At 35.9% G+C, this 228,860-nt stretch overlaps 5 protein-coding genes across 8 annotated transcripts; 4 read left to right on the forward strand and 1 right to left on the reverse strand.

The window, feature by feature from the left end:
* Positions 1 to 216: 216 nt before the first annotated feature.
* On the forward strand, positions 217 to 10,101 carry LOC149081716 (uncharacterized). The gene is made up of 4 exons (XM_089237134.1): positions 217 to 661; positions 1,630 to 1,928; positions 2,333 to 2,383; positions 9,048 to 10,101. Exons 2-4 carry the CDS (start codon positions 1,673 to 1,675, stop codon positions 9,995 to 9,997), a joined length of 1,257 nt encoding a protein of 418 aa, XP_089093260.1. The 5' UTR covers positions 217 to 661; positions 1,630 to 1,672; the 3' UTR covers positions 9,998 to 10,101.
* Positions 10,102 to 15,766: 5,665 nt separating this feature from the next.
* Positions 15,767 to 16,889, forward strand: LOC149081717 (uncharacterized). The gene is made up of 2 exons (XM_089235633.1): positions 15,767 to 16,574; positions 16,855 to 16,889. The coding sequence occupies exons 1-2, from the start codon at positions 15,767 to 15,769 to the stop codon at positions 16,887 to 16,889; spliced, it is 843 nt and encodes a 280-aa protein (XP_089091759.1).
* A 557-nt stretch (positions 16,890 to 17,446) lies between these two features.
* Positions 17,447 to 44,467, forward strand: dbe (KRR1 small subunit processome component homolog dbe). The gene is made up of 11 exons (XM_089237135.1): positions 17,447 to 17,594; positions 21,297 to 21,457; positions 24,155 to 24,289; positions 30,667 to 30,792; positions 31,025 to 31,108; positions 32,579 to 32,635; positions 32,719 to 32,889; positions 40,718 to 40,795; positions 40,946 to 41,045; positions 42,987 to 43,036; positions 44,372 to 44,467. The coding sequence occupies exons 1-11, from the start codon at positions 17,549 to 17,551 to the stop codon at positions 44,387 to 44,389; spliced, it is 1,026 nt and encodes a 341-aa protein (XP_089093261.1). The 5' UTR covers positions 17,447 to 17,548; the 3' UTR covers positions 44,390 to 44,467.
* A 3,075-nt stretch (positions 44,468 to 47,542) lies between these two features.
* fsd (transmembrane protein fates-shifted) lies at positions 47,543 to 60,416 on the reverse strand. The gene is made up of 7 exons (XM_089235667.1): positions 60,395 to 60,416; positions 59,709 to 59,721; positions 59,501 to 59,544; positions 55,436 to 55,516; positions 53,110 to 53,223; positions 49,640 to 49,826; positions 47,543 to 48,322 (listed from the first exon to the last, which is right to left on the reverse strand). Exons 1-7 carry the CDS (start codon positions 60,414 to 60,416, stop codon positions 47,671 to 47,673), a joined length of 1,113 nt encoding a protein of 370 aa, XP_089091793.1. The 3' UTR covers positions 47,543 to 47,670.
* LOC149081720 (liprin-alpha-1-like) lies at positions 60,156 to 192,994 on the forward strand. Of its 4 annotated transcripts, none has more exons than XM_089237136.1 (26): positions 60,156 to 60,985; positions 119,154 to 119,255; positions 129,462 to 129,626; positions 132,330 to 132,404; positions 136,342 to 136,425; positions 138,324 to 138,545; positions 143,194 to 143,340; positions 146,001 to 146,135; positions 146,234 to 146,317; positions 148,312 to 148,506; positions 151,614 to 151,705; positions 153,009 to 153,195; positions 155,262 to 155,461; positions 155,674 to 155,866; positions 156,956 to 157,039; positions 163,342 to 163,469; positions 167,524 to 167,604; positions 169,484 to 169,683; positions 173,270 to 173,375; positions 173,492 to 173,594; positions 175,697 to 175,897; positions 175,982 to 176,157; positions 178,316 to 178,413; positions 189,466 to 189,641; positions 189,865 to 189,933; positions 192,090 to 192,280. In XM_089237136.1, the coding sequence occupies exons 1-26, from the start codon at positions 60,740 to 60,742 to the stop codon at positions 192,141 to 192,143; spliced, it is 3,603 nt and encodes a 1,200-aa protein (XP_089093262.1). In that variant the 5' UTR covers positions 60,156 to 60,739; the 3' UTR covers positions 192,144 to 192,280. The 4 variants fall into 4 exon arrangements, with proteins under 4 accessions (XP_089093262.1, XP_089093263.1, XP_089093264.1 ...); XM_089237137.1 differs by having other exon boundaries at positions 138,324 to 138,542; XM_089237138.1 differs by lacking the exon at positions 156,956 to 157,039 and having other exon boundaries at positions 192,090 to 192,994.
* The last annotated feature ends 35,866 nt before the right edge of the window (positions 192,995 to 228,860 follow it).

The raw sequence follows: 228,860 nt of genomic DNA on the forward strand, positions 1-228,860 counted from the left end.
CAGCGATTGGCTATAGCGGTAACACTGACTCACACGTTCGCTCAAAAATGGCGTACGAGTCAAACCAACACCATCTATGACAGAAGGCGTCCGCGCGAAGCTCGTGACGTCACTGAAGGAGTTATTTCACCTATATTCATTAAATATACTGAAAAAAAGGGTAAAGATGGCGCATGCGTTGGCGTGCTATATCCAATGGATAGATGTTGTTGATCAGACTCGGGTTCCAAGAAGGTCTAGCCAATCGCAGTTCTCTGTCCTGCTGTTTTAACGATTTCCGAGACATCACTTCAAATGGCAAAACTTGTTCTTTGTTAGATTGCTGTCTGTGTGATGTTATCTATTCTTTACGGTGAGGCGAGTCCGCTCTCTTTGTAGGCACTTTGGTTTTAGGGATATTCCGAAAGTTTCGAAACTAATTTATGGCAACCTGGTAAAGACAACTTGTGCATTTAAACGAGTGTTTTGCTTTCTTTGCTTTACATGCACGTATCAGAGTTACTCTGATAATAATGAGCCACTTACAATAAAACGCGTTGGTTTTAAGTAATCGGAGTACAAAGCTTTTAATGAGTTCATCGTTGCTGGAAATTGTTTAATTTTATGGAATTAATTAGCGACACATTACATGGCATTAGGCTAAGGTGAGACTTATATATAGGTGAGTACATTAAATTATAGCTCACTAAAATCGATTGTATTGAATCAAGATTCCCATTTTTTAATCCATTGGTGTGCCGTTTTAACATATGGGTACCTCAAAAACAGAAGGAACCTCATAAAAATGAGATCTGGTTGAAATTTTTCGAGAGTGGGTATGTTATTTGGTGAACAAAAGCATTTCCAGAAAGATAGGGGTCTCGGAAAAATAACTTCACCCGTGGGGTGATGATGCTCTTAAAACGGCCCTTTATACAGGGTGATTCTAAATTCACAGGACAAACTTTAAGAGGTTATATAAGACACCTTAACAAGCATTTTTGATCATGGTATGCGGTCGAATCGCAATAGCAAAGGCTGTAGCGGGTATTTTCAGAAAGTGCACAACAGCACTTCACCAAAAACATCTTTTTCGACTGATTTGTGTGCTGCAGTACTTGCTATCAACATTCGAGGGTGCACGTGCATTTTCGGATTGGATTGGAGTTTGTTTTTTATTGATGTAAGGACCAGTATCCTCGGATGTTGATAGCAAGTACTACAGCAAATCAGTCGAAAATTTTTTTTGGTGAACTGCTGTTGTGCACTCTCTTGAAACACCCTCTACCGCCTTTGCTATTGCGATCAGTGATTAAGGGGTATAATGGCGTGTGGTGGAATTTGCGTTACCCAGGTTGCGCCATGAGAAGGCCTACCACATTGCAATACCTTGCACCCTCGAATGGTTGATTGCACTTATTGCAGTAAAAATCAGTCAGAATATATATTTCTTTTGGTGAAGTGCTATTGTGCACTCTCTGAAAATCACCACCTACTACCTTTTCACCTTATATGTGGTCAAATTGCAATAGCAATGACCGAAAATGCTTTTTAAAGTCTTATATTGCCTCTTAAAGTTTGTCCCATGAAATCTTCCTGTATAGCTCTGTTCTTAAATTTGAAATTTTTAACCTCGGTGAACTTATTTAGGAGATACGGCCATTGATGTTGAGAGCACGTTGAACATTTACCGATGCCGGTTCGCCCCATCAGGACAACCGAAAACGAAGGCTCAGCTTTACGACATACAGCTTGGACGAGTACACCAATACCGTCCCTCAAAGATCTCCGGCCGATCTCGAAATTAGTCGCAGGAATTCCCGTGATACCGGAGCTTGAATCGCCGGGTACCGGAAGCGCTCGGACGTCCGATAAACTGCCAAGGATGACTGACAACTCCAAGAAACCCACGTACCTCCTAATGGTTTGCGAAGCTATCAAGTCCACGGGTGAGAAGCTTATTAATAGTTATCGATGGATAGTTCAAAAAGGCAACAATGAGGAAATTTTCATTTTTGAGTTGTGCACTCCATAAGAACAGTAAAAAAATGCCTCTACATATTGCAAAACAGCAACAACTCCAATCTCTCTTGTATGATCCCTACTGTGATTGAATCGGAGTCTATTCCCATTCAGTTTCGTGCAAAGTAAATCTTTTAAAATGCAGAATTCTCAAAACTCAGAATTTTGAGTTGCCTTTATGAACTAGGCCGTCAATATACATGTTGTAGGCCTTTTTTATAGCAATGAAATTTAATAATTAAACACAATAATATATGAAACTAGATTCATTTGAATTTTATCTTGATGCATTTCTGATCTCTCTAATGGTGTGAATTTTTTTTATATACAGGGGATGGGAGAAAAGGTTCCTCTGTGCAAACTATCAAAAAATGGCTGATAGGTAAGTTTTATACCTTGTTCATGGACATTCGAAGCATATACAGTCGAACCACAATTTAACTAATCGGATAAGACATTTTTATTCGCTAAATCGAGGAAAGGTGTTGTAAAAGTCGAAATCAACACAAATATATTATATACACAGAAACGTCTAAAAATCGAGGAATTTATTATATCTGGGTCCGACTGTGTATACAACTAGTCGCTGAAAATTATGTACAGTCAAACTCGGTTATAACGGCATTGAAGATTCTACGAAATTTTTCCTACAACCGAGGATGACGTTTTCAAGACATTTTTCACAAAAAATATAATCTGAGGCAATCAAAGTTTTCGTGAAGTTTCTATTTCTTTCCAGTAGGGTTAATTTGATCGAGAAAAATACAGGAAATAGGGATATTTATTACGGGGCATCGCCGATTCTAGCCAAACGTCGATGAAATTACCAAATATTGATTTTGACCCTTGGTGAGAGAAAAATGCTGCAGCAGGTCTGCTAAAATGTATTTTAAGGAAAAATGAATTTTTTTTTTTTGCAAATATGAGATGAATATTTTGTCATAATCGTTGTAACGTAATTTATAAATTAAATGCAGATTACCTTCATTCCTGATTCTAGTAAAGATTGTGAATTAAAGCAAGCTTCGTTGAAAAAAAAACTTATTTATTTTGTCCTTTCAGACAATTTTTATAAATTTGTCTATTTATAAATTTAAACTATTTATAAATTTTTCGTATAGTGGTCAAGGTATAAACTATAAATATAACGACAGAAAATTCCTCCCAATTCTAATCAAAGAAATTTCTTGATTAGAAAAATGGTTGGTAAAAAAATTTCTTGGTAAATGACCAGAACGGATTCCATTGAAACGGAAACAAAAAATTTGCTATATGCTACTCATCGACATTATAAGCAAGGTCTATTAACATTATTCAGAGATTCATTCCGAACCAATAATTATTGATTATCAATATCGTTAAATTTCATGAGAGATTATATTTGTCCCATATCGATCGGGTCAATGCTTGATCAGTAACGTCGAAGCCGGGTTTAAGTAATTTAAGACTGGTTTGAGCACCCTCTGAATTGATCGAGAAACCAATTTCCTACGTAAACAAGACGAGCACACGCAAATTTCTAACCTTTGATTTCTGGAAAGGATCTAGATTTTTCACCCTTGATCAAACGTGAAAAATGTGTAATGACTTGCGAAATTCTTTTGGTTTATGAAAATCGTCGCTTTGATCTTATAATTTTTGTTGCCGAATAACTCTTTGTACCTGTAAATCGACCAGTGCCGGATTTAGGTTTGGGGGAGAAGGAGTAGTTATATGTCCAACTCCAGATGTCCTTTGCACGGCCGTCTTAAGAGCACAATGGGGCCCCCAGGCCAAGGGATTTTTCTGAGGCCCTACCAGGCCAATTTACATGTATGCTCCTCAAAAATTTCAACTATACCTCTTCACTTGAGGCCCCCATGAGTTAAGACGTCACTGGTCCTTTGTCAACAAGAGATTGTCAATGTTTTTTGTTGAATGATGTATCGTCCCCCATGTTAGGCGCATTAATGTACAATGTGCTGAGGGGGTGAGGAGGAAGAACATGCGAAATGACGTTTCAATGTTTACTCTACCCATGTTACTCTATGGAAGTTATTTTCCTAAAATCTTTAACATTTATTTCAACATTATTAGGGAAACGCATTCGCGTTCCAGGCGAAACTAAGGCAAAATAAGGTATCCAACCAGCTGATTAAAAAGTGAATTTGCAATTTTGTGCTTCTAGCATGGGGGAACGATATGGTAATATTTATGGGCCTAACATTTATCTAAAGCACATTGTAATGAGAAAAACAAAATTTTAAATTTCCTACTTCAATGTTTTAAAGTGTGATCTCCGAGCAAAAATAAGTGTGATTTTTTTAGAGCCTCTGCAGACCCCGGGTGGCCTAGGCTGCAGTCTGTCTTGCCTGTAGAGAAATTTGGCACTGAAATTGAAAATTTGTAACTGTTATTAATTGAAAAACAACTACGGGTAAATTTTCTATGTGTATATATACAGATAAACTGTTATAACTACCTCCGTTGTAACCGCACCTCTTTTTCAATAACGTCAACTCGGAGTTCCTGCTGATTCCCATAGAGTAGCTTTTCTCAACCTTTCTTGTCTTAAAGACCACTAAATACAGAAAAATTAATCTCACTGAACAACTCTCAGAATAAGGGTCTAGTTTTTCATTTCGATCCATGTGAATAACATTTGCGGCATTGTGTTCTTCCTTGAATAATTTATTTAATTAGAATTATAAAATAAAGTTTGCGAACCACTTGTAGAATCTTCACGGACCACATGTTGGGAAACGATGCATTCATTCAAACCGAGCACAACTCCGGTCTATCGCCATATGCAATTTACTACCGATTGAGTTTCGTTGGAAGTATGAGTGTGTGTACCCCCTCAACTCCCCCGGGCCACGAAAGCGATTGTATAAAGTGTGCATTACATAAAATACACTCAACTGCCTCATGACATTTGACCAGCTGCCGCCCAGCCCTCAGTCCAGACGCCTCGCGAGCAGTTGTCCAACTTCATGGTTTTAAGGGGAGCTGCCTCGCGACTGTTGCCTGTACGGAACAGTTATTTTCCTTATTTTGAGTCCGATTTTTGACTTCTTCCCTTCCTTCGCCTCGTTGGAAATCTGAGTCCGAGCCTGGGTCGCCTGCCCCTTGATCGTTATTTTCCTCTTCACTCCATTCTTACTGTCCTGTCCCCTGAAGTCTTCTGATCCTTGCTCCTTCTCCTGGGTACAGGTGGGCTCGTCGCTTTATCTGCCGCTCCCGTCTGCTTATTATGGAGCCCACTCCATGTTCTCTTCCGAAAAGCCGACCAGTTCCTTGATGTTTCTCAGTGCTGCTTTCTTATCCTTGGTCATTCTTTTTAAACCACTCGTTCTCCAATTCCGGCCGTGGCTTTACTAAGTGGAAGCGACTGGTGTGGACATATTCCGTGGCAAAGTGGAGTGGACTTCCCACTCCGCATATTCACTGCTCGTTGTCAGAAATTTTGAAATGCTTGAAGTTGGTGGGGAAACGATCCATAGTCCGAGAAGATTGTTTTTTCCTACTCCAGTAACGTTCTTTCCACTGGACTTTTGGGATGACTATGAATAAGCCGTCCGTTTGTTTTTGGATCGGTCCATTGTTTCTGCCATTCCACTATTGCCTGCTCTTTAATTATTCTTTTGACCGTTGCCACCGGGACCTTCTCCTGGGATGTTTCGTCGCTTCCTTCACTAACTGATCTACCTCCGTGTTTCCACGTTCGCCCACTTGGCCTCTCACCCACATCAGTGCAGCATTCCCCCTCCCCCTTCAATATTCTTATGACTCTAGCGTCTTCGCGTATTAAAAGGGTCCTTGATGGCTTCCTCCACTGTGATGGGAAACGAGAAAACAAAGCCTCCGTCCACAATGCTGGGCACTCGCATATGAAATACTCATATAATATTTACATTATGTAAAAAAATCTTTTTATATAAATTATTGGGAATGCACATAAACATTACTATGGATGCAATACATATTATTAACACATCATGAGCTCGTACAAATATGCTATAAATCTCTTGGCTCGTGTGCCGAACCACATGTAACCACTTTTGTCGAGTGCTGACTCTACGTCGTTCCGATCCAACCATGTTGCAACCGTCTCCAGCACTTCAACTGTTTTAGCTACATCATCCCATCTGGGCTCCGAGGTTAGCAGTAGTAGGTCGTCTAACAGTTTAATTTTGTTCAATACCAACCATGATATCCCAACCTATCAACGAAATAAAGACAAAGGTTGGCCAGACGTCACCTACAAATTCTCCGAGACTCTTCAATTGCAGCAGAATTATCTGTGGAAGGTGACATTGGATCACACAGGAGTATTAAAACCTTTTTATATATGAATCGTTCCAAAGATGTACAAATACTTCAAGACTACCCAGAGGAAATTAAGGCTATTTCAAGGAAAAATCAAATTGCAACCGATGCGTCTCAAATCAGAAATCCGCGAGAATCAAGTCTCTGTCGTGTTGAACCATTTCACAGATAAGTACACGGATCTGATTCAGAGCTACTGCAAGAAATTTCTGGTCTACAGGGAGAACCGAAAAGTTATTCAGCTTTCCTGGTGGAATCAAGATTTAAATATTAAGAGGGGAAAAAGTAAGAGCCCTTTTGAACTGAAATCTGCAATTAGATATGTGATTGATGTTCAGTAACACTAGTAAAATATAAGGCAGCTATTGCAGAGTACAAAAAATTCATCTGGTACACACAAGCCAAATGCTGGACAAAATATTGTGAAGAACACAGAAGCATTTGGTAAAGCTTACAAAGCTACTTCAAAAAAGGGAATTCACCACGTAAATCATTCTGCAAAACATTTTTGGAACCAATATTTGGTCATGCTGCAAAGGTGCGATTGAAGAGCTAGCAGCATGTGAATGACTAAAACGGTGACCTAAAGAGCGAGAGATTGGGTCAATTAGTGATCAAAAGAGTTGGGTGTATTTCAAAAGTTGGTTGCTAAGTGGGCTATAGTTCTGGATAGGTGGCAAGTCTGAGGAATGAGTGGTGAAGAAAATTAGACTAGAACGGCGGGGGGAGATGGGCGACAAATTTCGTGTAGCCTTCTGGCGGTGAAATCACATAAACCCGCTTCTATACATTCTATTCCACATTCGCAATCCAAATATTTTAAATCTCGACCTATTCAATCGATGATTAATAAAAAAAGTCAAATTCGGTTATAATGACTTGTTACACTTTGGCTATAATATCAATAATTGGCGGTCCGTGCTGGTTTCCCAGAGAATTTTAATGACCCTTGCTTATAACGTCGATGAAAAAGCTACCACCTCGGATATAACGACAAATTTTTCGTCACATTTGTCTCCGTTTCAATAACGTTTTCCGAAACTCCTACGATTACAGCTGATCACATCCAGAGAATGTTCGTCTGTTCTATTTATACATAACATTGTCAAACATGCTACACATTTTTTTTTCATTCTTCCGCTCATGTCAATGAGCAAATCGGAACTAAAATCGCTCACAAGGTGACACATTCATTGACTATTTGAAACATTTCTTTATTTTGCCCTTATCGACTATTCCATATGAAAATTTCCCGTTTTTTCAATGAAACCCTTCTTTAATTCCCAATCTTTACTAGAATCAGGAATAGAGTAACTTGCATAATTCACAAATTGTGTTGTACAATGAATATTTAGTCATACTCATATTGACAATTTCATTTTTTCCAATTTATTTACATTTTAAGCAGACTTTCTGTAGCATTTTCCCTCAACAAGGGTTATTTGTTAACAATATTTGGTCAATTCGTGGGCATTTGGCGATAATTGGCGACAGCCCTTATTTCTGGTACCAGTTTCTCTTGTTTTTCTCAAAAACTCAAGAAAATGTAAAAATTAGTTACCCTACTCGTGAAGAAATAAAAACTTCATGAGAAGTATTTTATTGACTCTTATATTTTTCATCCAAAAAGGTCTTGAAAACGACCTTATTAAAAAAAATAAGAGCACTTACTAACGATTATTCCACTCCTTCACACGAACTTTTTCTAAACCTAAATATATTACCCGTTAGTTATCTATATTTTAACAGATCGATAATTCTTCTACGTAAAAATCAACTCTATTTACCCTTCAATACTTCAAGAACATTAGAGTAGATTTAGCAATACATTATCTATACCACTTATTCATAAAACAGTAAAGAGAAATAACTTTACGTTTCTTGTTCCGAAATTTTACAACAATGTCATCTGACATTCTTGACTGCACTTCAATATTTGTATTAAAAAAACGTCTCAAACAATATTTGCTCTCTATAAATGATATTGAAAGTTATTTTTAATATGCAATATATTTTTTCCCTATTGAGCTCTCGCAAAAAAGGAAAAAACATTACCCCATCACTCAAAAAATTTCTGAATCGCACCTTCCGTTGTTGCCATTATTTATCTTAATACTAATTATTTGCTTCATTTATAATTTATTTTATTTATATTAATAAAACAAATCAATAATCTTAATTCAAATCACTAATATTTTGTGTCTGCGTGTGTGTGTGTATGTGTATGTATGTCATATTCATTAGATGATTTCTGTCTTGCGTTTTTTCATTGTTTTTTTTTTAATTATTAGTTTATTATTTACTATTCGTGTTTGAAAATTAACTTAATAATAATCGTGTCCACCAGTATGGATCAACAACGATCCCTTGGATGGATTTTTTTCTTCGTTTTGCCAATGTAATTTTTATGATGTGATGAATAAAATTGAATTGAAACGTCAACGTCGTTTGTAGCGACACGTTGGTTATAACGGTGAAAAAATTTCGTTGAATTTTCAGTGTCGTTATATAACAGATGGACTGTACTAGTTTTTTTTTACTCATTCACTTTCTGCATGACGAATGGTTCTTTTTACCGATCAGATGCCAAAAAAACTGTTGCAATGTCTTTATGGATTTTGATCAGTATTTCAAATATCCATAGGTGAAAAAATTTCTATGCAAATACAAGTTATTAGCGCTAGAAAATTATAAAAAGGTTTTGGACAAATATTTAATTTTTCCCTATAATTTTATAGGTCATTACGGATGTGAAGATGGCTCCCGTCTGAATAATAACATCAAGAAAGCGCTCTTGAAAGGCACCGAAACCGGAATGTTGCTGAGACCAAAGAAGAGTACTGAAACTGGCTTAAAAGGCTTCTTCCTACTTAACAAGATTAAGCCGGTGCCAGAGAAAGTTAAAATCAAAAAGGAGGAGGTAGAAATATCCAGCAAACCGAAGCCAAAAGCCGGAAAGGAAGTCCGAGAGTCGAAGAAAGAAAAGCCAAGTAAGAAACCGCCATCCAAAGCTGTTGGTACTTCAGCGGAAGTAAAACCGGAAAAGGTACCAAAAGCAAAAGTGCAAAAAGCTATCAAGAAGGCATCTCCTAAGGCAGAGAACAAGGTAAAGCCGAAAGTATCCAAGAAAGCAGCAGAACCTGTTCAGCAGAAAACCAAAACTAAAAAGCAAAATCAAAATAGTACCGATCCCGACAAGACACTCGTAGCAAATTCCACTGTAGCAGTTCCTCCAGTGAACAAAGCTAGAAACCATCGAAGGAAGTTGTCTTCGGCGGCTTCGGACACCGAAGTCACATTGGTCAAACCGAACCTTACGGAGATCGTCGTGAACAGGATGAATTTCTCTGATCCGGACATGTCAATGATCGCCAAGGCGGAGCTCGGTAGATCGATCAAAACGACCGCAAGCAGCATGAAACTCAAGGCCAAGGACGTTAAGGCTAAACAGAAGAGGCTCTCGTTGAAGACGTCGAAGATACTTCGCAAGCGCGGCAATCCTAGAGCATCTATGATACTCGAGAAAAGCCGAAGAAGCAAAGGTCAAATGCGTAGATCCCCGCGTAATAAAAATAACACAAGCGAAGTAACATCCGTCGAGGCCTTGGTAATGCCACAAGAAGTGTCTGCAGACTCAATCATTATAAAGCCTAAGAGGCGGATACCGAGACGTAAAAGCTCTGTATAACTGGGTGTGTGTTTATTACCGGTCCGTGTACTGGTTTGTTTTATTTTAGAGTTTTAACATATTTATTTGAAGAAATTTTAGATTAAATTTCATTTTCGTTTTTCCATTGTCCATTTTGATATATTTTTGCACCAATACATTTTCATGGTAGACGAGAACAAACACTGCACTTTTCTTTTCTATTTTTTTAAGGTATGAAAATAGTTTTTCTGGGTAACACCGCATCGGTTTAAACAGTTTGGTCTTCTGTCTAAATCGGAAAAATTTCAAGTCAGTCGTGTGGTTAGTGGAATTGAATTCTGGAAAGCTTTTTTTTTCGCTAAGAATCTAGTCCACTGCAGAGTGCATTCGATTTGAAGCAATTTCCTAACCTTTTTTTCACACATGGGGATCCCTTTGGGCTACATTTTTTTCCTCGTGGCCATTTCACCCTCATCCAGGTGCGGAACCTTTTTTGTACTTTTCCAGTTAATTGTGAATAATTTCTCTGAGGTCTGTCTCTGGATCCCTGGGAAAGAGTTTATAGTGTCTCTTAGTTTACTTGTCCTGGTTCTATTCAGAGATGCGATAACATCGTGGGGGCCCCCGGATGAAATATTCTGAGGCTGTGTAACTTTAATAGGAAGTATAATCTTACATTTTTTTTTTTAATTTTTCCTCTCCAAAATGATAGGCTTTTATGAGCTGGTGTGTGTAGCTTCCCAAAGCTCAATTCCGACAGTTTGCTTCAGCTATAAAACTATTGTAGATTATCAGTGACAATAGGCCGGGATCAATTCGCAAAGGTGGTCATTTTGTGATGAAATGGCACAGAAAAACAAATTCGTTAAATAAACTTTGTCGATATTTACTAATGCGAAACAAACTTAATTGCTCTCATTAAGAAAACAGTGAAATCATGTTTGTGTTCAATAGGATTAGTTAAAAATTTGTAACCATATACAAGCGAGTGAAATTCGGAGCCTGAATGCGGTATGTCGGGAAAATTATACAGTAGACCTGTATATATCCCGAATCGCGCTGTTGCATGTGTTTCATACAAAGGGGGTGGGGGAATCGATAAATATGTGAATGTCCATGGTTAAGTATTTTTACGAGTTAAGAAATTATTTTAATAGTTTTTTTTAATGGAAGTTGCTGTGTACGATATTAAAAACTAACTTCAGCCAACCACCGCTGTGGCGGCGGTAGGTCCTAATCTAATTGGCACTTCATGTGCAGAAAATGGGTTGCGGCCCTGTGGTCAAACTTTCGATAGAAATCTTCAACTTCAAAATCGCGTGCTCTTAAAATTTTAGGATTTCCTACTGGATGGTTGATGCTGAGAAAAAAATTGTGCACTTAAGAGAAACGAACGGTACGAAGGGAAAAATCACGAAGGCCCCGCTTTAGCGATACGAAGCCCAGAAAATTAAATATAAAATAATGAGCCAGACCCACTTTTTTGAAGTGGATATTAATGCAATAATATTGATTTCAAATTTTTATATCTTCTCAAGCGGGAAAATGAGAATTAATATCGTATATTATCCAATTGCATTGTAGTTTCGGATTTTTTAAATTATGGGCCCATACAAATTACATCGAAGAACCGCGGCTTTAATCAAGCATTTTTAGAAGGAAAAACAGGCAGATCGATAACTTGAAGTTAAAAAAAGTTTCGAAATATCTTAGCTCCCATTAAAAAGAAAAAAAACCGATGAATTTCTATCTTGTAACAGGCAAGCTGTTAACAAGGATGTACAGTAATACTTTATTCACGAGACACGTGAGATTTAAGTTGTATCGAGAGACGAAGACATTCTAGAGAGTTCGATTTTAACCTTCATCACGAAGGGTTGTGTGTTTCGCATGTTAATGCAAAATAAAGGAATGTTTCATGTTCGTCGCTTCGTATACACCTCACCAATCGTCACATTGGCGCCCAACGTTTAAAATAGACGCGTGAGTGTTTTTAGCTAAGCGGACATCCTAATTAGGTACCAAGTGAATGAAAATGGCATACTTGGCGAAATATCGAAAAGACGAACTCCGTCGCCTTGCCGAAGAGATGGGCGAACCTACCGAACCCGAGATGAAAGTGATAGAGCTGAAGAAGCTGATTACGTCCAGTAAAGAATACGATGAGGTCTTCGCAAAAGGAGTGCTACAGACCCTCGTAGAAGAGAGAATTCGACACGAAGAAGCAGAAGAAAGAATTCGACGAGAAGAAACAGAGGAGAGGATTCGACGGGAAGATGCCGAAGAGAAAGAAAGAATTCGACGAGAAGAAGCAGAAGAAAGAATTCGACGAGAAGAAGCAGAAGAAAGAATTCGACGAGAAGAAACAGAGGAGAGGATTCGACGGGAAGATGCCGAAGAGAGGAACCGGCGAGCAGAAATGCAGTTCGAACTCGAGAGACTGAGGATAGAAGCGGAGAAGTGCCAAGCTTCCGTTCGACCGGCTGTGACAAATCGGGACTTTCAAGTGTCGGTTCCGCGTTTTGAATCATCAGATGACATTTCACTGTTCCTGGTCCTGTTCGAACGACACATGGGATTACACCAGATTCCGGAAGAATTGTGGATTACGTATCTCATCAATAGCTTACCGAAGGAGGTGGCTAGGATCTGTGCCAGGGAGCCTGACGAGAAGTTCAAGGACTATCGGTATCTCAAGGAACTGCTGTTAAAGCGATTTAAGCTACATGCGGACAGATTTCGACAGCTTTTTGTAGAGCATCGGAAGAACTCGGAGAGTTCATGGCGTGATTTTTATTTTGAGTTGAAAACGTATCTTGAAACGTAGCTTGAACGTAACAGAAGTTAAGGTCACAACATTCGAGGACTTGATTAATCTAGTCATAGCTGATCAGATGAAGAAGTGCCCTCCACAAGTGAAAGAACATTTCATCGATGTATGGGCCATGTTGATCTCCCCATCGGAACTAGCGGAGAAACTCGACGCGTATGAAGATGCCAGGAGTACTTTCCCAAAGAAATTCAACCAACAGTACGATGTCGAGGGTCGTCGAAAGCAAACACCGAGGAAATATCCATGGACGTCATCAAAACCAGTGATTCATGCAGATGAACAGACACTTCCCATGATCAGCCTGGATGAACAGCGACCTCTAAGCTGCTATGGATGTGGATATCCGGGGGTAATTAGAGCGCAGTGTCCGACCTGTAACCCCGAAATGACAGCGACAACCGCTCAGTTTGGTCAGTTGGAACTGAATCTATGCTCTTCTGTAACAAAACCCGTAGCATTGTTAAAAATTCATGTAAATGGCAAAGTGGGAACTGCCTGTGCCGACAGCGGTGCTACGCACTGTATCGCAAGTGATACTCTGCATCGTATTTTGAAAGAGCAAAACGCCAAATTCCATCAGGAAACTATCGAGATGCGTCTTGCAAACGGACAGCAATCAACGGTGAATGTGTGGACCACAACGGTATTGGTCAACATCCAATGGAAGCGACTAAGGACGAAATTTATAGTTCTTCCTGGAATCGTCGGTAACAGAACTCTTTTGGGAATCGACTTTCTAGAGAAAGCTGGTATCGTGTTGGATCTCAAGCGAAGGCAATGGTTCTTCGGGGAAAATACTCGTAAGCGATTCCACTTCGTGAACGAATCTAGGATAAAAACTGTTCAACATGTGGTAGACCATGTCGACTTGAAGTACTGCCAACTAAGACAAAATGAAGGACAACATCTATCAGAAAAACGAAAAATATTGTTAAACAGTCTGTTAGAAAAGTACGAGACGATTTTTAGTCCAGGGGGAGAGGCGACACCATTTATAGAGCATCACATAGAGACTGGAACGCATCCTCCTGTCGCAGTGCCTCCGTATCGGATGTCTCCTAACCGAAAGGACGTGCTGAAGATCGAGCTTGATAAGCTCCTAGCTGAAGGGACCATTGAAGAATGTGAGTCCCCTTACGCTTCTCCAGTTGTTCTAGTGCCGAAGCAGAATGGCACTTACAGATTGTGCATTGATTACAGAAAACTGAATACGATAACGAAGACAGATACCTATCCGCTACCGCGCATAGATGATCTTTTACATGAGGCGAAGTACACCCCGTACATGACCACCATTGATCTAAAATCAGGTTATCATCAGATTAATGTTACTCCGAGTGATCGAGACAAAACGGCCTTTACTTGTCCTTTTGGAACATATCGGTTTCTGAGAATGCCGTTTGGGCTGAAAAATGCACCTGCCACCTTTCAGAGAATGATCGACCAGTTCCGACATGGGCTGAAAGATATCCTTATTCTTTCGTATTTGGACGATATTATTATTTTATCGGAGAATTTCGAAGAACATTTGGAAAACCTTAAAGACGTTTTTGAAAGATTGTTGTTGTTCAAGTTGTGTGCAAATAGGGAGAAGTGTAACTTTGTTTGTCCGAAAGTTAAATATTTAGGACATTGGATCACTCCCTCCGGATTAGAAGTGGATCATGAAAAGACAATTGCTATACAACACATGATTCCCCCGAGGAATATAAAACAAGTACAGTCTTTCTTACAAACGTGTTCTTGGTACCGAAGGTTTATACCTGGTTTCTCACAAATGGCAAGACCACTGAGTAACTTGACGAAGAAAAACGTCCCTTGGTCCTGGGGCTCGAATGAAATGAGTGCTTTTCGAGAGTTGAAAAGTCGATTAATTAGTCCTCCTGTTCTAAAGCAGTGCGATCCGGCTAAACCATACATTTTGCGAACGGATGCAAGTAATTACGCCTTAGGTGTTGTACTCTTGCAAGGGGAGCAAGCTGATGAACATCCGATCGAATATGCCAGCCGTCTTCTCACTTCAGCAGAACAAAACTACTCCACCACTGAGAGGGAAGCTCTTGCGGTGGTTTGGGCCCTGAACAAGTTCAGAGGTTACATAGAAGGCTCGGAGGTGATAGTAGCCTCTGACCATCAACCCCTCAGATGGTTAATGAGTATCAAATCACCGTCAGGGCGGTTAGCAAGATGGGCGTTGCAGATTCAGTCCTTTAATTTAAAGATCGAGTATATACAGGGGAAGAGCAATGTTGTAGCTGATATGCTCTCACGACCTACGGTTAACTCGGAGCAAGCTGTGTCCATATCCGCAATTTCTTTCGTCTTGCCGTCACGAAGTCCTAAAGATATGAGGCAAGAGCAGTTGAAAGACATTGAACTCAAGAAAATCATTCAATGTTTTGAGGATGTCAATCATGGGGTCGACTACAAGAATTGGACTGAGCGTGGTTACATCATGAACCAGGGAATACTTTATAGGTATGCACCGGAAGCCAACGTCGAGGAAGCACAGCTCGTGATACCTTCACATGAGAGGGAGGAAATTATGAGACAACATCACGATGTTCCAACCGCTTGCCATTATGGAATAGAAGGAACTTTTGATCGCATTTCTAAGAGATATTATTGGACTGGTATGCGTTCCTACATCACGGCGTACGTGAAAGATTGCCCAGAATGCTGTTGGTACAAGGCTTCAAATCAAAAACCCTCAGGTCTTTTGCAGACGCCGATACAGAATCAAAGGTTTGAAACGTTAGCAATCGATCTGTTTGGTCCGCTGCCAGAAACTGAATCTGGAAAGAAATGGATTTTCATTGTTGAAGATTACAGCACACGTTGGGTTGAATTGTTCGCGTTACCCAACGCTACTGCTAAAGAATGTGCGAAAACCCTTATCGAGGAAGTTTTTCTTGCGTTACGGTCTGCCGCGACGAATCATAAGTGATAACGGAACCCAGTTTGTGAGCGCCGTCATGCAACAGGCATGTTTTCTACTTGACATCAAGCAGGTACTTACTCCGTATTATCACCCTCAAGCGAACCCAGTTGAGAGGAAGAACAGGGATTTGAAACCCCGTTTGGCCATTCTTGTCGGCAATGATCATGTAACATGGGAAGAGAAGTTACCGGCGATCAGATTCGCCATGAATACTGCAAAATGTGACACAACTGGCCACACTCCTGCTTTTCTGCAGTTCGCTCGTGAATTACGCACTCCAGATGATATTCAGCATGATATCAGATCAGTGTTACTGAGTGACAATTTCATCCCAGAAATAACACCATATTTGAGAAGGTTCACTAGGTACATCGAAGAGGTAAAGCATCAGGTTGAACAAAAACGGGACAAGCGCAAAGCATATGCTGACAAAGGTCGCAGGCAGGGGCCGCGATACACACCAGGAGACCATGTTTATGTCACTTTACATTCACTTAGCAATAAAAGGAAAAACTGGTCGGCAAAGTTCACACCACAACGAGACGGACCATACCTTGTGCTATCCCAGAGATCACCTACGACGTACGCTATCGCTAATCCAGCCAAGCCAAGTGTCCCTCTTGGCGTATACCATACCTCTGCTCTCACACCATGTGGGAAACCGGATACTGTTTCCTTAGTGCCATTACGGAAAAGGGGTCGACCACCTAAAGGTGACCTCCCTCTCACTTCAAGTAGGAAGCCGGATGCTGTATCCATAGTGTCATCACGAAAGAAGGGACGACCACTCAAAGTTGGAACTAACAAGAACACTGAACAACTTCCCATAACGCCTATTGCTGGTTCCTTGCCGGGACGTCCGCGAAACCAGAGGGGGAGTATGTAACAGGCAAGCTGTTAACAAGGATGTACAGTAATACTTTATTCACGAGACACGTGAGATTTAAGTTGTATCGAGAGACGAAGACATTCTAGAGAGTTCGATTTTAACCTTCATCACGAAGGGTTGTGTGTTTCGCATGTTAATGCAAAATAAAGGAATGTTTCATGTTCGTCGCTTCGTATACACCTCACCAATCGTCACAATCTTTAATTTAGATTTGTTTCTTTCATGAATCGCAGAGGAAGTCGCCATACTGGTTACCTTGTATGTCTAGGGCGACCATACGTCCCGTATTCCCCGGGACAGTCTCGGTATTTTCTTTATTTTTGGCCGTCCCGACTTTGTGGCAAAAGTGTCCCGGTTTTTCCCGTATCTTACACGAAGTGTACTTGAATTTTTATTCTTTATTGAAGTCAAAGATTGAAATTATTTTTTTCACCTCATAAATTATGTTGCGATAATTACTACTATAAGTGAGAATATTATTCTCCCACATTTGTCTTGGAGAACGTTTTGTTTTTCGTGGAATTCATTTTAATACACTGCAATTTGCAGTAATGCTTCATTTCCCGCCATTGTGATTTTTCCGTAATTTTAACAATATTTGGCAACTTTGTTCGGATTTGGCGTCATTTTTGGCGATAATTAGCAATGTCCCGTATTTGGAATCCCAATTTCTCGTATTTCTCTTGAGGAAATATAGTCACACTATGTATGTCCCTCAAAAAACTTCACGAAATCCAAAAAGTCTCATTGCATAAAATAAAAGCGGGATGTATAGTCAGTTTTTTTTCTTATACACGATAACATTGCTGCCATCTTTAAACGAACACTAGAACCACGCCATGAAATAGCAATTTCATTTCTGTATTCTGTGGCGGAGGAACCTTCGCGTGCTTCGCCGTCCAATCCAACCAAATATAAATTGTGTTTATGTTTACAATCATGGCGGCCAAAGCGAGCGAAGACCGAACCAAAGGTACTTATTTCTATTAGAGATACTTTCCTGTTTTATTATTGAATAAAATTTGTTTACATGTGATTCCAGCTCGTATCTCAAAGAATTCATTTTTATATTAGTTTTCCATCAACTGTTATTTCAGAGCTCATTGAAGTGAATTAAGTAACCTAGAAAGAAAAAAAGCACGTGCAAGAAAATGAAGGTTAGCTAATTCCCAACATGGGCGGAGATAGATGGGGGGCACGATGATGATGTCAATTCATCTATACATATATGGGAACAACTTTGGTATAAGGGACAGGTTGGCGATTTTTGGCGACTTTTTTCCGGCGCCAAATATGTCCGACGGCCCGAGAAAAGGTCGTATGGTCTGTCACTTGGCGATTATTTGGCGCCACACATGTCTGATGGCCCGACGAAGAGTCGCCAAAGCCGTCAGACACTACGGACGCCGAAAAAAAAACATCAGCGTGCAAAACATAATAGAAACCACCAAGCATAAAAATCGAAAAAAATATCAGTTAAAAAAAATGACACCTGGCCCATATTTTTAATAATAAAAAGATCGGGGCATAAATATTCTATGCATTTAAACTAAAACCCGGACCCCTTTTGTTTTAAATAAACGGATTCGGGCATGAAAAATTCTGCAGGTTCATTTTAAATAATAAACCGATAAAACGGAAGGCATGGCAATGGATGAATAACTAATAAATACAACAAAATAATAAAACGGTATGATATAACCTGAGCAGTAGATAATAATCCGTAATGACGTAAGCTACAGAAGGGAGGAATAATAATAATCAAAGAGAGAGAGAGACGCGCCGGAAATGGAACAACGGCTGCTTAGAATTTTTGAAAAAACACGGTGAACAAAAGAAAAATCCTGTTTGGCGAAGCTAGCGCCATCTAGTATCACCCAACGAAACCGGAAAAGTGTTCAAAAATACGGCAACCCAGAGAAGCATTATGACGATCTTGGCAACTTATCGTGAGAAAAAAGTCGCCAAAGTCGTGGCGGACCATACTGCATCTGTTCCAATACATCGACTTTTTTTTAAATACATGCATGCTGGAACATAATTTGAGCCAAATAAAATTTAAAATCCGCCTGCCTGTTGTATTCCGGCAACATACTCTTGACGTGTCTCCAAGTGCTTTCTATGGTATTCGTGTGAGCACCTGTTTCAGAATTTGTGAATTCAACGCTGTGATTGACCGTCAAATGGGAGTACCCTTTCTCGTCTAAACGCTTGTAAGCCTTCCAGCAATCTGAATAAATTGTTGTGCCCTTCTCGATCCACGTTTCGATAAGGCTAACACGAGCGTATCCGCGGACCTGTCATGAACAGCGACCAAAAAACACCTCCCTGATCCTTTCTCTACCCCCCCAAAAACCCAATGACCCTCTACCCTGCGGCCTTTATTATATTTCTGCTTCCCAAATTTTGCCTCATCGATCTCGACGATCTTACTGATGCCACCTATTTTCTCCGAATTGAGCTCGATGTGATCGAGAATAATCTCATTTATAAACTGCCACCAGTCGGCCAAGGTGCTGGAAGAAAACAAATATTCCTGAATTATCCTAGCAGTGCTTTGGTATTGCAGGATTTCGTAGGTGAGCAGGAAAATTTCGGGAATATTCAGTTTACTGAACCCGAACCGAATAGATTTCTTGGCTCTGCACGTACTGGCCATGCAGACCCAAATGAATCCATCTGAAACATCATTTTTTGGTGTCACCTTCATGACAGTTCCGCATTTCGGGCAACGCATAGATGATTTCATGAGCCCTGTTTTGCGCAAAAATTCTAATAACAAGGGCATATTTGGGCACAGGTAAGTTTGATAAAAAATGGTATTACCAACGCTCTCCTTACCCAACGTTGGGCGGTTGTTCAAAAATTTCAGAGTCAGTTTTTCACTGGAAATAATTCCCTGAAATTTCTTAACCACGCTGAAAACGGAAGGCATGATGAAAGAGGCAATAAAAAAGCATCAAAATCAAATAATAAATGAAAAAAAAGGAACAATACAACCTGACCCGACGACGAAAGTATAATCCAAACCACTCAGAACAATCACCAACTACAAAATGGCTGTATGGCTGTTTGAAAAGACGTGCTACAACAACTAACGCCAACTGGCGGAATTTTTCAGAACTACTTTAGAACATTCTCGAACATTGGCAACCCAGCAGAACAACGCACCAGAGCACGCCAACGATGGCAACTTATCGCCGGAAAAAAGTCGCCAATTTGGCATGTCCCTTGTACCAAAGCTGTTCCCATATATGCATTAGATCAGTCGACTTTACCTTTGAAGCGACCCCCCCCCCCCCCCCCGCATCTCCGCCAATGATTCCCAATTCCAACTACACGCAACTGTCTAATGATACAACCGACGCCTCATAATACCCGACATTTCCATCTCTTAGGAACGCCTTGAAATCTGTGAAAGATGTTAGGCTAAAAAGAAGCATGTCTTTTCTTTCAAACGGAGCACATAACTCGAGTCTTATCACCATCTATGGGCAATTTATTAGCTAATGAGTTGTGCAGGAATTGCAGCTGTGTGTTTACCTAACAGTCTGAGTCCCCAAAGCAGAATGTGCCAAAATCTGCTACGTACGTCGCAGAACAATTAGCGCTGCTGCTGCAGAACAATTCAGAAGAATTTTAAGAAAAAGTGCAAAAAACACTATTACATATATGGGGATTTTTACCGCAGAACATTTCCAGTCAGCCAAGGGCTAGTCGCAGAACAGTGCTAAACATTCTGCTTTGGGGGTCTGAATTTGTATGTAGTGTTGTGTTTGTCAGTGCTGCCATCTATATTTTAGAAGTGAAGTTATTGATGTGTTATGATTAAATTACATTTGTACTGTTTGTGGGTCTGTGATGAGATTATTTTTAAAGGGTAGATCAGCTTGCATTCGTGCCTTCAATTTGGGAACCACAGAAAACCAACTTCAGCCGACCACCAGTGTGGTGATGGTGAGGTTCAAACCTGGGACCTCGTGACACGAGTCCGCAAGGGCGTAGGGGGTCTGGTTCCCCCCCCCCCCGAAATGTGAGAAAATGACCGAAAAAAGGGAAAAGATGGCCAAATCCATTGTTCTGTCACTTAGGTTCCCCCCCCCCAAAATGAAAGTGCCCCCCCTCCGAACAAAATTTCTGGCTATGCCCCTGCAAGTCCGTCACTATGACCACTCGACCGCCACAGCAGCAGTCAAAATGACTACTACTAAACCATACATGTACCTTATCCATAGTCCTCTGCAGAATTTCTAACAATTTGGTACATGTTGTGATGTGCATGTCCGTGTTGTGAACCTAACGTGAAGCTTGTTTCTATGTAATGCTTGTTATAGTGCTATCATTTACTATATATTTTTCGAACTATGAATGAAGTGTAATGTTTGAAGATTTTATCGTTGTTAGGCCCTCGTTGTTGCTCTCTGCGACGAGACAGTCAAAATGACTGCCAGTCTGGCAACTTGAATATCATGTTTCACATGTTTGATAAAATTTCACGGAATATACTACTATCACATTCTGTATATATACAGCAGATAAAAATACCCCACGATTTCACACAGAAAAATTCAAAAACTGTCTGTGGATGGAGGGTTAAAATGAGCCACAAAACAAAACAAAAGAAAAAGTAATTTTTATTCTTCAATTAATGATGTATACGTATTCATTTCTGCAGCAATTGATGATGCATGGACCATGCCTATCGAACCTTTCAAGAAAGATGACAACCCGCATGGCTTGTTATGTGAAAGCTCATTTGCCACATTGTTTCCAAAATATCGGGAGAAGTACCTGAGGGAATGCTGGCCATTGGTCAAGCACACGCTATTAGAACACGTAAGTGAACATTTCAATGCTCAGTTTTTAATTTTCGGTTTTTTTTTTCTTTTCCTAGATATTTTCAGAAAGTTTAGAATAAAAAATTTAGTACAAAAAATATTTCATGATAAATTTCTTGTTGAATAATTTTGGTTAACTAATGTGTGAATGAAGAAAAATGAATGCTCGAACCCCGCTACTGGAATGTCGAGATCCCTTCCAGCCCACCTGTTGTGCCGAAGCCCAGAACTTTCCTGTGTTTATTTGAGTCAAAAATAGAAGAAAAAAGTGCTTAGGTCCTACATGCAATTTTGACATTATGAATTTAACTATGAACGTTTGTTCAGTTGAACCCTGTTATGTCGCTTTGAAAAATCTTCCATACAGGATGTTCCTGAAAACTGATGGGGCCAAACTTCACAAGAGAAGGTAAAATACGCATAAAGAAGCATTTTTTTTTTTGTACAGCAATGTTGGGTCGGAAATGAAAAGTGTTTACAGGAAGTACTCTGATGGCTGGTTGTAGGACCTGATTGCAAAACTTTCAGTCACTGCTGTAACCGTTCACGAAACATCTGGTGTCTTCGAAAGTGTACACCAATCACTTTCTAGACACTGCCAGGCCTGTGTTAATGTTGGTGGTGCCACACATTTGAGCACTTACTATGATTATTAATATAAATAAAAAGCTTTTTTTCATATCCACTGCATTTCATGTTTTTCCCCCAACACTTTTCATTTCTGACCCCACATTGCTATACAAAAAAAAAGCTTTATGTGTATTTTTTTACTTTCCCTTAAAGTTTGGCCCATGAGTTCAGGGACACTCTGATCATAATGTTAAAAACCCATTGTAGCACCAACTTGATACAATGCCAACTATTGTTTGAATGTATATAAAGTCATTTTCCGAGAATTTCCATATTTGTTCTCCCATCACTTTTTTTTTCTCTTGGAAGAAATTGAGGGTTTATCCTTTTCATCCCACTGTTATTATCAGTCAACATAACAGCAGATTAGACATAAGTGTTCCATTCACAAATCAACTTTACAACATACAATGATACTTCGGCTAATGAACGCCTCAGCTTACAAATTTTTTTGATGAATGAAGATTTTTTCTGTGATTTTTCTGCCTCAGCTAATGAATACTAATTCAGCTTGCGAACATTTTTGTTGATATAGATGCACACGCTAACATAAAACAGCCATTATAATAAAATCATAGGCAGAGATAGACCAGATGAAAGCTTGGGGGGGGGGCGGGGCATGATGATGCCAATTCATATATATATATATATATATATGCATACACATTAGAGATCAGTCAGTTTCATTGAAGCTGGGGGGGGGGGGGGCAGAGGCAGTATCTCCATAAATAAAATTAGTCATTATATAAAAAAAATCTATCAGAATTATTGTCAATCAAGCCCGCTCAAGTCATGTCCACCTCAGAATCTTTTTCCCGATGTACTTCCATTTCTCTTTATGAAATCTTTTTAACCATTTCATGTAAAATAAAAGATTCAGCTAACAGAAAAAAAAGAGCCTAGGTGTTCAGAGCACACATTCTTTCAGTGCAAAACTCTTAGCATCAAACTGAACAGTCTGAACATCCTCTAGGAGCTTATTTTTTCTATCTGCATGCATCAGACTAGACATATAATATGACCAAATCACAAATGTATGGCAACACCTGCGAACTCAAGTGGATTGTGTGCATGATGTAAATTAAAAATAATTTTTGTGTCTCATCTTCTCCTGTGAGTGTTATCCACTGGATAAATGAATTCTCGTTTATCCAGTTTTTAAGCTTTTTTTTCAGCATTTGGTCAGTTTCTCCTTTTTCATAGCACTCCTTGGTATTTCATGGAAAATTATCTTTAACCCTATAATGTATGATTTTTTATTTTGAGCTGATATTTTTTCCATAATTATTGAAGCCTTTAGGAAGCCGGAAAAAATATTAAAAAAATTATTATTCAGAATTGTATACAGGGTCTTAAAGAGGATGTAAAATCACATATGAAATTAATGTATTGAAGTATTATTACTTTCCAAATATATCAGCCTTATTTTACTTTGGTAATTATATATTACCAAATACATAATTACCTTTATGATTCAAACTATAGAAAATAACAGAAATTTGATTGCAAACTTCAACATAAAAAAAAGAAATGCAAATAAGTCATTTCCACCCTACAGTGCATGATTTTTTTTTTGAGAAGTGACAGAAGATTTACATTTCTTTTTTTTTAATTGAGGGGTTTTACTGCCACCTATGAATGGCTTTCGAAAGGAAATTAAAAATGGGAATAATGAATGTCTCAAATATGAAGTTGCTAATTGGCAACAGGAAAGAAACATATTTAAAGTAGATGTTGCCCAACTAGCAACAGTGCACTGTGGGGTTAAATTTTGATCAGGATCTGGAAGGAATTAAATGATAGAAACCTGTGCAAAATCATGTTTCTGCTAACGAACATGATTCCGGAAGAATTATTTTTGTTAGCCGAGGTATCACTGTATCTGGGTTTGTCGATGCTAAAATAAGAAACTTTTAAGGAGGCGAGATATCTTGTCAGTGTGTGCTGCTCAAAGGGTTAAGTTGCAACATTCATCTCATAATTTGTGATTTTATTTATTGCCTCTTATTCGTTTATTAGTTTTTAATCAATGACTACTGAATGATTGAAATCTGTATTTTTGAAGGGTATCAAAGCAGAACTAGATGTCATTGAAGGCAGTATGTCTGTTTCAACCACCAGGAAAACCTGGGATCCTTACATCATCCTGAAGGCAAGAGATATGATAAAGTTATTAGCCAGAAGTGTTCCATACGAACAGGTAGTTTTTCTTTTCCACCCCCATTTTGCATGTCTCATTTTCATGTATAATTTCAGTTAATGGTTGTATGATAAGTATTTTTTAGTTTGTGCATCTCCTTTGGTTTTATTATTTCCATTCGGCCACCTCATTGGGCATTTGTCTGTTGTGGCATCTGTATTTGTATTTTTGAAAGTCTTCTATGTGATATAATTTTCTGAATCTCTGTTGTAATTGCTATTAAGAATATGATCTTCCAAATTTTGATGCAGTCTCTATCACAGGGCTTGATTAATTGAAAAAAAATTTATGTGCCAGTCAAATTGTTTGGATGTCAAACATTCTGGTCCCCCCCCCCCCCCCCAAGAAAACCCTAAATAACCCTTTTTTCCAATACTTGGTGACCCTTTTCCATTCTAGTAGACACATAAGCATGGAATTCCAAAAATTGTGTGTAGTTCTTAGACCCCAATTCAGTAATCAAACATAGAAACCTTTAGGCCCCCCATACCAATTTTACAGTCACCATGGTGACCTAGCGTCTGGCATTTTTCAAACATTGTTTTACCATTTGGCAATAATGCATTTTATGTGCATCAAATTTATTTTGTTTGTTAATTTTATTTCTTGTTTGTTGCTTCCCAATATCAGTTGAAAAATCCCAGGCTCCGGGTAGACTAAAAAAATTGGCATTGGCACCTAAAATTAAAAACAAATGTTCTTGTTTACTACTAAATCACTGTCAACATAAAATTTCCAGAAATATGTCAACGTATGTTCTATCATAGAAAGATGGCCAGAGAGCCCCAGAATGTTGTGAAAAAATATTATTTTGGACTATTTCTCTTGAAAATAAATATGCCTGGTACCTAAGAATTTTAGTGACCCCTAATTTTTTATTGGTTTGACAAGCTCCACACTATTCCATGAAAGTGTCTTTTACACAAGACTTCTGGTTTTTAAGAAATCCCTGCTTAACCTGTGCAATGTTTAAAGCCGGTTGCATTTCCAGTTAATTTTATATTTTTTCCAAATTTGAATCGTTGGCAGACGACAATCCAGAATAACAACACTTTTTTTTAAGCTTTATAATAAAATTTTAGTTACATGAACAATTTACATTCCAAGTTAACATAATGTAGTAATTTTAAATGTTTTAATATTAATAAAATATCACAGTCTATTCACATTAGATTTTATCTGATCAGCATCTATCTGACTAAATTAGCAGGAAGTCTGTTCCGTCTCAGGAACCACCATTACATAATGATTCAAAAATCCATGTATATCCACATTGCTTTTCCACGGACATGTTGAGAACCATGAGAGAGCACTGTCCAGTCAGTCCGCAATCAGTTCAGAAGGAGAAAACTTGTAGTAAAGTTTCGTCACAGTTGTGATCATTAACAGGAGCGAAGCTCCATCATAATAGAGGTATCAGAAGAAACTTTAGCAAGGAAACTACGTTCTTTTGGTCATCACAGCAAAGGTGGAGAGGCAGCCACCAGGGTGAGATTTATCACATTTTATCCATTACTGCATCCTTAGAATTGGGAAGCACTAAAAGCACTTTACTGACTTTCAGATCATAACTGCATGAGAGTATAAGAGTAAGTGAATGTTTACAACATATAGCTGATATATAAAGGGAAATTTTCTGTCATACATGTGATCGTAGGATCCAATCAGATTTGATACTCAGCGGCACTGAAATTACCATAACATTTCTGACAGATATGATCTAATTTACATGCACTTACATAATATAATGATATTCAATGATCATGGCAATCACAATCTGGCATCACCATAAATGTAAACATTAAGGACCCAGCCAAGGTCAACTACATTAGGCCTATTACAGATGGAATTAACTCATAAAGTTATAAAGCGTACCGCAGTCCATGGCTTGTCATTGACATGCAGGTAAACAAACAATAGCAGGCCATCTGAATAGAAAAAAATTTTCGGTTGGCAAAAAAAATGACAATTTTGACAAAATGTTTGGCAACAGTAGTTGGGGTGTTCACACGTATTTTGTTTATGCTCCTCTAAAAAAAGAGAAAAAAAAAGGTAAAAAATTCAATTCTCTAAAAACATTTAAAATATATAATTTGCGGCATATTTAATTCCCATGGTTTGTTACAAATCCTTTTAATATGCAATATTTGTTTTAGTTAAATCTTACATTAATTATCTAAACATGGCTGTTATGAGCCAGCCGTCAATATGTCTAAGTGTAAGTTATGCTCCAAAGATATTTTAACAATGGATGATGGATTAACATGTGTTGTATGCAAGAAAATATTTCATTTTTACTGTGGTGGACTAAGTTTTAGATCGTTCCAAAAACTCAAACGAGATGAAATTTTGTGGAACTGTTTCAAATGCAAAAACTCATTAAATCATGGTGTATCATCAATAACTTCAGCTACATCGATGTCAACATTAATGACTGCAACAACAACATTGACATCAATAGTTACACCAGTCACAGCTTCATCAGATGTCGCTGGCACAAGTTTATAAAATATCAATCTCAACAAACACAGTATCTACTACTTCGGCAGCATCAATCACTGATAATTCCTCAGTCCTACAATTAATTCTCTCTCTCTTAATTCCCCTCATCTCACCACCGGCATAACTGAAAACATTGATTGCTCAATTTCAGTGAATACCCAAATGCTCTTACCATCTAGCGATGAATGGAATTTACAAAATTTACCATTCCATCTAAAACAAAATAGTTGACATAATCAATAAGTCTTTTGAAAATCAAATCATGGCACTAAAATTGTACATTTCTACTCAATTCCTAACATTGACAGAGCAAAGCCATCAATATCAAATAGCTGACCTCCAAAACAAATTCCAGGAAATAATATCCAAAAACTCATTTTTGAAAACAGAAATCACTAAACTGCAAAGTGGAATTGGTGCTCTGCAACAGTACTCAAGAAGATGCAACATCGAAATACAAGGTTTGCCTGAGACACCAGAGGAAAATATCGACAATTTGAAAATGAGTATTGTGTTTCTAATTGATCCCGAGATCTCAAATGCCATCACAGCCATCCTCAGCGTCCCAATGAAGATAAAGGACAAAATTAAGCCCATAATTGTCCAGTTTGATGGGAAATCCAGCAGAGACAAATTTTTTGATTATCGCAAATTTCATTTTTTTTTCAAAATTACAATTTTTCATTCAATAATACTTACCCTTCTAACAATTTTGAAGAATTTTTACTTAAACTTAAAACAATAACACACACACTAGATCGCAGCTGAATCTTTGGATCACTCATGAATTACAGCACCTGACAAAAATTAAGCAAAAACTTATTATTATAAGACATGAAAATCTCCATTCGATATCCCATTAAATATAGCCTATAAAAATGTTGTAAAACTGGGCAAATCCAAAATAAAATCTGCTAAACTTGAATATTTTTTTTTAATAAACAAATCACAAAAACACAGACATATATACAAATACAAACATACACATAGGTACAAACATAAAAACACATGAATACAAACACTTTGTGACCCCAAGGGACTTAAAAGTCCTTCCAGCAGGTCTAAAGGGGGTTATAATCACATATGTTTCAGACAACAGCTTTTATAAAGATTAGATATGTTTTTCCTACCAATTTTCAAAATATAACATTTCCACAAAACAGAGATCACATTTCAGTTTCTTTTCTAACAATCCGTTTGGATTCCTTCCTAATAAAACATGGAAACTGCTCTACTAACAATTACTAAATTTATCGCTGAAAATAGTGATAAATCTAAAAAAAACCATTGCAATATTTTTTGATATAAGAAAAGCTTTTGATAGTGTGAATCATTATACATTACTAAATAAGTTGTCACATATTGGAATCAGAGATAATGCTTTCAATCTAATTGCTTCTTATTTTACCCATAGAACACAGTCAAAATTCACTATAGTCTTAGCACCCCATTGGAAATAGTGAAAGGTGTTCCTCTGTCTTGGACCATTATTATTTTTAATATTCATAAATGATTTATGCAACTTAAACATAAATGGAAATATCATAACTTTTGCCGATGGCACTGCATTACTTCACTCAGCTGATGATTTCCAATCTGTAGCTAACCTAATCAATACTGATTTGATTAGAATTCAAAAGTGGTTTGTTGCTAGCAACCTTCAGATAAACACATCAAAAACTAAGTTAATAAATTTCGCTTCTCAAATTAACATTCACTTTTACCATAATTTAATTTTCCATAATCACAACTGTTAGTTCTGATTTCTAATTGTTCATGTCTCGAACAAGTTACTACAATTAAATACGTCGGCATATACATTGATCACAATCTTAAATGGAAAAGTCATGCCAAGTACTTGCAAAAAAAAAAAAAGAGTACGACTAGCAATTCATAAATTATACTATTTAAAACCTTACTTGAATCAGTCGTTTTTACCAACTCTTTATTACTCCTTGTTTCACTCACTTCTACTATATGGTCTAACTGTCTGGGGTTCTGACTACCTTTCAATCCTTTACCCTATAATCAGCCTCCATAAGAGAATAATTAGAATCACAAATAATTTTACTACACCATCAATACAACTTCATCTACATCTTGAAATATTACATTACATCAATTATATTTATATAAATCTATTCTTCTCCTATTATTCTCCTTACCTTTAAATACATCTCGATCTTCAAATAGACTAAATATGTATTCACTTCCATTACCTCATAAAACACACTGTTTAAGAAACATTTTACTTATCCTAAAATTCTACAATACATTACCACCAGAAATCACTCACAATACGAATTTATCATCCTTTAAAAAATGTGTCAAGCAATACATGTTCTCACTTGATGGTATAGAAAATTTGTTTTAATGTTTTTCTGTTGCTCATGTAATTCTTAAATAACATAACAGTTTAATTTAATAACATGCTGCATATGTAGTTGTTTTTGCTTTGATTCCAACATCCAAAAATATATATTTTTAGATGCAGCGTGTAGAATTGTTTTTAAATTGCACTCCTCTGTTGCCATGAACTTTTATTTTAATTTGAATAATTTTGATTTTTTTTAGTTGAATATTCTGTTTTCCATATTAATTTTTACTAGCATTTATCAGAATGGGTCATTTTTCTGATTGACTCCTTGGTAAATTTTTCTCATATTCTTTTTTTTGTACTCGTATATGATAGCAATAAATTTGATTTGATTTGAAAAAATGATGTTTGACGTACAGAGTTGCCAACCGTAATGCTACGGATTGTCCGTTGTTTCTACGGACAGTGACAATGAACTATGGAGCTATGGAAGACACTCTCAATACTATGGAAATCGGTTTAAAAAAACAGGGTTTTGAGTTTCTTGTGATGTTTTACTTATCTTTATAAAATTGCTTTGATCTTTACCATAATGATGAATTTGTATACGCATGTGAGAGAGTTTGAGAAAAAACCACTCAGAGCTGATCTGTTTGGTCTGTGCATGAAAGGCAATCTGTAAAGCCGCGTCTAAACCTGCCACTCTACCGGTGTTGGCTCTACTCGATGCCCAAACTCACAAAAACCTGTTTCTCATCAAAACTGTCCTATACTGTGGGATAAAAACAGGTTTTTGAATGGTTCAGTGTGTCTGGTTCTGACCAGGCTTCATTCGCATAATGCATAGACGAGCTTGCAGTACTTGTATGGGAAAGAATGTTTCGTCGTAGGAGCTCTGATACGAAGAAAACGGGGATGGGGGTGTCCAGGGTCGCTAAGGGGCTCAGCGACCTTGGAATGTTGTTTTGGGAAGGGAGGGGGCCCATGTGGCCTGAGCCCTCTAGGTTCTAGTGCCACTGACTGTATTTATGACCTTTGAATTAAAATTTAAAAAAAATTAAAGTTTTGAGTGATTATCTTTTATTGTACTATGATAATGTTGTCCTGGGGGCCCCCCATGGCAAAGCTGAACATTCATCACTACTGACAAGCTTTAAGCCAATGTTGGCATGTCTGGACGTATCAAACAAACTTCTATCAAGCAATTTTTTCATGCATCCTGACTTTATTCTTAAGTTTATGTTTTTTTTTTCAATTGTTGTCAGAAATGTAAAAGTAAGTAGCTTTTAAAATTTGATATTTTTAATGTGTTTATGCTCTGGATCAATTTGACCTCAATTTAAACAAATACAATTATATATTTCTTCCAGTTCGTTAAATCAGGGTTTGACTATATTTTTTTGTTCTCTTGAGTATTGTCATATCGTGGTTTCACTTGATTCGCCTATTTTGTTTGCTAATGGATGAAAGTTGTACCAAAATCAACTGATGATATTTTATCTATACTGTATATACTCATTGCTTTTCTAATCAAAGGTATTTTTCTCTCAATGTGCAGGCTCTCAGGGTACTTGAAGATAACATCGGCTGTGATATTGTAAAGATTGCTTCCCTTGTCAGGAAAAAGGATAGATTTGTCAAAAGAAGGCAACGGCTAGTTGGTCCAAAAGGCGCAACACTGAAGGTAATGATGATCCATAAGCTTTCTCATATAAAATTTAGTTCAAGACGATTTTTATAAAAGAGAAAATTATTCTCAAGTTGTTGCTTTGAGTCATCATTTAAATAAATGTATTAATATTGAAGGATGAGTGTGCACTCAGTTGTTTATTTTTTTTATTCTTAATTGCTGTGATTAGAGTTTTTTTACCTTCCTGTGTTTTTGAATATGCTCTCATTATTATTCATTATTTCAGGCCATAGAGCTACTGACAAATTGTTATGTTCTTGTTCAAGGAAATACTGTTTCTGCTCTAGGTCCATATAAAGGATTACAACATGTAATTATTGATCTTAATTTTTCATTTAAATTTGTCCTTCCAATCTAGAGATTCTGTCTCAGTCAAGTATTGGGATATACAGGCATATTCCTAAAAACAGCTACTCCAAACTCCATTTTGTAGCACTGTATCTGTAGCACTGTTCTCTAACCCCCCCCCCCCCATTTTCCTCAGTGATTTTAGTTCCCATGTTGGCCATTGGTCTTGGCTTAAGTATTTCTACCTATACAGGATGATTCAAAACTCTTGGGTAAAACTTAGAGGAATGGCTGAACATACCTAAATAAGCAATTGCTGTAATACAAGGTATGGTCGTAACACAAGTGGTGAGCTGCTAGATGGCTCTGTCATTGAAAACATATAATGTTGGTTTTGCCTCTTATTGTCATTTCTGTCTTTGATTGCAGAAGGGATGGCTGGTTCCTTGAATCAGGAAAGGGCAGACATTCATTTGATGCATGGTGTTGCAGACAGGAATGCTCTGAAAATGCAAAGACTGTATTGAGAGTATTTTTCAACAAGATGTGTGCCAGATCAAAGAAAAAAAAAAACTTTCAAGGATTTCACGTGTGTGCGTGCGAAATGGATATCTTTGTCAGCGACATGCAGGATAAAGGGCATGTTCCAAGACACAACAAGAAGCATTTTTGCACAGACACTGATGTTAAAAGTTTTTTTCGATATGGCACACATCTTGTCAGATAGCACTCCTGGTAAAGTGTTTGGGGTTCCCACCTGCAACACAATGTATAAAATGTATTTCACCTTTCCATCTCTTTTACAATCCACTATAGAAATAACAAGTGTCAGAACCAGCGCTTATGCATTCAATCTAGGGCTACAACTGGGGGGGGGGGGGGAGCAGGCGGGTCTTGTGCCCAGGGCACTGACGGAAGGGGGGTGCCGAATGCACCCTTTAACTGCTTGTTCTACATTAGATGGGGGCGCAAAAATGTGTACTTTCCCTGGTTGCCAAAGTATCTAGTTGCGGTCCTGATTCAATGACAGTGGCATCTAGCAATTCATGTGTTACAACCGTACCTTGTATTACAGAAATTGCTTGCTATGTCTTCCATTACTCCTTAAAGTTTTGCCCACGAGTTCTGAGTCACCCTGTATATGCTGGTGAAAACCTAGAATGTTCTGGATCTTTAAGAAAGGATGTCTAAATCTGAAATATCTCCCGATTATGTCAACCAGTGAATTGGGAGAAACATTCAGTGCTAACTCCCATCTATGATAGCCCCATTAGCTTGAAAAACTTATTAATCAGTTATGAATAAATAATTAAAACTTTTTCATTTATTCAATTACCGATTATATCCAATTACATATTAAAGCTATAGGTATACATATAATTTGCAGCTAAATTGTCTAAAATATTTTTTAGAAATATAGGAGAAATGGTCACTTCAAATATTTGATATAAAACATTTTCATTGCATTGTTTTTGTAACTTTCATAAATTAGGTTAGACGGATTGTTGAAGATACAATGAAAAATGTGCATCCAATATACAACATAAAGGTTAGTAGTTTTAGATATTGTTTTTTGCTTTATGTTTCGTAAAATTTTATGATTCATTGGTCTTTTATACTTTCTGTGAATAGGCATTGATGATTAAGCGAGAGCTAGCGAAGGATTCAAAATTAAAGAATGAGAACTGGGAAAGGTTCCTTCCAAAATTTTCCAGCAAATCTGTCAGTAAGAGGAAAGAGCCAAAAATCAAGAAAAGTAAAACCGAATACACACCATTCCCTCCATCTCAACCACAAAGCAAGGTGAGTATAGATTTTTTTTTCTTTTCTGACTGTTGCGGGAATACTGATATTTATCCTGACTGTGGAGTAAATACTGAAAAGTTTATTAGTCTCATTTATTTTCAGAACATATTTTAAAAATATTTCGCCACAAAATTTTGTTTAAAAAGAAGTAACTAATAATAATTAGGGCTGGCAATCAGTTAAAGATTTTCAACTGGTTAGTCAAAAATTTTTAATTGATTAATTGAATGTTTTTCATAACTATATAACATTAAAATTGATGCTATAAAAATATATTTTTATCATCTTATTCACCTATTCTCCAGATAGTGGAATACAGTGTAGAAATACATAGATTAACCCATTTATGCCCAACTTTTTTTTACTGAAATATTTTGCACTCATATGGCAAAAGGTATAAAATTCACTAGAAAAATAGTAAAAAAAATTCTCGTGAAGGAATTTTAATTTTTATATTAAAAATTATAAATGTCCCTAAAAAGGAACAGTAGACACCAGGGACTACATGTTTAAAAAAAAATTCTTTTAATGAAACGAAATAATTTTCTACTTGAGAACATACAATAAAAATGTTAGAAAACGACTGTAAGATGTAAGTAAGTACAAATGAATGGCTTTTTTTTTACAGAAATTAGTGTTATAAACGCATTTAACTCGTATTCAGATAATATATGGAACGATTGAAAGCACTTGTTGTGTAAACCAACCATGCATTTGCTACATTTTCTGTAAACCTTTTTATTACAGTAAGCACACCTAACTTTCTCTTATCGACAACTATGTAATGATTCTTTCCATCATATCTCAAAGACTCAGGAACTTTTCATTTGAGAAGCTTTTGTTTGCCAAGCGGCCCTCCAATTTTGCACAATTTGTTCAAAACGATTCCTACACATTGCAGAACTAATCGCAATGTTCTGTGCATCAGTTGAAGATGACTAGTAATGTTGCCACTTCGGTAAACAGGCATAACCACTGGTTAGTAGTTATTGCAAAAAATAGACATAACTCTCCCTGTGTAATTTGTATTACCCTTTTGTTGGGCATACAAAATACTCTGTTCCACTATGGTATACAGCAATTCATTAGATACAAATTCTTCAAATATGGACATAGGAGACACAATGGACTTCCAAACACTTTGCCTTTGGGACCTCCCATGAAAGATTTGCTTTCTTTTCACTTGATAAATCTTTAAAACTGTATTGTCATTCACATTCCCCCCCCCCCCCCCCGAGTTTTTTGTTTCATGGATGGCTCCTCGAACGGTTCTTCATTGTCACTTGAAAAAAAGTTCCAGAAAATTGGATTCTCGATTTTTGAAATATTGAGTTTGTTTAGAGATACAAAGCCCAGAAAATTAAATATAAAATAATTGGCCAGACCTATTTTTTTGAGTTGGATATCTTCCAATTTCAAGGACAGAACGAACACAAAAAAAAAAAGAGGGGGAGGGAAAAATGTTGATAATTATATCGAAGTAATTCTGCATCTGTGAGCAATTATAGATACAATAGAATACAATTAGATAGTACAATTAGAATACAATACAACATTTCAGATATACAGTATGTTTTCATATACATTATAAATGAAGATTATGGAATGCTAGATTGATGCGAGAATTGTTTTGCGACTTCGACATGTGGAGGCAAACAGCAGGAAGTGTACTTAGACATTTAGAAAATTCGATTTAGCACTGATCGATAGAGCTCTGTTTTTGTTTTTTAAAAATGATCGTTGATGTTAGCTATTGAAAAAAGGTAATTTTTTAAACGTTTTTTCAGTAACGGTATTGAAGGGGGAAAAAGAATATCATGCGGCAGTTTGTTATAAAATTTCGGAATAAGATATGTAAAATGGTTTTTCTTCACTGTTTTATGTATCAAGGGAATATTAAGAATGTTATTGTATCTATTTGATGTCCTTGATAAATTAAGAGGGAGACAAAGTTGTTTTTTATTAAGTAGGAGAATCGATTTATAAAAATATAAATACCGCAAAGGGAGTATGTTAAGTTGCCGGTAGAGATCAAATGACGGAGTTGAGTAATTGCCAGTTAGTGATCGGATTATTTTCTTTTGGGTCTGGATGATGGGTCGCAACGTATTGATGTAGTCACTGCCCCAAACAGATAGTCCATATAATAGATGAGAATGAAAAAGGGAATAATAATATGACAGCAAAAAATGAGTATTTAGATAATGTTTTAGATAATAAAATTTATAAACTATAAAACAAAGTTTTGATTGGATATGTTTTACATGGGACTTCCATTTAAAATTTCGATCTATAACAATACCTAGGTATTTAATGGAGCTTACTTGTTCTAATGGAGTACAGGTACATAAAAGATCAGTAGGGCAGTTTTTATTATGAAAAATGAGGTTACAGTTATCGAAATTAGTGAGGTTTGAGAAACTAATGTATTTTGTTTTTAGAATGTTTATTTCGAGATCATTTGATCGAAACCAATTTCGGACTTTGATTAAATCGTTGTTAATAATATGATCCAATGATTGATGATCATTCTCAGAATAAAGAAGTACAGTGTCATCCGCAAATGTGATTATTTTGGCATTTAGTTCAAGGTTACAGAAATCATTAATATAGATAGTAAAAAGCAACGGTCCCAAAGTAGTTCCTTGTGGAATTCCTCTGTGCATGTTTACTGGACTACTAATATGCTTACCACACTTAACAGATTGAGATCTATTATTAAGATAGGATTCAAATAATTTATAAGCAGTACCTCTAATACCATATGTGTACAATTTAGCAAGCAATATATTGTGATTGATGCTGTCAAAACATTTTCGTATATCAAGAAAAATTGCTATTGTTTGTTTTGAGTTATCTAAGCTATCGACCACAAATTTGCTAAATTCAATTAGTGCAGTTTCAGTGCTTTTGTTTGGCAGGAAACCATGTTGATTTTCTGAGAAAAAATTATTAGCATTTAAAAACGAGTATAATCTACATTTTAAGATAGATTCCAATATTTTGGTTGTCGTACTGAGAACTGAGACTGGTCTATAATTGCTGAGGTCATTCTTGTCACCGGTTTTATAGATAGGGGTAATGATTGCTTTTTTGAGTGATTCTGGGAAAACACCACTTTGAAAACAATTATTAACTAGATCAGAGAATACCTGAATGACGCTGTCAGGAAATCGCTTCCAAACTTTTGAGTTCATTGCATCGATGGAAGATACAGAGTTTTTTAGTTTGTTAATAATTTTCTTTATTTCAAAAATATTAGTTGAAGAAAGAAAAATTGAATTTTGAAAACCACGTACGTAGTTTTTATAGTCATCCATGGAAACTACAGTATTTCTTCCAATACTATTGAAATACAAGTTAAATTGATTGGCAAGAATCAGAGGTTCAACATTTTCTGGAAGTACATTCTCTTTATTCTCAGTGCCTAATATTCTGTTAACAAACTTCCAACGCTCAGTATTGTTACGACATTCCGAGAACTTGAAAGAGTAGTACTGTTTTTTAGATTGCTTTATTTTAGATTTGATTCTTGATTTTATATTTCTATATGCAGTTTCCATAGAGAGGTCATACGGATATTTTCTTGTTTTTATGTAAAGTTGTTGTTTTGTCTTAATCAAATTGCAAATTTCGCCTGTAACCCATGGTTTACCGATCTTCTTCCTTGAAACAATTATTCGGTCACTGGAATGATTTTGGACAATGACATTCATGGTGGATAAAAAATTATCAAAATCTTTTTCGGGATGAGTGTGATCGAATCGAAATTCATAATTTTGGAGAAAATTTGACATATCAGCATACCGAATAATTTTCATTTTCCTATGTATAGTTTGACTTATTTTATCTAATATTGGGGTGGCAAAGTGAAGTTTACAAACGATCGGAAAATGGTCAGTTATGTCTGTGTCAACTATTGATGAATAGTATTTGGTAATATTAGTTGAGTGACGTAGATAAATATGATCAATACAACTATCAGAAAGAGGCCTAGTTTGATCAGTAATTAAGGGGAGGAAACCACGTCCTGACAACATATTCATGTAATCTAGATCGTCATTATTGGGTTTTAATATGTTTATATTGATGTCACCTACCAATAGGACATTTTTGGATTTTGTATTCATTAATATAGAGTCAAGTTCTTCAACAAATTCTGATTTTGAAAATGAGTGTGATCGATATAAACAAAGAATAGTTAATTTGAGTGATGGCTGGTTAATGCCAATCACCTCAGCTGTTTCCATTGCGATTGACGTAATGTTATTATAATTTAAAGATTTATTTGTGTACACCAATATGCCTCCTGAATTATTGTAATTTCTACAGCATGGGAATAAATCAAAACCTGATATTTTATAAAGGTCAGACTCTACATCAAAAATCCACACCTCCGAGAGAATTATAATATCTATATGATCAACACAACTACTTATAAATGACATAAAATGGTCAAAATTGGCCCTAACGCTTCTTATATTCAAGTGAAAAACCTTAAAATTTGCTTTATTACTAATATTGTTACGTTGAATATCGTGAATAACGGAAAGAAACCTTTCTAGATCCTCCAAGGTGCTCATTTTGAGATTTAAATTTTCGTTACTATTAATTGACATGAGATAAGTCATCTACATGACTGATTTTGAACACCCCGGAGTCATCTGTTTTACGCATAAAAACTTTACCGTCACGAATCCAACAATACGCGAAGTTGTGTTGTTGCTTATGTTGTTTAGAATGATAAAACACATTTTTCATGTATGGGCTCAAATGTTCATTAAAATAAACTGGTGTGGGTCGTAGTCTGCTGTCGATCGAAGACGCTTTCAGTTTCTTAGATTTTGCCAACTTGAGAAAATTGTCACGATTAGATTTTTTATCGAACTGAATTATGATCGGCTTTATTTTATCTTTCATCTTCGTAGGCACTCGATGTATAACTGTAATATTGCCCACCAGATCACTTTGCACCTGATCAGCTATTCTTGCCTTCAATTCAATCACATCCTCATTTTCAGTCTCTGGAAGGCCTTGGATCTCAATGTTACAGCGACGGGAATATTGTTGTAGTTCACCAATTTCAATCTGAAGTTTCTTGACTTCAGTTTTTAGCTCAGAATTTTCCGATGACAGTTCTTGTTGCTTTGTTTGTAGCTCAAGTAATTGGGATTGATAGTGCTTGTTTTGGTCACTCAGTTCTTTGAATTGGCAGCACATGTATGATTTCAGTGATTGTATGTTAGCATAGAATGCTTCACTTATTCCGTTCACGATCTCTCTTATATCACTCGGCATTTTTTCAGTATCAAGAGAGAGTAACTGCATATCCATTAATGGTTCGGGATCCGGATCCCTCGTAGAAGTATCCCCTGGATCATCTTGTCTACGTGGATCTTTCTTCGATGACTTGCTTGTTGTTTCTTTACATTTAAAGCATATCCAACTCAGAACCCGATCACGCCTCAGCCTGCGGAATACCAGTTCGCTGAAACCTCCACAACCATAATGGAAGATGTCTTTGCATTTAGTGCAACTAATTGAATCGTCTGGAGTTATGATTGTCTCCACACACCTGGAACACACTTTCTCTGCCATACCGAATAAGATCAGAGCTCTTATTATTTGTGTCTTATTATATCTATGCAATAACATTGATTAAAATTTTTTACATTGATTAAAAATTTGCATAAATTCATATAGTTTAGGATGTTTTAAAATTAATTATGGGCCTGTAAAGCACATCAAAGGAATTCCACAGCTTTAATTAAGCATTTTTTGAAGCAAAAACAGGCAAATCAATAAACTGAAGTTCAAAAAAAAAAAAAAAAAAAAAAAAAAAAACCTAATGCCCATCAAAAAAAAAAACAATTAATTTCTTTAAATCTAGATTTGTTTCTTTCGTGATTTGCGCAGGAAGTCACTATATCGGTTAACTTAGACACGGTTTGTATGTCCCTCAAAGAAAAAGGGGGAGTGATCCAAAAAGCCTCATTGAAGAAAACCCAGGCAGCGCCAGGTATTATAGCTAGTAGCAAATAAAAAAATTCACTTAATGGAAAAATGTTCTGCTTTATTTTGTGGAAAATCCTATTTTATTTTTAAGAAAATGTTTTGAATTATACTTAGATATATTCTATGAGATTGAGATGTATATCTAATACTTTTTTTCTGAAAGGCCTAATCTGGAAGTTTATTTTTGGAAGTTTCAGTTCTTGCATTGAATTTATTTTTAATAGGTTTTAACAAAATACGTGGTTTTCGGTATTTTCTGAGGTTTTTATCTCTCCCCCTCCCCACCCGTGGGAATACAGAGTATGAATTATTTTCATATATCCCTTTCAAGTAATTTTGAATTTCTTTGCTACTATATTTAGTAGCTATTATGATGGTTTTGACTAAAAAAACTATTAGTAACTACGATAAACTTAAAATTTTGTCCACTATAAGCTTTATGCTCAATGCTCATCAGATAAACATTTAATACTCAGTTATATCGTACTACGCTGCAATTTTGTTGCATTCATAATAAAATACAACCCTAAGACAAATATTAAGCAGTTCAACTTTCCGCGAAATGAAAGTTAAAAACTGATTTTCATTGGGCTAGACCTTGGACTTCAGAATTCAAATGAAATCAGAAGCTAAAAATGCAATCAAACTCAGTTATAATGACATTGAATATTTCGTGAAATTATGATGGAAAATATAATCAGATGCAGTCAAATACCCTGCATGAAGCTGTTATTTCATGATTATCATTGGTGGCCATATTTGATCCTGAAAAGTACACAGGTCATCTACTCTTGCAAAAAGAATGTTGCCAATCGTTAGTGATGCTGCCTATTATTGTGCATAAATAATCCTTGGAGAAAAATACAGTGCTAAAGCAAGTCAGTAGAAATTTAAAATGTATTTCACAAAAAAAATAATATGTAGCATAGGCCTATATGTTGAATGAATGTTTATAATCACATCCATTATAGCACAATTTAGGAATCAGACCAATTACCTTCATTCCCTAATTCTAGTAAAGATTATGAATTGAAGTAAGCTTCATTGGATAAAAAAAGACATTTTAAAATGTTGGGATGTGCAAAATATATTACAGGAGAATACAGGAAATGTCCTGTAATGGGCAAGTCAGAACATTAAATATGTTTTATTGTTTTGATTATTAGGTATCAATAAAACTACACACAAACACTTTGTCAATGTGCTAAGGTCATTGTATTTATTCACGTTATGAATAAGGTTCATTAGCCCCTCAACTGCCACGGTTGTATATATATACGCCTTATGGAGTGTCTTGTGGCATCGCTGCCGGCACGTGTGGAAAAAAGAAGTTGCACCCCCAGAGCGGTGATTGATGCACATGCTCAAATCGCCATCACGTGATTATTCGAGTTATCACTTATTGTCAGTTCATTTTTCGTCCTATACATAGTACGTTGTGTAAATAAAGTCCATCCCTTTGTGTAAGATAAAATGCATGTCTGTCAGAAAACGCAACCATCCCCATATCGCCCAACAGTCTGAGTTAATTGCCATGCCCATATTTATACGTCATTACTCTTTCTGGTCAAAAAAGGGTGGCACTGGGAAGCAAATCGTGTACGATTTCATGTGCTGTTGAGTGGTTATATATATTATTATTCTCTATGGGAATAACCTCTCTCTCAGACTGCCGATTATTGACATGAAAGATCAGTATGTTACTTAAAAAACAATTTTAATTTTAAACAATTTTAATCTTAAAAAAACTCTTTAAGATTGTATCCATGAATGAATTTATTCTGCTATAAATTCTATTTTTGTGTTTCAGATCGACCAGCAGTTGGCTGATGGTAGCTATTTCTTGAAAGATAGAGATCGAAAACTTAAAGCGGTGTCAGAAAAACGGGTATGTGTGTTTAATGGTGGCAGTATTTGTGTTTTCATGATGTCATTTAAATGTGTTCTTTGAAAGCTTGTGTATGTTATGCACGATGGTTTATTTAACTATGGAAGCTTGTGTACATATTCCCTACTTTTTTTTCTTCTTCCACTAAAGGCAAAGAAGGCAGAGGCAGAAGAAAAACGCCAGAAAAAACGTCAGAAACCCTTCATTCCTCCTGATGAAACGAAAAAGCCAGATGCTCCAAAACCAAAAGGTGAGAATTCACTGGGTTTTTACATTTTGTCTAATATGTAAATTTTATCAAATCAGCTGTTCTAATGAATAGCAGGAGTCATCCGTCAGGCTTTTTTTTTTTTTCAAGTTGATTCTTCTATTCCATCTGTATGTCTTCTGTTACCCCACACAAAATGTTTTCTACGATTTCTTGAAAAAAATTGTTGCAACCTTTGAAATCTCATCTGAAATTTTATGAATGCAATGATTTTCCCTCTAATACTATATGCAATTGTTCGTACATTGAAAGAGTCCATCAACAACTATTTTCAATCCACTGCTGAATGAAGGTCTCTAAATTTTTCCATTTTGCTGTGTCTGATGCTTTAGCCATCCAGTTGACTCCAGGCACTTTCCTGATCTCATCAATCCATCTTGCGTGGGGACGTCTTCTTGGATGTTTAACACCACGGGGGTACCATCTTGAAAGAGTAATGCATTATAAATATCTTGGAATTATTATTTCAGCTAACTTAAAATGGAAAGATCATATTGATCAAATTGTCAGTAAATTAGGAGCAATTACAGCAATGCTGTTTAAATGGAATACTGTCATCTCACACTAAAGTTTGAGAGGTGTTTTATGCATGGAGTTCCCACACATTTTATACAGATTAAAAGTTTTGGGGGGAGGGAAGAACATATAAAATTCCAATCTATATTATAAATCTTTGACTGTTTTCAATGTGATGTTCTACAAACCAGCAGTTCTTAACACGATAGAGTGTTATTAATCCAATTTAAGATGTAACTTTATTTGTATAAAGGTTTTTACTATTCATGCACAAGAATCCTGATTGGTACCCCAGAGTGAATATACAAAGAAACACTATGAGATTATAATATCTATATCATATGCCATTACCTTAAAAACGCAATTTTCAAAATATGTTTTCTTGTTCCGAGAATGTGTAGAGAATTTGATGTTATTATTAAACAGCAGCAAAGTTTTATATATTTAAAGGCTATAAAAGATGAAATACTAGAAATAACAGATATTGAGTGGGTCGTTTCATTTGATGGTTAATAAATTTATAAATTTTAAGGAGAAAAAATATGTATGTATATTTGGTGTAGGAAAAATATATCTGTAATGCATCATATGTAACACATCACAGTCTAACACATGAAAACAATATATTTGGTGTGACTTGCCTGCAGCTACTGAGTGAACACCAAAACTTTTTGCCACTGGACTTATCCCGTTGCCGAGATATCTTCCAGCCCAGCTTCATGGCAAAGTCTGGAACACTTTATTTTTAGTCAAAGGAAAAAGAAGAAAAAAACAATTTTTACAACATATTTTCCCCAACAATTGGGTACTATTGTGATTAACAAATTTTGTGGTGATTACAGACGAGATGGGGTTGGGAGTTTCCCGGAGCTACTATAGATTATACCTTAGTTGCCTAGAAATTTTGTACATAATTTATTCGAATGAGATTCACGGAAGGATATTTATATCCCTTTGGGTTGAAAAGTTTGTTTATAATTTGCCTGTTTTGTCTATTAAGTTGTTTGTTCAATAAAAAGAAATTCAGATTACCTCCAGCAGTCAATATCTGCATTTAGAAATTCAGATTTTTTTGCCATTGCCTCACTCTATCGGTCAGGCTACCACTGGGGAGGAGCGGGGTGTTGAATTGTGCATTCATAAATCAATGGTCTAATCAAATTTGCTGGTTTTTTCATTTTTTTTGTTATCCAAAAATGGCTTACTTTTAAAAAATTGCATTTAATTTCCAATTGGAACATTTTTTTCCGAATTTCAAATCAATGCATATAATGTTTATAATATATAGAAAACACAGATGACTCTGGTTTACTTACAAGTACTATTGCCCTCATACCTTCAAGTTTATATAATTATAATGAATTGAAATAAAAATACAACTATTCAACAAATTTTATTTTCTTTCAGAAGAGAAGTTGGACATAAATAAGTTGAAGGCAAAGATAAAAGCAAGAAAGGTTTGCTTATTTTATCTATTCCTTAATATTTGATTACCAAGATTTTTGATATTTAAAAGAAATATTTCAAAGCAGAGATGACCAAACATTTTATGCCACAGAACACTTATTATATTCTAGCTCCCCTTATACATCTTCAATACAACAAAGTGAAAAGTTTCTAAATCTTCAAAATCTGTTCGAGAACATGAAATTCTATGCAAAAAAAAAAAAAAGTTTAATTAAATCAAATGATGCGAGTCGAAAAACAGTTTCATGATTAGAATCCTGTTCATTTGCTAATATTGGTATGAAATTATCCAAAAAAAAAACTGATAAGGCAGGACGATTGCATTACTACCTGACATCAAAAATTGCTTATAATGATATTGATATCTTGTTAAGTGATACCATTTTTTTATACATTGTACTATTCATTGGGTGTGAATAGAGCTAAAAGGTAAAATTGTTCTGGGAAATTGACAAATTCCTGTTAATTTTTCCAATATTCTATATTCATAACTCAATTCAATGGGACATTTCATGATTGCCTCCAACTTAATTTCCTATGTAAGTAATATCCTATAGGATGAGGGATTTTTTATTCCAACTCTAGTCATATCGCCCTCAGCAATTTACCACTAATCAAGTTTGGTTGGAAATCTCTCTGGTGAAAGTCATGTAGGCTACTTCTGTCGTTGTCTGAGCATGGAGGGTACTTTCGGCAAAAGCATATTGAGAAGGCATTATATACTAGTGATTATATTCAATATTATATTCTTCAGATTCAATAAGAAAAGAATTTTTTTTTGTCACTTGCCAGGATCGAACCTAACTCTAATCTTCATAGTGGCAGATGAGCATGTTATAATTAATTTGAAACTGATAGCGATGTTACACATCAGTCTTGTTTGAGTGATAATTTATTTATTTTTTGTAGCAGTACCGTAAATAAACCCTTGTGATATCACGTTGGAAGGCATTGCAAAAAGTATGATGCAATTGCAAGGGTCTTATGAGAATTAATTTTTTCTAAAGTGGTTGTAATAAGCACTGCTGTGTTAATTTATTTGAAAAGGGTCTGTCTCTTCATTATCTCACACTACTTCACCAAACATCAACTCTGGCCATATCGCTATTGCAATTTACTGCCATTAATGAGATGGGTTGGAAATGAAAAGGAGCTGTCTAAATTATCTCATGCTGGAAAATTTATTTTGTAATGCAAAGTAACTTTCAGGAATGAATCGGGTGTGCGTTTCATCAATGGTCACATGAATTGTATAAATATATTACTTATAATAGTAAGTTATTAAATAGCATATAAACACCAAACTTTTTGTTTTATTTCCACAGGCTCAATTGCAAAAATGATCTGATGCAAGAACTAATCCATGGAATTTGTATTTATGTTTTCGCTCTCACTGAATAAAATTATATTTCATTTTGTAATTGACTGTTATAGCATTTCTCTGTTAATAATTTCTAATTAATTTAATTTCTCTGTTTAACTTTGTTAATGCAGTTCCACCATAAAGTTGAGTGCATACTGGTTAGGCAAGACAGTTTTAGATAAGCTTATTCATTGTTGTTCATATTGATTTGTATAGCACAACATACACTGGTTAGTCATTGCAATTAGACTTGTCTAAACACAGTATCTGATGAAATAGGGCATGCATTATTTATAACGTCTTTAGACAACAGCATCCAATTCTTTATCTTATTACAATAATGTTTTATGTGATACATATATATTCCCAAGAGTATGATTCGTCCAGGAAATTAGTGTTAGCAGACACCAATGACAAAATTTGAATTCGAACCCAGACCTGCTAGGTCAGAGGCTCACTCTCTAAAGCTAGGGATAAAGATTGGTAGATTTTAATTTTATCCATCAGTTTTCAATTTAATTTTTCATTGCTACAGTGTTTTTAATAAAATAGATCACAAGTGGTATGAAAAGTGATTAACAGTCTTGCTGCGGTATATGAACATCCACTTCCAATATAAAAGTCGGTAACAGCACTTCTTGAATACAAAACATGCTTAACTTTTTGACATCGCAAACGCCTTAGGATTGTACATGTTTGCACACACGCTCTCGGCATACGCCAGGAGGAATGTTCAGAGTCCATGTGTAGAAAGGCATCAGATTTTTTTTCCACTCTATCTCGTAGGAGTGCCAGAAGATAGTCAAATGTTTAAGGCATTAATCATGTAAAATTTTGCTAAAAAATTAAATTCCCAAATGCATTTTTTCTTCCCGCTATCTGCTCTATAGATGAACCCAATACCCACTATCAAATCATAAGTCAGGACTCCCGCTCATCCTACTTTTCTACCAAAACCTATCAACAAAATTCGTGTAATTGAAGAGAGAATCATCGATACAATTGCCAAATACAAATGCAGTAGATGGTTCTGCCAAAGCAGAAATTGTATTGTTTTTAAAGTTATTTGGGGGGGGGGGACCATTTGCTGGTTTACTAATTTCTCATTTGCTTAGTTTGAGGGTTAAGCAAATAGAGTAGTGATTAAAAACTTCTACCTAGTTAAAAAAATAATTTTGTACTTACTACTTCATGGTCTTGGACAGTAACCAACATTTATCTTTCAAAATTATGGTTCACATTTTGTGTATAGGTGACATAAGAGTTTGCCCAACAAAGCAATTGGGTACATAGGCCTATTCTGGGTTTTGTGACTCTGATGATGCCCAATAACATTCAATTGCCTTCTGTATTTTTAGGGCATGCATAGGCATAAACAATATTTACAATGCTCAGCAAAAAGATAGAAATGATAGTGTTTCATTTGTCAAAAACGATTACACTGACATTGAGTGCTAAAATTTGAACATCCTGTTAGTTTTACTGCATTGTCCATCCCTTTCTATCTGGTCCACTTTGACTTATTTATATCAGACTTTGTAATTTACACATTTTGCACTGTGCTTTTGAAAGTGGTCTCGAAGGAGTGTCACTTAAAAATTGTACTTGTCTTCTAATAATTTGCTGTGCACATTGTCAAAGAGAGTTGACGGACTGGAGTGTGGAAGACTCCAAAAAAGAATTTATATTGTGAGAAGAGACAGAAAAGAATTATCTGGTTGCTAATACCCCATTTCGGCCAAAAAAATTTTTTGTGTAACCGTCATTTTGTTTTGGCTCGAGTCAGTCTTACAAGAATTTAAGATAGTGCTCTAAAAAAATACAAAAAAATTTTTGTTAGTGATTTTTTTTATGTTGTGGGGGGGGGGGGTTACCCTCCCCATCTTACTTTTTCTCATTTTTTGAGTGGGAGCCCGGCATAAGTACCTGCACCCGTAACAAATACACTACCTGAAATTTTGTTCATGGCCAATAGGACTAAACTGATGCGACTGCCATATATATGCATACAAGTTTGTTTTGTTGAAAAATGCTTTCCCCTAATTTAGGGGGTGGATGGGGTTATTTTTAGGGCCCAACCCTAATTTAGGGAATTTACCTAAGGACCCACGGGTCAGTTTTTGAGGGAAAAAATATCTACCCCACATATTCAAACTATATAGCTACATGGCTAGCTTGAAGCTCCCGTGTCTCATTGGAATACTTTATATGGCGTCACTAATCAGTAGAGCAATTCTTGTAGCTATAGATGCATTACCTATTAGTATTGTAATTTTTGTAGCTATGTTAAAAACTTACAGAACCGACAATGTTGAAGCCAAATCAAAAAAAAAATTAAAAATGTTATTGGCTTTGATACCCGGTAAACTGATGTCAATTTTACAGTCTTTCGATGCAAGCATCAAGCCTTTTAAAGATTATTTAAGTAATTTGTGGACCAAATGAATGAGTTCCAAAGATAAAGAAACAACAAAAAGCATTGTCTTGAAGGAACCCGATATTGGTCTAGTGTGCCAGTGGGTTCATGAGGCATGGAATTGTTTCCAATGAAATCTAATCTAAAAAAAGTGTATCAGTAATGCAATGGATGGAACTTTAAGACCTCTTTTTTTCGAAAGTGATAACAGCACAATTGAAAAAAAAGATTCCACACCATATGACGACTTGGCTTTTGATGTAGAGCTTGGAGAATCAGAAATGGATTAGAAAGTTGAATCATTTTTCATTGTAACCTTTATTGCACAAAAATATATGAAATTTCGCTCCCCTTAAAATGCACTGATTTTGAGGGGTCAGCTTATACATAGGTTTTAAATTTATTGCAGTTTTAATGGTTCTGAAGTGAGGGAGAGTCAGCTCATACACGAGTATATACAATGATTAGTGCATGTTGCTATCATGTTACTAAAAGTGTCTTATCTAACCAATATGCAGCCAGCCCCTTACACCAAACATTGGTCCCGTGAAAGTATTTTTAAATTTATCGGATAAAATCACAAAAGAAATCGATAAAATCATGAAATTTTGTTAATAAACTAAAAAAATTCCTCTTTTCAGTTTCATCTAATGAGGTTAATGCATCATTACTGCTATTCTATATTTTGATAAAACAAGAAAAACACGATCAACAGGCTAGAAATGAATCACTGTTTTATTTCAAAGACTTGATTCACGATTTTCTTCATATTCACTTAATAACTAAATGAGAACCTATTAGATTTTTCAACTGAAATGATTTACATGCAAATTCGTTTTGTGGTCTCAACTGGTAAATGCTGGGTACTGTGGATGCCACCAGTCCATGATCATCATATTCTCCACTGGTTCAAAAACTAATATCTCTCCATTTCCACCACAGTCTCTAGAGCCGAGGCTAGGCATATTTTTACGTGGCTGCTTGTAGTTTGAAAAACTAAATGTGAGTTGTAGTTTCTGTTTGATCATGTCCTGAGCGCAAGTTACCCTGATATCAGCTAAATGACCACCCATCACGACAGGGGCTGCAATGAAATTGGGACACGTCACCTGAAGAATTTTACATCCTTCTTCCGGATTGGTATTAACGTCTTCGAGGAGTACTTGCGGTGTAGTGTAGTCGTATGAATCCCAGACTGCCCAAGAGCGATTATCCTCAGATTTCTTAGTGCTTCTCGTAGCCTGCACGCTTTCGTGTTGAGATCTGAATTTGAAACAGAAAAGCCACTTTCCATTTTTCTGTGATCGCCACATTGAGATGCACACAAACTTGATTAAATTGTAGATATCACTGGAAGAGGGGCTCGACACTTTTTTTGAGAATTTGGGGTACAGGTAGTACAGTGAACGGACAACACAGGCTTTCAAGCAGTAAGGTCTTTCAATACAACGGGGCTGCAGACGTTGAGGGAGATTTTGTTCGGTCTTGGAATAATATCTGCAAAAAAAAATATACATACCATTAACTTAATTGATGCAGTGAAAGCTCTTTTCAGATTCAAACACAAATATTTTTACACAATAACTATACTTGATGCCGCTTATTAAAATCACAGATAATGTTATCATTTGAGTCTTATTACTGGCACTGAACGGAATGGACAAATATCATAACATGGAAAAAAAAATATTGTTCATAGTAATCAGGACTTCGGATAATATCAATTTTTTTCCCATCAAAAGGTTTTTTGCGCATTCTGAAATGAAGGTTTAACTGAATTCATTTTTTTTCCTGTAAGATATCGTTCAGATTTTTATGCCCTAAAGGTGAAACGTTGTTGCTGATAAGTTAAAAAAACCTGAATTTACCAATCAGCAATGATATTTCATCTTTAGGGGCATAAAAATCTGAGCCTTAGTTATCAGGCTGCAAGACTGTAGGGGGCTAGAAGGTAATGTCTCCTTCCTCCCTTGTTGACAAATATTTCTATACTTAATGTCGTAATCAGTCCATAGTATTAGCTGTGAAGCTGCTTTTGCATCCTATAAGGAGGCAAATTTATGATGGGGGGAAAAAGTGCTTTCCTTCAGTTCTTGATCAATTTCTTTAGTTAATGAGATTAAAATTTCTTTTTCTGTGAAGCTTTCTCAAGGGATCAATGAAAGGTACTGTACATTAAAAAAAAATGTTGTGAGGTAAATTAGTTCCATTATAATGTCCTGCAATGGCTAAATAACTTAAATGCATAATTTTAATGTAAAAGGAGGAAAAGTCCTGTTTGTCTAAGTCAAAGGGGGAAAAGATGGAATGATTGAACATTTTGAAATTAATTATGTGGGAAAAAAAACAGTTGTTCCATTTTTAACAATACTAATTTACCATGCCATCCCATTCACACAAATGGGATGTATGCCCATTGTACTTGCAAACAGGGCTTTCTCAGTTATAGTTATAAGAAACCCAGAGTCCTGATGTGATCATATTAAGCAGATACTCTATTTCAAAACAAGATTTGAGAATGAGCTTGATTTTAATCAAAGAAGAACGGGAAAGAAAAACATGCTTTTCAATTTCTGTTACAGTGAATGTGTTCCGATTTTTGTCCATAAATAACTCTATATGCGAATATTTTGGTATATTCAACATATTGCTCAAACATTAGCTCTTTGACTATAACTTGCGAATTACTTGTAATAGCAAGATTCTCATTATAAACTGTACTCGTTATAACAGACCTTTACTATATATGATTTGTATGATTATAGAGATGACTGAATTTGAATAAAATTTTTCCCGAGAACATTGTTAAATTACCTTTTGTAAAGGTTAATCCAAAAAATGTAAGTCTGACACACTCGATAAGAAGATTTGCACAGCAAGGAGAACGTCTTCACATCTTCTGGCTTTATGTATTCTGACAGTATGAACCACAAATCCAGAGGATAGTCTTTCCCATCAGATCTGGAGTGCTCTGCTTTTCGGTTTGTTTTGTTTCGTCTTTCTAAAAGTACATAAAACATGTTTACCAAATATTAACCCCTTTGACAGTGTTATATATTTCAAAAAATTCATCAAAACTGAGAATTCATTTTTTCCTGATTAATTTTGTATCAATATAAAGCAGTAGTTCCCAAACTTTTTGAAGCGCAACCTCCCCTTTTGACCAAAAAATTTATCGCGACAGCTCATCATATGAGTCCAGAATTTTAGGGAAATTGATTTTTTCTGCCAGTAAATGGGCTGTCCGGAATGATTGTTCGTTTTAATTAGGCGATATTGACTTTTAACAATATTTAATTTTTTTTTTCAATATTATATAAACATTTTTTTTTTTTATGTACTTGGCATTCCTTATGCAAAGATGGAAGTGTATCGAGGCGTATGCTCCTTGATTCTCATGTACAGGGTGTTTAAGAAAGAATCCTCTGATTTCAAAATGATTCTGCATCAGGATATGCCGATTTAAATCAGCTTGATTTAAATCGGCTTCATTAAAAAAAATTAAAATTTATTAAAAAAAATATTGATTTAAATCACAAAATTTATAAATTGTTTTTTTATTTACATAAATTTAATGACATTGAAGTAAATGTAACGTGGTATGGTTTGCATGTTACTGATATGTGATAAAGTTTGCAATTAAAAGTATAGTAGATCTTTGGGGTAAATGTAGACTTGAACTTGATCCCTAGATACAGTGCAGAAAAAAAGCTGCTCTATTTTTGGATTTTGTGCATGGAAAACATTGAAGAAAAATATAGGAAGCTAAACTGCATTATATTCAATGTGTTGCAATGTGGCACTAGAATTCCCATGATTAAAAAACAGAGGAATAATTTTTTTGTATAAAGCCTTGCCCTAATTGCCGATTCCAAATAATAGTAGATGTTGTACCAACATAGATATCATTAGGCTTTTGACTTCACTTTTGGTATTAAAATTTTGAGTTTGCTCGTTTTTTTTTTTTACAAACACTCATTAAGTCTGTGAAAGAATAAAAAATGGTTAAACTATTAAGCAACATCATGCAAGTCGGAAACACGTCTATCAATTATGCAAGAAACAATCTTGCTGATATAGAATTTGTTTTATTTAGTTGATGCTAAATGGCCCTTTGGCTGTATATCCAAGTGAATTGAGATGCCTGCACTGGATGTATGATATTGAGTTGCCACCACTCATTCACTTTAATGGGATGGGGGGTTCGTGAGAAAAAAAAAGTTAATCCATGAATTTGATTTGTGCTCAATGACAATCTTTCATGTTACATAAACAGATTTCTGTGGTGTTCGTATTCTTCGCTTATAGTTTGCTTGTTGTTTATTCATTAATTATGAATTAAAGTTGAGCAATTAGGAGAAAAAAAAACAGGTGATGTGAAAATATGCATTCTTAATGATTAAAAGATTTGTTTTAATAAGCAGTCAGTTAATTTTAATGAAAAAAATCAGATTTCTTTTATTTTAAAAAATTCGGTTTTTCATACCCCGTTCTGCATTTCAAATCGACCAAAATTGTTCGCAAAACGTAATCATTTTTCCCTTATAATCACAAAATTACTTATTCTGTGTTTTTAATTTATAAGAAATACATAATTTTGAAATTGGGCGATTCTCTCTGAGTCACCCTGTAGCTATTATTAGTCCTGTAGCTCCTATTAAAACTTGGTATACTGATTATTGTACAAGTAGAATTTGATAAAATTGCAATGTATGATGCATGGTAATTAGCTCAGCTGAGTAATGACATTTTCTAGTTTTGACATTTTTTAAATAAAAATGAATTTCAAATTTAGATGCTTTTATTTTGAGGAATCTTCCCTCCAGTTCATTGACCCACACTTTGGGATTCACTGATATAAAGATTAGAAAATGGTTATTTTGTGAAAATTTGAAGCTTTATCTATAAATGCAAAGTATACAATATTTATTATTTTAATTACTAACATCTTCAATAACTACTATATTTATCTTCAGCAGAAACATCAGTATCTGAGCCCAAAGAACTTAAAAAGTATTCATCATCTAAATCAGATGCATTAACCCATTGCAATATATATATATTTGGTATAAAATTCACGAAAAATAATGAGAACCAACTGTGTGAAACACTTATTCCTGATACATGCATTTATACATCTGACTGCTATTTCATCCTCTACTGAATGGCAAAAATACTCACATAGTTCAATCAATTCTCAGACTATTGTTTTTGTGAAAAATGAATGCATCCCTCCCCACAAAGCAAAATGTTTTGCATTGTCCTGCAATGAGCCCTCGGCTGAGTGGAAATGTTCTACGGTAAAAATTCTGACAATGGTGTTTTTTGCACTTGTTCTTGAAATTCTTATAAATTGTTCTGCAGTGGCACTTACTTATTAAATCCACATATCTCCCATCAAAAATGTGTTAATATAAGAGTATCAAATCAAGTCTGTATTATAATGAAGATTCAGGAATGCTGGTCAACAGCTAACGATGTCAGAGAATCAAAAAATGCAAACAAGATAAACACTGCAGCGGCTCACTGATTGATGATTAAAATGTGCTGGGTGCAAAAAAATACATGGGCATGTAGGAAAAGAAAAAATGCAGAGGCGGAACGAAAGAAAACTGTTATGTGAGTAGTCTAAACTAGTATCGGAATGGCGTTAGATTATCTCTGTGCATTGTGTCACATTTGAAAAAAAAATTGGGGGAATCACATACCTTTTTAAAAATAGTCACAATGAGATCATTTGTAAAAGGAAAAGATTCTACAATTCAATCTCTTTCCCTATTCCTCTCCCAAACTAGTTTAAATTATCAACATTTTCTAAGAAACAAGTGTTTTCTAACAAAAGTCATAATTTCATCATAAATTAAGTGCTAAACAGGTTTTCACTAAATTTTGGACAGTAAAAATCTGCTTTCATCCAAAACCAATCCCTTACTTCCAGAACCAGTTCAGATACAATAATAAGCGTTCATCGTTTTTTCAAGGAAAAGCGTTCCCAACAAAAAAAAATGATCAGTACAATTTTTTTTTTCCCCATTCAAAAGGCAAGCACTTGGCCAAACAATTCTTTCTATTTCAGCATGTTTTCCATCTGAGAATAGACTAAATCATGCCTTCCATTTCTGCATTAGACAGTTTCCGTCTTAAAGAGATTTATCATTATTGAAAAAGAATTAATTATCTACAAGACTATTCCTCTGTTCTGTTCAATACAGGTTCCCATCTCATACAATGTCTGTTTTAGACAGGTTTCACTGCAGTAGAAATATTATTAAATATCTACATACTTCTGCCATGATGTTCCACGACTGAGGCATCCTCACTGTTTTCATCATCATCATCATCAAAATTTGTACTTTCCTCTGTGTACCATTTTCTTTCTAAACTGCACAGAGTCTTGACTTCACAGGAAAAAAAAAAAGTTGAAAATGATTCAATATTATTCAACTTTGTCATTGCTGTGATTTTGGTACTGGTTGCTTATCGGGACAACTGCCAATTAGCAATGAAAATAACAACCAAGCCTTACATGGAAGTATTTTGACAGTTTAGAAAAAGTTGCTCCTTGAATCACAAGCATAAATAGAAATACCAGGCTACCATCAAAAAACGCTTTCAATTGTGCCAATTTGAAAAAGCGTGTGAGTGATTGTTTGTATAACCAACCAGTGCCATGATATTTTAAAGAAAAACATGAATGGCAACATATAGCATAAAAAGCAATTACAAAAATAATATTCAGTAACTATTACCAGTAAAAATTAATCTGCAGAATTGCCTGCTTCCAAATTCAGAGGACAGGCTGCAGCGCTTGATAAGCATCAAGGAACAAGTATTTCCCAGAAACAAACTTTATGTTACATATAAATTCACAATACATACATGTACATTCTGATATGTACCCATTAATTGGCAATTCCATAGAAGAATATGGAATATGTGAGGTGTATGTGCAGTTTAATAGTAGCAGTAACTACTACTACTTGACTGTACATGCATCTCGTACATATTTCTCTGTGAACTTTCTAATAAATCGTACATATTGGAATGTGTGTGTATTCATTGCCCTAACAAATATATAAGTATGTTAGGGTTACTTGAAAAACTGAGAAAGGAGGAGGTCTATGCAAGCACCTTTGGTAGCGTCACCTTCCCCAATTTCTACAACAGATGGTACCACAAAGCTGAGCAAAAAAGAAAATCCTTAAGAATTTCAGACCGGGTGGGGAGTAAGATCATGTCATGCTTTGATAGTACATGACATTATGAATTGGAGCAAAAATAAAAACAAATTACGACCAGTATCTCCTTGCTTCTGCTCAGTTTCATTACTTTACGTAAACCCTGGTAAGAGATTTTTTCATTCTCTTTTGTTTTTTACTCTCAAAACGCCTTTGTCCAGGAGCATTCCTTCTTTTGCCAGAGGTGATTTATAAATTGCCATAGGAATGGGCATTGAGCATTATTTCATCCTATTTCTGAATGGAAGAGGTAATACCTCCCCACTTGTGTACACAGCATTAGCTGTTGGTGAGTAAACAGTGATACAGTACTCGTAAAACTGATGTTGCGGGTTGTCTTCTTCCAGAGATGTTTTTCGGGCTGTGTTTTTCATATGAAGCTGCCCATGGTTAGAATAGCATCTGCCTGGCTTGGACACAATTTAGGTTCTTGTATTCTAGGAATTTTGACAGCCGTTGGTCAAAGTGCGTAAACATGATGAAAAGAACACATAAAACTCATATCAATGAAGAGGATGTGTTTCAGAGTGAAAAAAAATTTCCCCAGAAAAAATGTTTCGGGGAAAATCTAAAAAGAGGAAACACAGCAAATTTTCTAAAATGTAAGATGAAATGACATCGACAAGACCTCTGATAACCGTAATTTATGTTGACAGAGTTGTGCTTGTTTTGACTTATTACCAGTGCTGCCATCTGTCTTCCATATTTTGAAGTAAAGAGGGTAAATGCTTTAATTTTCATGTCCTGAATGAATGAACACCAAGGGCTCTGCCACCGGGCTTACCCCGTTGCTGAAATCTCTTCCAGCCCAGCTTCGTGGCAGAGCCTGGGACAAAGTGAGTGCACCTAACAGTCTGAGTGTGTAGCTAGTGTTGTTTGATATTTCAGTGCTGCCATCTATACTTCAAATTGTGAGTGAAATGTAATGATTGAATATTTGTAATGTTGAAGGCCTGTTGCTCTCTGTGGTGAGACTTTTTAACGGGGAGATCGGCTGGCATTTGCGCCTTGAAGTTAGAAACCATAGAAAACCAACTTTAGCCGACCACCACTGTGGCGACGGTGGGGTTCGAACCCGGATCCTCGTGATGCGAGTCCATCACTATGACCACTCAATCACCACAGCGGCAATTTTCATGTCCTGTATGCACCATGTTGAAGATTTACCTGCACAATACTGAGAGAGTTTTTCATGTGGAAGGCCGGCTTGCATTTGCACCCGGAAGTGGGAAACCGCAAGAAACCAAAAGTTCCAGTAACTGCAGCTTAAAAACAAGTATAATCAGAGTTGTTTGGATCATACTGCTGCTAATGTATGAATATAACTATAGAATTCATAATAAAAATTGTTGAGGGTAAAAAAAAAAGTTACCTTCTCTCGCCAATGAATTTACCAAAGGTTTTCGTCTAAGTGCAGATGCTTGTCCGTCGGCAAAATCGGATAGTTTTACATCTGTAAAAGAAAAATACATAAAACTACTATATAAGGTAACAAACTTATAACTAAAACATGTCAACTCTGGCTAAAAGAATTCAAGTCATAATTGACTTAAAAATCAACCTGAGCTCATTTGATTATTTATATGTTGGTAATCTAGTAGTCCCCTCATGGCTTTTTCTTAATCTAGTGCACAACCCCCCCCCCCCAGAGTGCAAATTATATTTCATGTGTGTGGCAACATGTCTTCTATGTGTGTGTTTTTTTTTGTATTTTCATCTTAATTGAATGACTGCAGTTTGTTCAATGTCTCACAACAATAATTTTCAACACAACAGCAGGACTTCGCTGTTCAGTTCATAGCAGCTTCCAAACGAATTTTTTTTCTTATCGGGAAAACTGGATTCTTTTTATCTTTACTACAGTTCATGTTAGGTTACCTATAACCCGTAGGGTAAGGTCGGCTCAAGCCTACCTGTCACACGGGTGCGAAACATTAATTTTTTTTAATACAAAGCTGCACACCATTTTCAACTGTACAAAATGTCTGCGACCACACATCCTGCTTTTGAAGAAACTGTCATGCACCTTGATCCATGATCATTATACCATTCTAAATTATGCCAGATAACTTAATCTGCATTACAGCTCTTACTGATTAGCCAGCATTATTCATTCTGAAAAAAAAAAGTATAACAAAAAGTATACGAGGGAAATTTTTTTTGAAACAATTTTATTTGGAATAGAAGCGAGAGAAATTACAGCAACCTAGCTCCATTACACCGGCCTTGGCGACTTATGGCACCCTTGGCAATCGGGATTATACTGCATCTGTTCCATCTGATCATTCCAGAAGAATTACTAGGTGGGGGGTACCAAATTTCACACTTGTCCCTTGTAAAAGAGTATATTCTTGTTTCTGGTATTAAAGTTCCCATGCTCTGTCCATTTTCTCAAGATATCAGTTATCAAAGTGCGGCTCAGAAATATGATGTCATTCAAGTTTATACCGTAGGAAATTATTAAAAATTTAAGGGTCTAACTAAAGCCTATGTAAGTTCCTGCCTCTAGAAACCTATCGCACCCTCAATTAAGCTGCCTCTGCCTCTACATAGGGGCTGTTCAAGTATTACACACATCAGCAGATTTTTATCCATTTTTGACCCCCTCTCCCCCTGTCAGCAAATTTTCGTCAGCACTTCCCCACTAACTCCAAACATATATAGGAATCATATACATGTTTTTTTTCCCCTCCATCCATGCATATCATTTCATTATAATCCCCTTCGCTACATGAAATCCAAGAGACATAACTCAAGTCTCCTTGATGTACAGCTCATCAGTGAGTGCTTCAGTTTGACATTTATCCAGTGTGTCCAACTAGGGGTTCTGTGAAAGTTTTTTTGGAGTTTGGAGGGAATCAAAGGGCATGGAACCCTAAAAATTTCTGGAAATGGGAGAGCTTGTAAATAATTTTAAAAAATCTCAGTGATGAAGTTTTTTATTTTGAACTTTGACAAAGAAGTGCTGTTTAAACAAATTCACAGCATTTCAATGAACAAAAAGCAGGAAAAACAGAATTCCAGTACCTCCGGACAAAGAATTTGAGGAAGTTTGTGCCCAAATGGCACAGTGGTAATATGCTCATCTTACACTATGAACGTTGCTGTAAGGTCCATGGGTTTGAATCCAGTCAAAAGAACATCAGAAAAAGTTCTTTACCTATTGAGCCTGAGGTGACAACCGATAGATGACCCCTACATTTCCCACACAACTCCAAATTGCCATATGGCAATATATGACTGGAGTTGGTGTGTGGTAAAGTGACCTCCTGACTGACATTGTCAGTCAAAAACTGTGGGGATTTTAACCATGGAAACAATTAAATAAAGACACTGCACTGCAATTTTTTACTTTTTTTGTGCATACCAGTTGCTATACAAGTTTTAATCAGGCAACCATGTTTTTATTAAATTTCACAGAATTGTATATTATTTGTATGTATGCAGCCAGGGCCACAACTAAATGCTCTATAGCATAGTTTCCCAACCTTTTTTGTCCCATCGCTCACTTCTTCAGAAATTTTTTTCTCCCAGCGCGCACCCCCCCCCAACACAATCTTACCCATAGAATCCTATGTTATACCCGTAGCTTCTACCATCCCCCTGGAACATTCCATCGCCCCCCCCGGGGGGCATTAACGCCCACGTTGGGAATCACTGCTCTATAGTGTTGAAGGAGAGGTTAAGGGGGAAATTTAAGGCACCTGGGAAACAAGACCCACCTTATCCCCCCCCCCCCAGATGTGGTCCTGTATGTAGTCTATTATTACTAAAAAGTCCTGTGTTCTTATTCCAGGATCATGTTTTAAATATTATCCTAAGAATATTTATAACAAAAAAGAATATTTTTTTGCAGCCCATGGAATTCCCATAGACCATTTATTTTTAACCGTAGCTAATTTTACAACATGTTGCTTCATTTTCAATGTTGATTCTGTTTTTAGTCTAAGGAGCCTTTCAGGTATTACATAAGCAGATTTTCAGCCATTTTTGACCCCCTCCCCCCCTTGTCAGCAAAAACACTGACCCCCCCCCCCCCCGTCAGCAAAATTTCGTCAGCAGCTTAGAATATTTCATATCTTCAAAAAGGGATGGTTGATGACGTAAGCAACCTTCAAATCCCCCCTTTCCCCCAATGCTTAAGTAATACTTGAATGACCCTAAGATATTTTTTTTTCGTCTCGATCTTTCCTTTAGTCTGAGAATGCTTGTTTTAATGTTGTTTATCATCATTTTTCCACTTTATTTGGTTGTGTCCATTTCACTATTGACAACTTTTCATTTATATTTTTGAACTTTTTTCTCGCCAAAGAAAGCAACCACCAACACAGGATTACACTATAGCTCTTCCAAATTTTTACATTTTCAACTGAAATAGTGAGTCTGTAGATGTGAATCTATCTTAAATCTGCCTTGGGATGATCAGTTATAGCTTTAAGCCGGGTTTTCCTAGGAGTAGGTTTTCCGCGCCACTTGAATCTCGTCCCCTCACTAATGAAAAAGGTGGTACAACTGGTTTTCCTACAGAGCAAAACACATCTCACAGCAGCACTTTACGTCAGCCATGATTAGTTAAACTGCTTCTTGAGGAGTCAAATGCACCGTGCACTGCCTGCTTCCCTGATTTCTTCTTTTTTGTTGTGTTTTCTTTCCATCTCCTTATTTATTGTGCTAAAAAATGACAAAAATAAGGAGATATGCAAATAACAGAACAGATGATGAGCCATGCTAGGAAAACACAAACGTGTCACATGATAAAGTTACATGTTTCTGCCTACGTGAAATGATCCTATTCGGCTTCCGTGGGTGCAGAAAAATCCACTCCTAGGAATACCCGGATTGAGATTTCGATGCCTGAATAAATTATGTGGGTGCTCAACAGCACACTGTAAAACATAGCGGGTGCTAGAACCATAACTTCCCCAAGGGTGAAGCTGACAGAGCTCCAGTCCTGCGGCACGTGCAGGGCCGCAACTGGGGGAGCAGGCAGGTCTTGTGCCCTGGGCGCTGAACCTCAGCGGGTGCAAATTTCATTCCGAAACCTCTTTTTCAACATTACAAGGGGGCGTCAAAATGTGCGTTTGCCTCGGGTGACCAAGCATCTAGTTGTGTGTGTGTAACGATTATTTTTCTTTTCACGCTATAAATTCACTATAGAGTGGGAAGGACGAGCCCTCAAAAAGTCTCTGGTTAGGGGGCCTACCAAACATGCCAAACCCAGAGGCCCCAATGCAGGATTTGGGGAGAATCCCGGCTTCGACGCACTGCTCAGTTTTCACACGTTTCTCTAGATTTATTTCATAAATTCTTCGCAGAGCAATATAGCATTGTATAAGGATTTAGCCATTTAAGAAGCTTTCGTAAATTCGTTAGCTAAATATCAACTTCGAGAATGAACTTATGAGATTCATAAACAAATAACACAATGTTTACTTACCTGAACAAGCAAAACTTACGTAAGCGTTCTTCTTGTGGCCTTTCCTGGGCATAATTTATAAAAAAGAGATTGATTCCTCAACAAACATCAAGATTAATAATTAATATGCAAAAATAATATCATTAAAAAATTATCGCTTTTATAAATTTTGACTATAAAAAAGGGGGAGAGGGATGTATAAAAATAATAAACACTGCCCAAAACATACTGCAGCCCCCAACCTGCTTTTCAGCTGGACGGTGGGATGGGATCGGAGGAAGGAAGGGAAACGGACGGCTAGGACTGCTTCACAAGGACGCTTGATCATGAAATTGGCCAATCAAAATCTGTCTTTCATTTGACATTAAAATAAGGTTATTTAAGAAATCTGTAACGATTGGTCAAGTGATCACAGCTGATGTCCGTGCTCATAAACAATCTGCGCATATGTCGTGACGTCAGACATCTCGAAACCAAAAGCTAACGATAATAAACGATGGAAAATTAAAACTCTAAAACTGATTACATTTTTAATTAAACTAATTAAACTCAAGAAAATATAATAATCATTTTTAGATGTTTTGATTCCGTCCATTCACGCCAGGAAATGAGTGATCACCATTGGGTACGAGAGTGCAGTGTATCAGAGGTTGGGGGGAAATAAGGGGAGAAGAGAGTGAAGGGGAAAAGGAGGGAAAGAAAGAGAGAGAGAGAGAGATTTCTCCACTATTGAAAAGGTGATAAAAATGGTCGTTTTTGAGTGTTCACCATTGACATGTATTCGTGATGTGCATCTTTGTGATTGAAAATGTGCAAAAAGATGCCGTTTTTGTGTGAGAGCGAGAGGATCGGATTGCAATTTAAAGGATGATGATCATCCCCGAATTTCTCATCAGTGATCAAAACTTTATTTACAGGACGATGATGATGAATCCATTTAATAATCCTCTCCATCATCTCATCTTTTTTTAAGGAGATTAAGAGAAGTCTTTTTAAAAGAGAAAAATTCTCACATACATGTATCTTTGCTGTGCTATGTGTAGGGGTTTTAAGAGACATTTAATTATGGTGCATTTAATAATTCGTCGGAGAAAGGATGATGATGATGATCGAGGAATATATTCTCCTCTCTTAAGTCTATTTGATAATTTGTGAGTGTAGGATATTCTCGAGAATATATATATATATTAAATATCTATTTGGGTGTTGTATATTGGTTTTGATAACCAATATAACATCATCAGCACAGGGATATAAAAAATGTGGAATATGATGTGTGATGTTATGCCCACAATTTCTGAGGACAGCCTCAGTCAACGTGGGCAATTCTCTGGGGATGACGCTAATTTTGAGCAGCTCATGGTGAATATGCTTGACGAGAGAGATAAACTGATGGAGACTTTGCGAGATACTCGGGAAACTCTTGCGGAGAATCAGATGAAGATGCAGGATCTTGCGAAGGAGAAAGATTCCTTGGCTCGACAGTTGCAGGCTAGCTTGCCTCAGGTATACATTAGCAATATTCATGATTAAGTAAACATATATTTCACTCTTACAAACAATTACTTTTTTACTCTTTTTTTAAAGCTTTCTTTAAAAAAGAAAAGCTTGAAAAGTAACTATAACCTTGTATATTGACAATGTTTGAACCAAGTTTAAATTCAATACAATGTACAGGGCGGTTATTGGCACATGCACAAATTGATGGTGGGAAAAAAACACCCAAGTTGTATGTAGGAGTAAAAAAAATCCTGCATATGCAAGGAAAATAACGCCAAGCTACTATCAAAAACTCTTTAAAGCGAGAATTTGCTGAGAATGACCAAAGCAAATTGTCTAAACCCCTTTGGTGGGGGGGGGGGGGACTAATGCATTGTTTTTAATGTGTATAAAAATATTTACAGAAGAAAAACGAAAGAAAATATATACAGTAAAACCTCTTTTTTGTGGACATCTCTGTGGGACAAAAAAATGTGCCCGTAGAAGAGGGAGTTAATCTAGTGTTTGAAAAGCATAGTTTTATTAGAAAAAGCGTATATGCCATGCAATTCCATGGTGCAGAGCTGGGATCAAGCAATGAAAACCAATGAGTAGATGGAGTGGCACATTTATGGGGGGGGGGGGGCAAGCAGGCCACGAAACTGGGAAAGAACTTTTATCTAATATCCTTCCACAGGATCAAACCTGTGGACATAGTGTATTAGTATCTTACCATTGCGCCATTCGGGTACAAGTGCTGCTGGCCTTGTAACATAGAATCATTTCAGTGAAGATAATTCTCAGATGTTTTGACGCTTGCCTCCTTTTCAATGCCAACATCACGATTGATCAGTACCCAATTCACTCGAGCAAGTTCAGGGCTGCAATTAGGGGGAAAGCAAGCAAGTCTAGGGCATGAGAGCATAGGAAACACAAAATTCAACCTTTAACCGCTCGGTCCTTCAACATTAACCTGTGTTAAAATATGTGTTTCCCCTTGCTGACCAAGCTGTGGCATGTGACAATAAAAGTCTAATCTAACAAGAATGGTTTGCTTTGAGAACCTTTCTACTGCAAAATTATTTTCAATGCACCGTTAATATGTTGATCAAGATGCTTATTACAGTAGACCGAAGCTTGATGAAACCGGAGAATTGCCATGGTGACTGAAAAATTTGCATTGTTTTTAAAATTTTTCATTTATGGTTATTAAATTGGAGTGAAAGACAAAAAAGAAATTTTTGAATTTATATTGCGCACGAACGAACTCAGAGAGGAACAAAAAACAGAGGAAAAAATCCTTAGTGATTTCATTGGAATTAAAATACGTATGACGTTCCTAAGAAATTTGACTGCCACCAAATTTTTTTTTCTCAACTTGTCAAGCCCTGCAAACATTAAACTAACTAATAAATACAGTCATGACCTACACATGAGTCTGGTTGACAGGGCTGTTAAATCAGGGTTCAACTGTAATATATATAAAATGCAGTTAAATTTTCTGCTACTGGGAACCTGGTTTACAATGAACATAAGTTTGGTCCTGCCTCATAGGAAGTTCCCTTTTTTTAATCGTAGGTATTAAACCAAATTTTTGATCCAATGCTTGTTATATCAGGGTTTGACTTTGAATGACAATTATGTATTGATAATCGAGAGTATGTTATAATAATTTTTCTTGCTATTTTAAGTTTTTTTCAGATTTTTACCATATTTTGTAACTCAAAAATTTTCCCCTGAAAAACGCAATTGTTAGGCCTATAGATTATGCTAAGTGGATTTCATTAATTACTACGGTTAAAATCTTATATAACGATACCCTCTACATGATAATCACGTATATTATATTACTCTTTGGTCCCTGAACACTTTTCATAGTTTTAATGCAGCTATTCCATCTATAATCGAGTTTGTTATGTTAGCAAATCCCATTTGCTAGGTTGTGATGGTGACTAAAATATCTGTATTGGCACCCAGAATTTTTCATGCGTGATCACTAAATTGGGGTTTGAGAACAAACAGCACTTCTACTTACACTAAGTGGAAAAAAACATTATTCAGAACCATTTTTTTCCTTGGGAGGGAAAAATGATTCAAGAAATTTGGCTGGTACTTAAATTTTTCTTTATTTCGTCAACCTCTGATCTATAATGATAATTCATCAATTTTATAATGATACATTCAGGACCGTCAACTTTTCAACTTTTTCTGGGTGGGGCAAAGAACATATACTCAATGTGTGTGTGTGTGTATATATATAGGCATGTATACCATTTCAAGTGTATTTTAACACTAGAAATGGTTTAACACATTGGAAAAATTAAGCCAGGGGGGTTTGGAAAAGTGTGGCCCCCCCCTATAATGATGGTCCTGGATACATTGCTCCTGTCCCTTTGAGTTTCATTATATACTCCTTCAACTTTATTATGGTTTGATAACTGCGGTTTTACCTCTTTATCTAGCTTGTGTGGATTAAAAACTGAATTCAGAAAAAATTTTAATTCAAATTTAAAAATATAGTAATGTAGCAAATTACAGATTCAAAAATAGATTAGGGACTTCATATTGCTTGTTGTTTAGCCATTTACAATATTCATTAGGCCTGAATGATTGTATTAATAAGGATAGGCTGTTGTGCCCCAAAGCAGAATGTTTTGCATTGTTCTGCAACAAGCCTTCAGCTGACTGGAAATGTTCTGCAGTAAAAATTTCCACAATATTATTTTTTCTATGTTTTCCATAAAAATTTTCCAGATTGTTCTGCAACGTACGTTGCTGATTTCATCACATTCTGCTTTGGGGCTGTTGTGATTGATCTTTTTTTAATCATTTTTGTCACGTTATGGTCATTTTCTGTATATAAGAGCTAATTAGACCAGGACCTATAATTTATTGCCAATTTTGAATAGCAGCATTTAGCATTTCACCTTTTTTATACTCGTAGTGAGGGTGTGCTAACACCTTGGTGTGGAACTCTCTGTGGTAGCAATAGTTTTCTTTGTTCATGCTGCTGCCATTTCTGTTGTACCGTTGCGTCAGGAAAGTTTTGACGACAGCAAATCAAGTATCAAACTCACGACACGTGTAAACATCCTTTGGTACTTCATACGAGTATTTTATCTACCTGGGCTACCATGCTTGCTGTTGAGTGATATATTCTGTCAAGTATCCAGCTTGGCAACATATCCAAGTCAATTTAATCGTGATGTCAGAACAATATTCGTGCTGTACAGTGATTTTTTTTTTTTTTGCCTTTATATATATATATATATATATATATTCATTTGTAAGAGCATAGCTGGTAAGGGTTCATAATACATGTGACAAAAATAACTGATGTGCAATGCAATTACAATAATCAAAGTTCATGTAATTCCTCCTTTATGTTGCAAGTATGTAGGCATACTTCATATTATTAAAACTTGTTGATTTGACTTTGCTGAGCTCACAAGTAATGTGAATGGTTTATCAAGCCACAAAACAAGAAATGCCTGTCAGATGAGCCAGAGACATTTCCAGCTCATGCTGTTTGTACATATATTGCCTTGGTGGTGTTGCCAGTAGATATGCAGCATGGGAGGACACATTAGCACCAAGCTTTATCATCTGACTGCTTGCAGATGCTCCCATGCCATAGCCTGTCAAGCAGCCAAAGTATTTGGTACATAGATCAAACCAGCATAACCAAAAGACTGCATCTAAGCATCCATTTTTGGATTCATCTACCTAAATCTCTGACTAAAGTTTTTTCATTATTTAGTGACAAATCCCAGGCGTCAGGTCACCATGGAGTGAATAAATAATTGGTATTGGTGCCTAATATTTCATTAATGATCACTATATTGAAGTCTGAGGACAACAAAAAATTTTCAGAATCATATCGGTGCATGTCAACAAGCACAAAAGGGATCACAAAATTTCAGAAAAATTGAAAAAATTTTTTATCAAGACTATTTTTCTTGGGAAGGAAAATGTTTGGCTCCTGAGAAATTTTTCTGGCACTTGAATTTTTCTCTGATTTGTCAAGCCCTGATTTTGCCGATAATTGAAAACTAAATTCATGTTCTTATTTATGTTTCTTTTTTTTTTTTAATTTGGTAAATTGATTTGTATTTACAACTTTCAAGAAAAAGTCCTAGGTATGTTGCACGATAAATTAGCTCACTAACCCCCTCCTTCAAGCCCAGAGGAGATTTAAATGAAATCGCTGGTTTTGGCAGATGTTTAATGAAAAAATGATAACTTTTTAAATAATTTGTTATGTTTATAAAATAAAGTATTGTCTATAATATTATATAGCACCACTTGTATTACTTAAAAATTTATTTTTAAAAATATATTTTTAAAAAATTTAAAAAATTTAAAAAATTAATTTTAAAAATATATTTTCAAAATAATTAAAATTTTTTTTTTAACATCTACAGTTGCCAAAAATCGAAGTTATAACATGGCCTCCTGGCTGTGACAAAGAACTACTAACTGAATTATACAAGGCTGAATTACACAATGGGCTGAAACATGCTCTTTACAATAATATCTCGGATCCCTATGTGTTAAGCAGCAAACGTTCATCACTTGCAACAAAATATGATAAATGAAAATAATATTATGGTTGTGATCGTACAAAGCCACATTATTCCGCTTTTGAATGATGCAAAACATGCAGAGATTGTGAAATAATATAATGGATTAAAAAAATTAAGATATGCAGTTGGCCGCCATGATGTAATGAGTACATAGCTTAACATTGGAGGGTTAAAGATGGTGTTTGCAATTGTAATTTATGCATATATTTTCTTGAGTGGCTCTTTTGCTTGTAATTAACAGCTTCATTATATGCAATTGAATTTCTATAAACTTGAATTTTCAGTGCCTCTTCCAAGATTTTTTTTTTTTTTTTTGCATCTTTGTGAGTGCACAAATTATGGTATTGTAAAGTCACCTAGTAGCAAACTAGCATGGCATTTAAAAATACATTCAAAAAATGAATTCCTAACTGAGCAATTAACTAGAATTCCTCAGTAGCTTGTCTAGAATTACCTTAACCTGTCAGGGAGCACGCTTTTGAAGTAATTTCAATATCCAGAAGCACATTTTCGAGATATTGGATTTCAACATATATTCTATTCTGGGAAACACTAATTTAAATATTCCATAAAATCTGATTTTGGTCATACACAATCACATTGTCTGGGCAACCTAGTTATTCCGGTCCAGCTCCACTGCACGCTAGAATTGTGACTCTTGAAGTGTGCCTTGTGGCTCCTAGGGACATCATAAGGATTTGCATTGATGTGTGCCCATTCAGTGCCGGAAATTATTAGATTTTAAAATAATTGGGGAGCTGCAAACAAGGCCAAAGGAGTCACGGATAAGAAAAGAGAACCACTGTGCCTTAGAGTTTTTCCCCCATCAGGTGAGGTTTTCTTAGGCTGTCCCCCTTCATACATATGGATTGGAACCCTGTCAGTTGGTGCAATATTGGGGCCCATATTTCCAACTGCATCTTCTCTGCCACTTTCATTCATCTTAATTTGTAAAGTATTAACTTAAGAGCATGCAGTTAATTCTAAATAAACATCCTTGTATTTATTGGTCAGTGGTTTCAGTTGTGTGTCAATATTTTGAATATTATGTTGGCGGGAAAAGTTAGTAGGAATAACTGATAAGTGCTGCTGATTTTCTGATTGCATCAATATTTTTGAGCTCTCAGATGACTATTGCCATTTCGAGTTTATCTTCAGCTGATGCTTCATTCATCATTTCTATTTATTTATTATGAACTGAAGTAATCTTTATTAAATTCTCATTAGAATATGAGTCTCTGTGTGAGTCCTGTACAATTGTATTGCTGTGAGTATATATTGCATAAGAAGATAAATTAGTCAAATAGCTAATTTTTGTAGTCCTTACCTGTGATGGCACCTCTAGTAGAGCATGAAACACTTATGATTCTAACAACATACATAAGTTAGGGCCACACTTACACTCAGAACACTTATTCTGATGTGCACCAATTTGTTAGAAATTCTGCTGAGTAGGTGCATTCTGCTTCATACAAGGTCCATGTATGGTTACGTAGCAGTTCTTGCCTGTTTCAATTCATTGGTGTAGTTAAAATCAGATAAGTGAATATGATTTTAGAATCAATCTTCAATCAAATACTTATCTTTAGTCTTGCCCTATTCATCCTTGTTAGAATCTTTCCTGACAGGTACAACAGAAATGGTAGTAAGATGATTGTGCAGAACACATTGCTACTGCATAAAGTCTCCACAGAGGATTTAGTTCACCAACCTTTTAGTCAAACACATATTAGAAGTCGTCGAAGCTATCATTTTGAATCAGCAGTAAACTGTAGGACCCGGTCTAATTATCCCTCATGTGCACAAAATGACAATGGTACAACAGCAATTGTCAAATGAACTTCAAAACACTCTCAAAGTACTTACTAAATATTTTTATTCATTTTGGTGTGTCCAATTGTTTGCACAAAATGTGTAAAAAAATAGACACTTATTTACTAGAGAAATTGTTTTGAAAAAGCAATTTTGTCAGAGAGTCCCACTAAGAAAAAGATACAATGAAACACTTCCCAGTGAACTTTACACTCCAATAAACTGCTTAAGTGCATGTCATGATTTCTGCTCCAATGGTATTCAGTGGAGAGGTTTCTGTTCAGCAAAACATTTGGGTCACATGCATATTTGTGCAAATACAATGAAACCTGTGTGAAACAAGAGACTGAAATAATCTGTTTTAAACAGATCCATTTTACAACCACTAACAGACTCTCATTTGAGTCCATTTAAGACAAGTTTCTGTTACCATACAGTGTCCTTAGGTTTCACTGTACTTTGCAGCATGCACCAATTCATTAAGAATGCTATACGTAATCAATACCATTTATTATGTTGGACTATGATGAAAACTAAGTGCTTTTCTGCTAAGTAACTTTTGATCTGAAGAAGAAAATATCTTATTTTTCTCCATTAAATGTTACATGTACAAGTGTATTATGTTAGTCATTGGCTTGGAAATCAAAGTAACTAAAATTGCCCTGGCCTCACTTGTGTTGCAGTTCTTATTGTGCTTGCATGGGAAAAAATTTGTTTTCAGAATATAAAATTAAATTTTTTTTTCACTCATACATAAAGATTTAAAATTAATTTTTGTCAAACATATATACCATCCAGTATACCAGAGGATATGATACCTGTACTGATAATTAAAGTTTTACATGATAATTGAGGAATAGAATAAAAAATAGGACATGAACATTAACATTAAAAAACGGCGCATATGCAACATAAAAAAGAGAAAATTATGAATGCCAAATAAAAAACGTAATGATAAAAATAAAAACATGCACAGCATAAAAAAGACAAAAATTCTAATGTATGATGAGAAATGCGGAATAAACAAAACATTAAATAAAAAATATACATATATATGGAAAGAAAATGAAACTCGCTCATACACAGACAACACAAACAGGAGCAAAAAAATATGTATACATAATTAAAGTGGTAAAGATAGAGTGGATAAAATATTATTTGCTCCTTTTAAAGGTTAAAATAAGAGTCTACATCATCTATAGAAATTAAGAATTTAATGTTAGCTTGTGTGAGTATATTCTGTATTTTAATGGTAGTGAGTTATATAATTTCGGTGCTAAATAATAAAAATGTTTACTAAAAATTTCTTCCCTGAAAGTAGGAATACGGTAAATCATATGAAGTCTTTGCTCGAATAAATTATCTTTTAAATTGCATAGGCCTTTATTACGGTTTAGGAAAAGGATAATACGAAAAGAACATTATGAGGCAAAGGAATTAGATTAAGATTTCTAAAAATTGTAGAATGAGACTGACACTGACTCAAAATTTTGAAAAAACTTTTTGGATTAAAAATGAAGGGAGTAAATTAATTTTGTAATCACCACCATGTATAATTGCACCTTAATTTATAAGTGAATAAAACTATGCATAATACTGATCTTTTAAAAATTAGCAGAAAAAATATATTTCTTACTAATATAATGAAAATAGGGTTGGGGTTTTGGACAGGACACGTGGGAAAAACTGTCCAAAAGTGTCAAAAACTGTCCAAAACCTCCAAGTTTCAAAATGTTATGTAGAAACCTTTGGGTTTTTTTTTTGGTTTTTTTCCATGATACTAACATAATAATAAAAAAAAATACTAGCAGAAAATAAAACTAACTAAATCAAAAATATTTCAAAAAGGTGTCATTTGGTTTTTTTCCCAAGTTAATTGTTTCACCAAATTTATGGTTTTAAGCTGGAAATCTGATAGTAAATTAATATCACTCATATAACTATTTAAATAAACACTATTTTCAATTTTTTAGTTTGTTGTAAATGTTATTTCTACTTCACATCTTATTTTTCATGTATGATTATGAAGCACTGTATTTAGGACAGTGTTGTCCAAAACCCTGCTGAAATCTGTCCAAACATTTATCTTTAAAAAATACATTATATTTAAGGTACGAAATACACATAGTCACAGTTATAATCATTGCATTATTGTGAAACTAAACATAAATATTATTTTTTATTAGGTACCAATATAATGTGAATAAATATCAATGGTGTAGTGTTTATTAAATGCAAATTTTTCTATTTTGACTTTTCAAACTTTTTCTTTAAATTTTCAAGTGAACTTTCTATTTCACATTCTCAATTTTCAAAAACTAATTATAAATAAAGGAAAATATCTGAAGAAAATGAGGCCACTATGTAGCACCTACGCATGACTAACAGAACACAATTTCACAAACACTGATTATGCCTACAAGACCCAAAATTTTTGTTAAATTTAAATTGTTGCTCTAGTTATTAGAAGCTAATATTTCACAGAATAAATTCAAGCTATATTTACAATTCGAAGAACACTGCAAGGCTTATCAAAAGACTGTCTTTAACACATTGTTTTTTTATTTTCGTGTCCCCTAAGTTAATCATCAATTGAAAGAATATTTTCAAATTTTGTTATCTTAGAAATCATCTTGGCACAGATAAGGCAGCTAAATTAGTTATGTGTTACCAAATGTTAAAAGACGCAGCTGCGCTTGATTATTAGTGTTCGATTATTACGTATGTAAGTTTAATTTCATTCTGTAGTCACACATATATCTATTGCTTTTTTCATGTGACAAATTTCTATCCCATTCTTGTATCTTTCATGTTTCCATAAATCTAATATCTAACCTCAAGACAGTTCAGTTTTCAATTGTTTGATAACATGATATCAGTCATATAACCCTTTGCACATACTGTTTTGAATGTCAAAATTTTATTATATTTAATGTAATTTTAATATAATATTATTTATATAATATATAAAGTTTATTATTTGATTAGGGGCCGTTCAGGTATAACGTAAGCAAATTTTAGCCATTTTTGACCCCCCCCCCCCGCCTTGTCAGCAAAATTTCGTCATCAGCTCTGCCCCCGCTGAATCCTAACTCATATTTTCATAAAGAGTGGTTGATGACGTAAGCATTATCCAAACCCCTCCTTCCCCCACTTGTCATCAAAAATCAGCAAATCAGAAACTCCCCCCCCCCCCATCGATGATGACGTAATACTTGAACGGCCCCTTATAGAAGTCACCTCTTCATCAAATCGTAAAGTTTTTCACTTATAGTTATAAATAGGAGGTTTTGGACAGTACGGTAAAAACCACGGTATTTACCGTACTGTCCAAAACCTTGTCAACCCTGAATGAAAATTATATAAAACAAAACGAAGTTTTTTAAGTAATTCATGAACATGGAATTTACATTTAAAATTGTTGTCTACATTTAAACCCAGTATTTAATACTATTTACTTCTTGAATTGAATCGCAATTACAATGAGGTTGCAAATCACAAGCAAGGGTGTTAAATTTAAGATTAAGATGTAAATCAGTTTGCATAAGATTGAAATTGGCGTATTTTGTTTTCTGCTAATTCAACTTCAAATCATTCATCACAGAACCAAAAAAATTAATAATATCATATTGTGGTTAACAAGATTTTTAAGACTGCCAAGATCATCACATGAATGCATTAATACAGAATCATCAGCATAAGTGATCATGGAAACGTAAAATTCCAAATTACATAGATCATTAATAAATAGGAGAATATGTTTTGCTATTTTAGAAAAGTAATGCCAAATGTAAGTGATAGAATAAAGTTTCACAAGCATTTCAACTACAAATACCTGTAGCATCTTTCATTGAAAAAGATATAATTCCCCTTTCATTATGAGCATGGTCTGAATTGCATCTTACAATACAGAATTCCTAATGACCTGGAAAGTCACGGAAGTGAAAAATGGTCAAGGAAAATGTAAAATATTTGGCGAGTCAAGAAAATATGCAAAAATTCGATAAAAGTCAAGTAAAAATTTTTTGAGGGGAAGAAAACAAACTTGAAAAACAAAAATTCAAAATTTGGATGGTTAAGATTGTGAATTAGCCTATATATTTTTTTTCTTTCGGAGTTTTGGTTAAGGAAAGTCGGGGAGATATTAGTTTTGGTTAGCGAAATGATCGAGCAGAATTTTGTGGGAACCCTGGAATAACAAAAATTAAAATTAAGATAGCCTATAGGGAGAGGGAAAAGGTTGAAAAAACATCCTGATCAGTTGAGAAGCGATTTTTTGAGTGATTTTTCATCTTGAAGTAAAAATATGCCTCTGAATTCTGTATTGATGGCTCTAATTCGCTTGATCTCTTGTTTTAGTAAACTATTTGTATATAAACAGTTCAATGACTTGAAACAATAAAAAAAAAAAACCTTCACTTTATTTCGCTGTTACTATTATGAATGATATTAGAAAAATGTTAGGGCGCGGTAGCCCAGGTCGTAATATAATCTGTTTTATAGTAAATAGTCATGAAACGCGTTCCAATCGTTTATCGATAAAAATAAGTAAAAACTATATGCAGTTACAGTTATTAGATTCTCCTCCCCCCCCCCCATAACTAAATTTTACCTTGAAATTTTTGAATGAAAATTCTTCTCAGTTAGAAAACAACATCGCAATCGCGTGTTCTCAAACACGTTATAATTTTGTTTCTGTTTTGCATAATCTCTGTGATGTTATTCTGGCGTGATGTGCATGTCAGAAATTTAGATGCTGCTTTTATTTTGGCCAGCGGAAGTGTAGAAAGCCAGACAGCATGGCGCGACGAATATTACGACCGCCGTTTTTCAACCTTTTCAAGGACGTCGCCGTCTCTGTTATTCCAATGAATGGCTGGCTTGTCTTCTTTCGGCCGATTATCGTAAAAATATTTCGCGGAAGTTTTCACCTGAGGGAAAAATTGTTTTCATTCTTTCATCTTAACTGTAAATTGTAAAAGGAGCGTACCTTTATTAACTTCATTTGTATTTTTTGAAGTTGTCGGTGTCAAAAGGAGCTCTCCGCAACCAGAATACTGTACGGATTTGAAAGAAGAAATTGAAGTTGTTTTTTCCGGAAGCCGCATATTGATGCTAAGAAAACAAAATTACAGGGGCAACGTTTTTTTTTTTTTTTTCCTTTTCTATTTGCATAAACTGGTAGTTGAAATTCTTTTAATTTAAAAATTTTCTTTTTACTTAATCTTTATTCATTCTTTAAACTTTAAATGTTAAAAATTTCAGTGCGGTTTTAATATTTGTGGTTTTTTTTTTTTTTTTGAAATTTCGAAATTTATTTCAATAATATATTTTTGCTAATTTAATGTCCCAAAAAGAATGAATGATTTACTCAAAACTAATAATTATTGCAAATATTCTGTTTTTTTTAATTTTCAAGCGAAATTTTTATTTATTTATGTGGCTTTATGTTGAAAAATTCATCTTTGCTCACTCGAGGCACGAGCACAAACTCGGGTATAACAAAATTTTCCAAAAATTTGCATTGAATATAATTTATGTCTTAGCTATCAAAGTAAACAAGGTGTCTACGTATACAAGGCGAAATGAGTCTCACACCAGTAATGTTTAAGATCTTATGGGTCCATAGAGTTAAAAAAAAAAAAAAAACAAGAATCTGGTGAAACTTGACCTATTTTATGTCCAAAATGGTGTCTTGGTAATTCACACATAGCTTCAAAAGTAATCAAAAGTAAAAAATATACAAACTAATGTGTTATATCGTTGGAAAGAGAAAATTCCGTATTCATGTATGGTGTATATGTGTCGTAAAATTCTACCTTTGAGCAAATCAAATGAGATAACTTATCCCCAAAAGTCAAACCATTTGAGCTTCTAGTTTTGTGTTGAATGTTTATTTAATTCTTAACGATGAATTATTCACTTTAGCGTACGAAAATCTGGTGTAACTTCCCCTTGATTTTTTAAGGCAATTGATAAAAAAAAAAAATCGAAATAATAAATTACATGCAATGTATTTTCTTAATAGTTAAGAAAGATAATTAGGCTGATAGGTATTTTATTCGTATAACAGGGAAAAGGGTGATTATCTTGAAACAGTTTTATAATTTTTTTTAGTATGTTACTGGCGTTTTTTCTCCAAGAACTGATTCGAATATAAACTCGAAATTGACTCGAACCGTTACATTGATATCATAACGTCGTGCATTGGAAATTCGGCGTCTTTCTTTTCTTAGCTAGCAAGCGGTTACACTCACCTCTCCGTGTCTACGCGTGTCTCTCTCTGATCGATATATCGGTCATTACACCCTTAGCTATTCGAGGTTGCCAGACCCTGGATAAACTATACTGACGCTGTCTGCCTGAGAGTGCCACCATTCCATCGCACTCGGTTACTATTTGGTGACCGTATCTAAAGCTTTGAGGACTTTTTTTTGTCATTTTCATTTTTTACTGGGGTTTTTTCCTTTATGATTTCTTTCCTAATAGTTTTGAGTTTGAACAACCACGTATCCTTCGAAATATGGAGCGGGAAGAAATGTTTGACGAACCCTCGAGATTGTATGAAATTGAAAGGGCTGAACCTAACCCAAAACCCTAATTAAAATTATGCAGAATGACAAACTAATAAATTATTGTCAACACAATTATTAAAGGAGATAGTTTAAAGAGAGCAATTGTGAATCCATATATGTATATTATGTTTAGATAAGTTAGTTGGTAGGCCTATGCAAAAAAAAGTGACTCGTGGAGACTCCAGCTATGTTTTGTTGATTAATGCAGAAAAAGGGTAATGATAATACTGTATTAGAACTAGATATGATCCGCAAAATGATTCACTAGAAATGCAACTTGACACGTGAACATGCCATCACATCCAGAATTTCTTCAGCCTTCAAAATGCTGATATAAGCCATACAGCATTTTGAATAGATTGTACTCAGCTGCTTGGCTGGAAGGCTCCATACTGGAGAATTTTTTTTTGCACCGCAACGCGCCAGAAATAACTCGATTACGGCGCAATATGTACTTGTCGCAGCATTTAAATGTTTTAGACCCCCCCCCCCATGATGTTCTGGTTTACTTGTAGAAAATTCGTGAAATTTTAAAAAAAATTTGGAATTGATTCAAGAATCTGAACATTATTTTATTTTTTATTATTTTAGCGTCGGATTAAGTTTTTTTTAGAATGGTTAATTGATCTTAATATATCATCAAGCAGGAGTCTGTCCAGCTTCGAATTTGGGGCCGTTTTCCATATCTTTCGCATAAGTCCAGATCTGAAAAAATTTCAAGTCCAGAAAACAGACCTACAAAATACAAATTAATGGAACAATGAATTTCACGTTTCATTTCTTTTGTAAAAAAATAACTGAATTATGTTTCACTTTCCGAAAGGTTATTTACTTTTCGTAAATTTAATGACCATTTTCATAAAAACAGGGCCCTGCAAAAAAAGTCTGGATGGATCTCTGCAATTAGGTATGGCTTGGCATTTCGTCACTGAATGCCCTTGAAAAAACCACGTGAGCCTTTAAGGATTCCGATGCATTGAACGTACCACAAGCAAAAAGAAAAGTTAGACGTTAGAGAAGACGATACCTCTTCCTGTAAAAAAAAAACAAACAAACGTCATTTAACCATTATTTTTACGGGAATCTGTTGCTACAGCTGAGATTGTAATTTGCAAGCTCTTTTCGAAATAACACCGCGTACGTTTTACTCTTTATATATAATATTCATAACAGATTCTGAATTAATGAAGAAAAGAGACACTTTCAACTTTATCCAACATCGATTTGAAAACCTGGTTTGTAATGTAATATATATATATATATATATATTTTTTTTTTCTCTTCTTCTTCTTTAATATGGATTTTGTCTGCCCTGTAATGGACATCATTTCGCTTTTCTGGAACAGAGATAATACAGTATAAAAATAAGAAGAAAGGAATAAGTTGCAACACAGACACACACTCAACAGCAGAATCCATTTTCTTTTAGGAGAGCAAGGAAATATCTTCATCAGTGTCTAGATTAATGCTTCCACGAAGTAATAATAACGATGCTGTTTTTTTTTCCTGTATTCTTGGTTGGTTCGTGTGCGAATCATGGAATCCTCACCAGAGTATTTTGCTCCGCGTTTCGTTTCATTGTCTTTCTTCGGAAGAAACTCATTTCTCACGGACATCAGGAATCGATCCAACAGACCTCTCTGAGAAAGAAAGAGAAGGTGGAAAAATGATAAAGAAATTAAGACGAGAGGAGAAAAAAAAAATGTCTTGCTGCTGTTTCTTCGCTTTTCCATTTTTGCATTTATCTCTGGAACTCATTCATCATCCGGTACACAAGCTCATTATGATAGCGGATTTTTTTTTTCTTCAGAATCTCATCCTTCATATAAAGAATAGGTTTTGAGCTTTCGAATTTTCTATGTTTGTACTATTTTTGAAAAGCTTTATGAGTATCTTAAATTCGTCGCAATTTCTCGGTGTAATAAATACGTTATTTGAGCGAGTTTTTATAAAGGAGAGCTGTGAATATTATGCATGCGATCAAATAAAAACCGTTATGAGGGCTGTCGGAGAAACACGCAGCATATATCATGGATGCCAAATGTGTTTGATTTTTGTTACTGTAAAATTACATTAGCATGACATTGCGCTCTCGGAGTGAGAGATCATTCAAACATAGTGAGCACAAGTGTCAGTTGTTCTCAACATCACATTTCCTCCCTGCGGCCTTGGAATTCCACTGGTGAAAATCAAGGAAAAGAGAAGTCACATGGCAGATAATTGGAGGCAGGATCGTGGAAATGTTTGGAACTTGTGGGTGCTCGTCTTCATCTTTACGTAAGAAATTTTGGTTTCTGAATGAATTCAGTGGGTGCTTAAACCCATGCCATAAATTTCTGTGGATACTCGAGCTCCGACGCCATTGATTGAAAGAGCCACAAACACACCTCTGAAGAAACAAAATGCATATGATGTGGGGGGGAGGGAGAGTGTGACCTTTTTAATGTAATATAACCCACAGGGTCCAAGCATTTTTAAAAGAGAGGCTGATAAGGATCTAGCGGGCCAGTGCAGACGAGTTGCTTGAGCACTTAGTCACCGTCAAAAGTTAAACATACTGTTGGCGGTGACTCAGTGGGAACCCAATCAGGAACATAAGACATAGTAACCTCTGCATGGTGCCATCCATAAATATTTATGAAGCTATGTGTGCTTCATAATTGTGTACCTTACAGAGTTAGCGAGAAATAAGTTTCCCATTTCAGAGGTCTACTTTACCGCACACCAACTCCGGTCATATATCGGATTTATTTCAATTATTTTTATCAATTTCCAACGAGTGGAGTTGGATGGGAAATGAAGGTTCCATCCATTGGTGGTTGCCCCAGGCTCGGTAGGCAAAGAACACTTCAGAGGTCTGGAGCGCGTTCTGCTGATCTAAATGAAACAATATTTTTACTGTAGATGATTCAAATGATGCACTTGGTAATAAAAAAAATTCTTCGATAGGTGGTGCTGGAGCACACGCATGAATTTTGAATATGCTTATATATATAAATGAAAATATGTGGCACTAAAACTGCTCTATATCCCCCTTCATTTCGAACAATGTGCTCTAATCGCAAAACTATAGTTTCCACAGCTGAACTTACAAGGAAATGGTCTCAAGGTGTCGTCCTCAAGAAATTATGAAAAAATTCAAGGGCATTTATCATCTCATTTAGAAACGCATAAAAACAAAAAAATTAGAGGCGGAATGCAATTATTAACACCGCAAGAAAATATTAAAAATAATTACAGTTGGATACTTGTTACCTCTCGCGCTTTTTGGCGATATCTACATAAAAAGCTTCTTTTTTCCCTTACTTTCTTTCCTCCAGCCTCTCTGTTCTAGAATCTCTTGTCGATTTCTCTTTTTTTTCCTCTTTCTTTGTCTGTGCTGTACTTGATCGTGTGTTGTTTGAATGACGTCACTCCAAAGCTCTAGGGTTGCGGGATTTTGAAATCATTCTTGGGCTCTATTGGCGATCAAAATATTAATATTTGCACTTTTTTTTACTGGCCCATAATTCCGTCGGATCTCCCCCCTCGTGCATATTTGAATGAGTAGAATCAATGGTAATTTTTCAAGACTTTTTGAAGACGTCACCATGTGCATGTGACCCTTTCCTTGTTAGTGAGTTTGCCAGAATATATTAGACTTAGTTCAGTTGTGGTTTTGTGATTAGAGAACATTGGTCAAAATTAAAGGTGCATATTGAGCAGTTTTGGTGATACATATTAAACAATTTCATCAGTAAGCGTATTCAATATTCATATGTGTGTGCTTCAGTGCCACCTGTGGCCAGATTTTTGCACTATTTTTTATTCAATTCTCATGTTGCATTATCTAGAGCAGCAGAATACACTGCAGACTTCTTTGAAGTGGGAAAAATTTCTCGCTAATCCTGTACTAATGTTGTTCTTTCCTAATGTTTTTCGAGTGTTGTGTTTTTTTGATTGATAATGCCCGGTTGCGTATTCATACAAACAATTAATTTCTCCGCAAATTCTGGACCTGTCACTTCACTTATTTGTGAATCGCTCTCAGTTTAAAAAAAAAGAAAATCTGAATAACGAGAAGAAAAATCATCTGAATTTTGTTGTTCTTGTATACTGGAATGAATAATTAAATTGGTTGCTCTCAAAAATTCCAAACCTTTGATAACAACATAAACTGTCTTGGGAAAAAATGCGATCTCTGCCTTCAACAAAAGCCAAGTCATTTACTTCTATAATACGGAAATGCATATTTTATCTTCAGACACTCGTCACTTTTTCATCTAATCAAGAACTATCTTTTATTCTCCTGAAGAAAAAAAGCCTCGAATTTGTGGGCCGACTGTGTATCTTATCACCATTCTTGTCCGTGTGCCCTTATCAGAATAAATGTGGCTTGGAACAGGAAATAAAAATGAAAAAAAAACAACAAAAAAACTCGTTTTTCTTTTGAAAATCAAAATTGCCTCGAAACTACTTCATTTCATGGTCGTTCGAATGATGAGATTTTTACCCTACGTATTGCCGTGAGAGAGGAGAGAAATCACTGCCTTAAATGGAGTTGTGCGAATTTTCGTTTCATAAGTTGCTACCGTTTTCGAACAGTTACGCCAGCCATTGGGTCGGTTATAAACGTTGTTTGGAGGAAGGTAAAGCTTTAATAGGAAATACCTCCGCTTGGCAAACCTGTGCGTGCACGTTGAGCGATTCCCTTCCTGTTTTCCCATTTCTCCTGGAATTTTCCGGGAATTCTTGCTTGGAGATGACTGCCGATTTCCTGCTTCCGTTCATTCCGGGGAACGAGCTTGTGTTTGTGGAATCTCTCTCTCCTCCCTCTTTTAGAATAGCAAAGGCTTGGGAAGATAAGTTTTCTCTCCACTTTATTGCTTTGTTTCATTACTATATTATGTTTCTCCGTCTCATATGAGAGGTGTTTTGCCATTCCACTTTATTGCTTCATTTTTTTTCCGGAGATTGTTTTTCCCCCCTCCTCCATGTCTATAATATAAATATGGTAGTTTTTCCTATCGTTCTGTTTTATTGTATTTGCTGTTCTTTGATATTTTGACAAAAACTGGTTGTTTTTCCCCATCTGATTCGTTTCTGCATATCATTCATTTCTAACTCTGACACAATTAAATGTTTCTGTAAGATATACAGAAAACTCACTACGCAGAGATGCTGATTTTTTGGAAAGAAAAATATTACACATAGCCTCTGTGGAGACTCGAACCACAACGCCCTCTCGTATGCCGGACGAGTGCGCTACCACTACGCTATAGAAGGAAATCAAATACTGTATTTCCCCCTTAGAACGTAGTGGTAGCGCACTCGTCCGCCATACGAGAGGGCGAGGTTTCGAGTTCCCGTAGAGCAGAGATGAATTTTTCTTTCCAAAAAATCAGCATCTCTACCTATAGCCAGTTTGCTGTAATATTTTGCATTAATAAGTGAATAGGACGTATTTCTCTATATAATGAAATATTTATTTATTCATATTTTCTTAGCTATTTTTGGGGGGGGGGGGTACGATTTCCTATTTTTTACAGGATGGATAATATTTTCATCAAAATAGTGTTTGAAAATTCAATTTTAGAAGAACATTGCTGTATCATACACATACAATATTTACATTACAGTAGGCATAGTCAAATGATACTTCGTATTCCAAAATATTTCATGTTTTCTAAATTTCTATTTGTCAATGTCGTCATGTCAATCGGGGGAGTAACTAGGGTTTTTGTGAGTGGGGGCAAACACGATTGTAAGATTCTATAGTTTTGCAACAGTATTTTTTGTTCTCCCCAAATTCTTCAAGCCCGGCATAGTTGCCCCATTCCAATTCCGGCCCTGAATCAGGCTGATCAATGACTGATTTTTTAAATAGAACTTTTAATATATGAAACTTGTTACATGTAATTTTATTTATTTTTAAATTTTGCATTAAAACATTTTTGTTGTTCTTATTTGATCAAAATATTTCTATCGATGTACGGAAATTTCAGTTTTTATTTCAAATTTCACCGAAATTTAGGTACTTCCCCGGCAATAGGACAAATGAGTTGGAGTGGTGTCGCCATCTTTTGCGCGAGTGTTGTACCATCTCGTGAGAGAACCCATGAAAACTGTATAGCGTATATCGGTCTATCCTAAATGACTTATTTTCTTTTACGAAATTGAATTTTTTCCGAAAAATTCACTGGATATATAGATGGGATGAAGGAAATGGTCATGAGCTGACTCAGATAATAATTGAATGTTGGAAACACATGCCAAAGCACGGGGGAACGTTGCCGTTTGTAAAACTCATAAGCCTGTTTAAACTGAATGTTTTAAATACTATAAGCCATTTCCGCAATTTTCGTTTTTTATTTTCCTCTTCAACTGGAATGCCACCGAGTTGTATCCAAGAAGCATATTTCTCTTTGTTTTTGCCAGTTTCTAGCATGTCCCGTCGTACTCAGGGGCGTAGCCAGAAATTTCGTTCGTGGGGAGGGGGGGGGGGGGAACCAAAGTGATAGAACAATAGATTTGGCTATCTTTTTCCCTATTTTCTCACATTTTGGGGGAGGACCAGACCCCTCGTAACGCCCATGCTCGTGAGCCTCCCTTTCTGTCTTAAAATGGCCTTGAATGAATAAAAAAAACCTTTTTTTTCCCGAATGTTGAATTCACATTTTCTGAGGTAAACCTGCTCTTTCAACCCTTTCAGTATGAAAAAAAGAAAAAAAATGAAAAATGAGTATGAATAAAGCCCCCCACAGTATGAAAAAATGAAATGATTATCTTGTAAGAATTTTGGTTGGTCATTTTAGTTCTAATTAAGACCTATAAACAAAAGAGCAAAGAAAAGTTTCAAAAAATTATTAGGTACACAATGATTTAATTTACCTGGTAATTGAAAGTTTCGTCATCTCTATGCGCTTACTGTAAAAGTGAAAAATATCAATTCCAATATGTTAAACACGGGGTGATTACAAAAAAACTATCCCGACATATGGGCCCCTAACTATCATACCATTCACAGAAACTGAATGAAATTTTGGCATAAGGTATTTTGAGGTATGCGCTCAAGAATGATATGGAAAACAGGAAAACAACAGTGTCACTCTAACAGTTACGGTTACAGTGAGAAAATTTCGAAAATATCAAATGGCAACACCAAGTTTTTTGTATTGGAATGCGATCTCCACACTGAAAAACACTAAATAGAATTGGAATGGCACCTGTAGCACGAAAATCCCCGGAGCTAGGCAAGGAAAAAGTAAAAAGGACTTTGCCGTGCACCAGAGCATTAATGTTCGTTTCATTCGTTACACCGTTTCTTCAGCTGAGATCCCAGCCTGATTAGTCCTCCACAAGGTCATGTGGAAAATTTGTGAAACACAATAAAATGCTTTATTTTATGCTGCTTCTCTGCCCTTATTGGTTGTCCTCACTTTTAGCCTATCTACCGCCGGTGATTTTCATGCTACAGTTGCCGTTCGAACGCTATTTAGGGTTTTTCACGATGGAGATCACATTCCAATACAAAAAACTTGGTGTTGCCATTTGATATTTTCGAAATTTTCTCACTGTAACCGTAACTGTTAGAGTGACACTGTTTTCCATATCATTCTTGAGCGCATGCATCAAAATACCTTATGCCAAAATTTCATTCAGTTTCTGTGAATGGTATGATAGTTAGGGGCCCATATGTCGGAATAGTTTTTTTTATAATCACCCTGTACATAATAATGAATATTTATTTTAACGCAAAGAAAGCCATAATTTGTTTTGTACATTTGTTATGAAACATTTCGTAAAAGCAATGTTTTACTGCATTACACTTTTGTATGACGCAGTAAACACTTTTACAGGGGGTGGAACATCTAACTGAATTTTATCAATTATATCATATTTAACTAATAGTCCCAGACTTGTGCTGTCATCTGGAAATCGTAAAGTTATGTTATATATAGTTATGCAGCCTTTGTACTTTATAATACCACGTATGTAAGGGATGTTATACGGTGGTCAAAAAGTTTGTGATACTTTAAAATACCGTCAGTACTGAAGGGGTTAAGGAATAAAGAAACATTTGTGTTTAAAATTTTTTTTTATTCTTTTATTTAAATCAAAATTGTTCAAGTGTATCATGGAAATGTGTTATGTAAACCTACCTTACAGAACTGTTTGATCTCGATATTTCAACAAAAAAAAAATATTATACAGGGATGATATATTGCTTTCAATGCATTACTCATCTACAGGGTGATCAGCGAATAAGCCCTTATTCCAAAATTAAACATCTCTACAACAAAGATCAATAGAATTATGCGGTTAACGGTACGTTTATTAGCAAAACTGTAAGAATGTTGTACAGAAATTTCGAAAATTTAGTTGTTTTTTTTAATTTTTTAAAATTAAAAAAAAACAAAACTGGAGATTTTGGGGTTCCGAAAGCCTAACTTACCCTAACTTCGCCTAAACTTACTGCATGGGCTGCGGTATGCGCCAGAGGCATTATCGGCCCCTTCTTCGTGCGAGAAACGATTACTACTGAACGTTACGTTACACTTTTGGAACAATTTGTCATCACACATGGCGCATACCGCAGCCCATGCAGTAACTTTAGGCGAATGCAGTGGTTTCTCTTCACACAAATGAGGATTTTCGGAACCCAAAAATCCCCAGTTTTGTTTTGTTTTTAATTTTAAAAAATTTTAAAAAAAACTAAATTTTCGAAATTTCTGTACGACATTCTTACAGTTTTGCTAATAAACGTACCGTTTACCGTATAATTCTATTGATCTTTGTTGTAGAGATATTTAATTTTGAAATAAGGGCTTATTCGCTGATCACCCTGTATCAGCGGGCCTTTATGAATCCAGGTGGATTAATTTATGGTCGTTTCAGATTTTTCCTAAATTGCTTCTATCAGATTGATTATTTAAAAAGCTTTTATTTACTTTTAAAAATTGATATTTTTTTTCTCGATCTTGTTTGGACGTCGTTGGCCGCCAGTAGTTCCTTTGGGTGAGGGGGCAGTTTGTCACCTCTGCTCTATGGGTATGATTTCTGGTGTTAAAATTGAAAGTTTGTATAGTAGTAATTCCTAATATTTTTTTTCATGTACCGGAATCAGTATAGTACAAGGTGAGGGTGAAACTCATACATGCTCAACCCATGACCCACAGGCCAAATGTGACCTCAACAACCTAATTTTGTAGGAATGAATTTAGCAGAACATTACCAGATCACTTAAGTGATGCGCGGTCCAGTTTCGCATCGCTTAAGTACTCGCGGCTTATTTAGAGGTCACTTAAATGACCAGGGTGCTGTTCCAGATCACTTAAGTGACCCCCATAGCACATTCTCACTTCAATTAAGTGACTCACAGCACAGTTCTAGATATTTGAGCTGCCTTTGACGAATTTACAGATCACTTAAACAACAAGCATGAGTTTTCTTTAGTTCCCAACTTCGAGGCGCGAATGCGAGCCGATCTTCCCATTATCTTGCAACATGCCTACAACGGTACAGATATTCAAACATCACGCTTCACCCAGAATTTTTGATGTAGATGGCACCACTAAAAACTCACACAATTCTATATACGCACTCATACTGTTAGGTACACATACTCACACTTCCGGCCCAACATTATCGGTATTTTTTTTTTTTTTTATACCGAGCACGACTCAGGTCTATCGCCATAGGCAATTTACTACCTAGCGAGTTGTGCCGGAATTGTAAGTGTGTGTACCTAACAGTCTGAGTGATTATCTAGTGTTGTGTATGATTTTTCAGTGCTGCCATCTATATCTCAGAAGTTAAGTGAGTGATGTGTAGTGACTGTATATTTGTACTGTTTGTAGGTCTGTTGCTCTCTGTGGCGAGACTTTTTAACGGGGAGATCGACTCACATTTGCGCCTCGAAGTTGGGAACCACAGAAAACCAACTTTAGCCGACTATCGGCAGTATTGCCCGTGATGATAAATCAGAGTTGTGCTCGGATTGAAAGAAAGGAAAAACAAAAACCCGTAGCATATTACCACATCATTGAAGTGGCCCGCGATCTCCAAAAGTTTGGACACCCTGGGTGTAACTTGTTGGTGTGGGAAATATGTAATTTTCTTCAATTATTCAGTAAATCGTTAATTTTTACTCTTAACTCATAAAATAGGTACGAAAAACGGAGAACAAAAAAAAATCCACACATAAAATGAAGTCAAGTTTATTGTCTGAAGCAGAAGGGGGGGTGGGGGTAAAAGCTCTCTTGGGCAGATAAGCATGGCGCTCGTTATTCAATTCTAGTAGTCGCCTCCGCTTTGTCCATGTTAACAATGACCAGACCTTATCGCATTTTGTAGTGGGAGGAGAATGACAATTGATGTGTTTGTTCTGAAACAAGCAATGGATAGTCTGTCTCACGTATAACGGGTGGCTTTCCTTCCTTCGTTTTCCCCTTGCGTAGAGATAGTGCTTTTTCTGTAAATCTGAGCCACACACAAAAAAAGGACAAGATTATTGCATTAGCTGTGAGAAAAACCGGGAATTCTTCTATCTTTGCGAAGGAAAAAAAATCCCCACTCACCTTTCTAAAATTTGTCTGAAGCAATCTATCTCCTTCGCCAAACGCATTTAGTATCTGAAATTGGCTTAGGGAGGTCAGGAAACAAAAAGTCGTAGGTTGTATCGGATTTGGATTATCGTTATGTTATAAAATATTGATTGCTCATTCAATCTCTAGTTCCTGGTTAACCGGGTGAGCAAATCTGGGGGAACAAAATGATGGAATTGGGGGGGGGGGGGGTTCCGAGACAAAATTCTCACCAGTACGAAACATCTTTTTGGTGCCCCTGTGGCTTATAAGCCGCCCCATTCAAATGACCCTTAAAACTCGCAAATTCATATACGCCATGCTTGTGGATAAGTCTGGGGGGGGGGGATAATCCAATGAAAAATACATAAACAATAGAATGTAAAGAGTGGGTTGTAAGTCGATGTAATGGTTTGGAGGTTTCCAACTTTTGGTTCGCACGGAACCCTTCATGGTAACGAAACTACCTCAGAACCAAACGTGAATATTTCTCCAACATAGAAAGGGAGCTACGGGCAAAAATATAGTTGGATATCACTGGGTTACATTCAGTTACGGAGCTGCTGAAATAAATATGAACGTCGATTGACGTTTTATAGCATACATGCTCAACTCATGGCCCACGGAGTCATCTGATAGGGGCCCGTGACCCAAACTTAATTTTACAAAAATGAACTAAGTAACACATTATCAGGTCACTGAAATAGCACGCAGCACATTTCCACATCACTTGAGTGAGCTGCACAGTTTTAGCGCACTTAAGCAGCCCACGGCACATTTCCGGATTCCTTAAGTTGCCGGGGGCACATTGCAAGATAATTTAAGTGGCCCGCGGCACAATTTCAGATCACTCAAGCGGTGCATTTCCCTATCATTCAAGTGACCTGCGACAGTGCTGCTCCAGATCACTCTAGTGGCCCGCACTTTTAAATGGTTGAGTATACTTGTATATTGGAAACAGAAATGCTTGCGTAATGCTAAAGTATGCGAGTTTTCCTCCTAGTAATCAGGGCTTGACAAATCGTAAAAAAATTTCGTAAAAAATTCGCCGAATTTCTTAGAAGCCAAGCATATTTTATTTTCAAAGAAAAAATTAAAAAAAAAAAATTTCAGAGCTCTTGATTGCCTTAAGTAGGTATATGAGCTGACATCTTTTCCAAAACTTTTGTGTTGTTCTTGGACTCTAATAAAGAAATTACGCATAGAAAATTTCAGGCGCTAATACCAATTTTTCAATTGACTTGGTGCTCGGGATCTATCAAGTCTTGATTATTAACTAACATTTAGTAAGCGTTAAGGAATTGATTGTGTGTGAGCTCCTTAAGCGATATATATATAATGAAAAGGGGAAATCGCGTGGAATGGTATCATTGGAAACTGAAAAGACTTCGTCGAGGAAGTCTCGATATACAATGGATGAATTTTCCTTAAGTAATATGTTTACAGAAGAGTTTTCTCATTCTTAAAATTGTGCGACTTGAGTTCCGAAGACTAAATGGCTCTTGAAACTGTGAACTTAAGTTTGCCAAATTTAACTTGAATCAAAGAAGAAAACTATTTATTCTCAGCTTTGGATTCCGAAAATTAATTTCCTAAAACTCTTGAAACTGACTTAGCACTTTATTTTCCAAATTTTTCGATTCCATCTGGAGATTGGTTTCAAAAAAGTGAAATCTCGTTTTAATGTGAGTGAGAAATCAAGTGCGATCCAAATTTTATTTTGAATGCTAATAGAAATGAACTTTTCAGCAGTTCAAGCCTCACCCTCCCTTATGGTATAATCACGTGGGTGGTATTTTTGAACCATATACTTGTTGGTGTAATAATCGCATGTTGACTTTTAATTTTCTTCTCTGAAAGGGAAATTCATGTAATTCAAACAGTGACACTTGGCTTCTACTTCTAGTAACGATTCGAATTAAACTAAAAGTATATACACGTTCACATTTTGTGTGATAGCACAGTGGTGTCTGAGTTCTGCGTTCGAATTTTTCGGGATCAGATTGTCAAATTGCGATTGTATTGCTTTCCGCACTTATTTCTTCTGGATGAGGTTCGCCTTTGATTCCATTTCCATACCCTCTACTTTATGTAGCTTACCCAAGACATTTAGGAGCAATAAACTAGAACAGTTTGACTGCTGTGCCTGTCAGAGGCTTACGCATAAGGGGGGGGGGTGCATGTGGGCTCGTGTCGCTCCCTCAAGCCGACCAAAAATATAATTTTGTTTTAAATATTTTCGTAAAAAAATCTAAAAAAAAAAAATACATTGTATATGCTATTTTAATCACTTTCTGTTAATTTTTTTTTTTTTTGCAAGGTTGGCAACTCAAAATTTCTTTGATGAAATTCCTTGTGCCCCTTCGATCCTGCAGATACCCATGCGTGAGATGCAGATGAACAGCTTTTGTGGTTTTCTTTTAATGTTGGGGTTACAATGGGAAGCGATCACTAAACAGAACAGAATTTAATTTATTTCGTCGTTTCCCAGCCCAATGAGGGTGTCTGATGACTTACAAATAGCCTTTCTGAGGCGTTGTGAAGAAGAAAGACAAGTTTGTACATGTATGTGTAGAGCATGAGTATGTGTTTGTGTAAGAGTAAACTAAAGTCCAGTCCAACGTCATGTCCGAAGTACAAATGTACTATGCGCTCTAAAAGATCAAAATAAGGGGGAAAATTGAAATATTCAATAATAAAAAAAAAAATCGTTGTAGATAAAAACCATATAACACATACAATACATATAAGACCTATAGATAACACATACGGATACAAGAATGAGTACAATATACCAGTGGAAAAGTAGATAAAAAGTGGGATATAATAGGATGACTTATACAGAAAAAATAGAAATGCACAGTATAAATATATTTTCAAATCTATCTCCTCTTTTTTCTAATTCAATTCAATTTTTTTTAATTCTTTTTTTTTTCTTTTTTTCTCGAAAACATTTATAACGAAATAATAATATAAAACATAATTTTCTTTATCAGTAGAGTGTCCAGTCAGAGTGCAATACCCTTTTTGGCCTATGGTATATTGTTCTCTGTGTAATGGATCGTAATCCATTATCTCATTGAGATGGCCATATTCAGAGTTCTGTAGTTTGTCATAGTGGGTCGTAGATAGCTCCTTGATGAAGTCCAGTATAAGGGGTATACCCAGGTCTTTCCTGATGTCAGCTCCCCGTATAAATTTAGGTGCCCTCACAAGAGATCTTAGCATCTTGTTTTGCTGAGAGATTGTAGTTTTTGCATGTTGCTATGACTTGCGTATGCCCAGACCCGGGCTGCATATGTCATAATTGGTTGAAGTATAGATTTATATAGTATGACTTTATTCTTTAAGGAGAGACGAGCTTGAGGAAATGTCATTTTGGAGAGCATGCCAAGGCTTGGGTGGCCTTGTTCCTGACATAGTCAATCTGCGGACCAAAAGTCATTGGCCGGTCCAGAATACAGCCTATAAAATATTATTAGGTATTTATTAGGTATTTTACTTTTCTCACTGGTTCCACGGCCGCTCCACCGATATACGTAGATGGGAGCGTTTCCTGGGTCCGTTTTTCTTGTGAGCCAAATAAATTGGCACTTGCTGTGGTTCAGCTCAATCTCGTTGATGCCACATCAATTCTCAATGGCCTCGACGATTTCTTGAAGATTTTCACGGCATTTTTTAGATTTCCTATGATTGGTGAGTATGATAGCATCGTCAGCAAAAAGTGCTATGATTCCTACCAGAGGTTCAGGAATATCGTTAATATAAAGTAAGAAGAGCTGAGGGCATAAACAGGATCCTTGCGGAACTGAGGCTCTCACTGCGGAAGCGGTCTCTAAAATTTAATTTCCCAAAGAAAATCCAGAATAACTTTAAAGCCTAATAAAATGTATATAATATAGGAAGAGACCTGTAAAGATGATATAATATTTCCTGAATATACGTATATACAGGGTGGACAAAAAGTCCGTAGAAACTTTAAAAATTCATGAGAGCCGGAAAAATAATCGAAATAAAAACGGTTTGCAAGGTTAGCATAGCTAGGTCACGGGAGTTTTTTCACCGTTAAAAAAACAGCCGATAGGTGGCGCTGACGTACACAAGTCAAAGAAAATATGCGTAAATATCGAACAGAATGTGTCTCCAAATCGTTTATTACAACAGTAAGTGTTCTACATGACCACCACAGGGAATAACACATTGCAGACGAGTCACAAACCCAGCAACGGCAGAGTGCAGTAGGTCCGGATGGTGCCTCTCGCCTCATCTTTCAGTTCCGACAGATTGGATGGGCCGGATCGATACATTTTCCTTTGACTTGTGTACGTCAGTGCCACCTGTCGGCTGTTTAGAGTTACCCCCCCCCCTCCCGTTCTTAAAAAAATTCCCGTGACCTAGCGATGCTAACCCTGCAAACCGTTTTTTATTTCGATTATTTTTCAGGTTTTTATTCATTTTTAAAGTTTCTACGGACTTTTTGCCCACTCCGTATAATATTTCCTGAAAATTTATTATTATATATCATTGTAAATGTGCTACTATGTATTTTTCGAATTAAACCTATTCTTTAGGGTATAGATTGTAAAAAATGTTTATGAAAATACCGACACTACAAAAGCACCATGGACGAGAGAGCACTCATTTAAAACAGTAAAATATGCAACTAAAACAAAAAAAAACACGTTTTTTGTGTGTTGATGTCACCTGCTAACAAAAAGTGTTTGCGCAGTGACATTACGTAGTAGCTCCAAGACCCCGCCCACTGGCCCAAGGCGGCAAGTGGGACTTTGAAACAGCTCTTATTATATAGGTCTGATTATTTGTAACTGAAAAAAAAATAGTTATGTGTATTATTTTTCCAGGAAAATGTTTGTGAGGTATTGATACTATTTAGCATGACGCTTCTGATACGAAATTTTCTAATGCGATTCTAATTTTTCTGATACTATTTCTCTGTGAAAAGTTATAGTAGAGCGAAAAAAGAAAAGTTATTGTTAAGTTAATCCATGGTTAATATAAATGGTGTAGATGGAAATATATCCCGCTAAACACAAAAAGGGAGACAGGAATGAATGTTCACGTGGTCGGGAACCACATTATCGGAATTTATATTAATTATTTCTCCCCTGATCGCTAATTAAATGTTATTTGGTTGATCATAAATTAAATTTAATTAGACGTAAACATAAGCTCAGCCTAATTAATTTCTCAGCTCACTGTTATATTATGCTGGTGCGTTCACAAACACACTTTCGAATGAGGAAAAAAAAGTTGAGAAAGAACTGTCAGAACCAAATTATGATGAATTCACATTCAAGAAATTCGGATTTAGTAAATATGGTTGGCATAGATGCGATCCGGAAATTTCGTTCCGGTCATTTTGTCTGCCCTGGCCGTATGAGGGACCAAGTGAGTGTGCGATTTACTGTGTGATTGAGTGACTGCATGAGTAAGTGAGTGTGTGAATGTATGGATGAGTGGCTGCATGAGTAAGTGAGTGTGTTAATGTATGGGTGAGTGGCTGCATGAGTAAGTGAGTGTGTGAATGTGTGGGTGAGTGGCTGCATGAGTAAGTGAGTGTGAATGTATGGGTGAGTGAATGATCATATAGAGTGATCAAGTTAGTGACCGTATGAATGACCATGTGAGTTACCGTATGAGTTACTGTATTAGTAATCACGTTATTGACTGTATAAGTGACCTCATTCACTCATAGTCACTCACCCTTTAATTGGTCGCTCACGCATTCACTCATGATCACTCGGCCGCTCATAAGTCACTTACCCGCTCACTTCACCACTCACACGGACAAGGCAAGCGAAATTTCCATAAACCAGCATAGATAGTATCCATATTTTTATGCGCAAATTTTTCTGAGCATTTTAATTATATTCCGGTCAAAAGAAATACTTAATATCTCGAAAGTTATCAATTTTCATATTTATACTCAGAACTATAATAATTTCTACTTTAGAAAAAGGGTTGAGAATCGTTATTATTGCTATAGAAGAAAAAGTTCGCAATTTCGTTTGATGGTTTTTTTTGCATTCATACTTTATATTTGTGGCTTTTGAATTAAAAAAAAACTCAATTTTCATTCATAAAACAAATGTTTCGTTAATAATCAGATTATGTCGATTAAGAGCTGATGCATTAAGCTCACGCGTTTTCATTTAAATTCAGAAAGCGTCACGCACATCAGCATTACTGATGTTCCTCTCCGCACTGATTGATGTATGAACACGCTATTCCCGCACACAATTGTCGATGCCAAAATCTGCTGGGATTCCCATTTCAGTAATCTTCAAAGCGTATGGAAATGAAATCGCGTTTGTTCGATGTCGGGTTTTGTGCAGTTAATTTTCGTAATTTTTTTTTTTTTTTCGTTTCTTTTTCGTTCACTGGAAGTGGAAAATCACTGTGGGAATAATTGGGAGCATAAAAATTTTAGAACTTTTTTATTGATGATGCGCGAGTGTTAATGTTTTTTTTTTGTATTCATCTGTATTTTCCAGAAAAGGTTGTTGTAGGCTGAACTACCGCTGGTAACACCATGAGCTCGGTGGTTCTGCTCTGTAGATGATGATGTAGTATCAACGTCGTATTGAGTTGTACGAAATTATAAAAAAAATTAATAAAATATAAGTAACGTGATATATCGGAATCTTTGAAAACCGTGGTTTGATCAGCAATCAACTCGTATGACGTGACGTTCACCTCCTCCCGTGTTAGCTATCTTGGAAGTTACATGAAGATGTACAATACTTAAGATGTACTTTATACACGGCGTGTGACGTTCGCGTCAACGGAATTAAAGGCCCATTCAAGAGGAAAATTCAGAAATGAGCTGTTAATCGTACACCAGGCATTTTATCTGTGAAGCGCCATCTGTCGACGAAAGAGTGAACCAATTTTTTTCTTCAAAAAAAATAATCCCCCCCCCCCCCCTCCTTCGTGAGAATAACTTTTTTCGCAAACCGCATTCAAATACAGTAGACTCGATAATCCGGCCGTGCGCTAATAGACGGGTATCTTCTATCATTTGAGTGAAAAAAACGTTATTGTGCATCATTTAAATGGGATTTTCAAAATTGACTTCCAGTAATCCGGGGATTTCTATAATCCGGCACACCCTGGTCTGATGTTCCGGATTAGCGAGAGCCTACTGTATATGATTTCTTCAATTTTTATGAACTTTCAAACTATTTAAAAATTTGTGGGACACCCCGTATACGATTCAAACTATGTCTATGAATAAAACATTATCAGTTACTGTCGCTAGCTATATCACGAAATAAAATGCTTTTCCACCTATTAAATTCTGTTTCTTGCTGTGAGTAAGTCGTTTTCACACACCCCTACTCCCAGAACAGTACGTGGCTGCATTCATTCATCATTTATGCCTCAAATGTAAGTTCATAGTGTGGCGTCTCCACCGTTGGCCATGATCGTCATATGCCGGAGACTGGAAGGTATTGGACAGCTGATCGAACAGAACGAACAGTACCTTCCAGCCTCCAACATAGGTCAAAAAAGTCGCCTCCCTTTCCAATTTACTAATCCGACTGACCACACATTGATCGAAGAACGCCAGTTGTTACAATATACCGAGTGGTCTGGATGCCAATATTCTTTAAAAAAACATTGGGCCAGCCTACAACAACCATTTCTGGAAAGTACAGATGAATACAAAAAAAAACATTAACACTCGCGCATCATCAATAAAAAAGTTCTAAAATTTTTATGCTCCCAATTATTCCTACAGTGATTATCCACTTCCAGTGAACAAAAAAGGAAAGAAAAAAATTACGAATATTAACTGCACAAAACCCGATATCGAACAAACGCGATTTCATTTCCATACGCTTTGAAGATTACTGGAATGGGAATCCCAGCAGATTTTGGCATCGACAATTGTGAACTTTCAAAAAACATTCAAATCAACAGAAATTGATTAAAATATCGTGTTTTCTCCGGATATTTTAATATTTTTTTTACGAAAATATGAAAATCTGTTGGCTTGGGGAGGGGGGTTTCACGAGCCATTGGGAATGAACGGTTGATTACGGTTGTTTTCATAAATGTATTTGAAGAATTCAAAAATTTAAAAGTCATTAAAAAGGGCAAGGCGAGGAGTTGGTGTAGCGCAGGATCTTCAACCGCTGGCACATTTCCCGTTTCAGCCAGGTCCGCGCTGTCTAAGCTATATTACACATGTTATCAAAGAGCTCGACGGGCCACAAATATCCCGTTGAACATTCGTTAAAGACTTCTGGTCTAGTGATTTGTGCCTGTTCATTGCTTTGAAGTGATTCTTTTCTAAATAATTCTGGGGAGCCGCGGTTGAAAAAATTTTTTAGAACCACTAAGCACACCAAACCATTGAATTAAGAACAAAGTGGGTGAGAGTAAATATTAAGTGCGAATACATAACTCTAAGGGTGCCCCACCCCCCACAAAAGGCAATTTCTATTGTTTTTTTGGATAATCCGAGATTTCAGTAATCCGACCTGCCCTCTGTCTCATTTATCTCGGATTATCGAGACTTTACTGTAATAAAATATCCGTTTGGTAAGTTCTCATAGTTGCTACTTTTCTTTTTATCCTGCAAAAAAAAAAAGAAAAGAGGGAGAAGGGATAAAAATCTTGCACCAGAATGGGAGTTAATTGCTTCGGGGTTTGATAATTAAAATATTTTCGATAAAACATACCCACGATTGTATTTCATTGAATCGCCCGAGTGCTGCTGTTATTTGATCTGCATAAGTTTTCCTTCGATGAAAGGAGATGACTTCGTTTTATTGGCGGTTTTTAGTAATTTTGTTGTTCTCCGATAGCAGAAAAAATATTTCTTTCATTGATCGTAACTCTTCGGGGAAATTGGAATTCATTGGCTTCCCCCATTCAAATTACATTGTCATTCCGATAACAACAGTTCCTCTTGTTGTAATCTAATTGAAAACTTGGTCACATTTGTTTCCAAGCTTCTCTTTCTTAAAAACCCTCCATTAATTATGTACGTATACATTCCTCCAACAAGAAACCGCCTTTTTCGATTTGCAAACAATGCTCAGTACTCATCGGTTTATTGAACGAAATTATGCAAATGACGGCGTTGGGTTTTTTGTTCCTATCTTGGGATCTGTAAACCCGTATTAGCGGGAATTTCACATTTGTATTTACTTATTCATGTTTTAAAAAAATAAAATAAGTGGAGTCGAGTTCATTCTCCTCTATGAACATTTTTTAAAGCATTCGTTTTTCTTTAGTATACTTAATCGAGTTAAAAGCATGAAAGTTGTGGTATTTAAGTTATAAATACAACAGATATACAGTATAAGCTTTGTGGCCATATTTTTTTGAATATTTGAAGTTTTTCCCCTTGGGGACATGAATAGATTGGAAGTGAAATAATTTATTATCACAAAAATTTAGTGTCACGTGTTTTGTATAATTCAAATAATTTAATTCTATGCAGTGATTTGCGCTTGCGTTTTGTTTTATTTCGTGCGTATTTATCTTCTATTCTTTTTGACACAAATATGGGTGTCGACGATTTCAGAATTCTATAAAACTGACTCAAATCAATATTTAGTAAATACAATAGAAATACACGGCCACAACAAGCAAAAAACCCAACGAGGTGGCTGAAAAAAAAAAGGTAGCAACCTAATATTGATAAAGTGGTTGGGTGAAGTTGATTTTCTGTGGTTCCTAATTTCGAGTCGTAAGTGTGAGCCGATCTCTCCGTTAATAAATCTCGCCACAGAGAGCAACAGGCCAAATATTCAAACGTCACACTTCATTCAGAATTTGTAACATAGATGGCACCAGTAAAAAAATTCACACAAATCTATATATGCACTCAGACTGTTTGGTGCACTTACACTTCCTGCACAACTCAATCGGCGGTTAATTGCCCATAACTATGGAACAGTTGTGGTCGTTTTGAAAAAAAAAAGCCCAATTAAAAGCGCAATTATGAAGACTAAAAACTATACATACATGATTATATATAATATATTGCCCGTGAGCGTTTGCCATTTTCAGTTCAAAATGTGGAAACCAGATGGCAACGCCATCAAGAACACGAAAGAGACAACTCTGAGAGGATAAACACGTTAAGGGCCACGCATAGAACTTAGAACGCACACTCCGGCATGTACCGATCCGTTAGAAATTTAACAGAAGAATGTCCATATGCTACGAGGTGCATGTACGATTAAGTAAGGTAAGCATATACGGTTAGTAGTTCGAACCATCACCACTTGAACCAAAAATCGTCAAACTAATTGGTTGGTTCGAATACTGCTTAACCATACATACACCTTGTGCGAATTCCTTCGCGGAATTTCTAACGAATCGGTACATGCCAAAATATGTGTTATAAGTTCGTGATATCTGTTTAACTGTGTGTCCCTGTAACGAATATAAAATGTTGTTCTCAAGTCCCCCCGCAAATATTAAACATGTCACTAATAAAGACCAGCAATTATATGTAACAAACTGATTTAGTTGGGTTAATTCTCATTTCACTGTTGAAAAAATAAATATACTTACCAAAGCAAACTTCTATCAAGACTAAGATGTAACAACTAAGCACTGTGTGTAAACAAAGTTTTTGAATGTTTTCATAAAACCTTAAAATACAGGTTAGGATAAAAGTAGGTGGGGTAATTATGAGAGATTTTTGGGCACCGTTTTCAATTACAATGCATGGAATTACCTCTCCATTTCATTTACGGTGGCTATGGTGTCACCTGCAATAAGAGATTTTAGTATGTATCCGTCACTCTCTCCGCCAGCCACCTAGTCACCCCAGTTTACGGTAGCCGTCATTGTTCTTTACTCCAGTTTTAAAGTCTGCAGTTTATTTGAACGTACTTAATTTTTAAAATTCTATCAAGAAATAAGTCAAAAAAAATTATATAGTTCAAATAAGACAACGTTTGTGGATACAAAAATAAAGTTTGTTTCAAAATGTTACAACGTATATTCAAATTGTGAGCCCTTTTGCGTGAATGCAAGTGCTCATTCTTTCTGGTCACTCTTCTTTTCAATCTTCGATTGAATGGGTTTTTTTAGTTAATCAATGAAATGGGGATTATTCTTGTGCATTTGTCTTCGGGTGTCCTCACAAGAAAAAATAGGGGATTTTTTTCAGGGTCCGGTGATCTTGGTGGCCACAATCCTTTTGGAATAAGGCGGTCATCGAAAAATGTGTGCAGTAATCCACTGTCTCATTAGACGCATGGCAGGTTGCTCCATTCTGTTGCAAGAAAGCAAAAACGTTCATTTTTATCCAGTAGTGCGATGAATTACAAGATCATATCCCTGTACAGTTCCCCATCCACTGTTTCTCGAAAAAAATGAACCCACACTTTCAATTCTGGCTTTTTTTTAATCAATTCACGGCAATTTCTTCCGGCTTATCATGATAGACGTGCAGCTTTTCGGTGCACCAAATTCTGACGTTTGATCTGATCTGAAGCTTTCATCTCCGGAACAACCCTAACACAACAGGGTAAAAAACCTAACACAACAAGGTAAAACTTTAATTTCTTTTAAGTTTTTTTCATTCAGTTCACGCATTCGATGCTGGCTCAGTAGAGATGGAAGCCCAATTCGTCTGCAGCTTCGTCTTTCGGTCTTCAACATTTCCAGTTTCTCGCAAATGGAACACCAATCGGAAGAATATAGTCTTATTGGGCACAGAAACATTTTTGAGTTCACTTTTGAACGCCTCAATAACGGCTTCAAACGAATAAGATGAAAAATATTGTTCAATCATAAAAATTCTTTGATTCTGGTAAAAAACCATCTTGATCATACAACAACAACAAAAAAGCCACTGAGAGTATCATTGCACATGGAAAATTAAGAAACAAAAGCAACTTTCCATCTTCAACAACCATCTTGAAACCTCTCTTAACGGACACCCCTCTTTTACAGCTAAATAATAGTTTTCTGTTGTATTATGAAATTATGCATTTCAAACCCTTTATTAATGGTTATCCCTCTTTTACGGACGAATTTTTTTGTTCCGCCGGTGTCCGGAAAAGAGAAGTTTTACTGTATTTATCTCCCAGTTGGGATTACAACTCAAGCCGAAAACATTTTGTTTTTTATTGCCGCATCGTATCGTAATACAGAGATATCGTTTTTTCCCCCCTCTCTTCTCCCGATAACTAACGAGATTCGAACTTACTTTTGTTTCCAGTTAATTAAAGGGTTTGTTGGGGGAAATCAATAATGAAAAATTATGGGTTTTCTGGTTTCACAGTAATGCGAGACTTTCAATTTTTTTTTGAATAAGTTTTTTTCTTTTTAATAATCAATGCGTTCATTCCGTAAAGAGTAAAAATAATGAAAATTCGGGGGAAAAAGTCATTCTTTTTCATAGTCTTTTTAAAATTTATTATACATTCATTGATCAATAATTACTGAGACATATAATCGACTGGTATTTGGGGGACCTCGCTGTCATTAAGTTACTGTATTTTTTTTTTCTGATGGTAGGTTCTCAAATTTTGTTTTAATTTTTGTTGAAAGAAAATAAGCTACCCTAACGTGAAATTTATTTTAGGGGGAGAAAATATTATACACGCTTCGAAAGCCTCTGAATACGCTTGCGCACTGGGTTCTGGTTAGTTTGCTTATGAAGAAACTAGGAGGTCGCTGCAGTACATTTCTGCACGTGGAAATTGCCAGCAAGTGGTTGTCTCACGGAGTTCCTTTCTCTTCTCTTTCGGGAATCTACCGGAAAAACTCCCTTTTTCCTATCCTGTTTTACGTGCTGTGGAAATTTCGACGAATACCAGTTGCTGGTGGATGCATCCACCTGTTCGGAAAAAAAAAAAAATGTGGTAGTCTCTTTCTACGTCGTTAATGGTTGATACTCTTATTCTGGTGGATAGTAATTCGAAGCATAAATTCCATCTTGGATTACTTCGAATGTGTTGATTGGTGTTTGTGTGTGTTTCGGTGAAATATTTTGTGGAGTGTAGTTTTTTTTTTCCAAAATATTTTTTGTTTCGGGATATTGTTCGTGGTGTATGAAGAGCTCTTTCGGATGTGGTTTTGAGATTACTTCGAAAAAGTCTTCGGCAAATTTCTCTTCCAAATTGTTTGATTGAGTGAAGAAAAATTCTCCTTCAATCCGATCATCGCAAGGTAGTATTATTAGGAGGGGCTTCCGAAAGTAGGTGATTCTCCGCATAATTTTGTTTCCAATTCTGTAATTTTACACTTGAATTCTACGGGTGTTGCAGGTACGTATAGATGTTATAAACAAATCGTGAACCAGAATTTCAACATTTCCTGATATTCGCTGAAATAATTGAATATTAAAATAACTGATTTCACTGTGTCAGCGACCGAATGTAAATTATCCTCTGAAACCACACACATTGATACATAATAAATGAAAATTCATAATTCAGTTTGCACAAAAGAAGTGGGAAGTTATTAAGTAACAGACTGCATTGCGAGACATTCGATCCAATTCATTTCTGGTGAATATCGGAGATTTTTAGTGATCTTCATAAAGTGTTTCGGAATAATCAATTGCGCAGTCGAACCTCGTTCATACGACTTTCAGGGGTTTGGTCTCAATTCATATCTATACATTTTGTTGATAAAATATTTCATTCATACTTCATAAAACTTCAATTATACAACGTTTTCGTTTTGACTTGATCCCTAAATTTTCTAGAACGGTTTCGAATCCTTTTTTTATTAACTTTTTTTATATAATGCTGCCCCAAAAGTCATAAATTTTAGAGTGATTGTCATCCGACAAGAAAAAAGCATAGGCATTCAGCAGAATACTAACAATTCAAAGTCCCAAGTTACTGGAAAAAGTTAAAATTATCCAAAATTCGAAAAATATATTGACAAATTAAACTAGTTAACCAATTAGTATAATCTGCCCTAGATCTGTAAAATGACTACAAATTGCAACTTAATCATCGACATTCACATAGCATAATAATTATCAGTTATTAAAATTTTATCAGTTACGAAACTGTTTCTCAAATTTCAATAATTTATAATTATGTATGATATAATTCATCTTTTGCTGCTACATCATTCCACTGTTCTCGAATCAGCATCATTGCAGAATTTCTTGACCATGCTGAAAGCCCGATTTGCGGAAACAGTTCATGATCATCCGTTATGGAAATTGTTTTCCGAATTTTTACATTAAAACATTACAATTTGTACATTCTATACTCTTAATGACGATAAAAATACTCAGATTTTGAATGACATCCATGGGTTCAACAACATAATTGGTATTAACCCTTTATATCCGACGAGTTGAATAAGAAGAAAATTATAATAAATTAAGATAAAAGAATAAATGTGATGATAATGATAAATATCATGTAAATTATTTGTTAGGTCATTTTAGCTTTAATTAAAGACAAAAAAAACAATGTTTTTGAAACAGTTCAAAACAAATTATCTAACCTGGTACTTTACTGTCAGGATATAAGAGGTTAAATGGTACACATTCTTCTCGATGAACTCCAGCTGAACAGTGTTAAAATGTCATCAACTTATCATAGAAAGACTAGAAAAAACAGAATTTTAAACTTTTTATTTGCCTTTAAAGATTTTTTTAACAACTTAGTCGAGAAGAGCAGTCTGACTTGTAGAATTTTTCCAAACTATTATTTGCTCATACAAAAATCATGATGGCTTTTCCTCCAACTTCGAATAATCCAAAAAATTCGAATTGAACAAGAATTTCAACATGAAATGGGATAGAAAACTCAAGGAGGGGGAGGTTCCTAAGAGTTTGAATTATCATGCATTCGAACTAACCAAGTTCTACCGTATTGCAATGGGTTCACGCCACAGAGTTAGAATAATATCTTATATTTTTAGTCTATGGTTCACGCTTATGAATAGGCCCATGTATCGGAAATTTTTTTTAGACGATACGGATGTAAATGGATGCTGTTCGCATATTTTCAATGCATCAGCAAAGCAGTTTCATTTATTACAGAGTGTTTTTAATTAGTTAAAATGTTTAATTAAAGGTAAAATATACAGTCTGCCTTGATTTCAATGTTATCTATGAACAGACAAAAGTTTAGCACAGTTTAATCGTTTTTACCTTGAATTCTATTCAAGGTAATGAATTCCTTGAATTCTATTCAAGGTAATGGAGGAAGCAGATGTCGGGGGACATGATCCAAGTGTTTAAAATTTTCAACGGGATGGATAGAATGGACCATGAGTTATTAATACATCGTTAATCAACTGCTTCGACAAGGGGACGCCAGTATCGTTTAGTAGGAGATATTTCCAGGTCCAGGCCGAGGAGCTTACGTTGCTTCTTGTGACAGAGCCTGGGTGTCTCGCGGTTTCTCCAGTTCAAAGTGTCGCAGGGAGTTTTTCCTCTAATGGTATTGTTAATAAATAGAATATCTTACCTCCGGGGGCAGTGAATCCTAACACAATTGACGCATTCAAGAAGAAATACGATAAACATATTGTGTTGTGAATTGAAAAACTATCCATACTTAGATTAAGGCAACCGTAATCTTTTTTTATGGGCAGTATATTATAAATTATTAGTTATTAGGTGTTTTTTTGCTATACGTAAATATGCTTTTATATTGGGTTGCTTTATATTGGTTGTATCTGACATCTATATTATCATGGGCATCTTTTTTCAGCCACCTCGTTGGTCATTTTGCCTGTTGTGGCCTTTGTTTCTAATTTGGTGCACTTTTACAAACCTCTGAACGGAAAATTACATCAACAAAGAATCAACACTTTCTAGATTAAAAAAAAAGCCATTCTATTTACATACCCGTATTTGGTACTGAAATGGCAATAAAAGATTTATTTTCTAGAATACCCAAAAAGAATTGACACAAGAAATGGGTTCAGTGGGTTTTTCGAGCGTGTATTTTCCACGTATATTCAAATAACTTATCTATGTACGTGACCATAGAGGGTTAAGTTGGCACCAAAATGATTTGTTTGTTGTCTCGAAAACGTGGTGAGCTTATGCAAGAGATTTTTATATATATTTTTAATTGATCATCATATTAGATGCCTCTTTGATTTCCTTGCCCCCCCCCCCCAATGTTTATTCTTTGTTTCCAGCATTATTTCTGAAACGTTGAAAAACCCGTTGAAGCGTTCGAAAAAGATCAGAAGATTATGCATAATAATCAAGCGTCGCGTCGTTGGTAAACATCATAAATCGTACTATATGCTATAATATACATAACAATTCATACATGTATTATATAATTATATCGGGGTACACAATCGTAAAATTTGCTATCGTCACATCGGCGTAGATGGGGTATAACTATATACATCGCACATACTATACACATTTAGAATTTTTTCATGTTTATCAAATTTACCAACGCCGGTAAAAAGTGATAAATTTATCAAACTTACCAAGATTTCATAATAACCAATTTATCACATTTACCGTAATTAGAAACATGCACAATATGAGGGGGGGGGGGGTTCCGTTTCCGATAGAACTTCCATTTTTCAGAGTCCGAAAATGAAATGAAAACATTGAATTTTGGATGTAGAGGATAACTCTAATTTAAAACTAAGTTTCAACTGCACGACTGTTGTATTCGTACAACGTTCTGACGAAGATCTCTTGAACGTCGTATGTACGGGGTTCTTCTGTATATAAGTGTAATTTTTTCGGGATCATTCCTTTTTTATTACGAAGTTGTAGAAAATGAGTTTATTAGTTTTTTTTCAGTACAGAAACGTATTCGTTCGGACACACATGATACGCACGCACACAACACTTTCCGACAGGCACCAATTCGTTAGAAATTTCCCAGAAGATTGTCTACGAGGTGCGTAGTAGTAATAGTACAAAAACTTAAATTTTATTGTTAAATTGATGAGCAGTTTCTTTAGAGATTTTTTTTTTTTTTTGAAGGTTCTATTACAGGATATTTCCAAGTCTTTTATGTTAGTGAAAATCTCTTGGCCACTGATTAGAATTTTGAATACACTATTTTTGGCATCCCTGCTTAGTCAGTCCTGAGGCAATTTACTATTACTCCGGCCCAACTGACATGCCGGTCAGAAATCATTCTACTGATCAATTTCTTCACTGTAATGCTTTATTTAAACATTTCGAGACGCCATAAAGTGCCAAAATACACTTTTAGCGGAACTGCTCTAGTTTCTTCTAAAATCGATTATGAAAAATGTTTTCATATTCGAATTTTAGAAATGTCAGGGGGGAAACCACCTGAAATAAAAAAAAATTTCAGCCAATAAAATAAAATTTTTCAGGGGACCAAAAACAAGCTGTGACTAAGAGAACATTGTTCTCTTTGATGCTGTATCTTTCTTTTATTACAACAACGTACATGCGTCTCGTAAGCATTTCTCTAGGGAATTTAATATTACATAATTATGCTAATAATTTAATTTAACATTTTATTTTTAATTTAATGTTATTAGTTTAATATTACAGTGGGCTGAAAGCATTTTTGTTTCTGATGTTTGGGGCCGTTCAATTATTACGTCAGCAAATTTTTAGCCATTTTTGATCCCCCCCCCCCTTTCTCCTTCAGCAAAATTTCGTCAGCACTGCCCCCTACCTCCTAACGCATAGTGGTTGGAACAAAAAGGTACGCGGGAGGGGCCTCGTGTGCCTCCTCCCAGACGAAAAAAAAAAATTTTTTGATGCAAAACTTGAAAAAAGAAAAAATCGAAAGAAAATACCTTTATATGTTATTATAATCAATTTCTGTTAATTTCAATGCTATTTGAAGGCAGAGAACTCAATTTCTCTTTAAGAAATTCACTGCGACCCACCCTTTAAGCCATATATGGTTAAACCCTTGACCCGCAGACCAATATGGCCCTGGTTATCTGATGTGGCTTGCCCCCCGCAAACCCAATTTTGTAAAAATGAACTAAGTGGCACATTTATAAATCGCTTAAATGACCCGTGGCTCAATTCCAGAGCATCTAAGTGGCCTGTAGCACATTTTCAGATCACTGAAGTGGGCCTCAAAGATCACTTTCACATTCGAAGGTCACTTAAGTAACCCGCGACACAGTTACGGAACACTTAAACGATCCGTGGCACATTTAAAGATCCCTTGAGTGACATGTGGCATAGTTTTAGAGCACTTAAGTGCCCTCAGTGCGGTTCCACATCACTCACGTTACCCGCGGAACATTCCCAGATTACTTAAGTGATGCGTGGCACAGTTCCAGAGCACTTAAGCCGTCCGGACACATTTCCAGAGCACTTGAAGGATCCGTGAAACATTTAGAGATCACTAAAATGGCTCTGCAGGGGACTTATCAATAGGTAGAATGTTAGTTCAGGTACCCAGTAACTATCGAAAGGTTTTTTTCCCGTTTTTGGCTCACCGAATAAGATGCCATTAAGAATATTCCATATCTTCATAAAGGGTGGTTGATGATGTACGCATCATCTAAACCCCCTCACCCCTTGTCATCAAAAGTCAGCAAATCGGAAACCCCCTCTCCCCATCAATGCTGACGTAATAGTAATGAACCCTTTTACGTAGTTTAAAGAGACTTAAACTGCTTACTGAGCTATACAAAGGTGCAATAAAAATTATTATTTTTTTTTGGACTAAAAACATTTTTCCTCCGACCCTTTTATTTTCAAGTTTTCTGAACAGTACAAGTTCAATCGTGTGAAGAGAAATGCTCATTATTCTTTCTTATATGGTTCATGTATTATCCAACTCGACTCCAGTAAATGCCTATATGAATCTCGTTTTGTGTGCAAGTTAACCCCCCAAAATGAATTCACTTAGTTTTTTTTCTTTACGCCAGCCGTTTTCTGTGCACGCAGCTGTGAGGAAACCTTTCCAAGCATACACACAAACTCTCTCTCTCTCTCTGCTAGACAAGAGTAGAATGTGTTCGTGAGAATGTGCTCGTTTCATGCAACTCGTGTGTTCGCGCGAGTGTTCTGCTTTTCGCATGAAAATCGCGAGCGAAGGAAGATGAAGAGGAAGGAATTCATTAAAACCCGGTGGGAGTAAAAGAGGATGGTATGCGGGAAGCATTTTCCCGAAACTCAGGCCTTCCTTAAACGAATGACGCGAAGCAATACAATGTGCTCGAAGAGTATAGCTGTTGAAATTCCACGAATTCTCTGGGCTGAACGGAGAAAGCGAGAGAGAGGGGGAGGGAGGAATCTGTGCTCTCATTTAACGGATGGCCCATTTTCGGGTAACCGAACCAATAATTTTACTTGCTGTTCATTTCGGTCATTTCACCGAAATCTTTAAAAAATTACATACTCTCTCTCCGACCTCCTCCTATCACTTATGAACAGCACGGAAACTCGTGAGTTTCCAGACGTTTTATCACTACTTTCGAATGCAGTTTATGATGTTTCGATCCTGTTCAGTAATAGAAATTTTTGGCGAAAAAACTGTCAGCTGGTTCGCGGATGTTACGAAAGTATGAGATTGTTTAGTTTTCGATTGAGAAACACTATATGTATACTTTTTTCCTTCTAAATCGGGCACAGTCCTAGTCTATTGCGCGTGGAGGAAATTTACTACTGCATGTATTTTATCTGCGGAGTAGTGCTCCTCATGATGAAGGGCATTATATGTAATGATGAATACTTTTCGGGCTGTTACGCCGTGTTCGAGACTTTTTATCAGCAGACGTTTCGTCAACTACTGCGGTGGGCATTATCGGTGCAGGTCAAGGCAAGCAAGGAGACGAAACGGCCTCCTCGGACGACCAACTATCGATGCCGTTGATACGTCACTTGTTCCGACAATACAGAATGTCACAACGACAATACAGATCTCGCGCCACCTTCAGCCGAAGCACCAGTAATCACGGTCTTCCGAGGAGGTAGTTTCTTCCCCTTGCTTGTTTTCACCTGCACCAATGATGCTCACTGCAGTAGTGGGTGAAACGCCTGCTGACAAAAAAACCTCGAACACAACATAGCAAGTCCGAAAAGTATAGATACTCTTAATTAAGTCATTGTTTTTACATTGCTAAGTACAAAATATTATTTTGCAAAGGGGGTTTGCGGCCTTCATTTTTCTTGATTATATCGGCACAGGGGGTCCATGGACTTCATTTTATTGGCACAAATTGTTCGTAAAACACAAAACGTTGAGCGAACTCCTGGTGAAATCCTTTCTAAAAAAACATTGAAGGAGAAGAATAAAAGAAGTCATCAAGAAATTGTTTAAAATTTTTTTTTAACTGATATAAAAATGGTGGGAATTTTGAGCCTTAATGTAGAAATTTATTCTCAAATTAAAAATTAAATCCCCCCCCCCCCCCCCTTGTGGAGCGGGGAGCCCTATGTTAGAAATCACTTGTATAGATGCTAGCATGAGAATTGCTTTCATTGCTTTCTTTCTAGTATCAAATGCCAGTACTAAATTTGCTTTCCAGTTTCCATATCATAGTGATTTCCTAAATTACATTTTTTTTAAAGTATTTTACTAAATTCATGTCTTTCTTTCTGTTTTCATGCACGCGCTTGGGGAAATGTTCTTTTACGCACATTAGCTTCGCGATTGAAATTTTTTTCTTGAACGGACGAGATTATTCGATATCGTGCCTTAAAGTTTGCTCGCTATATATATTTTATATACGCTATATCTATCATTCACAAAGCTGAATTTCGCTGTCTAAAGTGTTATTTATTCATTTAAAGTGTTTCTTTTCCTTCTTTTTTTTGAGAACAGAAAGATTTTCGTTCTTTCGAGAAATTTCTACCGTAGACCATTTTGTATCTCAGGAAATTTATTTTCTGCCGGTGTTTTATGCAAGAGTAAAAAAAAAATAATCAGAGTTTAGCCATTTGCAATTCTATGAGAATGCCCTATTCGTTTTCTACATGGATTTCAAAAATGCTATAAGGGAGGGAGAATATAAAAAAAAAATGCATATAAGAAAAGAGCAGAATGGAAAAGAGACTGCAGATGCGTAGGAAAAGAGGAAAAATGATTGAGGATGATAATCCTCTGCAGAATCCAGGGAAGTCATTTAGAGCATGATGGAAATCATCCTATTTATTCTCTCTGCTCTTTTTCTCCGGTTTCCCTGTTTTTTCATTTCAGCTTATGCAGGCCTTAAATCATTTCTGCAGTCTCTCATTCTTAGTTTCAGTTTAACCATTTCGTACAATATCATTGCGCTCATAAGAAGGTAATAGGCACCTTTCAGTTCGGTATTTCGTTCACTCTACGATGGTTTTTCCTCTATTGAATTTTATTTTCACATGTTAGAGAGTTATATCGCATGACTAATTTTCTTTCACCAAACGAATTTCTTCGAAATCCACCTCAGAAAAAAAATAATTTTGTAATTAAGAGTGTGTGTCCCTAAACAAGCTTTGAAAGTGCGGAAATAGATGGTTAGTGGGGGGAAAAATTTTACATTCACCATAAACATTTTTTGGCCCTGGATAGTTATTTATATCTTCTATTTTCTCACATCGCTAATTCAATTTGCATCGCATAATCTAGGTTTGCAACAAAAAGAAAAGGAGTTATGTAAGTTTCTGAAGTTTTTGCAAAATTTTTGACAACGAAAGGTTCGGATTTTTCTGTTATACTTAATTTCTCTGTCAGATCTAGAGGAGAAAAAAAATATTTACACGTTTACCAATTCCAACTTTGGAATTCATCAAATGGGAAAGGTTTTTTCTTTCATTTTGGGGCCAAAGCATTTTTAAGTTCTTAGATTTGTAAAGATTCATGATAGGTCTGGTCGGTGAATAATTCTTTGTACAACATGGAAGAATAGCTTAAAATTGTTAGTCTATTTTTTTTAAAGTCAATATTAAATCGCATAAACGCTTTACAAGAGAACATAAATACAATGATTATTGTGTTTGTGTTTTAACTCTGCATTTATTTTACGTAAAAAATGTGTTTATTAGATTTTTTCTTCTTTTGCTATGTTTCCTTCAGCACACAGTCAGTGCTCTTATTCGAAGAAACTTACCTTTAAATTTGAATCTGATTTCCAGAACGTTTCATAGTTGAGTATGCACTGACAAGTCGAATTATGGCGTCTCGAGGATTTCTATCTTGATGATTAATCGCTGCCCTGAAACAAAGGTGCGCATCTTTGTCGGCAAGCTCATGATATGCAAATTGGCTATCGCTCGCGGGCACGAACCGGGCGGGTACCTGTATTGTTTGCATTGATATATTTTTTACGTGCATGTTTGTCGGGCCAGGTTGGAATCCTACGTGGGCCAGACTCTTATGTACCCTTGTCCTGAAGCAAGGATTTTCATCATCACGTTTGAATCGCATATAGAAGCGAGTTTGAATTTTAACTTTCGTTACACCTCTGCTGGTTCTTAAGAAATTTAACTCGCATCCCTAAAGTGTCCTTACAATACTGGTTGAGAATCATCACCCAAAATATCTAGTGGTGCTTCTAATTGAACTCACTCCTACTTGACCGTACATGCAACTCGTAAAAATTACAATGGGTAATTTCTAAGGAATTGATACATGTCAGAATGCGTGTTCTCAATTTATTTGTCGCCCAACATGAGTTATACGTATTTCGTGTTCAACTGGTGCTGCCACCTATCTTCTATATTTTAAAGTGAAAATAACAAACACCTGAATTTTCATGATATGTAAGTATCATGCTAATCGTCTGCCTGCTCTCTGCGGATACACTTTTTCAAATAGGGACTGAACTCACTACAACAGGGAGATGCTGAAATAAACCCTTTGGGCATCGCAGCCCTGAAGAGGCACTTAGATAAACATCTTTACCCCTTTGCACGATTTCACCGTCATAAAGAATGACTGCCGGCTTGTTCAAACTTGAGCTTCCTAACATAGTTCTACCGAAACAATTATGTTCAGTACGCCACCGAAAAAAAAAAGACCAATAAAAACTGGAGAGTAGTTGAAAGCTATGGAATTCTCTGTGGTAGTTCCGTTTCCGCATTTGTTTTCACTTATTTCTCTTGTTTCTCGGAGAGAAAAAAAGGAAAAGTGTTGCTTCTCTAAAGCGTGGTGGATGTATAGATCTTCGGGAAAAGCATAAGGAAGTCAGAGTTTAGATGGAGTTGTTGTGAAGTTTATTGCCTAGCGCTTAAGTAAACTTTGTGGTTCTCGTACTGTTATTGAACATTCTGTTCGAGTCCTACCTACCATGCGGTATACAAGAAATGTTATTCGTACTCTCATGCATTAATACTTTCATTAGGCATTATTAGCAGTGCTCACGTATTGTATTATGTGTAGTTTCTTTACATGATTCCCGCCCCGCCCCCAAGGCTTTCACCTTACCTGTTTTCAGATTATATAACCGCATCATGCTCTGAAAATTAAAAATAAAAATAATGAACTCTTTATGATTTTGGAGACCATACCTACACAGGAACATAGATTTGATTGAGGGTGTGCAGAGAAGGGCCACGCGTGCTCTTGTTGGGACACGAGGCTTGAGCTATGAAGAAAGACTTGATTTCTTGAATATGTTTACATTAGAAGAACGCAGCTGTCGGGGGGGGGGGGGGGGGATATAATCGAAGTGTTTAAAATTTTTAACGGGATGGATAGGATGGATCATGAATTATTAATACAACGTCAATCAACTGCTTCGACAATATCGCTTAGTAAGGGAGAACTCCAGGTTGTGGTGTTTCAGGGAGTTTTTCCTCTAAAGGGTTGTCAATAAATGGAATAGCATACCTCCAGGGGTTGTGAATTCTAACACAGTTGACACGTTTAAAAGATAAACATATTGGGATAAATCTAGAAACTATCCATACTTAGACAAGACAACTATATTCTATTTTTTATGGACATATTTTTTTCAGTCACTTCGTTGGTCAACTTGCTTGTTGCGGCCTTTGTGTTTGTATTTGCTTTTTTTCCTGTGCATATTTGAATAGTAATTCAGAATCACTTAAATTTTGTTGTCGCTCTCTCGCAATTTTTATGTAGCTACTTTAAAAATTATCCATTCTTAGAGTTTGCGAAAATTAATGTAATTTACTCTCAATGACTTCAAAGTCAGTATTTTTTTTTCTTATCAGCTTTTCATGTTGTTAATCTCTTCAAGTCTGTTATTTTTCCTGATACTTTTATTTTACAGTTAAGTTTACTTGAAGAGAAATTCTTGTTGCACTGTTTTTATTAATTAGAATCGTTACACGTTCGCTTATCCAACAAAAACATTTATTTGGAATCCTTGGAAAGAGAGAGACAGAGATTAGGCTGTTCCCACGGAAATCTTTCCATTTTCCTTTTCATCACTCTTTACAAATCACTGAAAAATTAATTTTTAAGCGCTCAGTCCATCACTTTTTTTTTTCTTCTGTTGTGTTGTAATCTTTTCTTCCTTCTCCGATAAGAATACTTATTTTCTGCCACGAGTATTTAACCATTTTATCCATCATAATTACTTAGTACTAATCACCCTGTAATTCGGCTCATTTCTGGAGTGGGGATATTGACATACCGGTATTTAGTTATGGTAACAAAATTTTGCGTCGAGTATAAAAATGTATATAAAGGTAGTCGTTGCGTCTCTTTAATTTTCGTTCTTGAGAGTTGTGTGTGCAAGCAGCTTTTTTTTCTTCACTGCAATCACATTATATTTGTCGACAAAAATTCAAGAACATTGTCTTTGATTTAAATTTCCGAATGAAATATAAATAAAGGGCTCATGTTTTCTTTCTTTCCTTTTCGAAGGAAGTCTTCATAGAGAATGCTATAACAAGAAATAATTCCATTTTCTTCTGCGACTTTGAACTTGTGCATTTACTTGACTGCTGTGGTTATCTTTCTTTTTTCTTTGTACGATCACGAGTAACAGGATACCAAAAAGCTGGATTTTTTCGAACTGAACACGAGATGAATATTTTCATTATTTTCTCTTCTGATATTATGTGAATTGCGTACGTTTTTCCGTGAAGAAAATGGAAATTGATTTGTTGACGAAGGAGTTGAATAACAATATCAACTTAAACAATATCCGCACCAATACAAGTTCCTCTTACCGTCTGTTGAATGGTATCAACTTAAAAAAGAATGGCATCATCAAGTCATGCTCATGTGTTGTTCATATTGTTCTTCTTCAGGTATGAATGGTTCGAAATCGTTGCCATGTATTTTTTTATGTTGATACTTTGTGTGCATGTGCCATTGGAATTTTATGTAGATCATGCTTATATATTTTCACTGTTGGTGCACGTTATTCGAAAGTTGAGTACATAATCACAAAAATCTTCGTTATATTGAAGTTTTTTTATTGTTTTTAATTAATACCATACGAATTTTTTGCTGAAATAATATGAAGCTTATGATTCTCTTATTTCAAAGATTGTGTATATCATAGATTTCCGACTGGTGTTCCGTGACAGCTTTTCTGGGGTTCCGTCGAATTAAACGGAACCCCCAGAAAGCTTTCAAATAAAAGTTCTTGTTGGGTTGTAGTTTTTATTTTTAATTTTTAAACCAAGAAGCTGGTTCCAATCCCGTGCTTCGGATAAGACATAACAAATGTTATTTCCTGTTTAAGTTGTAAAAATAAAAAATTTTTGGAAATTTTTTTATATCAGGTAGGAGTGAAAATTCTTAAATCGTAAAACTTGCATAAAATTTACGAGACACGCAGGGCCTTCAACAATAGCTCGCACATAATCCTTGAAATCAGAGCTAAACTCTGAGGTTTAAAAAGAAAATATCTTAAGTGAGAGAAAGCATCTACCTACCTAATTGAATATTTATGTCGTTTCTTAGCCCTAAGGGCTGTTGGACGACTGCCTGAGATGGCTATGAAGAAAAAGACAAGACTGTGCAGGTGTTGTGTTTTTGTGAAGTGAGTGTAATGGTGAAAAAAATTTAAAGTCAGTCTAACATTGTCCTTATTTCATGAAATGGTGAATGATTCGCTGAAGCACCCAGAATCCATTCCCAGCCGAGGAAGCACCCATTTCGTCACCCGAGCAAAGTAACCGCTTTCCTCATGAGAATTAGGGGAAAAAATTCGCAATTTAATAAAAATGATTCAAAAATGCACCGATGCGTAGAGGGTGATATCTCGCATATTTTGAAGTTATTTAAGAATCAATGGGAATTTGTAAGGAGTCATTTTTGTGAATATTTTAAGTGAGAAAAGCAACCTGCATCAGCCCACCTGAGCACGGCACGGAGACCTCAGCTGCATAGGAGCCTCCCATGATAACGAGATCTGACAGGATCACTGATGATTTATTGAAAAAAGTGTATATATCAGTAGCTGCTGCCACAGAATATGGTCTCGAACAGGTACTAATCAGTGTTCACCAATACGCATAAAAATTCAGTTTTACTCCAAATTTCGTTTGAGGAGCGAAAGTACTACTTCAAATTTCAGGTTGTTTTTTTTTTGCTACAGTTATTTTCTCACCGATAAAAAAAATATCCCCTCTTTTTGCAAAAATACCTTAGAGGAGGTATAGGAAACTTCTGTATCTCCTCTAAGAAAAATACCCCTTAAAATTTTGGACAGGAGTGAAATTGCCTGATTACATTTTCTGATAACACTGGTACCAATGATGCTGTTGAGACGGCCGTGGGGGAGCACCATGTATGTTAGCTAAATATTTGAAATTTATTTTTGAGTTCCACAGAACAGCCTTGCAACCATCAATGATTCCGCTAGTTTTTACGTTGGAAACCTGATCAATGAAATATGGTGGAACATAGTGAAGTGACCACCTTTAAATCTCACTAATTGTTTAAAATGCCCCGGAGTGTTTTGTCAAATATTATCTTGAATTTAAATAATGATTGTGGTAAATTCCTGTAAATTGACGAGCACCAGTACAGCAGAGTTTTTTGAGTGATCAATTTAGACAGGCTCTGCTGTATTATAACGTTTCTGATGCATTTTTTTTTAAATTTAAGATATAGGCCATACATATTTTATGTCATGTTTTGAACATAAACGACATTTTTTTTTATTGTGACAAATTTTTCGAAGCTTCGGCTCGAGTCGTAGACAAACTATCTCGCTCAGTTATGTACCTGCTCAGTGTGAATAGAAGATGACAGCACGTTGGAGGAGAGAAGGTTGATTTACCTTCCGCTTCCTTATCAGACCCTGCGGCTTACTTTGTTCACTCACTAGAAATAATTAGGGATTCATTTATCACCGTAATGAGTGCGGGCAAAACTTTGGCAGCTCGGTATAAACACCGAATGACATTTTCTTTATATTTTGGTGCGGAAGAGTAACTCCCCTAGAACAAATTTCTCTTGTTGACAAGCACGCGTAGTTTGTAAATCGTTTCCCGTAATTTTTACCGGTCTCTTGCCTATCAATTTCCTTACGTTGTCTCTCGGAAATTCTGAACTGTAGCTGAGAAGTCTTCGGCGATGTTTCCGTGCAAAGGATTATTTTATTTGATAAATTTGACTTTCAAAGCTTTGATATGTGAAATGAACATTCCGCTCTAATCTTTTCTTTTTTCGAAGTGAGGGAAATTTGTTGAAGGGGGGAAAAAGTTTATTAGTCACGTACATATTTGAGCTTTATTCGTCCTTTCCCCCCCCCCCTTGTCAATATATGTTTTTCAATATAGTGGCACCTCGGCTAACGAAGATAATTCGTTCCGGAATTTTATCCATTAACCAAAACGCGATTTCTCATAGGTTTCCATGAAAATTCGTTTAATTCGTTCCAGGTACGACTCAAAATCTGAACATGAATTTTATATAACACTAAAAAAGCAATGTAAAAAAAGACAAAAATCAACCGAAAGCTAAAATAAACAGCTTCTAAACTGGATAAATAAGAATTTATAGGTAGATGTGTTATCGAAAATCTATTTAGTTTATACTACTTTATATACACAACCTGCACCAGCTTTTAAGTCTACGAAAGCTGTTGCTACAACCCAGTCGAGTTCGTTAGTGTCCCCATCCACTCGTGATTCGGTCAGCCAGTTTCTGTGTCTAAAACATGCAGATGGAATATAAGCCCCTGGAATGTCCAGACTACTCAGTTTGATGCTAAAGTTTGCACTGAAAGAATTCGTGTTCTGAAAACACAAGCTCCTTTTTTTTAATACATTTTCCACTAGATTCTATACATTACATTTTCTATTAAACTTTCATTTTACATGAAACAGTTCAAAAACTCTCGGAAAGAGAAGTGGAGGAACATCTCTAGAAAAAGATTCCGAGGTGGACAAGAATTAATGGGGCTCGAATGGTAGTAATTCTGGTGATAATTGACGCATGTGCACGCATGTCAACTGAAATGTTTATTAGCTGAATCCGTAAGAAAATCGCGAAAAAAAAACTTCGTAGCTGAAAAATTCGTAACTCGAGGTATTCGTTTCTCATCAAATTAGATGCCTTCCTGAGAAATTAACTTCATTATGGCTGAAAAAATTGCATTGCAATATATAGTCAAACTCGGTTATGAAGACATCAGCTATAATGTCAAAAATTAACGGTCTCGATCAATTAATTACCTTAGAGAATAATAGTATTGAGCCTTGCTTATGAAACATCTATGAAGCGCAAAGACCTCGGATATAACGACACTGTTTTTGACGCCTTTGAGGAGTTTTCCAAAGAAATTAATGGAATCAGTTCATTTGTTTGCTGTTCTATTGATACCTAGCGATAAAAATAAGAGATTTCATATTTGGCGGTTCGACTTGATTATTGGTATGACCCATTTACGGGGACATTCCATAATTTTTTTCTCGTAACTTTGTGCGACTTTTTATAAAATTGCCTTTTTTCCAATGAAGTTTACTTTAATTCTCTGCTAAAATCAGGAATGGAAATAATTCATATAATTTGTAAATTATATTAAAATGAATGTACGAAGGTTTTTAACAGCTGGCTGATGCGAAGGTATATTCAGGAAAGAGAGGAAATTCTACTGCTCTAGTGGGGAATCAAACCCATGTCCGCACTCTTGCTGGGAGAGCGCACTAGACTACATGGACGGTTGGACATAATTCGTTCGACCGTCCATGTACGGTCCCGTTCATTGCACACGAGCTCCAAGGAAAGATCGAGATATGCGTTGCCTTTGTATTCTAGTGGTCTAGAGCAGTGGTTCTCAACCTTTCCGATATCGCGGCCCGGTTTCATTGATTTCTGTGAGTCGAAGACCCGGTCAAATACATGACCAACGGAAAATGAATAAGGGAAAAGGAAATGCTAATCACTCGCGGCCCGGTATGAATGTGGTCAGGACCTGGTGGTTGAGAAACACTGGTCTAGAGCGCTCTCCCGGCAAGAGAGAGGACGTGGGTACGATTCCCCGCAAGGGCAGTAGAATTTTCTTTACTTCCTAAATATATATCTTCGCATCAGCCAGCTGTTAATTATTTTCGTATAAATAGTGGTGAGTGATAGCATCCTCGTATAATTCATATATAATTCACTATAAATATTAATATCATTTTTTATGTTGAACTTTTTTTTTCATTAAATACATTTTATGCCACTGCGTATTTCCTGTAGCACTCTGCTTCCCGGTAAAGGTTATTTATACGTAATAATTGTTATTTTTTCTGAAAATTGGAGAAATTTTTTTGGTGAAAATTGATAACATTCTGTTTTTATGACTCCGTTTCCCGTAATTTTTCTCCCTAAATTATGGTCATAATAATGAAGTAACAACTTCCTGTACAGTATTTTGTTGCATCTGATTATATTCTTTAATATCTTGAAAACATCAACTTCGGTTATAATGGAAAAATATCGTGGAAACTTCGATGCCGTTATAACTGAGTTTGACTCAAATTGACGAAATTGCATAGTATTTGATTTTATCCAGCCGTACATAATTTTGAAAGTACTGTATATTTACTTTTTCAACTTGGTCTTAGTGTTGAATAAACTTGTTTGCTCGCTTCATTAATAATTATTCGTTAATGAAGCTGGTGAAAACAAGTGTCGCTCTTCGTTTTTTTTTCCATGGAAGAGACTAGAGGAAAAAATTCCGAGCACATGTAGGATGAGCCTTGGTTTTTGGTTTTTCGCCCTACCTCTTGGACGCCTAGTTGGACCACTTAGTAAACTGCAATACCATTTTTCTTCTTTCATCCCCCCCCCCCTCCCATGCATTATGTAATGTTAGCACGTTATTTTGGCTTTTCTCGTGATTTCGCCATGATTTGGCTTTAATATTTCATCCGCTATCTCGAGTGAGTTGTTGAAACGCGTTCAAAATGTTTTCGGTTTCTTCTACTTGGAGGAAATTGCCGGTTGGTGGGAGGAAGGAAAGCAAAAAAAAAAAAAAAAAAAAAATATCTCCGATCCACAAACTCGAAGCGGAGGCTGTATTTAACTTGTTCTATTCTGCTCTAAGTGGTCAAAATAAAATAAAATTAGAGAGCATTTATGTAGGTAAACATTTTCTTTTCCCTTCGTACTTTTAGTAAATATACCTACCTGCATATAATGGAGCTGCAGTTTTTATTTTTCTTTCCACTCCCCCCGTATTTCAAAAGACCATGTAGTAGTTTTACGTTCGTGATCTGCTAATAACAACAGTATTCTGAATAAGAAGATGGTTCTATAATAATTTATTTTTGAAATAGGTAGCGGTCTTTTTAGCGAAATCATGCATAGAAATAATGAAATGGGCGTGGTGATCGTTTCAGTTAGGCTGTTTCTGCTGATATTGTTTTCTTACAGTTCCAATATTTGAACCGTGAAATTGTCAAGAATTTTATATATATATATACAATACATTCGAAGGTTGAAAAGAACGAGTAATGATGCCTTATGAAAATTAATCTCAATTTTTTAAAAGGTTTTGATGCTACTGTTGCAGGACTTAACAAATCTGAGGATCCAAGTGGCAATGGAAATTTGAAAAAAAAAAAAAAAAAAACAATTATCGGTGCTTAAAACTTTCTGCATGTGATTTCTAAATTCTGGGATAATGCAAAATTTTCGGTATTCATATCAACATGTCTGCCAATCTGAAAAAAAGAGCACACCGAGACATGGAAAAGTCGGAAAAAAATAAAATTAATATTTTGGCATTTCTCTCGGAGAGAATATGCTTGGCTCATAATAAATTTGTGTTCGCCTAATTTTTTTTATTTTATTTTATTTTTGTCAACATACCAAGTCTACATACATACTAATCAGGCAACATACTAAGAAGCAGTGGTTTTTTTTTTTGAAAAATAACTACCGTTACTGACCTTGAATTTTCCATAGTTTCGACATTAAAAAAACAAAGGTGTCGCTATTGCACACTACCACAGGCCTATTATATGATGGTGCTATTTTTGAGCGCGTAGGTCGATTGTCCTCTCGGTGGATGAAAAGTCTCGTTTGGGATAAAAATAAATGGATTGCCCTCACCTCCTAATTTTATATGTATTGTGGCAAGTAAACCCTTTGTCTAAATTATTATTAGCCAGATTATCCTTACTCGCACAGCAAGCGAAACAACGTTCATTTCCTCTTTTTTTATACTGTATTATAACATGCAACAGTTGAAACAAGGGTACAAAGGGATCCGAACAAGTTTCATCCGAGATATTTTTAGCTACATTTAAGAGTTTTACTTATGCCATAGAAAATACTGGGTTTTTATTAATATTCATTTCTGTGGATGTGTGTATATGTTCGTTTCCAAGTAAATACGGGGGAAAAAATTTATTCTTTATTTTAATTATAAATTTATGAATTTCGCAAAACGAACGAATGCGCAGGGATGTAAAAATAGAAAGTCAACGCCGATGAAAATGATGCAAAAGTTTTCCTATTTGGAATTAGCTCATAACCACTAGCCGGAAAATAGTCTCGGGATGAATAATATACAATGATGCACAAATAAAAGCGGGAGAAAGTCTTTTTGAAAAATCATCCAAGGATAAATCATTGCTTCTCGTCATACAGTATATGGAAAATTTATATACTATATATCGAACGAAGATAAATTTATGCCGGTTCAAAATTCTTAAATCCCGAGCATGTCGGAGAGTAGATTCGTCCGGTCCTGTTTCTTACATTGAAAATATCATAAAGTACGAAATACATTGTAACGGATATCAAGTTTTTAAACGTTATTTCAATGGTTCAGGCTCATGAAGGCAGAAGTGACATCGTGAGTATGTGTTTAACCGATATTTACCACACCCAGACCAGAGTTAAACGTTTTCGTCGGTTCTTAGCCTTTGCAAGCTGTCTTCCGATCTGCAAATTGCCTGGGATTGGCTTATGAAGGAAAAGACGAGTTTGTGCTTGCGTGTCAGTAGTGTAGTGAGTATGTTTAAAGAAATAAATTTTAATGTCAATCCAAGTGGGCGATTAACAGATCTTTGAATTCAGAGCACTCATCATGAGAAATATTTACTATATTCTGAAGGAACATTTATCATTGGGGGGGGGGGGGGGGGGGAAGAGTAGCTGATGTTGTGTTACCCAAAAATCTCCACGGATAATGCGACATAATTGAGAGATGCTAATCAGAGATTTCTGTTCACAGGGCATGAGTCATTTTTTAAAAATATCGTTCGTTCATTAAATAGTATAATAATTATTATTCACTTTTCATGGTTGCATTGTCTGTGCACACCCCTCAGTAGTCAACCTCCATATAGGTCTAAATTCCAGATCTTGCAATACATGACCTATACATTTAGAACTATGCGAGCAAGACTAATGCCGTTAACATAATGATTATCTAAAAATAACTAATTTACAAAAATAACAATTATAATAATTAACATAATAAATTATAATAGTAATTTAAACGTTATTTCAATGGTTCCGGCTCATGAAGGCAGAAGTGACATCGTATTAACTGATATTTAACTGTATCCGGTTTTTTCTCATAAGTGGACGTGACTTATCAAAATAATCAAGTCTTTTGCGAATTTAATTTACAATATTATTAAAATAAAAGAAACAATAGAAAGTGAAAAAATACCACCAAAATTCATGCGTATAAAATTAGAAAGTATCATTTAAATATATATATATATATATATATATATAAAATAAATGCGTAAAAATTCATGCGTATAAAATTAGAAAGTATCATTTAAATATATATATATATATATATATATTATATACTTTATATATATATATATAAAGTCAAAGATAGATGACGCTGAAAAAGAAAACTTAATCTTAATCTTAGCGAGTTTTTCAATGGCTTGAAGTTCATGAAGTTGGAATAAAAATATCAACCGGTATTTCAGTAAATCCGATTTTGTTGTAAGTGAGCTCAACTTTATTAAATATCATTGAAATTACAGCACATATTTAAAAAAACCATTGTTTTCGGAAGAAATTAAAAAAATATATTGTTCACGTAGACATTAAATCAGAAAATATTCAATCTATACAAGATATACAGAAGACTGGATGTTGTGAAGATATTTAGTATTTGAGATGTTAGTTTTTTAAGGAAGGAAAAAACTCATATCTCAAATAATAAATATCTTCACAACATCCAGTCTTCTGTATATCTTGTATTAACAAGTGGAGAGCGACATTCATGTCATTCAATCTGTAATTGACAATAGATGCCTCTAGTAAAACCGAAACTAATTCTGATTAGAACGCGTTACTAGCGAAACCGAAACTTAAAGTTAACGATACAGTAATTCCAATGTCTCAGGACCACGAGAACAAAATGAATAAAAATTCTTTTAACCGATATTTGACTCTGATTAAACTCAATTGTAAGAAATTTGATTGAAATTGTTACTCATTATGTAAATTTTTCCAAACAGTAAAGGTAAATATATTTCTTGAATACGCATCAATTCAGAAATTAGCGTTTTAAATCAGCAGCAGATGAAGCTAGCAAAACTTTTTTTTCCCGACATGCATCATCATATTTTCGATCGTCCTTTCAACGCTAAGCCAAACTGTGCACAAAACTTTTGCATTATTATTACTGGTTATTCAAATAATTTGTTTGAGAAATTTCAAAATCCCGCTTCCACAAGTACCTACAATGACTAAAATTAGACTCAAGACGAACGACCTGTTGCGGGAACAAGTTAGAAATTCAAAGCCATCCATTTTGAGGGCAATCGACCGAGTCCCTTACTGTTACCTTTAGTCTGTGCGTACTATTTTTTACATTCGGCGGGAGGGGTCTCTGCTATCAATCGAACCCTCAGGAAAACAACTTCAAAAGACTGATTGTGCCAATCATTTTCTGCATGTTCAGCATTGATTATAATTTATGATATTGTGCTAATTCTTTCTCGTTCTCAGTTTCTCACGTCATGTCAAAAATGAGATTTTTCCATATAGAATATTTCCATAACTCGGAAGAGTACCTTTACCCCATTACACGATACATTTAGCGAACTGTTGGTTCGTTATTTAAATCTTTTTCGTGATTCTATTGCTTTTGGATTGTCAATATGGAGTACATGTGAGCTACAGTCAACGTTCGTTTTTACGAACCCGTACGAACGTGAAAAATAGTTCGTAAGATCGAAAGTTCGTAAATGGGAAAGACGTTTAAAGGAATAGTATTTTGTTTTAGATTAGAAGATTAGTTCGTAAAAACGTACAATATACGTAAATTGGAGGTTCGTAAAATCGAACGTCGACTGCATTTTTCTGCACTTGAAATGCTGTATTCATGCGCATATATATATTAAATCGGTCTATTTCAGGAGTTCGCCACCTTGACAAAAGAACTCAACCATTGCAGAGAGCAGTTACTGGAAAAAGAAGAGGAAATCCTGGAACTGAAAGCTGAAAGAAACAATACCAGGGTAAGATTTTTCTCGTGCATGGCTATCCACGAGCATCTTATTTTCCTGACGTGTGGGCCTATATATACGCTCGTGTACGTGTGTACCTCTTATCGACGCATTTGCTTTTGTAATGTATATATATTTACAACTCGTGTCCGTAAGATATCGAAGTTCTTTCTGAAATGAGACGTGATCTGAATAAAAGCTTTCATCTGAGCGTCTGAAATATTCACGATGACGGAAAGGAAAAGTGTTTTCTTTTCCCTTTCCTCATGAAATTTTAATTTATGGCTTTCCATATGTTTTTCCCGTTTCTGACCGAACGCTTTATAACTTTTCATCTTGTTACGTACGGAATTAAGTCTCTCACCGGGTTCTTTTCGTTTTTCGTAATACTTTCGAATGGCATCTCGCCATTAGTGAGATTATAATAATGAATTTTAGTGGGAGTGATGGCGCTTGCATTGATGCCTTTCTTCCAAACAGCGGTTTGAACGTACATTAACCTTAAATCGGGTATTGGAGGCCAGCCGAAAAATGCTCAGTAATCTTATACAGTTTTCATATATGAATAATGTCAGTGTAAAATGTGCATTTGTATAAAGACTCTAGTTTAATCATTACTTAAGAGTTTTATAAAAATACCTTCATGTATAAAAACCATACATTTGTGAATAACTTTTAATTAGATGATTTTTACCATATTTGTCGCTGTTCAATCGGTATTGTTTCACTTATACAATAAGCAGCAGTTTTATAATTCATTACTTTATGAAATTTGAATGAGCTCAGATGCGGCTAGAAAACTGAAACGAATATGAAATCTCGTCTTTTAGCACTACAGTGTTTAGTGTGCAAGGATTCCCAAACTGGGCGCGGTAGCCCAGGTAGATAAGATACTCGCCTAACTTACCAAAGGATGCTTAGAGATGACGCGAGTTCGATACCCGGTTTGTCCTTGTCAAAAACTTTCCTGCTACGAGTGCAATAGAAACAGCGACATGCCCACAGAAAAAGATTGCTGCCGCAGGGAGCCCCACACCGAGAGATTAGCGCACCAACCTCTCGGCGAGTATAAAAAAGGCTGCCTTTCAGAATCGGCAATAAATTGTAGACCCCGGTCTAATTAGCCCTCGTGTGCATAAAATGATCGTGGTGCGACAAAAATGATCAAATGATTCCCAGACATTTTTAGTTCACGCCACTATTTAGTTGGCAATTCCATATGTCTCGCAGAACCCCCGGCGAATTCAAAACACTTTGATGGCACCCTTAAACTACCACGATACAATGATTGGAGAATAATAGCCCCATCACAACGTTTAATATTTTTATCCCAGAAATATCTCGGGCATCCCTGACCGATCTCGCGTCGAACCCCTTTGGGAAATGCTTTGTTAGTACATCAACTTACTGCTGTGGGTTTGGTTTCAAAAAATTCTAGTTATAACAAGGATAAATTTTTTCTAGTAGTTGGTTTATATTCAATGGCCATAATCTAATGATGTTACTCTATAGTTTCCAAGCTAGGAGTTCCCGGCATCTCATTAATAACAAAATATGCAAGAAAATCCTTCCATTTTTGTGCACGGCGGCTCAATTTCCATTGCCTTCTTGATTATCAAGAATTTTACTTGACCTAAAAACCTTTGGAAACATGCATATCACCCCTTTTTCTACTTGCCATCGACCTTCAGAAAACTTCGTTATTGATCCTGTAATGGCATAGTGGTAAAATAAAAAAACAATTAGACGTAGTTTACGAAGTATGCTTTCAGATCGGCAGTTGTTTCTACTGCTGCTGTGCGGTCGTGTGGGCATCTTGCTAGACTAGCATCGTGAAGATCCAGGTTCGAACACGGTTGGCAACACAGTGGTGGTCGGCTGAAATTTGTTCATTATGGTTTTCCAACGGCGTTGCGCGAAGGTAAAACAACCTTCAACCTTGCTTGCAACCTCAACACAATGCTTCAAAAAACTCAAATAAGTATAGAACCGAATTATTCTCTCTTCTTACGATAATTCCGCCATTTTGAGTTCTGAATATTGAAGACAGATGGCAGTACCAGAAGAGGACGACACAAGCATAATTCTGACAACGCAAATACGTTAAGGCCTCCATCTTCTCGTAATTTACATTACTGCACGTACCAATTCGCCGGGCTGGACAAATTCTAGGCACCAAGTCGCCACGGTGACTAGAAAATCTGCATTGGCGCATAAAATTTTCTAAATGTGGTTGCTAAATTGCAGTAAATTTCTTAGTTGGAGTCTAAGGGCGATACAAAATTTTCTGATTTCATTTCGCTACGTCTTTTAACATGAGAAATTTAAATGAAAAGATTATTTAAGACAGTTTTTCTTTGAGCAAAGCACCATTCTTGACATAGAAGAAATTTGGCTGGTGCCTAAATATTTTTTTGATTTGTCATGCCCCGCAATATTCGTTAGAAATTCCGCAGAGTACTGTGTACGAAGTGAATTTAGTAGTAGTTGTTCCTATAATTTTTACCAAGCTTCATAACTTCTTATCACTTTGCATGAATACAAATGATATCCAGATACATTATTATTATTTTGTCCTAAGCCCTTTCTTTGCTTGAACAGCTCGGAATCCATCTTTATTCTTCTTTTGCCCCCTTCATCGTTTTCTTCTTCTGGGAAAACTGATAATTTTTTCTATTTTTCTTATCCGTTTTGTGTTTGGGTTTGGAAAGATAATAACGGGGCTTACTTTTTTCGCAAGTTATATCACAAGGTGCTAAGAATTATTCCTTAGATAACCTCCTCTTTTATTTCTTCTCCTCCCATCTAAAGAACACTAGCCGCACCTGATAGCAGTAGCTGTGAAAAATGTTCCAGGCGGCTCATTTTTCTTTCCTTAAGCTAAAAAGCGTCCACCACTGTGTATGATGAAGTAAAGGCTCTGAGAGAGAGAGAGAGAACTGCGGGAACTAAAATATTAATGTATTATTTGCATGATGTAGCAATTTTATGTTTTAAGTTTCCTGCTGTTGCACCTGTAAATCTTTTTTCTTTCTTTTTTCAAGAAAAAATTCTTTGTGAAAAATATTCAGTGAAAAAGTACGTGAGCAGTTCCCATTAATGGTGCGATACATATATATTTTTTAATATTATAAATACCGTTCTGTTTTTTTCAAAAAAAAATATCTTTTACTTCCTAAAAGTCGTTATTTTCTTCTCCTTGGTAATGTTAGAAAAATGTAAAAGGTGGATGATGTTCAAAAGAGGGGAGAAAAAGTTGATCATGGTTTTAATGTTTTTAAAGAGTTGAAATTTTAAATTTCAAACTATTAATTTCTTTTGAAGAGGAAAGTTTTATTTTATTTCCCTCCCATAATGAAGTTTTTAACTTCTTTTTCTTTCCATATAAGAGATTGGAATAAGGTATTTCTTAAAAAGAACTTCTTTTGTCTTTTTTTTTGTAATTTTAAAGATGATGATAGATATTTAGTCTTTCAAAAGAAATGCGTTTCTTTCATTTCTATAATTCGATTTTTTATTTTTTAAAGTTTTTTTTTCGGATTGGAATTGTTATCTTTTCTTTTTATTAGATATTAGCGTTTTATTTTTTTTGTTCGAAGAAAATTATTAGATAAATGTTTTCTTTTTACCCATAAATTTTTTTTTTCGTGTATGAAAATTTATCAAGCTTAAAAATATTTATTGAATTAAACACCTCTAAAATTCTGGAATGAATTGAAAAATACCTATACACAGTAGCGTAATGTTACGGGTATGTACATAAGCGTATTAACCAGCCCGGGGGGGGAAAAAAGCTTAGCGGGCTATAGCCCGAAGCGGCAAGTTCGGAGGGGAGATAAATTTGAATAAGTGGCCAAGAAAATGGTAATGGCTTAAGATGACAAATTTTGTATATCCCCTACTGTTGGGTAATTCGTTGCCCTTATGTGTAGGGTAGGGCTTCAGCTTGGCATTGCCGTTATGCGGTGAAAAGCCCTGATGGTTGAAGGCTATGGATTTGTATCTTTTACATAAAACCGCATGACGGACATTAAGAGAGTGCCACCTCTCTCTCGAGTCTGACCTCATTGGCACTCGACTCGTGGGATTTACCCCGTTTCGCCCTGCCAAGTATCATACTGGGCAGGAATGTATTGTTAGATTTACGAAAGTTACCTGCATACCCAATAGGGTGGTACAGGGGTGCATTATTGAGATACTTCACAGGGGGTCAAGGGCGTAGCGAGGGGGGGGGACTTGGGGATCTGGTCCCCCCCCCCCGAAATGTGAGAAAATGACCAAAAAAAGGAAAAAAGATGGCCAAATCCATTGTTCTGTCACTTTGGTCCCCCCCCCTCCCCGAACGAAATTTCTGGCTACGCCCCTGCAGGGGTAAAACCATAAATCCACCTCTACGTAGAGAGTGAGAGACTTGGTCAGTGAATGAACTAGAGAGTTTGCAATCATGTGAGCACACGAAACCGTTTGCAAGCATGTGAATGGCCAAAAAGAGTGACCTAGAGAACGAGAGATCAGGTCAGTGAATGACGAAAGAGTGACCAAGAAAGTGTGGAAACTTGAGTGGTGAAAAGAGTGACCTGGAGTGTGTGTGTGTGTGTGTGTGTGTAAGCGTGTGAGCAACCAGAAGAGTGGCCTAGAGAACGAGAAACCAGGTCAATGAACTACAAAAGAGCGACCAAGACAGCGTGCAAGCATGTGAGTGGCGGAAAAAGTGACCTGGAATGTGTGTGTGCAAGCATGTGAGTGGCGGAAAAAGTGACCTGGAGTGTGTGTGTGCAAGCATGTGAGTGGCGGAAAAAGTGACCTGGAGTGTGTGTGTGTGTGCAAGCATGTGAGCGACCAGAAGAGTGACAGACTCTTTAGTGAATTAAAGAGCGTGTGATTATGGAAGATACCAAAGGAGTGATCTAGAGAGTGTGTAAGCACAGGAGTGACAAGAAAGTGTGCAAGCATGTAAGTGATGAAAAGAGTGACTTAGAGCTCGTGCAAGCATGTGAGTGACCACAAAAGTGACTTAGAGTACGAGGGACCGAATCAGTGAGCGACCAAAAGATTGATCTAAAGAATGTATGAGCATGGGAGTGACGTAGAGCAGTAGTTCTCAACCATTGGAAACCCGGGGCCCGGTTGATTTCTTTTTTGTGAGTAGGCCAGGTCATATACACGACTGATAGAAAATAAATGAGGAAAAGTGAAAGAGTGGCCAGGTTTGACTGATGTCATGGCTTGACGGGTTAAGAAACAGTGATCTAGAGCAGCGGTTCTCAACCTTTATTGACTCGCGGAGCCCTTTCTGGTATATAACATTTTTATTTGGTGGAGCCCCATTTTTTATTTATTCATCGAAGTTACTGATTTGTTTTTATTATTTATTCATAATTATTTTTTTCGAATTTATTGGGTTTTTCTATTTCCCTCGAGTGGCCGCTGTGCCCCTGGTGGGTGCACACGAAGCCCCAAGGGCTCCGAGGAGCACCGGTTGGGAAGCGCTGACTTAGAGAGTACGGTGCCAGATCAATGAACGACTGGAAAAGTGACAAAAAAAAAAAAAAACTAAGAACGTGTGCAAGTATTGAAGTGACTAAAAGAGTGACTAAGGCCGGGGTTACACTATAAAAGTTTGATAAAATGCCTTTTATAAAACAAAAAAAACATCCAATAAGAGCATCGGTTACATTCTCTCCAATGTAACCGATGCGCTTATTGGCTGCATTTCTCAAGTTTTATAAAATAACTTTTCTAAAACTTTTGTAGCGTAATGCCAGCCTTGGAAACAACGCAGTATTTACAGTGGCGGCGACTAAGCGGGCTATACGCCTTGGGTGGAAAATTTAAGGAATGAATGGCCAAGAAAATCAGACTAGAACGGAAGGAGGGCGGCCCTTTTCCAAGGAAAGTTTGTCCAGCCCATAGGCGGCAAATAATTAATCCTCCTCTGTGTATGTAGAATGATATACACAGTAGGATATATCTTATTTACACAAGGAAATTTTTATAGGAACGTTTATATTCTCGTTCATTTACTCTGCATCGAAAATTATTTCATAACGAATTTTTTTAATGACGAATGTTCTGATGGACTCCGTTATCTAGAGGCTCAACTGTTTTTATGAAAACTGATTTTCTCATGATTTCAGTGGATATTTCATTCATTACGATTGAAAATTCGTAATTAATAGCAGTTTATTGTGTGATTTTCAATTTATGAAAGTTAATCCAACGACGCGGAAATTGAGGGTTTTTGTTAATTCGATTCGTACGTGATGCAACCCCATATTGTAATATGGATAAAAATGAAGCTTTTCATTAACCATGCGCCGAACTAATTTTCAACTAAAATGGTAATAACGCCATATCAGTTGGGAAAACTTTAAAAATTAAGGGTAATCTTCATGGTATAACCGATATTCGCGCGGGTGCTGAGAAATTTTCGAAATATCGCGAGTCTAATTTCTTCAGTGTGAATTCCTTTTGTTAATTCGAAGATACCAGTTTCAATTAGCGCAAGTATTTGAGCCCATTAACATTGGAGGAGTTTCGTGATCTGGCTTCATAACTGATCCTAAGGAATGACAATTACAGCCGATGATGCCACATAACAATGAAAAATAATCGGTTTTCTTTAAGCAATTAACCGGCGAAACGACCTTTGAAAAGAACGAGTGTTTTAGATACATTTTTCCCTGCTCCATCGTTTAAAATCAAAAATTTGCAATTATTCAATTTTTGGACCTAACATCGACCATAACATATTTGTCTTGCAATTATAAAGTCGGAGTGAAATGCAGTGTATGGTAAACATTCTTGAGCCGCGATTTTTGTGTCTTTTCCAAGGGAATTATTTCTGTTATTCAAGAAGATTCAGATTCTTGTCGAACCTCTGTGTGGTCGAGTGGTCATAGTAACGGACTCATTGCGAGGACGAGGACCTAGGTTTTAACCTCACTGGTAGCACAATTATGATCGGCTAAGGTTGGTTTTCTGTGGTTTCCAGTTTCGGCACGAATGCCAGCCGATGTACCCGGTAAAATGCCTCACCACAGAGCAACAACCCTGCAACTGTTCAAATACTCAATCATTACACTTCACTAATAGTTTGAAAAATAGATGGCAGCACTAAAAATTCAATACGCACTCGAACTGTTTACACATTCACACTTCCGGCACAACTCATTCGGTAATAAATTGCCGTTGGCGATAGACGGGATTTGTGTTTAGTTCGAAAGAAAGAAAGATTGTTGTAGAATTTCTTTCTGCCTTTTCAAATTCATTCCATTAGCATAATTGCATTTCATTTATTTATCATCCTGCAACAGAAAATATCTAGTTACAGTTGGATAGGGTAAAAAAATAATACAGTCGAATCCCGTTATAACGAGACCGGAGGAATCACTTCATTAAAACGAAATTTCGTTATAAAGGAATTCCAGATTACCTAGCATTGTTCCTATATAAACTTATTTGAGGGATTAGAAAAGTGTTCGTTAAAACGAAATTTTCGCTATAACGGTATTCGTTAAAACGGGATTCGACTATAATAACAAACTTAAGCTTAAAAATGCATAGAGTACACAAATAAAAATATACAGGAGCGTACTCCCAGGTAGACTAAAAGAATTAATCAACGAATAAAGTTGATAGTAAAACCAAATATGTGAAGTTGAATAAAAAATTTAACATAAAATATATATAATTTAACATAAAATATATAAAATTTGACATAAAATATATAAAATTTGACATAAAATATATAAAATTTGACATAAAATATATAAAATTTAACATAAAATACATAAAATTGAGAATAAAAAAAACAAAAATCCTATAGCTTAAAAAGGTAATTTCTAAAACTCTTCAAAGGGGAATAAAAATATCTGGTGATGCTAGTGCTGGTGGATGTCTGGTTGTTATTTCGGAAACATACAGTCATGACTCCTTTTCTTTTTAAAGTTATTTAATAGAAGAGAGAGAGAGATTTTTACATGTTCGGTCGACAGTTGGAGCCAGACTGAACTCCAATACAAGAACACACTAGGTAATGCCTAGCTAGTGAGTGGCATAAAAAACATAATAAAAATATAAAAATTCCACAAGACAAGCAGCTCCACAAATATCTAGATGCCCTGTTTGACAAGTATATAGACGACTAAATCGATAAATAGGATCAAAATTACATAAATTTTTTCTGTACCTCTTAATTGCAAATAAATTATAACATCTCGTTCGATACATTGGAACATTAATATTAACTTCCTGTAAACTTTGCATACATTCAATGTTATTATGAAATAACTTATGGAGAAAAATGGTATCAAAAAATAAAAAATCTCTACCATCACTTAGACCAGCAACATGAAATAACGATCGTAAAAAGTTACCAGTAAGAATATCATCAACACGTTCAGTTCACGTTAGTTCATTTTTACAAAATTAGGTTTGAGGAGGGCAGGCCGCATCAGATAACCCGCCCGGGGTTAAATTTGGTCCGCTGGCGAAGGGCCTTTATGCGATTTATCATTGTATGGCTTAGAGGGTCGGTCGCAATGAATTTATTAAAGATCAATTTTGCGTTCATAGCCTTCAAATAACATTTAAATTAACAGAAACTGATGATAAGAACATATAAAGGCATTTTCTTCCGAAATTTCAATTTAAAAAAATATTGTTTTGCATTAAAAGATAAATTTTTGATCATGGAACGGGGGCGTACACGGAGAGGGGGCATGACCCCCCCCCCCCCCCGTGTACGTCTCTGATCCCACCAATATGCGTTAGGATTCAGAGGTAAGACGCCTTCATATAGTGTATTAAGGAGTTCTATTCAGAGGGGCAGAGCTGATGACGAAATTTTGCTGACAGGGAGGAGGAGGTCAGTTTTGCTGACAAGGATGAGGGGGTCAAAAATGGCTAAAAATTTGCTTACGTAATACTTGAACGGCCCCTTATAAAAATCGGTGATTCTTGCGAATTTTTTCCTGTTAAAATTATCTTGGAAAGGCATACGGAGATAGTCGTAGGAAAAATCAAAAAATGTAGTCCGGGATGTCTCGTCGAATTTCACCTTTTTCCTGTTATGGTGTTAATTTCTTTAAGTGAAATAGAGAAGACCATCTTTATACAGGGTATCACAAAAGTTATTCTCACGAAGGGGGGATTTTTTTTGTTCAGAAGAAAAATTTAGTTCGATTTTTTGTCAATAGAGGGTCAGGGAAACCATTCCGGCAAGAATGATTGGACCTGAACGATTCTTCGGTGTCCAAAACGATCGTAAAACTTGAGTCGACGACGATTCGTAAAAACAGCTTCACCAACAGAACTTTATCCACCAAAATCAAGATCATTATGAAAACCTTATGTAAGCGCCAGTAACAGGATGATTCAAAAATAAGCTGTTAATCGTTTACTATGCATTTTTAGGACAATGTTTCCAGTGATTTGCATTTGTGCAGTGCTTTTTATCGACAAAATTTTGAACTAATTTTATGTAACGGGAAAAAAAAACCCCTTCGTGAGAGTATTTTTTCGTAAATCACATTAAAATGTACCAATTCCTTCGATTTTTATGAGTTTTTAAACTATTTACGAATTTATGGAGCATCCCGTACATTTGTTTTGATCAGGTGCCCGCCTAAAGATGTTAATTTTCAATATTCTCCCCCTTCCCCCACCAACTATTATTTTACAAAGGTGACGCTATCAGAGCTAAATTTTCCTCTTTTCGCTTGTAATTTTTCATATTTTAGTTACCTTAAAATAAAACAATTTCGGAATGAAACGAGAATTTATTTTTCCCTTCAACTTTTCCATCCTCTTCGTTAAAAACCCGGTGTATAAGTATTTTATGAATGTAATTAACTAAAAACTACATTCACATGTACTTTTCTAAACACTAAATTAATTTTACTTGAACTTTTTTCTTTCAATATTCAAAAATTTTCAAAGTGAGCAGCATACGAAGTAATTAACTTAGCTGCGCTATTCCTTTTAAAGTTTTTTCAGTATCTAATTTCACTATGGTCATTCTCCTTAATAAGAGTTTGCATATTTTCTCTCCAAACAATGCATCATTTGTTTCGGGCACTTCAGATCAAATTACGATCCTTCTCAGATGATTGCTTGCTCGAACATTCAGTATTTTGTTTCTAAGTTCTTAACGAGTATTCCAAAGTTCTCTCACTCACTGCTCAGCTCAATCATGTGAATTGTCACCTCTTGTAGCTCCTACTGGAACATCTGGAATGTTTAGTGTCCCGCCATGAACGCTCTCTGAGAATGACTGTGGTTAAAAGGCAAGCACAATCGCCAGCGGGTGTCTCTTCTGAAGTCGAAGTCTTGAAAGCTCTGAAATCTCTTTTTGAGCATCACAAAGCACTAGACGAGAAGGTAAGTCCTCAAAACTGTGAATTCATTTAATTTTTTTTTTAATTGCTTTATTTTTGAATGCTTGTTCTATAGATAATTGCATTTGTAACTATAATGCAGTAGTTATAACGATCACAAATTATTGCGATCGTTCCATTATAACGACCAGTACAAGAAGTCCAAAGTATTTTCCTATTCATCTCATGCTATTTTCTATCGAGTGTAACGACCCAACATTAAATCCAATACAATGGCGGAGAGTTTAGCTGTCCCTACTAAACTTTTTTTTTAAGAATGAATAAAAATGAAATGAAGAAATGAACAAAATCCATGTTTTTTGTTTGCCAAAATAGTATTTGACTTTAACCTATGATATTGCAGAATTTTGCACGTGTGCATTTAACTAATTATTACAATTTTATTATTATTTTCTAAATGATTAACTTTTTTTTGATATTTTGTCCAAATATGGAATCCACTAAAAATGTTTTTCTTTTTTTTTGCACTTTCGATACAGTTCGGTTTTCCGTTAACCCTTTAAGCAGTTTTTAAAATTTTCCTGATCCGCATTATAACTGCCACATTGGAAATATAAGCTTGTTAAGAACCCGAGATATTTCGGGGTGACCGAAATAAAGCAGTGCTGTGGGAGCACGCACGGTAATTTTGAGTATTGGTCCTAGCACCCGCAGCATTGATTCAGAAATTTAAATTTCCTGTATAAAATTAAAGACGAGCACCCTTACAGGTTCGAAACACTTCCGACGCTCCTGTTGGCGTAATTACAATCCCTACTTTCTTAGTAACACAAGAAACATTAGCACGCCGGTGATTGGTTACTGCGAGCAAAAAGGCTAGCAAGACGTCACGAGAGGCGGAGTTTTGGGCGAAACTGAATTTCAAAGTTCATTAACGAAATATGAAAACATTTTTTATTGAATCAGTAAATTATAGCCGGGCCCTCGCTTCCCGAGCCGTTATTATTGTCTTCTCTAGGCACATGAACCGCATTTGATTAAATCAGATACAAAAATGGAAATTTTTTTTAATAAATCAGTAAATGACAGCGAAGATGGAAGGATGGGAAAAAAAATTTGGATGGACTTCAAACTGAATCGAACACACAACCTTCGGTACGTGAGTCTCGTACTTCAGTCGAATCCCGTTTTAACGAATACTGTTATAGCGAAAATTCCGTTTTAACGAACACTTTTCTAATCATTCCAGATAAGTTTAAATAGAAACAATGCAAAAGCTTTTAATTCCTTTATAACGAAATTTCGTTATAACGAAGTGATTTCTCCGGTCTCTTGGAGTTCGTTATAACGGGATTCAACTGTATAACCATTATTCCAATGGTGGACGTCGGATTCAAGCACAATTAAATGTATCTATTGTTAAACGTCACCAGCAAAAATTTCATAATGAGTGACACAATGGTTCATCACTTATTTCGGCCAATCACGATGCGCTAAATTTCTACAATGTAGCTAGAAATGTAGGGATTGTTTATGAGCCTCCTGTGTTAAGCCCCGCGGAATAGGGCTTTAATGAAAGTATTTCACGGGAAAAAAAATTTCCAGTGTTGACCATATGACCTTATTTTACCGGACATCCTCATATTCTCCCTTATATTTTTGGCCGTCCAGAGATTTCTTTAATAGATATGTCCCGCTTTTCCCCGCTTTATTTTAAAAGAACGTTACTTATCAATTATCTTATTACTTTTGATATGTAACATTTACTGAAATCGTTAAAAAAGATAATTTTCGTAACCTATAAGTATTCATCTCACATATTTGTCATTTTCAATGTTTCTCATTTTGTGAAATGTGTTTTAATTCTTGCGGTGTCATAGTTAAAAAAAAACTTGGGGGGGGGGGAGCCTGGTTGGCTCTGCTTTTGAGGAGTGAAGATGCTCCCCATGCTCTAATGGCTCTTGATTGTTGTTGAACACAGTAGCATATTAACCAGTGTGCTAATGGTATATGCATGTACTTCTATCTGGCCTATTAGCCTGGTCCCCCCAATATATTTGCCATTATCTCCATAATACCTACTATAGAAATATTGGGCTTGAGGTTCCCCTCTCCCCCAATATTTTTGAGCCCTTCCAGAATTTTTTATAACTTTACACCTATGGCCAATTGGAGCCCAGGGTCAAACAGGTGGTCCCAAATCATTGAAGATATTTTTATCTGTTCTGATTTTTTTTTTAATTTTACTATTTATTTTTTCGTTATTGGAAATTCCATTCAGTGTATCAATTGCTGAAGGAAATTTTTTTTTGGTAGGCGGAAAAGAACCCCAGACACACACACACGCTGTGTTTCTAAACTCACTACTCACCATTTGGGTGGGAAATGAAGCACCATCTATCAGTGGTCGCCCCAGGCTCGGTAGGTAAAGAACTTGTTTCTTGATGTTCTTGCTCGGATTCGAACCCGCGGACCTCACTGGGATGGCTTTGGTGAAATGGATTTATTGGGCTTGTAACTCTTATGTATCATTTAGGAATGCATGCTGCCATTAAATATCAAGCAAAATCATGTTTAAAAATGATTTAACATAGTTGATAATCATATTTTTTTAAATATGTTCTAGGCTTGATTATTCCACAATAACAGCTCCACTCTGTTTTTTCCCCCTGTCATTCAGTGAAATTTATTAGAGCATTGATTTTCTCTTGTACAAGAGTTTTATTATTATTTTTTAATGTTTCAGGTTCGGGAGAGACTCAGAGTAGCTGTAGAAAGAGTAGCTGCTCTGGAGGAAGATCTGAGAAACACCAATGAAGAGGTTATTAAGATTTAATTTCTTTTTTAATGAAAAACTGTTTATTTAATACACAGTTGGTAGCTCAAAAATTTTGGAAATAGAAATCCGGGCTCTCACTCTTCCTACTTTTCCTACTTTTTGGTAAAATGTCCTACTTCTATCCTACTTTCTCGGTTTTGCCCTACTTTTTTTACCAAATCCTATCAACAAAATTTATCTAATTAATTTTAATTGAGGAGGGAATCATCGATATAATGTTGAATAATACAAATGTAGTAGACTGCAATTGATGATTCAGCCAAAGCAGAAATTGTATTGCTTTTCAAGTTATTTGGGGGGGGGGGGGTGTATGTGGACCATTTGCTGGTTTATTAATTTTTCATTTGCTTAGTTTGAGGGTTCAGCAAATAGAGTAGTGATTAAAAACTTTTGCCTGGTTGAAAAATAATAATTCTGTATTTACTACTCTTCATGGTCTTGGACAGTAACCAACATTCATCATTCAAAAGTATGGTGCACATTTTCTATATAGGTCAAACAACAGTTTGCATAATAAATGATGTTTTGAGAAGAAGGTTAGCGGAAGTTTTCAAAGACCGGTTGGAATCAGTAGGGGTGGTAAGTCAATGGGAAGAATTTAGTACGAAGCTGTCCTCTGTTTTGCGCGACGTCATACCCTTTGTTCGAAAAAAGCGTGTTTGTACATCACACCCTCTATGGTTCACAGATAGCGTGCGGAACCTTTATCTTGAAAAGAAAAGAGCATTCAGAGAGTATAAAAGTGGACGTGGTGACCTATCATTGTTTACTGATAAAAGAAGACTGTTGAAGAAAGCGATAAGGGATAGTAAAAAGGAAGTTGAATCTAGGTTGGCAGATAACATTGGCTCTGACCCAAAATCATTTTTTCGATACGTCAATAATGGATGTAAGGGGACAGTTGGCCCCCTCTCGCTAGGAGGCTCTAAGGTAGAGAGCAATGTAGGCATGTGTAGTGCTTTCAATGACTTTTTCGCGTCGGTTTTTAATGGAGATAATGATATTCGATATACGGGTGTTGCATGGGGTAATAAAACCCTCAACGATATTCAAGTAGAAGACGTGGAGGTCCTAAATCTTCTAAGAAATGTATGTGCAAGCAAAGCACCAGGACCAGATGATATCTATCCCAGGGTTCTCAGGGAAGGTGCTAATGAATTGTTGGGGCCAGTCGTACAGATATTCAGGAGTAGTGTTGCTGAGGGTATCGTCCCGAGAGATTGGAAACTGGCTAACGTTGTTCCGATATTTAAGAAGGGTAGTAGAGAAGTGGTGTCTAATTATCGTCCAGTGAGTTTGACGAGCTCCCTCTCGAAAATTTTGGAAATTATCATCAAAAGGCAGTTTGTGAAGTGGATAGACGAGAATAATGTATTGTCGGATAATCAGCATGGGTTCAGGAAGGGGAAGTCATGTGTAACTAACCTTCTTTACTTCTATGATTACGTGACTAAGGCTTTGGGTAAGAGCAAAAATGTCGACGTTGTTTACCTTGATTTCCAGAAGGCATTCGATCGGGTCCAACATGGCAAACTCTTGGAGCGTTTACACGAGATTGGAATAGGGGGCAACTTGCTGAATTGGATAGAATCGTGGTTAAGAGATAGGTCGCAACGAGTTATGGTGAACGGGGAATTCTCTGGTTGGATAGACGTCACAAGTGGAGTTCCTCAGGGAAGTGTCCTTGGCCCCATACTTTTTTCACTTTTTATCGACAAACTCGATCAGGGTATCGATGGAATTACTAGCAAATTCGCAGATGATGTGAAGCTAATGGGGGTAATCGGGAATGAAAGCGATAGGGAGTTGCTCCAGACCAACTTAAACAAGATTGCAGCATGGGCAAATGAATGGGGCATGACGTTTAGCGTAGATAAGTGCATGGTCGCTCATTTTGGTTCGAACAACCGATGGTTATCTTACGAGTTGAATGGTGTCACTATCCCGGATGCAACTAGAGTCACCGATTTGGGAATTCTCATTGACGAGCGACTTAAGTTTTCTGAACATTGTTCAGCGGTGGTCAAAAAATCGAATAGAATGCTTGGTCTCATTTTCAAAAAGGTCTCTTCGCGTTCTCCTAAAGTCATTCTTCCGCTTTTTCGAGGCTTAGTTCGTCCTGGACTGGAGTACGCTGTAAGGTTTTGGAGACCATACCTACAGAGGGACATAGACTTGATTGAAGGGGTGCAGAGAAGAGCTACGCGTGTCCTTATTGGCACACAGGGCTTGAGTTATGAAGAGAAACTTCATTTTTTGAATATGTTTACATTGGATGAACGCAGGTGTCGAGGAGATATGATCGAAGTGTTCAAAATTTTCAGTGGGATGGATAGGATGGACCATGAACTTTTAGTACACCGCCAATCAACTGCTTTTACAAGGGGACACCAGTATCGATTGGTGAGGGACAATGCAAGGTTATGGTGTTGCAGGGAATTTTTCTCTAATAGGGTTGTTAATAAATGGAATAGCTTACCCCCAGAGGTAGTAAATTGTAACACAATTGACACGTTTAAAAAGAAATACGATAAACATGTTGGGGTAAATCGAGAAGCTCTATCCATTCTTAGAATAAGACAACCATAAGTATTCTTTATGGGCATTGTATAATATTTTATCATGTGTATATATTGTTTATAATTTGTGTTAATTGCATTTTTAATGGGGTTGCTGTATTTTTGAAACATATGACATCCATATTTTTATGGGCATCTTTTTATCAGCCACCTCGTTGGGCATTTTGCCTGTTGTGGCGTTGTATTTGTATTTGTATATTTGTATTAAGCGGTTGGGTACATAGGCCTATGCCAGGTGATTCTGATGCAACCCAATAGCATTCATTTGTCTTCTGTATTTTTAGGTTATGCATGCAGAGGCATAAACAATATTTACAATGCTCAGCAAAGAACTAGAAATGAAAGTTCTTCATTTGTCAAAAAAAGATTACACTGACATTGAACAATAAAATTTAAACAAATCCTTTTAAAAAAAGGGATGGTAAAACCATCTGGTCCACCTTGAGTCATTTATATCAGACCTTGTAATTTTGGAAGTAGTCTCAAAAGAGTGTCATTCTTATAAAACTTGCATGTCTTTATAATTTGCTGTTTACATTACCTGTGTGTAAAGTGAGTTGTCAGACTGGACTGTGGAAGATTCCAAAAATATAAAGTGTAATATGTATTGTGAGGAGAGATAGAATAGAATTATCTGTAGTTGCTACTTCACTGCACACCAACTCCGGTCATATATCACCATTCGGTAATTTCCAACCATTGGAGTTGGGAGGAAAATGAAGGCTCCATCCATCGGTGGTCGCCCCAGACTCGGTAGGTAAAGAACTTGCTTCTGATGTTCTATGCCCGGATTCGAACCCATGGACCTTGATGGCCACCTTCACAGTGGAAGACGAGCATCTTTACCACTGCACCACTCGGGCACCTTCTCTCTGGTACACTGTTTGGCCAACTGTAGTTGCTGGTACACTGTTTTGGCCAACAATTGGTTTTGTTACCAGGTCATTTCTGTCATTTTGCTTTGGCTCGAGAGTCAATCTTACGGGATACTGAAATAGTGCTATGGGAGAAAAAAGTAATATTGAAATTTTTCAAAAAAATATTTTTTAGGGATTTTTATGCTATGATTATGTTGTCTGGGAGGGTGGGGGGGAGTCATCCTACTTTTTCTAATTTTTTGAGTGGGAGCCCTGAGAAATGTATTCTTAAAATTTTATAAATTCAATTTTGCTTAATCATTAACTTGTATAACTCAATTAGATAACCAAATTATTTCAATTTTCTGATCACTCATTTATTCTAAAGAAATTGTTTTCTAAATTGAGAAATTATGGATCTAATTCAAATTCTATTGAAACCATTGTAACTTATTTTACTTTAATTTATATTCTTTGCTTCAGCTTTCCGAGTACAAAGCAAAGTGCTTGTCTCGTGTCCATGATGAATGGAAGCAGAAATTGTCTGAAAACAGTGAAAGTGAGAAGGTAAAAATTTTTATGTTCATGTGATTTTGTGTATACAGTAGATTCTCGACTATCCTGCTTGCGACTAACTGGCCTCCACACCATCGGACTTAGTTGAAAAATAACTATAATTCTTCATACATAAATAAATACTTTATACTTGTAATGAAATGATGAATAATTAACTTTACCAAGGCATTGCAAGGGTAATCAATGAAATAATATTAAAATAATCTTTGCAAGAATTAAACTAAGTTTTATGTCATTATTTTGTTTGTTTTAACCCTTTCTGTGGCATAGTAAAAATCACTAAACTTCCTATAAAATATTTTTTAATGAGAATCTAGCTTTCTTTTCACCTTCAGCAGGTGTAAAGTAAGGGTATGGGTCAAAGTGTTCAATTGAGAAATTACCTATACATTAGATCTGGGCTTTCCAATGCTAAAATAAGAAATTTTTAAGGAAGCGATATGTCTTGCCAATGCCGCTAAGAGAGTTAAAAGTGTTTGTATCCATACACTGTACAGTGTATATGATTTCATGTTTCCTGCAACTAAGTTAGACATAAAATTCATCTTGAAATACAGTATATACAATATTTTTATTCTTGTACTTCCTTTTTTCTGTGATAAAATTGTTTAAAACATGCAGTGCAGTACATAACAAATATTTATAAAGGCATATATTACACTGACCTTGGTCAGAAAATATGTATAATAGCTGGTTTTGGTATAAAAAGGATGCTTTTTATTGTATGGGTGGGAGAAAGAATTAAATATTTATAGAACTCTGGCCTACCAGGTTTTTTTTGGCACCCGACCTGCCCTTCTATCGCATCATTAGGCCACGTATTCGAAAGTCTGCAGTACTTAAATATTTTGTTTTAAATTTTTATTTAGTTTCACATTTTTCATTTCAGACTAGATACATTCAATCTATATATATATATATATATATAAAACAACATGTTCTGACTGACTGATTCATCGTCGCCAAGCCAAAACCACTGAAGCTATAAATATGAAATTTTGTCAATAGTTTTATTTTGTAATGAAGAGATTTACTAAGAAGTGATTTTTCAAAATTCCACCCCTAAAGGGGTCATAAGGGGGAATTTTCAGATTAAGAAATCCACTCAAGCAAAGTCTAAACAGCTAGTTGGAAATATACGAGATGTCTACTCTTGTAGCTGTTCAATAGCAGCTAATTCCTAAACTGCTAAAATAATCTAATGTTTAGTGTTGGTCTCGATAAAGGGTTAAATGTACAAGAATTTTATAAAAAGAAAAAAAAATATCAGATGAATATTTCTGTATAAGTTAGGTGTAAAACAAAAAGCGAACTGCAAAGCAAATGATCCAGTTCATGAGCTAAAGAATTTTCTGAGCCTTATTATAAGTTTTCAAGACGTGCCGAAATCGGTAAGAAAGCATTTTTAACAATTGCAACATGTAAGCGTTTTCACTGTGCATGGCTTAGAGCAGGCATCTTCAACCTGTTGCGAGTACCACCGTGCTCCCTGAATCATCCAGAATTCTTGATGCTCTTGTTTGATTTCATGCTCATGAGCACTTGAACAGCATTCCAACTAAACACCTTGTACAAATTGCATTCAAAAGTTGAAATACTGATTTCATGCATTCGTATGTCAAACTTGCCGTAAGGGTGCTCTTCTTTTGATGATGGGTACAGGCAGTGCTCATGACTGTAAAAAAGTTAAAGACCTCTGGCTTAGAGGGAATCATTGCCTAGAAGTTGAACTCTTTTTTCTTTTTTTTTATTCTGAATGCTTGTGTACCAATCATTCAGGCTACGTGGCACCGACTATATTTTTGACTTTATAGATTGCACCAGTATAGTTAAATTTCCACACGATTCATTTGTATTTTTTATAGAGGAAACATGTTTTTTTCTTTCAGGTGTCAAATGGATCTGCAGATGCTGTCGCTGAAGCATCTCGTGTAGTTGAGCTGCAGGATTTAGTGGAAAAGCAATTATCAGAACTCTCTCTAGGTAATAACAAATTGATAGATCTGAGCAGCAAGATACGAGACATGGAAGAAGCCCTTACATTATCTCAAAAAGACTCTGCTCGTCTCCAACAGGAAAATACCAGGTTATCCAGGGATCTTCAAGAGGTAGTATGTGCCTTTTTTTCCCCATTTCTTTATAGCATGGTTTTATTGTTGCATGATTCTGTTATTTAAATGTACTTACAAAGAGGATTTACTACTTGTGTTCAGGGTTTAAAATTCTATGTCTATGGGAGTTTTTTAAAAAAAATAATAACATAATTTTAAGTTAAGCCATAAATGAAGATGCGGTATTCCACTTTTTCCAAGGAGACACTGTATTAAATATCTTCAGTGAAAGACATTAGCGGAAATAGAAAGACATTAAAATGTTATTTATTTCATTGCTTTAGTTAATTTTGCTTGAGTTTTATGAGTGTAAGTTTGCATGATATTTATCTTTAATAATCAATCTTTTATGCTTCTTTTTTTTTCTCTCTTTCTCTTAGCCCTTTGATCATAATGTCTCTCAGATTCAATGATATTCTATAACAGGGATTCCATAAAAGATTGTTGTGGCACCTTATATGCTGAAATACAGTAAAGTCTCTCTTTTGCAGACACTGTTGGGACAAAAAAAATTGTTTGCAAAAGAGGGGAGTGACCATTAATCAGGGGTTTGAAATGCATACTTTTATTATATATGGGAAATTATTACAGTTGAATCCTGATTTAACAAATCGGAAGAAACCGACAATTTTATTTGTTACATCAAGAAAATCATTAAATCAGGGTCAAATTTATCAGGAGCATAAACACACTCGAAATTGCACATTTTAAAACCTACTTGCTTTGAAGTCAGTGCTGTCTTAAGGCATGAGCCCATCTGGGCCTCACAAAAATGAGATCTGGTTGAAATTTTCGAGAATTTGCCTGGTAGGGCCTCAGAAAAGTCATTTGGCCCGGGCCCATGATGCTCTTAAGATGGCCCTGTTTGGGGTTGCGGTTATAACTCTTCTGACACCAATTGAAAAAAAATATGTGAACTTAAGAATAAAATCGGGATTCATGAAATTGACAGAAGTGTATTTGGTATGTCGTTATTTTTGCAATTTCTGTCAAAATTCTTTTTTTTTTGTTAACCGAAAAATGCTTACTCTTCAGATGATCCACTATTCTTTGCTTGTCAGCACAGAGCACAAACTTTTGAAGTGTTATTTCTTTACTAATTCTAAACATGGTGGCAAAATAATTTTTTTTGGTATTAGTGTATACCAATTATCCACGGAAACCCTCCTACACACACTCTAAAGCCCTATTTACATTGAACATAGAGAAAATGGGTATAACGCCTTCTTCAAGAATATTCACCAATGACTGTTCTCTATTTCTTTCCTTACAAAGGAAAAAAGTTGTCAAGTGGGTGCTAGAACTCCAATGCTACAACAATATTGTGCATGTAAAGGGGACTTAATTGGCTTTATTGCCTCCTTTACTCAAAAGGAAATAGATTCGTATTCCTCACTTTAGTTTGTCTGAAAAGAACAGCTCAAGGTCAAATCCTGGGAACTCAAATCATTTGATTGTGTGGTTGTGGGACGATGAGAAATAAAAAAATTAAGGATAGTTAGAAAAAAAATTTATATTTACGATCTTTTTTACATACAGGAGTTTGAGCTTTGATTGCACCAGAATTTCAGAAAAAATTATTGAATTGAAGAATTTCTTTAATCAGATTTTGTTGTATCAGGGTCAGACTGTGATGGGTGACCATTAAAAAAGGTTTTACTGATCAAGATTTGTTTGGAGTCCCAGGCTGGAGGCCTGGGACTCCAAACAACATTATATTGAAAATGCTAATTAGATTTTAACTCCTAAACAGTGCACTAGGACATTCATTGCTGTTTTGGATTCAGCTGGGGTGCCATATAAAATATTCAAAATTCTCATCTTATTTTCCAAAGCGCCACAAACATGAATGGCAGGGGGAAAGATCTCTGCTCTAGAATACTCTATGTTATGCAAACATGTTCACATTGTTTTATTGATGTAAACTCAATTTCATTTTTCTAAGATAAAATGGTCTTCGTAGTATCTAAGATGGAAAAACACAATAAATATAAGAGAAACAATATACAGTGAAAACTGGATATAAAATACGTTCTGTCTGCCTTTATAGGCACATGGCAAGGTGGGTTTGACACAGCGATAATAATTACACAGCTGATATGGGGCCGTTCAAGTATTACATCAGCAAATGTTTAGTCATTTATGACTCCCCTTGTCAGCAAAATTTTGCGGCACTTAAGCTGCCCGGACATATTTCCAGATCATTTTGTATCAGCGAAACACGGAACACCCCCTCCCCCATCGATGCTGACATAATACTTGAATGACCCCTAAAAGTCTCATTCAAAGAAAACTGTTAATGAGTTTTAAAAAAGAAGTTATTAACAAAAACATATAAAACTTCAAAGTAAAGATATAAATATAAAGTAAATTTTGTGACAAATAAATATGTATGGATATGTTTGAAGCACTTAAAATTTTCAATGGCAAATAGACAGGAGGGACCATGTGTTATTAATACACTCTCAATCAAATGCTTCGACAAAGAGTCAACAGCATCATTTAGTAATGGACAATTCCTGGTTGTGATGTAGCGGGTAATTTTTCTCTAATACGGTTGTCAATAAATAGAATAGCTTATTTCCACGGGTCATTAAATTTTAACACAATTGACACATTTAAAAAGAAGTACAGTAATTATAGTGGGACAAATTGAGAAGCCATCCATACTGTAGATAAGATAACCATATATAACATAACCAACCATAGATAAGATAACCATAATCTTTTTTATGGGAAGTGTAATATATACTAATTATTATATATACTAATATTATTATTTTTTTTTGTTATATACTAATAGTAATTTTTTTTTATGATATATGCTTTTATATTGGTTGCTGTATTTTGGTTACATTTGACATCCATATTTTTTATGAGCATAATTTTTTTAGCCATTGACTCGTTTGGCAATTGGTTGGCCTTTATGTTTATATTTGTAGTTGTATGAAACCACAAAAAAAATGTAAAACTAAAAAATTGAAAGTGAAAAACACTAAACATATATGATTAAAAGCAAAATGCAAAAGTTGAAAATTAAAGTTGAGTATTCTTGATGTACGAGGTTTTCATTATAAGGTGACAATATATTTTTGGTTTCTTGTGCATGGTATGTTATCAGAGTGATGGAGACTCCATTTGCAGTTTGCCAGAAATAATATGGTGAAACATATGTTTATGCATGTCATGTTTGTAGCGTGAATGAGGTCTCCAAATTTGAATGCAACTGAAAGGTTGAAAAGATTAAATGACAAAAAAATTAATGAAGAATAAAAAATTTTGAAATCTAGTTTTCTAATGAGAAGTTACACTTACAGCTTAATTTTTTTTTGTATTCAACATCAGCTAAGCATTGTGAATATAAGAGCCTTTGTCTAATTTTAGGATGCTACATAAACACCCAATTAGAGATGTAGTAGCACATGTTGATAGACACTCATGGGTGTATTGTGAGTCTGATATCCACTGGGATCTTCTCAGAATCTCTCCTGACACAGAGGTGCAGCAGAAAAGGCACAAAAGACAACCACTAAAAGCACATTGCTACCACAGAAAACTCCCTTACTGAGTGGTTAGGACAAAAATTCATTTAGGGAGAAATATACTGGGCCACTTTAGAAAGATGCCAAATCGGAAATAAAAGAGCAAAAAAAAAATTAAAGAAAATTATTTCTGCAGACATTCTACAAGAGATGTTTAATCCAGGGCGAAAAGGCAAAAAAATAAAAATAAACACTTTTTCTGTTTTGTTAGGAAATGTTGGGTTTGGATAAATTAGGAGGTGGCAGGGGTTGCCAAAAATAGTTCTTGCATGGATAGAGGTTTGTCTCAAATGACCCCCTAAAAAAGATAACAAAAAAAAATTTTTTAATGGTTCAGAATCAGCTACAATTAGCAGGCCCTGGTCTAATTAGCTCTTATGTACTAAAAATCACAATTTTGTGTGGTTCAAACCCATCCAGGTTCCAACACTGTTGGCAGCTGTGGTGTTCGGCTGAAGTTGGTTTTCTGCAGTTTTTGAACCTTGAGGCATGAATGCAAGCCAATGTCACATTTAAAAGTCTCTACAAAGAGAGTAGGCAGACCTACAACATAATATTTACATAACATGAAAATTCTAGCATTTACCATCTTCACTTCAAAGTATGGAAAACAGGTGGCAGCACCAGTTGAACATGAAATAAACACAACTCTGAGAACATGAATATGATAGAGGTCACATATACAACTCAGAACACACAATCTGGTATGCACTGATTCATCAGAAGTTCCACCAAGGAACGTGTATGAGGCGCATGTATGGTCAGTTAATTGAAGTGAGCATTCGTTTGAGTGAGTGCAGTAAATAAAAACTATGTACATTGTGTGAAATTTCTGATGCCATTTCTCAGCTGGAAAACCTCAACATTTTATCTGGAGAAAAAAAAAAGTAAAAAAAAAGATGTAAATTGATTTTAAATCTTAAATTTAAATTTTTAACAATAATTTAAAACAATGTTTTAAATTCAAATCCAACTTCTGTGTGATCTAAATAAATGGAAAATATAGAAATTTTAGTCAAAAACAATAGATGGCGAAAAGAAAACACTTTGAGATGTTAAAACTTTTTATGTTCACATATACATATGACTTTCCCCCCCATTCACAGAATAACGCACAAAAAGAAGACCAAGAAGAAAGGATTGCAACCCTTGAGAAGAGGTACCTGAATGCCCAGAGAGAATCAACATCTTTACATGATCTTAATGAAAAATTAGAACAGGAACTTGCAAGCAAAGAAGCTCAGTTGAAATTGGTAACAGACTTTAATAAAGATTTTTTTAATTAATTTTTTTTACTGTTCCTGCATATTTTTTAATTTTACTGCTATATTTTTCGTAGAAGTTTTTCCCATTCATTAAATTAAAAGATTTTTTTCCTTCCTCAATATTCTTCAACTACAAAATATCTTTAATTTAACAGGCATCGAATCTACAGGATTTGTATTTAATGGGGGAAATTTTTTTCTTCATGTTTTCTGTAAATAAAATTTGATATTGAAACGTTTCAAAAGCTTATTATGATTATTATTTCTTAATACATTAATGGCAGCTATGCGGATAGCAATACAACTGTCATCGAAGGACTATTTAGTCTCATTTCTAACAATGCCATAAATGTAAAAAATTAAGTTCTTCTGTTATTGTGATATTCTTTACTTTTTATCTGGATAGTGTAAAATAAAAGGGGGAAGATTCAAAAAGAATCACCTGATTTCAAAATATATTTCAAAGTGAGATAAGTATCACATAAATATGAAGGAAAAAATAGAGTGATGATTTTAAATCATGAAAAACTTATGATGTTGAAGTGTCATTTTTAAAGCTCTTTTTTTGATGAAGTAAAATGAAGCCTAGTTAGCAGAGAGCTTTCAGTGCTATTTCCCTTCCCTGATGTCAGTCAACAATCGTTGTTATGTATTTTCCTCAGCCTATTGATTGTTTATTGAGATTACAAATGTGTTAAAAACCATACAAACTGCATAGTGGGGAGCAGTCAGGTCTAATGCTCTGTGTGCCAAACCAGAGGGAGAGGAGGGGCATCAATTTCAACTTATAACCAGCCCAGTGTTTCCCAAAGTGGTCGCTCCCTGGTAGGCAATGGAATGGTCCAGGAGGGTGATAGAAGCTATGGATCAAACATAGGATCCTATGGGTTCACTTGAGTTGGGGAGCGGTGAAAGGAAAATATTTCTGATGGGGGGGGGGGAAGCGATGGAACAAAAAGTTTAGGAAACTACTTAAACTCTTTTTCAAGATTACAAGGACAAGGGAGGAGCAAAAATGTGTGCTTGCCCCAGCTGGCCAAGCTTCTAATTGCAGCTCTGCTTAAAAGCACCAAAGCCTTGTGATAAGCTGAATCAACTGAAATTCTTTTTTCACATGTAAGAGACTATAGATTATGACAATTTTTGCGCTGACTTTCATTAGAACATGTTTGCAAGAATTTTTATATCAGCTTGGTATTATAGGTTGACTAAAAGAGAAGCATTATTGAACATTTTTAAAAGAACTTGGACATTTTTCCTTCATATATGCATGCATTATTTATCATTTTATGCCATTAATTTTAAAAAAATGTTGTTTTTTTTAAATCGGATGACTTTTTCTGAATCACCCTGCAAGTAAACTTCTTAATTCCTAAATGGTCTAATGATAGTAATTGCGTCAATATTAATTTCTGAAACTTTATCAAAAACAAATGAAAACACAGATAATGTTAAGGATTTATTCATTGAAGAATAGTTTAATTATTTTACTTCATAATTGCCATTAATATTGATAGAGTAGTAGTATGGTGCAGGGTGGACGAGAAGTCTTGAACTTATTTAAAAAAATTAATAACAAATCAACCAGTTGACATAAAAAAGTGTTGTTTTTGTAGTGTGGTTTGCACTAAAATACTTATAATGGTCCAGAGAGTTGTTTTCCTTTGATTAATTTTAAAAAAGTTTTTCATTCACAGATGGTGCTGTAAAACAAAAAAACTTTACATACATAAAATGCAACACAAACTGTGCATAACTAATGTTAATTTGCATTGCACATAACTATCATATTTCAATATGAACACTGTTTTTAGCTTGCGCTACAATAAATGCTGAAATGTGCTACCCAAATGAGTGAAAGGGTGCTCATGTTGAGATATGGTAGTTTTACGTTACACAAATTCTCATAAACATTAATTGTGCACTAGTTATGTTGCATTTCATGTATGTCAAGTTTATTATTTTACAGTGCCTTCATGATTGAAATTTGAATATTTTTTTAGTTAATCAGAAAAAGTCTAATACGTTAGTGCGAAACTACACCTTTTTTTTTGTCAATTGTTTGACTTGTTAATAATTTTTAAAATATGTTGAGGACTTCTTGTCTACCCTGTATTTTTGGTACTTTTATGTTGTGAAATTTTTTTTTTGACTTAATGGACTCTCTTTTCCATTAAACTGAGAATTCACTGAAACTTTTTAAATTTAAGTCTTATCACAAAATTTAAAATTGAATATCATGATGAAAATTGTAAACAAGTTAATAGACAGGAAAGTACTGGGCACACCCCGCTTCAGATGAATTAAGTTAACATACAATGTGAATATGCACAAGTCTGTAGACTAGTATAAATACTATGGGCTAATCCTTGTCTAGAAGGTTTCTGTATTCACACTGGTATTGCGAGAAATTTCTCATTTATAAAATCAATAAAGTCAAACTTTGTTGAAAATTTCAAAATTGTTGCTGATAAAATCAGTCATTACTCATTTATCAAGTCAAAATTTGTTTAACATTTTTACTTGTTTTGCAAATACTTGTAAACCAAGTTACTCGTAATCTACAGCTTTACTGTGAATAGAACATTACTCCTCCAGGAAAGGTATTTCAAACACTAGAATACAATGAAGGATTCTTTTCACTTCAGGGAGAAGAAAAAATCCAAGCACTGATGCAAAGATTAGAATTATCAGAACAGAAACTAGCTCAATTCTCTTCAAATGCTGAAACTGGTAGTTTGTCTGAAGAAGAATCAAAGCAGAGGCTTGATGCTGTAGCTCAGGTATGTTGTTACACTGTGTGTCTAAATAATCATGCATTTAATTGTGTAATTTATTTTACTTTTTTCATTTCATTCACACATATTTTATATTATATCAGATCCAAGAGCGGCAAGGAAGTGTTGAAGAGAGACTCCAGCGATTAGAACAGCAGTTAGAAGAAAAGAGCACTGAGCTAGTTAGAGTAATTATACCTATAATGATTTTTTTTTTGTCATCTATTACGACTGCATGCCTAGTTTCATGTGGGATATATTTAATGTGCAAATGTTACAAGTCTAAATTTTGCTATTGTTTCAAATTATACTGAGGAAAAGATACAGTCAGATCTGCTTCCACAAAAGCAGAGAAAAGAACGGCAAAAATGTTTAATATGTGCAATTTTTTTTTAAGTATTTATTAACAAAAAAACTTTCCTTGAGCCTAAATTAAACATAATGCCTATACATAATACAAATTTTCAAGTAGTGTGAGACTTCATTGAACAAATGCAAATTCAAACAGCCAAGGGAATATTGAGTGAAATGGGGAAAATAAAAATTCTAAAAATCTTAAGATAGATTTCAGTATAAACACTTGTGGAAGTTTTTTTGACTCATCGTGATGCCAGTGTGAAAAGTTGTCTGATAAAAATAAGTCTGTCTTCAAATCAAAATAATTTCTAGACAACACATGCATTGATGACTTCAATATCTAGTTGCAATGAGAAAGATTAAATGTATCTAATAATAAGAGATTGAAAGTGAAATAAATGCAAGTAAATAAGCACATTTGATAAATTTATGGTGCTAATGCAAAAATTTTAATTTTTTTTTCTAAAAATAAAATGCAAGATATAGTTTATAAATTGTTTTAAATACATCGGAAATGCATTTGGGAGGTCAGGATTGTGAGAACTTCAGCAAGCCCATAGTCACTAATGATGAACTTCAAATGTCACTGAAAGTATATCAAAAGCTGGTAACAGATGTTTTGAGTCAAAATGACTTGAAGCACCATTTTGTGGTAATATTACAGCCCTGGTCTTGTGGACGTCGTGCTGGATTGTTATTGGATCCAGGTTCAAACCCTGTTGGTGGCACAGTGATAGTGGGTTTAAATAGGCTTGCATTTGCACCTCAACGTTTTAAAACCAATCTCCCATTTGAAAAGTCTCTCTGCAGAGAGCAAGCACACCTGCAACATGATACTTAAAAAACATGAACATTCAAGCATTTACCATCTTCACTCCAAAATATGGAAGACAGGTGGCAGCACCAGCAAGAGCATGGAAACAAGCACAATTCTGACAACACAAATATCTTTCAAGATAGGTTACATAAATGTACATACAATCCTCTCGTAAAGGCATTTGCTCTGCAACCAGTTTCACTAATTTTGAAAACCCAAACAGACCGACATGGACAGTGCCGACTTTATGAATGGGTCCACCTGGGTACGACCTGGGGCCACACAAAATTAACTATGGTTGAAATTTTTGAAAGTGAGCATGTATATTTGCCAGGGAAGACCTCAGAAAAATCACTTAGGCCAGATGCCTATGATACTCTTAAGAGACCACCCATGGCCACAGAAAAAGATTGCTACAACAGGGAGTTCCACATTAAGAGGTTAATGCACCAACCTCTTGGAGTATAAAAGAAAAGGCAAAAATGTTGAATGCTGCCATTCGGGATCAACAATAAATTGTAGGTACTAGTCTTAATTAGCCTTCATGTGCAGAAATTGACTATGATGTGACAAAATTATCAAATGACCAAACAGACTGCATGATCAATGCTGTCTTAATGGCCAAGGGCCCACCCAGGTAAGCTGTGGGGGGGGGGGGGGTTCTCAAGTGCATAAAGGGCCTCATGATAATGAGATTTGGTGCTATGATTTTTTTAAGGGAGGCATAGAAATGTATATGTAAGCAGGTACTTTTAAGTAATCAGCTCCCTCTCCCCAGAATGTCACTTCGTCCAGAGCCCCTGGTGCTGTTAAGACAACCCTGCCCCATGAGTAGTGAATTTGATTTTTTTTTTTTTTTTGGGTCACCACTAAAAACAAGTTGAGAACCCTTGATATGCATTTGAACACATATATGAACAGCAATTTAAAAGCTTTATTGTCCAATTAAATATGTTTTAATACAGGAAAATAAGTAAGACTGTGTACATGTGTTTTTCTTCCAAATAGGCTAGGCAGCGAGAGAAGATGAATGAAGATCATAACCAAAGACTTTCTGCTACAGTTGACAAATTGCTCGCTGAGTCAAATGAGCGTCTACAGCTACATCTCAAAGAACGTATGCATTCCTTAGAAGAGAAGAATACTTTAGCTCAAGAATTGGATAGGACTCAAAAGGTTCTAGAAGATACTCAAAATGAAAAGGTAACATATATTCAGCTTTTTTTTTCAATTATTTTCCCCAATCCACACCATAGTTTTGTTTTAAGTTAGCTTATTCGTGTTTGTTTTCAAATTCTGTTTCAAATTGAAATGGTCTTGCACTATAGAAGCATGCTTGATTTTTAGTAAACCCCCTTGAATAAATTGAAATTTCTATGAAAGATGTAGATTTTGTTTTTGTGAAAAATCACAAAAATTTTATTTCTTCAACCATCAATTGCAATTGAATTTTTGTTGGCTTGCTTTCTGAGCAAGTATATATATATATGGATACATAGCTGGATGAAGATTTCTATGAACTATCGCTTAAAAGAATTGCATGTTGAAGTATAAAAGTCACAGCATTACAATCATTGAAAACCTCCAATTAAATTACTTGCCAAAAACATTTAATGCAAGAAATATGAGATATATATTTTTACCTATTTCAAACTTAAGAACCACTTTTCTTAAATTAATTGCTCCATATTTCTCTGGATTTAAAGTTTTTATGTCTTGAATATTTATATAACGGTTTGAATTAATTTTTTATGCTTGATTCCGTTCTGATAAGTCCTCTCGAGTGCATAATATGATAATAAAACAGAATTAATTTTCAGATTTGTTTATATAATTGAGGTAAATCTAGAGATGTGAGGTGAGAATATTCTCTGAGAACGAGAATATTCTGAGAATATTCTCCTGGATGTAAAAATTGGATAATAATCAAGAATATTCATTTTTCTTTTAAGTAATTTAAATTATATTTTTTTACTAATTTTGTTTATATTGTTAAATATAAATCCGTTTTCATTGCCTGAAACATTTACAACAAAACAAGTTTTGTTATAATCACCCCCAATGGCAACTTTTAGGTCATGGTGAGAGGTTTTAAAAGTTTGGTTATAAAGATTTTAGAAACCTTTAGATTAAAACCTTAAAAAACTATTTTAAAATTAGATAAATTTTCAGAAATAAGTTCACAACAAAGGAAATTAAATCAAAGTTGATTGATAAAGGAAGCTATTCATATATAATCACCTTCATTCTAAGAAGATACAGAACTGCTGTTTTCTTCAATGTACATACACTTGAATTCTGTATCACTCACATTTCTTTAAAAGTTGTGCAATTCAGCCCTGTTGGTTTAATTTTCTTGCTTTCAATCTTTAATATTGTGGTCTGCAAACTTCAATGTTCCCATCTTCTTGACTGGAAGAGAGACGGGGGACAAGAGAATATTCAATATTCTTGAGAATATTTTCTCAAAGGACTACTATTATAAATTGCTAGAGAATATTCTTATAGAAAATAATAATTATTCTCAAGTTATTTATCAAGATTATTTATTATAATACATGTTATTACATATATTCTTGATAATACTCTCTGGAAAGATTTCCATAACTGAAGAAAATATTCTCATAGAGGAGAATATTCGAGAATATTCTCTGGAAGGACTGTTATTGATAACTTCAGAATAATTCTTATTATTTTCTATAAGAATATTCCCCAGTAATTTAAGAAAGTAGTCCTTCCAGAGAATATTCTCAAGCATATTATCTGTGTAACTATATTATAAATAACAGGAGAATATTCTCATCAAGAACTTATAAGAACCCCAGTTGGATGTAGACACCCCCTCGCTCCCCACTAATTCCTGCTTTGTCAAGAACCCACTGAAGTCAAAATCTTGCTCTGGAAATGGGTAATCTACTATTTTTGTTACCTAGGAAAATTTACTTTTTACATTATCTGTATTTATGCAGCAGAAAAGTAATTATTCTCTATCAGTGCAGCATTAAGGTAAATAATTTGTGCATTGAGCATGACCAATATCAACAGTCATATTTTGAAAATTGTGAAAATTTTTTATATTCTTTCAATACTTTCTAATTTAAAAGGTGTTCCATCAAACCCTGATGTAATGCCCCTGATTGTCGCACCAACCCTGCTTAGCACCAGGAATTTTCAGTGAACAAATCTTCTATTTCTAGGGATTACATGTGTTAAACTGTGATTCGATGTAATTCCAAACTTTTTATATTGTCAAAATTCTGCAAAATAAATGGTGGCGTTAAATCAAGATTCAACTGTATTACATTCCGATACATAAAACTATATAATATATAAATATATATTGCATTTTTTATATCCAATGAGATATACTAATTTGAAATATAGGATAGATTTATAAAGGTAGAAAAAATAGATGGCAGCATCAAAGTATCCGTGGCGTTTTCCGCGCAGCCAGGAGAAGCATAATTAGCTGTGTAACAACTATGTCTATCTCCTTTCTTTGTTTTTAACTACCAAAGCTATCTCTTGCCAGACGAAATACGCTACTGAACCTTGTTATTTTGAAACATATAAGATGACCACATGACCTGAATTTTACAGGACAATATTTTTTAATCAGTGCTTTTGAAAATATTTCTTTTCTAATTTTATGAAATTCATTTGAAAAGTAATTGACTTGTATTAAGTTAGAATAAAATCCATTTGAAGAAATGAAATTAAGGACTGAAATTTTTCTAGGAAGGCATGCTCCTTTAAGAGCCATCCATGCTCATTGTCTAAATGCATAGTTCCTGTAATGGCATAACATATCTGTGTGGATAGCCTATTTTGCAAAAGGAATCAAAGAACCATTATCATTATCAAGAAATTTGTTTGATTTTGACTCATCAGAATTTGCAAGTTGTAAATGCAGTTTTTGATTCTGAATTTAATTCTCATCAGTATGGATACAAATATAAAAACAAAAAGGCACAGAAAACTATTATTATACATGTGAGTGTGTACTGCTTTAAAATATTAATATCTTCAAAAGTAAAATATATATACATTTGAATCCCAACCACCTCATTGGGCATTTTGCCTGTTGTGGCCTTGTATTTCTAGTTATAGCGAAAATCTCATTTTAACAAACACTTTTCTAATCCCTCAGATAAGTTTGCATAGGAACAATGTGCAAGAAACCTAGAATTCTTTTATAACAAAATTTCGTTATAGCAAAGTGATTTCTCCTGTCTCTTGGAGTTTATTATAGTGGGATTTGACTCTATATACTTTTATATAAATTAAAAAAAAATTATTTTGTGTTACAGGATAAGATCATGGCAGAGATGGGTAAAATGAGAAGCGATATGGACCTTCTTATGCATGAATTTCAGAGCTACAAGTCAGAATCATTATCCAGGTGATTCATTATTTTTAATATATTGACTGTACAGTAATACAACTAGTTAAGCGATTTCAAAGTTACATGATTTTCTATGAAAAATGTGCACTTCTGAAATTCAATTACAATCACAAAATTAATGTTAAAATAGTAGAGATTGTTTAAATGATGATTATGCCAAAAATTGTTTTATTCAATCAGAACATGATATGCTATTGAACTACATCTTTGCCACTCAAAACTGAAGTTTAAGAGACTATAATATATAAAGATGAAAACTTTGCCAGAATTTAGAAATTTAATATCATGGCCTGTTTGGTATACCTTCCATTTTTACAAAGAAGGTCACAATTTTGTATCTGAAGCCCAACACCAGCTTGAAATATAATTTGCTTAATATGACCCTTTTTGATGACAATGTATCTGGCCTGTAACTTTCAATTAATTTCAACTCATGGCTGCAAGTTGTTTTCATACCTCCAAATACAAGCAGCTCACTTCTTTCAATAGACCAATGTGTTGCAATGTTTATCAAAACATTTAAAGTATTTAACACTTGACTTTCATTTGCATAGATTTTAGTGGAATATGGTTTTTTTTACTGAACCGAATTACAGTCACAACGCAAGTTAGATTTTATGAAATCATTGATGAGTACCATAGCATTACAGTCATAGTAAGGAACGAAAATACAGGTATTCTTCCAAAAGTTTGGTCCCAAATAACTAGTATTTATTACTTTCATGAATTTGACTTACACACAGTTGTTATCGGTTCCCACCTATTGCATAACTTTGGTGTATTACTGTACTGTATTTTTAAATTACCCGAACTCATTGAAAGTTACATAATGTCATTTTCACTTATATTACAGTATTATTTAGGTACAAAAAATGATTTCAGAGAAGGTTAGTTTGAAAAAGTGTTATTAACACTTATCTTAAATACTGATCTTCTCATTATCAAAATGTAGATATGGGGCAGGAAATATAGATATGTGGACCTACCTTTATATGAGACATTCTGGTGAATTAAGGGGAGGAGGGGGATTGGAAATTTTTTGCACAGAAACTTGATTTCAAAACTTGATGATCAAAAATTGATTTTAGCACAAATTTTTAGATGTGTTTAAACAAAACTCAAAATGTAAGAACTTTTTTTAATTTTTAATAAAAGTTTGTCAAGTTGTAGACCTAAGCCTGGGGAAGTATGTAATATTCAGTGAAATAAGATTGCAATTATTATCCTGCCATGTTGTTGTGCTCTTGACTGAAATGAACTATCTATAATGAAACTTTTCTTTTTTTCATCCTTTTAATAGGCGGGCAGCACAGTCAAGTCTGTCGCCTCCATCATGGATGGCATTCACAACAAGTGGTGCTATATCACCAAATCGGAATGCGGGTATCGCTTCAGAGTCTATCACAACCTCAGCTCCTGTCACTTATGCATCCACATCTCCATCAGGAAGCCAACGAAGCCAGAGAAGCACTGAAAGTGGAGACAAGGTTCGATAATTTATTTAGCTGTAATTAAATGTGTATTTTTTATATTGTGGCATTATGTCTTGTGAAGCGTAATTATAATATCCTTAAACATGGGTATATTAGACATTACTTACTAGGTACAAGGACCTAAACTAGATACTTTGTCAGCCAGGGCAGGCACACATTTTAATGTAGAAGGAACTGCTAAAGGGTGAATTTCAGTGCCCCCTCTAGTCCAGATCCACCTGCTCTGCCCTACTTGCAGCCCTGCTGGCTACACATGATGAAATCTATATAATTGATTTTCTTTGATTTACAAATATAATTTTAGACCGACCATTGCCAAATTTTGTACATATACATAACACAGGATGACTGAACTTGAATGATAGGCTACTTTAAAAGTTTGTCAGAGCTAGAAAAATTCCTGAAATGAGCAGAAAACTTTTGGTTCTTGGGCCTCAACAGTGAATTTCAGAATATTTTCTTTGGTTACCTAAAAATGCATCTCAGACATGCCAGTGCCGGGTATTTTTGCTAGTAAAATATAAACTGCCATATTTGCACTTAATATGAATTTAATCTCTGTGGCATTAACAAGATATGTTGCCTTCTTGAAAGCTTTTCATTTTAACAGTGACAAGCACAGATATTTTCTAAAGCTAGTTTCACAATGAAACACATTTTTCTATCACGTTTACTTTATACCCACTGAAAATCGGAAGAAATCCTTCATTAAAAAAGCTGCTGCATTTTACTGGGGGTTCAATTATTTCTGCTTATGCCGGTTAAAGATAACTGGTAGCTTCATTATAATTTTGTGCTCCTTTCCTTAAAAAAGAATTCTAAAAAGATATTCGTGGTGATGTGGAATGGGATTTAAAGATTATAGACTTTTGAGAATTATGGATTAGAAAATCCCTTTCATTCTTTGATTCCTTCACATACAGTGTTTTGGCAACAAATTTGGATGATCTTTATTCCAAATATCAGTGACAAAACTAAAAAAAACATCAGTTTTCTTGCAGATAGGGAAGGGGGCAAAAGATAAGTACAGTATAAATTTTACTTGGCTCTCACACTTTCTCTTTCTCTCTTAAGTCCTGTTTACATGGGAAACAAAATATTCCAGAAAGTTACCGGTAAAGCAGCAGTCCCACGAGAGTGGGCTGGGGCACTCTTGGTAAGATAATTAAAGTTAATAAAAGTCTAAAGATAATAAAAATCTTTGTTGAACATAAACCGCAAAAACCACAGCCGGCTTGACGTATCCGTACTTGTCCAGTCATTTTCAAAGGAAGATGCTCCTTCCGCTGCCTTTGTATTGAAAGCCATAAAAATTATTGCTTCCCAGAGGGAAGGAGAGGACCACGAATCCTGACAAAGACTTTTATTATCTTTAACTTTAATTATCTTACCAAAAGTCCCCTAGCCCACTCTCATGGGACTGAAGTTTAACAGGGATTTTTGCTACAACCTATTTACATGGTGTTTAGTTTATCACGGTATTTCCCCTTCCTTCCGGAAGTTGTCACTTGTCACGTGCGTTGAATGGAAGTGGATCTCTGAAGAGGTAATAATCACCAAAGCAACCCCAATCTTGCACATGTAAACAGAACTTTATGAATATGTAGGAGAAAGATACATTATATGTTGGGAGGGGGGAATACGGGGGGAAAACTATGGGAAAGGTCACTAAAAATGAGTATAGAAAGAACGGAATGGGAAAAAATTACTTCTCTTTCTCTCTCTCTGTTCATATAGTTACAATGAGAAATTTAAAAAAAATGGTTACAGTTACAATCTGTGTTACGATGAGAAAAGAGGTAAGAAAACAAGTATAGTTGAAATGAATTTCTTACATTTGCATTTAATCAAAATATCTCCTTCCTGATAGTTAAATGGTTAATGAAGTCCATTTTGATGCTAGATACTTGAGCAATTCATCCAAAAAATTCCGTCAGAAAATTTCAAAAATGTTGTTGCTGTATTTTCATTATATTGCTTATTTGTAGTTATAGAAAATCAATAATTTGATATAGCAAGCATGATTTTAATTTTATGCTTTTTATTTTATTTTAAAAAAGAACTGGGAAAAAATGGAACAAGCACAGGTTATGGCCAATGCTCAACAAGGATTTGACACCAGTGACAATGAATGCAGTCAAGACGAGAACGATCAAATGTTCAATGCTATGGATATACTTTCACCAACAGGGCATACTGATGCTCAAGCACTGGCTCTGATGCTGCAAGAACAACTTGATGCAATCAATAATGAAATAAGGTGAATAAAAAGTTTCTAAATTTGATAGTATGTTAAATTAGTTAAGTTTTCCTATTTTTTTTTTGTTTCATTTCATTTGAAGGGAAAATTTTTTTTTTTTTTAACTTCTGTGTGTCTGAAAGTTATACATATAATTTCATTTTTACCTTTATTTAATGTATTGCCACTTGTAATTTTTACTGCAAAATGTTACTTATAAATTATCTACTCAGGTTAATACAAGAAGAAAAGCAAAGTACTGAACAAAGAGCGGAAGAGCTAGAGTCCAAAGTAGGTAGCTTAGACTCCATGGGTCTTTTCGGGAGAGCTAGACCTCCAGAAAGAGTCTCGCCTCCTCAGAGTGGTAGGTCAACGCCCAAACTACATCTTAGCCCTAATCCGGAGTATCTGCAAAAGTATCATACGGTATGTGCTGTTGAAATTTACTAACCCACTATGTATTTTTTCTTTTCATCACAGTTTAAAGTTCATTCAAGACATCATTGATTCAGTTATTCTTCTTTTGGGTTGCGTTTAATCCTATTTTCTTTCATCAAATTTGATATTCATCGTCCAAGTCAATTTAGACAGCAAAAAACTCTAATTTGTATTTTTTGAACTATCAGAATGCACTGGAAAACTGCACCTAACAATATTCATAGTTTTTCCATTTCCTTTTTTAAATTTATTTTGAGATCATTACATAGATTTTTTTCAATGAATTTTTCTCTTTTTAGTAATAGAAATTGTAGAAAAAATTAGTTATATATAGAGGTGGCTAATAGTCCTGTATGCTTTATTAGGAAAAGCTTATTAGATGCTGTTAGTGAACATGAACAGCTTCTCTTCTATTTATAGTATGCTGGGTAGTGCAACATCACGAGCTGAGTAAAAAAAATTTACACAAGCGTAAAAAAAATTGATAATAGAAGCAACTAAAGACTAGGTAATAATCACTGCAAAATATTTGCAATAAAAAACTTTTCTAATCTTTTAATTATCATCGCCTTCACTCATAAATCAAATCGCTATACTCAATATATTTAATTAATCATTCCACCTCATTGAATTTTGTTCTAGAAGTTGTTAGTGGTCAATGTATTTCAGAGATGAACTAGGAAAGAACACCCCTTCACAAAAACCGATATACCTACATATCAGTGAGAAACAGTTCAGACTAAAGCTACTAATTTTCTATCAAACTTTTCATATGCAAAATTTCACATGATGCTGTTACTTTTCACGCAATCCGAATTATTGCGTAATTCTTTTATCTTTCTATTTCTTTTGACATGAACACATCTTTTTAATTTCTTTTATTTCCTTCAAGAACTTTTTCTGTCGTGATCAGCACCTGCTCGTTATTATGAAACCATCCTCCCAGAGTGTGTGTGCGTGTGTGTATGCGTCAAAAAACAAAAAAGTCCTCCAAACAATGCCATCAATCTAACAGAAATTTTTTCAACAGCATGACTGTACTGTGGTGGCACGTAAGAGTTCCTATTTGTTTTACAGGCACCAGCCTCTATGACTCCAGCTCACATGTATCAATATGCCTCGACTAGTCAGCCTCAGCTCGCTGAATGCATGGCAGATCAGGTACCCATTAGGTGTAGATCTTACACTCTCAACTGCATGATATTCTCAGCATCGTGTTGGCATGTTCAGTTTGCATGATTTATAATTGATATGTTTTCTCATCCCATCTGAATCTCTTCCTCAAATTTGAGACTTGAGTTTTAAATAATTAAAAAGAAAATCCAACCAAAGGTCATCTTTGACTTTCAACTGTTATTACCCATCCATCAATTTTGAATCTTACTTTGTGTCCTCAAACATTATGAGATTTGTGTTCTCTCTAGAATATTACTAACGTTAGGTGACTCTAATGATCTCAAAATGCAGCCGAATCCACTTATAACATACCCTGGATATGCACCTTTGTAATTCCTGATTTTCGGTCCATTTACTTCCATATATTTTTCGCCCTGTTATTACATATCCCGCTTAAAACATCCACTGTGGATATAGCATACCTAAAACAATCTCCTAACCTATTATATAATTTGGTCATAACATTCTGCAAACAAAAAACTGGTGAAGCCAAAAACTTATTTGTGCAACATGTATTATATGCAGAGGATATCTTGATGGGGTTTTTTTCATAGAAAGCAGTGAGAATTTTTATAATGACAAAAAATTTGTTATCGGAATTAATTACATTAAGTGTAAGTAATTACATTTCCACTGTAATGGTCTGCAGCTAAAAAGTGCCACATTTTAATAAAAATATAACTATTCTTACCGTAGAGCACTATGTGTTATTTAAAGAGCTTTTATGTTTTTCTATACATTTTTCTGTGAAAAAACTGTGTATCACAAATATGCTCTTCAAATTATTGAATGTTTACTTTTCTAAAGTAAAACAGAAAAAATCCATGGTGTGTTTTAATAACATCAAAAATCTCTACCTATTGAAAGCTTTTGCTGAAGCATGTTGATTAATGACAAGTAAAATCCATGAACATTCCCAGGAAGGGGCAGCTCCCCCCTCCCCAACTCCTAGAAATTAAAGTGCAGTAATTGGCACACAGCATCGACGTATCAGTTTAATATCGGTGAGTTGTTTCCCCCTCTAGTGATCTAGATCCTGGGTATGCCCTTGTGAACATAAGTGTTGCCTTTTTTATTTATTGTATTAATGCTAAATAAATAACATTAGCATAAACTCGAATGATATGAGTGAAATCAATTAAATTAAAATCAAAATGAATGCATGTTCTATATATCCTTTATGCGCTGCAGGTATGTATACCCTGTTTGTACTTCACAGCTCCAATAAATTTTCAAAATTCCTCAAGAGATATCAACCAAAAACTATATTCATTCTATATAAAATTTAATAATGTGCTGCATAAGCTTATTTTGTCCAGGGCAATCTTAATACTTAATTATATTACAACTTAATATAATTTATGTATATACAACTGTTATATAAGCTAATTTCAAGACCTTGCTTATAACAATCAGTTATAACATACAGTTATTGAATCACAGAGAGGGTATGTCAGAGTTCTCAACCTTTTTCAGCCTCTACCCAAAATCAATAACAAGATCAGCTTCACGATGACCCATGGGACTATTTATTTTTCGAAATTGGTAAATCCAGTGATGCAATAAGTGCTTTTCTAACAGGACTATAAGTGGGTTTTTACGGCTCATCTAAGAAGCCCCTGTGAATCAAGTCTAGGTTGTGGCCCATGGCTCAATAATCCCCAGCTGTAAGTGGATTTGCATGATCCATCTCTGAAGCTCCTGTGAATCAAGTCTAGCATGTGGCCCATGGCTCAATAATCCCCAGCTGTAAGTGGATTTGCATGATCCATCTCTGAAACCCCTGTGAATCAAGTCTAGCATGTGGCCCATGGCTCAATAATCCCCAGCTATAAGTGGATTTGCATGATCCATCTCTGAAGCCCCTGTGAATCAAGTTTGGGTCGTGACTGGAAAGTATTTGTGCAAACAGTTTCAGAAGCCCCTGTAAATCAAGTTTGAATCTGGACACAGCTCAAGAGTCCCTGCGTGTGAGTGGATTTGTGCGACCATTCTCGGAAGCCCTTGTGAACAGGGCCATCATTTCAACTTTTGCTGGGGGGGGGGGGACAAAGCACATGTACTCAATGTGTGTATATATATATTTGTATATATAGCAAGAATTATAAAAGAGCAACTGACAGAAACCAGATTTATTTGAAAAATTCAAAGGCAGCTTTATACACGCATAACTCGAAATTATAAAATTAGAGCTAAAATGAGGATACGTAAAATAAAAAAATTAGAAGAGATTGAAAAATTGGAAAAATATGAATCAATGAGGAGGTTGTTCTCAAGGGAGAACCCGCCACATTGCTACAAACTGCAAAAATGTTTCTAATGATGGTAGGCCTAATAGGCAAAAATTTACCATCAGTTCCCCCTTTTTGCGATAAACATGTTTTGGAAGTCAATAAGCAAATATGAGAAAATACAAAATTTGCAAAAAAGATATGAAAAGTTGCATGAGTAGCAAAATATTATATAGATATTAACACAATTAGTGTTTAAAAGTTGAATATATAAAAATAGAAAATAAAAAAAATTGAACAAATAAAATAAAAAAATTAAAAAACCTACCAAAAATGATATTTGAAAACACGTGGCGTGAGCTAACAAGTTGGAGAACGTGGGTGATGGTAAATTTTTGCCTATTAGGCCTACCATCATTAGAAACATTTTTGCAGTTTGGAGCAATGGGGGGGGGGGGGTTCCCCTTCAAGAACAACCTCCTCATTGATCCATATTTTTCCAATTTTTCAATCTCTTCTAAATTTTTTATTTTACGTATCCTCATTTTAGCTCTAATTTTATTTGTATATATATACCATTTCTAGTGTATTTTCAAAAGCCATTGCCCCCCCCCCCCCCAAATGACGGGCCTGCCTGTGAATCAAGTTTGAATCAGGACCCATAACTCAAGATCCTCTGACTGTTAGTTGATTTAAACGACCCATCTCGGAGGCTCTAGCAACCTATAGGTTAAGTATCCCTTGGGTATGTTATAAGTGAACTTGACTGTATTTGAATGTGTTAAAAAAACTGTACAGCACACAAAATTAAAAATTATTTTGCATGAAGTAATAATCATTTGTAAGAAACTAAATATGAATTATAAGCTGCATCCATCCCAGAAACATTGAACATTTTACACACTGTCGACTATAAAAATTTGCTTTGTACGAAGTCCTATTGCTCAAGCTGCTTTCAACATGTGCAGAAAAACGAACATTTCATGTATATAAAATATTTCCTCTGATTTAAGTGTGAGAACTACTGAAACTGCTCATCTGTTCGTTCAAAATTTTTTGTATAGAATATTATTCCACATTCTTTTTTCAGCAAATAAGAAAAGTGAACAATTGAATTTTTGTATCGTGGAAAGTCTTTTCCTGCATTATCATTTCGAAAGAGCCATTAATAATTTCATAGTTTAAATAATATCACTTTTATTCAGTTTAAACAAATAAGTTTGTTTTTTTGGATTTCCATATTCAATGAGGTAGTTACTTTTATGAAATTTTTTTAAAATATTTACGCATTCCTTTTTTGCATTTTTGTAACACATTTTTGGACCATGATGAGTTTTTTTTATTTCTATTGCTGCACATTTTGTTTTTCATTTGTACTCTACAAATACATACTATACGTTTCTAATATAAATTTTATATTACAAATACATAAAATTTACTTTGGAAATTATTTCCATATCGTTTTTTCTTTTTTTGCTCATAGTATGTTTTTGAAATTTTTTCATTACTTTGATTTTTTTACCAACAAGGTTCACTTAAACCTGGAAGTCACTCCTATCATGAATATTTTGTACATATGTCAAATAAAATGTTACTATATAACAGGGTGGTTTTTTTTTTACCAGGTATGGGGTGCTACTGTTCTTTCTCACAGTCATTAAAACTAATTTTTATTTCTGTAACTATTCCCATAACACTCGACTAAGGTACATCAATTGCTAATTTCAGAAATTGATGCATGTGATTCTTCTTTGTTCCAATGATGTTTGCTTGCTTATGTTTATCCGTGTATATAAATGTTTAAATGTTCTCTTATTTGGTTTGATTGCCTTCAGATAATTTTTTCCCTGTGAAATATAATTGAATATTTTCAATTTGTTGTTAGTTTTTTTGTCAACTTTGCATTAGTTTTTTCTATTGTCTATTTGTATTTTCGACTGCATTCATTCTCACCCACTCTAAGAACTTGTAAGAGTCAGTGAGAGAGCATAATTGGTAGCTTTGTGCATGAATTTATTTATTTTTGTTAATGAGTGGTATTTTATTTGAAACTTTCAGCATAATTACTTGCATTTGAGTGTTAATGGCCATTGGAAGTTCAGATTAATATTCTTATGAGAGCTATTTGTGAAAGCTTCAAAGTTTATCATACGCAAATTTTTTGGCAGCTTCAAATTATATTTTAAAAAAAGGCAAATTTCTCAAATGAAATCACACAATGGACATGTGGATCAATGATTCCCAACTAAGGTGTAGATCGATAAGAGGATATGCAAGAAATTTCAGAAGTGAAATTTTATCTGATGTACTAATAAATAGAGCTACTTCCAACCAGCATCAAGTGGCACTTTAGAAGGCCATAAAAAGCCAAAATGGTCCGTAAGTAAAATAAAATTGGGAATCTTTGATGTAGATGTTCACCAAAATGTTGGGTTGCTTAGAATTTTTTAATGTTATCTCGTGATTTTTATGATTTCTGGGACATTAAGGTAAGTGAAATTTCAGTCCAATTGTCATCTCTTGATAACATCTGTTAGACTTTAGTTCAAGTACAAAAAATAATTTAAAAGAGAGATAAAAGACTATACACATAACTTTTTATGTTCAGTTCAATGCACCCCAACAAACCTTTTCGGATATGTGTAGTAAACCGAATGATGCAAATCCTGGTGGTAGTAACTGGCTAGGTGAGGCAGGCATGATGACTTTGAATTGATAACCAGCAAGACCTGGAAGACCTACATCAAGAGAAGTACCACTCTATTAATTTCCCTCAGTCTGCCTTTGTGTACAATACAGATTATACACCATGAAACGATTCTGAGGGATTGCAAAATATATAAACAATAAAAAATTAAATTTTGAGTTTTCCCTTTTCATTTTCTAAAAATGATTGAAATCTTTCTCCTGAAAGTCTTTACCAGCATCAAGGCATCACAGCAATTTTGGAAAGAACAAACATTTGATGCCATTCATAAGGATTTTAGTGTTTCAGTTGCAAAAGAGTATCTCATCGAAACTGCATGAAAAATTACCTGAAAACAGAAACATTTTACAGTCAATTCGTGATAAGTCGAACTCCTAAACCTCAAATATCTAAGTCGAAGTTTTCACTCAGCCCCACAATATTTTCTTATTTTAGTGTTGAAGTTTTCCCTTAACTCTAAAAGGTGTTGAGAATAAGAGAAATTTGAAAAATATCATTTAGCAATAGAATTGAGTTGACTCATTTAGCATATTCGGCATTTGTCTGCTCGCAAAAGGTGAATTACTCTCTCATGAAAGAAAGACAAAAAAAGAGAGCGACAGTCAAAAATTACTGTATTTCTCTACAGAAAATAGTGTATAAATAATGTATCTTGTATACACTTTATTTCTAATTTATTTCATTTATTCGAGTACCCCATGTATGCATCCATATCCATAATACGGTATGTACGTCTAGTTTATTTCCAAATATTCTCATTCAATAAATATAAATAAATTGGAATAACTTATCTTTTCAAATTCTTCATCTCCAATAGTTTCTAATACAATATTCGTAAAAAGCGCTATTATTTTAACATTAATATTTCGTTTGTTCCACGCTGAAATCAGAATTTCTGATAAGTCGAACTAACAATAACTCAGAGTTTTAGTTGGCTGCAGCACATTTGACAATCAAGATTTGACTGTATACTGTATAAGGCAAGGGTAATGTAAGCAAAGTGAGTTTTTGAGTAGAATTAAGGTGTTCACAGCCAGCATCATAGTAAAAAAAAAAAAATTGTTTAATAAAGAGCCTTGGTTAAGAAATGACTGGAAAGCCAAAATTGCATTGACTGTTTCTGTTTCCAGCAGAGAGCAAATGTAAACATAATTCTTGAAAGTGATAATTTTTCTTTAGTCCAGATTTTTTTATTTGAATCTTTTTGTTTTTTGTTGAGTTTTGCTGTGAATTCAATTGTTTTTTGTTTTTTTGAATTTGTGGACAATATTAGGTTGTGTAGTTAGTTTGATTTGTTATTTTTATGACATGTAAACATATAAAATATTTTGTTTGCTCAAAATAATTAGGGGCAGCCTATGTCTGAAGCTATGGATGACAGTCATCTGAAAAGACAATCTAGTCCACCAACTCCTCGTACTTTGAGGTTAGAAAGAGTTGCTCAAGTCTCGGCACCGAATGATGAAGATTTCAGAAGGTATTCAACACTGTGCTCTCATTTACTATTATTGTGAATGTTGTACAATAGTTTGTCACATACAGTCGAACCCCATTATATTGCCAACCCCGGTTACCACCACAAATTTTCAGTGAACAAATCTTCCATGAAGGGATTATAATGTAAAAACCTGTTATAGCGCCAATTCGTTATTACGCCAACTGTTGTTTAGATATATACAAAGTCTACGTGTCATTTTCCAAGAGAATTTTCACAACATTTCTTCTCCCATATTTTTTTTTCGGAAAGGAGTTGAGGATTCATTTTTCTCATTCCACTGTTGTTATCAGTCAACATAACAATAGTTTAGAGCAAGAGAAAATGACTCGAAGAATAAAGAATGGCATAGTCAGGGTTTCTTGCACATTGAATACCTGAATGCTTGTAGGAACCAAAACAACCAACGTATTAAGCGAAACAGATTTAATGATAGGGAAAAGTGTAAAAAAAATTGGCATATTACACAAGTTTTTTCAAGGTTTGGCAAAAGTTTTTCAACAGTGCATGTTTTTACTCGCTAGTTATTGCATTTTGAGTAAACTATCATCTATCGCCCTTAATTTGCTTCATTCAAATTATGCCAAAAGGTGGTGTTCTTTCAATATCTGAGAAACGAGAAATTTGTGATTATCAAACCAATACAAACTAAAAAAAATGCCACCTTCGTTTATTTTGTTTTTGTACCTATAAAATGCATCACTAAACTTATGCAGAATTGAAATAATTCCAGAGTGTGTATCTCTCTCAAGTTTTATATCAAGAAACATACAGTTTTTAAATTTTACAAATTTTCTCATTTTAAAATTGAATGCGTATAAAATAGGTTATTTTCTTTAGGAGTAACACTAATAAGACACTGAGAGATACAGTAGTTTATAATAAACGTATGAATTTATGTAATGAAGCTTTTGCGAATCAAACTATTCCTACCATGATCCGATATAATGCTAAACTTCTTATACCCCCAAAATTCTTTGGGACAGATGGTAGCATTACATCAGGGTTCGACTGTATATATTTTTTAATCCAAACTAATAGTTAATATCATCTTTCTATCAAACTATGTGTTCTATTTATAAATTGAATGAAATACAGTGAAACCTGTCTAAGATGGACACTGTATGAGACAGAAACCTGTCTTAAATGGAATCAAATTATAATCTGTTCAATGATTAGTGCTTTGATTTGCATCTTAAAACAAAAATTTATCTAAAACAAAATATTATTTTAGTCTCTTGATGTTCCATTTTGTACAAGTTTCACTGTTTATTTATGTCGAGTTGAAATTAATATTTCTCTTCTCTCCACTGGACAAAAAAACTTTATAATTTTTTTTTTACTCTTTCTGTAGGGATTTATTTGCAAAAAAAAAAAATTTGTACACACACCATGCAATTCATAATGGTGTAATTATAGAACTTATTGGTTTAAATTTCTTTCTCCCATTAATAGAAACTATTTGTACAGTATCACAAAAGATTTTTTAAAAAAATATATCACACATTATTATGTGTGAACATTGAAATTTAATTTTATTGGTAGTGTTATCTTGATGAAGTAATCTGTAAAATGGAGAAAAGAGGAAGGATGACAAATGAATGAATGAATGAGCAACAAAAAAAAAAAAAAAAAAATTGAAAAGACTAGATCATATAAGTGGTAGTATATTACATTAAAATATGTAAGACAGATGGCACCACCAGGAAGTACTCAAAACAAACAAAATTATGACAACATAAATAGGTTAGGACCATGCATATACATACACTCACACAATATGTTCCTTCATATACAAATTCATTAGAAATTCTGCAGAGGAATGTGTACAAGGTGCATATGTGGTTAAGTAGTAGTATATTACATTGAATTTAATAAAACTTAGGGGGACAACAGTAAAGGGGAATGGAACAATTTAACTTGCAGATCCATAAAATTGACAGTGAATGAAAGTAGAAATTATGAATGTGTAAATAAAATGAAAATTAAAACTTTAATTGATAAGATATGTTTTCAACACTTTTAAGTGATTTTAACTATGGGCCCTGCTCAATGTAAATTAATATATTATCATATGGGAAATAAGGGTGTGGCAGACAGTTACTTATATACATATCATGTAGAAGAGGGATGCAAAGTGATGGTCATTATTCTTTATACTGTTGTGGTGAAGAAGTTGATAGTTTACCAGTTCATACAGATTATATGCATATCGAGATGAGATACTGTTCATACACAAATTTGCTGTAAATTCAGTGAGATGCACGGTTCACTAAAAAAACCATGGCTAAAATCGCAATTTCAAAATGTAGATTTTTGTTACAGTATGAGGATGGATGCATGGTGCTTGTTGATTTGAATGATCCCACAAATAAATAAAAAAGACTGAAGAAAAATCAGCTTGATTTAAATCATGTACCCTAAAAAATATCCATCAATCTATAACCTTACAGATTATTTTAAATAAGGTATGTAAATAAAATTGTACAAAAAAAAATCGAACATATTTTAGTGTATATGTATTTAGTGCGATTGAACATTGATTTTTTAACTTATAATTTCATTAGTTATGTAGCAAAATATAACACAGCATTTTTTTAGTTTTATCATGCTATTTTTTTGCCATGTTTTTTTTTCCTTCCTTACTAAAAAAATCTATTTCTCGAAAACTATCTATCTCGAAATTTTTTCAGTCCCATCAATTTCGAGATAGAGAAGTTTGACTGTATATCTATTCATCCTTGAGAATGTGTAAAGTTTGATCCCACTTTTGAGGGAAAGAGCAAAAATCGAAAATAATTTCACGCTGTATGGCATTGATATACAGTGGGACATTGGTAGCTTTAACCCCAGGAAAGAGGGAACAAAAAACATGTCGATTTTAATTGATGTCAAGTTATAGAGGTTTCATTTGATCTCGTGTTTAATAATTTTTAAAGATCATTTATACACATACATGTATCAAAATGTAGTTTTTGAACAATTTCATTTCATTTCCTATCAATTCACAAAGTTTTTTATTTGTAATTTTCTATGAAAAGTATCTGTATTGTGGATAATCCTGAATTAGCTAAGAAAGGCATATTTTAATTCCCAAAAGATCTGTTATTTACGAATGAGCAGTTCACAATTACTCAAAATGAGGAAAACTTTGCTCTTCTCGCTTAAAAAACCAGATTGGGGATTTAGCTATTTCACCAATCATTCAAAAATTTCAGGTATTATCAACAAGTATGGTACAGTTATAGGCACTGGAACTTAGGGGATGAGGCACTTCGAGCCCTCTCCCTACAATAATTTCAGAAAAAAAACAATGTGATGCGCCTTCTCCCTTCTGCATACGTGCTTGAGTCCCATATATACGGGACAACCAACAACTTCCAGCACCCCCCGCCCAATATTTTCTTTATGTCGGTGCCTTTGGTTGCAGTACTTGTCTGTTTCTTTCGCAGTCCACAGGTCAGATTTTCAGGTTCCAAACAGTAGGAAGTATGAGAAGTAACCCTACCCTAAGATTTTTCATAAAATCTGACAGAACTTAAAAAGCAAAAAAAACAAAAAAACAATGAAACAAATAATTTTAGAAACACATAAGTGTAATGTCATAAATTTTTTGAATTGGTCAACACACAGGTAATTGTTAAAAATTTGTTAACACTCAAAATATTTTTTCTTCTATTTGAAAAATGTTTGATGTTTTTCCCCTCCCATTCAGAAATTTTGAGGAAAGGCATGAATTGTAGTGAACTAACCAGGAAACAAGTGTTTTTCAGTGAAGTGGATTCATTTTCGGAAAAGCTAAGCACAAGCTTGTTTCATCAGCTCATCCTGGGATCATTTATTTAATTTTTTTGTTGAATTTTTTTTATTTACCGTCGATTCTGCTTATAGCATTCTCACTTATAACATTTTCGAACTTAGTATGACTTATTTTCATGTTTGGTCTCTAAGTAATTCTGTATTTTTTTAAAAAATTGCTGACACACAAGCTTAAAAATTTTTCAAAAAATATTTAATGAATACTTTAATTCTACAGTTCAGCTGCTGGGGCATATTTACAGTCAGGTGCTTCCTCTGTATCCATATCATCATCCACTGTTCCTCCTGATCTGTTGAGGTGAGTAATTCTGGAAATTATGCCAATTCTCTAGAGTGCAGTGGTTCCCAAGTACTTTTAGTCGTGGACCCCCCATAAATCTTGGTGCCATGGACCCCCTATTTATAGCAGCAGAAACCACAGCCATCTATCAACAAGAATGTTTTTGGACAATTGGGGGCATTTTATCCTTCTATATTCTATATGTAAAATGATGTGGTAGCAAGGCCACCTACTGGACTGCAAAAGAACTAAACCAATGTTTCATCTCTTATCAAGAGTCACCACTAGTACAATTTTTGTGAAGTCACAACAATATTACCACTGCAGTCTACCAATGTCGCAGCGGAGCTTTTTCAAATAAATTTAATTGAAACTTTTCTTTTTTTGAGTAATTTACATTTTTTTAACTTTGCATTTCATCATCTTCATCAACTATTTCTGATCCACTGCTTGATGAAGGTCTCCTCTAAATTTCTCCATTTTATTCTGTCTGATGCTTTAGCCATCCACTTGATACCAACTACATTTCTGATCCCTATGATCCATCTTACGTAGGGATGCCTTCTCAGACATTTAAAACCACGAGGGGGGGGGGAAGGGGGGTACCAATCCAGGATATATGTGATCCATCTGTTGTCCTGTCTTCTTGCAATATGTCCAGCCCATTTCCATTTTGAATGTTTAATTTTTTCCATGATATCATGTACCTTTGTGTGGCTTCTTATCCGAGTGATTTGTTTTCTGTCTCCTTGTGATGCCTAACATACATATTTCCATGCTCCTTTGTGTTGCCTGTAGCCTTTGTATCGTCTTGCTTATGAGTGTGCTCATGTTACAGCTCCATAAGTCAGTGCTGGTTGCACACACTGGTTAAACACTTTTCTTTTCAGGCATAATCACATGTCACTCTTCAGAATTAAACAGTTTTTGCCATGAAGCACTCCATTCAATCTTTCTGTTTATTTCATTAATGATTCCGTTGTCCATGGTAATTTCTTGTCCCAAGTATACATAGTTTTCTACCTATCCAGGATACTTGTTGTCCTTTATTGCAATATGTCCAGCCCATTTTCATTTGGAACGTTTAATTCTTTCCATGATATAATACGCCTTTGTACTGCTTTTTATCCAAGTGATTCATTTTCTGTCTTATCACTTAGCATATATATATATATATATAATTCTACAATCGGGCTGTGGACCCCTGGGGGCCCAGGCACCCTATTTGGAGACAGCTGCTCTAGAGGTTGCCTCCATTTAACAAATTCACTTTTTAGTTCTTTCTATCTATGCAAAAAATTATTTCAATTGAATTCCCAAATTCATTTTAATAATGTTTCTTTTACCAGTTTTAATAAATTATTAAAGACGTTTTGCTACACATTTTCTTTCATTTTCTCATGCTATTTGGCCATCATAAGTTAGAAAATAAGCAGACCACTGAAAATGCCTATTATTTAGAGCAAGCAATAAGTTGAGGAAAATTTTTTAATTATTTTGGCCAATTTGTTTGGAAGTAACAAATTTTGGCTAGAGATTGCCAAGAAATCCTTATATGTTTCATACTATTGTCTGGTTCATTCCACTTGAAATAAACAAATTCTTTTTAGTATCCTTTGAATGCTGATACAATTTTCCTATTACTTACTTTATTATTATACTGCTCCGTTGAACATTTTTTTTCTTGCGAATCTGTCAAGCGTCATATCATATTATTTCCCCTTTACTTATTGTGTATTATGACAATAACGCATGCAATTTATTTATTTTCTTAATATTATGACTTTCATGCTTTATTTTATACTCAAAATACTATTAGGAAATGTAGATAAAAAAAGTAAACAAATTTTTTTATGCTGTAGGATTGAGATACTGAAAATTATTATTGTTCTGATAGCAATACATCACCATACCGACCAACAGTTGATGGTAGCTTATTGAATGCAACATCACCCCTTAGTTCTGTCAATTCATCCCAGGACTCATTGCACAAAAATACGCCAAAAAAGAAAGGTTTCAAGTCTTCACTTGGACGTTTCTTCAGCAAAAAAGAAAAAGTCAAGGGGAAAGAACCTATGAATAAAGAACTCTCATCAAGTATTATTGTGATTTCCTTACTTTTTCTTTGCTCTGTTTGATGATTGGCATATTGCCATTGATATCCATCACCTTTTCAATGTCATTATCTTTAAGAATAAAAACATCTAAGAAAAAATGTTTTTAGTGCATAAATTAATACTAATTAAATCTCAATTTTCCATTCTGTGCACCAGTTTTGCATTTAAATGAAAATAAAAATGTCTGGATTTAGAAAATTTTACTTTCATATTTGAGGTATAATGGATGCAGCAGCTTTTGAAGTTCTTGGTACTGTATCTGTCGAAATAAGTGCTGTATGAGTATATGCTACTGTATAGAAAAATCAAAGGCAAACCTGCAACATGATACTAACGATAACATGAGAATTCAATTACTTACCATCTTAACTTTCCAAATATGTATGTATAACACAGATAACAAAACACCAACAAGAACATGAAACAAGCACAACTGTGACAACATAAATAAATCAGGTCCATAAATACACTCAAAACACTCATTCTGTCACGTATTCATTTGTTATAAATTCCCCAAAGGAATGTGTACAAGGTGCATGTACGGGTAAGTAATAATATGGGCAAATCATTGAAATACATGTTTATGATCATAATATAAGCTCAGAATCAGCTGCACATTTTCCAGGGTAAATCATAAGTTTCATGTAATTATTACTGTATTTAAAAAAAAAGTTTGTTTATACTAAGTTCTTAGTACTGATTCTGAATAATTTAACACTACTCTAATAAACTGAAGAGCCAAAAAAACTGGTACAGGCATGCGTATGCAAATAAAGAGATATGGAACCAATCAGAGTACGCGCTGTGGTCGGCAATGCCTATATAACACAAGTGTGTGGCATAGTTGTTAGATCGGTTACTGCTGCTACAATGGCAGGTTATTAAGATTTAAGTGAATTTGAACGTGGTGTTATAGTCAGTGCATGAAAGATGGGACATAGCATCTTCGAGGTAGCGATGAAATGTGGATTTTCACGTACGACCATTTCACGAGTGTCCCGTGAATATCAGGAATCCAGTAAAAAATTAAATCTACGACATCGCTGCGGCCGGAAAAAGATCATGCAAGAACTGGACCAACGACGACTGACGAGAATCATTAAACATGACAGACATGCAACCCTTCCGCAAATTGCTGCAGATTTCAATGCTGGGCCATCAACAAGTGTCAGCGTGCGAACCATTCAACAAAACATCATCAATATGGGCTTTCGGAGCCAAAGGCCCACTCGTGTACCCCACGACACAAAGCTTTACGCCTCGCCTGGGCCCGACAACACCGATATTGGACTGTTGAGGACTGGAAACACGTTGCCTAGTCTGACGAGTCTCGGTTCCAATTGCTTCGAGCTGATGGACGTGTACGGGTATGGAGACAACCTCATGAATCTATGGACCCTACATGTCAACAGGGGACTGTTCAAGCTGGTGGAGGCTCTGTGATGGTATGGGGCGTGTGCAGTTGGCGTGATATGGGACCCCTGATACGTCTAGATGCGACTCTGACAGGTACGTAAGCATCCTGTCTGATCACCTGCACCCATTCACGTCCATTGTGCATTCCGACGGACTTGGACAATTTCAGCAGGACAATGCGACACCCCACACATCCAGAATTGCTACAAAGTGGCTCCAGGAACACTCTTCTGACTTTAGACATTTTCGCTTGCCACCTAAATCCCCAGACATGAACATTATTGAACATATCTGGGATGCCTTGCAACGTGCTGTTCAGAAGAGATCTTCAGCCCTCTTACTCCTACGGATTTATGGACAGCCCTGCAGGATTCATGATGTCAATTACCTCCAGCACTACTTCAGACATTAGTCGAGACCGTGCCACGTCATGTTGCGGCACTTCTGCGGGCTCGCGAGGGCCCTACACGATATTAGGCAGGTGTACCAGTTTTTTTGGCTCTTCAGTGTAGTTGATATTATGAATTTTACATGATACCTTCATGTTTCTTCAAACAAAACTTAATATAGGTGCTGTATCAGTGTAAGTGCTAAAGCCTCCAAAACTGTTTTTTTTTAATGTAAGCACAATTGATGTCAACTCAAAAAAATATCCTAATAGCACAGGCTCTAATTGAAGTATTGATTGATTTTTTTTCATGAAAATAGGGCCATTCTAGTCCTCAAAAAAAGAGAGAAGATCTAACTGAGCTTTGAAATAGAGCTAAAGAAGCCAGAGAATCAAACTTTTTCTTTTTATATTTTTTCTTAAATTTAACAAGTAGAAAGTAAGGAATCAATGATATTGACACGAAGGTGACAAAAGATGGTGATGGGATCGGAAAATTTTGCTTCCGACATTTTGCTGAAGTTTCATCCCAACATTTTGTCCCCTGAAATTTTGCCCCCGACAACTCACTTGGTCTCTCATATGGTCTCATACTACTTTACGGCACACCAACTCTGGTCTGTCATATATCGCCATACGACAGTTCCCAGCCAGTGGAGTTGGGGGGAAATGAAGGCTCTGTCCATTGGTGGTTGCTCCAGGCTCAGTGGGTAAAGAACTTGCTTCTGACATTCTATGCCCGTATTCGAACCCATGCACCTTGATGGTAACCTTCATATTGGTCGAGAGCATCTTACCATTGCTTCACTCTGGTGCTATGGTCACATACTGCCACTCACTCATAGTGAGGGAGTCCCCCACCCATTTGGTCAGTCTTATGGTCATTTACTCATAAGGTCACTCACCACTCACTTGGTCACACTCACACACGGTCAGGGCAAGTAAACTGTACTGGGAACAAAATGTACCGGGGTAAAGTTTTGTTAAACCGATGGTGTAATAAGGGATGTACCTCAGTCAAGAATTTCAAGGGTACGTGAATATTTTTCTGGATGTAAAATACCATCCGTAAAAATGTGACATGTAAAATTCTCTATAAATTATTTTAAAAGTTGAGGCAAAGAAAAAGTGTTTGCCATTTTCCTCAAATCCTGCAGTTGGGCCCCTAGGCTGGGATCTTTGACATGCCACTCTATAGTGAATTTGTAGTTTGAAAAAAATAATAATAATAATCATCCCAGGTCCTGGGGCTAGAACTCTGCCCTTGTGGGAACCATGAGGAGAGACATCTGTCTCTGCAAAATACTGACCTACAAGATATCTCAGCCTAGAATAGATGAAAGAAATACAGTCAAGATCCCTCTCTATTCTTTTCTTCATCAAGAGACTTTATTGGTAACTTTATGAATATATAGTTATTGATTTTTTCTGTTCATCTCAGCAATATTTTCTTTTTTTCCCTTGCTACTGTATCACATATGAGGGGAGAAGAGAAAACTCTTGCTTCTCTCATCTTTTTCTCTTTATTTCCTAAATTTTAACAAAAATAACAATTTCAGAAATTTATTTGCTGGTAATTCAATTATATGTTATTCGAATTTGTTGCCAAAAGCCTGTAAGTGAAAGGGTTGAGGGTAAAAAAATATTTTGAATTACAGCGATTCAGGATAAAGTAGATTAAAAATAATTCCTCTGCAAAAAATATGTTTCTTGCAAAGAATGTAAAAGCAGTTCATATATAAAATTTTATTGTTATTTTCAGTTTCATGTTCCACGTATGCAGAAAGTGAAGCCTCTACACCTGACATAACTCCACCCTCAGGAAGTGTAGCCCAAAAAGCTGAGTTTTGTCGTAGAGTTAACAAAAAGTAAGTGCTGCTGGGTTTTATGATCATATTGTTTGTACCAATTTATTAAACATTTTTAGGATGCTTTAAAAAATTACAATTTACATTGTAATGAAAAAAAATTGATCTCTCCTCAGTTTCCATTCCTCTCATGTACGCCATGAGCTTTTAGCTGAATCTATGAAAGCTGGTACACCGTTTGCTTTGTGGAACGGTCCTACGATCGTAGCCTGGTTGGAGGTAAATTCTGTTGATTTATCATTTGCTTTGCACATAATTTTAGTTGACAATATAGTAGAAACTCTGTAATCCATGATTTTCTGGTTTGTAGCTAATATGTCAATCAGGGCCGTAACCAGAAATTTCTTTTGGTGTGGGAGAAGCGATAGAGTGATAGATTTAGAAGTTATTCTATATACACTCATTGCCATAAAAATTTGCGAACCAAGAAATAATTGTGGGATCGAAACGAAAGTTGGCCTGAAGGTACATGTCGGGCAGATATGCAAATGATTAGAAATGCAGCGTGATTACGCATTGCGTAATGCCACTAGAGGGCGTTGAACTTCGTTCTCCTTGGGGTATAAAACAGGTAAGCAGAGCTTGCTGGAGTGTATTTAATCATTTGCAAAGGAAATGCTGAGGTAGACATGCCGTTACGCCGCCGTTGAAGACCATATGAGCAGTTGTCAGAGTTCGATGGGGAAGAATCATCGGGATGATGGAAGCTGGGTGGTCAGCTCGGCGAGTAGCTTGTCAACTAGGCCGTTCTGATTTTACTGTGAGGAGGTGTTGGGACCAGTGGACAGAAGAAACGTCATTTACACGGCGACCAGGTTCAGGACGCCCTCGACAGACCAGTCGTCGAGAAGACTGTCAGATCATCCGAAACGCACGCGTAGAGCCAACTGCCTCATTGGCCACTATCCAGACACAGGCAGCAGCTTCACTACGGGCCCCTGTGTCTTCCCGAACCATCGCAAGGCGCCTGGCTGAAGGACATCTGGTATCGCTGCGCCCATTAGGTGTGCTGCCAATGACACCCACCCACCAATGCCTCCGTTTGGAGTGGTGTCGAGAACGACGGAATTGGACTGCAACGGAATGGAACCAGGTCGTCTTCAGCGACGAATCGAGATTCAACTTGAGCAGTGATGACAATCGTATTCGTGTGTAGAGGCCCCATGGTTCAATCCTGCCTTCGTTTTACAGCGACACACCGCTCCCACAGCTGGTGTCATGGTATGGGGTGCCATTGCTTACGATACACGGTCACCCCTAATATTGATCCATGGCACAATGACAGCCCAGCGGTATGTCCATAACATCCTTCAGCCACATGTGTTGCCACTCATGGCAGGGCTCCCAGGAGCCATTTTACAAACAAGACAATGCTAGGCCACACACAGCAAGGATGTCACAAGACTGCCTCCGCCACATTACCACCCTTCCCTGGCCTGCTCTATCCCCAGATTTGTCACCAATCGAGCATATCTGGGATCATTTGGGACGGCAAGTTGGACACCCTACGAGGTTGGTCGAACTAGAGGCGCATTTACAGCAACTGTGGAACGAGATGTCTCAGGACATCATACGGAACTTGTATGCCTCAATGCCCGCTCGTATCGTATCATGCATTCGCGCTAGAGGGGGTCCAACAAAGTATTAAAACTTATAACTTATAACTTATAACTTAATCACTTACTTATATCAACGTAGTACTTACATGTGTAAAATTTCGTTTCATTTTGACGACTTCTTCTGGGTGCGCAAATTTTTATGGCAATGAGTGTATATTGGTCATTTTCTCACATTTTATTTTTATAAGGAGGGTCCCCTGCTCTCTTGCTACAGCCTTGATATCAATAGTATGAGTGCAACATAGCCAGTAAAAGTAAGAGTGTTTGTAAACTATATACAGTGGATCCCACTTATAACATTCTCACTTAGAACGTTTCCTGCTTAGTTCAACTTATTTTCATGGTTTCAATCCTTACCAATTTTCACTGAGTTTTCATGTGTAAAGTGTTTTTCCGCCCACAACTTTTTTATGATTTATTTTTTTAAATTATTGTATGCGAGATCCACTGTATACAGAGAAGATTCACAAGTCTACTTCTCAAAACTGGAATTAAAAAGATCGGGCAATGCAAATTTTCATTCCTTATTTCTGTGAAGGAATTATCAGAACTAAATACTGTGTCAGAATTTCTGTTTAAGTGAAATAAAAAAAATATGAAAAAAGGAAAAGCTTTGAATGCTTTGAAAATGTTTAATGCATGTAACATATTACTTTTGTTCCAAGTTTTATGATATCAAAAACTGAAATATAACTGTTATAGCTCTGGGTTGGAATGCCAGCTTGGTATGTTGCTGCTTGCCGAGCAAATGTGAAAAGTGGTGCAATAATGTCAGCATTATCAGATACAGAGATTCAACGAGAAATAGGAATAAGTAACCCACTTCATCGTCTGAAACTCAGGCTTGCTATCCAGGAAATGGTGGCTCTGACAAGTCCTTCTGCACCAAAACCTTCGAGAACTGTAAGTTTTCTTTTCTGTCTTTTATGTATTCTTTCTAATTTGCCACTAAATGATATTTTGCTGATAACAATTCTTTTTTCCTAGAGCTTGGCTTTTGGTGAAATGAATCATGAGTGGATTGGAAATGAGTGGCTTCAAAGTTTAGGTCTTCCTCAGTATCGTTCCACATTTATGGAGTGCTTAGTTGATGCCAGAATGTTAGACCATTTGACCAAGAAAGATCTCAGAGTTCATTTGAAGATGATTGATAACTTTCACAGGTAAGACGATGATTAGTTCTAAACTTAAAATTTAGCCTAATATGTATAGCTTGAGAATAAAATACCATTGAACTTAGGTTGTGCCACAGCTAGGAGGGAGCAGGCAGGTCTGGTGCCCTGGGTGCTGCACCATAGGGGCACAAACTTATAACCCTTCAATTTCTCCTTTAACATTACAAAGGCTGCTGTGGTGGTCAAGTGGTCATAGTGAAGGACTCTTCCCGAGTTTGAACCCCACTGATGCCACAGTGGTGGTCAGCTGAAACTGATTTTCTGTGGTTCTCAACTTCGAGACACGAATGCAAGCCGATCTCTCTGTTAAAAAGTCTCGCCACAGAGAGCAACAGGCCTACAAATGGTACAAGTATTCAATTATTTCACTTCTGAAATACAGATGGCAGCACTGAAAAATCAGACGCGACTCATACTGTTAGGTACACACACTTCTGGCACAACTCACTATGTAGTAAATTGTCCATGGCGATAAACCTGAGTTGTTCTTGGTTTGAAAGAAACAAAGAACATTACCAAGATGCGCCAAAATATGTGCTTGCCTCAGCTGACCAAGCATCTAGTAACTGCCTTAAACTGAAGTATGAGGGGAAAATATGGAAGAAAAAATTCCTAGAAAAAAAGTAAAGTTTGTGCATGTGTAATAAACTCTATGAGTGTAAGGCATGGGGTTTCAACCGTAGGCAGCAATTGAGAGGAGCACTTGGGTGCTGTGCCCAGAGCGCTGTGTTAGATAGGGCTCAAATTTCATCCTTTGATCTTTCTTTTAACATTATGGGGGGCATCAAAATGAGTGGTTGACCCAGATGACCAAACATCTGGTTGTTGACCCTACTTTAAAACACTGCGGCCAAATTTAAACTTTCCTCAAAGCCTGCAGGCTATCAAGTTATATCGTAATATTCCCCATTCTTAAACAGGGTTCCCCAAATTTCTTTCATTAAATTCAAACTTTTATTTATTTAAAAAAACTTCAATTTCAATTTAAATAAAATTAATAATAATAACAATAAATAATTAACTAAATTGAAATTTAAAAAAAAAACTTCCCTTTCATTGATTGTGATTTTTTTACAGAGAATTTGAATTTTTTTTTTAATGAGAATTACAGTTGGGAAACGAAAAAAGAGAGAGAAAACGTTCTAAGTGGGATCGACTGTAGACCTTTTGGACAGGGCCGTAACTAGAGGGAGGGGGCAGAGGGGCAACTTTTCTTTTTTTTCTTTCTTTCAAATGGAGCACAACTCGGGTCTATTGCCGTCTATGGCAATTTACTACCTAGTGAGTTGTGCTGGAAGTGTAATTGTGTGTGTGTGTGCCTAACAGTCTGATTGCATATGTAGTGTGTTTTGATTTGGCAATGCTGCCATCTATATTTCAGAAGTGAGTTTAGTGATGTGTTATGATTGAATTCCATTTGTACTGTTTGTAGGTCTGTTGCAAGACTTTTTAAAGGGTAGACTAGCTCGCAATCGTGCCTTTGGAAGTTGGGAACCACAGAAAACCGACTTCAACCAACCAACAGTGTGGTTCGAACATGGGACCTTGCGACGTGAGTCAGTCACTATGACCACTCAGTATGGGCAGCTGCCCCTGGCAGCAATTTTAGGCAGGAACAAAGTACACCATTATAAAATTTTCTCGTTTTAAAATTGTAGGGGCAGCAAAATAATGTTTGCCCCCTGGCGGCAAAATTCTAGTTACGGCCCTGCTTTTTGATGTCAAATTTTGCCTGCTGAAATAATGTATATGAAATCATAGGCCTCAAAAAGTTTTTTGGCTGCAGGTCTCCTGGATTCGTTAGGGCGGCCCTTTTAATGTATGAAATAGACAGCATTATTATTGAAAGTATCTCACAGTTCCCAATTCAGCAGCACAGATTTCAGTAGCCAGTGTTCTTTAACGATTATTATTATTTATTTTTTTTTTTTTGCAATTTAATCTTTTTTCATGATTAGCAATTTTCTCAAAATGTTAAGCGAGTCAAACAACAAAAGTTTCTGCAGGTTATGGGTTGAAGACCCCTGGTCATGCTGGGGGTAGATTCATCGCATCTTTAAAACCCAAAATACTAAATTTTGACAGAGTGCATAAACTATGCTTTCGTGTATGGAAAGTACAATGTTGATATATTTTCCCCTTTTAGGTCAAGCTTACAGTATGGCATCAACTGTCTGAAGCGATTGAATTATGATAGGGAATCACTTGAACAAAGACGGAAAGGGAGTGAAGCTGATACAAAAGGTAAGATGCTGTATGAAAATGTATGTAAAAAATTTCCTTCAGTATGAAACTTTTCCTCTTGAACTTGAGATTGGCAACAATAGATATCAACAATAGAAACATTATGTCTACCATATGTGTAACCCTATACATAATTTAAAAGTACTGTGAAACTCCATCTCAAGAGTTTCTCCTCTCGAACTACTTTCTCTTGACTTGAAGAATTCTAACCCCAATCAAATCACTATTAAATTGCCCTATGGTTATATGACGGGAGTTGGTGTGCAATAAAAAAGTGTTAAACTTAGCTGCCATATGATCATTTGGGAATCATGGTGGCCTTGTATCATAAAGGCTCAGGTTCTGTCTTTGCAGACACCACATTGATGGTCTTCTAAAGTTGATTTTTGGTGGCTTTCCAACTTCAATGCAACAAATCCGAGTTCATATCCCCCTTTAAAAGTCCTTTCTCTGAGAACAGGCAGACCTCTACAAACACAAAAATTATCATCAGAATCATGAAACACAATATACCTGCACTTTCATTTCTTGCTTAAAAACTGCAGTATTTTAAACATATAACACATATGGTACATTCAGGTGATATGAAATACAGGGTGGGCAAAAAAGTCTGTAGAAACTTTAAAAATGAACAAAAACTGGAAAAATAACAGAAATAAAAAAATGGTTTGCAGAGTTAGCATCGCTAGGCCACAAGAATTTTTTTAAGACAGGAAAGAAACAGCCGATAGGTGGCGCTGACATACACAAGTCAAAGAAGAGATACGAAAATAACAAACAGAATGCCTCCAAATCGTTTATTACAGCAGTATGTGTTCCACATGATAGAGTTTACATCTCAACCTCTGTAAAAATCATGATCTGAACTTTTTCCACCGAGATGTCCGCAGTAGACTTTGTGTATCCCAGGACATACCAACGCTAACTGTGAATGGCACCACGATAACGGAAGATTATGAGAAAGCAAACGTTTTTGCGGACATATTTTCTGGTTCATATAATTTCAGTTGTTCCGGTTACGACCATCGCTATCAAGGCCTTATGAATGATCATCCCTTCTTTCGTGACATGTTCAGCACTCAGATGATAAAAGCCATTATTGCTTCTCTTCCTGGTCGATCATCTCCAGGTCCTGACGGAATACCCAGTTGTTTCTACAAACGTCTTTCAGACCCGATATCTTCTCTGCTTAGCTCCATCTTCACATCCTTCTATGACTACGGGTCTATCCCATGCTCTTGGAAATCTGCAGTTATTAGTCCAATTTATAAGAATAAAGGCTCCAGGGCAGATCCGAATAATTATCGCCCGATATCGTTAACCGATATATCCTGCAAAATTATCGAGAGATGCATCGTCAATCAGTTTCTTCCATTCGCCGTCGAGATGGGCTTAATCCCATAGGCGTAAACTTCTATAGGGCCCATGGGCCCGAGCCCCCCCAACATTTTTGAAGACGCGGCTCAGCCCCCCCAAAAATTCGTATGAATATGGCTTATTCATTTTGCAATGATGAAAAATTTTTTTTTAACCAAAAGTTGTCCTAATTATGAATTAGTTAATGGAAACAATCTGCTCAAAATTTTAGTTCTTTCAAAAAATCTGGATGGTCTTTGGCTTTCTTGTTCCATGACAATACGTTTATCTCATTTCTTCCCTGCCGTTCAATCCCCAATTGCAACCTCCATCAGTTCCAATCCTTACTGCCAGAAGGCACGGCTGAGAGGAAGATTCTTTGAGGTGTTGAGGGGGCTCTTTCTTCTTTGCCTGTGGCAAAAACTGAGTGTCTCTTCTTTTGTTCACTGCGACCGGAGGACGGCCATGGCGCCGACATGAAAATAAGCCCAAAGATGCATGGTGGGGGGGAGGGGGGAGGTTGAAAATTGGGAAGCAATGATATTGAAACCGAAATAAATTACACTCTATAAATAATAGGTGCCAGAACCTAGAGGCTGAGGCCATTTGAGCACACCCCCCCCCCCCCCGCAATAAATTTTGTAAGGGGACTGAGCCTCCCAGTAATTACTGAAAAAAACCATTGTGCAATGCATTCTCCCTCTCCTTTGTACACGCTTGAGTCCCGTATATGCGGGAGGACCAATAACTTTTTGGCCCCCCCCCCCCAATGTTTTTTTGAAAAATATTGGGGAAAAAAGCACATTCTAAATGCCCATTCATAACAGATCTTGAGGACCGATGCCGAAACATTTTTCAGGGGGGGGCTCAACCGCCTTACAAAATTTTTTGGGCTCAAATATCCTCCACTCCTAGGTTCCGGTGCCTTTGAGGGGAATCAAATAAATAATAGTAAAATAAAATTAACACACAAAAAAAAAAAGAAAATAAGAAATGAATGGAAAATTTCAAAGCCCCCTGAGCCGGGTACCATTGCATTCTAATACTAGGAATATGAAATTTCCTCCTTATAAATCAGGGATTCTCAAACTATCTACGTTAGCAGCACTCTTATATAGAAATTTTAAATACGGTATTTCAATAAATGTTAAAGAGAGGTTAAAAGGTGAAATTTGCGTTCCCCCCCCCCTCTGGTCCGGCACCCTAGACATTTGACCCCTCCTCCCAGCCCTGTTTCCAGTACTCCAACACTTAGGTAGCCAGGGCCGGAACTAGGGAAGAAGGCAGTTTTCACAGGCGGAATTCTTGTGGGGAGTGCTAATTCTGGGGGGGGGGGGGGTGGAAGAACGAAAAATATCGTTTCGATCGTTTTTTTAGTGGGGAGAGGGTGAAAAAATTACATACTCTTCTCTCCCTCCACGACTAAAATGATCCTGTCTCCGTTGGACCGGGCTTTTGGACAGATCTTTCGCGAGGACCCCGATTTTTTACAGGGAAGTGCTTGGACCTGTCGTAAGCGTAACTTGTATTAAGTCGTATGTTAAGTGCATTAAGTCGTAACTTGTATTACCTGTCGTAACTTGTTTTAAGCCAATGGGATCGAGACTCCCCCCCCCCTCTTATTAATTTCGGAGAGCTGGCTCAATCTTCCCCTCTTCCCCCCCCCCCCCAAAAAAAATCGCATGGACACGTTTTCCACACCTAGACTCGGAATAAACACGTCACGTCAGTACAGTGAGTTTCGGCCTTTATACGAAGCTGTGACATGTTAAAAAAAAAGTGGCGATTTTTCCACAAACACTTTTTCCGGCCATTTTACAGGATGCGACCTCTATTTATCGGAAAATACTGTAATTTTTTCTATGTTCCATTGCAAATTAAATTGGGGAATTTTTCTAAAAAGGATGTAGTATTTCTTACTTATGTTATTCAAAAAATTGTGTTTATTTCAAAATGAAGAATTATTCTCAATGTTTTAATAGGGTTCCTCCTTTCCCGATCAATTATTTTTTACGGACGAATTTCTATTTGTCCAGCCGGTGACCGCAAAGAGGGGGTTTTACATACCCTGTTTACGTTCGCAGCACTGTTAGAAATTTTAAATATTTTGCGGCATCACAGTCGATCTCAAGGAGGCATTTCGATGCTTCCCCCCCCCCCTTTCCCGACAATAAAATGATCTTCACTCCTAGTTACAGCCCGTCCGTGGCATCTAGTGGCGTGTTTCCCGGGGGGGGGGCACTCAGCGAGCTATAAGCACGGCCATGGACTCCCACATACTGGAGAAGGGCTTCTAGCCTGGGATCTTTGGCGGACTTTTAATTCCATGTTTTTTTTTTTTTTTTCATGATAAAGGGGCCGCACCTTCTGCAGCTGACAAAGAGCATTTCAATAGGGTTCAGTTTCGGCTGCTTCAATGCAGGTTTACTGAATACAATCACCATTTCCTAATTAGAAGGACGGGGAGTGTATAGCGTGTCGCTTTTATGTGGGGAATATGTCACCTGGAGGCATCCGTCCATATGGGGACCTCCCTTCTGATCCTGAAAACTACATTCTTCTTGACGCCGCCGGTCAAGGCTTTAAAAGCTTTTGTGCTTAATGGATGGCCATCCGTGAAGGACGCCGACATAGATGATCCTAATTGGAATATAAAGAAATTACGGTGGTGAAGAAAAATCTAGACGAGGTTTGTGATTCTGCAAAATAAGAATAGCTGTGTTTGGAGCCACTTGAAGTAAACTCCTTGTTTTTCCACTGAAACCCCCCTCCCCCACCCCCCACAAATGTTGAGATAGACAGTTCCACAGTATTTTATGGTTTGTGTGGACCACATTCGGTTGTGCACGTACAGTATAAACCTTCTGTTAGTAAAACATGTTGTATTACAAGAAAACGGAAAAGTTCCTCGTGATTCCGCACAGTTTCCTGACAGAAAAAGTAAGCAATATTAAATATAGTTACACATTTTTGATAAATTCCTGCATTTTAAGCATTTTCTTTAATGATAATTTATTCAGAATCTTCAAAAACAATCTAGATTTTGCAGCCCTCTAATACTTATAATCAATAAAGCGTAGTATAAAATAATTTTTTTTCTTTTAGACATATCAATAAATTAATAAAACTTACTATATGTCTTATTTTTTTCAATCATATTTAAAATTTATTTAAGAAAAATTTAAACTCCATTTGGCTTGCACACTTGTAAAAGTGACAATATTTGAATCGAGTTTTTAATAAGAAATTTATGCAACTAAAAAAATTATTATTTTTCTAATTTAAAACCTGATATATGACTCAATATATGAGAGTAAAATAAATCTTAAATAAGTGACATGTAATTTGATTTTGGGGGAAATATACACTGTATCATAAAATATAAATAAATAAATACAGGGCTTGACAAAAATCATTAAAAAATTTAGGCACCAGCCAAATTTTGTAAGAGCCAAGCATGGTTTTTTCACGAGAAAAGTATCTTAAATAATCTTTTTTCAACCTTTCTGGGAATTGATGACCCCTTCCCAGGGCCGCAACTAGATACTTTGTCATCTGGGGCAATTCGGAATTTTGGCGCCCCTTGCATGTAGAAGAAGCAGTTAAAGGGTGAATTCGACTCACATTCTGGTCCAGCGTCCGGAGCACCAGACCTACCTGCTTTCTCTAGTTGTGGCTCTGCTCCTTTCCATGTTGGAAGACAATTATGAAATCGGAAAATTTTGAGCCATCACTAGATTCTGATTTAGCAATCACATATACAAAATTTTAGGCGCGAATACAGATTTTCCAGTCACCATGGTGACCTGGCACTTGGGGTTTGTCCAACCCTGGAATAAATAAAGATGCATATACTGTTCTTAATATATTTTTTGTATATAGTCATTTTCATGACCCCGCCCAGGGGATTTCGGGATTCATGAGATCTGGGGGATCCTGGGAGGATATACTCAGATTTACGGCATGACTAGATCTGAATAAATTGCCTATGGCGATAGACCGGAGTTGTGCTCGTTTCAATGAGAGAGAGAGAATGAAAGTATATTTTTACTTGGACCGTGATCAAACTAGAATGGGGCTCAAGGGCAAAGGCTACGCCCCCAACAATCAAATAAATTTTTGTTAATTAAATGCTTTTGGAAAATTGGCACCAACTCAAAAATTCTCTGGAAGAAATTCCGTGTCCCCCCCCCCCCCCAATAGATTGGTTTTCTTGGGTAGCTCATGCTCAGGGGTAGTCCCATTCCAAGGGCGTAGCGAAGAGGAAGACTTGGGGGTCTGGTCCCCTCGTCCGAAATGTGAGAAAATGACCGAAAAAAGGGAAAAAGATGACCAAATCTATTGTTCTATTACTTTGGTCCCCCCTGCCGAACGAAATTTCTGGCTACGCCCTTGTCCCATTCACTTTGGTAACAATACATTAAATGATTGTTATACAGTCGAATATCCTGTTATAACGAAGTCCAAGAAACCGGAGAAAACACTCCGTTATAAAAAAATTTCAGATTGTTTTCATTGTTCCTATGTATACTTATTAGAGGGATTAGAAAACCATTCGTTAAAACGATATTTTCGCTGTAACGGTATTCGTTAAAACGGGATTCGCCTGTAATTAGAGCCCGAATTTTCCACTTAAAAAAAATGGCTAAATATGAACTAAAACTGAGAAAATATGTACTAAAGAACAAATAACCAAGCAATGCATCTTTTCTATTTATCTCGATGCATATTCATTTGCAAAAACATTCTCATGCAAATGATTTCTACATGTATTTTATTTAGGAATTTCTAGTTATTAGTACCGTAGCTGCTCACTAATAGAAAGAAAAAGTTGCTCGAAAACGAAGCAAACTACACGTGCACACAAGTAACAAAACATGAATAATGACAAAAATGGGCGGATTTTTCTCCTGAGGTTTTACTTCTTTTTACTTGAAAAAAAAAGAAATGACAAGCAAATAAAGCACCCGGGCTTCGGGTATGGTCCATTGTAGCTAGAAGGTCCTTGGAGTTGAGCAACCAAACTATTTGAAAATGTCGAATTTCCGATTCGATAGACGATGTTGCCTGATCCATAAATCCATGGAAGTGAGCATGAATGTAATAAGTTCTGACTTTTAATTGCTCAGTTGGTCATCTAAACCGCTTTGATGATACGAAATTCTATGGAAAACGTCTTATACTCTTAGAGAATCAACTGATTTGAGATCAAAAATCAATTTCACATGACTAGAGTTCCGTTCAATCGTTAATATTAGAACGAAATGATCTCAAAGACGTCCCAATGCAGATAAAGCAGCAATTTTCAATAATTTTATGTCCTTACAGAGCGAAACGTGAAAATTCGTTAATAATGAGAACTACGTTACAGCGAAAACATTTCTTGTGGTTGTGAGCTGTTGCTATAACGAACTTTTATTGTATTATGAGCAATATTAATTTGAAAAATTACAAAAATTTAATTAATCTTCCGCACAACTTGAAAATTTGCACTTATTCTGAAAATTCTTCAATTACATACATTTATACACACATTAATGCTAAAAAGAGGTTAATTTATATAAATGCAACAAACAGGACTAATCATAACAAATTTATAAATAGTGCAAAAAAAAAAAGAAAAGAATAAATCAAAAATAAAAAGGTCAATTTCCCGTGACCTTTCATTAAATTAAGTTGTATAATAACCAAGAATGGCCACTGAAGCTGTGCTTTCCAAAGTGTGAAATATCGACCCCTGGGGGAAGGGGTCGATGCAATTGTCCAAAGGGTCGATAGAAGCTATGGGTTTAGTATAGGATCCTATGGGTGGGCTTGAGTTGGGAGAAATGAGAAAGAAATTTTTTTTTAAAGAAGAGCTATGGAACACAAAAAGTTTGGGAAACTTTTCACTGAAGCAGCGGTTCTCAACCGGTGCTCCGTGTACACTTCCCGGGGGCTCCGCACCCACTCGAAGAAAATAAATCAGTAAATTCGATAAATGAATATAAGAGGAGAGCGTACGGGGCTCCACCATAGAAATTTTACGCCGAATAGAGGCGACCACTGATGCATATTTGTGTTTGAGTACAGGTGATCATTTGTGGAGATTTTACTGTATTTAGGAAAATGCAATGGAACCCTTTGTATATATCTCCCTATTACGTTTCTGACCTTACTTATTTGTACGAGGTTTTGCTTCAGTTGCTATACATTTCTATACATTATCCCTGTATACAGGGCCTAATTTCTTCATGGGCAAATGAAGCCTTTATAACTTTGAGCCCCCGAAATTCAAACAACATACATTCACTGACCAATTAACATCTTTGACTCTTGTCGCAAGAGCCTCCTAATTCCTGCTTTACCCAGGGCCCTGCCTGTATACACTTCAATTAATCGACGTTTTCACTTCGATTCGAACTCCCAAGTCTTTGGAAAACACCTTTTCTATCAATCGAATCACATAATTTTTCAATTGGTGAAAACGTGTCACTGAAATACAGTGTTTTACGGTTTTCAAAAACCCATCATGAAGAAACGTTGTAAGTGGAAAAACTAAGCGGGACCGACTGTAGTTTCTCATGCATATTTTTTACTGAAAAAGTAATAAAATTTAAGATGATTGACTGGTTCAATCAGGGCTGCAACTAGATGCTTGGTTACCCGGGGCAAGCGCGCATTTTGACGCCCCCCCTTGTAATGTTGAAGGAGAGGTTTTAGAATGAAATTTGCACCCCATCCGGTCTAGCGCCCGGGGCACGAGACCCGCCTGCTCCTCCCTAGTTGTGGCCCTGTGTGCAATGGCTTTTGACAGGTACTGAAATAATTATTGAACGGGCTACGGTATGCTGATTGCCAGGGCTGTAACTGGGATTTTTGTCGCCCCCACATTCGATAATTTTGTAACGGTGTTCTCTGTCAAGTAAAGGACGTTTTACATAACGTTTAAATAACACTTTTTTTTCTGTTGAATCTTGAAATGAATACCGTAAAATTGCTTGAAACTTTAGCAACAGTAATGTTATGATAGTATTATAAGTATATTTCTTCTCAAGCATAAGATTTTGAATCAAAACGACAGATTTTCACAAATTTTTTTTCGGAAACGTCTGTAAAAAAAAGGTGGGGGGGGGGTAATTTTCGGAAAAAGTTCGTTTTGCAGTACTGCTTTCGCATTTATACGACGCGTCGTATAAACGAGGTTCTATTAGAGCCGGAGCCCCCCCAACATTTTCAATAAGTTTACGCCTATGCTTAATCCCCTCAGTTCAGTTTGGCTTCATTCCTGGCGGCTCCTTACCAGTGTAGCAGTTGATTTGTCATGATATATGGGAGAGTGCTATAGACTCTGGACAAGAGATTGATGTAATTTACGTCGATTTCCAAAAGGCATTTGATAAAGTAGACAGATTGCTACTACTGAGGAAGCTAGCTTGCATGGGGGTTCCTGATAAAGTTGTGAGAATAATTCAAGAACTGCTGTCAGACAGAGTTCATCAGGTTCGTGTAGCCAGCGTGATGTCTAGAGAATGTCAGGTGCCAAGCGGAGTTGTCCAGGGATCGGTGTTAGGCCCGATCTTATTTACTTTGTACACTTACGATATTACTCAGGCTGTGACACCCATCTCTCTATTGCAATTCGCTGATGACGTGAAGTTATTCTCTCCAGTGGAAAACACTAGGGGCCTAAGAATTGCATGCCAACAACTTTTCCAGTGGAGTTGTCAGTATAAGCTACCTATTTCATCATCAAAAAGTGGATCAATGCATTTAGGTAGACGCACCGATCCTGAATGTTACCAACTAGGTAATGAAACGTTACAGCAATTGGATATATGCGTGGATTTAGGTACTGCAATGAGCCGCATTCTGGATTTCACTGATCATTATCATGGCATAGTCTGCAAAGCGAATAGAATTTCATATATGTTACGTACGGCATACCGTAAGTGGGATGCGCATACGTTGTCATATGCTTTCTGTGTGTACGTTCGCCCGACTCTGGAGTTCTGTTTGCAAGTATGGAGCCCTTACAAAATCAAGGACATACAGCTCCTCGAAAAGCCACAGAGGTCGTTTACTAAACAAATACCTGGCATGAGCGGTCTATCTTATTGCCAAAGACTTCAATTTCTGGGTTTACACTCACTGGAATGGCATAGAATCACTGCAGATCTGAAGATGTGCTACAAACTAGTCCACCAAATTGTTTATCTACCATCGAGAGAGCCTTTCTTTGATATCATAGACAGGCGAGTTAACCTACGTAGGCATCGCTTCCAAATAAGAATACCAACGGCTAGAAGGGATTGCTTTTTCCACGGATATAGATGTCGTGTGGCAAGAATATGGAACAGTCTTCCATCAGAACTTGCATGTGCCTCCTACGCAAGATTCGCTTCCACTATTGGGGATTTCGTCCTGACTCCGTATGCGAAGTGCTTCCCGTACTGACTATTATTTTTTTTTTATTCCAGTATAAGTGCATTTCATGCCTTCTGGGGTTATTGTAAATAAATAAATGACCACCACCACATGGTATAACACATTACAAGCAAGCCACAAATCCAGCAATGGCAGGGTGCAGCAGGTCCACATACATGGTTTGCAATGGTGAACGGATTGTGGATTTAGGCACACAAGCTCTGATAACCGTTTCATTTGCATATTTCCACCGAAGTCGCTCATACCAGTGCCACCTGTCAGCTGTTTTTAGAGGTATTTTTTCCTGTCAAAAAAATTCCCATGACCTAGCGGTGCTAATCCTGAAAATTTTTATTTCAATTATTTTTCTGGTTTTTATTTATTTTTAAAATTTTTACGGATTTTTTGCCCGCCCTGTACTAGATTTTCTCTGTTTTCAGGTTCCACTTGATATGGCCCCCAAGTGAAACAGTGCTGAGGAACTCTTTCCAAAATGCCCCCCCCCCCCCGATGCTATTGAGCACTGGTTCCTTATTGGGGATGCCTGGACCCCTAGGGTTCATGGATTTTTTACTGGGGTCCATGGCCCAATTGTAGAATTATAAAAAAAAATTGATACTAAGTTGAAAAAATTTCAGAAAATTACTTTTTAAGAAAAGTTTTAATTAAATTAACTCATGAAAGCACCACTGCAATATTGGTAGACTGCAGAAGTAATATTGTTATCACATTTACTAGTACTGGATAGATGCGCCCAAGTGGCATAGTGGTAAGATGCTTATTTACTAACTACCGTGAAGCAGACCCATAGCCAGAAATTTTATTTGGGGGGGGGGCAAGTGAATAGCCCCATAGAACAATAGATTTGGCCATCTTTTCCCAGTCATTTTCTCACATTTTGGAGGGGGCCAAATCCTCTTGCCATGAAGGTTGCCGTCAGGTCCCAGGTTCGAACTGGGGGAAGAATATAGACAAGGTATTTTCTCTAATGTGCTTGAGGCAACCACAGATAGATGGCACCTTCATCTCCAACCAACTTGTTAATGGCAGTAAATTGCAATATAGTACTGAATAGAATGTCCCTCCCCACTCCCCATTGTTTAAGAACATTCCCACTGATAGATGGCTGTAGTTTCTACTGATATAAATGTGGGATTGCATGTGCGGTCTTATGGCCCAAGAGCCGTCTGTGTCTATCTTGAACTTTAAACTGAAACTTTATTCAGTTTATTTGGTTTTTGTGTAGAAATTATGTCCTCATTCATATTTGTGTTTTCTTTATGCGTGTAGATGTTATAGTTTGGTCAAATGATAGAGTAATAAAATGGGTTGACACCATCGGATTAAAAGAGTACTCAAATAGTCTTCTTGAAAGTGGCGTCAATGGTGCTCTCTTAGCCCTGGATGACAGTTTTGATGTTAATGCCATGGCCCTGGTGCTGCAGATTCCCATGAGTAATTCTCAGGTGATGTAAAAAAACTTTTTCCTCATTCTAACATCTTCCTTTTCATTTATGGAGAAAAGTAGAAGTTTCAAAAATTGTTATGTAAAATTCCATATAAATCACAGCTCTTATAGCATAATTAATCAAACCAGGAAAACCTTGTAAAGGTTTGAAAAGGTATCTTTGTCGTTATCATGATAAGAAATCAAAGTTTTAATTATTAATTTTTTTTTTAATTTCATAGGCGAGACAACTTTTAGAACAAGAATTTAATAACCTTTTGTTGAAAGGAACAGACAGGAGGCCGAATGAGGTTTGACTATACTGTTTCATTTCAATTATGTCTGATTAATTTATATTTCATATTGCTAGATAGCAGTTTCAGCCAGTGTGCTGTAGAAGTTAACCATGGTGAGACAAAAATGATGATCATTTTCTGCACACAATGGCTAATTAGACCAGTAATTTAATTGCTGATTCGGAACGGCAGCTTTTTTTTATACTCACCGAGAGGTTGGTGCACTAACCCCGGGGTCTGGAATTTCCTGCGGTAGCTATCTTTACCGTAGAAGTTGAAATTTGCTACTTAAAATTGAAAAAAGTAATTTTGCTTATAATCTACAGTGGTGCATAATTTCTCACTTGCAAGTTTCTGATAGTCATCTGTATCACTTGCAATGAAATCTTAAGGTGAGGACTTCAATGTATGACCCAGATTCCCAATGTGTGCCCCATGCCAAATTATGTGGTTTCCAAGGGGAGCAATTTGGTTTTTAGCAGGAGCAATCAGACTATATGAAAATTCACATTCAATGTGGAAATACTTTCTCAGAATTAATGAAAATTCATATTTCATAAGGAAATAATTTAAGACTTAAATGAAAGTTCATGTTTCATGAAAAAGTACTTTCAGAACAAATAAAATTCTTCAATAATATAGAGCTTCCTATTTGACTTGAAGCCCTGGGGCCCCGTTAGGTCTACCTGTTAAAATGCCACTGCATGAATAGAGATACCACAGTGTGAATACCGCAGTATGGCTTATTGGTCTTTTGTCTTTGTGGATTTTTTTTTTTTGGCCTGTAATGTCTGAAAAGTTTAAAAAATCCCTGCTTTAGACAAAGTTAATAGTCTTTTAGGGCTCCACGTGGATGGAAGTTCTATTTTCGAATAGTAAGAACTATATAGCACAGAAAGGGGACAGGGGTTCACAGGTTAATTTGAGATTTGAGGGGAGCACAGAGAATCTCTCTCCAAGGAAATTCTGAGTTTTAATCTTCAGAAGTCATTTTGAAATCACAAACTGATTAACATGACTTTATGAAATTTTATTTTTGGTCTGCACTGTCTCAAATGTCTGCTTTAGACTAAGTTAATAATCTTTTGTTCTTCCTCCACTTGGATAAGAGATTCTTTTTCATCTAATAAGACCTGCAGTAAAACTTTCTTTAATAGACACCTCCCGATAACTAACATTTTTTTCATGTTGACAGACCTCAATGTATTTTGCTATCCATCAACGGACAAAATTTTTAGTCCCATACGTATCTGTTATTGAGAGGTTCTATTGTATATGTCACGAAAAAGGAACGGGCGTAAATAGGACCTGCTTTGGGTGGAGGAGCACACAAGTCTTTGAGGAAAGCACAGAGAATCTCTTCAAGGATATCTTGAGTTTCCAACATTCAAAGAGTGTTTCAAATGCACAGAAATTGATTGAAACAGCATTTAGCAATTTTTTTTAAATATTTTAGCTTTAAAAAAAAAATTCAATTTTCATTTGTGTGCCCCCCCCCCAATGTAACTTAATGGGGAGGCATCAGGCTTTAACAAGATGCTTGGGGGGGGGGCAAGGAGTGCAAGAAAAGGTTAGGAACCACTGACGTATGGCCAGAGAATCACATGTGGTGCACCAAGTTCTTTGGTAATGTGTGTAGTATAGCTGAGTGGTCCTCGGTGAAATGTCAAATGTTTCCTGTGTTGTGCCAATGGTTGAAAGCTCCTGTCTTAAGGAATAGAAGGAGTTTTTAATCACGTTTTGTAGAAAATGTGTTGGTCCTGCTATTTTACATCCATACAATCTTTGAAAAATAAAAAAAAATTATGAATCATTTCAAACCCCCAGGCTAAAAGGAATAGCCCCAAAAATGCTGCTCTAAAAATGGCTGAGTGAAAAATTTTCCTTTTTTTTTCCAGTTGTCTTTTGTGAAAGATAGATTATACTCTAACTCATATGCTGCAAATGCTGTGATATATTGGCTAATGATGATAATTTGTTCTGGAATTATGTTTGTTAGCTGAAAACTTCGTAAGCTGAGGTGTCACTGTGCAGTAAACACTATCTAAGATAGACACCTCATGAGACGGAAATCTGTATTTAACGGAATAAAAATATAATTGACAATTATGTTTTTTTTTTCTTTTCTATAAGAGATGAAAATGAGTGAGTTTTCTTTTTTATATGTACAGGCAAATAAGCATACTGGAGCACATCATAATGTTCAAGGTGATCGCTTGGTTTGATGGAAAACTGAAACGTTAGGACCAAACAAGAATTTTTTTTCCTTCATGTACATCGTAGAGCAAATAACTAGGAGCATGTTTCTGCTGGTGTGTCACACATGAACGGTCTGCACCATTTTGTAAACGAACCTTTAGACCACTTCTCTCCTGCACGTGGCCACTGGATTGAATTGTGACTGCCGTTTTTTTTCTGGACAGCAGCACTTTTGTTCTCTCATGTGTTCCCTCTCTCTCTCTCTAACCTCCCTTCTCTCAACCTTCCAATCATCCTTCATTTGTAAACGTGAAATAGAAATTTTAAACTGTGTGGAAAAGACCATATGATTTCTGTTTTTGGCCTTTTTGCACTCTCAAAATTGTATATTTGAAATAGTAGTTGTATAGGTGAAAAAAGCCTTTTTTTTGTTTTATAATTATTGTGTCACATCAGAATAGGTCTGTTTATATCTATTCATATTATATAGCAACCATTTTTTAATGAAAATATCAAGAAAGTGAAAAATCAAGACAGTTTTTTTATAATGTGTGACAAAACAGACTATAACTATCGTGAATAGTCTTTTTGCCTCCTATTTGCATTTTCATAAAAAAAATACTGAATGAACTTTATTTTCAACAGTATTAAACCAAAAATCTTGTTAGTGTTGGTTTATTCAAAGAAGAACTCAGAAGAAAAAGAATTGGTTATCATTTTACTTTGGTTATCTTAAAAAAAAAAAAGTTTTAGCATTGTGTGAGCAGAATTTATATACAAGTATTATTTGGTATTTTTGTGTTTTTTCGCCAGAAATGTACTTTAAAAAAATTGAATTCGCTAAAAAAAGTTTCAGAACACTGACAAAAACCGTTAATCATTAACTGTCAACATTAATTATTAGTTTATATGTTAAGATATATCTCAGATTTCATTAAATGAATATGTGACTTTCTCATAACAAACTACTTGCTTAGCATTGGCTGAAGTTGTGTTGATTTCTCATGTAAAACGGTGACATCATTCAAGAAACAGGTGTGCACCCTTTTTGCAAGAATGCAAGGGAAAGTATTGACCAAAGCCCACATGATGGGAAGAAGATTTATTTTCGTGTCGAAAATTTTTCAGGAGAGCAGCTATTTCATGCCATCAAAGCATTATTGTGCAATAACATGACACCGGAGCTTAATAATTTACATGGTGTTTGACTTTGTACTTGGTTGTTACCATTTTTTAATAGCAGGATAATTTTGATTTCACCCTTGTTTTTCCATTGATTTCAACATGCTTATCTCTATTTTGGAGTAATATTATTCTAAAGCAAATGCACTGGTCATGCTTTTACTTGATTTTTTTTTTTCAAGACAAAGTATATGTGAATAATATAATTTTTTTTTCATTTCACATACTATGTTTCCCTGAAAATAAGCTGCAGCATGATTTTTCAAGATGCTCCTAATATAAACCCTACCCCAAAAATAAACCTAGTTAAAATTGTCAATCAGACTCATTTAGCATGTTGTTGCAACACACTATGGGTGTATTGTTCTATACAAAACAATAATGGCTTTATAATTCATTATTAAATAAAAATACAAATAAATCATATCATTGAAATTAATACTTAAAAATATATTACAATATAAACTATAGTTAAATTTTTGTTAATACCCAAAGAGGCATCCTTTGACAAGAGATGAATACCTACATAAACAGGTAAATTTGAGACTTTTGCTTTTATCAAAGAAAATTACTGCTAGAGTCGTAAGTCAACTACTCACTTGTCATAAGTAAACAACTTTTATAAAGTTTAGTTCTGACGACCGAATGAAGTGACAAGTATTTCTGGCCAGCATGGACACATTGCTTCGTTTGGTCCTAAAAATCTGAACTGAACCTCTTGTTTTCTTTAAACGATGACGTCCAAAAGAAAAGTTTTATGAAGTTCAGCTTTTGTTCAGCAATTTTTTCTTGATTTCTGTGTTACCAGCATTCAAAAATTTCTTTAAAAAAGAATGATATTCTGCCAAGAAATAAGCCTGTTTGATTTTTCAGGATTCTCCTAATATATTTTTTGAAGCAAAAATTAATATAAGACCTGGTCTTATTTTCGGGGAAATGTGGTACATAGCAAATTATCCAGAAAAAACCTGGGTTTCTCTATATACTGTATATGCACTTGTGTAGGATAATCAATGTCCGGGTTCTTTCTTAAACGCTTTTCTTTTTTCTTTTTTACTTACCAGAATAACACGAAGTTGTGTGAAAATCTTTGTTGAAAAACTATTTTTCAGTAATTAATCATACAGAAATAAGTGCACATGCATTTTATTTTAGAATTCATTAATTCATTTTCTTCAATGCCAGCATTCTCACAATCACATGAAAATGTTATGATCATCATTTTAATCGAAAGTGTGTGGACAATTTCTTAAAATGAAATTTTTCATAATTCAGCGCATCACTGTTTCATTGATTTGCTCCTATTTGTAATGGGAAGTGTATATAGATTTGTTTATTTATTCATCACTGTTGCTGGCAACATTTTACTTGATGAAATGTGATATTTATTGTCATTATTTAGCGGGGCTACTAATGTTTTTGTTAAAATTATTGTAATTATTTTATCTATTTATTTTTTTGGTATAAGAAACATTTGAGTCTTTCCTCTCTCCCCCCCCCCCCCCCATCAAAGTACTTTTCCTTCTTCTCCTATATTAAAATTATTCTAAGACGTATACGTTGTTAGAGTTTGTATATCATGTTAACAGACACCATACACCATAGTGCTGTGAAGCATGTACTAGTTCCATTGTATCATAATGCACCCATACTGTTTTTAATAAAACAAATTAATATATACTGTATTACAATTTTTCAAGGAGTCAACATTTTTTTCTTCAAGGTAGTAACTGTGAGAAAAGTTTAGATTTTATTTTTATTTTTTTGTATACACAGGAGTTTATGAAACTATTTTCAAGAAATATTTGCATTCTTTGAAACCCAAGAATTTTTTATACATGATGTCAAAGTCATTTTTTTATTGTTTCACTTTTATTATTTGTTACTTAGTTTCCATATGTTTTTATTTCATGCTTCGAATGAACATTATTTGACTATAAATATAGTAAAGGGTGGCCGAAGAATCACACATTTTAAAAAGTAATCGAAAATCATCCAATTGACATGAAAAGTGCAGTTTGCACTCACTTTTCATGTCACATTAAAATATTTATTACGACAGTTTTTTTATTTAAAAAAAGCTTAAAAATTTCACTTGCATGTGGCCCTGTATCATAAAAACACACACACAAAAAAATATGTAACACATGAAATGTGACACAAACAGTCAGGAGCGGGCTTAAGTAGTGTTAGCGACCTGGTGTGAAAATAGCTTTGCTGCCCTCTAAAATAAAGTTTTTCAATTCCCCAGTTACCATGAACACCCTGGTACATTCCAGGTTTACATTAGCACCCAATAATGAATATCAAATATTATTTCTCTCATGGTCATAATCATTTGAGAAAGTAATTCAAGAATAAGTTTGGATGACAGTGCCCGCTACTCAGCAAAAAAATTCCAATTGTGCCCCTAGGCACTTAAAGGTTGGGAGGGGGCTGTCAGACTAGAGAAACAATTATCTACCCAGGGCCACAACTAGATAGCCTACTGATGATGATATTGACAGTTCTTGTACTGCCTAAGAGATTTACGCTATCCTGGTTTCTTGCTTTAAGATAATTAATACATTGATGAGCTCACGATTAAATAAAATTATTTATTTGTGAAATCTCTCCTAGGTAATTTTGAAAAATATTAAGCAGCACATAAATATTCTTACAGAACAATCAGTGTAATATAACGCTGGCAATAAGATAGTTCCAAAGGAGGAGGGTATACTGGATTCATGGTGTCAATTTTTTTATTTCATGACAGAATATGAAGTCTCGTTTTTCAGTGGATGATAAAGCATTTTTTGACTGTCCTTCGATACATAATTTTTAGTGGACAAATGTCTCATACCATTTCAAATTTTATAATTTGAATTTCTCATTCATGTGAATTTAATGAAATATTTTTCATCATCATGAGAGGAAATTTATTTCAGCTTATCTTGAATTATTTGTGCAAGGGTATAAATTGAAGGAATATAGGTTCATCTAAATGCATAGTATGTCTTCAAGCTGTTGACCAGTTAATTTATTGTTAATTCTGTGTGGGCGGTGAGCAATCATGGTGCTGAATTCAATAGAATGTAATAAAAAATATTATTATTGTATAGGAAACTTCAAAAACAAAAAAAAAGGGAACTGTTTGTTGATGAAATTCTTAAATTCAAAAAATTGCAGTTATGTAAATTTTGTTGTTAATATTGATCGAACATATTGTCATCTAGTCATGGAAGCATATTCTTGTCTGACATATCAGTGTATAAAAAAAATTAAGATAACTAAAATGTGAATTTGTTACACGATTATGTAGATATGTATTGTATATTAGTTTTGAATTATACACAAAAAATTTTCCGCATTGTAGAGATGAAATTGATAATTGTACTTCATATTCATTCTTTGAAGTACACTTAAAATATTAAAACAGAAACGAAAGGAAGCATGCATTATGGGTTTTTTTTGTCATTTATATTGATTTTTTTTTTCATGTCATAAACATCCATTTATGTAATCTGATATGATTATGTAATGTGTTATAAAAGTAACTTACAAGCTCTCTCTCTAAAGCTGTATGAATGCACCATATTTACATGAATCTAACGTTGTTTATTTCTCAGCTGCAAAATTTGTTTTTTCAAAATTTATGCAAAAAAAAATTTAACTGTGAAAATAGGTGGAGATATACAATCGCCCCGCTAAATTTGATAACAGATACTCTGCTTAAATGGATAAAATCCTCCAGCATCGAAATTTCGCTTATAGAAACAATGTTAGTTCCCTGCTTAATATGAAAATTTCAATGACTTTTCCTGCTTAATCAGATATTAAACTTTACATGTCAACTGTTAATACACATCAATCACTCCACACATAATGTTTTTTCAAATGAAACATTTGGAATTAATGGAAAATATGTTACTAGGTTAAAATAAATACATTTGAGAGTAAGTATTGGCCTATTCAAGTCTTCAATGCGCACATTTAATTCTTTAAGCGGCAATTAGAAATTATTTAACCCCACTTCAAAATGCCATAACTTCTTAAATTAAGTAGGTTTCCGCCTGATTTTCAACAAGTGAAAACTAAGAAAGTACAGGGGAAAGTTTTCCATTGAGAAATTACTTTTATAAACTATCGGGACTTGTCAATGCTGAAATAATAGGCTTTTATGGAGACAAGACATCTCATCATTGCCGCTTAAAAGGTTAGTTATTTTATTTTTGTTCTCTGTTGAGATAATAGAGGATGCTAACTTTCTTAATGAAAAGTAAAAATCTTAGGTATTATAGTAATTTTGTAGTTGAACATAATTTTTATTTCATTTTTGATGCCTGATTTATTTGAGAAGCTTTAATGATGATTAATCAGTTTTTAATATTAAACTATACTAACATTATAAAAAGGCAATTGAATTGTTCTCTGCATAATTGGATACCCCGCTTAATCAGATATTGTTGCCTGGCAGGAGAATCATTGATATCAAATTAAGCAGGACTGACTCTACCTCTATATACAGCATAAGAGAAAAAAAATTCTTTTTTTTTCAGCATTAGGGGATCATCAGTAAGTTATTGAAGTTGTGAACTAAGCTCATTATTTATGATTTATGGGAGAAGTTCAAGGGTCGAATTGGTTCATTATTTCAAATTTTAAATCAGGTGAAAATACAAACACGTTTTATATGAAACACAAGAAAACAACTCTTCGAATACAGTCAGGCATTTGCAGGATATTCCTGATGTAGATATTTGCAAGGGCGTTGGAAGTGTTTTGAACTGTGGGTACTCATCTTGAGCTTTATACTGGAAATTTTGATTTATCAATCAATACTGGGAGGGCTCAGATCTGTGTCACCAATTAGTGTGGATGCACAGCACCCCCTGCTTTGATGCCATTGTCAAAGGTTTCAACGTACATCCAGACAAAAGAAAAGATAAATTTCTGAGGAGGGAGGAAATGTATGTTAGATTCATGTAAACATGACATTTTATTCTTTATATCATTTTATCAAAACACAAGCAAAAAAAAAAAATTCTTTTGTATGCATTTGTCATTTTCTTAGATTATGGTGATGGATAGGAGCAAATTTTTAAACAGTTGGAGTTTGATGACTGTTGTTTATGCTGCTATCATGAAATATATACAGGCATCCCTCATGTTTTTGCTATGACATGATTTTGAAAAGTTAATATAAGAAATCGCAACCAACAAAATTTGGCCTACAATTATATTTCAATTCTGAAAATATACTTGTAAATTTATGTCATAATTAAAGTGATAAAATCTGTTGAGATTTAAAAGTGTAAATAAGCCAAATGAGCATGAAACACTTGAATCTAACTTGCAAGAGCTAATTTGCGAACATCTTTTGGTTACATATTGACAATGCCAACAGAATTTTAATTGAAGAAAGTGATCAGAACAAGACGTATGATTGTGATATTTGTGAGGGATATCCATTATTCTCTGGTTTTCAAAAACAGTTTTTAAACACATGAAGAATGCTGCTAATCAGCTAAATCCCATTATATTAAAAATTTAGCCTATCATTTCAAGCTTTTCATGTGAAAAAAGCCCTCTATCACCAGAACCAGTCAATTAATTGTCATTGCCTGAGTGATGCAGTGGTAAGATGATTGTCTTCCACCAATGAAGGTTACCATCAAGGTCCACAGGGTTTGATTTGGGGGGGGGGGAAGAACATAGAGAATATGTTCTTTACCTTCCAAGCCTGGGGTGAACACGATAGATGGCACCTTCATTTCCCATCCAAATCCATCGGTAGGAAATTGCCATATGACAATATGACCAAAGTTGATGTGGTGTAAAGTAGTATAATTCATTAACTTAGAACAGTCAAAAGAAAAAAACTGATTAAATTAATTCATATAGCATGCATTTGTGAGATTTATTTATAAGTTTTAATAATTCATTCAGAAATTTTTTTATGGAATTGAGTTTGCTTTGTTATCTTCCTGAAGGAACTCCCCCTCCCTCCCCTATTCTTATCTTACCCATGTAAAATTCAACCCAAACTGAATTCGATTAACTGAACCAGTTAAGCTTGTAAAACGAGAAAGACACTCCTGTATCTGATCCTCACTCAGAAAAATGTGAAATTGCCCTTAAAAATAATTCCCTCAATTCCATATATTGCCAACTATTTTTAATAAACATTATTTTGACTTTATTTTCGATGCATTTTAAAATACTAAAAAAAAGAGAGTTGTATAGTAATTAGTAGCTTTAGATGCATTGAAAAGCATTTCCTTTGGGCATAAAAACAAATATCAATAAGAGTATCTTAATAATATTTGTTATCCATTTCAAACTAATGGGAAAATAATAAAAGAATTAACATTGGCATAAGATATTATTTCTTGCTTAACTATTGGCTATACAGGATGTCAAAAAGTGTTTGCACAGTGGATGTCTCTGCAACTGTTGACTTTAGTACCATACTTTCAGTCGCAAAAATTTTTCAAACGTGGCAGGGTTTACTGAAAATGTCTTAAATCTCTGTCTTATACATTTCTCAAAGGGGTTGTATACATAAAAAAATATATACCTTTTTATGTAAAAGGCTGGAAAAATCTCAAAAAAGGTGCCAGAAAAATTTGTAGGCACCAAAAATTTTTTTATCCAAAAAAAAAGGTCCAAAGCAATGCTTCTTTTGACTTTTTCCAGGGGCATAGTGACATTCTTTTATGTTATCAAATATGTTGCTATAAATTCTAAACATTTTGTGCTTGTCTCAGCCTGCAATTTAGTAACTACACAAAGAAAATTCAAGGCGCCAATACAAGTTTTTTTTTTGATATGGTGAATTCCTAACCAGATCATGGCCCGCCACTTATCAAGGCCTAGGCCATGCTGGAAGTTGTGAATGTATGTATTGTGAACCTCACGTGAAGTCTGTTTCTGTGTAATGCTTGTTATGTGTAGTGCTGCCATGTGTCATCAAATTTTCTGAGAGTAAAGTGCAATGATTGAATAATTGTATCGTTGTAGAGGCCTGTTGCTGTCTGTAGCGAGACTTTTTAATGGGAGATGGCTCACATTTGTACCTTGAAGTTGGGAGCCACAGAAAATTAACTTCATCCAACCACCGCTGTGGCAACAGTGGGGGGGGGGGGGTGTCAAAGCAGCACCTCCTAGAGAAAGAAGGCCTCCCCACAGATTGCCAAGTTCATCTGTAACATCATTAAGACTACCTGGCAAGTTTGCCACATTGTGAACCATGGCGTCTTATTTGGTTTATTCTCATTTTAGCGTAGAATCTTCCTAGTTGGCTTCACAAATACCTTTGACCTTTGAAAAGCAAACACACCCCGGATCCTCACCATGTTGGTCTGGGATTTGTCCAGCCCTAATTTTGGCCCTGTGGATCCAAATAGTTTAATGTAATGTAATTCTGAGCAGTCATTTACGAAAATTGCATATTTTTTAATGCAATATAATAATGGAAATATTTAACTATAACGTTTTCAGCACTTGTCGCCAATGATCCGGGATGTGGCTCACAAATGGGGAAACGCAAATTAACTTCTAGTTGTGAAAAAAACTAATTTTCAGAAAATGAAATTATTATTTATTGTGAATAAACAATCACAGATGATTCTTTCTATTTTTGAACATTCCCTAAAATGCAACTTTTGAGTCAGTGTAAACTTGCTAACACAGTGATAAGTTGTCAAGACAGTGATTTAATCTTGATAAATATTACATTCAATAATATGACATTTTTTGCAAATGGCTTTCCAGAGCGAGATCTTCATTTCAATAACTAAACATTTTGGCACACAGAAGCTGTATAAAAAGTTAATTTATTTTTTTATGTATACAACCCCTCAAAAAGTTTGAGATTTTAAGCAACTGTATGCCATTTGAAATTTTTTCGCAATTGAAAGTATGTTTCTAAAGTCAACGGTTGCAGAGATATCTGCTGTGCAAACAACTTGGGGGAGAGTGTGTGTTTATTATGTGTATTTGTGCTTTTTTATCTAAATTTCTTTTTCTTCTATTTTCTTCAGGCATTTTGATAGTTTTGAAAATACTTTAGTACAATGTTTTTTTAATTTTGAGGTCTCATATTCCTATAAAAAATTACTAGTCAATAACTAGTCCCGGTAGTTAGTTTTTAATGAGTTTGAGATAGCAAATGGAGTCCTCAATGTCCGAAAACATGTTCATGATGGTTGAATTGTAATCGATATTCGGTGATGATAAACATTTTCCTCTTTTCATGGAAAGCTAATCTGGTTGATTGTTAACAATATTTTGGTTCCTGTGCAGCAAATTGTATGTATCATTATTATTTTTTTTTTTCTCACGTCCTGAATTGTGTGATGAGTTGGCAGCTGTTATGCAATCAAGTGGTTTCTGTCAATACCCGTAGGCATAAACTTTTATCCGGCTCAATGCCTCCTCATTCCTTTTGCCACCATCTCCATTGTAACCTATGGAAATATTAGGTTCAAGGTTTCCCCCCTCCCCCAATAATTCTGATTTCTCCCAATATTCCCAATAACTTACACCTAGGGCCAACACATACCTTTCATAGAAGTTGTGATTTATGCTTAGTAAGTTCTAATATGCCGGGATTATGTATGTGAAATTTGTTGCTTTGAGGAAAAATTTTGGAAATTTGTCTTCCTCGTATAAGACTTGTTCTTTCCTGCATTTCCATCTCTGATTTGCTATTATGCAATTGTGGTTTTTCACAGTATGAAAAAGCTCTGAAATATTATTCAATTGGTGTTGCACTAAAAATGCCTATTTTGGAAAAATATGTTTTTTTCTTGTTTCTTTCGAACAGTCTAGTAACTATTAATGGTTCTGCTCAAATGAAAACGTTGAAAATTTCTAACTTGGATTAATTTTCTGAATGGATTCTTTGATTTAATAATAACCAAGAGGTCACGTTGTCACAACAGTAAATGTCAATAATTCAGTTCTATGCAGATGCATTGTCTTTTTTAAAATATAATTTTTCGGATAGATTTGAATGATGTTTAAAGGTTAATTTCTATTTCCCTTGTAATTGTATGATGAGGCCTTCATTTTAATGGCAAGGATACTTAACATGGGAAAGTGATCACTATCAAAGTCGAGATCATAACATTGGACCAATCTTATTTTTCAGAATTTCCTCTAGTTCAGTGTTTCTTGACCTTCTTTTCATATTCCCCTTTGCACCATATTTTTTCCCGTACCCCCTCCACTATATCATCGAGGAGTGAGACCCTTTACACCATTGGTTTTTCAAAGTGTGCGTTGCCAACCTTTCTCAAGGGCATCGCGGCAAACTAGATACATTGATTTTTGTGCCTGCCTATGCTTTGGTTAGATCTTTTGTAAGTGAAAATTCTACTAATCTATTCTGGGGCGCCACAGACGAACCATAAATTGGGCAAGGGAGCCGCGAGTGACAAAAGTTTGAGAACCACTGCTTTACACTTATTGGATTCATATATGGTGAACAAAAATATTAAAATCTGATCGGTCTCTGGACTCCAGTGACTACACACTTAATTAAGCTGCCCTCTTGGGGAGATTCTGTTCTAGGCCAGCTCCATATCATGGACCGTTGGGCAAAGATGCCTCTGTGACATCAGAGGGAAGGATCAAGCATCTTTCTTAGAGGGAAGTAACAATTCACTATAGAAGGACCCATGAAAAGTCTGGGGCCCTGCTTCAGAATGTGAGGTTATTAGTCAATGCATCGCGGAACCTCTGCTGCAAAGGTGAATTTCCACGCCGCCTCCCCCATAAAATCCGATATGTATTGTTTTTTGTAATTTGCATATCATGAAAAATTGAAGTAGTAAATTACAATTTCACAGCACTAAATGCAATGATAGTAAATGCAAATGTGGATATGTCCAGTAGAGCTGTTCATAGAACTAAGGCTATTATAACCCGTAGACCCTTGTGGGCACGACCCGGGGCCTCATATCCATAGGGGGACCCTACTACATGATGACATACTATGATTTTCAAATGTATGTAAATATGGAAGCTGTTACCTCCATCTATTTGACCCCAGAACACTTTACCCGGGGACCCACGATGTTTAGACGGCCGTGCATAAAACCCCCACAAGAAAGGAGCTCACTGAACTCTAGTCCAGAGTAGGCGTGGACCCAGGGTGATGTGTAGAGGTTCTATTTATTGCGTAGGTTCTATGGGTCATCCCATATTTCACGCAACCCTGTTTTTTTTCTTACATAATTCTGGTCTTGGAAGCATGGGCGGTGATACGGAGGGGAGGGCATTGCCCCCCCCCCCCCAGCGGCAAAGGTGAAGTTGACTGATCTAATGTATATATGCATAGACGTCATCATCATCGTGGCCCCCCCCCCAGAAATAATTACCATGCCCCCCAGACTTCCAAGTCTATCTCCGCCTATGCTTGGAAGGGCTGATCATCTACTTTCTGGATCCGTTTCCTGGGCCAGAGTTCCAGAGATTGATCCTATTTATAGAATTTTTGTTCAATATAAATTTAATTTTGATTTAATCCAATTTGATAAGTAGAAAGGGGTCTCGCTCTTAGATGATGGTAGGGGATCCTGGATAAGACGGGGGGGGGGGGGGAAACATGAGAAAATATGATCTAGGGGGAGCATCAGGGCCGTCTTAAGAGCATCATGGGCTTCCGGGCCAATTGATTTTTCTGAGGCCCTACCTGGAAAATTCTCGAAAATTTCAATTAGTTCTCATTTTTGTGAGGCCCCTCTTCTCTTGAGGTGCCCGGGTAGGCTCATGCGTTAAGACGGCACAGGGGGAGGGGGACGGGGCATGGGCTTAAAAGGTTGAGAAACACGATGCCAGGAAATCTTGAAGGGCTGGCCTTCCCTTTCTCTATCTTCTCGTTTGCAGCGCTTATTTGGCAAAAAAGAGATGCATACTTTTCTGTTTTCCTTTCAAATAAAACGGAATTTCCTTCGATCATCTTTCCTTTTCATTACCGTACTGCACATAATTAATTTCGAGTGCTGAACAGGACCACAACTAGATGTCCGGTAAGCTGGATCAAGCGTTAATTTTGGTGCCTCCCTTGTAATGTTGAAGGGTTAAATTTGCCCCCTGGTCCAAGGCATGGAGCACCGGACCTGCTTGTTCTTCCCTAGTTGCGGCCCTGGTGCTGAATACCCAATCTGAAATATTATCATGGTCAGATTCAAATCAGTTAAATGAAATAGAGGGATTTTTTGTATTTCATTCTTCAGGAAAACATTAAGGTAAAAATTTTATAAATACTATCTCTCGGTTTACACTATCCAGTAGTTTTTTTTTTCTACGTGTTTTTCATTTGTTCACCATTGTAAATGTACTACATGTATTTGTGGACTGAGTCACATTCACACAAACTTATTGCTGTTTTGTATGAGTCGTTGGGAGCCCATTCATTCATTCATTTATTTATACGAATATAGCTCACATACATTGAAAAAGGTTAATTAAAAATATGAATGTCATCTCATTGCGAAACTGTTTGAGTGTATTCTGCATCTTCATTGTATCGAGCGAAAACAATTTTTCTACTTCTTTTTCCTTTTTGTATTGAATAGAACAAATCTTTTTTGTGATTTCTTAGGTGACGAACATTGAAATGAATTTTGTTTTTATATGAAAAAAAATAAGAATTTATCCTCTATGTATCATAATTGTACAAAAAGTGATCCATATTGATCCTGCTGAAGCAGTGTATAGATAATAGGAAAAAAATAATAAAAAAAAAGTTTGTAGTCTTTCCTATAGCGTTTCACTGTAGTGTGTAACTTTTAAGATTTTTTTCTTGTAGATTTCCGCTTGTTATAAGCGAAAAACACATGCGATGGAAATTTTTATTTTCTGCAGCATTTATCATCCATTCATTCCTTAACCAAGAAACCGTCACTGTGTGAAAGACTGGGAACGTTTCGCAGATGACTTAAGCCGGGTTTTCCTATTAGCAGGTTTTCTATGGTCCGCGCAGCGTGAAAACTTTGATTGGTCAAAAAACCTGAATTTCAGGTTTTTAACCAATCAGCGTTTTCACGTTGCTCTCAGAGCAGAAACTCTACTCCTAGAAAAACCCGGCTTTTACATCTGCTGAATGATGAAGAAAGGTGGCCACCGACGAATTAAACTTGCCGTTGCCGACTACACACCATCACTCCTTGTCCAGAAAATTCACCGACAACAGTTCAATGCGAGACAGTTAGCGAGGGAGTGAGCGATTGAGTTACTGAGTCAATAAGTGAGTAAGTCAATCCGTGAGTCAGCGAGCTACTGAGTCCGAATGATTGAATGGCCTAGTGGGTGACCCAGTGAGTAAGTGATTGAGCGAGTGAATAATTCACTCATCCACTCTGTCTCGCATCGAACTGTTGTCGGTGATTTTTCCGGAGTGAATTGTTGGTCGGTGAATTTTTCGTAAGCCCATCCACTCGCGTATTAAGATCCATAACTGCGCATACTTATAACTTGAGGTCGCGCAGACGTAATTAGCGGCGTTTTTGTGGCTCGAACCGACCAAACGTTTACAGCTGTGGCAGGGCATGAATGAGGTGGTCTATCAGTTGCTACTGTGTGCTCCGTATACGTTGGGCCTGACCGTGCTCGAAATTGAGACAATTTATATAATTTTTATCTAAGATTATCCAGCAATTACATATGTTTCTGCAGAAACGCAATCAGTGTATGAATTTTATTTCTATTTGCAATGATCACCGTGATACCCGATTATGCCACTACGATTCCAGATTTTCCACTGCTAAAGTAGCAGATCTGCTCATTGTAGTTGCGTCTATTTGTGACATGAATAGAGGAATGAAGACCTTTCATCTAAACGAGGACGAACACTATGACGGCTGGACGTCCAGTCCCCTCAGCAGCATAAGCTGCGGTGCAAGAATCTGAACTGACTATGTAACCATGAGTGGAATTTTGACATACTAGTAACACAAGCGCTCACTGAACCTCGAGGACGCTCCTGGTGCCAAGAGACGATCGACGGATATTCTAAATTAATCATTGTTATTGGGCCCGATTGTCCAATAACTATAAATCTATCTCTGTGTTACTTGCTATTTAATAAAATTTCCGGACATCCACCCTTCGGGAACACATTAGATATCTCTCTGAGAGATGTGAAGTGGGGTGTGTCCGGTCCTTCAATGGGATTGTTTCGCGAATATGTAGCTGATTTCATGTCCAGGGTGGTCATAAAATAACTTTTTCCGATATACAGTGGTACCTCCCTTATCGGACACTCCTCGTTAGCGGACAGTTTTCCAAGCCCCTGTCCCATGGATTAGAAAACTGAAAACTGGGCTTTAATGCATTTCGTTCCCCGTTAGCGGACACACACAATAGTGGACAGTAAAATCAGGTAAACTCTAATTTGTGAATTTTTGTTCATCATCGAGAATTTACCATATTCAACGGAGATTATGTATAATCCCAAGCTCGTATTGGTAAATATGATAATAGATCAATTAAGTACTTGATTAATCGAATCCACAGAATGGTGAATTCGAATGGTAATGTTGGTTTTGCTTGTTGATACATGTGAAGAAAGCCAGCGTTACAAGACTGATGTGTTGTTATGAAATGTTTATTTCTTACTTTCACACTTATTTCAATTCAATTTTTATTACAAAATGCGTGTATAGTGCACGTATCATATGCGGGTGAAAATAATTAATTGGTGGTTAATGAGAAAAAGGTTATAATTTTTTTTTCTATATTTATCAGACTTTCCAACTTTATTTGGGAATTATGCATAATCACCGGTAAAAGTGATAAATGTATATAGTGAAAATTAGTCGAACTTTTTTTATATATCGAGACGATTGATGATTATACATGTATATATAATAACCACCGGTATAACACTTTTGCATTCGATCCAATGGCGCATTGCTGAAGCAAAACGTCGTATAAATGTGGAAGTCGTATAAACGAGGTTCTGGTGTATATCGTACCTCCGCAGTAGTGAACACTCCCTGTTAGGGGAACAAAAGTTTTGGTCCCATAGGTGTCCGTTATCGAGAGGTTCTACTTTACTAGGTGTTCCAGAGCAAGGCCGTAACTGGGGGGGGGGGAACAAAGAACACCGTGTTATAAAATGATCGAATTTTGAAGTTGTGGGGTGCAAAAGTCCTAGTTACGGCCCTGTTCCACAGTATGCGCTCAAGAATGAGAAGAAAAAACGAATAAGCGCAACTCAGGTAAGTTCATTGATTTTTAAGAGCTGTGCCGGAAGTGTGTGTGTACCTAGCAGTCTGAGTGCATATCTAATGTTGTCTGATTTTTCAGTGCTGCCATCTACATTTCAGAAGTGAAGTGTGATGACTAAATATTTATACTGTTTGTTTGTAGGCCTGTTGCTCTCTGTAAAGAAAATTTTTAATGGGGGGATCGGCTCGTATTTGCGCCTTGAAGTTGGGAACCACAATAAACCAACTTCAGCCGACCACCACAGTGTCGACGGTGGGGCTCGAACCCGGTACCCTGCGATGCGACTCCGTCACTATGACTAATCGATCACCACCACAGCGGCCTCTCGCGGTTATTATTACAACAACAAAGTTTCGAAAAATTCAAATGACAACATTCGCTTTTATGCATTGCAAAATGATCTGGGTAGTAAAAAAAATGGCGTTGAAAGAGCACCTGTGTGTAGCACCATAAACGACGCCGCAGGATGCAAACAAAAATCTCACCAAGTTCTTGGTGCGCTAATCGCTCGGTCGGTGACTTCTTGCAGATTTTCGGTCCTTAAGATAAAGTCCATAATCTGCTTTCTTTGCGTCGTTCACCGGCGTTTATGGTGTTATGGGTACCGTTTCAACGCCATTTTTTTTAACTGCTCCGATCATTTTGCAGTGCAGAAAAGTAATGGGTCAAAGGCCATGCAGGAATAGCGGGAAATGAAACTGCGGACAGATTGGCCAAAGAGGCTCAATCTCCCAACGAAGAACAACTCCTGCTGCCACGTAGTCACATCAAACAGTTGCTGAAAAATGACTTGTTAAAAAAGTCGCAACTGCTATGGGACAAGAATGCCCGTAAAGATGCCTACAAGTTACAGAAACGCATCCGTTGGAATAGTACCATTTGGTCTAGAGAGAAAGTGATTATATGATAATTGAGCACTGCCCATTGCCGACATTTCTAGAACGTTTCAAGAAGTCGGACAACGCCAAGTGTGCTTGTGGTGAGATTAGATCATTATGGCATTGCCTGACATCTTGTCCGTATACAACAAAATTTCATTTTGGTGTCATCCCCGAGAACGGTCGGCTGTGTTTCAAACGGGGCACGGTAGCCCGGACGATAAGATATTAGCCTAAAGTGCTTAAAGGATGCTTAGAGGTGTCGCGAGTTCCTGACACAGGGATACAACAGAAACGGCGACATGACCACAGCAAAAAATTGCTACCGCAGGGAGTCCCCCATCGAGGGGTTAGCACACCAACCTCTCGATGAGTAAAAAACGAGCCTGCCGTTCGGAATCGGCAATAAATTGTAGGTTCCGTTCTAATTATCCCTCGCGTGCAGAAAATGATCGACAAAAGGTGCGACAAAAATGATCAATGTGTTTTAAACGGAGGGTTTTAAAGAGACCCTGTGAGCTTTGCTCGGGTGCGGTGGATTATATTGTTCTCTTCAAGATAACGACTTACACCGCATACATATTAAGAAGATTGGCAGTGCGCGTCTGAGCGGTGGAAGCGATGACGAGTTCAAACCGACAAGAGCCCCAGCGATTGATCTTAAGAGGAAATATGAGCTCCGACCACGTCGGCGTCAACAGAAGTAACCAATAAATGAAAAACCTAAGCAAGTTCACCTGCAAGGAGGAGATAAATCAAGTCATTGATGGCAAGGACGAAATAAGCGTGATTTACTCGGCTATAATGAATTTTGCTGATCTTAGTTCACCCGGTGACGATTCCGGTAACGACTTGCGGCTTAGACGACGACGACGATTTGCGACTAATTAACCGTGATTCGAAATTTTATATTCCAAGATTATCGGCAATCATTCGATCCATTGACGATTACTATATTCTTATGGGATGGACGGCTATACACCACCATCTTATAATCCCGTTTATAATTTTGATTGCTCATTGGCGTTGATTCTTTATTGCTGTTATATGACTTCAGGTTGACGATAATTTTTCATGTAATTTCTTTTATTATTATTATTGTTTTTTGCTGCCTTCGTCTGAGGTGGTCATGTTACGTTGTTTTTAACAAAACTTTCCGGATACACCCATCCTTCGGGAACGCTTCGCTATCTCTCCGAGATGGGAAGCGGGGTGTGTCCGGTCTTCAAAGGTCAAAGTGCATAAAAGTAAGTGTTGCCGTTTGAATTTTTCAAAATTTTGTTTGTTGCAATCGTCCCCGCAAGAGCTAATGCACTGTTTTCTTCTCATTCGTGAGTGCATACTCTGAAATCTCGAATTTTATATTTGCATCCATTGGCGTACGCAAGAGGGTCCAGGGGGGTTGGGGTTCTAACCCCCCCCCCCCCTCAAGCCGAGATTATAGTGTTATTTTGCAGGAAAAAACGTAACCCCTCCCTCTTGAGAATATTCTGCGTACGCCTATGTTTGCATTAGTTGATTTTTGTGTCCGCTAGGGGCTCGTATACCGGCAAAGTTATTTTATGACCACCCTGTATGTAGTGGTCTGTAGGAAAAGAGTCTTCACACTTTTCGATAACAAAATTATTCACGAGGTGATTTTCTTTTAACAATATTTCCGAAAAAAAAAACAAACAATATTTTTCTGATCTTGTTTGGACGTCGCAGACCGCTATTAGTTCCATCAAGGAGGGCACATGCATCCCTCGGGCTGTGAGTTTGACACTCCTATTTTAGACTATAATTGCTTTTTAATGGATGCAGATAAAACATGTGATTACATTTTTAAATTCAAAAATAACGAAAAAATGTAATTACATTTTATTTGTGTTTGGAAATTTCTTTCGATTAATTGATGCATGTGGTCGCTGGTCCAACCACATGCGGCTCAGAGCTGGTAATGATACCCTTGCGGGTAAACTCCTGCCACGCCCTCTCACTTTAGTTCACCGAGACACCCAGAAAGCGTTCGGCTACTAACGCCACAACCAACGAGAAGGTAGCGAGGCCTCGGACGTTTTCAAACCGAGAGGGTCACTAGCTGCTCACAGGCTTTGAGGGCCTGGGCCAATGCGAGCGGCTAGAATTTCGGGCTTTCGGCGGAAGTTCTTGTCATGAACGTTCACCACGACCTCAACCCCGCAACATACACTACTGTGTTGCGGGACCATTCCGGCTCCGATCTTTCCGAAAAGCTAAATCTTTACGAAAGATGAATCGACCGTCCTTAAGAAAAAAAAGAACAGTCTGTAGAATATTTCGGTTCTGAGACATCCCACGCACGCAAGGGCTCCAGAATTAGGGCTAGAAGGTTTCGACTCGAGATAACCGAATCCTTCTATCCGGCCGAAAATTCACCTACTCTTTGACTAACTTGCAGGCCTACTAACCCAAAAGTCTCTCGGTTCTCGCAGTCACACTTGAGGTAAGTCTACTGGAGGCATATTTCCATTCCATTCATTGATGGAAATGATTGCGATCCTTGTACAAGATCTTTTTATACTTGTCTTAAAATTTGTCTTGTTATAAAATGTCATTGTTGCGAAAACAAACAGTTTCCATTCGGAATGATTTGTTTTACAAGAATGCCCCCACAGAGAGAGAGACAACAATCACCCCCAGTGTTGTCTTAAGGCATAGGCCCACCCGGGCACCTCAAGAGGAAAGAGGGTCTCACGAAAATTAGATGTGGTTGAAATTTTCAAGAATTTTCCTGGTAGGGCCTCAGAAAAATCAATTGGCTCTGGGACCCATGATGCTCTTAAGACGGCCCTGTCACCCCCCCCCCTCCCATTTTTGCTAATAAATCACGGTAGTGAGCACAAAAAATCATTACTTTTCTCACTCTGAAGTACAGAGGGTCCCATAAGTTCGATTCATAAATAGCTAAATTTCCTCTCCCCACGCGATCGTATAATTTTCACTAGCGAAATCTTGAGAGCAACCTGTGTGTTTTAACCAGGACTAGACAAATCTTAACTGCCATGTTACCATGACGCCTAAAATTTTTTTTGTGTAGTTACTAAATTTTGAAAGCTGAAGAGCAGCACAAAATGTTTGAAATTTATAGCAGCATACCTGCCAACATGGAAAAAAGGATCACTATGCTCTGATAAAGTCAAAAGAGTCATTATTTTGGGCATTTTACTTTGGGTAAAAAAATTTCTGGCGCCTAGATTTTTTTTGCGATTTGTCTAGCCCTGTGTTTAACCATTTATAAAGATTAACTAAATTCCCGATTGGGGGACAAATTGTCTTTAACGTGGATCAATTCCTAATAGCATGCATGTTGGTGAGAAAACAGGCAAGATAAAACACCCACATCAAAGCCTTGACAGTAATTGACCAAAATTGGCGTGCAATAATTCGCAATAATAATAATAATAATAATTTTATTTACATGCATTGGTTACAAACCATTGGCAAAAGGCAAAAGTTGACAACACGGAAAAACTGAACATTATTAGTTGATGAATTTGAAGCTCCGAATACAGAATACCGCACTACAAAAAATTGCGGTTCCCAACTTCGATTTGCGAGTGCGAGCTGATCTCCCCGTTAAAAAGTCTCGCCACAGAGAGAAGCAGCCCTTCACAACGGTAAAATTATTCATTCATTACACTTCACTCACTATGAACTGAGAAAAAACTCATAGTTTAAAAAAATTCATTGCAGATGGCAGCACTACACATATATAACAAGCATTACACAGATACAAACTTCACGGAAGGTGCACTATACGTGCACACTCACACATTCCAACATGTACCAATTCGTTAGAAGTTCCGCAGAGGAATGTCTGGTTTTGTAGCACAAAAAAATTACATATTTATGAAGAAAAAGAAGGTAAAGATTCAAAATAAAAGAAAAATGATGCGTGATTATGAGCGTACACATACATTCCTGATATTTTCCTGATAATTCCTGAAGTTTCATAATTTCCTGATATTTCAACAATTAATTATGATAATCAAACGATATAAAACAACGATGAAAAAAAATAGAAAGTCCTGAAAAAACAAGAAGGTGGTAGGAAAAAAAAACCATTTGTTCGTGAATTGTCAATATTATAAAAAATCTCAAAATTTGTTATAATATCATTCAAGAACCAATAGGTTTTAGAAATGTTAGTTTCATAATGTTTCAGAAATTCAGGAATTGATTGATGTGTTCTTGTCTAGGTATTTCGATCGATAATATGTGTAAGCATTACAGTGAAAAAGAACATGCGACCACACACAGGTGTCGGGAGAACTTTTACTACAAAATGCACAGTTTTCGACTGGGTTAATGAGAAGCACCTTTCCGTTCACGTAAATACGTTCTTTTCCGAGTCGAATTTGGACAAAAACTCTCTTGTATTTTAAATCGTCGTTATTCAGAAGAAATTCTTCCATTCCAAAGTTAGATTTTACGAGCCTATTCTGGGTAGGCTCGTAAGGCTCTCTATGATGTAGAATTATATGCATTTCATACGTCTACCTGTAAACTTTGAAGAATAGAATCTGAAGAATTTTCGACAAGTGTTTTTTTACCAAGTTTTGAGTTCATAGATTCTTTCAGAAAACTCAAGCCACAATCGTCGAATATTCTCCACACGAAGAAAAACCAGTTATGCTGTCAGGGAGTTAGTGTTTTGCCTTTTCCAACAATTGGTCAAGACGTAGTCTCGGAAGTCTGTAGTTTGGCTCTGCTTTTTGAGTAATATGGACATTCTTGGTTGACCAAGTTCACATCTGATTATATAGCTTGACGTGTTTCACGGAAAGTGTAATAGTTTTCTGAAAAAAAAAAAAAAATTAATACAACATCGAAATCATCCAAATATTCTGGACTCCACGTGTTATGGTGCACCATATGGCATAGTTGATACAACCAGAGAAGAGGAGAGTCTAAATGCAATATTGATTGATGAAATCCTAGACTGGATAAGGATCGGCCAGATTGAGCTTATTGCGTTTTTTGCTTTGGAGATGAATCTGATTTTAGCTGTCCGAAATTTCCCAAAAGATGAAATGGAATTCCCAAATATGTGTAAAAATCGAAACTATTTCTATTGGGATATCAGTGGAATACAATTTTTCTGACTTTTTTAGTCTCCCTCCCCTTCCGAAGACCATAACCTTAGTTTTAGAGATGTTAATTTCCAATTTATATTGTATGCAGAAAGATTCTAGAATTTTTCTTTTCTTTTGTAAGTCTACTCAATTATCAGAGAATAGTACTGTACCATCTGCGTAAAAGCACATTGGCCATCTGTTGGCCAATGTGCAACGGGTGAGTTTCGGAATTATTCAGATTATTAATTAAATCGATTAAATACAGACTAAATAGGGTCGGAAATAAGATTTCTCCCTGCAATAATTCGTAATAGCTGATAATAATACAGTAAAACCTATCTTTAACGGAACCTATATTAAGCGGAAGCCTGTCTTCAGCGGAAAAAAATCTTGGTCCCGTGATTCCAGAGCTAAAATACACCTTAAAAAACCTGAATTGAACGGAAACGGAAAGGAAAATTGTATGCTCATAACGGAAAATTTCATACAAACACTACAAAATACGAATGTTTCCCAAACCAATAGGCCAAGGGAATAATACAAAACATTGAAGTGCTCTATCGAAATTTTTTTATGCAGTCTCTGCTTGTCAATGTGAGGTCTGCATCATTCGATCCCGCATCAGCAAAAACTGTTTTCGTACTTGATACTGTGATTTTAATAAGCCATTTGTTGTAAGGCATGTTGCTTCCTTAAATTGTTACAAACTCTTTCGGAAAAGCTGGCTTTTCTATAGGAGAAATCAGTGCAAAGGTTTAATTCCCAAATGTAGATTTAGCTTTACTTACTATTGCTTTCCATAATCGCAGTGCTGAGGATTACATAACACTAGACGACAACGTACATACTGAAGCTGATACGACAAATATAGACACTCTCATTGAAAATTTTAGGGAAAAGTTGAAAAGAAGAGGATGGAGAGATGAGATTAATGTCGTAATTTTCAGAACAAAAAAAATAGTGTAGGGTTTTATACAGGTACTACCAAAACCTTCAAAGAACTGCAGAAATTTTGCTTTATAGCGTAATGACTCGAGCATTTTTTGTATAATTTCTGCAACAAAACTGTTTAATGATGGTCAGGCAGCAAAGGGTGTAAATTGCATACAGAAAACTGTTATTGACAACTGAAAAAAAAAATTATTTACAGTACCGTTTTTAATTTTTTACTCACTATTTGGCGATGCGAATAGTTAATGTGGAAGTAAATGAAGTATGTAGGTATTTCTGATAGATAAAATATATCATATCAAGTGATAAACATTTAAAAATTTCTAATTAATTATTACTTTATTTTTAAATTACTTACTTTATTTTCAATTAATTTATTTTTATTTTTATTTGAATTGAACCTCCATTAAGCGGAAACCTGTGTTCAACGGAAAAAAATATCTGCCTCTTGCGAATCTTTTTTGAAGACAGGTTTAATACTGCAATAATAATTTCCAATTTTTCTTGGCGATAAAATGCAAGATAAAACACTCACGATGAAGCCTTGACAGAAACTGATCGAAATTGGTGTGGAATAATTCGTAATAGCTGATAGTAATATTAATTCCCGATTATTCTTGGCGAGAAAATGCATGATGAACGAAGCCTTGACTAGCACGACCGCATTTGCCACGATTTCTAAGTGGGCCGTATAGGCTCCGACCGCATATGCTACACTAGCGTATTCACTTAAGGGGCCGATAAAATTTTCAATACTTCTTTTAACTGTAAAAAATTATTATTTCTTCTATATCCTTGGTAATTTAAAATTGGCTTCCTTCTATAACCGCAATAATTTCAAAATTCCTTCATTTCTATTTCACCAAAAAAAAGCTTATTCTCGATTAAATCTTCCAAAAAAAAAAAAAAAAAAAGAGAAAATTCTATGAATATTTTAATGTGCGAGCGATTTTTTCCTTCGTTTTCCGAATAAAGAAAATATCGCAAAAGGAATGAAAAAAATTTTTTTTCCCCATTTTGAAAATTCTTTCTTTGAAATTCTCTTACTATTTTTTCCTCCCCATTTCCAACCAATTTTTGTCACATCATTCATTTCTTATCTTCTTTTTTTGCGGGATCTTAAGGTTTGTCTTTCTTTTTTTTCCCACGTCACATTTTATCTCTTTTTACGTGAAAATAAAGCGTCTGACATTATTTATTCAATGAATTCCCTGCTCGAAAATCACGAGATTATCTTTATCTTTTTTCCAATAAGAAATGTAAAGTAAGATAAGGAGATCGTCAATGATAAGAATTTTCCAGAAAAGAGAAATTTACTCGTGATATGCGATGAATATTTTATGATGGATAAATTCTAAGAAACCGAAACAATTCTTAAAAAATAAATCAATGAAATCATATAAAATATGGAAGGAGGGTTTTTTTTGATGATGAGTACATTATATTTAAAGTGTCATGGAGGCACGGCTTCCTTATAAACTGCGCACGGAGCGCAGTTATTTTAGAAACTGAAATTTTCCAAGAAAACATTTTCAAAAAGTCAGCTCAACACATTGAAGAAATATTTGCCTTCCGTTTCTGTTGATAACTGTAACGATTGAAATAAAATCCGTTGCAAGATTAACGCCCAAAATCGGTCATTGCTTGGTTTCTGTGGAAATTACTAGAAATCTAAAGGCCCCTACACACGCTCAGTTATACCTGCGCAGGCATAACTGAGCGTGCGTAGGGGCAGTCAATTGACCTGCACAGGCGACCTGAAGGGAATGATTTTTCGATTCGGTATAACTGTACAGTTATCACAAAAATTGGATTTGTACAGTTATGCCTGCGCAGGTATAACTGAGCGTGTATAGGAGCCATATTGATGTTCTCTTTCTTTGGCTGTTCGGTTTGATGCTGAGTCTTGTACTGAAAGCATGACCAAAAACGACGAACAGGTAAAACAGCTTCCACGAAAAAATTCATGGATACCAAACAGAACCTTCTCAAGCAACCACTGAGCACGGGCAGAACCCTAGTTGTACGCTGACCTAGTGGGAGAACCGCGTACTACGGATGCTCCGCTTACCGTATGCAACCACCTATAGCAGTGTTTCTCGACCGCCGGGCTCTGGCATCAGTCAAACCGGGCCGTGAGTGATTCGTCGTTTCATTTTTCCCCCATTTATTTCCCATATGTCATGTTTATTACCGGGCCTTCCACTCAAAAAAAAAAAAAAAAAAAAATACACAACCGGGCCGCGGGCTTAAAGAGGTTGAGAATCACTGACCTATAGAACATATTCTTTATGTGTGTACAGGTCAGTGTTTCTGTACCACCGGGCCCTCGCATCAGTCAAACCGGGCCGTGAGTAATTCATCGTTTAATTTTTCCCAATTTATTCACTATTAGTTATGTTTGTGACCGGGCATTCCTTTCAAAATAAAGAATTCAACCAGGCCGTGGACTTCTTAAGGTTGAGAATCACTGGTATAGGTGGTGTTGCCGTAAGGCGATTCCGATTACTTTTGGATACCCCCTCGTACGCACCGAAAACATTGAATTCTATAGACTTCCTTTTTTTTTTTTCACTGCAATTTTCTCTTACCTTAATAAATCAATTTCTCTTGCCTTAATTTTTCAAACTCGGGCTTCAGTATGTTTTGGATGGTGATCGTGTGAAAATTCAGTTCCCAACGTGGCTGTTTTATGTTGGCGCATGAGTCCATATCAACGAAAATTTTCGTATTCGTTAGCCGAGACAGAAAATTCACGAGAAAGAAATGTTCGTTGCCGAAAATTTCGTAAGCCGAGGTACCACTGTAATCATCGAGATTTCCTGTTTATAGCGTTTTCCCGCTTACAACGTTTTTCATGATGGTTTTCTAAAAAATGTTACAAGAAGAATCCACTACGTAGGCCTACTATAATCAGTGAAATTAATCCATAATAAGAATTCAGAATGAAAGAAATAATTTTAGGATTACCGAAAGCATTCAATAATCCGTTGTTGCTGATTGATCAGTGGTCATCGGCTCTCAGAACCTATCAACCTACCGTCAAGAAGCTACAGGCTGATTTCAAAATTTTCGAAAACTGAACATTTTGCTACTTTTGGCATATTTAATAAGCGTGTGCGTGGTTTATAAATTGGAAATAGACCCATGGTTTATGAAGTTTATGGTTTTTAATCAATTTTGGGTTGCGTCTAAAAAAATTTAAAAACCTCTTACACCTTACAGGCTTAGTATGATACAGGGCCGCCCTTATGAGACGCCGGGTCTGGTGCGAAAATAATTTCGGGGCTCTTTAGCCCTGATTTTATACATTTTGTGGGAATGAGGGGGGAATCGGTATTCAAAGATTCATGCATTATCAAAGAATAAACAGAAATGCTGGAAAAATACAGTAAAACCTGTCTTCACACACACACAACGGAATCGCAAGGAAGCGATTTTTTTTCCGTTGAACACAGGTTTCCGCTTGATAAAGGTTCAATTAATATAATGTGTAAAGTAATGGAAGATCTCGTGTGTTGATTGAAATAAAATAAAAATAAATTAATTTTTTTGTGGAGATTAAGTAAATAATTAAAAAATTGTTAAAATAAATGAATAGTCTATAATTACCAAATACTATATTTAGATTTTGACAGCATCTGCATAAGATTCCGACCTACTTTTTTTCTTCTAAAATAATGACATTCGTAGGCGGATATAGACTTGGGGGGGGGGGACACACGATTACGATGATGTCAATTCATATATACATTAGATCAGTCGACTCCACCTTTGACGCTGGGGGGGGGGGCAATGTCCCTCCCACGCTCCACCCTCCCCCCCCCCCCGTATCCCCTCCCATGACGACATACGTAGTGGAAATTTTACGTTTTTTCTTAACTTCCTCAAAAGTTTTCAATGAGGGTGTCAATATCTGCCGTACCAGGTTTGGTTTGTGTATTATCGTCTATATGTCAGGGATCTTCAACCTTTTTTCCAGTCGCGAGCACTGCCTGTTGCCCATCATCAAAATGGGAGCACCCTTACGCAGGACCGTCTTAAGAACATCATGGGGGGCCTACCTGGTACATTCTAGAAAATTTCAACCGGATCTCATTTTTGTGAGGCCCTCTTGTCTTGAGAACCCCGGGCCGTGCCCGGCTGGGCCCGTGCGTTTAGACGGTACCGCCCTTACGCTAAGTTCAACATACGAATGCACGAAATGATGATTTCAATCCTTTAATGCAATTTTTCTATTATCGTCTATGTCAGGGATCTGTGTTCGCGAGCACAAAATCGAACACGAGAATCGATCACTCTGAGTACTTCAGGGGAGCACCGTGGTGCTCGTGAGCAACTGGTTGAAGATGCCTGGTCTATGCTTATGTAATCCTCAGCATCAGAATCGTAACTACGAATTTTGTGAGGGGAAAGAGAGAACAACATGATTTTACCGCCTCTACCACTGTCAAATTCAATGATTTTATAACCGTGTTTTTGTCACCACTTGAAATTTTTCACCCGCTGCATTTTGCCACTAGGGCAGCCGCCCTTTGCCTCTCTATGGTTAATTACGGCCCTGCTCAGCATTTGCGATCACGGAACGTACACAGCTTGCATACAATTTTGTAAGTCTTGCATATCATTTTAAATTCAACGCCTTACACTGATTTTTTCTGTGGAAAAATTTTGTTACAATTTCAGAAAGCAACTGCTTTGATACACACGACTTATCAAAATCACTGCATCAAGTATAGAAACGGTATTCGCTAATCTAAGGGTGGATGATTCAGAACTCACATTTTTGCAAGCATAGATTGCGTTAAACATTTCGGAGAACCCACTTTCGTATGATCCTTTGGTTAAATTTTCCGTTAAAAGGCACAGTTTTCTTTTCCATTTCCGCGTTAGGCAGGTTCAGTTTAATTCCTATTTTTTAATGTGTATTTTGTGATCGAAATCACTGGATCACGATTTTTTCCCGTTAAAGACAGGTTCCGTTAAAGACAGGTTTTACTGTATTTACTTACGAATGAAAATTCAGATTTAATCGAATTTTAAAAAAATATCCCATAATTCTCTCTCTCTCTCTCATGAAAATTTAGAATTAATGAGAGAAAAAAAAAATCCCAGGATTGAGAGATAGATAGAGAAGAAAATTCCCCTGAATATAGTCAGTTGAAGGTCAAGGCCTTAGAAATGGATTACCTTTTGGGTTTGATGGTCACCCTTTGGCCACCAACCCTTTGGTAATTCCTTTTGGATTACCTTTTTGGCCTTGTTTACTGCGAAAAAAAAGTATTTGAATCAGTGTTGTCAGTTTAGTTATTTTTTTTCCAACTAGATCTGTGTGGTCTTTTTTTCAACCATTTAGTTCAGTGTTTCCCAAAGTGGGCAATATTGCCCGTTAAGGGTGATAAAAAGGTCCAGGGGGCGTAGAAGCTTTGAGTTCAGTATAGGATCCTATGCGTTGGCTCGGGTTGAAGGGGGCGATGGAATGGAAAGTTTGAGAAACTAATTAGTTGGGAAGAAATCCCATTTAGTTGTTTTTCCTATTGTTTTGTTTTTTTCGTCTTTTTTTTTTTTAATTTATATTGCACGAGTAGTAGGCCTATATTATTAAATTACGTAAAAATACAGGAATGCCCTGTCAAATACGGGACGTATGGTCATCTAAATAATGACTGAAATTAATCCGGTTGTTTAAGCCCTTTTTCCAGTTGTTTTCGATGAAGAATCTCGTTAGAAAATTTTTTGACCGTTGGCAACACTATTTGATACAGGAAAACCTCGCTACAACGATATTCGCTATAAAGATAGATTCCTGTACAACGTTATTTTTTGTCGTGTTTGGAAATATCTATAGGCCTACTCTAATATTAAAATGCTGCCTCTCGATATAACGATATTCCCTCTACAACGATACTTCTTCCTGATCCGCATATCATCGTTGTATCGAGATTTCACTGTGTATATACAGCATATTTATATTTTTTCACTTCTATTGCCGTAAGTGTGGGACCCAGTACGACCGCACATGTCGCACTCCCACTAAGGGCAGCTCTGGTATGATATACTCGTACCCAAGAAATGCTTACGGCTCATTTACGAAAGTAGAAGCACAGTTTGATTGAAAACCCCGATTTGCACCCGACAAAACTGAAGATGTTCGTCAATCTTCAAATACCACATTTTCTTCCGTATAATCCGTGGATTATCTGTTGAAAAAAAGTGGTTAAACATTTAAAAAAATGTGTATTATCTACCGCTGCGGACAATCTACAGAAAATGCTATTAGCCTGAAGAGTATTCTGAGGTGTCTGAATGCGAAGGTTTTTGATTCAATTGCAAATTTTGTTTCGTGTGTAAATAATGCTATCGTTTCGTAAATAAATTTCATTAATTAATGTACCAATGGATTCATTATTACTAAAACACAAGGTAAGTTATTATTATTTTATCCTTCGGATTATACGTTTTTTTTTCTTTCTACAAAGTTCTCATGCGGATTATGCACCACCGCGGATTATACGCAGGAAAATACGGTTTTTTGGAGATCCCATATTTTCACCAATGCAACATTTTTTTAGGCAAATTTCAGATTTATGCAAACATCATCATGATTTTTTTGTGAAAATGGAAAAAAATCCGTAGAAACTTTAAAAATGCATAAAAACCCGGAAAAGTAACCGAAACGAAAAACGGTTTGCATGGTTAGCATCGCTAAGGCCACGGGAATTTTTTTGACAAGAAAAAAAAATAACTCAGCAAACAGCCGATAGGGGGTGCTGATGACCACATATCAAAGAAAAGTGTATCGATCCGGTCCATCCAATCTGTCGGAACCACCGAGCTTATATTACTGGAGGGAGCATCCAACCTCCACGACAGCAGCGACATCAAATGCAAGGAAATCACGTGACTCGGTGAAAACAAAGTTCGTGCTTGGCAATTTGCCTATAGAAATGTACAATTCGGTCTCTAAATATTGGGTTTTAAAGATTAAAAAAAGGATAGAGAGAAAACTCATCTAAAGGTGAAAAAAGATTAAATTATTTATTTTTCATTAATACTGAAATCATTTCTTCCATTAATACTGAAATCATTTCTTCCATTAATGCTGAAAAATTTCTTTCATCAATTTTCCTTCTTTAATTCTGGAAAATTACTTTCTTTACTAATTATTATTTCTTTCATTGCTTCTGGAATTATCGCTTTCATCAATTCTGGATGTGTTTCTTCAATTAATGCTGAAATTATTTCTTTCATTGATTCTGAAATTATTTCTTTCATTGATTCTGAAATTATTTCTTTTATTGATTCTGAAATTATTTCTTTCATTGATTCTGAAATTATTTCTTTCATTGATTCTGAAATTATGTCATTAATTCTGAAAGTATCTCTTTCCATCATTCTGGAATTACCTTTCATTAATTCTGAAAGTATCTCTTTCCATCATTCTGGAATTACCTTTCATTAATTTTATTATTATCTCTTTCACTAATTTTATTATTATCTCTTTTATTAATTTTATTATTGTCTCTTTCATTAATTTTATTATTATCTCTTTCATTAATGCTGAAATTATCTCTTTCATGAATTTTGGAATTATCACTTTTATCTCAAAATGCTGAAATTATCTCTTACATTAATTCTAGAATATTTTCTTTCGTTAATTTTGGAATTATCTCATCGCTGAAATTATTTCTTTCATTTATTGTTTTAAAGTCCTGTGGATGCTATAAGAAAATAACGGGGATTGTGTGTTTTTCACCGAATCACGTGATCTTCCGACGGAAGATGTTGGGGGACACCGTTCTCAGCACTGCCAAGGCGAAGACCGCTGACGTCATACTCTCTCCAGTAATATAAGCTCGATGGTCGGAATTGAAAGATGCGACAGAGAGAAACGTTGTCACTCTCCGCTGTTCATACGAGGTACGAAAGCCTGGATAACCAAGTGGAGATCGAGATGTAGTTCGGAAAGAAAATTCACATTCCTCTGTGGGGAATCGAACCACCAATCCGAACTACATCTCGATCTCTGATTGGTTATCCAGGCTTTCGTACTTCGTATGAACAGCGGAGAGTGACATCGTTTCTCTCTATAGCCCCGTTCACATGTGCAATAAAACATCCCGGGATGTTCCCGGTAACGGGGATTTTCACTACAAACCATTCACATGACGTTTAGTTTATGCCGGTAATCCCCCCTCTTCTTTCCGGAAGTCGTCACTGGTTACGTGGGTTGAACGGAAGTGGTTGATTCAAGATGGCCGACGAAGGAGCTTACAGTAGTTTTCGCGGCGCAAAGGATTATGGGAGAGAAGGTCGGTGTCGACCACCAGTCCACCCCAAGAAAGATGGGCTTTTTTTGATGACCTCTCTTCTCTCCCACATTTTTTCCCCCCTACGAGGGGAAAAAAGTTGTCATGCCGGTAATTATCACCAAAGCGACCCCCAATCTTGCACATGTGAACGGGGCTTAAATGTCGCATCTGGGGCTAACGTCGTAAGAGCTATTAGCTGAACTAGGAGGCTGTCCATGCACAGTCCCGTTCAGCATTCATACATTTGCTCTAAGGAATGAAAATGTCTGTCCTCTGTAGTTCAATGGTTAGAACACTCTCCCGAATAGTGAGAGACTGATGGTTCGATATTCCGCACGGAGGAATGTGAATTTTCTTTCCGAACTATATACATCTCGATCTCCGCTTGGTTATCCAGGCTTTCGTACTTCACATGAAAGATGCGATCCGATGAGAGGTGTCATATATACATCCAGACCTGCTGCACTTTGCCATTTCTGGATTTATGATTCGCCTGTAATGTGTCATCCCCTGTGGTGGTGGTCATGTAGATACTGCTGTAATAAACGATTTGTAGACATTCTGTTCGTTATTCGCATACCGTCTCTTTGACTTGTCTACGTCAGCGCCACCTATCGGCTATTTTTGAGTTATTTTTTTCCCTGTCTTAAAAAAATTCCCGTGACCTAGCGATGCTAACCCTGCAAACCGTTTTTCATTTCGGTTATTTTTCCGGTTTTTATGTCTTTTTAAAGTTTCTACGGACTTTTTGTCCACCCTGTATTTTACTTTATTACTTACCCTGTATTTTAATATTTCCCACGAAATAGGTTTTTTTGGCCAATATTTCCTCTTCAACCTTCCACACATCATCCAAAAACTCATCGATAGAAACTCATTAAAAAGTGAATCTTTTAACAACCTCCCTCTCCTTCTCATCTTATCTCTACCCACCCCCCCCCCCCAAAAAAAAAAAAAAAAACCCAGCCAAAGCTTGTGAGCGTGATTCACAAAATTCGCCTCGCGGTGAAAAGCGGCAGCGGCGTTTTGATCATAATTTACTCATGCGTTTTCGTCTCCACACACACCACCCAAATCACTCTCCATCTCTCTCTCTCTCTCTCTCTCTCTCTGCCTCTTAAAGCGGCATAATACCGATTGTTACTTGCACCGCGCTTTTGCAGAAAACGTTCGAAAACCCAATGGACACCCACGCCATCCGCCACCATGGTTACACAGTCCCTTTCCATCACCACCGTCGAGGGAGAGAGAGAGAGAGACCTTCTCTAGACATAATGAGAGGGAAAATGCTGGCTGGTAACCATACACACAGGAAAGGTGAATGATGCCTAGGAGGAGTAGGGTTCAGTTCCTATGTAATAATGTAGGAGTAGAGAGAGAGAGAGATTGTGTGGAGAGAATGCAGTGGAACCTCGTTTATACGACGTTGAAGAGGCGTCGTATAAATGCGTAAGTCGCGTAACTGAGGTGTCTTTGAAAAAATTATTGTTCTTTTCCTCCTTCTCCAAGGCCGGTATTACACTATAAGAGTTTGGTAAAAGTCTTTTTATAAAACTTGAAAAATGCAGCCAATAAGGTCACCGGTTGCGTTTTCTAGAATGTAGCCAATAACCTTATATTGGTTAGATTTTTCAAGTTTTTTCGAGTTTGACAAAATAACTTTTATCAAAATTTTACAGTGTAATCCCGGCCTAATTACACTGTAAAAGTTTCGTAAAAGTTATTTTATAAAACTTGAAGAATCCAACCAATAAACTGATCGGTTGCATTTTCTCGAATGTAATCGATCAGTTTATTGGTTGTATTTTACAAGTTTTATAAAAGCACTTTTACAGAACTTTTACAGTGTAATCCCGGCCTAAGGCCGGTATTACATACACTATAAAAGTTTTAAAAAATTTATTTTATAAAACTTAGTAAGCTCATCGGTTACATTGGAGCGTGTGCATGTCATTGCGAATGTTATTGGTTATTTTTTTCAAGTTTTGTTAAAGGTATTTTATCAAACTTGAAAAATCTAACCAATAAGCACATCTGATACATTCGAGCGAACTTAGCTGATCCGCCTATTGGTTGCATTTTTCAAGTTTTATAAACGAACTTTTATCAAACTTTTATAGTGTAATCCCAGCCTAACACACCGATTACACTATAAAAGTTTTCTAAAAGTTCTTTTACAAAACTCGAGCGAATATAATGGCGTGCTTCATTTGAATGAGCTAACCAAATAATCACCAACGAATAAGGACCACCTGTAGAAAAAGGCCTCCGCACGAAGCTTATGAAGTCATTGAAGAAAGCCATTTCACCTATAGCCATCGGATATAGGCCTGCTGCGAAAAAATGGTAAAGATATCACATGCGTCGGCCTGCTATATCCAATGGCAATAGGTGAAATGGCCTTGTTCAGTTGTGTGTGGGGTGACGTCACTATTTATTTATTTAATTTAATCAAATTTCTGATTGCACCTTTCGCGATAGGATTTTATACAACTTTCTATGATTATTTATTATCCGTGCCAGTTGCACTTTGACTTTAACTTGATTAATTTGATTCTTCGTTTTACATAAGTTTTTATTTCTTTTCACTATATGTAATCTTTGACGTATCAATAAATATTGGTTTTGCCGGAGAGCTTACGTTGCTCGTTGCGACAGAGCCTGGGTGTCTCGCGGTTTCTCCAGTTTCTCCAGTGACGTCACTAGATTCGTGCGGAGGTCTTCTTCTATAGGGGGTGTTGGTTCGACTAGGTTGTGTTCACATAGCGTAAAATAAAATTACCTCTCTTCAGTAGGCCTACCCTATCTTTCTGTAAGTTCCAAGTTTGGGCACACACACCTGTTAGACACGACTATACGAGGCAGCTTCTGACAAGCTCTAGGTGACTCAGTTATTCACGCAGTTGGGTGTTCAGGTTGATTTGTACAGCGCAAAGAACGTCGGTTAGTCAGACAAATAGAAAGGTGCGTCATAGAAATCAATGTGAACAAATATGACTGAGCTTGTCTGAAGCTGTCTTGTATTGTCGTGTCTAACCGGTGTTGCGCCCAGCCACATTCACCCAGTTTCGAAGCTGTTCTTTTTTAACCTTTGGTCAGTTTTTGTCTTTATGTAGATTTTTATTTAGATTTGAATTTCATAAAAAAAATGTCATTTATTGTTTGCCAACTTACCTTTCTATCATCGTTGAAGAATACATAGCAATGTTTCACCCTCTACACATGATATTTATGCAAAATGCAAGGGTCAAAAATCGTTCTTGTTTGGCTTGTCAGAAGGAAAAAGTGTGAAAACAGGAGAAAATAGGAGACACCTTACGTACCTTTGATCCATTCTTCTGGTAACTATTCATTAATACCGAAACGAGCTCAAAAAATATACAGTTTCTTTATTTGAAAAATATAAGAAACCGATATTGCTTTTTTTGACAGCAACAACCGGCAAAGTCACCTCGTTGGACGTTTTGCATGTTGTGGCCTAGTATTTATTTGTATAAAGGGTTAACTAATAAAGTTAAATTCCGAACTTTTTACGCAAATTTTAATCGGATCAATCGAGTTGATTAACTCAACTGCAATCAACAACTGATCGATTAACCCACCCACCTGATTAATCGGACCAGCCGTAACAGGAACCAATTGTATTTCGAACCCAAGCGTCGTATAAATGTAAAAGTCGTGTAACTGAGCGACGTATAAACGAGGTTCCACTGGAAAAAGGGTGGGCGCGGGATGACAAAGAGCGAAAGATAGAGGTGGGTGCGATGTTTTGCGCCAACTCGTAAATTATTCAGGAATTCAGCTTCCGTCCTCCGCCCCCTTCGTCACCAGCAGCTGTTGAGAGCCACGCCTTCGAAAGCTATCTCGTGGCACCGACCACTTCGTTGCCACGGCAACCGTAGCATCCCCAGTGCGGCGGGTGGCGGGAGGGAGAGGGGGATACCCCCCCCGTCACCTCTTCCCACCTTCTCCTTCTCCCCCCCCCCATCCTCACACCCTATTCTCACCTCCGACCAACCAAAGCTCTCTCTTTCCTCCTCTCTCATCCGCCAATCCCCACCTCTCTTCCGTATCCACAAAAATCACACTTTTTCCTTCTTTTCCACCGAAAAATGTCGCATTTTCGGTAGCGACGATTGTTTTCTCGCGCCCCCGCCTTCGCATTTTTGCGCCCCTTTTCCTTTTTCCTCCCCTCCCCGTTTCTCCACTGGAAGAAGAGAAATCCTCAGAGTCGCCATCTTGAAAAACACCTCAAGGCGCTGCTTTCTTCCTGGGTTTTGTGCCAGGAAATGAAACCGGATAAGAGTGAATTTTATTTATTTCTGGGAAAGAGAAGAAGGGGGGGGGGAGGGATATTTTTCTGTCGAATATTTTTAATTACCCCGAGCCAGAAAAATTAAAAAAAAAAATAAATACGACGCGAAAAGATTTTTAATTGAAAATAGGATTTTTGGTCATTCGCGCCGTGTTTGTGAATAAACTCGACGGTGTATTTCGCGTTTGATTCTTATATTTATTCGGTATATACGTTGTTTTCCGTTTTTTTTTTCCTTTTAAATGAAATAATTATTTTCGGATGTTAATTTGTCCTTTGTCTTTCGAAAGATTTAATTACTTAAACTGAGTGAAATGCTAATAAACACTTTGAGAGCGAAGAGAGATTATTCTTGAAACGTTTGCATGTGTGGAAAAGAAATTCTGAACTCTCTCTCTGTCTTTCGGTTTGTATACCGAGTAATTGGTAATCAGATTTATTTAGTCTACTCTTTGAATAGCTACACATTCGGGTTCTCTTTGAATAATTTGCATGGTCTTCCACAGAATTATTCGGAAGTAGAACTATTTCGTGAAATAGTCCTATTAGAATTAAAAAGCCAGTTAAAGGTCTAATTCTCTAGTGTTGAGTTTGTTTTAACCCTAAAATGTTTAGCTTTGCGTACGTGTAGATGAGCTTTTCCCAGATCTCTTTTAACGTTCGCTACTGCGGCCAGTTCGAAGATAAACATTCAGAATCCCTTAGCACGTAAAGTGAGGTCATATTATTTCCATTTCGTACCTTGAATAGCTGTAATACTCGGCGCTTGCCCGGGTTTTCTTCAATTACTAGGAGGGTTGGAAAAGTGACAAACAATTATAAAGGAATAAACTATTAAGGGCCGTATTCACCGACATGGTTTAAACCTGTAGTTACAATTTTTGGATAAGAGATCAACACAGACTGGTTAAAACCCTGAATTTAATCCAATCCGTGTCGATCTCTTATCAAAAAATTGTGACTATAGCTTAAACCATGTCGGTGAATACGGCCCTAAATGAAATACTGGCAGGATTAAAGAAGCGACAAACCGTTGTAAAAGCATATGCATGTCTGAAACGCACTGTTAGGGGAACCACGATAACATAAGTAAACATTCCGAAAATAGATTTTCGAAATAGATTTTTAAAAATAATTTTTACAGCTTTCAATAAGCTTACGTGTCATTAATTATGAAAAATTAATAATTTCGAAAAAATAATTAACATTTAAGGATTAAGGCCGGAATTTACAGCTTTTCCAAATAAAAGTTTGATGAAAGTTCTCTTATAAAACTTGAAAAATGCAACCAGTAATCATATCGGTTACATTCCAGTGAATGGAACCATAGGCTTATCAAGGAAACAAATATAGCTGTTTCCTGAACAGGCTGTTTCCATAATAAGTTATGAAAAAAAGCTGTCTATCTCTCTCTCAGTTTTTTTTTCAAAGTTTTGTGAAATATCTTTTATCTAAGTTTTGTGAAATATCTTTTATCTAAGTTTTGTGAAATATATTTTATAAAAGTTTGATGCAAACACAATCTTGTATTAAAATCTGAAAATTCTGTAGTGTAAAGTCAGTAATTTGCATTTCTATTTCTTGCAAATTTTTCTTAGACATATCCGAGGTAAAAGCATTGTATACAGTGAATTGAATAGCCTACAGCAGCACATCGAGACCATTTATTTATCAACCCCTTTAAGCGACACAGCAGAAATCACTAAACCCCCTTCAAAATGCCCTATCTTTTCTAGTGTGTGAAGTACGACTTTTTTTCCCCGATTTTGAACTAAGGGGTATA

Source organism: Pholcus phalangioides, unplaced genomic scaffold, assembly GCF_987345545.1.
Source record: "Pholcus phalangioides strain wild (caught in Gottingen) unplaced genomic scaffold, Ppha-v1.0 ptg000009l_1, whole genome shotgun sequence".
Taxonomy (NCBI): Eukaryota; Metazoa; Arthropoda; class Arachnida; order Araneae; family Pholcidae; genus Pholcus; species Pholcus phalangioides.

Excerpts from the sequence above, each read along its gene's own strand:
- LOC149081716 (XM_089237134.1), top strand. The coding sequence starts at position 1,673 with ATGCCGGTTCGCCCCATCAGGACAACCGAAAACGAAGGCTCAGCTTTA. Across the intron at positions 1,929-2,332 it reads CGAAGCTATCAAGTCCACGG|GGGATGGGAGAAAAGGTTCC; the intron begins GTGAGAAGCTTA and ends TTTTATATACAG. Across the intron at positions 2,384-9,047 it reads TATCAAAAAATGGCTGATAG|GTCATTACGGATGTGAAGAT; the intron begins GTAAGTTTTATA and ends ATAATTTTATAG.
- LOC149081717 (XM_089235633.1), top strand. The coding sequence starts at position 15,767 with ATGCAACAGGCATGTTTTCTACTTGACATCAAGCAGGTACTTACTCCG. Across the intron at positions 16,575-16,854 it reads TCCCATAACGCCTATTGCTG|AGGAAGTCGCCATACTGGTT; the intron begins GTTCCTTGCCGG and ends CATGAATCGCAG.
- dbe (XM_089237135.1), top strand. The coding sequence starts at position 17,549 with ATGTTTACAATCATGGCGGCCAAAGCGAGCGAAGACCGAACCAAAG. Across the intron at positions 40,796-40,945 it reads AAGCGGTGTCAGAAAAACGG|GCAAAGAAGGCAGAGGCAGA; the intron begins GTATGTGTGTTT and ends CTTCCACTAAAG. Across the intron at positions 41,046-42,986 it reads AGATGCTCCAAAACCAAAAG|AAGAGAAGTTGGACATAAAT; the intron begins GTGAGAATTCAC and ends ATTTTCTTTCAG.
- fsd (XM_089235667.1), bottom strand. The coding sequence starts at position 60,416 with ATGGATTCATCATCATCGTCCT. Across the intron at positions 55,517-59,500 it reads CGTAAGTTTTGCTTGTTCAG|ATGTAAAACTATCCGATTTT; the intron begins GTAAGTAAACAT and ends TTTCTTTTACAG. Across the intron at positions 49,827-53,109 it reads CGTGGAACATCATGGCAGAA|AAAGACGAAACAAAACAAAC; the intron begins GTATGTAGATAT and ends ATGTACTTTTAG.
- LOC149081720 (XM_089237136.1), top strand. The coding sequence starts at position 60,740 with ATGTGGAATATGATGTGTGATGTTATGCCCACAATTTCTGAGGACAGC. Across the intron at positions 151,706-153,008 it reads AAGTCAGAATCATTATCCAG|GCGGGCAGCACAGTCAAGTC; the intron begins GTGATTCATTAT and ends TCCTTTTAATAG. Across the intron at positions 189,642-189,864 it reads TTCCCATGAGTAATTCTCAG|GCGAGACAACTTTTAGAACA; the intron begins GTGATGTAAAAA and ends TTAATTTCATAG.